This window comes from Pangasianodon hypophthalmus, chromosome 18 (assembly GCF_027358585.1).
Source record: "Pangasianodon hypophthalmus isolate fPanHyp1 chromosome 18, fPanHyp1.pri, whole genome shotgun sequence".
NCBI classification, from domain to species: domain Eukaryota; kingdom Metazoa; phylum Chordata; class Actinopteri; order Siluriformes; family Pangasiidae; genus Pangasianodon; species Pangasianodon hypophthalmus.
In genome coordinates this window covers 5,627,593-5,915,950 of record NC_069727.1, presented here as the reverse complement: position 1 = coordinate 5,915,950, position 288,358 = coordinate 5,627,593, and the positions used below count along the sequence as shown (strand labels likewise).

Below are 288,358 nucleotides of genomic sequence, written 5' to 3'. Positions count from 1 at the left end.
AGGGTTCACAGGCATAGAGTGTTTTGGTGAACTGGGATGTTTGGATGCTGTCCAGAGGGGAAATTATTTACAATCACACGATCTGGTTTCACCCAGATGGGTTCCCTTTTGAGTCTGGTTCCTCTCAAGGTTTCTTCCTCATATCATGTCAGGAGTTTTTCCTTGCCTCCATCACCTCTGGCATGCTCATTAGGTATAAATTAATAAATTTAAAATTTATATCTGGAATTTATGTATTTCTGCAAAGCTGTTTTGTGACAATATCCATTGTTAAAAGCACTATACAAATAAAATTTAATTGAATTGAATTTATAAAAATACAATTTTACAGTTTAGCCATGCACATTAGGAATAATAAGAAAAAGAACAACAAAAAGAAATAGAAGAAAAAAGAACAAAAGGAACAAGAAGAAGATGCAGAAAAAGAAATAATAATAATAATAATAAACAAGAAGCAGAAAATGAAACAGAAGAAAAAAGAAGAATTCCACAGTTGGTGGCGAGTTGTGTTTTTATGCTGGAATTTTTCTGCAGTTACAAGGTCTGACCAGCAGATGTCGCAGATTTTCCGGTGTTTTATAACTCTGAGCTATTTATAGCTGTGTAAAACTTTTCAGTGTCGTGGTAAGACTAAAAACTTCCTCTGTGGAAACAGACTCATCAGCTCACCTTCTTCAGGCTGAGTTTAGCATTTACTTCATTTATGTTTCATTTAGAAAGGGGGCACATACTTTTCTACTGAAATTTTGATAAAGATAGTAAAAATGGAACAATATCTTGTTCCTGTCAATTATATTTTTATCACTTCAAACTTAAATAAAATAAAAAAGTAACATTTGATAATTAATAAAATAACATTTATTGAAAATGTGTGTGTACACTGGTATTAGTCCTTACAGTGTATACATGACATTTATTATTATTACATGACATGTGTCATTACTTGTTCTCTGTGTAAACTCTAGAGACAGTTGTGTGTGAAAATCCCATGAGATTAGCAGTTTCTGAAAAACTCAAACAGCCCATCTGGCATCAACAACCGTGTCACAATGAAAGTCACAGAGATCACACTTTTTCTTCATTCTGATGTTTGATGTGAACATGAACTGAAGCCCTTCACCTGTACACGTAGCCCTTAAAGTATACAGTGAGTGTACATTTTAAATATCTGCGTATAGCTTTAGTTCTACACGTGCTCATATATACCAAAACTTTTGTAATATTCTAGTTTCACCTTACACTGCTATTATTTATTCATTATCCTGATTACTGTCTGAAACTAGTATATTGTTTTCATATATCAAAGAGGAATGAGAAAATGTATGGTTTGGAAGATTGTGCCCTGAGTAAACTCAAATGCATTGTAAAGTTGCAGTTTAAAGTGATGATATAAAATTGATATTGTGATAAATATCAGAGTTTTTCCCTTGAAGCAGATTTAAAGATTTACGTTTCCGGATTTCTAAACTCTGGCTCGGATCAGCACAGGCAGCTTAAACACTTCTGACTGAGAATTTGAATTCTATTTAAGTCTTATGAGCATAAATATGGGAGCAGGCCCAGATTAAATTAATTGATAAACAAAAATAGTTTTAAATGAATTATTTTTTTACTTTTTATTGTCTATGTTAATGTTGATGTTGAGGTAGACAGCTTTTTTATGTACTTGTTGAATAATTGTGCTTATAGTTGTGTTAATATTGATAAAAAATATTCCATGCAATAAATGTTTGTAATATTTTAATGTAATTTTTGATGATATTTCCTGTAGATGTATAGCATAAATCTTACATATAATTAATACTAATTACTCACAAATAATAATTATTTATATTTTTATTTATATTTTATATATTGGACATTATTGTTTGAAGTTGTATTACAGATCTTAAATAATATCACAGACAAGTATTCCTATTCCCATTTATCTATATTTATTCACTTTTTGGTTTGGATTTATTTTATATGTGATATTTACAGTTGCTGTGTGGTTGTAATATGTTTATGATTTTATTGTAGTTGTGTGGTTATAATATATTTTTGTGGTATTGATTGTCGCTGTTTCAGTTAGTCCAGTTCACTAACACTTCCCCATGCCGCTGCTCCTGGACTCTTGGGTTCAGTTGCTAGCCTCGTGCTGTATGGACGAGCTCATTCTCTCACCAGAGGGGGGTGTGGTGTGTTGTGACTCTATACAGACCGCGTCCCCTGTTATTCAGAGAGGAATAGTTCACTCCAGGGACGGCTCTAAGCCTAGGGTTGCCAAATTGGGGTAAAATGCTACCAGTTATTATGCTTTTAACACTTTCATGGATTATATCACTTTTTTTTTATTTTAGAGTACGTTTTTTTAAAAGAATATATTTATCTAATAAAAATGTTTGTAAAATTATTTAAGAAAGCAATTTAATATAAAACATAAAATTGACACAAATCAATAAAATAATGTTAAAGTCAAATAAAATTGATTTGCTGAATAAAAGCAATTTAATCTGTAACCTCTGGGGGAAAAGGCTTGGGGTGTTAATTTTGAGGTGCTTTTGCTGATAAATTTGATTTTGCTTTAATTATTATTAGTTTTAATTATTATTTAATTATTATTTTTATCATAACATTTAATTGGCCAATTTTGGTCAGAATTTGGTCAGATATTGTTGTGAATTATATTGATTTAATCAGTCACAATAGGTAATAATTGCTGACTATAACTAAATGAGTTTTTGATGGCGTCCCCATGTTGATTCAAGCAATGAGCAAGCGTGTGGTTATACTGAACATCACCACGGCTGTGATTTGGCGTAGGTACAAGCCCACAGGGTTTTTTTGGGGGGGTTTTAGGCAGTTTTTCTTCTGTCATTTGTAGTTTAAATGAAAAAATTAGCTAACTAACTAGCAATTTTTGTTAGGGACTAAGTAATATTAAGTTGGTAGCAAGCTAGCTAGTTTCCCTTCCTCTACGAAAACAGCATCCAAAACAGTATCCTGGTTCGTTTAACAATAAAATATGTTTGTTTGTTTGTTTGTATTTTGACTGTATCATGTTAAGTGTAATTGATTTTCAGAAGTGCTCTGTGGACACTTTTGTGACAGAATTCTTTCACTGAATGGTTAAATGGAGAAAGTCATTTGAAAGCACATTCTGAATAAATTGTTGACATATTAGAGTTTTACATAACTGCGTGATCGTAGGCTTTTGAATTTTACTCAGACCTTATTTAAATAGTTTAAAGTCTCTTACAAATATTGCATATTGCATATTAAATGCACAAGTTGCTTTAAAAATCAGTCAATTATCCTGTAACCTTTAAATGAACTAACCTTTAAATGAATTTTTTCCCCAAGTTAAATCTTAAAAACTGATTTAAAAACAAGTTAAATCTTAAAAACCATACTGAATAGATAGATACAGTAGATAGATAGATAGATAGATAGATAGATAGATAGATACTTTATTGATGCCAAGAGTGAAGCATTGTTATGTTACTGTAGTAACACGGAATAGCGCAGACTTATTAAACTAAAGGAAAAAAAATTCAAGGTGCATGCATTACCAGTGTGCAAATTAGAGGAGTGGAATGGGTGTCTTCTCACAGAAATGGTAAAGATATTTATTAGAAAAACAGTGCATCGGTGCATAGTAGAAGTATTGGGTATTAGGGTATTGGTGTATATTGGGGTATAAGGATTTTGATGTTTCCTCTCCTGGCAGTGATATAACTCATTATAACTATTTTGTAACAACAACAGACTTGCCAATCCTGAACAGGAATAATTTATATTCCCGCACAAGGGGGTGGGGTTTAAAATGCAGTAAACAGTAAAAAAAAGTACATTTTTGATATAGTCTTTTTACAGAATGTTCCTCGTAGGAACCATAAAATGGCCACCATTTTTCACTGTTGATCTGCTGCTCAGTACTCAAAGGAAACAAGCAATGTATTTAATCACTTTCTAATTATCATTAGACTGAAGTTAAAATGATTTGTAAAGTTTTAGATTTTACACTTCTTTGCAGGCCTATTTAATCACTTTAATCCTTTTTAACTTCTCAAACAAAAACCAAGAGGGCAGTTTTTAGATTTTAGATTTTGGTAGCCGAAATTTCAAGGCATCAGTAATAAAGCTGGATAACTGATGTTAACACTATACTTAGCTCAACGTCAAACGTACATTAATAGATTTAACTTATTTCACATTAATGCATCTGCACATCTTTCAAGAGAGAAAATCAAGATGAGATGAGAGCATTGGGCAAAATATTATTCATGTAAGATGGGGGAGGGGCGGAGCTTCAAGGTGGGTCACTTAATTGGGAGAGAGTTAAAATACCTGCACAACTGTCAATCATTCCAGATTCATATGACTACTGCTGTTTTTATTGGGGGAAAAGAAGACTGCTTTTGTGTATGTTTAAGTGATAACCTGTATAAGAGTACTCTGATATTAAAATTAAAAATAAAAAAAAAACGTATGAAGATTATTAGAACTGCAACAATTATAGAATAATGTAATCAATTAAAAGGTTCATATACAATATTTAAGCATAATAAACATTATGTATATAGGTAACTATTCATTTTCCCATTGTCCTGGCGACGCGTTGGATCCGGATGTCCTTATTTGGGCATTACATTTACATCGGTGGATCTGGCAACCCAGTTTCTCGCCTAGTGAGCAGCGCGAGCACAGCAGCATCAGCATCAGCAGATCGCGACTCAGACTCACACACACACACTCACACACACGCGCGCCGGTGCTCGTGTCTCTGTGTCTCCGTGTCCCTGTCTTTCTCTCCGCCGAGCCATGAAACAGATGCTGTTCGACCTGATGAGGATGAGCAGGATTTGCCGGATGGTCCTCGCCACATGTTTGGGATCTTTTATCCTGGTCATCTTTTATTTCCAAAGTATGTTCCAGCCAGGTAGGACCCGCGCGCTTATGTCCTTTTTTTTTACACGCGTCCATTAATGATTTTTTTTTATCCCTTTGTGGCTACTGATCAGTAGCTACGCGGATATGACCTCTCTCATGTTAGGATGTTAAAGAATGTTGGGGGGGGAAAATGAATAAAGAAACAAGATCTGAGAAAGCGGAGGCGCGCGTGCACAGAGACGGGGAAGCGCGAGGCACTGAGACAGCTGTGTTTGTTGGGGTTAGGTCCTGTCTTACCTTTGTGCAACCTCTGCAAACGCCTAAATACGACACATGGATTCGCATCAGAGCCGTGGAGCCTGTTCAGCCACTCTCACACGCTCACATGCTCACATTCTTTCCGTTGAGTTGGACAGTGGAGGCGGACAGTGGAGGGTTTTCTGCGTGCTACCGGGAAAAGCTCCGCTTCGTATAAACAAACAGATAATTGTTGACACACGGCGGGCGCGCGCGCCTATGAATGACATATTTCGGGATGCTGTGCATGCACGCGGGTCCATTAGTACGACTACCAGTCCCTGCAGAGAGGACGACAAAAGCCCATCCAGTGCGCGTGAACCAGCGTGTGGCTGCGTCCCAGACCGCATGCTACCGTGCAAAACAGCAGGCCAAAACAATACACCACATCATGTAACTATGGTAACCTCTCGTGCCGTGCTGTTTCTACTTAATTACAATATGGTTTAAAGCTGTTTCACTTTGTGTTTGTTTTCTCCAGAACCAAACAGAGGAGAAGTAAAAAAAAACGACAAAACTTTCCCCACACAGAGACTCTAGGCGCGCGCTCATGTCTTTCAACACTTTCCGTTATTGCACATGTAGGAGGTTGTAGAGACAGATAGTCTGTTAGACAGTTAGAGTCAGACATACCGCTAATGCAAGCAGCAGACAGAGAAGTAAAACGAGTCAAAGTGAGTAGCAGGCTCACCGACACTGTGGAAGCGGTGAGTCATCGACACCGCCGGCTCGTGCGCGATCTCCCAGCTTTTAAAGCAACCCTCTGTCATGTAGAAAAATAAAAATAATAATAAAAACACAATCCATGTAGAGCGCGAGCTGTTCACTCCAATCCTGAGGATCCCCCTCTCCTCCACATTTTGAAAATTTCCCTACACACTTCATCCACGTGATGAGCGAATGAATGAGCTGGATCAGGTAACCTCAGACTGCACAGGGCAGCACAGGAGTTAAGAGATCCTGATGTTGTGTAATTCACTGTTTAATGGTTTCCTTCAATGCCTGAAAAAAATCTTTAAAATGTCTCAGAAAATTCTACATCTGTACTCATATTAAAATGCAAGGCTCTATGAATATACATGAATATGCACACTGAAACAGACCCATGTACCTCCCAGACAGCTTCATGCACTTTCAGCAAAATGAGCCAGCTCAAGCTGGATTTACATGGTATGATTCTTGGCTTAATTTTGGCGTCACAGACAAAAATCGTACATCGTAAAAGAATTCCTCGAGTGTGCGCTGAGATCGGCGCTCTTAAAAGGTATAAAGTTCTGTTGCGACCAAAGACAGTTGACAATGAAGTTCTAAAATGTTAAATTAAAACCTCTGAATGTGAGTGCTCCTGCGACACTCGATGAAAAGCTACCAACAGGTAGCAAATGAAACGTGGGATTTAAACAAAGAGTGCATTGTTATTTTTTTTAGCCATAACATTGCTAATATTGCAAGAACTTCTCCTTTTTATGCAAGCTTTTTCTCTGCACGACCCCGGATCGAAATGATTGATGACGTAAGCAGAACGTAGTAAATTTGTTTAATCACAGGTCTATCGTCAGAGGATCTTCATTGTATAATCTAACATGGAGAGCATGTTATCGCACAGTTTGTTGTAGAATTTGGCCAAGCTCATCTTTTACAGTGTGATACGCAATAATAATAATAATAGTAATAATAATAAAAATAATAATAATACATTTGCTCACATTTATCACACAGGCGTTAGTGAGATTTTATTATCAGGCCTCATTTTCGTCATTATATTTTGAGGGATTTATTTAACAGCAGCCAAACCTGGCGAAATATACCATGACACTAGTGAAAATGACTTAGTTCTTTATTAACATAAGCTAAGTTAGCTAGCTAGTTTAACACAGATCTGGAGATAAAAGTTTTTACTTATTAGGTCATCTGCCAGTCACGCCATTGAGAATATTATGTGTCACTGATAAAATTCTCATATATATCGCTGTCAGATTAATTTTACAGAAGTACTGAGAAACACTCTTTTGTGCTGTATTAACAACTTTGATACCAATACCAATCAATATCACTTGCATCGTCTATCCAAGAGAAGTTTAAAAATCAGTTACAAAATTAGTGTAATTTGTAAGGAAAAATCTAGTATGCAACTGCACTTTTCTCAGACTTTTGGATCTCACTGTGATCCAAAATGGCATGGACAAGTCCAGACATTGTTGCAGCCATGTTAAAAGTTGTGTTTCAAGATTGCACACACACACACACACACGATACAGGTTCATGGATCCAACCAGGCCAGCCAGTTATTCCTGTCAGTTAGAAGACAAAAATCACGTGGTTTACCAGAAAAGGTTTAAAACCACCTAAAATAGTCACTCTATACCTCACTCATAATGATGGCGGATAAAAATGTATAAATAACACAAACGCAGCAGTAGTATGCAGGTTTTTAGAGAAAGAAGGAGGGGGCACACGGAAAGGTGGCATCACCTACCTATATATAAGAAGTTACATTAGCAAAATATCTGAATTTCCTTGGTAAAATTGAATGGCTATATAATGACGTTAGTGTACTGGCTTCATAGCTGTGCTGTAGAAATTTGGTCAAATTACCTACAAGGTACAATGTAAGCATGATTTATATTAACTAGCTAAATATGAGTTATTCAATCTGAATGAATTTCAGGAGTAGTAGACCTGTTGGAGATTTGAAGTCAGTCAAGCAATGTACACAACAATTTGTGGGACCATCCTCACGTGAACACCCTAAAGATCTGCACTTCCCAGAACTCACCTGTGGATAATTTCACCTGGATACCAGAGATGACATGATACAATTTTTCTGCTAGAGATAATGAAACCTTGAGTATTAGCCCATATTGATAGTCATTTGATATTTCTTTTCTTTAAAAACTACTAAGTTTTTTTTTTTTTTTTTTAAACTGAAGCATTTAACTTTAAAATAATTTTCCAGACTGCTGCTCATGCTGCGTCACAGGGCAGCGTAACACACTGGTAGGAAAGCGCATTCCACTCTCATACATGAGTTCACAGATGCCCACGATTTCTGTTGTGCCATTCAGAAGCAAAAAACACAGCTTTTTTATTCAGATAAACTCTTTCACACAATAAAAAAGATATAATGAAGTATAAATGTAATAAAATCAATCTTCACAAAAATACAACCATGACTCTTTATAAGTAAACATTTCCGGTTACAATTATTTTTATATGTTTAGACATGTTTTCCTTTTCAGTGTGTCACTGTTTCTGCTCCTCCTAGGCCCCTTCACACACTTGCCTTGTGCCTACTGGAAATGTTCACGTTTCTAATTTCAACTCGTTTTACTCAACACAAGATGAAACACACACACACACACACACACACACACAGTCGCTCTAAAGAGTGGCCACAGTGTACCTGAATGTTCATGGCAGCTAGGGACATGGAGTGGAGTGACAAGGCTGACCTTATTTGTTCAGCCGTGTTTATATCTTCACCACCGAGCCAGGGAGAAGAAGAGACGACAGAAGGGCCGAGAGGCAGAGGGTGGAGGAAAAGAAGTGGTCACTGGTCACTCCAGGAATGTGTTGGTTGATCTCGAAATTCCTCAGGCTTCCAAACAGGAGGCACATACACTATGTAGACGTGTAACTGTGAAGCACTGAAGCCATTCTGAGCTCAGCAACATGGGGACAAGCGATTTGTTCATACATGCTGTTTGAGCAGAGAGCTAATACCAGCATGTATGAACAGGGTTAATTTCTAAGAAGAGGAAGTGGCTTACAAATGAGGGATTTCTGTGTGTGATTGTGTTTGTGTTTTTATCTGTTTGTGATGCTGTTTTTAATGTGTGTGCATTCAGGATATCCTGTTTGCGTGATAATCCTCCCCTGCTGGGTGACATTGGCATGAGTAAGGTCTGTTTTGGCTTTTAAAGCCAATCCTCTCATTGTATTTCACAATAAGAGGGACAATAGAGAGTGTGTGTGTGAGAGAGGAACTGTCCTTGTTGTACATTCGGTGTGTGTGGAGTCATGTGCAGTGGTGTTTGGGCAACAGCCAGAGGCAATCCCACTGAGGCCTGCCTGACTTATTCAGGTTGATAGACTGAGACGGCTGGAATTCATTACTGGTAGCACAAGCAGACAAATGCACACACACACACACATGCATAGGGTGTGGAAATCTAACTAAAGGTGATGATACAGCTGCATTGATTTGTAATGCTGGATTGATTATAATCAATGGTAGCTAAGTTTGCACTCATATTTCGGCCAAAAGTAAACCTCAGACTAAATCCAGAACCTTCCGACAGAGGCTGACTGATGTCTTGAAATAGCAAAGCTGACATGTTAAGGCTACCATTTGTTCTTCGATGTCTAGCATGGAAGTTTGAATGAACCTACAGTACATGAAGTTCCTTAAAATTTGGAAGTTTGGAAAATTGTATGGTTCCAGAAACAGCAACACTTTGGATGTGAATGAAAGTTTAAATATTGGTTTAATTGCTTAGGTTCTGTTGGAATATGCCAAATCCTATAAATAAATGTTCTGAGGATGTAAGTGGTTCTTCCAGGCATATTTGTGTAGTCAGTGTATTTACACTAAAATTCCAAATAGTACAAAAATAATTGTGTCAGATTGAATCATGATGGTGAAATTTGAGATTTTGTGACAGCTTGAATTGTTTCCTGAAGAATCACAAATTGAAACCTTGTGAGGTTTATACCCCCTTACACAAGGTGTTTACCTCGTGGATACCAGCCAAATGTCTCCCCAAGCTCAAAACTGTCAGATATTTCTATCCTTGTAGGCACATTTGTTCCCCACCAAGATATAAAAATAAAGCCTCCCAGTCCCCTTCCCCCAAATCTGCATGTGTGTTTGGAATAAAGGGTTTACAGATGTCTGGGGTTTCTTCTCAAACTCATTAGACTCATTAATCTGGACTGTGGTAGACCTCAGTGTGCTGCTTCAGCGCTTATTGATGATGGAAAACTGTCGATGTCATCAACCAGACAACACCTGGATGTGTTTGAAAACCTTCCTAAATGACATGGAGTATAAAGATTCAGTGAATAAGCAATTTATTAGTCATTATGTTACTGTCTTCCACCATATGTGATGCAGGATTAGAATAATCAGAGCTGTCTTTTGGTTGTCATGGACCTTCAATCATATTGTTTTACAGCAGACCAGTTTTATTGGTGAATATAAACTAATGGGGGTGATGGTGGTCAGAATGAATGTAGTTCAGTGTTGCCATACTTGCAGCCAGGAATTCAGTTCAGACAGCTGTGAGGAAATATACTAAATAAAATCACCATGTGATTTGAACAGTTATATTGAGAAGTGCTGTGTCATTCATGCATTCTGGGTGGATATTAGAGAGTATTAGTGATGTGAGAGAGTGATGGCACAACTTTATTTAATCATTTAGCAATATGGGAAAATACTATTTTATCTTATAAAACCAGATCTACACTTCGTTCCTCGTGCTGCTGTAGACCTGCAGCGCTTCATCGAGTGTCACCTCGATATCCGTGAGCTCAGAGTGTAGTTAGCTGGCTTTAAAATGTAAACAGGAAAAATGTGTGATTATGATTGGTTAATCCTGTTTCTCACCGTAGCAGATGGTGACCAATAAAATGTGATTAAACTAAACTAACTTGGTTCATTTTGACAGTAAATTATGGAATCATAATGATGACTTCAGTGACCTTTTATGAACATCAATATATAGCGCAGTTACTACACAGAACATACACATACAATCTACTACACAATCACTGTATGTGTATATTAACTGCTGTTAACAAATGCTGCAGTGCTACTATGAAGTAATAGGGGTGTAACAGTTTGATTGGATTGACAATACTGGCTTCACAAATTGATTCAATTTGATTCTCAGTATATTTTGAACAAGATTTTAATGAAAAGTGTACTTTTTTATTTCTGAATCATAATAAATGCAAAAAATATGCATTTTTGTCTGTATAAACTAGATAAATCAAAAATTGCTTTCATTGGTTTATTACACTCCTCCAAACTAACCTTATGGGAATGTTCCTGTAATGTTCATTCATAGTTTTATAACAGGAAGTTTGCCAAATAAGTATTAATTTTGTAACTACAAAGCATTCCGGGAATGTTCCTGCTATTTAAAAGTCATGGGAATGTTATTGAAAGATTCTCTGAACTGTAATCCAAGACAAAATGCAAATGTTATATTTCCATAAAGAATGCTTTCCTGAAAATGAAACGGGACTGAAAACCTCTCGGGAAAACAAGCTGGGTATAAAGTCACAGTTTATTAATAATAATAATAATAAAGGTAAATATAAAGCTGAGCATGTAGAGTATTTTCTATATGCTTATTGTCAGGTTAGCACTGATAGTGGCACAGGACTGCAGGTCACGCACCGAGTCACATGATCATGAACACCTGAATCACGTTTATGCACAATGAGCACTAGTATTTAAGTCACGTTTGTAAAGCACTCTTAGTCTAGCGTCTGTTGTGAGTAACGTCATTATATGCTGTTGTATCCATGCCATGCTCATGCATATTTCATGCTTATCTAGTTTATGTTATGTAATCCTAGTCTTTGTTCATCCGTGACACTATTTAATTTCAATAAAATTCATGAAAGTGCATCAGTTTTTCTTTTTTTAATGAAGCAGATAGGGTATGAACAGAATATGCATAATATCTTACAGCCATACAATGATTTTTTTAAACAGCTAAAATTATTTATATAATGCAAATGTTTTATAAATAAGAGTTGAATAATCTATTAAAAAAAAATCTTGTTTTAGTTTTCCTTGTCCATTTCTTCTTAGTAGCATGACTACTGAGCCCTAAGACGTGTCGAATGTTAACACAGCTGATTTTCATTGTGTTCCTCCTTTTTCCTGTGTTGTTAATTAATCTCATGAGCTCAGAGATATCATTTCAGATTGGGCTTTGGCATTGGGCCTCAGGTGTTCACAGACTCACAATCCACAGACCTCGACATCCAAGTGAATTACAATTCTAAATTGTCTTCAGATGTTTCTGCTGTTCAGTTCCTTTCCCCTGTGCTGGTGGTATGTATATGGCAATAATGAGCTTGCGTCTGTTATTTGTGACTTGCTGTGTCAGCCTGATCCTGCACGTTGTGGGCTCATTATGCTGTCAGTTCAGTAGCGCTGCATGCTCAAGTGCTTATTGATAAGCATTGATTTGGATCTCACAGTGTAGCACTGGGTTGCTAATAGATTGTTATGGAGTTAGATTTCGGCCAAACTGTTTCCTGTTTGTAAGCTGTAGGGTTCTAGGATTTCTGCTATGCATCAAACGAGGACGGAAGCACAGATTTCAGACATAAAAATGGATTTTACATATAACTCGTCCAATACTAGGAATCATTTGGTTTTTGGCAGGAGATGATAGACAGTAGCAGGTGCTTAATACGGAAGAAATAGCAGAGAACCTCTTTTCCCACAGGATTTAAATCAATCTTTACAATGTCAATTCGAAAGGGATATATATATATATATATATATATATATATATATATATATATATATAAACTGGAGTTGTTTAGTTTAAGGAAGGTGAAATATGGTGTAATCTTTCCAGACGGATTCAGACAGGACTAAAATCCTAACGGTACTCTGCAAATAATTACGATAAAAAGGTTACCGTTTCCCTGTTTTGTTGCACTTGATATAAAGAAGGTTCTTCTAAGCTGTGCCAAATTCACTGACCCAGGAGCTATGAGGTGCTATAAACACATGCACTTTCATAATTGATACACACACATGTCCTCCTCCATCCTTTATATTGTACAAGGCAATACAAACAGATACAAGTTGCACTTGTACTGCTTGGATATCTGTTTGTGCAGTAAGCACTGGTGTTAAAGTCTGGATAATTTCCTGTGTTCTGTGTTTCAGTGGTTAGCATTGTAGACCACACTGATCATCTGTTTAACACACACACACACACACACACACTCCATTAAAAAAAAACAATGAGAGGTGTTCAGGAAAGTGTTAGTACAGGACTGACGTGAATCAGATTGAAATCAGACTTTATTCCGAGGCAGAAAATGTGTAGGAGATGTGTTGTTGAATGGTTTTAATAATCTCCCTATGGTTCCCTCTGTTAGATTTACACTCTCATTGTGTCTTGACATTTCATATCATGTGTGTGTTGTGTGAATTTGAAAAACTGGGTGTTAGTGGACCACAGGGAAGACAAGCCTGACACTTCAACACACAGGGGCTGAACAAGCACTCTTGTCTCATTACTCTGTCTCTTTCTCTTTTTTTCTTTAGGTGTGTGTGTGTGTGTGTCTGTGTGTATGTGTGTCTGTTTGGGTCCGTATTTTCTGTAGGTAATCAGCCATGTTTCAATGCTTAATAAACCAGAGTAGTGGCTGTTTAAAAGATATTTTGGAGTTTTGCAGAATGAAAATAAAAGACTGAGAGGAGACAAAAGAAAATGAAGACAATATGAAAGAAATACGAGAAGTCTGAAAGGATCACCATGGAAACTAGAGTGTATTGTGTGTCTTAGGGGGTAGGGTGTGTGTTTCGGAGCATGTGTACATGTACTGAACATGTGTGTCTTTTCCTACAAGGGCCTATGAATGTGTGTTTGAATGAGAGATTATCATTATCATTCTTAGATTCTTCTGCACTAAATCTTTTTTTTTTTTTTTTTTTTTATCTTTTTACTGGATTTGCTCACTCACTGGTTTTCTTTTTGTTCTTTTAAATGGATATTCTATCATAATTTTCATGAAAATCTTTTTGTAAATGAAGATGACTGAAGATGATTCTTAAAGCCCTTTATAGCATTGTTAGCCACAATGAAAATTCTTCATGGCCTAAAAAAATGAAATATGGTGTCCCACAAGGTTCTGTTTTAGACCCACTATTGTTCTGACTTTATATCCAGCCCCATAAACATGCAATTTGCTGAAAATACACAATTTATCAGGAGCACAGTTACACACAAAAAATGGATGACAAAAACAGAAACATCTGCCTTCTAATTTCTCATAAAACAGGGACTTTGTTGTAAGTTGGCTCGCAATTATGTTTCACTCTAGAGCTTGATGGCTATTTAGTGAACTAAACGTACAATTTAAGACCTTGGTATACCACTCATCCCTGGTCCAGTGTAACAGCTCTAAAACTGTATAGTAGCATAAGACATTTTTAAGACTACATGGTAAACATGGCCTCCACTAAAATGTCATTAAAATGTAGCAATGAAATGTTTACCAATGTGTCTATATTATTCATCACTCTTGATGAAATTCAATATTTTAGTAAATCAAAATATCAAATACCTCACAGTGGCATCCTTTGTCAGAGTCAAGTGCACTCTTTTTTTTTTTCTTTTGTTTTTCTCCCAAATTTGTTCTTGCTAATTCACACTCACTAGCTTACTCCCCTACCACATGGCATCTACCACCCGGGGAGGGTGAAGGCAAACATGTTCTTCCTCTGAGACATGTGAAGCCAAGCTCTGCATCTTTCAAACTGCTGTTTGAAAATGTTGTGTCACAGGGCAGCATAACACACCTGGAGGAAATGGCTGTCTGCCCTCTTCTGCATACATGAGCTCACAGACACTTGTTATTGGCTAATATTGCTTTGATTGACAGGGAAGAAAGAGTATACCATTCCTCCCATCCAGAAGGCATGGCCAATTTTAGTTCCTTGACTCCTTGCCAGAGATGCTCTTAATACAGGATTCAAACTCAAAATCTCCTGATCATAAGGTGAGCATTTTTCTGTTGCACCACTCAGGAGCCACCCACACTTTGTTTTAATGGAGCACAGATTAAAGTTTATTGGACAACAGGCTTTTAGAATGTCATTTTGGGTCCTGTGTGGATGCCGTGCTTCACTGGAAGTCAGTGCAAGTACCACCGGTGGGTTTTGCATAGGAAAAATATCTCAACATTTATTAGACACTACACTCTTTGTAAATGTAATTTTAAATATAATTTGTAAATATTGTATATAGATTGTAAGTATAAAGGTCAGGTCGATTATTTGCATTCATTCTGAAAATTTGTTGTTTATTTTTATACAACAATTCAGATCCACTAATTTGATTGGATGAGCAGCGTTACAAGAGTACCTATATTTAGTATAACTGCACTGGGACGTTTCACTCTTTGTATCACTCTGCTTGTCTGTGTTTGCCGTGTAAAATTCAAATTCACTGAAACCGTTACTAAGTAGAGTTCGCGACATCATCAGCAGACTTAAAATATGAAAGCTCAGCAGAAGAAAAGGAAGAAGGGAAGCTAATTTCACCGGAAGCACCTTTAATGGGAATGTGAGCTCACTAGCCAGCTAGCTGACAGGCTATCAGCGAGTGTGACTTCTTCAGTATCTAATTCCGTTCGCAGAGCCAAAATAAACAAAATATTTGGCCATATTGTGTCTCAAATGTCAATTACTCAATACTAATTTCTTATTTATAAAACTGTTGAATAAAAGCTATATTGCACTTGCAATAATGCTGTTATACTGAATATCAGCCTGGCGGTGACTCAACCGCAGGTAATCACAGCCGTGTCGATATTCATTGTAGCCGCACTCTTGCTCATGCAGTTTTGATTAAATAGGTCTTGCTAGCTAGTTGTCATTATCGTCCTCAGTGAAATTTAGCTAGCTTAGCTAGCTGCTTTTTGGCATGACATCTTGTGGACCTGATTTTGTCAAAGTGTTTTGATGCTCTAACTTATAAAGCATGACTGAGAATTAAACAGGAGGTCAGACCAATGCCCAACATTGATTTATTTGAGGATTCATGGTACAAAAACGGGTTCTTTCAGCTCTCTTGGTACAGTCAAGTTGACTAGCTGAAAGTGGCTGGTAGTGCTGTGACTGAGTAGTGCTGTAACCTGGCAGTGCTGGCCAGGTCTGCTGACAGAAAGCTATGCTTCCCATATTTTAAAAACCACTAGCCGCCACTGCAGCAGACCATGTTTGTACCAGAAAGAAATGTCAGAGCACATTACCCCAGTCTTATTCAAGCTACACTGACTGCCTGTTAAGTTCTGCATTGCTTACAAAGTCTGGCTTATGATGTTGAATACTTTAAATGTTTTACCTTGGGGATATTTTACTGGTCAAGCACTATAGCCTGTCCCAGCGACTTTGGTTAGTTGAGGCTGCTGTTAGTCCCAAGGATCAGTCGCAGGTCAGCCAGTGGAAGATATTTTTGTAATGTCTTTTAGTTTTGGGGATCTGCAACTAGCCTAGCTAGCACAGTGTCACGTGATAGACAGTCCTTGTGATCGCAAGTGATTAAAGTCATGTAGTGCCCACTTGGCAATAGGACAAGGTGTTTTTTCATAATAAATAAATTGCAGATTCTATTTGAAAAACTAAAAGATATTTCCTTGTGGTTACTGAGGTTAACATTAGAGTTAGTTGTAGGCAATGTGTGTGTGTGGGTATGTAAGCGTGTTTGATGCTAGCAAGCAGGCATAACTGCCAATTTCCTGCTTTTACTTGGTATCTGTATGTCATTTTGTATGTCAAGTTTTCAGACAACAGAAACGTTCACACATTTATAACTCTCTGTAGTCAGTGCTTATTTAAAACGTCCTCTGCATAACAAGCTGCTGTTATTTGACTCGAGTGAATGTGTATGAAGTATAAGAACCATGTGCCCTTTGGCACACAGCTCTCCATATGTGGATATTCGTATGCATGTGTGTGTGTGTGTGTGTGTCAGACTCTGTGCTGTGTAACTGCTGTCACTTCCCCCACCAGCTATTTTAAGAGTTCACTTTTGTACAGTTCATTCTTACTCTGTAATTTTGTGGTCTGTGTATGTGTCTGTGGGTATGTGCATGTCTTTTTTACCATGACATTTTTCTTCTGACTGTAACTTTGTGTGTATACATACCGTATATGTGTTTGTTGAGAGAAAGCAGTTGTGGACAGGAATGTGAAAAACAGTAGATAGTGTCAAAACCACTGTGCTAAAAATATCTTATGTCTCAAATGTATGGAGAAATTTTCTGTTTATATATATATATATGTATATATATATATATATATATATATATATATATATATATATATATATATACATATATATATATATATATATATATATATATATATACATACATACATACATACATATATATATATATATATATATATATATATATATATATATATATATATATATATACATGTGTGTGTGTGTGTGTGTGTGTGTGTATATACACTTGCAGTGCTTTGGTGCTGTACTGTCTGGTGAGAAAACACAACCTTGATATCATTTGTGAAAGAGCGATAACCAGCAAGAGCCAAGTTGTACTGACAGCCGCCATATTTGTTTTGATTGGAAGGGATGTTTCTTCTCCAAGATCCCAGATTATTAGAATCTGAAAGCTTGTGTTTTATTCTGGATAGATCTTGTAGTGTGATGACTGAATGATCCAGGGCATGAAGTCTCTAATTATAGCATTGGGTATCGCACATTTTCAACAATGGTATAAAGTGTCCATCTAAACAATTGGAGAAAGTACTTCCCACTACATCTCAGGGAATTTTTCCTCTCCACTGTCGCCTCTGGCTTGCTCATTAGGGATCTAATCTACATCCAGATTTATCTGCTTTGTGACAGTGTGTGTAGTTAAAGATGCTGTGCAATTAAAATACAATTGAAGGAACTAACATAAGTAAACGGTGGGCATGGCCATGTTCATTAGTTCTCTACCACTTTCTAGTACATGTGTGTTGTTGCTGGGTTTGTCATTTTTCCTTTACTGATGCCTACAGCACTAGGTGACATTGACATCAGTTCACTTCCTCATGCAAGTTCCCATGGCAACTGCCTCTGTGGCATTGAAGGGGGGTGGGTTGGAGGGGGGGAGTGAGTGGGTGTGTGTGCATGTCTCTCATTCTGTGTCTGTGTGTTGTTCAGGGAGATGATGATTTACGATCCTGACTTTTTGAGTTTGTTCCAACTGAGACACCTGGAGGCCATGTCATGTGCACCGGGTTCCAGAATGCAAATGTGTATATTAAACATCATTACACCACAATGCTGGTGAATTTTCTATAACTGCAGCTCTAGTCAACATTGTCAACAGAGAGTAGTTCCATGTGTAATTCAGATCACAGGAGATCGTAGAGAACACCATGTGGGAAAAACTAGAGTTAATTAGTTTAAAAATAAATAAGTAAATAATAAATTATTTATAGAGTTAACTCTATACTCTATATGCAAGAGAACATCTATTCTAGCAGTAGATGTACAGGCAGGTCCATAAATATTTGGATGTTGACAAAGTTATTATTTTTTGCTGTCTACCACAGCATATAGGAATTGAAAATAAAGACTTTTAGCTTTAGTTTGAGGGTATTTACCTCAATTTATGGTCTAGGAATTAGCAAATGTTTTATATGAGGTCCCCACTTTTTAGGGACCAAAAGTAATTAGACGATTAGCTGCTCAGCTGTTCCATATTATTCCCTCATTATTTCACTAAGCAGATGAAAGGTCTAGCATCGATTTGCATTTGGAATCTGTTGCTATTAACTCTCAATATGAAGTCCAAAGAGCTGTCACTGCCAGGGACATCATTAGGCTTAAAAATCAAAACAAACCCAACATTAGGTGTGGATTAAAACAACACCTATTTGGTACATTCTTAAAAAGAGAGAATGCACAGGTGAGCTCGGGAACACCAAAAGGCCAGAAAGACCATGGAAAACAACTGTTGTGGATGACAGAAGAATTCTTTCCCTGGTGAAGAAAACCCCCTTCACAACAGTTGGCCTGATCTAGAACACTCTTTAGGAGGTACGAGTATCTGTGTCAAAGTCAACAATCAAGAGAAGACTTAACCATAGTATATACAGCGAGTTTACCACAAGATGAAAACCACTGGTAAGCCTCAACACAGGAGGAACAGATTAGTGTTTACCAAAAACATCTAAAAAAAAAAAAAAAGCCTTTGCAGATCTGGAAAAACATCCTATAGACAGATGGGACAAAGATCAACTTGCACTAGAATGATGGGAAGAGTATCGAGAAGGGAAGGAACTGCTCATGAGCCGAAAAATAGCGCCTAGTCTTACGGCGTGGGCTTGTATGGCTGCCAATGGCACTGGTTCATTTGTATTTATTGATGATGTGACTGCTGACAAAAGCAGCAGGCTGAACTCTGAAGTGTATAGGGCTATGTTATCTACCCACATTAGCCAAATGTGTCAAAACTCATTGGACAGCACTTCACAGTGCAGATGGATAATGGGCCGAAGCATACTTCAAAAGCAACCCAAGACTTTTTAAGGCAAAGAAGTGGAATGTTCTGCAATGGCCAAGTCAATCACCTGACCTGAATCCAGTTGAGCTGCTTTTCACTTGCTGAAGGCAAATGTCCCCAAGAGCAAGCAGGAAATGAAGACAGCTGCAGTAAAGCTCTGGCAGGGCGTAATCCAGTGTCTGTTGATGTCTATGGGTTCCAGACTTCAGGCATTTTATTTTATCCAATTACCCTTAACACATATACCCTTAGCACATATAAAACCTGCTGTAATTCCTACACCATTCACCCAATTTGAATATAAATACAAATTAAATCTGAAAGTCTGCACTTGGAACTCATATACTTTATTTAATTTCAGCTCCTGTACACTGTGGTAGACCACTAAAATAACAATCATTTTGTTGATGTCCAAATATTTATGGACCTGACTGTATGTAATCTAATATTCTACGGTTAGTGCACTTTCTTTAGCTCATGCTGAGTTGTGCCTCCCCAAGGAGCAGTAATGGTATATTCCAGCGGTAATGACCTGTATGGGTATGGATCAGTGTTGAGAGTCTGTGGGGTTCAGGGTTACTGCTGGACAGCGTGGTGTTTGGGTTGTTGTACATTTACAGCCTCATGCTCTCCTCATGGAGAAGTAAACTATGAGCTTCAGTGGAATTCTATACACTCGACTGTATACATACTCTCTCTCTGTGTATACATCTCTTCTCTTCTCTTCTCTTCTCTTCTCTTCTCTTCTCTTCTCTTCTCTTCAGTTCTTTTTTTCATTTCCTTTGTTTAGTTCTTTTCTTTTCTGTTTTTATTTTCTTTTGTTATCTTTTATTTTTCTCTTCTCTTCTCTTCTCTTCTCTTCTCAACTCTTCTTCAGTTCTTTTTTTTCTCATTTCCTTTGTTTAGTTCTTTTCTTTTCTTTGTTTTTCTTTTCTTTAGTTATCTTTTATTTTTCTCTTCTCTCCTCTCCTCTCCTCAGGGTGTGGCAGGTACAGTTAGAGGTTTGTGTTGGAAGTGAGGCTGTGAGGAGCAATGCAGCTTGAGCACTCATATATAAATAATGTATTAAAGGTGGTTATATGCATATATGGTCATCATTAAAAGTTTTTGGGGCATTTATTTTCCCTTTGCAAAACATAAAAAAATTAGTTCTTATATTTGGAGTAATCTGATGGAAATCTCTAGGGAAATACAGCAGTGAAGCTGTCAGAAAGGGGAGAAAGTTCACTCAGTGCTCACTGTGAGGCAAACTAAACTCCCTAAAGAGCTTCTAGTGATGTTTTTTCCTTCGAGTCACTTCAGTGTGTGTGAATCATTTTCACTCTAACCCACGACCCGAAACTCACCTTATCAGTGTCGCAGAGTGATTTATACTTTATTAGTGTCACAGAGTGATTTATACCCTGTTTAGATGCTATTTTTAATATTTCCTGTGACAATTTGTGAACACTGCCATAAACAGATAGAATGGCAGAAATATAGCAGATGTGTTTTGGAGATACGTGTACAAAAATGACTGAATGAGTACAATGAGTGCAGTTAGTGGGGCTGTTGTTTGAAAAATAAAAGAGTGAAAGAGAATAAATGAATGCTGAAAGAAAGCGAGTAGGTTAATTGATATGAGAGGAGGATTATATGCCTATTCATTGACAGTGAGGGAGCAGGAGAGAAAAAAACCATGTTAAAAAGAAAGAATGAGCTGTGCTGTAGAGTAGGCTGGTAGGCATTGAAATGGGATTCAAAACTGACGTTGTGCATTATAATTCCCAATTCATAAATCAGGATGCATGTGTGTGTCTGTGTGTTTACCCATGGGGTGGGTTTGAGTATGGATACACACAGCTTTTTTCTTTCCTTTTGCTGACTCAAGCAGCTCTATGACTAGCTAATTAGCTATATATGCTACATATGCATTGGGATTGTCATGATGTTTTTGATGAATCATCAATTTAACTGACACTGACCTTCATACAGTCTCCTGTTGGACATAATAACATGCAACGAAAAAGAGAAGCAGGCTTTATTATGAATTGTGCTCGTTATGAAGGCTCACTGCAGATGCTGGTAATATGAATTTCAAGCTACTAGGCAATCTAAAGATTTCCGGCATATACCTGCCCCCCAACTCTGTTCACACACATTCATCCGCTCGTTGGGTGTGTGGTCTGTGAATGGGTTGGAGTGTGTTTTGTTTGGCCGCCACTGCTGCTTTGTTTTGATGGATGAAGCTCTTGAGTGGCAGATGGCTTTCCAGCCTGCAGACGTGTTATCACATACCAGGGAGTCCACACACACACACATACATACACACACAAAATATCATCCAAGCACAGACCACCAGAGTCACAACTACGTAGAGAAAGAATGGTGTCTAAAGGTATTTGTGTCTCTATAAGCCTTTATGTATAGAGGACCAGTGAAAGCAAATTTATTAGTATTATCTTCTACTTGGCAGGTTTTTATCATTTATTTGTCTGACTTTTATGCAAATTGAAAAAGCCCAAAGCCTTAACCACTGAGCCACCACTGCCCCATTTTTTTCATGGTAAAGTCACCTGTAAATCAACCTTGGTGGGCAGGATATGCTTTTAGGGAGAAAACAGTCTTAGCCTAGTGCACACTACACAATGAGATTTTTTCAGTCCACGAGTAATGGCTGAGGCTCTGATAATTTCACGTATGTTTGAATTTCTTAGCGATGAATCTTCTAGTGTGAACCCTCTATGACTAGTAGCAAGAACAATGATAAGAAACAGCCAATGAGAGTCCAAGAGGAATCATCCATCTATTTGTGTGGGGGTGCAAGGGCAAAATGCAAACACAATAATAATGCTTCTGTAAGAACTTATTTGGCATGTCTGACCCAAATGGTTTTTACTGTGAACAGCAGCACACAGTATAAAAATAGCTACCTTTTTGCATCATACCTCCAGTTCTCTTTGCAGAACAGACAATCCTCACTGCCTGTATCTCCCCAACCAATCTTTGCAACACATATTCTCATATTTGTGTTTTTTCTTGTTTCCCAAAAAATACTGACAAAGTCAAATGATAGACAGCTCCTGCTTTTATTTTCCTGAGAAAGCAGCATTTTGGGATCAGGCATGCTTTGGTGTGGATCTATCCAGGTGAAAGGTCAAGTAATGTTTCCACCTTGTCTGAGAACGATCGTGTAACGTGCAAACATCTACAACACCAAACAGTTGATCGCAAGCCATGAAAGTCATGTAGTGTGCACTTGGCTTTAGCCCACATTTGACCCCATGAGCACTTTAAAATGGAAGAAAAGCTATGGTTTTAGGGTTTATCTACAATATAAAATAAATTTTATAAATAAAGGCAGTATGTTTATGTGTATAAATTATACAGTAGATTGTATACACTGGCTATTACCATCTCATATCAGAACAAAAAAGCCGGAATGGGCACGCTCACATATGACAACTGCCAGTAACATGAACTTGGAAAGGAAAAGAAATAACAAGGAAATAACAGGGAATAAATAATTGAGAATAAATAAGTAGAAAAAATATATGGGTTCATGCATATGTGCGGGGGTGTTTGTGTCTTTATTTCTCACTGAAAGAGAGGTAGAGTCCTTGGATTTTTTATAAGCCCTTGTGTTAAAGCCAAACTCAGTAATGGCTTATTCCTTAAATCATCAGACTGTAAAAATGTGCTGCTGTATACGCCTCAGTCAGTGCAGCTGCAATCTCCTGCGGGTTTCAGCCCTAAAGCACAGTGAACCAGCCGTGACTTAGGATAGTCTGTGTGAAATTTGTTTTCAGACTGGATGGAGTATGATTTTCTTTACACTAGGCTTCAAACCTTTTTTTTAAAAAAAAAAAAAGAAAGAAAACACTTCACAAGAATTCATCAGATAATATCAGTCACATATGCTGTTGACAACAGGAAGCGAGGAACCATGCAGTCTCTTCTGTGAAAGATTGTTAATACTTGAGAAATAAGGCAGAGGAAAAGAATGAGCTTCTGGTAAACAGCATACCTCAGTATCTCGTGGTCTCTTGGTCGTTATTATATGTCATGCTCAGTGAACACTGATAGTAATCACATTTTACGTGTGAGAATCTCCTTTTGGAGAATTCTGGTCCTATGACTAACGTACTTACAGTGCTGTTGTAACTGCTTGAACCGTATATACCTTATCCTGAAATCTGAAAACTGTTGCGTCTTCAATTAAGTGTAAGTTTGTACCAATACAGTGTGATAAGAGCATTTGTTACAAGCACTGTCTTGCTGCTAGTTCTGCTGTAACCTTCATGGAATTTCTGCCCTCTTTCCTTTATCTTGGGAAGTTCAGTCAGCTTGGGAAATTTAATTCTTGACTTATGGAACCTTTTAAACAATAAGAGAATAGAAAGACAGTGCTTTATGTAAGAAATAGATCTCTTTGGGTTGTGCTGTTATAGGAAGAAACAACGATTTCTGTGATGTGATGCGGTCAGACAGAAAGTGGAGTTCATGTTATCACACTGACACACTATTTTATCACACCAAAGTTAAGTATTTTTTTCAATAACAGCACATTCTGAAGTGTTTTATTCTTCTTAAACCCAAAAAATCTGCCAGTGGTTTGTATTAATTAAAGTACATGTACTTTTTATCCATTTATAGCTACATTTAATGTTGTAAAATGCCCACGGTACAAGTTACTTACAGTATTGCAGCTATAAACAGTGATTCCCTCAGCAGCTTCTATTATTCATTTCTCTTGAAGTTATTAAGACAAAAAAATCAGCCTGTCATGTTACCAAGAAAGTCCTTTGTCCTGAAGATGTAATGTTACAAAGCACTGACATGTCCTTAAAGAAAGAGTACTTAGAGAAAACTTCAGCATGTATGTTAAATAACAAGTTTTTTATGTTTAATCTTATATTATGTGGCATGTCCACCATACAAATCCCTGTGAATTAGTTACTATATAAACAATAATGTATTAGAAAAGGGGCACTAATACTATAAAGCTGTTTGCCTTAAAGCTGGAACTACAGTCATAGAAAAAAAAAAACACTTCTGACTAAATAGAATTGAGAATTCAATAGCACTGTTGTATAAAACAAAATACTTCATTTTACAATTTTTAAAAATTCAGCTATTACCCTTGAAACAGATTAATGCTTATGTCTGACCTATTATTTTTTGTTTTCTTCTGCTAAAATCATGTGTATAAATTTATTAAATTATAAATGTATACATTCTTTCTGACCATATGTGCAAATATTCAGCCGGATCAACTCCTCTCATTCAATTTAATGGAAAGTGTGTGCCAGTAGCTCAGTATAATGACATTTTAGTAATGACATACTATCCGAGCTACTTACCAAGTTACACTTTATGGGCACTGTGGGTGTGCACTCACATGCCATCCTGGTCAGGGTCATGGTGGATCCGGAGCCAATCTCACACTGGGCGCAAGGCAGGAAAACACCCTGGATGGGACATCAGTCCATCCAAGGACAATTTAGCATACCCAATTCACCTACCTTCATGTTTTTTGACAGTGGGAGGAAACCCACATGGACACGGGAAGAACATAAACTGTGAGGAGGCAATGCTACCCACTTGATCACCATTAAGCATTTTTAAGAGTGTAAGAAACATCCACAAAAACAGTTAAGGACTGGGGCAAGACTTTTAGTATCTCCTTGGGTGGTATCACAATTGTAGATTTAGACTTCAAAAATCCCACTATGATTTATATGGCCACAAAATTGGACTTAATCCCAACTTAATGACCAATATACCAGTGTTATACCACTAATTTATGCAAATTATGTTTGTTACAGCACAGAAATAGAGCCCATAATCTTACAGGAACATTTCTGTTGGGTTTTTGCTTTGAAACCACACCTTCCAGTGCCTGTCAGTCTTGGTTTTCTAAGATCTCTCTAAGTGCTGTCTTTAATAAACTTCACCACAAGACTGAGTCACTTCTTTTTAGAGCGATTTTAGATTAGCTCACATCCTAAGTGGTTTTCAAGCTTCATGTAGTATCTTATGGAGTTCCTCAAGGACTGACTATGGGCACTTTGTTATTTACGTTATATATGCCTACTATCATGTATAATTGATAATTATTTTCTTCTGTGTGTGTGAGTTTGTGTGAGTGAGTGTGTGTGTGTGTGTGTGTGTGTGTATGCACGTGTGTCATGTCAGTGTAAATGTGATTTGAGAGCACTACGGGATGCCAGATTGAGGGTAAAACAAGACAAGATGAGCAGTGACAGCCGTTGTCACGGCCACCATGTGTGTGTGTGTGAGTGTGAGTGTGACAGATTTTGGGTTTCAGGTTGATTTATATGGCAGAGCCAGAGGGAAAGAGGACATAAGGGAGAAACAGAGGGCAGTAGATTTGATAAAGGATCTTTCAAAGAACACCTGGCATAAAGAAATAGCTGTGTGTGTGTGTGTGTACATATGTGTGTGTGTTTATTGGTAGAGTAACAAAAAATAGAAATGTTTAACTAAAGTTGGCTTCGGGTCACAAGAGAGTGTGGCTGTTTCTATCAATTAAACAAAATAATCTATCGTAAAAGAGGAGAAATATTAGAAAGCTATCCACTGTATCTGGTATTTGTATCTTTTTGATATTGGAGAAGGTTTTTCCTTTTATTGAGTTTAAGCCACTTTGTATGTACAAAGTCTCCAGTGTTTTATTTCATTATTCAGTCAGGAAACCTAATTCTCTGAAATATTTCACTTTTGAGATTTAGATTGCTGTGATTACAGGATACGAACTCAATTTCTGTCTATCATTATCACATACAGTACAAGACACAGAACTATAAAATGTGTTAATTTCTTACTCTACAAGTACAGGGTGTCCCAAAAGTCTCCATATATAGGAGAATTGAACACTTTTTCCATAATGTCTTCCAAAAGTTTTCATACGTATTTTATATTATATATATAATTTTTGGATAGCCTTTAAGAATGCCTTTGACAAAAGAAGGACGTATTGAAGTCATTCTCATGGCTGGATCGGGAAGCTGTCGCAAGGTTCCTCAGCTATGACAATGATTAAACTTCTAAAATTCTTTTCGAAAGCAGACTTTCTGATTCTAGATGTGCACATGAATGCACAGTTTCTTACATCTTACATCTAACTCAAACAGTGTGTGTGTGTGTGTGTGTGTGTGTGTTCTGTCTAGCAGTCTCTCTAAGAGTAAGACAGCTGATGGGTGCTGATTCAGCAGCCTGACTAACCTCAGTCTGACCTCTAACCTATGATCTAATGAGATATACATGAAGCTCTGAGTCAAACTTGCACATTGTGGAAGCCGTGTGTCTGCGTTTAGTCTGTCCATTTTTGGTCATATTGTGGGCTTGGTGATGGGAAGTTCATCTCTGGTGTGTGTAAAGTGTGTTGAGTAAATGAGAGTCAGACACATGTGGAAAAACAGTCAGCCAGTTTTGTCACATGAATGAGACATTTAGCAGGGAAGGTAAAGCAGTGGGACGTTTTTTTTTTTTTAAACAAATTCCTCTGCTACCTTCATTTTTTTGTCTGTTTACTATGATTGGGCGAAAAATACCATATTACAATACTTGAAGACATTTGTACAATACATGTTATGCATCATGATATTTAGGTTTGCTAACAAACTTCTAGGAAAAACAGTACTGCTGCATTTAAACCTGAATTTGAAAAGTTTATAATTATCTGAAATAAAAAATACGTTATAAAATGACCTGTGAATACCTGTGAAAAGTGTCAGAAAAGTGTATTGCAGCATAATTTATCACAATATTGATCTTATATCATCGTATCGCTTAGCTCTACTGTTCACTCTCTATTTTTCTCTATCATCTCTTTTTCTCTTTTTCTTATTGTCTCTGCTACTAAAGTACTTCATTCTCATCCTGTACATTTATTTCTATCAAAAACACACACACACACATACACACACCATTTTCAGTGCCACCCTACCATTCATTTTATTATGTTGCAATTGCAATAATTTGGAATTTAAAGATTATATATATGAAAAGAAAATAAAAGTTGAAAATTAAATTTAAAAAAAATAATCAAAAGCCAAACAGTGTCATATCTTCACACTGTGTCTCCTGTTGTCCCCCCAGGATCACACACTTTCCCTCACACCCACACACACTCAATTAATTCTTATCTAAAGTCTCCCAAACACATCTTAATTAAGAAATGTTCTCCAGAGCATTCGTTTAAATATTAATGAAGTTGTATCTTTGCTTCATGACTGCTTTGGCAAAAATGGACGAGCAGGAAGTCGCTGCAAAAACAGACACAAAAACAGAATGAAAATTTGTAACCCCAGGACTAGATTAAAAAAAACTGTTCGCATTGACAAATAGCTCTGGTATAAATAGAATAAAACACTTTAGGATGTGCTGTTGTTGTAAAATAATCAACTTTGGGGTGGTAGCAGTAACTCCATGTCTATTTTTTTGTAGAAACAGTGTGTGTAGTAAAATGACGATACAGCACGGTTGTTTCCCACATGAATGTTTTCTAAATGTATTCCGTTACATAATACATAAAAAGTTACTTTTTATGTATTAGAATGGAATACATTACCAAATATATTTAGGAAAGTGTACAGTATTCAGCCATCAATGCTTTTACAGAGCAATGCTTGTTCTGCCCAACCCTAACTAGTGTGTGTGTGTGTGTGTGTGTGTGTGTGTGTGTGTGTGTGTGTGTGTGTCTGGGTTTTCCTTGACCTATATTTTGCCAATGGGAAATGTGTAATCTTCAGAAATGACTTCAACAGGAAATCACAGAGCACACACACACACACATATACACACTTCTTCCCCCTGTTTTCTTCTTCACATTAAAGTTCAAGCTGCATTTGCATGTGAAAAGTTTTCACATGCACTATGGGATGCTAAATGATGCTTTCTGTGGGTTTTCCTGTGGCAAGTTTAGGGTGTGGGTGTGTGTGCAGGAATGTTTCTGCCACGATTCTTGCCTTTTTTAAACAGTGTAATGGAAGTAATCTGTTCTTGTGTGCATCTGTGTGAAGCATAAATAGTGATGAACTAATTCCCCTGTATACCATAATCCGTTGTTGATGAATGGCTGGAGATAGTGTGTTATTACAGCCTGGGAGGAAACACTCTGCTAACCATGTGCAAGGTGAGGGTATGTTTTTAACCGGCCTGTGGTGTAATCAAATATACTGAGTGTATTCTAGGCTTGGGTGGATGATATACTGTAATTACAGTTTTTTTGGAAATACCACCATCCAGTTTGGATTACTGTCCATACCGGTAAAGTGTGCTGGTTAGTGCAGCGCGATGTGATGCAATGTCTGCAAATGATTGGACAAACTGTTTCAAATGTCATAATCATATACTAGTATTAACATTGCCACTATTACGTTAACACTATTAAGGTTAATGTTTACTTTTTTTTTTTTTAATTTTCACATAGCTTTAACAAAATTTTGCATAAAAGATCAAGTATTAACCTTCTGGATCTTGCAGTTTAGTAAATATTTTTAATGTTAGCATGTAAATACTTTTGCTGTTGAATATCTGGTGTGAAGTCGCTGAACATTTTACAGGCAAAGATGGAACCCTGTTGAATATACAATATTTCACCTCTGATGTGCCCCCTTGTGGATAAGTAAGGAATAAAATACCTTGGGGTGCAGTGTTTTATTCCTCCTATACCACACCAATTTGCCAACTATTACAAGTTTTTATGTGTCAGGTATAACTCAGGCCTAAGAGAGCAGAATTAATTGGCCCTGCACACTGGGTAAGAAGGATGACCCCTCTTTCCCCTGAAGATCAGAGCGATGCTGACAAATAGTGGACATCTGTTAGCTCGGTAGTTAGCACTCTTCTCCTATGTCATTACAAGAGCAGCAGTGGAAAAACAATGTAGCAATGTATTACATGTGTTAATGCTAAGGGTTGCAGATTGGGTGAGAATTGGGAGGAAATTATAAATAAATTGAGAGGAAGTATAAATGAGGTAACTATGAAAAAAATTAGGATGAATTTTGTCAATCTTTTGAGAAAGGGGAAGAAGGAAATCCCAGTTTCTGGAGCTTAATGGCTCCAGGCAATGTTATTTCAGTGTTAGATATTAAAATTAGCCAAGTTTATTGTACAAATTATGACATATTTATAGCATACTATGCCAGCAACATATTTATCCTCAGTACTATTTCTCCTTTATAGCTCTGGCTTAGCAATGTAAAGACTATTTTCTGCAGTGCTTGAAATCTATCTATCTGTTGTTTAAAATGTAATTTTTCATGTACACTAAGTTACATGTTTATTAGACACACATATTTAGCACCTAATAAACTGGAAACTTCATATTTGCAGATTTTATTCCGAGAGTGAGGACTTGGCAAGTTAGTTAGAATAAATATTAGAATAAATATAGATGTCTAACTGTCACCATGAGCTATTTCATTTGCACAAGCAAATTATAGCAAATAAGCTCACTCTGTACAAAATACTTCTTTCTTTCTTTCCTTGCTTTTCACTGGGGCGAGAAAAGCATAATACGTTGCAGAAATATTTCAGTCATAATAAGAAAGGGGAATAATGGTTAAAAATTCCCTGTACAAAGAAAAATTATTTAGAGTATAGGGCTGATGATGAAACTAGTTTTTTTGTTTTGCAGTTCTGGAATAGAGTTTTAATCTATTGGAAAATAATTGCTTATCAATATTTTTTCATCACATTGTAGTTTTCCATTTATAAGTATAAATGCAAAGCATAATAAGTCAGTATCATTTGAGAAAAGCAAATTAAGAAAGCAAATTAATTTAAAAAGAAACCCCATTTAAAATTTCCTGCCCACTGTGTCATGAGTTTGGTTTCAGCCAAGAATGTTCATTTTGGTGGAATAATGGTGTCTCTTACTACTGAGGTGCTTTCTCAGGTGGAACGGCCTCACATTGAACTTTACACACACACACACACACACACACACACACATATGGCCTTGCTCCTTTGTGTACTGTTTATTGTTTCTAGCCGTAATGAGCTGTAAACTGTTCTGTGTGTAACGGCTGTAGAAACCTATTTCTCTTCTCTCTCTAACTTTCCCTCTTTCTTCTCCATCATTATTAGGTTTTGCTCATGATTTTGTTTGTTCATTTCTCTTCTGTCATCATCCTTTCTTCTCATTTATCATGTCCTGCATTCCTTATGACTAGACACAACAAATGGTGTGGAATCAAAAGCTGGGAACAATATGGCTACAGGGATATGCACATGCTCTAACAGTGTGTGAAAAACATTAAAAAAAAAAAAAACATCTCACTTGGCGGTGTGCTGTTATAGGAAAATAATCAAGGACCATGTGGTGTGATGCTGTTAGTGCAAAGTGAAGTTACTGTTAGCACCTTGAAGTTATTTTCCTATAGCAGCATTTCCTGAAGTTTTTATTCCTCTTGCACCACAGTAATTTGCCAATGAGTATTTTTTTATTAATTAAAAAAAAGACACTTCATACTTTTTATCAATTCATAGTTACATTTAAGTTAGTTCCTGTTATCGCTTACATTATAGATGCTTTGAACAATCTGTTTGTCACAGAGAGAGAGAGAGAGAGAGAGAGAGAGAGGATTGATGAACTGTAGCCGTCTTTCCCAGGACAGCTTTCACAGGACATCATTTTTTCTTCGCTGGACATTAGCTCTGTTACGCAGTGATTACCCTTGTCATCGGACCAAATTGCAAACCCATCAAAACCAGTTATATCATGGCACATTAAAATGCTTCAATTATCCATGACGTCTAAATCTGATACAGAGATACACACACTAATCCATTTCTACACTTTTGTGTGGGTTATTGCATGAATTCGAAAGAGCTCAGAGAATTTGGACAACGTCCTCAGCCACTTCTGCTTTGCGCTAGAAGACTGAAGAACATCGCAGAGAACTGTAGTGGCGAATAGGGAGTACCACTCGGAAGGTTATGGCATGGTAGATTTTCCCAAATATCAAATCCATAACTTCATTTTAATATTGAAAGCTTGAAATGTCATGAATTATTAAAGCCCATTCACAGGAGGCTTACACCAAATTAGATGTGTGTGTGTGTGTGTGTGTGTGTGTGTGAGTACAGAATGTACTTAACATATGACTTTGTATTAGGCTTTGTGTTTTGGTCTGTAGTTTAACAAAGCTGTAAGTAAAAGTTGTGGGTTTGTTATAAGTGCCAATATATAAGCCTAACAAAGCAACAGGCGTCCATTCATCTTCTATGTTTGTGCAATTCTGCGCACATTAGGTATGATGCTGTAAAGCGTCAAACCCAAACGATTACCTTGAATGATTCCTCAATTCTATGATGCATGTGATCTGCAATTTTTATGTTGTTTCCTTACTCCACAACTTAATCCATCTTATCCTGTCATTAAATGTGTATGGAGACATTATGAAGAAAATGAAGTTCGAAAGGAAGTAGCAGTGATCTTTGATGCCTCTGCTGAGTATATGTAGCTAATACAGTTAGCTCACTTTGCTAATCTGCAAGCCCACATGCGACAAAAGCAGTGATTGCTAGACACCCACAAGAGACAAACTACAAGTGAAAAGAATGACTTGTTGCCTGCTAGTGTGAAAAATGTTGGTCTACATCAAGTGGTTAATGTTGTGAGAGCATTAAAGTTGTGAGACAACTGGGAAATCTAAACACAGAGCATAGAAGCTAGCTAAAAGCTGAGGCAGTTTAGATAGCCAGCACATAGCCACGTCTTTCAGGTCTTTTATACAGACAATGTAAAGGCACAGTGATGGTGGAAACAAGACACAACAATCAGAAATATCAACATTTTCCTCATGTGTGTTGGAAAATTACTTGGAAAAGTCTCAGCATGGCTAAAATGACATAGTAATTACACTTAGCATTAATTGGTAACAAAATCTTCCATTAGCTCCATCATAATGAGTAGTAACATTACAACTTTTAAATAAAATTAAAAAAATAAAAACAAAAACAAATGATACAACCTTTGAGGTAGTGAATCTTTATTTAAACTAATCCCTAATCTAATCTAATCCCTCACTATTATCACAGTTCCAATTTTATGATGCCAAAAAAAAGCAAGAACCCCAGACATAGCAAGTTTGTGAAGTTTTTTTAAATGCAGAAAGTGAAAGGACCATGATGAAGAACTGTTTATGGTCTTTGTTGCGATTCTGTTCCTGCCTTAAAATTCCATCACTAAATCCTGAATAATAGAAGCCATTCTTTGTACCATTGAAACAACTCTCTAGAGCATGAAGACTTTAACTTCAAACTGAAAACTGAATTCACGTCTGCCCAGTATGTTAGTTGGTGCTTACGTATATGTATCCATTACACTTAATTATAGAAAACTGAAGCTCTGCTTTGCTTAAAATGTTGTAGCACAAAGAATCATTGTTAAATGGTATGGATGCATGAAGACTACCATACTATTCATTAACTATGTTTCTGAGAAAAACCGGCTTACAGGAAAATCTCAGGAGAATGAAAAGTGAAACAAAGGCATGCAGAGACCTTTAAAGAAAAATGGTCCATTTGAGAGAAATTTACAGACCTTGCTGACTAGGCAGTGAAATCTTTGCAATTGCAAACATATATTATGGAGGCACCGTAATTGTTCGTCTGTATATTTTGCTTTAAAGTGAGATGGCTTTGGTACATTCTAGAAACTGTATGCCTCCTCGACATCCTTGTACTCTGCGTTTTTCTGAGTAAGGTGGGCTACTGTATATACTCACTGGCCACTTTATTAGGAACACCTGTACACCTGCAAATTCATACAATATTCAGCCAATCATCCAACATGAGAATGTGGCTTTGACTGTGTTATAGGTGTTAGCACCAGATAGGCTGGTTTGAGTATTTCAGAAACTGCTGATCTCATGGGATTTTCACATACAGTGGTCTCTAGAGTTTACATAGAATGGTGCAAAAAAAACATACAGTGAGCAGTGGTTCTGTGGGTGGAAATGTCTTGTTCATGGGAAAGGTCAGAGATGAATGGCCAAACTGGTTCAAATTGACAGGAAGGGTACAGTAACTCAAATAACTACTCTTTACAATTGTGGTGAAAAGCATCTCAGAACGCAAAACATGTCGAACCTTGAGCTGGATGGGCCTCCTGTCAGCCAAAAACAGGAATCTGAGGCTACAGCATGCACATTCTCACCCAGACTGGACAGCTGATGAAAAAAACAAAAAAACAAAACAGGCGACATTTTTTTCCAATCTTCAACTGTCCAGTTTCTGTGAATCTGGCTGATTGGATAATCAGGCAGACACGCAGTGGTTTGTAACCATTCTGCATAATAACTTTCTGATAAAGCATCTTTTTCACTCTTAAAACCCTGGTTCCTAAAACTGCTGTTGTAAACAATCCTGACTTGTTAAATGCCTCTACATCAGTGCATTTTTCATCAAGACAGCTGTAATGACTTTGCTTACTTCTCAATAAATGATTCATTCATTTTGAAAAATCAGTGGTGTTCCCATTTTAAGCGAAGGTTACAGAATCATTTTGATTTCTAAGCTCTATTTATTAATTTCGTCAGTGAATAAGGTTTAACATTATTCTACTTAATTTATTGTGCGTCATTTCACATTACAGACTTGTTGGGTTTTTATTGAGTAATCACCTTTAATGTTCTTCAGATTGAGACAGTTGTGTGTTCATCAACTGTGATTTGTAAATAGCAGAACAGAGACTTATTTAATGTCGAGCTCTGGCTTAGTTTTTCACAAACACTATCACTGTAGGCTTTGCATAAAATGCATAAGACGGGGCATTGACACAGAGAAGCATAATGATAGCATGAAAGCAAGAGGGACAGCTTAGATTTGTTTCTGCTGCATATGAAATATTCATCACACACGTCCTTTAGAAACCCAGAAGGCAGGTTCTGATATACGCTTGGACATAGAGGATTTTCAATATTTTACACACTGAAGATAATAATGCATGAGGCCAGTGGTGCCAACTGTCAGGAGAATAAACAAAATGGATTTGTAGTTGAACTTTTTTGTCAAACCACATGAATTCTCAATTCTGATTGGTCAGAAGATGACAGTTCCAGCTGCAAGAGAAATCACAGGTTTATATTAATAGTAATTGTTGATATGGGAGGTTTTTTTCTGTGAGTACTTTGTAACAGTCAGAGGTAAGTCAGGAAAGTGAAGAAAGTTCTCAAGATAGAAGGCTTTGCACATTGTGGTTTCTCGGTAACATGACAAGCTCCATTTTTTGAGAGAAATAAGAGAGTCTAGTGAGGGAACGGAGTGATAACATGAACTAACTTGTGTTATGGAGGTTCCACAACATTAAACACAACCATGGTTCATTATATTCCTTATGTAAGGTTTGCACAAGTTTTACTACTCAAATTCCTTTACATATTTGTAGATCTATGCAATTTCCGCCACATTTAGGAGAGACCCATGATAACCAAGAGATTTAGCAGAGAACTAGGACAGGAAAATATACCAACACTTGCTCTCAGTTAGTGTCAATGGAGATGTTCTGCTATTTTATAAGTTGTGTCAAATATTTGCATTGTGTTTGATGTGTTATTTGTTGGGGTGCATGTGGAAATTTATGTTAATATATGAGGGGCTCTGCCAAATAAAAGTTTAATAACACTACTTGAGGGTTTCGGTCTGAGACACAACCACTTTGTTTAAAAAACTATAAGCATGTATGTGTTCACTGTTTTTACCCACATTTTAGCATTCTGGTTTTAGCCCTAGTCTGTGTCTTATTTACTGGCTAACCGTCTGTCTCTGTCTCTGTCTCTGTTTGTTTTGCAGTAATGAGACGGAACCCGTTTGCAGCAGAGGGCTGCTGTAGGAGAGGCTCAAGAAATGCGCTGCAGGAGCTTTATAACCCCACACAGGTACCTCTTCAACAGGCTACAAATATCAGCCTGTCTGATATATGTATATCTTTAGCTATAGATTTTGTTATAGATTTTTATTTTTTGACTTCTATATTATTGAGTAGGTATAAACATTTTAGATTTCCAAACATTAGTTTTCCAGCACAAAATTAAAGGTTACAGAAAGATGTTTGTATGTCAGTAAAGAAAGCAGCATATTACGTAACAGACCACTTTTCAGACAGAAAGCATAATGAAAGCTGCTGGGTTTTGCTGCAAAAGTAAGAAGCAAATGCAATAGTCAAAGTCTCCAGAAGAACTGTAGCTGGTTCTGCAAGATGCAAGATTTTTAAAAGTAGAAACATGTAATTTAATTATTTTTGAAGGCATCATTGCTCTACAGCATTTCTTTGCATGTGCAGTACTGTGCAAAAGTGTTAGGCACCCTATTTTTTTTTAAATACAAATTTTGTCTTATATGTTTATTTTATGACTTCTGCATTACTGAGTCAAAAAAGATTTTAGATTTCAAACATTACTTTTCCAACAAAAAAATCAAATGTTACAGGAAAATGTTTGTTTGGCAGTAAACAAAAGCAGCATATTACATAACACACCACTTTTCAGACAAAAATCATAAAGAAGTCTGTCTAGTTTTATCTGCAAAAACAGAAACAAATATGACAGAGTCTCCAGAAGAACTGTGGCAGATTCTCCAAGATGCTCAGAAAAACTTACCAGCTAAATATATGTAATTTCATTATATAAATTGTTATAATGAACACAACATTCAAAATTCCATTTGATACAATATGGTGGTGTCTCGATATGATACATTTTTTAATACAGCAAAAATAAGCATTGCCAGTATATGTATCTTAGGTTTCCATTTTCAAAACATTCAACATTATAAACATACAATAATTGACATTTTATAGTCACACAGTGACGTTTTGCCTTTTCCATTCAATCAGGAGAAGTGGTTTTAACCCCTGATTTGAGATTCAAGAGGAATATATAGTAGGTGTAACCTCTTAAGCCCCAACTTATGACTTTCATAGCTACATATTTTAATATTTTCTATTAATTTCACTGTAGTTACTCAATATTTATTCTTAGGATGTTACACCAGCATTCAGACTACTGAATTTTGTAAAAAGAAGTGTGCTCGGAAAGCTCACAGTAACCTTTCGACCCTGACTTCAGTGCTTGACCATGTTGCTATGGAAACTCAATATGGCACTCAAATCCTCATTTCCTTTCTTTTATAAAATACATCTGCACCAATCTGCATAAAGGAACTGTCCTCTAAGCACATTTTGCATATATTAAGCTCATCCCTATCTATCTCTCTCTCTCTCTCTCTCTCTCTCTCTCTCTCACACACACACACACACACACACAAACACACACACACACACACACACTTTGTCCACCTCTGCATCTTTTGGAGACAAATGAACATTGTTGCCATGCCAACTGTCCTCCTCTGGATAAGAGGAAAGGCATAGACTTGGGGCTATAATCACATCTGGCATTATTTTACTCTGAAACATTTTTGAAGTTTTAAAGAAGTTTCATTCATCATGACTACCAGTGGATGTGTGGATGTGTATACACCAGGAATGCCATGCTGCTTTGGATTTCAGGCTGCCTTGCCATTTTTAATGAAGCTATAATATCTCCTCCTGCCTGCTATTAGCACAGTTATGGCTGTACTTCATGCATCACTTGTGTTCATCTGCAGTGTCTTCATGGTGCAATCTGGAAATTCTATTCTGATTGCTTTCAGAAGGAGATTAGAGCAGGCAAGAATTCCTGAAACATTTCTGCGATGCAAACGGCCGTCTATTAGAGCAGTTTCAGCCTGAATATAGCAGTTGAAAGAGCAGTGGAATAATAATGAGGGCTCATTGGGCTAGCTCTTCAAGTGAATTTACAGAAGAATCTGGGATGCTTGACATTAAGTAGGCAATATTGAAGAACCTGCTCTTTGGTTCCTGCTGTGAGATGACTGGCTACTGTTTCAGTGCAGTTTCACATTACAGTATAAAGCATTTCAGTTCACAAATTTGTACTACCAGGTGCTGCATCATCCTCTTTTTAGGAAGCACACACTCCCAATCAGTTCTTCACTCGCACAGTTCGTGAGTTATTTCCACTGATCCTTAGCTACACTGTAATCTTACTCTGATTACTTTACATTTTAATAAGTTACTACACTAAACTAAGGATGCACTGATATTCATTTTTTTTTGCCATACGAGTAAAAATTCTGGAAACTTTGACTGAAAAAGTTACTCTATTCCATTTCTAAAAGATTGAATACACAAAGTATCAATATAAAACAATTTACAAATTATTACACTCATAAAACATATTATATGTTGGTTAATTTAATGCTGGCTCAATTTTTTATGAACAATTTCCCACCCATTAGCCAGCAATCCATCACCATACGACAGCTACCACCCGGGGAGGGTGAAGGCTAACACGTGGTTACTCCAAGACACGTGAAACCAGCTGCATATTTTTAATTTACATGGGCTCACAGATGCCCACTAATGTTGCTGTGATTGGCAAGAGAGACAGAGTATGCCATCCTTCCCACCCTGAGAGAATGGACAATTTTGCTCCTTTGGCTCCCAGCCAAGTATGACTGTCACATCTTTCTGTTGACAATAGGGCGAACGCTCCACTCAGGAGAATATAAAGTATTTATTTATTTATTTATTTGTTTATAACATTTAAAGGATAAAAATAGACATCACAAAATAAATTGCTACAATTTATGCAGCAATTCAAAACAGCAACAGTACAAAAAGCTAAAATTAAATAAAAAATAATTTTAACAATGAAAAAAAAAAAAACACTTGGTGTTGGGATTTTTGTTTTCAGTCCACTCTGTCCTGGACTTTAGTTTTGTTTGTAGGCAGAAATGTTCATCTCAGTGCATCACTAGACTATACCAGTGGTTAGACCAGTGACATTTCTGGTCCCTAATCCATTAGGCATCATTTATACTACATTGTTGCTAATTGCCAGTTTTACATAAGAAGAGAAACAGAAGAAGAGGAAGAGAGAAGAGGAACAATACCAACATTTCCAACAAGCAAGAGCACTTTGCCTATATACAGTATTTGCCTATATCGAATTCTTATTATAGATCTTAAGACTATTGATGTGTTCTAATATAAATATATAAAGCACAGATTATTTTTCTGCCAGTGTTCTAGTTGCCTCTGCAGATGCATAAAAAGCTCTACTCGTAAAGAGTCATGTTCAGATTTCTATAACTAAACATACGGAATGTCTAAAGCCTAAACAGAGAAAGAAAGTGTGTGTCCATTTTACGGTTCAGTGGACCATGAGCTGATGTGAGGCATTTGAAGTTTAATTCAGTCCTTAGATGACTTGCTGAAGCTATTATGGGAAATGCACAGGGTTCTACTTTAGTGAAACAACTGGATGTTCTGTAGAAACAACTACAAGTGTACTACAACACCACAAATAACAGAATATATAAATTATAACATACTGTTAAGATTAGATTTTCATTCCTCACTGTTGTAACTTGTAACTGCACACCTTTCCTATTAGCTGTTAGTTCTTCTAGTTACTGAATAGTATGCTTTACAATAAATAACTGAATAATGATACAGAAATTTAAGGGTATATTATACTATAACAGTGCAGTTCACTGAGCTGTTACAAATACAATCCTACACTCTGCTGTAGTGCACTGAGATTTAGCGTACTGTCTTTCCTGTCCTTCATGAACTGTCCTTAAAGCACATTAATATAACAGCCTGTATTAAGTTTATTAAATTTATTATTCTGAATAATAAACTGGACATTATGGGAGTCATTGTTGTTTTGTAAGATCCTGCTCTGTTGCAAAATAGGTTGATATTAATCATGATAAGTTGCAGTATATTGATCCATACCAACATACAGTGATTGACGTCCTTAGATTATAGTTATAATGAATTATTAGTTAGTTGTATAAAATTATTGCTTTAATAGTTGTAATGAAAGTAAACAGCCTACAATCATTGTTCCATTAAATAAGGAGTATTATATGAATATATAGTTAAAGTGTATCTTAGTAAACTGGCCTGTCACAATTTTAAAATTTGGATAATTGTCAAAAAATTAATTGTAATTCATGATTTAATTGTCTTTGCTGCTGAGTTTATGCCACTTCTATAGTATAAGCATAATAGTAGTGTAATAATGGTACATTTTATGAAGAACAGCATTGACATTAAACCTATAAGTAATTTCAGTTTCTGTCTCTTCCTAAAAAAGCCATTACTTCAATGATAGCTTAAATAAATAAGTAATAAGAGGTTACTAAAACAATAAAAATATACTGTAGCAAAACAAAATATGTGAATAAATAATGTAGTATTATTAATGATATGGGCTAAGTTAAAACTCCACTAAATATTACTTTTATATAACATAGCTAATAATAGTTTATAAATCAAAATTCTTGATTGAGAATAATGATTAAAATACAGCACTACAGCAGTTTATACCACAGTGCAGTTGAATACGAATCTAATAATAAATAGATAGAAAACATTAATTATTTAACAAAGAAAAATATGTAATCATTCATTTGGTGGAGATTTCTGTAAGGAGATTTTTATTTTCCACCACAGGACAAAGTAAGGATAGAGGATGTTGAATTTTGTGGTTTCTCAGTAACAACTGGTATTTTTTTCTTATTCTGATCATGCTGTTATTGGGAAATGATCGACTTTGGAGTGGTAACACATGCATCACACTTACTTTCTTATTACACTGAGTAACACAGTGGATGCTCAATACATTGACAATAAACTGGACCTTTTTTTAAACATTGCTGAGGCCTATTTTTATGGAAATATGCAATCGTGATCGGTTACATGATCGATCAGCTAAAATAATTGCAAAGCCCTTACTGCACTGACTAGCTAAACGCATCCTTCCAGTTTCAGTATTTTTTATTCATGAAAAAAATGATTCTCGCTGAATCTGTCTGTAATTAACGTTAATTACAGATTGTGTATGTATACAGATGTCTACGCTGACTCAGCCTGACCTTATCTAAAACATACGCACATGTGGGAAGTCCACAGGCCCTCACTTTATACACTCAGCAGCATTTTTGGTGGTTTAGATGCAGTACGCAGTTTTATACAGCAATGTTAATATCCGCCTGGGAGAAGTCACAGCTGGTAAAAACCATTACAGTGGCACTTTTACACCTGTTTTACACACACACACACACACACACACAAACACACACACACAAACACATATACATACCCACTCTCTCTCGCTTACATTCCATATACTTTTATAGCTGCAGTTAATCCCTTTATAGCTACATAGATGCAGTAATGTCCTCTTGGTTCTCACTAAACTGAGTTAGAATAAGGTGTAATGAAGCAAGCAGTACGATGAGCAGCGTAATGACGACTGCAAACAGGAGGCATCGCAAGCCAAAGACCTCAATCCATTGAGCACAATAATAATTTAAAGAAAAAAAATCACATCTTGGCATATGTTAATAGTTTGATGAGATTTTGAAAAAGTTTTAATAAGTCTTTTGACACCAACAAGAACCAAAAGAGATATATATTTATGAGCCAGATCAAGACGGACCAGGATCAATTTAAGAAACGTCTTTTTATGGGCCAGTTTAACATTGCATAGTTGTCTCAGGTCGGTCTGTGCTCACTATCTGCGTTTTTCTGAAAGACACAATCTGTATTCATTAATAATGAATCCGTAATTATTACTGTTGAATAATTAATATGTACTAAAATGAACTGAAATGTGCAAAATCTATTGAACAGCTCGTTGTTTGTTTCTTCACTCGAGCCAAAGTAGCATTTAGGTCCATTAAATGTATAAAACGTGGGATTCAACAGCAATTAGTGGTGGAACTGTATGAAAAATTCATGGAAAAAGGGATCCACATAACTCCCTAAACAATTCTTCAGCTTGTCCCTCTGAGGGTTTTACTTTTACAAACAGGGGTCTTGATAAGCTTCCAAGTAGGACTTCTTTAAGATGCTAAAACCTTAGCCATTTAAAAAACCCTTTTAGAAATCCCCATAAAGTGATTGATAGTATTAGAAATACAAAATACTATTTGGCAATGCAATTAAGTGTTTAAAAATATTTCATAACCAATAGTGTCTTTAATTATTCATCATACTTTTTGTTAGCTATTAAACCAGATGCTCTTACTAACACATAAGAGAGATATATAACAGCAATTTGGAAAGTATAATTGATTAACCTTTTATTGTGTAGTGCAGTCCACAGATTCACTTTCTGTGGTATACATAGAGTCAGCTTCAGCTAGCATCAATCTTACAAATATAAATACAGTATTGATGGATTTTTGCCTATTTACAATGTAATGTTTTTCAAACAGGAAAGCTTTCAGTAGTTTGAAACAGTGCAGAATAATTTTTTCACTGATTTGTGATGTTTAAAAGTATAGTCTACCTTCTTTTCAGAAAATGGTATAATATTTAATGACTTTTTTTGGCGACATCTAAAATGGTATTGCCTCACATTAAGTGAGGAATAAAACACATGCTGTTTCAGGAAAATAATAAATGAGTTACTGATATACAATGTTGATTATTTTCCAGTAAGTGTTTTATTCCTCTTATATCACAGCAATTTGCCAAAGATTGTATATTTTTTAATAATTAAAAAACAGCACATCTTAGTTTTTATCAGCTTACAGCTATGTAGCTTGTCATGTTACCAATAAACTGTAAAGTACAAAGCCTTCTGACTTTACCATGGCAGGGAAAATGACAGACCACTACAAAGTGCTAGCACTGGAGACTCCTTCCATAAATGATAAATAAGCTTCACTATATCATTTCTTTGTTGAACAACCATATGTTTCTTAGTACACTTTTTATTGTATTTAGATTATGTTGCGTGTCCGCTATAGTTGGAAGTGAATTAGTTGTTACTATAGAAACAATAACGTATTAGAACATGTGCATTCATATAAACCTATGATTTACTGTTATAGAAAAAAAATTAACACCTTCTGACCAATCAGATTTGAGAATTAGGGAAAAGTGCTGTGGTATAATGGTATTTATACATCACATCACCTTTTTATTGATTATTTTCCTATACCAGCACACCCCACCGTGTTTTATTCCTTTCATATGTCTGAACGTCCAGTGGGAACATGGTAAATTTTGTTAAACTAAATATTAACCTCTGCTTAAGCTGAAACATAAAACACACGTCTGACATAAAAGTAGCCATTACAGCCTACTGCTTCTTCTTTTCTGCTCTGTAGGCTTTATAATTGTAGCTCATTTTGGACAAGACACAGTGGGCTGGTTTACTGGACACAGATGAAGCAACCCTTCAAGCTAAAATGCGCCATCACTGCTAATTCAACTTTGAACATCCTTTACTTTAGGACAAGGCTTAATTGTGTTCGAGACTGCAGGCCCATGTACGTGTGTGTGTGTGTGTGTGTGTGTGCATGTGGACCGTTTGATATGCCAAAGAAAGTTAGTCTAGCCTTTCATTATCTTTCTCATCAAGGTCCTGCTATAATCATAGCTTCACACGGCGACTCTTTCTTTCCCATCTTCACACACACACACACACACACACACTCTTCACTTGATCATGGTTATGAACTCGCTGAACTGTAAGCTTGTCTCAGGAGCTTGATGTAAGAAACTTTTCAAGTGCAAAAGGTGGAAAATCACTGGCTTGGCTTTTCTGAGATCTCTCTCTCTCTCTCACTCTCTCCTACTCGTCTGTTCGTCCTTCTCTCTTTCTCCCTCATACTGAGTGCCTGTGTATGTTTGTGTTTGTTTATTTGAAGCCAGTTTTCCCCTCAGCGCAACCTGTGTGTGGGTGTGTGCATTGCAGAATTGCTTCTTACGTCTGATGGACACACATACACACACACACACACACACACTTGCACACAAACAGTGGCTCACAGGACAGATCAGGTATCCCACATCATACCCTGCCATCTCAGGTGGCAAGTTTACCTGGGCACTTTTGCGTAACCTCTTAATATAAAACCCTTTGTGAGAGTGTGTGCGTTTGTGTTCTGGTGTGTGTGTGTGTGTGTGTGTGTGTGTGCGTGTGTGTGCGTGTGTGTGAGCTGTGTAAAGGGCATCCTGACAGCACCTAGGCAGAGCCAGTGGAAACTTCCTGAGGTGCAGGACACTGCCCTGCATCCATTCTCAACAGAATGAAAAAGAGACTGCGCTCATAATCACAAGGCTTAACAAAGACTCATTTGCATTTGGATCTAAATTTGTATGAAAATCATGCCAGAATCGCCTTCATTTTATGCAGTTTTATGCTTCTAGTTCAATCAAATAAGGAGATGAATGAATGAGCAAGATTCTCAAGCAAGATGTGCACAGGCTGATGCAATCATGGAAGCAAGGAGTGATAAAATACTGCTGTTTTTCTTTCATAATTTGAAATTGGCTTAAGAATTATGGGCTTTGTAAATAGTGAATTGGATGTATAAATGCGCAAAAGCAAAATCCAATGTGGGCCGTTAACTGGATCATGGAAAAGTTTGTAAGGTTTTATTGGGTGGAAAAGCTGATTTGGTGTCATAAAGAACTCACTTAGGAGAAGAGTTTACATAAGAACGGACAGATGATAGTACAATGTGAGGCTTAAAGACATAAACAAAAATACACCACTGTGATATTATAGACTTTGAAGTGAGAGTCAAATTGTGAGCAGTAGGTTTTGAATTCTGAGTCACGTTGCAAGTAAAAACTCAAATGTAACCCAAGTGGCAAGACTGAGACATGAGTTTTCATTACTCTGCTTCTGTAACGTCAGTAATGCAAAGGCCAAAATTGCAATAACAATAATGATTGAAAACAAATGATTAACTGTGCAGCCCTACTAGCTTGCATGGCATTACTAAACTAATTTCTTTAATGACTAACATGAGGTGATATTGTGTCTGAATCAGGTGAGGTGATATTGTGTTCTGAATCATGTGAGGTAATATTGTGTCTGAATCATGTGAGGTAATATTGTGTTCTGAATCAGGTGAGGTGATATTGTGTTCTGAATCAGGTGAGGTGATATTGTGTCTGAATCAGGTGAGGTGATATTGTGTTCTGAATCAGGTGAGGTGATATTGTGTCTGAATCAGGTGAGGTGATATTGTGTCTGAATCAGATGAGGTGATATTGTGTTCTGAATCAGGTGAGGTGATATTGTGTCTGAATCATGTGAGGTGATATTGTGTTCTGAATCAGGTGAGGTGATATTGTGTCTGAATCATGTGAGGTGATATTGTGTTCTGAATCAGGTGAGGTGATATTGTGTTCTGAATCAGGTGAGGTGATATTGTGTTCTGAATCAGGTGAGGTGATATTGTGTCTGAATCATGTGAGGTGATATTGTGTTCTGAATCAGGTGAGGTGATATTGTGTTCTGAATCAGGTGAGGTGATATTGTGTCTGAATCAGGTGAGGTGATATTGTGTTCTGAATCAGGTGAGGTGATATTGTGTTCTGAATCATGTGAGGTAATATTGTGTCTGAATCATGTGAGGTAATATTGTGTCTGAATCAGGTGAGGTGATATTGTGTCTGAATCATGTGAGGTGATATTGTGTTCTGAATCAGGTGAGGTGATATTGTGTCTGAATCATGTGAGGTGATATTGTGTTCTGAATCAGGTGAGGTGATATTGTGTTCTGAATCAGGTGAGGTGATATTGTGTTCTGAATCAGGTGAGGTGATATTGTGTCTGAATCATGTGAGGTGATATTGTGTTCTGAATCAGGTGAGGTGATATTGTGTTCTGAATCAGGTGAGGTGATATTGTGTCTGAATCAGGTGAGGTGATATTGTGTTCTGAATCAGGTGAGGTGATATTGTGTCTGAATCAGGTGAGGTGATATTGTGTCTGAATCAGATGAGGTGATATTGTGTTCTGAATCAGGTGAGGTGATATTGTGTCTGAATCAGGTGAGGTGATATTGTGTTCTGAATCATGTGAGGTGATATTGTGTCTGAATCAGGTGAGGTGATATTGTGTCTGAATCAGGTGAGGTGATATTGTGTTCTGAATCATGTGAGGTGATATTGTGTCTGAATCAGGTGAGGTGATATTGTGTTCTCAATCAGGTGAGGTGATATTGTGTTCTGAATCAGGTGAGGTGATATTGTGTCTGAATCAGGTGAGGTGATATTGTGTTCTGAATCAGGTGAGGTGATATTGTGTTCTGAATCAGGTGAGGTGATATTGTGTTCTGAATCAGGTGAGGTGATATTGTGTTCTGAATCAGGTGAGGTGATATTGTGTCTGAATCAGGTGAGGTGATATTGTGTCTGAATCAGGTGAGGTGATATTGTGTCTGAAACATGTGAGGTGATATTGTGTCTGAATCAGGTGAGGTGATATTGTGTCTGAATCAGGTGAGGTGATATTGTGTCTGAATCAGGTGAGGTGATATTGTGTCTGAATCATGTGAGGTGATATTGTGTTCTGAATCAGGTGAGGTGATATTGTGTCTGAATCAGGTGAGGTGATATTGTGTTCTGAATCAGGTGAGGTGATATTGTGTCTGAAACATGTGAGGTGATATTGTGTCTGAAACATGTGAGGTGATATTGTGTCTGAATCAGGTGAGGTGATATTGTGTCTGAATCATGTGAGGTGATATTGTGTCTGAATCAGGTGAGGTGATATTGTGTCTGAATCAGGTGAGGTGATATTGTGTTCTGAATCAGGTGAGGTGATATTGTGTTCTGAATCAGGTGATTCAGTAAACATGTAGACCATCACAGTAGCTGCATTTACATGCAGTAGCTGCATTAACATCTAACTGGTAGCTCAATCAAAATAAAAAAAACTTTCATGTAAAAACCTCAGTGGAAATAGAGTAAACCAGCAGAGGACAATCAGAATTAAATTTCTATCCAAAAAAAAAAAAAAAGTGAGAAATCCTTATAATCTATTTAAAAATCTAACTAACATCAAACTAACATTATGATGAAGGTGTGGGATGTAAATTGACCTCAGTAAAGTCGACTCAGTGTTTAACATTCAGTGCAGATGCAAAACATGCCCATGGTCAAAAAGAGGAAAACCTTTGATAAAATCTATACTTTTTGTGCCACAGACACTGGCTATTAATATTGGTAACATTACAAGATGAGTAAAGGCAATATATCTGCTTTACCAGTGGATAGTGCATGCATTTTCTGTTTCAATAACCAGAGCTCCTGAACATCAGGCAAATGTAAAATGCTGAGCAGCTTTACGGCAGTCACAAATTCTTCTCGTTTTCCCCTCAATAATTACATTTGGATGACATTTTGCTTAGATGGAAATAATTTAAAACTTGTTAAACACACAAGCAGCCTGATTAAAACAGACTCACACTGACCCGCACTCCTCTTTGTTATGGTTACACTGACAATAAACCACGTTATCCCGCATGCACGTGACTGGTTCAGATTAAATATAATGTGCAAATAAACAGAGATTGTCTACAGACTGTCCAGTTTAGGATACATATAAAGTGTTCATTTGGAATGTGGAATCACAATTAATTATTTTGGACTGGTGAAAATCGTTATGTGTGTGTGTGTGTGTGTGTGTGTGTGTGTGTGTGTGTGTGTGTGTGTGAGAGAGAGAGAGAGAGAGAGAGAGAGCGAGAGAGAGACCTACAGTATTTTGTCTTTACTGAACTAATTGAAAAGAAGGGACATCTACTCTTTCAGTCTTTCTCGCACCCAAATTACAAACACACACACACACAGGCGTGCATCTACAGTTCAGCTGTCATGAGTCATCATCATTGCCACGGCAACAGAGTGAGCTGCCTGCTTCTCGCTACTGAAAAGCATGAGCATTAAAGCATGCTATGGCCTTTATAACATAATCACTGCCTTATTTCACGAATGAATCTTAGCATTAGAGTTTGGCATGTGGATTGTGTCTCAGCATGTCTGAGGCTGGAAAAATTTCTCCATTCAAAATCCATCTCTGCCTCATTTTCACCATAATAAAGTGCATTTGTTCCTTGCTTTTCCTCCCTGTAAGATAAATATCTCCCACTAGTTTGAAATACGCTCGCTCTTTGAGATGACTGGAGGAGTACAAACAGGACGCGATCATGCTTCAATAATTCAGTGTATGCCACCGTGTGTTAATAATTCAGCACTGGTTCTGTAGACGGAGACGTCTGAGAGGAGAACTTCGAGTTCACCGCGGTCAGGGGGTCACATCATGACTGTCAGTCAGAAAGACAGAGAAGGTGAAAGACAGAAAAATGGAAATGAGATGCAGTACCCTTGATGTTGAGCTTTGAAATATGGTATATTTTATTCTCCGTTTTGGTTGAACTTTCTAATTTTGACCTGTTATTTGAAGACAAAAGAGCTGCATAAAATCAGTATGGGATAAAACAATTGAGGGTGTGCTGTTATAGGAAAATAATAAATGAAAGAATGGTGTGATGTATCCCATTGTGAAGCAGAGTTACTGTTACCACCCTGAAGTTTTATTTTCCAATAACATCACATCATGAAGTGTTTTATTCCTCTTATACCACAGAAATTTGGCAATGACTACAATTTTTATTTTATTAATGAACAAAATGTTATACTTTTAACAATTTATAGTTATATTTATTGTTATGGAACAGCCACTAATCAAATTTTCACTTAAGTTATAGCAGCTATAAACAGTCATTCCCACACTATCCTTTTTTTTTTCTCCCGTGAAGGTAATAAGACACAAATAAACACAGCCAGTCATGTCACAAAGAAAGAGATAAGCACAAAGTCCTCTGTCCTGAAGACTTTCCTGTGGTGGAAAATGTACTGAATGTTAGAAATTTAGTAGATTATTATATACAAAGTAGCTGTTACTACTGAAATGATAACATATTAGATTGAGCGAATTCATTTTGCAGCTGCACTGTTATTGAAGAATTAATCAATACCCTCTGACCAATCAGATTTGAGAATTCCAAAGCATTGTGGTACAATTCAAATTATTAAGTATAAAATCATATAAATACATATATTATTCTCTCACTATTTTGCTTAATATTGAAAACATAATTATTTTTTTTACATTAGCGTTAGCCAATTAACTAAGCTCCTCATTAAAATGGGATTAACTGAGAAGTCCTAGACATGCAGTGGTAGAGCGGTGGTAGCTCAGTGGTAAAGGCATTGGAGTACTGATCAGAAGGTCATTGTGTGTTTTCTGTGTTCATACAAACACTCTTGTACTAAAAATGCCCTCATATGACTTCCATCTTCTGACTCACACTGCCTGACTAACACACTGCCTGACTGTTCAGTGTGGTATCTCATGTTTCCTTTCTCTCAGGAGTCCACCACTGAGCTTATCTCACTTTTTCTGTGTATTGTAAACCAGAATGTATCAAACATCAGCCACACATTTTATTTATACGGTTTAATAGGGTTTCCTGGAGCAAACACATGCTGGACCCTTTTCAAGCACACAGGATTGTAGGCAGTAAATGAGGAACCCCACTGACTTCAAATGCTGGCAAAGCTGCATTTAAGCACTTTTCTTCCTCAGGACACGATTATCATCACGTGCAGCCCCAACAACACAAACGACTTTTCTCTATTGCCAGTGTAAGCCCCAGTCTCATTAATAATAATAAAAGATTCAAGGCGATTTCATGCCCCAGGTCACTGTTCTATTGGCAACTGGGTCTGTTTCTGCTAATCCGTCTCTCAGCTGGAGAACACAGCACAAAATTTAAACAAAGCAGAACATTAAGGATCAAAAAGTGATTTTGAACATCATAAATAATACAGATGAAATTAAAAAAATCCTAAAATACCTTTTATTAATTATTTCTTTTATGGCTGGTTCATTTTTTATTTCTAGAAAGCTATATCTGTCATGTTTGGTAAGTGGCTGTGGTTGTCTCCAAATTCTAGTTGACCAATACTGATGGAAAGTTTGAGGTTAATTTACAAAGACATTTCTTTTAAACTGGTGTCTGACCACCACCGTCACTACCACCACCACCACCACCACCACCACCATCACCTCCACCACCACCATCTCCACCACCACCATCACCACCTCCACCACCACCACCATCACCACCACCACCATCACCTCCACCATCACCATCACCACCACCACCATTACCACCTCCACCACCATCACCACCTCCACCACCACCACCATCACCACCATCACCTCCACCACCACGACCACCTCCACCACCACCACCATCACCACCTCCACCACCACCATCACCACCTCCACCATCGCCATCACCACCACCATCACCACCACCATCACCACCTCCACCACCTCCACCACCACCATCACCTCCACCACCACGACCACCTCCACCACCATCACCACCATCACCATCACCACCACCACCATCACCTCCACCACCAACAACAACATAATTGTTCTTGTTCTTGTTATTTATTTGTTTTTGTTTTTGTTTAGACCTAATCGATTTTTAGAATCTAAAAGTGCCTCAGATCCAAAAAAGAAATTATCAATAAAATAATGATAACTCGTCAGTCAATAAAAAACTTACTATAAATCATTAATAATTGCTAAAAAAAATTAACAAAGATGTTTTAATCTAATGCAAAAGAAGCAAAAAAAGAAGCAATTAAATAAAATCAAATAACCAAAAACAGCAAAATTAGGGAAAAGGGAATGTGTAGGGACTGTTTTTTTATGTTTGATTTTTATTATTATTTGTTTTTGCAAATTTTATTTTTAGACCTTAATATGTAATATTTCACTTGCAGATATTTTAATATTTTTAGAATAAATTTGACTCCATATCTGACAGCTCAAGTAAGTATTCTTACTACGAAGAGTGTATCATCTTCTGCATTTTGTCAAGCTAACACATAATTTTTGTTCCTGATAATCTGAATAATTTATTGAACTGAAAGGAGATGATGTCCATACTAATCTGAAAAGATTCAGATGTAATGGGTAAGAAAAACATGACCGTGTGTTTAAAAGAGAGCCTATCTTAGAGAGAGAGGATAGATGAAACGAGGGTATTTACATGTTGTGATTGTTTACTCTGTGATCTTTGTAAATGAGTATAAATGTGTGATATGGAAACCGTGTTAATGGAAGTGAAAAAGCTCTTAATGAACTAGCAGTTGCACCCACAGTCTGTTACAGATGCATAACTATATTCATTCCATTTATGCCATTTAGTTACAGTGTCTGAGAGAAAATGATAGCGAGAGAGCGAGTCTTTCTTTTCTTTTTTTTTATCTCTCTTTTTCCAGGGCAATGTGTTGACGCATTCCCACTAATTTCGAGGCAACTCCCCATGCACAAATCTCTCTTATCGGCATGCAAGTTGTTGGTGTAAACATGTGTTGTGTGAGACTCTTGCTCACGCCTCACTGCTTATGTGAGTGATGGAGAGATGAGAAACGAGTGTGAAGAGTGGAGGTTATTCCTCCACCATCTGTGCGACACAACGAGATGCAAAACAGTTCTTAATCCAGATTGGGATGCTTTGGAAGGGATTTTCCTAATGTGGCATTAAAAATCACATACACATGCTTTTGAAGGTCTGAAGCATTAGGTCTGCCACTTATCAGCTCGTGCTGAATGTACATGCTGATGGGTGACAAATTAAAGGAAAAACAGTGACTCAGTTATGCAGTGGGAAGTATTTATTTATTTTCCTGCTATGGTTTAGCTTTACTTGTCCCCTTAGAAAGAAGCATCACTGCTTATCAATAAAAGTTATTCTCACTGATCTCCTTTATCCTATGACTAAACGCTTCTGTCCTGATGGACGTGGTCTCTTCCAGGGTGACCCCACCCCCTTTCCACAGGACACGAGGGCAAATTGAATGGTTTGATGAGGATGAAAATGATGTAAAACATATGCTATGGCCCTCACACTCACCAGAGCTTAACCCAGTTGAACACCTATGGGGGATTTTGGAGTGGCGTGTTAGATAGAGCTCTCCAGCACCATCATTAAAACACTAACTGAGGGAAAATCAGTGTTCATCGCTCTAGTACAGTACCAGAGACTTATAGAATTGATACTAAGGCTCTCAGAAGCTGCTCTGGTGGGTCACACACTACTAACACACTTTTTGTTGGTTTGTTCCTTCAATTTGTCATCTATCTGTATATGGAACCATCAGACAACATATCAGATTATGTTTGCATGTTCTGTACATGAACCTAGAGTTGGTCATGTACATTGTGTAATCTTAAATCTTCTCCATTCTCTTTACTGCTTTGACTTTTACCTGACAATAGCTAATTCAAATAGCCAGAGTCCTATCATTATGCATCTGAATGGTCTTATAATATAAGAGGGTGTAAGGGCTCAGGACTCTCTGTGCTGTAGTGTGGTCTTCTTATTGAGTGAACTAATAAAATACTTCCTGCTCATTTAGTTCTCTGGTTTTCACCTCATTAAAAAGAATGACCATTCATGCTGAGTGTAACATGCAGTGAGTAGAGGCAAGTTCTTAAACTCAGAGCTTTGTTTTAAGTAAATCCAAGAACTATAATCCAAGTACATAGTGGGCATCGAAACATAGGCAGGGAAAATTAAACAGGCATAATCCATAATCAGAAACTATGACAGCATGCAAGGGTCTGAACCAGGAGAATAGAAAACGAGGAAACACTGAAATCAAGGAAACAAATGTATAAAAAAAACTTTGTGATGATACACTGGCACAACAGGATATAAATAGACAAACCTAGCAGAACTAAACACAGAACAGGTGAACACAATCAAGCAACAAACTAATGACAGGACAGAGATGGAGACAGGACTAGAACAGAAACCAAAACAAACACAAGCATATGGAATTCATTGCCTTGGGAACTACAATGTGAAGGGGGAAACTGTGGCACCAAGTTGAATCCCAAAAGCAAGTATGTTTTTATTTTGAACCAAATGATAAATTACAGAAGCAGAAAACTAATCAGCAATCCTCTTAAGTTTAAAATCTGATAATGCCAGAGAAATAGGAAATGTGGGATTTTTCACATGTGGGCATCTGTTAGCTCACGTATACAGAATAAGCGAATTTGTTGCATGTTGCATCAGTTTCTTGAGTCAGTTCCTGTCAGTCTTAGCTCACTGTTCCACTGACTGGGTGAGAAATTCAGCCTACTTCACTTGTTGTTCCATATAATCCCAGAAGTGAGGTCCAGTGAGTTCTGCAAGTCAGAGCTTCAATTAACTTTCCTGAAAGAGCAGCAATTATGGCTTCATATATTTCTGAGGACGAATGTTTCAAGCCTTATCCACACTAGTAGGGACATAGCTATGTTCAACTGTAAAAGACTGATGAAAACAGGAAAAGTCTTCAATGACAGTTGAATTAATTATTACATTTTCCTTCATTTTGGACGGTGTTGGATTTGGTATAACATGGCGTATATGAACCTATCTGGTTTCCCCAATTCACCATTCATTCATCTTCAGTAACCACTATAGCCTGGTCAGGATCATTGTGGATCTGGGAATACACCCCGGATGGGACGCCAGTCCGCCACAGGGCACCATATATATACTCATTCACACACTAATTCACACCTAGGAGCAATTAAGAGTAACCAATCCACCTACAGTACATGCTTGTTATTGGGAGGTAGGAGGAAACCAGAGAACTCAGAGAAACCCTACATGGACCCAGGGAAAACATGTGAAACTCCCCACAGACAGCAACCTGAGCTCAGGAGTGAACCGGAGACCCTGGAGCTGTGAGGTGGCAAGCTACCCGCTGAGCCACCATACCACCCACAATTCACTACAAACAGCAAAAAGGCGCTGTCACAGTTATCCGTTCATGTTGGGGCATTCAAAAATGTGTGTTTTTCAGTGGTTGAGAAAACTGTTTAATTGTGGACTGGCTAATTATGATAACTAGAAATTGGCTATGAGTAAATTGCTTGAAAACTGGGTAAAAAAATATAAAACTACAATGAAAAGCTGAGTCCAAATGCAAAGATAAATGTCAGTTACTGCACCACGGTTGATTTCATACTGATGATCTGTGTCCTGGTGACTGAAGATGACTTTTGTGAGGTTCACAAACATCCACACTTAAAGAGGGAGATAGTAGATGAAGATACAAAGTGAAGTATGTGGGAGTTTTGATACCTTTTTCCTTAATATTAGAATTACCAAACTCCAGGCATCAAGCCTTAGAGGTGTTTTGATCTGTGCCATCTACACTGACATGATTATATCTCTTTCTTTGTTCTCCTGTCATTTTATCCACTGCTTTCTGCACACAGGCTCTGTATTTCATGATCTGATAAACAGGACTGCTGAAACACTGAGGAAGGGCTGTGAGCTCTGGGGAAATTCCACTGTAACAAAGAGCTCATACTGTGGAGAAAGTGTGTGCATGTGTGTGTCTGTATGTGTGTGAGAGAGAGAGAGAGAGAGAGAGAAAGAGAGAGACCAAAAAGTACTTAGGATTGAAAATAATCAACACTCTTGATTGGATCACTCGTAAACCCATTTAAAAATTAATTGTCTGCACTAAATGAAGTGTATCGTAGTGAATACAGATTGCCAGGCCGCCTTTGTGCGTCTTTGTTCTAGGGAACTTGCACTAAAGTTTGCATTGTTGGCTAATGGTAAAATTCTCAGATGGCTTGCGAGACAGACCTTTGACATCTGACCCTCGCTGACCTTTGGACGGAATTATTTAGAATGCAACTGGCAGACACTTTTTAGAGATTTTTTTACCTCAACTTCAGCTCAATTTGCACTCACTGGGGAAAAAACTGAATGCTACAAGAAGTATGAGATTGCCAACAAGTCCCATTGAATGTAAGATCTTAGACAAAAGTGAAGGATTAGTAACATTAACTCTGTGGTCAATAAGTGGCACTTGAGAAGGAAGACCTGATTTGTGGTGAAATGAGTGGTTTTATATATATGGATTATATATAGATATATGGTTTATGCAGGCATATTGCACTAGACAGGCACTGTCAGGGTTACCATGGCAAAAGTCATGAAACTTAACAAAGGAACACTAGTGACCAGTATAGAGACTTGAATAAAATCACTGCCTATGTTATAGATAATACTGACTTATACACAATACTGATCACTGATATTCTTACAATAATTGAGACTATTTTTGCAAGATTCTGTTGCTGAGTTATACAAAATATCACAGATGTGATGGCAACGAACTTCAAGAATGTGACTAAGACCTAAAACATTTCCTTTCTTTGACCATCTAACAGTCTGCTTTTTAAAAAACAGTTGCTTTTTAAGATTTCAGAATAGAATTTGAGCAGAACCATACAGTATATATAATCTTGATATATTTTAGCTAATAGTTATTTGATTTGCTGTCTCTCACTCAGGCGGAGTTCTCAAGAGCAGCGCTTCTCCATCAGGCTCGGCGTGACCAGGTGGCCCAGACATGTCGTGCCCACAGTGCCTTGAGCCGCAAGCGACACGTACTGACACCCAGCGACCTAAAACACTTAGTAGTGGATGAAGAACATGAGCTGATCTACTGCTACGTGCCCAAAGTGGCATGCACCAACTGGAAGCGGGTGATGATGGTCCTGAGTGGGCATGGCAAGTACAGCGATCCTATGGAGATCCTCCCCAGTGAGGCACACGTGCCCTCCAACCTGAAGACACTCAACCAGTACAGCATCGCTGACATCAACCACCGCTTGAAGAACTACCTCAAGTTCTTGTTTGTGCGCGAGCCCTTCGAGCGCCTAGTGTCGGCATACCGTAACAAGTTCACACTGCGCTACAACACGTCCTTCCACAAGCGCTACGGCACGCGTATTGTCAGGCGGTACCGCAAAAATGCTACGGCCGAAGCGCTCCAGAATGGCAGTGATGTCAAGTTCACAGAGTTCGCTGAGTACCTCATCGATCCAGCCACGCAACGTGAGGCGCCACTGAACGAGCACTGGCAGACTGTGTATGCGCTGTGTCACCCCTGCCACATCCACTACGACCTGGTGGGCAAGTACGAGACACTGGAGGAGGATGCTGACTACGTGCTGAAGCTGGCTGGTGTGCCTGACTCGCTACATTTTCCATCCTATGCCAAGTCTACTCGCACCACCGACCAGATGGCAGCCATGTTTTTCAACAACATCAGCGCGCAGCAACAGAGCCAGCTCTATCAGCTTTACAAGATGGACTTCCTGATGTTTAACTACTCCTCACCAAGTTACCTGAAGGAGCAGTAGGAAGGGTTGGCGCACAATGCACGCACATTTTTAAACGCACACCTGTGCAAACACATACTCAAAGCTGAGCTTAACTGAAACAGAACATTGATGTGAGGAGAAATGGCCAGTGAGGTGCTTGATGAATTGGCACCAGTGGAAGCAGAGCAAAAAACTCTGAACTTTTGGAGACTTTTGGAACTGTATAATCCACAGGTGGTCAGTCTGCTGTATTGTGAAGAGGAATGATTAAACAGAGGAAGATTTGTACTGTATTTGATCATGGTTTCATGTTTGATGAGTATTCAGGTAAACCTGGCATCTCTGTGTTAATACACCCGTCCATCAGATTGTAAGATAAAGATCATGTTACTGTTTATATTCCCTGCCATCATTAAGCAATACGACTCTGGGCCACAGGCTCATTTACTGTAACAAGTAAAGATCTCACCCGCCTACCTTCAATTTCAAACACTTGATGAGCGAAAGACTCTTGTGGACTTCTATTACACCCCAATACAGTACTAAAGTTGTGGGCTGTACTTAAGCACGCTCATGTTAGTGTTATTTATGGTTGTTCCCCTAACTACAGCCGTCTTCTATGTGAAGACTGTGTGCGTGTACAGTAATTATATGATGCATATGTAAAGGAGGACCTTTGCGTTCACACAGGAGGATGTGATAATGGCATTGAGAGGTGCCTTTGTGATGTGGGTGTATCCTGCTGCCCTTATGAGTCAGTGGCTATCCGGCATTCAAAAGTCAGAGGTCGGCGAGAGGTCATTATTCATTAAAGGGACTCCCAAGAACCATCAGCCATCTTAAAAAAATATTAAGGGAATATTTCTTGTTTTTGCATTGTTTTTATTGACTTATGAAAGGTAGCTGCGAGCAGCTGAACAAAACATTATTTAAAATACTTTGTAAAAAGAAACAAAAGAAAGCACGATTTAATTTTTTTTCTCTGAGTGATGGATTTATAAATGGCAGTATTGATTTTTAATGTGTTTTTTTTTTCATGTGCATTATATGGTACAGTGTTGCTGAGCTCTAGAGTGGATCATGTTTTTAAAAGGAAAGCAAAGTCTCTGCTTTCTGAGCTGTTCTCATAGGAGCAATTTATTTAGACAGACTGAGAGTCAGAGAGAGAGAGCAAAGGAGATGAGATGGGAGAAAGTGCTAGACAGTATCTGTTTCCTGCATTAAGCCCATGTTTGTTCCATTGTAGCGTCTCTATCCCAATTTAAGCTCTTCAAAGGAACACATGCTTTCATTTGTAGATGTGTCTTTTTATGGCCCTTTTTTGTTATGACTGTGAATTAGAAGAGTCTGAAAATGATGAAATTGCCTATTTATGTGTCTGACAGCCACAGACGGGTGTGTCTGTCTCCACCGTCTGTGTCTACACGACTATACAAAAATCCTACACTGGTAAAGGTGACTCAGTCTAACACCAGCTTTCTCTTTCATCCGGATGGCTGGACAGATTAGTGTGCCTAGATAAATAAATGCCTTCTTCTTCTTTTTTTTTTTTTTTTTTTTTTCTTTTCTTAAGAGATTGAGCCCCTGTGGAGCAGGGTCTTTATAGGACACACACACACAGACACACACACACGCCCAAAACAAATTGATAGCCCTCTAGTGATGTAGTGAGTAAAATGTGGCAAAGAGGGAAAAAAACAAGCTGTGTGTTCTGCCTTGCTCTCCACTTCTCTCTCTCGCTCTTAAACCAATTCTCAAATTTCACTGGTATCAGTTTACGGAAGGGTTACCTTAACCAAAATTATTAACCTTAAGAAACCATGAATTATCTTTTTAAATCCAGGACCTATTCAACACCTACAGTCCTCACTATTTAGTAATTACTACTACAAAAAGTGTTCTTGTAGGAAACCAATCAACAGTGGAGCTGACAGCACACCCGAAGTTATTTCTCTTCTACCACAGCAATTTGGCAATGATTACAGTTTTTATCCATTTCCAGTTACATTAAATGTCAGTGACAAAAGTTAGTTTCTGTTCTTACATATGTTACAGCAGTTATAAACAGTCATTTTTTTCTCTATCCTAATGTTAATAAGACAATGAATACAGCTTCTAATGTTCCTGAGGGACTATAAACTCCATCCTGAAAACTTCTAATCTACTACTTCTAAAAACTTCTAAAAACTACTATGTCTGAAAACATAAATTTACAGTTTTACAGAAGGTCGAAGCAAAAACGTTAAATAAACATCTCCTCAGAAAACTTTGCCTTGCAATCTGGAAATACTGTCAGAGCTGCTGTTATAGAAAATTAATCAACACCTTCTGACCTTCTATAAGTTCTTATCCTTTCTTTGTTTCTAAATTAATGTCCCGTAAGTAAAGTTGAGTAATCAAGCAATTGATGACCAAATAAGTCAAATAACAAATAATCCACAAACACCAGTGTGAGCTAATTCCTTAATTAATGTTTGTGGTGGTTAATGGGCAACATTCGTAATTGAGGGTGTCATGGTGTCCTGAGTTCAGCTGATTATGAATATAACTAGATTATTGTCACTATTGGCAAAATTAATGGTCAAATATTCTCCACAGAACAAATAGAGGACAAATACAATTTCTGCTTCATCAGAAATACTGAAACAATGATTAATGAGTGAAAATAAGTCCACAACAACCAACAGAAACTAAAGCTTTAATTAATGTTTGCGGTGGTTGATTGGCAAAATTCATAACTGAATGGTAGGTGCCAATATTTACACCCAGAGACCTGAGCTGATTTGATTCTCAACATTTAGTCACATGCTCCGATTTAATTTATCCTCATTTATGTGGACTTATTTTTAGTCATGGATAGAATCATCGGGCACTACGTTTATCTCACCAAACATGAATTAATACATGTGTTAACTTACTTTGCTTTGTTAACATTGCTTTTGTCTTATTAAGGCTGAAGTTTAAAGTTTTTTTAATGTTAACTAAAGCAGTGAATAATGTTAGTTAAGGGAACCTTCATGTAAAGTGTTACTGTTCACTGTTGAGCAATAAATAAAACCAATCACTGAGACAGAAATCTGAGCTGAGAAAGGAACAAAGTCTGTGCAGTTCTTTAGGTGCCTTTGAACGCTTTTATTTTCTTTGTTCTCTCAGTAGGTTCATTTCTGCATGCACACACACACACACACACACAAACACACACACACACACACACACACACACACACAATTGCAGTACTATCAGTGCAAGGACCTTCTACTGACATAATTATTAATGTAGCTAATTAATGCTATACCTACCCATAATCTTAATCTCAATAACCAAAAGGAAACTTTCGACTCTTCTAGTTTTTTGTTGGGTTTTTTTTTCTCAACAAAAGCAGTTTTAAATGTCACACAAGGCCAAAGCTGTCAGATATCCTTGTGGGGACATTTGGTTCTCACCAAGATATAAAAACATGTACACACAAAACACAGACAACACATGAGGTGAACTGCCTTTCAGCCACTCTGTAACATTGTCCTGTAACTCTCACACACACACACACACACACACACACACACACACAAGGGCAGCTCATCCGGCGTGCCTTCATCCAAGTAAATTCCGGGAAAGTAAGCTAAGCAGAAAGTGCTGATCTATGATCAGTTCTTATATGTAGTGACTATAATTATATGGACCATTGATTGAAAAGCTTAAAGCTTAGACGCTACATCTGATTTTCTTTTTCTGGCTCTACACTATGATTGGATGCAGTGCTCTCGTGCTGTTGGATGCCTTTCAGCATTATATTCACGGAGCCTTCTGTATGTGTGTGTGTGTGTATATTGAAATATACATTTCAAACTGGCTACTTTGCCTCAGTTGAGCTTGATTATCCATTTATTATTAACATTCACACACCAGCTACTATCTTATTTAGTTATTTCTTCCTTGTGTCCATGTTAACTCTAAAGAGTCTTGTTTTTTTGCACCCCTTCTCATTCAGGATGGAGCCTCGCAGTGCACTGGGACTGACTGTTCTCACCAAAAAGGAACATATTTAAAAATGTACAAGGCTCTTGGAGCGGTTTATCTCCTGCACAACATGCATCATGAATCACTCTCTCTCTCTCTCTTTCTCTCTCTGTCTCTGCTGTTTTCACAATAATGATTAAAATCCATAGAAGTGTTTGTATGACTGTTCTAGTGATGTGTTATGATAACGAGTCAGCTCTTTGAGTCAACTCGCATGTGTGAGCCATTTTTTTTTGTAGCTGTAGGAAATACTATTACTGATTCATTTATTTATGTGAAAGTGTGTTTTAATTTCTCTATGTGTATGAGGTGAGTGTATTACAGAAAGGAGCTGCAGGAATGTTTACGGTGTTTGTCAGTGCACATCTGTAGTGCCTTGCTTATTTAGGCTTACAATTATTGAGATTCATTTGACAAAGTGCAATGTAAATAATGTTATTTTGTTAGAAGATAGAATTTCATGAAACAATTTCAGCCATAATTATGCAAAGAAGAACAATAACTGGTCAAAATATTGCAAACCTTGTCCAAAAGAATTAACAGTTTAGGAGCAGAAAAGGTCAACTTTCACTGGTGAGCTGAATCAAATGATCCAACTCACTGAACAGCTCCAAAATTGTTTTTAATCCCAATCCTGCCCTATACAACAGTTATTATTTTTGTTTGTACTTGCCCATGATATTTTACTTTGTCCTATTTTTCAAAATATAAACAACGTAGTAATTTAAACAGGATAAAGCAGTTACTGAGCAATGCACCGCATCCAATACACTCCCATTTTAACACAGAAGGCTTCACATCTGACCCTGTGTGAAAGTCAGTTATCTACAAAGTCCCCAAATCTTTTTCCTCTGTTGTTCTGTTTTGTTTTAGTCACAGTTTTTTATTTGTACTCTTGGGAGATCTCTTTAAGATCCACATATAAAAAATGTTATTTTCTCCTCATTATGCATTGCACAATGAATTACTGACAATACTTGCAAAATGAATGAATGAATCAGCTCAAATTGACACTCATTATTATAAACCTCTTTAAAAATACAAAGATGCAACAGAAAGTCTCTCTCAATTAGCATGTTCAGTCCTGAAACGGTTTCTTGCTGAGCAGATGTTATTGAAGCTCTTCCAACATGGCTGACCTTGGCGCGCTGACGTTAGCTCCTGCACTCTGTGGGAAGGCCTGCGCTCTCTGATTATATGTCCTGAGCTGCGTCCTGCCACGGTTTGAAGTGGTGTCTTTGAAGAAGTTGTTGGAGAGGAGAAAAAAAGAAAAAAATAAAGCCACAAGTGTGCTGGGCGTCTGTGCCACACTGTGCTTCAGATCTTCCTGGTTGTCATCAGCAAACGCAGCATGACAACATTGAGAGGAAACATCCTGGTTGTTCCGTGATAAGGAAGAAACAGTGATGTTAACTGCATGACCTTCAAAAGCCTGAGATTTCAGGAAAAGAGAGTTACATACGATAGGATCCAAAAAAAAAAAAAAAAAAAAGAAAACTCATCCTGGACTGAATGCAGAAATAAGCTTGATCCTGGATTACGTCAAAGTTCTTCTATTAATCCAGTTGCACCAAACATTGTTCAAAAAAACATCTGGATTGTGTTGAGACATTACATTGTCCTTCTAATTTAGTTTTGCAATAAATTTGGATTAATTGTAATCCTGTTGCTCCATCACTTAAAAACCACATTTACGTAAAGTGTGGGTGAAGTGGTTTAAATTTTCAAATACTAGATAAATTCCAGAAAGAGTTTTCTCAGAGGGAATTTTTGATCCTAGTGATCACTCAAAAGGTAAAACAAACAAATAAACAAAAATTTTTTAAAAATGTACTGATGACTTTACTTGTTAAATCCTTGTTAAATGAAGGACGATCAGAATTAATCCCAGCTCAAAGGATTTAATCAGAGGTAAAACAATTCAAATTAAAATAAAACCTGGATTAAAAAAATAATGAATACTTCTAATCTTTTTAGCATTAATCCAATTTTTAAATAAAAAAACAGCTATTACACCTGAGGCACTTAGTTTAAGCTATTTGATAAATACCAAAAATGTAAACGTAAATAATATGTATATGTTGTTTGCACACCATTTGCTTAATTTGAAAAAAATCTGCAGTAATACATTTAATTTAAAAAAAAATTATGTATGCAATATTAATTTTTTTTTTTTTTAGAAAAACAGAATAATTCTATAAGTTTGCACAATCATTGTTAGTGCTTTCCACTGTGAAATGCATTTTGTCCTTTTAAAGTTGATTGCAAAAGTTTCTGGATTAAAAAAAGGAGCAAAATCTACTTTTAGTAGTAAAAGAAGAGAACAAAAAGTACAAAGCAATTTGTTCTGTTGAAAAAACAAAGCAATAATTTCTTTACTACTCAATCTTGACACATACTGTTCGACTATTTTTCTTACTTCTGTGAAAACTAACACACTAACAATAACGTTGCCTATTTTTTATTTTGTCCTAAGAATATGTAAATACATTTAAGTTTGCATTTAAATGTGTTAGTACAGAATGATGAAAAATGAAGAATTTGCTGATCTGAGAATATATTTAGACAAAATTGTACATATTTGTCCATAACTAATGTAATGCTCCAAAATATCTTTTTACATGTTACTATCTAGTAATCATAGTGACCCACATTTCCCATGCCGTTGGTTTGTGTGTGAATGTGAATTTAGCGTGTGGTTGGGAAGTGCACCTGCAAACCCCATGCTCCATGAACCCCGTCCCTCCCTTTAACCATAACCCTCACCACAGCCTCACAGTGGGCTTCTGCTCTTCTGAAAATACCCCAGAGTTTAGTTCAGCTCCTTAATCCCACACTCCTCCTTCCTTCTTGCTTTCATCAGGCACAGAACCACATCAGGCTTTCATTCCAACCAGGATTTGGGCTTTTCCAGCCCAAAGGGAGTGGGTTGAGAGTGGCTCCCTATCATTTTCAAGGTGTGGGAAAGGGGATGATGGTGCAGGGAGGACACATGCTTTTATAATTTAGTGGTGAAATGTAGCAAGCTTGCAGTTTAGGCCACTGGGTCTCCTAAGTGTTCACTCTGTCATTGGGTTGATGGAAGACCATGCATTTGAATCCCTGCGATGCCACAGTCATCTGAGATTGGAGATCCAAGAGAACTGACCCTACTCTTTAGGTAGGAATTATAGGATGGTAGGTAGGATGATATTCATCTCTTTCCTACCAGTCAGAACAACGCTAGCCAAATAGCGCTCTCCTTGAAACACTAAGTGAGGTTCCATCAGTGGCAATTCAGAAAGATGAGCTTGCGTTATGTGTATTAGAGGAAGCACATGTTAACCTTCGCCCTCACAGGTTGGCGGCTGTTTTGCGATATGAGATAACTAGCTAGCTAAAAATTAGGAGGAAAAAGAAAACATGATGACTGGCTTCACATGTCTTGGAGGAAGCATACGTTAGTACTGACTTGGTAGCTGTTGTGGAGAAAACTATTATAGCTAGTAGGTGGGAAATGGAATAAATTGGAAGAAAACAGGGTAAAATTGGGGTTAAAAAAAAAATTTTAAAAAAAATAAAAACTTGGCTAGCTTCACATTCCTGAGAGGAAGCACATGCTGGAAGCTGTTGCATGATAGTGGAGAACTAGCTAATGGGTAGGAATTAATTAGGGCTAGATATAATAGTAATATTGTGATAAATTATGTCACAGTATGCTTTTCTGAGACATCATGGATATTGTGATAATTTTGTATTAAATTAAGGTTTTTTATTACAAACTGACTAGAAGGAGCGGATTCTTTTTGTTAAAATTTTGTACTAAATCTTACAGATTTTACTAATTCTCAGTGTTAATTTTTAATATAAAAATGTTTAAAATATAATTATACATTTTTTTTAAATAAATTTTTCTAGAAAATGTAATACTACTGTTTTACTGGAAATTTCCTCCTTAAAAACACAATATATTGTGATTACATATTGTGTATTATAGAAATACCTTCAAGTATCATGATATGATCATTTTGTGATATCACACACACCCCTATTGTCAATTACTAAAAAATATTTACAGTACACCAGATCTGTAGTTGGAATAGAAAGGAAGGTTGGTCATTGGCTTTTTTTGCTTCAGTGCTATGAGCTAGCAGTAACAACCACTTCACCCATGATCCCACTTCTCCTGCTTAACCTTACTTCTGCAAGAAAAGAATCTCTCAGCTGAGTGTTAGCAACCCTTCACTATTTGCCCAACAAGCAACCATGAGTAAGAGAAAGAATGACTCAGCTCCATATCTCTGCCATCCCACGCTCTTTTCAAGCAAGGCTGGACACAATTTAGAGAGGCTAAAATGGAGGTAAGATGCAGCGAGAGAGGAAGCGGCTTAAGACAAGCGTGAGTGGCGTCGAAGCCAAACATGAAACATCCCGCAGGCAGCTGAGGCACTTATCTATCAATCCATAAAAAAGATGTCTGCTCTGTTACCACTGACTGAAAGAGAAGGTCAAGTAGCTGACAGAAATCAAGAGGAAAAAGACACGAGCAATGCCAAGCAAAGACACGAAAATAAAAGTAAAGAGGTATTATTGAATAATGTCTTTATAATCATTAACTAAGAAAAATGTTTAACCACTGATATGATCAGGTTTTCTGTGAGGAGATGATTATTTAACATTAACTCAGAGTCTCCAGAGTCAGCTCATTGTAACAGCACAGTAACTTCTTCAAGATGGAGGAGTTTGTACTTTTGAGTTTCTCTGTAACATGACAGACAGTGTATTTTATTTTTTTTTGTCTTATTAACTCAAGAGAGGCTGGTGAGGGGAACGACTGCTGTAACGTTTAGTGATAACAAGAACTAAGTTGTTTTAAGAACGTTTTAAGAACATCCCACAACTATAACTAACTATAAACGGATAAAAGACGACAAAAATAAACGACAATTTGACGTTCTTTAATAACTAAAAAAAATTAATTTTTGGCAAATTGCTGTGGAATAAGAGCAACTTCCAGACATGCTGTTATTGGAGAATAATCTTTGGTGGGGCAAAAGTAACTCATCTCGAGCCACATCACAGCACCCTGTCGTTGATTATTTTCCTATAACAGCACACCCCAAGTGTTCTATTCCTTACATGACAGAAATCACTATTACTGCTTCCTGCAACGGAAATGAACCACAGAGACTTCTTGTCATTGAAGTCTTCTTCAATTGACATTTTTTTTTCTGTCATTTCCAGACCCAGACTGAAGAGGTGAAGTCATGACTGGTCTGGGTCACCATTACAACGGTGTAGTAATGAACTCAAGCACAATGCTCACAGGGACAAATTGGAATGTGAATCTCGGATTTCAGGGTCCTGTATCACGGCCTTTTTCTGTTTGTGTCTGGACGGTCCTCATTAACAAGGATTACAAACACACTGCATGGTCTGAACTGTACGGGCTCTACACTGTACACACTCTATATCCCACAGAGCAGAACAAAACTCATTGCTTAAGGGGCTGATTCAATAATTCTTTTTTTCCTGTGTGAGAAACAGCAGAGGGTTTATTCATAGTGTGGTGCTATAAATACCACTGGGGTCCACAGTACTTTTTTACAGTACTTTCAGGTGCTGAGTCACTATGCTATATGAGTTATATTATGTCTGGGCTGATGAAAATGTAAATAAATAAAAGATTATTATACAGCAGGAAAGTAAACCATAATGGTATTACCCCCTATGTGTCGGAAAAAAGGAGGCACCTTCTGATGAGATTGACTATAAAGAAATACTTAACATTTATTGTGAGTATAAAAAAAACAGATCCGATTGTATTTTATCCCATAAAGCAAAACCAACAAAGACAGCAAAGCACACACGTGAGACGTATGGACAAGAGGAAGAAATAAGCCATTAAAGACAAACACTGTGCCATCACCCACATGCAGACGATTCTCAGGCACACATGCCTTATGTCATGTAGAGTTGCATTCGTGTAAACAGAACGTGTAAACACTGAAAAGTAAGCATCAGATTGACCTGATGGACCAAAACACATAAGTACCATTTATCTTACAAAGTGCAGACCCCTCTACAAGAGGGCAGGAAGAGCAAGAGGGGAGTATAGATAAAAAAAAAAAAATAGAGGAATCTTTTTTTAATCTGTCATGGATATGATGTGAACAGAAAGCCAGCCTGATAATTAGTTAATTCATAATGTTAATTCATGCCTGAAAGATCAGCAACACCTCCCAGGATTCTTACCTTCCAAAATCTCAAATCTGACTGGAATGATGCTGCATACAATAATCTCGCAAAAGCTGAATATTAAATAACTCTGTCCTTTAAAAAGCACTATAAAATGTTCCAATTGGTCATTGGTCCTCTTTGTAAATCTCATCACACATGATATTGGCTGAAAGCATCACCGGCAGCGTCCATTAATCAGTGGCTGGACATGTCCCATAGCAACACTGCGCAGCTTTGGCTGAGATGGAACACATGACCGGTGAAAGCGTTTGACCCTAGTCGCCTACGTCGCTGTCCTGGTCCCCGATCACCCACAGGAAGTGGAAGCTCAAGGCCAGGAGAGCAGTGCCCAGCAGGTCTCCCAGCGCCGTCAGGTACGGGATGGAGAAACTGTCCGGGTCCTTCCCAGACTTCCACATGGCGTGGACCATCCAGTCTGCTATACACAGCAAGAGGAACACCTGCGAGACAGACAGGCGCAGATTAAACACGTTTTAGAGTCACAGCTGCTAACAAATTCCCCAAGTGTTCCTGAGACAAGACAACTGAGGAGTGTAAAATTAGGATGAGTCTATGTTAAGTGATTCCATTTGACTTGACTGCTCCCTATACACACACACTTTAGGGAAGAGGCTCTGAGCCGGAGAGAGCAAGTGACACAAGTGCTAACACACAATTAACACAAACTGGATCAGTGTCTTTGTGTGTGAACTTTAGAAGCCCTTACTGTGCTTCACTAATTAAGCCCATTTTCCACATTGAAAATGTGTGTGCGTGCGTGTGTGTGTGTGTGTGCGTGTGTGTGTGTGTGTGTGTCCCCAACGTGTGTAATCCTGATGAAAGGAGAACTCTGAAGTAAAGGAAACTCACTGAAGGTATTGTCACACAAAGCTTTCTTTAGTACTATTTTTCTGCATTGTACTGGTTCCAAAAATTATTCACACTCCTACAATTAATACTTGGTGAAGCCTGCCTTAACTAATAGTTAACTAATACACTCACTAGTTGCCACTAGTGGAAAAAGCTCATGGACATGATGGACACGAGCTTTCATGCCAAGTGCTCTCAGAATCAGTTTCAGAATCAGTGATTTCAGCTGAAAATAATTTTGCCAAACATGTTAAGAGAAGAGAATTTTGTGAGATGAGGGAAAAAAGGTAACATCAAAAGATTAAAATAAAAAATTAAATTTAATAAGGTCCAGGATGTAGCCTATCCATTGACTGGATGTACCGTTATATTGTTATAAAGGGAATACAGTGTGGTCACTTTTAAGCCATAGGGACACAGAGAGTAGCAATTAAATGGCAGTATTATAATTTACCCTTGTCAATTCTTCCTTATCCTTACATGATGCAGATTAAAACACTTCCTTGCTAATTAAACACCAGCCTTCACAAAATCACCCAGAGCCAACTCTAAAAGTAATTTCCCGTTCACTAACTAATGCAGCCACCTTTTAAAGAATGGAAACAACAGTTTTCTCCTGAATTTTAACATTTATCACTTTGCCAATCCTCTGTAATCAAATTTGCACCTAGTTTCAAGGCTGCGACGCACAGCAGCGATTTCAGCTAAACTGCTTAACTTTCCTGAGTGTGTGTATGTGAATTCAATTTCATTTAGCAGAAAAATAAAAATAAAGGCAGCACATTAATCAGTGACAGACTGTGTGTGAAACTCTCTGGGAAGCGGTGCACTGAGGTAGACCTGGTGCTCAGAGTAACTGAAGACGGCCCAGTCATTTAGTCTGCATTACTCTCGGACAGAGCGAGTTAAAAAGCTTTTTTTTTTTTTTAGCTGCTTTCCAAGACTGCTTGGATGGAGGTGAGGTAAATAATTAGATACTTCATTAGTTATTAACTGGCCATTGGGAGGCAATATGAGGGTTATTTGAGGAGTATTAGGATATAAAGTTGTTAATCAGTGAGTATGCAATACATATGGCTGCGTTACAAATCCTACAATAATGCACTGGGTCCTTCCTCTCTCTGAATGCTTTCTCTTCATAAATTTTTTTTTTTTCTCAGTCTGTAGTGTATTTTTGTCTGCAAACTCAAAAAAATGCACTAATTACATACAAACAGTGGAAAACTCTTCTCATGAAGATATGGAAGAAAATGTGATGAAGCTGCTACAGAAACTAAGGGCTATTTAAGATGGATGGTTTGCTAATTTACACAAATTTTAGAAGAACTAACAGGATCAGGGATGAAGTTTCCACCCTCCGCAAACATGCACACACATTTACCTCCAGATGACAGCGAGGCCAGTCAGACAGGACTGTACACAGCGCACACACACACACACAGACACACACATAATTATAGACTGATGACTAAAATGTCCTCTCCCTTTCAAAGATGTTTACTGTCCCATCCTGGCGCTCCCTTTCACACACACTGGTAGACAAATTTTTTTTTTTTTTTTTCCTTCATAGATTATTTATACTTTTATGAATTTGGGGGGCAGCAATAGTACTTTCATTTTCCCAATTTATTACAAAGAATTTAAAGGTGTTAAAATGAAATTTGCATTCTACAACCAGATAAGAAGGCAAGACTTTGTTGGCAAAATCAAAAAATATTTAGAAAACTCTCCAGAGCGGATCTGAAAAAGGTGGCGTATAATAACTAAGAATTATTACTAAGAAATACTAACAGTTTTGCCTTGGATATTACTACGGAGCCTGATGATTACGACCGTGAGGATCCAAATGCTGTTCAGAGGATACACAACAGGATGGAGGCAGTTATAAAGGCAAATGGTGAGGATATTTAAATGACATTCAGATATAATAGAGTTTTTAGTGTATTTATATTTAAACACACAATTCTTCATTTTATGCTAAGGGAACACAAACTTTTCCACTGTAAATGGTTACTAGCTGTGAGATGCAACAGTCCAACACAAATATCTGCATGACTGTTTGAAAACGTGCATATATCGCAGCCGGCATCAATATGCCGCATGTGTCACACTAGCTGCAGGTCTTTGTGTGGTCTCGGCCACTCGAGCACTTTCCCACGCCATTGACGAGAGCGTTTCTTTTCTCTTTGCCCTCTCGAATGCACACCGCAGCCACCGTGGCTCACTAATGGCCCCTCTGCACAGGCTCAGTCTATACGTAACAACCGCGTGCCAAGACTCCATTAATGCAACAAGTAGCCACTCGTTTCCTTTGGAATTCTGCGTGTAGGCCTAGCTCCTTTAGTGTTGTAAAGGTCAAATGTTATGGGTCAGAGATCAGCAGATGCTTGAGATGAGCTCAAGAAGGCAAACAATCAGCAAGTATTTGTCACAGTCACAAACTGGTGCCTGATCGCCTTTTGTTCCTGAAGAATCGGAATAGTCTCTCACCCTGCATTTACAGAGGTTATAAGACATCAATAACTGATTCCTCTCTTCCGGTATGTACTCTCACCATGCTGTCATGGCTTACGATTAGGATTATGGGAAATGTTCAATAGTGAAGAATACTTAGATGGTGCTTTAAAAAAAAAATCAACCATTATGTGAAAATGTTCCAAAATTCCAAATGCAGCCTTAGAAGGTAGCATTTACTATTTTTCAGATGCACCCAAATGTGCATCACTAGTGCATGTTTCTGTCTTGAATTACTGCTGCCATGGTTTCACCTGGCTAGTGTTATATGACCTCACAAACTACATAGCTAGCTATAAAGTATATGAAAACCATCCATTTTCAGCATTAAAAAATTGAAGGGAAATTTCTTGGATATACAGTCCCCTCCAAAAGTACTGGAACAGCAAGGTCAATTCTTTTGTTTTTGCTATAGACTGAAGACATTTGGGTTTGGAATCAAAAGAAGAATATGAGACAATAGATCAGAATTTCAGCTTTCATTTGCTGATATATACATCTAGATGTGTTAAACAACTTAGAACAAGGCACCTTTTGTTTGAACCCACCCATTCCATGTCTTCAGTGTATAGCAAAAACAACAAAAATTGGCCTTACCGTTCCAATACTTTTGGAAGGGATAAATAGCGTCCATGCAATTCATCATCATCTGGTAACAGAATGACAAAAAGTTTTCTTTTAGAGTCTGCTGACATCCATTCACAGCAAAAACATATTGCTACAGTTCTATTTGGATCATCAAACACTTTAAAGCTGTAGCAGCATGCTGCATCTCACCAACTGCTTCAGGAGCTGCAACTAGGAATAAAAATCTGGTGAATATCAGGAAGTATATTTTAGGAAAAGCTCTATATCTTAGCGGAGAAGTTTAAAAAAAAGGGAGGCTTTATATTCTAGCATCTGACTTACACTCTTGTCCACATTATTTTCCTCCTATTAAAATGAAGATAAAATTCTAATATAAACAGCTGCCCAATATGACATATAACAAGAATATCATGGTAAATTGCGGCACAATACATTTTTCTGACACTGTTGTGAAGAAAGGCACAGAAGCTCAGAAAATATGAACTATTTTTTCCATCAAATATCTCAACATCTGTATTTAAGAACTTACTAATTGGATGGATATTCTGAGATGACTTTAAATCTGTTATCATTAGACATTTTCTTTTTTATGCAGACAGCATTGTGCCTTGAGTCTTATCAGAAGATCTATCATTTTCCCCAAGTTGTTTTCTAAAATTTAAACCTTAAAATAAAACCTTACAATTCCATATCATTCCAGAATTTCAAGATCCATAAAAAAGCTTGATTTGATCAAGTCCAGTTACTTAAAAGTGGTTCAAAAACTACATATATGCCAGACAGATTATAAATGAAGCAGCTTTATATTCATTGATGTTATGTATTGTACTAAACTGACCTTCTCATCTGAGGCCTGCTTTGTTCATATAGATGCATTTTCCTCACATTTCTAATAGTATGAGGATAGCATAGCGTTTAAATCACTGAAGTATTATTGCTGAGGTCTGTATTAACCTGCACACAGCTCACTAAAGTCTCTTCAAGCTTGCTGAGCAAAGGAGATTCAGCAGGCCAGCCTGTGTCTATTTATAGCACGGCTTCATCGTATATTAGAACTTCCGCTTTCCATGCACAGAGAAATTTTACCTAGAATAAACAGAGACCACACACACAACACACACCCTGAAAATGCCACACATTCCACTCACTCTTAGCATGCTTCTCATGAATGCACTCACTCATACATGTGCAACCACAGGTATTGCTAAATTGATCGTAATTATTGTCTAAACAGTTCAGCTTTCGGTTTTGATCAGAGTTTTGAAAAACATGCGTTATTTATGTCGATGAAGGGTTTTTAGTGTGAAATGTCTACAGCAGTCCAGTACTCGAGATGAGTGGACTTATAGTATAACGCTCAACAAATACAATGGGGCTGTAGAATTCTCAAATCTGATTGGTTAGAAGGTGTTGATTAATGTTCTGTAATAGCAGATCCGACAGTACTACCGACTGCAAGGCAAATCACAGGTTTTTAATCATATGCTTGTTCTGATATATTATTGTTTCTATAGTAACAGCTAATTCACAGAGTCTGTGACTGTGTATGGTGAACATTCCACATAAACTAAGATCAATAGTAAACATTAAAAAAAATGTGTTGTTACTTAACAAATAAAACATTAAAATTGTTGATACTGTGTAGCTTTCTGTAAGGAAACTTGTTTTTTTTACATTTATGGAAGGAGTCTCCTGTGTCAGCGCTTTTAAGTAAGATTTACGACAAGGGAAAGTCTATGTAACATGAAAAAAATGTGGCTTTTAGTCTTCAAGAGAGAAAGAAAGACAGGCTGGTGAAGGAACGAGTGTTTACAGTTACTATAACGTAAATGATAACACTAACTATTATATGTATGAATTGATGTTCTTTAGTAAGTCAAAAAATTAAGTTTTGGCAAATTGCTGTGGTATAATATACTTCAGGAGGTGCTGCTATAGGAAATCATGATCAACTTTGGGGTGGTAACAGAAACTCCGCTTCACATCAGGCCACATCACACCATCCTGTTTTTGATTAATTTCCTAGAAAAGCATGCCCCCAAATGTTTACAAAAATCATGAAGTCCCCTGACTTCTTCAAGATCATGTCATGTGCCTAGTCTCTTTCACTTCACATTACTATATGAGTCATAATTCACTTCAGAAGAATTTTGTGAAAATACGGGTGTTTCCTATGACCAGGAATGACCAGCATATCACAAGGTAAAGTACATTTCTGGCTGTTACACTACTTTAGCCTGTCTCTGTGAATGTTACTTCAGTTTATGAAAATCTGAAACTAGTGCATCCTCACAGACCATCAATCACCCTTCCTTCATAATGCAAGTTTGGAACATTTCGAAAAGTGGAGGAAATATAAGTATTACAAAATAAGGGAACAAAATATTCCCTACTATAACTAGTAGATAACAGCAGAAAACACAGATAACACTTCCTGTGTCATTTAAATGTGCAGCACATTAAAGCCATGATGTGTTGCCTTGATTATGTGCTAAGGAACATGGAGGATAAGCCTTCTTACATCAGCCCTAATAAAAATATCCTATCTTGGATGTATCCTTGAAATTAAGACACATCGAGTGATTGAAATCCTAATTCTGGGGAGATTTTGCTTTTCCCCCCCTAAATTCAAAACACACGATTTAACTAATTAGCTCTTTCTGAGCTACACAATGTTCTTTTCGCTCTCCTCTCTCTCCCTTCCTTCTGTTCCCACAGTGAAGAAAAAAGGTAAGAAACCATTTTTAGCCCAACTGTATTAAAAAAAAAGCTTTTTTGGGCAAAGTGTTGTCTCATTAACACATCTGTCTATATGTACTCTCTGACTGCAGATGTACTGACTGACCTGTAGCAGTGCTGCAGCCAAGTAAACAGCCATGAAAATGGGCGTCAACGTTGTGTGGCCACTTTTCATTAGGTGAATAGTGTACAGAAAGACCAAGTGCCCCGGGATTACCAATAGAAGCAGCACTTGTGCTGACCGGTGATTGGCTCCTGCAAAAGAGAAAGAAATGTAGAAATGATCACACAGTTAACCATACCATATACGTGCAATCCATAGGTAAAAGTTAATAGACTATATATGAATAATTGATGTACGGATCACTACAGGACCACCACTGAGCTATATGAGCCTGTATATCTGCTTTTATTTACATGGAGAAAATTCTCTTTTTCAGTTTTTGCACTGAGTTTCAGGCAAGTGCTCAGCCACCTCAGAGATATGTGAGGATTTACGCCTCTTCCTCCAGATGGTAATGGCAGCCTGACAGTAGGCGCTGCACCCTGTGTGTGTCTGCGTGCTTGGACATCTGTACCCAGCATTTCTCTTCCCCCAGTCCTCCGAGCAAACTGGAGAAATGTGTGCTAAAAGCATAAGAACTGCCAGCTCTAGGCCACTGTGCTGGCTTTCACTTCCACTGTTTATATTACACAGAGCTGCACAAAATCCCAGTCTCTGCTAAATACACACTGTTCTGTAAGCCGTGCATGCACTTAAGTTCTGTGTTTTATCTCTCTCTCTCTCTCTCTCTCTCTCTCTCTCTCTCTCTCTTTCATCTAACCTAGTCCTTCACTGTCTGCTGTGTAGAAAGCAGGAGGCTGAGCGGCAGTCTGCGCTTGGCTTTGTTTTCTCGAGCGCCTGCATGACTCATCGGTGCATTTACAAATAAAGGCAGCCAGAGAACATACACTACTAGAAAGCCAAGTAGGGATGCATCGTCCTCGTACTTGTAGGCATTTATTTTGACCATCAGGTAGATATTTAAACACAAACTGCATGATCTACATGGAATGAGGTGCAAAGCTAAATCCAACATTTCAGATCATTACCATACCACAGGAAGCCAAAAGTCATCCATATTGCATCTTGTGTGTGTACTGTATCCTGCTAAGATCTAAACCACTCTCAAATGTGTCTCTGGTTAGCCAGATTACAATCTGATTGCGGTATCACACACAGGATGTATATCAGTTCAGTGTATCTGACCACCAACTTCCTCTGTTGTTCCTCATTTTCAGTTTTAATTAGAATCTGCCACAAATATGTGATAAGTTGGTGCGGGTTTGTGTGAGGTCTGTGTGAGGTTACCTGAGCCACAGAAGGTTCGGCAGGGATAGTAGCAGCCCTTGGCCTCGTCCGGTACCTCTCCTGGGGTGCTGTGGAAGTGCAAGTGTGTCGAGATGCGGCTAGACTGGATGGCCACAAGGTTTCCACCAATACCTGCACAGCAGAGATATTAACTTTTTATCAGACTGAAAGAGTTATCAGTCCTGAGACTGTCTAAAATAATACGATCCATTTATTACTTCCTGCTAGGAGTTACGTTTTTCATCTTAATATACACTCTCGTTTCATGCTCTCTCTATCGCTCACTCACTCTATTCATTTCTAACTTTTGACACGGGTAAGTAGAACTAAGTGCTGTCCATATATTCAGTAATACATTTGTACAACCAGCAGCCTTAATAAATAAGCATACAGACAGGATAAAGGAGAGCATAAACGCACAACCTATAGAGGTGAAATCTGCCATCTTTTCCCAGTATACAACATAAAAATTAGCAGTGAGTAGATTTCAAACAAGCATTAGATATGCCACAAAGAATACAGTATATAGAAAAATAAAAATTAGCCATAAAAGGTACCCAATTACACCACAGAAGCTATAGATATAGTGGATATAGTTTAAATTCGAGAGTATAAATAAGTATTAGCACCAAGTAATGCTAAAATATCTCATCAGGAATTAAGTCTTTGATTATGTTACAGACAAAAGAAAGGGCTTTGATGAACTAATTTCTTTTGACTTTACAAAGGTACAACAGAAAGCACACTATGGCCAGAATACTTTGGATGACAGCAATGTACCTAGAAAAGTAGTAAAAATTACAACTTGAGGAAGGACATTTCGTTTCAGACTAGGTGTCCCTGAAATGAACCATTCAAATGATAAATCACAATAATACTCCAATAATAATTCTGTCTTCACTGACAGCACACTTGTACCCGTGCTTATGTCTGTGCTCAAGTCAGTCTTAGCTTGTGTCTGTACTTGTGCCTGTGTCTGACTAAGCTTGTGGCTGTTTGTGCTCATGTCTGTGTGTGGCTGAGCTCTTGTCTGTGCTTGAGTCAGTGTCTGACTGAAATGTCTAATTTCTTTTGACTTTACAAAAGTACAATAGAAAGCACACTGCGGCTAAAATCCTTTAAATTACATTAATCTCCATAGAAAGGAAGTCAAAAATTTTAACTTGAGGAAGGACATTGTTAATTCATAGAAGGTGTCCCTGAAATGAACCACTCAAATTAAAAAATATCACACTCCATTAATAATTTTCGTCCTTGCTGATAGCAGACTGATGTTGACTCAGCAAATCCTAGTGCTTAGAATAAAACAAAGTTAAAATGCCAAAGTCACATGGCTTTCTGTAAGCAAACTGATGAGGATGAGAAGAAATCTTTCATGCAAGGCTCCCACAGTAAATTCTACATAGGCTGATAATGGTTTATGCAAAGCTATAAGGCAGTAAATTAAGCACAGCACAGTTCCACAGATAATGACATACTGTCTTTGAAAGTGCATTATAGGAATGGATGATAGTCGGAGATATTATGGAACACAATGTTCATTAGGTTTGATGAGGTTTTGCCAAGACACAATACAGTCATATGAATACAACTGAAAGTTTGGGGATTTTTTAAAAAAAAAAATCCATTTACAAAATATAAAGTATTCTACGAGGAAAAAGAGAGAAGTTAAACAACTGGTATAAACCTAGATTTAACCGCCAGTCAATTGTTATTCAGTTACAATGGACTTAGAAAAACACAAGCACAATCTAACACTTCATACTGTTAGTTCATATATTTCTGTGGTTGATTCTGTAATTGTAGCTCTGTAACTAATTATATTAATGCACTTAAAAAGTAACGTAGCCAAGTTAAATTACTTTAACACTCAATTTTTTTTTAATCAAATTAAAAGTTCATCAGGTTTCCAGAAAACCAATACATGGACCTGGGCAAGCACATTTGAGCTTTCACTTGTCTGGTGGGTGAGATAATAGATTAATGATTTGTGCACCCACACAAAGGCCAGATAAACTAATACCAACAGCTTTTAACCCCCTTACAGTCCATACAGAAATCAAGAATATCACAAATACACATATACAGGGATACCATTAATGTCAGCATCAAACAGTTCACCCACAAACCAGTGAGCATCTGATATATGATTTGTTCACTTTTCTGGCAACAAGCTTCAGAATCTTAAAGGTTGCAATTTGACTGGCTCTCTGCACTTCTGTGCACTGGTTTCCAGTGGGAAAACCTTTAAACTTCGTGACACAGTGAGCTTTCAAAACAGGATTTAGTCACTGGATTGAAAATCATTAATAGATTGCTGTCTTTAAAAGTTATTAAGGAATTCTGTTTGAAGCAGTTAGTGTTGAGTGACAGAGATAATCTTGTGTTTGGTGATGGGCTGCAGGTCTGTAAAGGTCTCAGATCTCAACCTCTTTCTGTAGAAGTAGTTGGATCTTGGCCTAATGACAAAATGTACCAGACTCTGTAATGAATGCTAGATGTCTTGCTTTATGTGACTATATACACCCACACACACAGCTGTGTGACAGTTAATCATGGCAGCACCACACCAGAGGCATATACTGTGGATCAGTGTGTTGATAAGACTGGTGAGCCATATCACAGTGTGTCTAGATTTTGAGACACCTGAACTTCCCTGTGTGCACACAAACACACATATATTCAGCCCTCCAGCATTAGAGTGGGCAAGGATCAAGCTGGTTTAACACCTCACATTAGTGTGTTTTAATTAAAATCGTATCGCTCCCTACTGAGATGTCACATTAACGAGAAACAGAAGTTGTCAGGGTTGTGCTTAACATCTGCACTACACATCCAAAACAAACTTACCATAAAGCTTTTGCTCAACCATTTCTGGTCCTCTGCCATTTTCTCTAAACAGCAGCATTCAGTCATCTAAATCATAAAAGTGGCTAGCTCTGCTAAAAATAAGGCTTCTTGAAATCTACAGATATCACCAGTACTTAATATTCTACACGAAGATCCTAATTACCATTTATAATGCAATTTATGGAGTGCAGACTGAACAAAGCCCTTTACAGAACATTTTTTACTTTCATAACCTAAACTGACAGATTATAAATTGAAAAAGAAGCCCCCTAGCATCAGTGTTGAAATCCTGCCTGTAAGATGTTCAAAATGAGTTGAAATCAAAAGTTAAAATCAAACATATTTGGGAATTTTACTTCAAGGCTTGAGCTGGGTTCCAGAGTGAGCTGGTCTTACCGTTTATGACAGGGGTGTAGACCACAATGCCGGCCAAGTTGGGGTCTGACACAGTTTTATCCAGGATCAGACCTCCAATACTGAGAAAAAAAAAAAAAACACCAAACATTAGGAATTTTGATCTGCCAGTCGATGCATAAATATGGGCGAAATGTCAAGTTAGGAGATTATGCATGTAAGTGTGTGTGTAAGAGACCTGCTGATGACCATGGCGGTGATGACAGGCTCCCAGCCGGAGTAGAGGAGCTGTCGGCTCGCCGGGTGTTTGGATGAGACGATCATCCACACCGGAGTCAGAGACATGAAGAAGGCACACACAAGAGATGATACGTACGGGTGAGAGTCTGAAAGAGATATAAAGAGAGAGTTAACACTAATACCAATACAAACAGTGAGTTTTTAAATGGTGAAAAAAAAAAATAGCTTATTGATGCGTTGAAAACACACTGACTCTTATACATACATCAAATCTCATCGCAAATGTCTGAATGTTTGCAAATTCTACCAACAGTTCCTTATTCATCAATGTCTATATTTATAAAAACAAAATCTAAAATCCGTTCAATCTGAAGGCTTAAACTCCATACAGTCATACAAAGTTGCTTAAACCTAATTTAAAATAAATACCAAAAAATTCTTTTCAGCATTCTCGAAGGCAAGCACCTCAAACTAAGCTTCGCAGATATTCTTCCCTTCGTGATTTACTCTTTTTCTCAGATCTTGGATAACTGTTGTCTGATTAATGCTTTTTGTATTGACTCACTGTCACAACACCTGCGTAAATTAGGGTTTTATGTAAATTAGATGTATATGAAGGTAAATTAGAAAGCGCATATGCATATGACGTGTATGCACCACGAGTGGGTGGGAGCTTGCACATTTCCATGCAAATCATTTCTGGTTTCATGAATCAGATGCACATTTGTTCATACATCATTCTTGGAGCTCAAATCTGCACTCTTATTTATGCAACTTTAATGAATAAAGGGCCACCGTTCCAAAAATTACAGAGATGATTTTAATGCGCACTAACCACCTCAAACTTAGCTTTCCATCTTAATCACTGCTCAACAAATCTGCATAGATGCACACAAGCCTACTCCTTAATAGGGAGTGTTTGAGTTTGTGTGACTATATTTAGTGTGAGCAGGCTCGACTGGGCCTCGGCCCGGGCCCATGATGGCATGAGCGGCTGTTTGCTGGCTGGCACGGCAGCTGGGTTTTGGCACAGAGTGGCATGGGCTGTTCACCTCGCTTTACCTCTCAGACAGTGGCTGAGAAAGAGGCAAGGGAAAGAACCAAAAAAAAAAAAAAAAAAAGGAAGACACTGTGTTACTGAGTCACTAATTTAACAAAATAAACCATAACATTTAAGACAGTCTGTGCGAGATTGGGTGTGTGGGAGGTGCAAGGACATCTGTCTTTGGTTTGGGTGTGTCAGCAGGTGGAAAGTGTGTGTGTTACTTGAGGCATATCTCTGAATTGAAACAGAAACATTATTTGTATTATTTCTTTATACATTAAAAGAGCATTACAGGGTTCCCCATCTAAGAGTTAATATATTGTGTCCTTTGTTTAAGTGCAATCTGTGTTGTGTCATCACACACATTTATGGAAAAACTGTCAGTCAATTGTCAGTTGGGTTGATTCAATGGAATTAGGAGCTAAGAAGCAAATCAAATAAGAAAAAACTAAGACAATGATTAAAAACTAACTGAGAAGAAATACAAAAACTTTTCATGTTCAAAAAGAGAGGAAAGTTAATTGAAATGTTTTACTCTTGTTTTACCATTGAGTGTTCTTTAGCAACAACTGAAAACAGAGTGTTTCAGGGTGTGAGGGACTACATTACTCTCTCCTGTCAATTCTAGTGTCACCAGCCAATTGTGAGTGTCTGTGAGCTCATGTATGAGGAAGAGGGTAGATATTGCTTCCCTCTGAGTACACTGCCCCATGCTGCAACCTGAGCAGTTTGAAAAGATACGGTAGACTGGCTGTCTCGTGTGACAGGGGACTAATGACAAAGCTGAAAGGAATTAAGAAAGAGCAAGGAAGTAAGCAAGGAAGGAAGGAAGGAAAGAAGGAAAGAAGGAAGAAAGGAAGCAAACAGGTAAGTAACACAGGAAGGAAGGAAGAAAGGAAGGAAGGAAGAAGGTAAGGACATAGATAAGTAATAAATTATTCATTATTAAGAAGGAAGTATAGTAAGTAAGTAGGTAATGAAATAGATGAAGAAGTAAGGAAGTAAGTAAGGAAGAACAGAAGTAAAGAAGGAAGTAAGGAAGTAAGGAAGGAAGGATGTAGGCAAGGAAGTAAGGAAGTAGGCAAGTAAGAAGGGAAGTAAGTAGAGGAGTAAGGAAGTAAGAATGTAGGTAAGTAATAAAGAAACTAAAGAAGGAAGGAAGGAAGTAAAGTAAGTAATGATGGAAGGATGAAAGGAAGAATATATTGTCCAGTAAAAATGCAATGAATAAGGAATTTAGAGATTTAAATAAAGAATTCAGAATGGGAAGAATAACAGTGATCATGAATTCATTACTTTATAAATATTAGAAGGATATTCTGTATTAGAGAAATTGGCAATCCAGACAAATTATCTGAGGTATAGGTTTTCTCTACATAAAGCAACAGGCTGAGTAAGTATCAGAGATGATATTAAAGAAATGTTAAAAATTAAAACACTAATTAAAACACTAACATCCTGTCCCATCACTAGCAGAAGCATTTTCCTCAGCGTCTTCCCACAGCACACATGCAACACCAAGTCACATGATCAGCGCCATTAAATAAAGCACCCAGACCGTTAAGAATTTCTATACGCAACTCAGCTCGAGTCACTGAGTATGTGTTAGTGAGAATGAGAATGAATCAGTCATTCAGGTCTGACAGGAAGAGATGGGAATGGTATGAACTCTGCTACAGAAGTGCTATTGTGCAGCATTCTCTCCACCCAGCCCAGGTCGCCTCATTAGCAGCACGTTCCTAACATAAAACATGTCAGCTCCTCAACTTTACACACTATATATCTCCTCACACCTGTGCTCTGGCAGTCATACACGAAACGTCCTCCTAAAGCACAGACAATCTAACACACATGTTACATATGAATGCTATATTAAATTTCAGTAGAAATACTTAAACCTGTAAACCAGAGACAGTGCACTCTGTTAGAGCAGATCAGAACACTGAGCATTCAGCATTCCTATTACTCTACTGCCCTCTTGTGGTGCTCACCAAAAATACATGCATGCACCCTATTCATTTCCTCTTTCTTCTAACCTTCTGTTCCTTCTCTCTGTCCCTCACTCTCTCTATCTTTGTCTCTCTCTTTCTGTCTGTCTCTCTGTTTCTCTGTCTTTGTCTTTCTCTCTTTTTGTCTCTTTGTGGCTGTCTGTCTCTCCCGTCATCTATCTCCTTGTCTCTGTCTCTCTGCCTGTCTGTTGGTCTCTTTCTCTTGTTTGTCTCTTCATTTCTCTTAATTTGTCTGTCTGTCTGTCTTTCTCTGCTGGTCTTTTTCCATTTGTTTGTCTCTCTTTATTTGTCTCTTTCTCTGTTGTCTTTCTGTCTAGTTGTTCTAGCTGCCACTCTCTCACACTCTCTCACACTCTCTCACACTCTCTCACACTCTCTCACACTCTCTCACACTCTCTCACACTCTCTCACCCAGGCAGTTATAGAGCCCCTGACTGATCCAGGCCAGGATGGCTAGAGTAATGAGGTCACCGAAGCTGGCCGCGATTGGCGTGGCAACATTGTCAGGATTGATGCCCGTCTTCTTAGAGCCCACGATCACGCCCACCATGATAATACCTGTCACAGAAAAACAGAGAAAAAGCTCTCACTACATGTGACTCAGTCTGTTTCTTACAGCAAATAAACATTTTTCTTTCATCGACCTCAGGGCTTGCTGTACTGACACGGCACACTGCCTTGTTTTATTTGGCCAATGTGGACTTACAAAAATAAAACAGAACCTACAAATATAATACTGAGATTGTTCAAGAGCTCAGATTGTTCATGTAACCTATGATTGTACTCAAGAAAATATGTACACTTCTAGTACTAAATTGCAGTAAATTGTAATAATAAATATGTGTTTTAAGTATAGCATTTTGTAGCAATCAAAACAGTGCATGCTAAGCATTCTTCAGTTTAAGAACCAAAAGTGTCAGAACTCTAAGGTACACTGATGTACTTAGTTATAAGTTTGCTGGTTTGGTCCAACATGAAAGCACAGTCACACAAAAGTGCACCAACAGCAAAGAGATAATGAGTGTTTAGTGGTTTGCGGATGCGGGGCTGATGCGGTGATATATCAACAACACACTCTTACTCGAGATCAGTGGTTTGAAAACCATTCACTAGACAATGTTCCTTTTCAGATGCTGTTTTATCTCAATCGGAAATAAAAAAAGTGGCATCATATTTGTCAATTTATCAAGGTCATTTATCTCAGTACTGATATTAGTGCCAGGCACTATTTTTCCCCCAGTGTCATGATAAATGTTTTATGTAAGGGGCATGCTGTTATAGGAGGTGGTGCAGCCTGACACAAAGATTAGTAGATTTGCCTTGCAGTCAAAACTACCGGCAGAGCTGCTGTTATAGGAAATTAATCAACACCTTCTGACTAATCAGATTCAAGAATTCAACATTGCTTAGCACATATAGCATATAGTAGATGGTATTTCAACTGCAATGGCGAGCCATAAATTCCAAATTCCTGCTCTCGTTCCAAAAAGAAATAAAGTCTGATTTGGCACAAAGAGATCTTGCTGCTTATCCTGTGTTCTATTCAAATAATCAACTAGTAATTTTGATTGAAATGTCACCTCTATTTAGGAGCTATGTCCTAGCTATCAGGTTTCAGGAGTGAAAGCTGAAGTGAAAGCTTTCCTTCACAGATTATTATCTGTGCAACTTTAAACTTGCAACTTTTTGATGCAAGTTACCTAAAGCTCCTGTTTCGAAACCCAAATTCCAAACTAATACAGCCACTCGCCCACGCACCCCGAAGTCATGCACATGCACCGACTATGCTAGAATACACAGACGATATGCTTAGAAAGCAATTACATCACTCCTAGGTGGTGCAACAGCAAAACATTTGCCCTAATGTCAAGAGATCAAGAGTTTAAATCTCAGTGATGCCACAGCTATCCATAGCTGGAAGCCAAAGAAGTAGAATTAGCTGTGCTCTCTGGGTGGGAGAAATGGCATACTCTCTCTCCTGTCAATCACAATGACACTAGCCAGTTGTTGGCATCTGTGAGCTCATGTATGCGAAAGACGGCAGATAGCTCTTTCATCTGTGTTTGTTACACTGCCCTGTGATGCAGCATGAGCAGCAGTTTAAAAAGATGCGACTGGCCGGCTTCACGTGTCTTGAAGGAAGCACATGTTAGCCTTCACCCTACCAGGGTGGTAGCTGTTGTATGACAGGGGAGAGTTGGCTGGTGGGTGGGAATCGGCAGGTGACTAAATTGGGGCAAAAAAAAAAAAACAAAACCCAAAAGCAATCACAGTTGTCATGATAAGTTGATGGTGGTCAAAATCATTTGTTCTTTCTCTTGCTCACAGAGCCTGGAGTTTTTCCTCTGACTTTCTTCTCTGACTCTTTACTGAAGCTGCTCTTTACTTAACTTTATTGAGGCTGCAATTTCATTGATGTGAGGAGAAGTTACCAAAAGAGTTCGGATTTAAACTGCTGCACCTTTAAATGAAAGCACTACAAGGAAACAGAACTGTAGCCATTTGGAAATTGTTAATTCAGTCCATTTAAATGATCCTGGTAGTGCTCCACTGAGACATACCTTGCAGCAGGGAGGCGATGAAGGCCGTGGCCACACTGCTGGAGCAGAGCAGCACAGCGTGACTCATCTGGAACTTTCCTTCAGGGATCCAGCCAAGAATAATAGCCGCCACTGCTGCCAGAAACCCCACCACTGTAGCTTGGACCTGAAGACACAGGAATGATCATGAAGACAATCAGACATCCCCAAGGCGCATTAAATCATTAACAGATGAGTGCCAAAATTTTCACACCTTTCCGAAAAACAGAAGACAAACATGTAATTTATAGTAACAGGACTTTTTGTTAAGTTAAGTTTCACAAATATCTCTTCATTATCACAAGTAGCAAAAATGTTCAGCATATGAATGTTAAGATATTAATAGTGCAAGTATCAAAATGATTTCAGTTCCAAAGTTTGTATCTCATTTATGAATGTGATCTAAATGTTCTTATAACTTGCTTGTCTGCCCTTTGCCTTTATAACTGACCAACTCTTTTGTAGCTTCTAAGCAGCTTTTGGATAATCTCAACTTTAATACTTCAACACCTTTCAGTTTTAGTATTTTGGAACATCAATAAGTTATTTTTCAAATAACTTATTACATAGATTGAAGTGTCATGCAATGTAACTATGGAAAATCTTTCACCTAAGCTTGCACTAATCAGCGATGGCCAAATTGCAGATCCAAACCTGAATCACCGGTTCTAGTGTTTTCAGTAAGTTAGAAAACAATACGCAAATCAGTAGTTTAGTCTTACTTGTTTTAGTGCCAAGTTGCCGATGATGAGGTTCCACTTCTCTATGGGTGAGTCCATTTTTCCAACGTTCACCTGAGGAGGCAGCAGAGAAAACATGGGCAAATGAACATACTCCAAATTCTCAAATACACTCTTACTTCATTTAATACCTGATTGTATGTGCAAAAATAATTCTCAGTACACAGCATCAGTGGCAAAACAGGTAGATCTAAGAATTTTTCTTCCTAATAGCAATGCACCTCAATCACTTTCTCTTTTTTAATTTATCCTGATACAGTACATATTTTGTCCAAATGTTACATTTTTGCTGACATTTATGTTTTAATTTCAGTTAACTGAATCAGATTTTTCATTAAATAGAAATTACAAAAGAAACTGCAGTGGAATGCATTTTAATATAACCTGTTTAGTGCTGCTCGCACAAACTTGAGCACAAAGTGCAAATGTTATTATCTTAGCCAACATGCCAAAATCAACACAGTCAAAAATGGGGAAAGGGTCAAAAAGATCAATAGTACCGACATTTAAATGAATGCCCAACAACGTAGATCAGTGACGAATATAGACAGAATGACGGAATAAAGCTTATTGCGCACTACTGGATTTATACACCTGAGAAAGAGGGGAGTTTGACTGATCGGACCAGTGGTTAGACATAGCAGTGCAGACACATATACATTACATGTTCTTTTACATAAAAAAACATTGTGTTTTATGCCAACATTCCCAGTTTTGAAAAAGCTCGCTGTAAAAAAAAAAAAAAAAAAAAACACAAACATTTGTTATTAACTAGTGACAACCCCATACCCCGTCATAAGTATCCCCCCAACTCTTGAAACTGCTTCAACAGGCAAATAAAAAGATGACGTGTGGTGGTCTGGGAAAACCCATCGGATGTCACTATGGCTGAATTCTGGAAATCAGCCAGAAATGATAAGAAAATCGGATTTGTCTTTTCCTGCCAAAATTATACTTTGACATCTCCGCTTTAAGAAAACATATATATTTTACCAAAGTGACACGGAAATATTTTTATTTGGGTTACTTTCTAACCTTGTGATTTTCTCACACAGTAAGACTTTGATCAAGCTGTTGGATATTTATATGTGATACGGATACAGCTCTAATCACTTCAGTTTGTACTCAAGATACTGACTGTCAAAATGTTTGAGATGCCTCTGCACCATCACAATGTCACCTCAGAGAAGTGCGCTTGTGCACTATGTATAGCAGATTAAGCTTAAAAACGTTTAAATGACCTAATAAAAATGCTTTAATAAAAAGAAATTTACTCAACAGGACAGAAGTGAGTGAATTAATCAGCGATGCTTTCCCCACCGATGTTAGCATGAAGAGACGACGATGAGGCTTGTGTTTAAATACCATGAGAGACTTTTACCTCAGGTGACAAGACAGAGGCTGATGTGGATGATGCTGATAATTCAGGTGAGATCTCATTTCCCATTCCCACAAATTTAGAATTTTTCAGTAATGTTTTTCCATAAGTAGATTCAGTTAGAAACGTAGAGGCAGGGAGGGCATCTTTCAGTGGAAATGAAACAAAATCATTCTTTTATTGGAAAAAAAAACAAACTAATGTTTAAAATGCTACAACTTTACCTGTAACTGAAATATATTTAAAAAAAAAAAAAAAAAAAGACTAATTTGGCTAATTCAGAATTAATTTGCCCACGTAAAGGGATTTCCCAGAATATCATGTGAGAAAGTGCTAAAAAGCAAGACAAGAAGGAACAGAGGGTAACATTTAGACTACATCAGGGCTACATGCAGACTGTAGCAGTGTTGTGCAAATACACAAGAGAGTGTGAGAAAACAGGTTTTGGAACTAGGAATAGATGTTCGCCCAAAACCCTGAGTATGTACCGTGAGGGCTGAGCAGGGAAAAAAGTAGATCATTCGTCTGCCTATTACATAATGATCAGACCACAAACTTTGTCAGTGTGTGCTCATAAAAAAAAAATAAATAAAGCCACAGGCTAACTCTGTAAGAGAAAGAGTTGTAGGGCTGTGACTGTGGCAGTGGCAGCTGTGTGAGGAGAAAACAGAAGGCCAGAGCTTCTCCACTGCAATGACTGTTTGCTGTCTCACCTCGAGTGTGAACGACAGATTCAGCAGGGGAACACTAGCTATTTCACACACTGACAGTGACCCCCCTGACACTCCGAGCTGCTGCTCCTGCAGCAGATGGAGAAGGAGATACAAAAAAAAAAAAGCCTGCAGAAGTGCTGTGTCAGCAAATTCCAGATTTGAGATACAAGTCTATAGAAATAGCCAGAATTTATTAATCGGACTATGTGGATGGAAAGATGCCAAATTATGCCTTCTTTCTCAGAGTGGACCTGCAAATACACATGAGCCCTATTCAAACAATTAGTTTCACATGAGACAGTCTGTCTTTCTACAGACTGTGTGTCCCTGTGTCTGGGGAAAAAAACAATACCAATTTATATATAAATCACTTACAAATTGGTATTTTCATAACTATGGAAGCACACCCAGAAGCCTTCTTCTGAGTCATCTCACAGACAAACCAGGCTGAAATCTGTTGTTGTTTAAAAAGGAAAACTAGAAAATACAGATATATTTACAGCACACAGAGAAGCAACATGTTCAGTGGCTGTAGATGAGCTGCACTGGTATGCCACACATATACATATCAATCTCAATAATTAGCAGGCAAAAGCAATTCATTTAAAGTATTTACTATTTTGAAATTTAAGTCCCTTCCTCCTAATTAATGAATGCTTTTAACAAATATTCCATAAAGATTTGGACAGAAGTTACACAGGCTTTAAATCTCATGAGAGATCTCTATTAGATCAGTCATCTTGGGAACATACATATGTTTGGTAAACTTCTCATGCCCAAATAGGGATCTGTAAAGAAAGGACACACCCAATTTAAAACCTGTTTAAGGCGTGTGTGCGTCTAAGGATGCATTACTGGCTTTGGCTGCACCGGGTGGCAAATGAACACCTGCAACGACAGGGATGTAATAAAAGACTAGGACTAAAACTAGCAACAGCCTCCACACAGCCATTTGTCCTTAAATATGCACTCAGACAAGAACCAACATGGCCAGCATACTCAGCAGCACCACTGACTCTCTATGACGATGATAGCACTAGTGCTGCACAAATTGGACACAAAATACAATATTGTAACATACTATACTTATATATACATATACATGTATACACACACATCACTAGATTTGATGACTTCTCAAATCTCGAATCTTGTCAGAAAGTGTGGATTAATTTTCTATAACAGCGGCTCTGAACATAGTGCTGGCTGCAAATCACCCCCTTCGTTATCAGTGACTGTATATAAAGGCGCTCATTCTTATACATTATCATTTCTATAGTAACAGCTTACACAGAGACTTCTATCCACATACAGAATAAAAAAATGTGTAATTGTTGATATGGTGAAAGTTTATGTAAGGAGCGAATTGATTTCACAATTCTGGAAGAGTACAAAGTGTCGCTCATTAATAAATAACTAAAAATGTACTTGGCAAATTGCTGTGATATACGAGGAATAAACGATTTCAGGATGTGCAGTTATTGGAAAATAATCAACTTTGGGGTGGTAACAGTATCTCCACTTTGCATCAGCCACATCACACCACCACACACAAGTGTCCTATTTCTCTCATATTGCTACACACAGTGATTGTAACATGCCTTGCAATGAGTTATGCTAGTGATGTGTCACAGTTAAACATTGACAATAATCAACTGGTGTATATTAGATCATGCCAATGCCATGATTTAATTTTACTACCTATAAAAAAAATCTTATGGCTTTTGCTATGTAAGGATTAGAAAGAAACCACTGTCACCATTCTGTGAAGGACTTAGATCAGATACCAGTTCATAAAGTAACTGAACTGCCTGATGAAGAAAAAAAAAAAAAAAAAAAAAACAAACAAAAAAAACAAGAGCTAGACACTGACCGCTGTGGAGAGTCTGGAGGCTAGCGTCATTTCCAGGTTTCCTTTCAGACCCAGGAGAGCAGGGACCAGGATGAAGATCTCTGTGACGTATTTGAACGCATCCCAATGCTGCACAAAAGACAGACAGAGAGAGAGAGAGAGAGAGAGAGAGAGAAACAGACAGAGATAGAAAGAGAGAGACAGAGAGAGAGAGAGAAAGAGAGAGAGAGAGAAACAGACAGAGATAGAGAGAGAGGGAGGGAGATGCATTAAATGCAAACAAATGAGCAAATTAATATTTATGTAACAGTTTTCCACCAGTGGAAAGTCTTCAAGATGAAGTACTTGTTTGTGCAGTTTGTGGTTTCTAGGGGTTATATTTGGTCTTATTAACCACGAAACAGGAAGAAAAGGCTAGGGAGGTACTTTTTTTTAACAGCATGTATGAACAAAGTGAAAACAGGAACTGGAAGTTGAAAAAAAAAAAAAAAGAAAAAAAAGGACATCATTCTTTAATAAATAAAAATATAAAATCTTCAGCTGTGTTATAGGTTAAGAGCAATTTCAAGACGTGCTGTTAGTGGAAAATAACCAACCTGTGGGTGGTTGCAGTAACTCAGTTTTGTACTGGGCCACATCACACCACACAGTCAGTGATTATTTTCCTATAAAAGCACACCCCATTGTGTTTCATTCCTTATAAATAATATACCGGACACATTAATATCCACTATATTACATTCAAATGATCAGATGTAATTATATAGATCATTTAGCTTTGGATGGGATAAAATTGCACAAAAAAGGCACATACAACGGCTGTAATCGAGAGATGTTCTTTTACTCGTGCTCTTATCTTGTTTTGACTTCGTGTACGAGGGTGTTGTGTTTCTGGTTTCAGACCTCAGGCACCACTTTGTAAGCAAATTTGTTACAGTTTGTTCAGAATTATGATATGGGAAGTGAGGTCAGTTTGCACCCAGCAGACACGTAAGCACTTGCCTTGGGATTGTGATATAGATGAGATTGCTGTCTATGTGGTTACATATTTCTACTTTGATATTCTGGATAATTTCACTTTGTATGTTTCAAAAGTCTGATTTTATGTTCAAAAAGGTTCTCACAGTAATGCAGTGACTTGGCATTAAAAGTAATAATATAATTTACAACTTCTGTTGGGTGTCTTTTCAGTATTAGTTACAGTATTATTCAGTTAAAAAATATTGATGAAACTGAAACTAAATGTCTTGTGGCATGAAAAACATTTCTTTTTTTCATATAGTCCTAAGGTTATGCAAACTTTTGCATTCAACAATAACAAAAAAGATGTTTCTTTTTCCCCCAGTAAAAAAAACTAAACACAGCAGAATATCTGTCTGTTTTCATAACTGCCACTAGTGATGTTGTTATCTTTACAGCTGAAGAGTCCTAGTGCACCACACATAGTGCAGGCGCACACTGTAGAGCCCCCTCCTTTCACTTACACTTCTCTTTCTTCCTCTATTTCTTTTTGTCTCACATTTTTTCTCCATTGTTCTCTTTTTTCCTCTTTCTGCCTTTCACACGTGCTCATTCTCTTTTTTCTACTGTTTATTTATCCTTTGCTACACCTCTCTTTCTTTTCTTATGTCTCCTATTTCTCTTCCTTCCATTGCTTTCAGCTCTTTGTAAGCACTGTGGATTTGCATCAAGAAATACAAATCTAGCTGCTGTAACAAACAGCTGAAACAGGAATGCAAAATAAACTATAAATAAACAATGCTGAATATAAACTTAGATAGCAGATAATTAATTTCTCAATTCCTTGTTAAAGTTGATGTTATTCAACTAAAAGCACTTTTTACATACTGATGTGATGGTGAAGCATGAGACTCACCTGCACTATGTCTAACACCATGCCAGCTGACACGGTGCCAAAGCCGGCCAGCAGGAACGGCACCAGAATCTGCAGAGCCATGGCCAGCGGTGACTCCTTGGGCAGGTTTTGTGTGGCCGGTTTCTGGCCTTCTTCTTCGCTTTCCTCTTCCTCATCTACCTCCTCTCCTGAGAGCCTGCTCTCAGGTAGCATGGGCTCCGTCTCGCTGTATCGGCCATCTCCAGAACGCTCTGACAGGCGACGGCCTTCACGGTGAAAGCCGTTCTGCTGCGTCTCCGGCTTGGGTGAGTTCAATTCCACCATGGCCAGTCGCTCTTCTTGCAGCGCGGTGTAACCCGGCGGAACCATGGTGTGCAGCAGAGAAGACACAGGTTTCAGAGAGAGCAAGCCCCAGCGGCTTCCTCCGCCACCACCACTACCACCACTGCTGCTCACAAGCAGGTTAGGACGCAGGGAGGTGAACAAAGCACCCCCTACGGTGCGGAGGCTCATACTGCAGCCAGGGGCTGGGCTGGCTCATGGCCCTATGGATTGGAATGGAGGAAACGGTGGGATCAGGAACACTGCTGCATGATGCCCATAGTCTTCACATGAACACTGAATCTGACCTGGAACAAGAGAAAGAAAACCTCGCAGCATAAATCTGACACAATATATACAGAGAGTATAATAATAATGTGGAAGGACACAAACCCAGTTATTGAGCAAGACTATACATCACATGGATGAGGGATGACTGCTAGAGACCAGTAGCACAGATAAACACTAATCAAAGTACCTGCCACTTAGTCCTGCGTCTATCCAGCAGATTTAGGATTGCTTTTACTATTCCCTATTCTGAAAAACAGAAATGTTCAAAATTCTAATAAAAGAAACAAAGAAGATTTGCACCTTAATCTGTATTCTCATACCTAAACAAATTATGCTATCTTTCACCTATACATATTTGATATGTTAGCAAAGTTTGTATCAAATTCTTTGGAAAAAAGTTCTCATGCTTTTTCTCAGTTATGAAAACACTCTGGGAAGAGCGCTCGCTCTTTTGTATCATCTCCTGACCAACCCCAAGCAGAAAGTACTGGTGGAGTTCAAAAACCAAACAATAATAATACAGGGGATTTTTTTAAAGGAGCTTGTCACAGGACCAATGCCTCTGATTGCTTTAAGGAAGTTATTGTGTCATAGCATAGATACTCATTACCACCCTATGACAAGAAAACAATAAAGTTGTTTGGTGTTATTGTAATGTGTTCCATCTGGTCTGAGAATCATTTTCAGTAACTTCAGCACCAAGCACACATACACTATAGGGCCAAAGGTTTGTGGAGACCTGACCATCACACCCATATGTGCTTTTTAAACATCCCTTTATAGATTTATTCCCCCTTTGCTGTTATAATAACCTCCACTCTTCTGGGAAGGCTTTCCACTAGATTTTAGAGAGTGGTTGAAATGATTTGTCCATTCAGCCACAAGAGCATTAGTGAGGTCGGGCACTGATGTCACGTGAGGAGGCCTGGGGTTCAGTCAGCATTCTGGTTCATCTCATAGGGGTTCAGTTCTTTCACTCCAGTCTTGGCAAACCACGTCTTCATGGAGCTTGCTTTGTACACAGTGGCACTGTCATGCTGGAACAGGTTTCAGCTAGTCCCCTTAGTCCCAGTGAAGGGAAACTGTAATGCTATAGCACACAGTGACATTCTATATAGTTGTGTGCTTTGTGGAAGAACCACAAATGGGTGTGATGGTCAGGCATCCAACATACTTTTGAACATACAGTGTACATTAGAGACTAGAGACTATTTAGATTCACTAATACACTTACTGGTATGTTAGGAGGTTGGAGGAAGCCAGAGATCCCAGAGGAAAGCATGCGAACAAACAGTAATCCAAGCTCAGGATCAAACCTGGGACGCTAAACCACGGCACTAACTTTAATCCTACACTAAAAGACACTCTGATATGCAATTACAGATTAGTGTAAAAAAAAAAACAAGGGATAAACCAAGAGTGCAATAATTCTGGTCCCTCTGACAAGTTAATGCACTCAGACCTGGTCCAAATCTGGACAATTCTCATTCCTGATAGTCCCTTTGTGCTCCTTTGGGACTCCTGGTCTATTCAGGGCCCCTGAACTTACCTTCAGTTCAAAGATATTTATCCCAAACAAGCGAGGAAACCTGGCGAAGAAGCTACATCCTAAACCACATACTACAGATCTATATAGTGCGCTAATATAAGGCGTCAGTACGGCACTTTTCTGCACTATTTAGTGCTCTAGTTTGCTGATTGGGACGTCGAACCTGCTGAACTGCACTAGTGAGATGCTGGAGATGCCATGTGAAGGCGACGATGCTGTATTTGCGCTTGACAAGACAACCACACACACACACACACACACACACACACACACACACAGCAAACCGGAAGTGTTTATCTTTAGCTGTAAATCAGCAAAAATTTATTTTTAACCGTCAAATTCCGACGTGAGACGAAACTAAAAAGTAAACATTGTCAGTCAGTTAAGCTAGCATGCAGGCTAGCCAAAAATAAAGCAGTAAATAAACACCTCAGCTCGCTTTTATTCACCTTTAGCACCCGATATGACAGGTTAAACTGGCCATAAATAAATAAATAATAATATATAAAAGGTTCATTATGATTACAAACCTGTGTAAGATGAAATATTCCTCGGTGAAGATGAAGCTTTTCTGATGTTGGACTTTCCTGTGCTGGCTGTGATGTGGCGTCATCGCAGCGGGGAGGCGAGAAATGCCATACTCAAATAAAATATAATAAAAGTCAGTCGAGGTTATTAAAAAAGAAAAAAAAATCTTTTTTTAATATTAATGAGATTTTGAAATGGTACAAAACATGGTGGTTACTTTGATACTGTGCTCAGTTTTTCTAATATTGCAGTGTTGTCGTACTCATACTAAGAGTCATCCAGTGTTATTTCCACTGGAAATAAAGCTTTTTTAAATTCTTTTTTTTTTTAATAAACAGAAGTGGATTTCACACGATATCATGTTTTGTATATTAATAATCGAGTCTCAAATCAACAGTTTTTTAAAATGTATTTTCTTATTTTTTTAACAATAGGCAAAAGACCATTTCTGTATTTCTGCTGTCTGAGAAATCAGCAGCAAATCCAAATTTAAAATAAAACTCTTGCTCTCTTCTTAATTTCTGATCATCTAAAATTATATCAGCCAATATAAATTTTTAGTTACCTAAAATCTGTGTTAGTGCTAGAATCTTCCTATGAGTCTGGCCCTAGTTTTAGTTTTAGCAAGATGGCAAAGACTCCTTAATCAACATCAGGTGTGATGTGATCTGACACAAAGCAGAGTTACTCTTACCATCCCAAAGTTGATTATTTTCCAATAACCGCAAATTCTTTAGTGTTTTATTCCTCTTATACCACAGCAATTTGTTAAATTAAACAAGAACACATTGTATTTAATAATTTGTAATTACATTTAATGTTGTGGAACATTCAGGAAATAAGTTAGTTCCTGTTATTGCTCATGTTATAGCAGCAGTTCTCTCACCTGCCTCTCCTTTTTTCTCTTTCTTGGATTAGACAAAAAAATAAATTCAACTTGTCAAGTTATAGAGAAGCCGGGAAGAGTAAACTCCTCTGTCCTGAATACTTTCCTGTGGTGAAAAACCTAAAGTTACAGCTTTACCTCTCACTTTTACAAAGTGCTGACACTGGAGACTCCTTCCAAAATATTAAATAAATATTTCCTTATAGAAAACTTCACCATACCACAGATTAAAATTCTTTCCTAAAGAACAAAATTTTAAGATTAGATAATGTGGAGAGTATTAGAACAAGTGCATTAAATAAACCTGTGATTTGAATTATAGACAGCACTACTGTCAGAACTGCTATTATAGAAAACTAATCAACACCTTCTGATCAGTCAGAATTGAGAATTCAACAGCATTGTGTTATATTTCCTTTTAAGACATTTTTATTTCTTTTAACCACTTTAATTCCTTGAATACAAATTCAAATACAGTTCAAGACTCCAATATGTAACATCATATTATAAATGCCTACTATGTTTTAAATAAGGGCCAATGCACCAAAAACCTCTGAAAGTGAGTGCATATGAAAAAGGATCTTAACAGCACAAATGTAGGTGACCTGGTTTACTTATTAAGTTACCAGATTTACTGGAATTTTGGGACACAGAACATTTCTGGAAAACTTCTACTACTGACAAACAAACCTCTGGCTTGACATCAATAACATGGCAGTAAGCCAGGTGTTATCTGACCGGTCACCTGCACAGATGTTATTACATGAATGGAAAAAGATATTGCATACACAGGTGCTGAGAATTTTAAATCCGATGGCAGGTTAATGTTCTGGACCCCACAGAAATCATTTGGGTCACTGTTTACTCAGAGCTCTTGGAATTATCACCATCTTTTACTGCTCCCCTGACAAAATGTACCCAGGTTCACTTAATCTAACATATTAAGTTATAAGCATAGTACTGTGTAAAGTCTTAGGCACCTTAATTTATTTATTCTATTCAAATTATGAGCATCATTGAGGCTGTCTGGTTTTATCTTCAGAAAATTTCATACAGCTCACTGCTAGAGAGCACACAATGTAACTGTGCTTTTTTGTTGTTGTTGTAACTTTTCACCCAGAAGTCCTCAAATTAACACATCTCACGTGTTGCAAACAAGGACAGTAACTGGAAAAGACTGATCAAAGAAGGATGAGACCTGATACAATTTTAAAGACAAAAGATGATGAAATGTTCTGTACCAAATAATATTCTATAATATTATAATACACTGCTCAAAAAATTAAACACTTTTTAATCAGAGTATAGCATCAAGTCAATTAAACTCCTGGGATATTGATCTGGTCAGTTAAGTAGCAGAGGGGGTTGTTAATCAGTTTCAGCTGCTTTGGTGTTAATGAAATTAACAACAGGTGCACTAGATGGGCAACAATGAGACGACCCCCAAAACAGGAATGGTTTTACAGGTGGAGGCCACTGACATTTTTTCCTTACTCATCTTTTCTGACTGTTTTTCACTAGTTTTGCATTTGGCTAGGGTCAGTGTCACTACTGGTAGCATGAGGCGATACCTGGACCCTACAGAGGTTGCACAGGCAGTCCAACTCCTCCATGATGGCACATCAATATGTGCCATTGCCAGAAGGTTTGCTGTGTCTCCCACCACAGTCTCAAGAGCATGGAGGAGATTCACAGGCCCTGTGCTCACTGCCCGGCACCGTGGAGCTCGATTGGCATTTACCAATGAACACCAGAATTGGCAGGTCCGCTACTGGCGCCCTCTGCTTTTCACAGATGAGAGCAGGTTCACCCTGAGCTCATGTGACAGACGTGAAAGGGTCTGGAGTAGCCGTGGAGAACGTTATGCTGCCTGTAACATCGTTCAGCATGACCGGTTTGGTGGTGGGTCAGTGATGGTCTGGGGAGGCATATCCATGGAGGGACGCACAGACCTCTACAGGCTAGACAATGGCACCCTGACTGCCATTAGGTATCGGGATGAAATCCTTGGACCCATTGTTAGACCCTACGCTGGTGCAGTGGGTCCTGGGTTCCTCCTGGTGCACGACAATGCCCGGCCTCATGTGGCGAGAGTATACAGGCAGTTCCTGGAGGATGAAGGAATTGATACCATTCAATGGCCCCCACGCTCGCCTGACCTAAATCCAATAGAACACCTCTGGGACATTATGTTTCGGTCCATCTGACGCCGCCAGGTTGCACCTCAGACAGTCCAGGAGCTCACTGATGCCTGGGTCCAGATCTGGGAGGAAATACCCCAGGACACCATCCGTCGTCTCATTAGGAGCATGCCCCGACGTTGTCAGGCATGCATACAAGCATGTGGGGGCCATACAAACTACTGAGTACCATTTTGAGTTGCTGCAATGAAATTTCAGCAAAATGGACTAGCCTGCTGCATCATTTTTTTACTTTGATTTTCGGGGTGTCTTTGAATTCAGCCCTCTGTAGGTTGATAATTTTCATTTCCATCAAATGATGTGGCATTCTTTCCTTCCTAATACATTACCCAGTCCATATCAGTATAGATATCCAGCATGATATTTTTCCCCATTGAGATCTGATGTGTTTTCAAAGTGTTCCTTTAAATTTTTTGAGCAGTGTATAATAAAATAATATCATACTATATTATGCTATATTATTCATTCATTCATCTTCAGTAACTGCTTTAACCTGAGCAGGGTTGATGTGGATCTGGAGCCTTTCCCTGCAACACTAGAACCACACCCTGGATGGGGCCCCAGTCCATTGCAGAACACCACACACACCATTTCAATCTCTAGCGTAGTTAGTATAGAAGAAACCTGCAAACCCGAAGGAAACCTATGAGAAAACAAGGAGAACATGAGAAACACTGCAAAAACAGAAAAATGAGCTGAGAATCAAACCCAGGACACTGCAGCTGTGAGGCGGCAACACTATCTACTGTGACATCCTTATAATATAATATAATATAATATATAATATAATATAATATAATATAATATAATATAATATATTATAATGCTGTCATTTATATGCTGAAACAATTCATTCTTTATTTTTCAATTTATTAATGCATTTAACCGCTAGAGGGCGCACGATGTTATTCATACAGCTCACCGCTAGAGGACGCATAGTGTTATTCATACAGTTCACCGCTAGAGGGCGCACGATGTTATTCATACAGCTCACCGCTAGAGGACGCATAGTGTTATTCATACAGTTCACCGCTAGAGGGCGCACGATGTTATTCATACAGTTCACCGCTAGAGGGCGCATAGTGTTATTCATACAGCTCACCGCTAGAGGGCGCACAGTGTTAGTCATACAGCTCACCGCTAGAGGGCGCACAGTGTTAGTCATACAGCTCACCGCTAGAGGGCGCACAGTGTTATTCATACAGCTCACCGCTAGAGGGCGCACAGTGTTAGTCATACAGCTCACCGCTAGAGGGCGCACAGTGTTATTCATACAGCTCACCGCTAGAAGACGCACAGTGTTATTCATACAGCTCACCGCTAGAGGGCGCATAGTGTTAGTCATACAGCTCACCGCTAGAGGGCGCACAGTGTTATTCATACAGCTCACCGCTAGAGGGCGCACAGTGTTAGTCATACAGCTCACCGCTAGAGGGCGCACAGTGTTATTCATACAGCTCACCGCTAGAAGACGCACAGTGTTATTCATACAGCTCACCGCTAGAGGGCGCACACTGTTATTCATACAGCTCACCGCTAGAAGACGCACAGTGTTATTCATACAGCTCACCGCTAGAGGGCGCATAGTGTTAGTCATACAGCTCACCGCTAGAGGGCGCACAGTGTTATTCATACAGCTCACCGCTAGAGGGCGCACACTGTTATTCATACAGCTCACCGCTAGAAGACGCACAGTGTTATTCATACAGCTCACCGCTAGAGGGCGCATAGTGTTAGTCATACAGCTCACCGCTAGAGGGCGCATAGTGTTATTCATACAGCTCACCGCTAGCGGTGTTATTCGTGTCTTTCGGCGTTCGTTTTTTTTTTTAAACCTTTCAACCGGAAGTCGTTCTAGTAAAAACATCGCACATGTTGCTAACAAGAACTGCAAGTGGAAAAGATGGATCAGAAGAAAAGTAACAGTCCCAAAAATACTTCTCGGGATTTGCTGGTCTGCGGGAACGGACAAGGTAGCAATTTATTCACAAAACAGAGAGAATTGTGAATCTTTTGGCTTAAAGGTGCATGTTTTCCATCGTGTAACATTAGCGGCTGGTGTGAAAACTAAAGCAGAAATCATTTATTAAAGAAAAACCTTCACTAAAATAAGATCGCAGAAGAAATCTAAAAACAAATCTCACTCAGGCAGAATATATATAGAGAGAGATTTAAAAAAAAAAAAATAATATATATATATATATATATATTTTTTTTTTTTTTTTTAAGGAAGACTTATGTTAGGAGAAGTGAGACAGAAAATCGGGGCCAGGGTTTGGTTTAAATCATCCAGCTAATTTAGAAATACCTCTGATAGTGGAAATACACTCTGTGGACACATCATAAGCTACAGCTTCAATGTATTTACATTCATAGTCCATGTTTGGAAGGTAAACCTACTACACAGATCACTGTGTTGGTCTCTAATCACTGACTATAGCCCCTTTACTTACTCCATCAGTGAGTAAAGTGCTTGCATGCAACAGAATGTATAAAAAAAACACAGAACACAAAAAAAGCTTAAACAAATGCTCACCGCATGATCACTGTAGCCTCAGATTCCTGTTCTTTGGCTGTCAGGAGTGAAAGCTGATGTGGTCTGCTGCTGCTGTTTTTGCCCATCCACCTGAAGGTTCTGTGTGTTGTGTTCTGAGATGCTTCTCTGCTCAGCTTGGTTGTAAAGAGTGGCTATTTGTCTTCCTGAACCAGTCTCAGCATTCTCCTCTGACCTCTCTCATCAACAACTTGTTTCTGCTCACAGAACTGCCACTCACTATTCTGTGTCAACCATGCTACAGTTCCTACTGAGATCACATTTTTCTCCTCATTCTGATGTTTGACATGCACATTATCTAAAGCTCTTGAGCTGTAGCTGCATGATTTAATGCACTACACCTTGCTGCCTGATTGGTTGATTGGATAATTGCATGAATATGCAGGGGTACAGGTGTTCCTAATAAAGTGGCCAGTGAGTGTATATTGAAGATTTACAGGTTTGCAGACAAAATAGCACAGGCACAGCGTGCTACAGTAACAGTACAGCCATTTAAGAAAGATGCTTTTGGAGTTATTATTTCACTTTTTTTTTTTATTCATTTACAAATTAAATATAGTATCAAGGTAAAAATGATGTAGTGGACAGTTGGCTGTTTGTAACTATGAAAAATATGACAGCATGCTGTGTTTAGTTGTTGTTACCTGATCTTATATTTCATTTTTTTATTTAATATGCAGTCAAATACAATTATAGAGCTGAAATGATTACAGAGCTGAAATGGCTGACTTTATAAAACTAAAAACACAGGCTTGGATTAATCTTCTCTTTCCCTAACAAGGGTCTACAGAACCACCCTTATAAACCTCCATGTTTTATTTACTTGCAGGAATTCATGATAAGCTGTTACTGAAATCCAAGCGCGCATCGTCACTGCACACGGAAAAGGTCCCGAGAAGCAGTGGTGAGGACGTTTACACTTTCTGCAGTCTAAGACTGAATTATTCTACATCTCTGTCCCAGCCTGATTTCCTAATAACAGCACATCCTGAAGTGCTTTATATCAATGATGACACATTTTTCTTTGTTTAATAATAATGTTTTTTAATTCGTTGTATGTGTGTGTGTTAGTTCTAGACAGGCTCCAGTGTTTCCTGCCTCAGATGGCCCTGGCTAATGAGACATTAAGGCAGCAGATGGAGAACCTTCCTGCAGGTCACTTTGACATTGAGAGTGTTGAGGAAGCAGAGAAAGTCATTGAGATGGTAAGACCTGGTCACATGGTTTCTGGAGTGAAACCTTTCTCCTGATCTAGTTTCTCTTCATCATCACAGACGTAGGCATGTGCCAGAATTCTTTTTTCATAATAATTGTGTTGACAGTGGTGGTTAAGGCTCTGTGCTAACGAATCATAAATGTTTCCTGGAAATTTCCCAAAAATAACATAAAAAAGAAAACAACTTCTGATGTTCTACTACTAAAAAATATGAGGCACCTGCTGCCTGAGAGGAGTAGTCCATGATAAGTGTGTGTGTGTGTGTGTGTTGCGTATCATGATCATATAAATGATTTTGGTAATGTCTAGTCAGGCTGCTTTTACACTAGGCTTTTTTTCTACAGAAAAAGTGCTGGCTGAAGCACAGATAAGGAAAAAAAAATCTGTAATTGTACCATCAAAGCTACCATCAAGTCCTAGCTACAGGCTAATGAGCTAGTTTTAATATTTGTGAAGAATAATAAAGTTTAGATTTGCTTTTTAACATTTAGTCTGAGATTGTGAGACAGAAAATGAAAAGGAGTGCTTGTGAAACTTGACAGCATTTAGACCACTGTAGGCCATGCAGCTGTTAAAATGAGACCTGCTTGTGACATCAGACATCAATAAATGTCCAAAAAAAAAAAAAGGGTGTGTCTAAGCCAGTGCAACCTTAAAATATTGATATTGCGATATCCTTTATTGAACATATTGTTAAACTTCTTATATTCATTCACAACACAAACTGTTTGTTTTTCTTGCTTGCTCCACAGGCTGTGGTCTGATTGGCCGGGACTGCTTAAGGTCGCGCTGAGCTTTTCAAAAAAGAAAAAATAAGTTAATTTTTGTAAGCAAAAAAAAAACAAAACATGTTGGGACCAAAAAAAGAAAACTGTAGCAGTTTTCTTCAAAAATCCCATACGCTGGCAGTAACATGCGTTTTTGTGCATGTAGCTGTATTATGACTATATCAGTGTTTGCTCATAGTAAGGATTTTCTTTTTTTTCTTCAGTTTGCACAGCAGTGATAATGTCGTGACATTTCTGTCTTTAAAATGCGTTGCTTTTATAAGACATACAACTGATTTGTGTTTTCCAGAGGTAGCCCTGTACATATCCTGGTAACCATGCTCTTTCTTTGTGTGTGTGTGTGTGTGTGTGTGTCCTAAATAGGATGTTGCTCTGGTGGAGCTGGAGGGCTCAGACAGCAGCGAGGAAGAGGAGTCCCCCGAGGAGGAGAGCTCAGATGAAGAGACTGTCAGTGCAGAAACGCTTAAACTACCTGGCAACCGGAAGAGAAAAACCAACATTGAAGTGCTAGAAAAAGAAGGAGAATGAAAGGACATGTCACCTGATGGCAAAGGCAGCACCACTTTACGTTACCCCTCACACACACACAGAGGGTCTGGGAATTATCTCTCTGCTAAGCAGAGGACTCTTGAGCTACGGTAATATGGACCTGAAACAGAAGAGCATAATTCTCAGTTTATACGTTGAGTGACGGACATGTTTGATGAGGTTGAAGTGCTGAGGATTTTCACTGAGCATGGACAGTACAGCCTTTGTTCTATTTGCATGAATATATTTGGATGTCTGTATGAGAGAAAGACCAGATCTCAGGTTACCTAGACAAAAGGTGACAAGGATTAAAGCAACAAGGTTTAATTAGAGCTAATCAGGGATTTGTTTGCTGATCAAGTTTTGCATTCTAAACATAGCAAATCACTGATTAAAACCTTAACCTCTGATTAAAACCTTCATCTGCGATTCTTTTTCCATCCTGCTAAATTTATCAATCTAAAAAAGTCTGGTACTCTTGTGATTTTTGATTTAGCCACAAATAAACACTTTTCCATAGTGTTCAGTGATGCCCTTTTGGAAATGAATTGACCTGATTTAAAGTACTGGAACAACAGGATTGATGTTGTTGCAATCTTACATTAATGTCTTAAATTATGTGTCAAATGCAGGATAGTATACTAAATACAGTCAATGTACATTTAACCCTTTCTTGCAGTACACTGGCGTTCCATTCAACCGGGGGAATGGAAATCGACTTATCGGACATTTTCAGTACAAACAGATATATGAATTACTTATCACCACAAGTCTGTTGTAAGATTAGTCAGGACACTGTTGGGTTTCTATGTGTAGAGTATCACGACTCTGTGTTTAGCTGCTGGTGAGCAGGGTGATGGGAAAGGGGCGGGGTGTGATTCCCCTGTTGGGCGAACAGTTTACACCTCTCCAAAATAACACTGGTACAGAGATAAAACGAACAGCACAACTAAAAATTTTTTGATAGTAAAACACTATATACAAATGCCACAATAAAGTTATAACATTTAAACCTAGTAGCCTATGTAAAAAAAAAAAAATACTTATGAAAAATTCTTATAATTCTTAAAATTCTTATAATTCCTATAATTCTTATAGCCCTGAGTGACTACTTTCATATAAGCCTTTAACCACTACTACAGTGTGTGACATTACAAATAAAGTCAATGCTGAACATGGGCATCTCCAGAACAGGCTCAACTTCCATTCTGTGGCGTTTGCTGAAAAGAGTTACATTCAGATGTGTTTGGAATGGATGCCACACATCAGTAGGACGCTGATAAAGAAAGACAAATACGTTATTTATTTATTTGGTGAACGATCTATTGTTAACCAATCTTGCCGTATTAATAACACTGCCATAAAATACCTTTATGACAGTTCAACTGAAAATAAATAAAACATGTTAGTAATAGGAGATAATGATGTCTCATGTTATAAAACCAGATCTACAATTCCTTTTTACCCTCCGGCATAAACCTAATAGATCTCTATGCTCAGATTATAGCTAGCTGGCTAGCAGCTGTCACTCAGAACTCTGAAAAATGCAAAATTGTGGTTAATTCTGTCTCTCATCAGCAGCAATATGCTGAAACCAACTAAAGGGATGTGTTCATTTGAGGTTTGGTCAGTAACGTGTAGTTGCTGTGTAAAATGATGTTATATGCTGAATAGTTCAACAGTCTCGGTTAACCCTTTTTCCTATAAACGTCTTATTCTACTTTCAGAGCCTAGGTTATAGCCTTTCAAGGGCTCATAAAAATGCTCATGTGGCCCAGGCAAAATTTTTGAGTTTGACACTGGTGTTTTAAATGGTGTTTATTTTTTATTAAGTAATTAAAAAACTGGGGTGACGCAGTGGGTATTTTTTGACACCTCACAGCTCCAGGGAGGTTAAAGCCTAAATTTTGCTGATGCAGCCATGTTTTAGGTTTTTATACAATTTGTTGCATAAGTATTCACCCCCTGAAGTTTTCCATATTTTGCAGCGTTACATCGTGGGAGTGAAATTGAGTTAATTGGGATCTGTGAATCTACACAAAATAGCCCATAATGTCTATGCAAAGAAATAAGGTAAAATATGTAATAAAAGTTTAAAAGTATGAATGCAAAAGTATTTACTCCTGTTGGTATGAAATTCTTAAATGCATTCAGGTATAACCAGTTACCATCAGAAATCCCATAATTAGTTGAATGCAGTTTACCTGGGTACAGTTAAAGGGTCACATGACCTTAATATAATTTGTTAGAGAACGTACCTAATCAAGCGGCGTTGTGAAGACAAAAGAGCTTTGGAAACAAGTTCTGGAAAATGATCACAAACTTTGAACATCACACATTATTAAAAATGGAAAGGACACACAATTGTGTCCAGAGAAGCAACCAAAAAGCCAACAGTCAAATTTAGCCATTGTGTTCAGAAAGTTTGTTTATAACTACATAATTTCATTACCATGACACATCTGTGGGCCTCACTTCATCCTAAAATTTATTTATTTTTTATTCTAATATTATTAAACAGTGGGAAAATGGAAATTTAGAGACCAAGAATCAGACCTGTTGCATTTAACTAACCAGCCAATGCTACATGATTATTACTAAGACAGTGTTCCGTTTTTGTATAAATGTCATGATACATCATCATATGTCTGGAGACCACTGATGGGATTGGCTTACTACTTTTTTGATTATAATTTTCTTAAGTGTTGTATTTGTTCAATACTAGCCCACATTACTGTTATACAAATGCTATATATTTTCAGTATCTTTACACAGAGATCTTTGATGATCTCTGTAGCCTTTGTCAACTGTCCATGTCTAACATTAGCTTAATGTTGACGAGTATTGTCTATTAAACACAATACAGTTTTAATTCTATTATATATGACCAGTTATGCTGTCCAGTTTGTTACTCAATGGATCTCAAAGTTCCAACGAATCATTAAATTCAATCGTGCTGTGTTGTCATCCCTGACCACACCTCTGAGGCGTTAAAACAAGCCTGACAGGTAAACTGGAATCAAGATATACCTGTGTACACCTTTGTGTTTTACTTCTGCATTACATGTCTTCTGAGGAGAATAAAAAATTATTAGTTTTTATAATTATTTAAATATTATTATAATTATTTCATCAGTTCTTTTATCTGATGGTTTGTAGACCTTTTTTTCGTCTAACAGGACATCTAGATATCACTATGGCAATGGATTATTTGTTTAAAAACACGGACAAAGAGAAGATCAACTCCGATTCATTCCAGGAACAACTCTACAAGGTTCAAATAAGGAATTCAAGGTAAAGTGATGAGTTTGATCAGACATTATTTGAAAAATACCCCTGTATATATCCAATCATCACATTTTTAGTGTTAGTCACAACCTTGGGCAACTTTATTTGGGCATTATTATTGTTGATTATTTGGGGAACTTTAAGATGTTTTTGATGTTTATAACTGTAGTCAAAATGATGAGGTGCCTATCAACTAAACTTCTTTAAGTCATCCATATTTAGTTTATTACACGTTTCTAGTGAAAAATACGAGAATCGGTCATATGAATGTACGATATCTTGGTGCATCATGTGCGTCTTTCAGTGTCGTCATACTGGCACCGCCAGCTCAGACTTCAGTAAGTAACGCATTTCCCGTGCTGTAACTGTAGAGCATTTCCAAGGGAAAATTAGAGTTTGACAAAACTACGATATGGTATGTATATTTATACAAAACTCGTTTATGTAAATTATATTAAATTCTTGTGCTTTTTGAGTTCTGGGTAATAGATTTAACTTGAAATCAAAAAGAGTAATATATACAGTACATAAATATATATTTTTAGCTTAGCATCTAAGCCCATGTGCTAGTTCGGTTAGTATTCTATATACAGTATAAATGATAAATAGTTGGATTGAGAATATTTACAGTCTATATTTCAGTTATTATTTTTCTATATTTGATTAAAACTTTGCTTAAAGGCCATATTATTTTATGCGTGTAAAGAGACAACTTTTAATATTTGCTTGAATATTTCCCAGGCCCAAGACGTAAAAAACAATGTGAGTCATCGAGAATCTGGGAGTGTGAGTGACAGGATCTCTACCGGGAATTCTAGAGTATGTTGCTAACTGATTTTAATTCAGCGTAGTTATAAACTGAAAATGAGATTTTGAGAATTCTCTGAGGCTGGCAGGAAAATAGAAATGTCTTGACCATGAACTGTTGTCACTGTAAGCAAGTAGTGAGGCCGCCATGTAGATTGAGAAGATCTTTAGGTGATAGTACTGCCATCTAATGTTTCAACTTGGAAATGAATACGAAGAATATATTTTAACTTTAAAGCATTTAATGGGAAAGTTATCATTTAATGTGAATGTTAAATTGTAAGGTTGTTTAAAAGGAATATAAATTTATTTTGGTTTATAATTTTTTCCCCCACATTTTATCATGCCCTAAAACTGCAGCCATTCTACATTCACCCTACAGCCAAACTCCTCCAGTTGACTAGAGCATCTTTACTTATTGCCCTATTCCTGTCTTTATGACACAATATTGCAAAAGGTTGTCTCCAAATCTAGGACTAGAATCTTCTCTGCATATTTACAGTACAATAAATACAGTATCTTCTGTCATTGTAAGTGTGTTTATTGGAGTGTATTTGTGATACTGGTCTGACTGAACACTTATGAATCCAGATTTTTTAAAAATGTTTATTTCAGGCTCCTGTTCAGTGTGTGGAAAATCCAGAGGGCCAAAATGGACGTGTCATATTTGAGAACAGATCATACAGGCTACCTCTGTTGGATGCCTATGTCGAGGACCATGGCAATCAAAACTCAGCGCATCATGAAATACTGAGAGTAACGCAGGAAAGCATCTTTAAGATAAACTTAGCATTTAAGGTGAAAGTTAAATTGTAAGGTTGTTTAAATGGAATGTAAGTTTATTTTGGTTTATAATTACTTCCCACATTTAATCCTCTCCTAAAGCTGGAACCATCCTCAACTACTTTCACCCACTTTCAACCTCGTCTAGTCTATTAGGATATCTTTATCTATTGCCCTATTCCTGTATTTTAACAAACACAAAATGACAAAGGTTAGTCTCCTTTGAGGTCTGAAATCTCCACTTTGTATTCACTGTACAATAATTATGTATTAGTTATAAGTGTGTTTATATTTAATGGAGTGCATTTGTAATACTGATCTGACTGAACACATATGAATCCTGATGTGTTCTCATTTTGATGATGTTCCTTCAGGCTCCTGTTCAATGTGTGGAAAATCCAGAGGGCCAAAATGGATATGTCATATTTGAGAACAGATCATACAGGCTACCACATGGCTGTCAAAGCTCAGAGCATCATGAAATACATCAAAATGATGCATCACTCCGGGTAATGCAGGAAGCTGTTTTGTGAAAGCTGAAAATACAGAATTTGTAAAATTAAAACTTCAACCTCATAAGAATGAGACAATATCTGACAATATCTGGTGTTTGGTGCTCTCATTGAGTTACATGCAAGACCTTTTTGTTTTGTTTGTTTACTGTGTGTTCATCATTCTGAGAACTATGTGGCATTTATCAGTGTTTATTGTATGTCATGTCCCTCATGTGCTGTAGGTTTCAGATGAGTGTCAGGAGGATCAGCGTGTGCAGCGTGGATTAATCGAGTATGAAAACTTTTTTTTACACCATCGATATGCAGCCTCGTGTGGATACCCGTGAATATGAGCAGATCCATTAAGATTTCTTTAATAATATGCAGAACATTAAAGATTAAATGATTTATATTGATTCATTTTGTATTAAAGTATTTATCATTTACATGTTATTCTCGTGTTTATTTGTTTTTTCATTATCATGTACCTTTTTGAAGTATGGACTTTGACTGGATGATTCTATGTAGCTTTGGCAGTATGCTTAGGGCAATTGTCCTGTTAGAAGAATATTTTCTGCCCTAGTGTCCTAGTCCCTGTTATATGGTAGTAGCCCATGATACTACCACCACCATGCTGGACTTTGGACTGTCCAGGCTATGGTTGTCCTGTGAACAGCTTCTCACAGACGTTCTACAACATTAACATTAACATAAACGGATAAAAATCATGATGTGTCATTCATTAAAAAATGAAATATTGCAATCATTGGCAAATCACTGTGGTATGAGAGGAATAAAAGTCTTCAGGACATGTTTTTATAGGAAAATATAATTAGTCTTCTTTAAATTTGAATTTGAAGTTTTTTCAGTTTATTGTGTTATCCTGAAACACAATTGTTTTACCAATCATGTTTACCAATCATATGCAGATATACATATGTGGGGTCCAAAAGTCTGAGACCACACTGAAAATCTGGATTATTTTTATTTTTTTAATAAACAGGTTTTAGAATTTGTAAAATATTTATAACAAAGAAAGTAAATGTTCAATATCTTGAATATTTAATATTTAAATAGAAGCAAAAGTGTGATATTGACCATCTTAACTGCTGTGTACAAAAGGTCAGATTTTTCCTCATGTCTGATCTCTTCTACTGAAGCATGTGTTCAGATGAAACTCTGATGGATTTGACCTAAAATGGATCATAAGCTTTTACACAAACCTGTGGAGTCCATGCCAGCTTGAGTGCACACTGTCATTAAAGCAAAAAAGGAGACGTACCAAATACTAAGAAACTCTGAAATTCATGTAAATTTGTTGGCAGTAATATAATCTGTAATGAAATTTTTTGTATTAAATTAGGAGAGAATGCAAAATAGAAGCATTTTCACTAGTGCTCTCAGACTTTTGGACCCCACTGTATGTATTTTTAAGATTACAGCCAATAAAGAGTTAAATACTCTTCTGATACACAGATAATTTATATTGAATATGCAAGCAGTTTTACCCTTTCTGGATAAATAAAGACATTTCACAGTTAAAGCCATCCACCAGTGTGGACACAGCAGTCCTACTACTATTACTTGAATTTTACTACTGTATTACAGTAGTTGGTTCATATTTGTTGGATTACTTAACCAATAATAATGATTTATTTACCACAACAAGATTTACCATCACATGATGTCTTCTTGTATGCACTATTTTTATTAACATGAGAATCAAACCCATCTTCTTTTGAGATAAGATGATGAAATGGAATGACCCACTCTGTGAAAGAGACTGAAGAAAACACAGAAATGGTGATCCGTATTCAGTTTATTGTTGACAGAAATGGATTTAATACTGTTGCTGTACAGTAGCTGCTAGGCAATATGAATACTGTCTTTCCTCACATAATGCACAGCTCATACTGAAGATAGTGTTGATTTTAAAAGTTGCCTATTAGATTTTTAGGTATTTGACACACTGCAACGCATCAATATAAATAAATACTAGCAAACATTCTGTTGGTGTGATGTATAAGCAGTTGATGTAATATTAAGAACATTTCGTAATGGTGCCATAAAGGAAAACACCAGCCTGAAACACATTAAGTACGCTAATATTTTGGTTGATGCTGCATTTCTTCTTCTTTTCTATGAGAAGGTAGGTTGTGTGCTGATGTTATAGAGGGCACTGCTTTCACAGTTACAATGGCACTTAATTGGAACATCTCAAACATAATGTTGTAGTGTTGACTGTGGTATTAGCATGAAAGTTGAACCTTTGGAAGCTGATCTGTTTTAGCAGAGTGTACAGATGAAGAGGTGAGAGAGCCAGATAGACTAAAGTATAAAGTGCCGCTGCATCACTCTCTTTAGGTAGAGATGAAGTGAGGGCTAAATCCCACTTGCACCACTATCAGTGGGTACTTAACTGGCATTGTGGGTAATGTATGAAAATGAAAATAGACCAGCATGAAAAAAAAGTCAATGCAGAATTTCATTACAAAATAAATCCATTGAAGATGATGATGATAATTATAAAGGTTATTATGCAAGTTGTTCGGGTGGATTTTTCCTTTAAGACTGTCATAGTCTTTCCTGATTAAAATGCTGAGTGTGCATTTAATAACTAAAATGGTATCTGGAGGATTTCCAGCCTTGATCTGGATTACATCACTCCATCAAACTGGAACACTTCCTAGAAAATATCTTGCAGTAAAGAACTGGGTTTAATCTCTTTCCATTAACTCCAGCCCAAAGAGAAGGATGCCCAATAAGACATCACAAAGTTCCACAGTTTTCTTTCATATACACCTCTCAGAATCCTTACATTTTTCAGACCATCATATTTACAGATTCAAAACATGATGTACTTCCTGTCTGGAATGCAAAGTTAAAAATATAAAGAAGGATCATTTGTTTCATTCTCTATAAAATATTTACATGTATATTAATTTAAAAGAGGATTTCTGGAGGTGGCATGATTATTAAAAGCCTAGCTCGGTGAGGTAGAAATATTCCATTTTAAAATGTGATAGTGACGTAAAATAGCTTCGGAATATCTTAAGACAAAATACTTTAAATAAACCAGATACTGTGTGTGGATTTAGGTAAGAAACAGAAATCTTCCAAAATAAAATAAATAAAATAAAAGCTAAAGTGTATTCTCCTTCTGATGTTGAATCAGCTGGATACTGGCAGTGTCGTGTTGATCAACTGCATCTTCAGAAGCCATACTGATCCATGTTTTTCCCAAGCTACTATTTCTACTATGTCCTTGGATCCATTTGTTGCATACTGAGCTGTCTTGGCATTTTCCTGAAGCAAATTGACAAATATTGTAGGCACAAAAATTAGAGTTGTGGCAGAGAGTGCTTTTTTAAACGCCCTTATCAATCCAAAACCCAAGCAAGATGGTAGATGAAGCATGAGACCTGCGTTCCTATCCACTGCCTGGTGATCCAGCACAAAGTCCAGCAGGTAATGTTTTCTCTCAGTACTCCACTGTCACTGCTTTAGTTCGGAGATATTCATGAAGGGCTTCCTCACCTATAAAACAGCCAAAACACCCACAAGCGTTTGGTCAGAAGGTATTGATTCATTTTCTACATCAGCAGCTCTGACACTAGACAGTAGTTCAGCTGCAAATCACAGGTGTATATTAATATTAACAGTAACTCCACATCACCAACCCGTCACTGATTATTCTCCTATAACAGCTCATATTTTGTTCCTCACATATCAGGATGCTCTGTGCTTACCAAGATCCTTCCCAAAGCCGGACTGCTTGAATCCGCCGAAAGGCGCGGCCACATCCGTCTTGTTGTAGGTGTTGACGAAAACAGTTCCAGCTTCCAGCCTCTCACTCACGTACATGGCTTTGTTTATGTCGCGTGTGAAGACTCCAGACGCCAGGCCAAACTCTGTGTCGTTCGCTCTGCTTAATACTCCATCTACATCACTGGGGCAGAAGTGGTCTTTAGGAACAGATGTTTCTACAAGTTTCTACAAGCTTTAACCGGATTTCCTGCAGAGCCATTTTGTTACATTTCCTTCTCAATCTAACAAACTTACCCATCTTTAAATTTAGACACCACCATGACTGGGCCAAATGATTCCTCTTTAGCGAGGAACATGTGATCCTCTACGTCCGTGAAGACTGTAGGCTCCATGAAAAATCCTGCACAGATATACACAAAACGCACCTTTTATTTACTCTGTTGTGTTTCCGACATGTTAACTGAATGGAAATTAAAGGAAGGACAGCAAATTCCTAAACATTTTATGTGCTTTTTTTACACAGAAGAAAATAAGGATGCTTTCACACTAACTAGTCCATTTATTTGATTCTATGTTCATTTGCTATTTGGTTTGGTTTTAAATTGCAAAAAAACAATAATGAAACAAATAAACCAAAAAAAAAACCCAACGCAGAAAAACTGGCTAGGGCTCAAATCATCCTGGTAGAACTTTGATTCACTGACTCATTTTGCTTTTTTGATTCAGAAATACGGTGACGGAAAAAGATAAACCTCTGCCAGGTGTGTGTGGAAATCACAAAAATCACCTGAGCACGGAGAACAAGGAGCTGCCATTAAATAATGATTAGATAATTATATAAATAACTTCTTTAAAAAATTTTGCATCCAGAGTTTCTTTTCTCTTTGTTCATCCGTTCAAACCTCCAGAAAACATTGCATTTCTGCAGCTCTACAGCTCTGTCCTTTGGCTCAATTTGTGCATTGCAGCTCAGTTTCTACGCTCGCATCAAGTAAAAACAAAACGCTGCATGCAACCCAAAATACAGCATGTTTGATTCACTTCCTGCAGTGAGTCGAAGCAGACAGAGAACATCTCACTCAGAAGCTCTCAGGCTGGTTGTTCTGTTACTGCTGTACTCGGATCTGACTAAAGAACCACACCAAGGGGGAAAATTTACCAGGGTTCTATTCAAATTGCCAAACACTGCATATGTGAAAGCACCCTAAATGAAGTGAACACTTTCTTGGACGTGTGAAGTCTTACCAGGTCTGTCCACTTGTTTTCCCCCGTAAATGAGCGTGGCGCCCTCCTTCACACCGATCTCACAGTACTCCAGCAACTTGTCAAGGTGCGCCTTGTGGTTCTGGGGGCCGTGATCTGTAGAGCGATCCAGAGGATCTCCAATCTTCATTTTTTTAATCTCCTCAACCTGTGCATGTCAGCGGATTCAGTAAGTCACCCTTCTTATTTTGTTAAATAATCTTTTTCATCAATGTCAGCTGAAAACAACATTAAATGAAATGTATTTCTGGAAAACTAATTTTCTGTTAAGATACTGTAAGTCATCAACAAGAGTTTAAACCCACCACTCGTTGAATGAACTCATCATGAATAGACTCTTCAACAAACAGTCTGCCTGCAGCAATGCAGTTCTCTCCCTTGTTGAAGAAAACAGAGCTCATACCCTACAGACACACACACACACATTAAGATAAGCCTGAGAATTCCAGTTCACAGTAATCTCAAGCTCGGTGTGATTCCTGGCTCTCACCATCCTCACGGCCTTGTCAATGTCACAGTCACTAAAGATAATGAGAGGGGATTTGCCACCCAGCTCCAGAGAGACCTTCTTCAAGTTGCTGACTGCACAGCTGCAGGAGGAAATGACATCATGTTAACAATTTTAACTTCAAATGGTCTTCATATAGACTGTGGTGGTTGTTGGTGCCAGTTGGGCTGATTTGAGAAACTAGACAGGTCAGGCGAAATTTTTCAACTGTCCCGTTTCGGTTATGTTTTTTTGTTTTTTGCACCATTCTGTGTAAACTCTAGAGATTGTTGTGTGTCAAAATCTCATGCCACAGTCAAAATCACATTTTCCCCCTTGTGATGTTTGATGTGAACCTAAACTTAAGTTCTTGTCCTGTATCTGCATGATTTTATGCAGTGCACTGCTGCCACATGATTGGCTGAGTGGATGAATGCATAAATAAACAATGGCACAGGTGTCCCTATTAAAGTGGCCAAAATTGAACAGACTTTACCTTTTCATGATTTGTTTGCCAATGGGGGTGGATCCAGTGAAGCCCAGCTTACGGATATCAGGGTGATCAGACAACCTCTGTCCAACCATACCACCTAAAAGGCAGATACTTCATCATCATCATCATTCCCATCGTAATAAGTTAAATGTTATTTTTATTTTATAGAAAAACAAATAACACAAATATTGTACATTATAAATACAGGGCTTCTGGCCTTGCCTTTCCAGCCTTTTTATTGTCCAGTTTTCTTGCTATTTTTAAAGGTCATAAACTGTATCATGAGAAAGTGCAGAGTAAAGGGAAACAATGGATTTAAGACCTTAGACCTTGATTTGTTAAAGGTTTGTGTGTGTAAAAACATGTACAAACCTATTAGCACCCGCAATTTGATAAGATTCTACAAAGGACTGTCTTTCAAATGAGCAACTTAGCATGGTTTATGAATATGTCATTTGGGGTGTTTTTACCAGCAAGTACAAAATGCTGAGTGGAATCTATAAAAATAAAAAAAAAAAATTAATTTATCACAGACAGCATGATTTAATGCTGCCTGAAAATCACTTTTATGAGTTATGATAAGCTATGAGTGCAACTTAATATGACTGAAGGGTAGGTACTAAGTTTGCCTTAGTGTGTACAGTCTACATTACTTTGGCAACACATTGTACATACTTTTACCAAAACATTTTCACAATCTTCATACTTTTCTAGGTTTTGAAATGAGTGCTTTTAAAATTCCATTCCTGTACAAAACTGTGTACATATACACAGATGCATGTATAAAACAGTAAGTAATCAGATAGCAGGTGAAGGAGCGATGGAGTGATTACCTGATCCTGGTATGATATTGATGACGCCTTTAGGAATGCCTGCTTTAACGGCCAGCTCAGCAAACTTCAGCGCTGTCAGAGGAGTCACCTGAATGGATTTGCATAAAGATGGATTTGCAAAAGTTTTATTTGTATTTACTTTGTCTATGGGCTGGTTTGTGAGAGAGTTTACATCAAATCCAAATCCCCAATTTGGTCACCTGCCAATTCCCACTCACCAGCCAGACATACAATAACTCATGCAATAATGCAATAACTCATAGCTCACAGATGCCTGTGATTGGCTCGCCTTACTGTGACTGACAGGGGAGAAAAAGTATGCCATCCCTCCCACCCAGAGAGAACAGACAATTTTGCTCCCATGGCTCCAGCCACAGATGGCTCTCGTATCGTCGGGATTTAAAAGTGCACTCTCCAGAAGATATGGCAAACGCTATTCTGTTGCGCCACTCTGGAGCCCACAGTCTTAAGAGCTTTTTAATGTCTGCCTATGTGTGTTTTACCTGTGCAGGTTTTAGGATGAGTGTGTTTCCAGCTGCCAAACAAGCTGCGCTCTTCCAGGCCAGCATCATAAGAGGGTAATTCCATGGAATCACAATGGCACACACCCTGGTCCAGAATGGTGGAAAGAGTAACCTCACAGTTACTACAGATTGCTACAATTCATCCTATAGGTAGTTTTATTTTAAACACAAATATCTACACTTACCCTAGAGGTTCTTTCTTAGTGAAAGTCAGGTTGCGGTTGGGTCGGGCCTGGTTGATGGGTATTGTTGTGCCCTGTGGAAGACAGTATAGAATACATGTATTCATGAAGACACATATTATCATGAGTAAGACCAAAGTACAGACTCTAATACGTACATGGATCTTGTCACACCAGCCAGCGAAGTATCTGAAGGTTTGAATGGACATGCCTACATGAGTCTTTAGTGCAAGCGTGTACACAGCCCCTGAGTCAATGGCCTCAATAGTGGCCAGCTCTTCCTGATGCTCCTCCATAAGATCAGCCAGCCTGCACATACACAGCATGTACACTTAGTGTGCAAGGATCTGAGGTGACTCCAAAATTTTTTTTTTTTTTTTTTTTTTTTTTTAGTTTTATTTAACTGGTAAAATAAAAGATTTTTTTTGTAATGCACTCAGAATTTTTTTATCCTTAAATACATTAAAAAGGTTTGCTACTTTTAATATCCATGTTTCTCACTGTACTTGCTAAAAACTGATTAGAAAATTCCATTATTTAAGAATACATATGTAGCTACTAATACACAGATGGTTGACAAATTAAAGGAAAAAACAATATAAAGTGTGTTAGCAATGTATTGAAGTGAAGTGTAGCCAAGCATGGTGACCCACACTCGGAATTTGTGCTCTGCATTTAACCTATCCAAGTGCACACACAGTAGTGAACACACACCCGGAGCAGTGGGCAGCCTTTTTTGCTGCGGTGCCTGGGGAGCAGTTGGGGGTTCGGTGCCTTGCTCAAGGGTCTCACTTCAGTCGTGGTATTGATGGTGGGAGAGAGCACTGGTCATTCACTCCCCCCACCTACAATCCCTGCCAGACCTGAGATTCAAACCCATGACCTTCAGGTTACAAGGCCGTCACCACCTTTGGGTTACAAATCCGAGACTCTAACCATTAGGCCAAGACTGCCCAATCCGCGAGAAGAACTTCAATGCGTCTTAGCACAGATTCAGCAAATCTCTGGAATTGAACTGGAGTGATGAAACTGTTCTTCCTAAAGATTTTCAGTCAGTTGGTGTTTTGATGATGGTGGTGGAGCGTGCTGTCTAACACATGGCTCCAAAATCTCTCATACGTGTTCAACTGGGTTGAGATCTGATGAGTGTGAAAGCCACATCAGTTACATCATTTTTATTTTCATCAAACCATTCAGTGTGCCTTCGTGCCTTGTGGATGTGGGCGGAGTCATCCTGGAAGCAACCATGCCCATCAGTATAGTAATGTTTCATTACAGGATAAAAGTGATCAGTCAGAAGAAGGTTGTATTGATTTGCATTGACGCTTCATTCTAAGGGGACAAGCAGAGGCAAACCATGCCAGCAAAATAAATAAACACCCCCCACAGCATAACAGAGCCATTATGTTTTCCATTAATTTGTCAACCATCTGTATGTAAACTAATGGGGATCACTGTTTCAGATTTCAGAAATATCCTTTACTTGTAGAGCAGCCTGCCGCGGTCACGAGGGTTCATCTTGCCCCATGGACCTGCCTCAAACGCCTCTTTAGCTGCAGCCACTGCTCTGTCTACATCAGCAACAGAGGCAAATGCCACCTTACAGATCACCTACAGGACAAGATAAAAAAAACCCAGAAAGGTCAAAGGTCAGACTCAGGGTGAGAATATGAGGATATGTGTGTACATGTGTGTGTGACCTACAGAACCATCGGTGGGGTTGACGGTGTTGTAAGTCTTTCCATTCTCTGCATCCTCAAACTGCCCATTGATGAAGCACTGGTAGGGCATCTTCAGCGTCATGCCATTGATGTCTTTTGTTGCCTGGAAATGGCAAATAATCCAACATTTAACTTTCTTTCCACTGAAAGATGGCGCTAAAAATATTAATATCAGTATGCCATGTCTTGTTTGAGTGTCAGGATAAAGTTACTGATGGACTGTTTGTGTGTTTGACACTTACGTAATTGATGACCAGCTCTTCCTCCTGGTCCTCCCCCCTCAGACGCCGTACAAACATCTGGATAAACTCCTGGAAGGAAGTAGCCATGTAGACATCTTCATTCTGCAGCTGTACGCCTCCACACTTCTGCTTGATCTCCTCCACCAGTCTGCACACACACCAGTTGTTCTTGCTTATTATTTGCAATCTTAACAATTATTTATCATTATCATACTTATTATTTGCAACCAATAATAATAATAATAATAATAATAAATTATTAAGAAATCATACAAGAAAACAAAAATAAGAGTAAATAAAAACAGAAGAAAATATACAAATAAAGTCTGCCAAAGAAAAACAAGAACGTAAATACAAATTTGAAAGGAAAAACCTAAAACCTAAAACCAATCATAAAATATGACTTCGTATCTTTAGCTGCTTTTTAAAAATGATATTCATATACTCAGTTCATATACAGTAACAATCAGAGGTCGATTTTACAGTGATGTGCTAAACTGAAAATATGAAACAAAACCAAAAGTGAAACTGTGAATATGATGTACTAAAGGTAAACAATGTCCAGATCAGATCACAGATTAAAGGTTGGATGTTTGTTGAGAAAGAATGTGAAAACAGCACCCACCTGACCACATCCATAGATGCAGCCCCAGACTTAAAGAAGTCGGTTGTGTCTTCAATTACTGCCACGTTGCTCAAAATACCCTTCCAGATCACCTATAACAGATTACAATGTGATCAAGTGATCACAAGATGAAGTGTGTTCAATAAGGTTTTTCTTCTCTTGAGCACATACATGAACCCCCACCCACACACACACACACACACACACACACACACACTCACATACACACATACCTTTATGTCCTCTGCCATCTTCTTCTCCTCCTCAGTGAGCTCTACTCTGCTGGTATCTCCTGAGGAGAAGTACTTGGCAGCTGGAATCATCTTTCCATCTTCAAACTGCAGACTTTTCACCTGGAGCTGCACAATCAGCACAAAACTAACTGTTGCTAATGTGGTCTCGGTTATAAGCTCCTAAACTTTGTAACTATGATGCAAATAAATGTTTGAAACAGGAAAAAAATATACTTAGGTGGAAAGTGCAATTACTCGTTAAAATAAATACTCGTTACTCGTAAACGTTGAAGTACAGCTTCAAATTCTTCACTCAAGTTAAATTAGTAATGTATAAACTCTTAAATGTACTTAAAGTATGAAAGTTAAAGTGCAAGAAAGATTCACAAAAAAAAAAAAAACTCAACCCCAAATTACACACTGATTCTGATGATAAATTAGTGTCTCTTTAACCAATGAAAACATTAGCTTAGGCTAACTAACAATAGCTTTATTCCTCATTTCTCAAATAGCAGTTAGCTGGCATGATAATAATAACTCTGATAATGCAAACTAGCTGAATGCTAATAGCTAGCTGTCACAATACAAACTGTTGTGATGAATACAAAGTGTACATAGCAGCATATAGATTACAGTGATGGGTATTACGTCTCATTCTCACTGTCACAGCTGTTGAAGTTAAACTTTTTTACGAATCAACTCCTTGAAGCTGTCTGACGCTAAAAAGTCACATTATGACTTTCTCTGCTAACAGTTCTCTGGAATTATATCCTGTGTGTGAGAAACACTAAAGACCTAGAAACCCGTTCAAACATTACAAACTGCATCTTTAATGCATGAAGGTGGAACCATAAATGTTCTACTGAAACTGTGATGAGTATAAGGATGTTTTAGAGCAGGGTTTTGACGAGTTTAGAAGGTGAAGGAATAATTTCAGCTACTGTTTATGTGTGTGTATGTGAGAGTGTTACCGCTTTTCCATCAGAGCCGAACAGCACAAGGCCTGAGCTGGTGATGAGTCCGGGCTGAGACGCATCCTCTACATCCAGGGGCTGACCTGAAGGTACTGGTCCACTCAGCATCGATGATCCGTACAGCGTCACTGGCTACACAATACACACACACTATATAAATACCTAAAATATATCTCAATAAATGTGTAGAGATATTACAGAGAAAAATAAGGCTTGGTAGCAGTGATCGCCTGTGCCTCTGGCGAGTGTATGTAGCTAGTACGTAGCTAATCTTCCTAAAAAAGCTAATACGAACCCTAGCACATAACATATAAATATGGTCGATAAAACAAAGTGGCTACGACTGTTTCTCATCTGAAGAAAAAAAACAAGTCCACAGAAGACAAACTACACACAATACAAGTGACTTGTCAGCTCTGCTAGTATGACTGCAGGGTTTGCCTAATAAATTACATACTGTACGCGGTAGCAGGAAAGGTTACTTAACTGCACTGCTAGAAATGCTTGCATTATCTTGAGAAGTTTAGCTGTTTTTTACTAGTGATGCTTCTACTAGCTGGTGAATGGAGCTTGCTATGCTACAGGATAGACTGCAGACAGATGTAAGTCATATAGATACAGTAAGATATAATCTGATGGGTTTTCCCAGACTCCTACGCTGGATGAGAAAGTGTGTCTATAGCTTTATTTGCATTAACACCTGCATGTACAGTATACTGAGTCTACACACCTGTCCATCAATGACAGCCCAGGCTCCAGGAACTTTATCATGGCCACGTATCCAGTTATGAATAACATTAGCAGGCTGAGCCATGTTCACCTACAGAGAGGGAGAGAGAGAGAGAGAGAGAGAGTGAGAGAGAAATGGGGGTGGGGAGACATTAAATGAGTTGAAAATGATTCCATCTGCACCTGTTACTTATTTTAGCCCCTAGAAACAGAATTAGTACAGCGGCAGTTGGGGGCAGAGCAACATTCCAGGCGTTGACCTCTGAACTACAGAAACCCTGAGTGATATTTCCAACTCTCTGCTTTACTCATTCACCGTCTCTCTTTTTTTCCACACACACATCCCTTTTAATGCCAGACAACTTTCAGGCTTGTATCTGAATTAGCATGTGGAAAAATACACACATTTATGACAAGGCCATCAGTCACAACTTACTCAACATCTTTGGCAGTGCCAGCACCCAAAATTCCTGGCAGCAATGACAATCATGTCGACAACCAAGAGAAAACATCATACTAATATATACACAGGTCCAAATTCTCCCCAAATACTGTGCTAGCCAAAGTGTAGGTGAAGCTCTAACACAAAGAAGAGGAGTAACGAAAGGATGGGTTTAATTCTTTTTAATGATCTGTTTATGGTAATATAATGTCATGGACAAAAAAAAGTCTGGGAAAAAGTCTGACTACATGGTGACTGGCAGGAGCTGCATCCAATGAGAAGACTGAGAGAGAGAGAGAGAGAGAGAGAGAGAGAGAGAGAGAGTGACAGTGCATGACAGTGTAAACAAACTAAACAGAAGAGAGAGAGCGAAAGAGTACGATGTACTCTTTGGGTTAAGGATTGTTGGATTGTTGGCTTTTTCATGCTGAACAGGTTTTGTTATTTGTTGGAAAGCTAGTGAATGACAGTCAACCCATTTACTTCATTGAGCATTTTTATCATTAGCCAGCTGTTAAATTTGACTAAGACTAAGTCAGTTGATACTTCTGTTCACTCATGGTGTGAGTAATTTGTAATTTGTTAGAAAGCTATTGAACTATAGTCAGGTGAATATATTCTCAGTTGTATCATTAGCCAGTTGTTAAAATTGAGTAAAACCAAGTGGACTGATACTTCTGTTCACTCATGGTGTGTATAAATTTAACAGATCTGTGTCTATTTATCCTGTAAAAAATGGTTTTGCCTGTGTGCCAGTATAGGCCAGCTAGTGTTACTAGGTGTTTCGGGTTGAACTTTTCAAAACTCAATTATACCGGACGAAAGTGGATGCTGAAAATGCCCATTTAACATTACAATGGTTTGGTTGTATTAAAATTGTGTGTTCATCAAAAAAGTTGATATTTTGCTCTAAGGAACTAGAAATACATCATATTTGAGAAAACAGAAATTTGGAACCATGACAGTGAACAGGTCCCCACATCAGAAGGAACAATATGCCAGCTAAATAAAATTGTGAAATGAAACTTTGAAATGATACTGTCCTAGACAGATTCCGCTCTGTGCCACCTACCTTGGCATTGGATTTCTTCTGGATGCCTTCGTAGCTTGCTCCCTCCTCGGGCTGTGGAATCCTGGGAGCTTTGCCGTCTGCAATAAGCTGGACTGCCTCCACCTGTTTAAATCCGTATGTTCAGTATGTTCTGTCTACTATTCGTCTAAGTACACTGTTGTACATTAAGTAAGAGAGCTTTTGACTTACCATAGCTTTGATTCCCTCTGGGAAGAGGAAGCGGTTGTACAGTGTGTCCACAGTGTCATTGGGTTCCACAGGACATTCCTTCTGCAGCAGGATGGGACCAGTGTCCAAACCATCATCAGCCCAGAATATAGAGAAACCAGCTTTTGTATCCCCCTCAATCAGAGTCCTGCATATACACATGTAGCTCCTTTATGTAAAACTACTGCATATGCACTCACATAACCTAAAGTCCTTTAACATGGATGGATAAGCTTATATGCAGTTACACATAGTGATAAACAGTAACTACCATAAAGTGCTTTACCTTTTATATGCTACCCAAAAGTTAATATCACACACACATATGAGCAGATGTCCCATACCAGTTGATGGCAGAAGCTCCTCTGTGTCTGGGCAGGAGAGATGGGTGGTAGATGATGGAGCCATGTTTGGGATAGTCAATCACATTCATGGGGATGAACTGAGAGCAGAAGGGCATGACGTTGAGCTCAGCGCCCACGGCCTTGTAGGCATCCACCACCTCCGAGATTGGTTTCCCCTTCACACGCCAGCGCGGGAACTTAAACACTGGCGTGCCATCTTTTTCCGCTGCCACAGCTGATGAACAGGTTCAACAAACAGTATTAGGTTAGATAAGGACACACACTGTTGCTCTCTGATAACAGACATGGAACAGTCGGGTATCCACCCTATAACTGGGCTTCATTGGACATAAAGTTTGTTTGATTGTAAGAGATGTAATAGACTTTTTTAACATATGTTATAGGAGAGAAAAACATAAATTGTCAAGACAGTGAATTTTACTCATTTTATTCAGGGAAAATAGTCCCTACTTTGTCATCTAGCAAATAGAAAGCACATGTCACACATAAAACTCAACAATAAACTCCATCCAACATGTTCAAAAATGACAGAAAATTATTTTGAACAATAATGGCTTGACGGAGCGATAAATTGCTTACAATGTTATGTTAGGAAAAACATCTGCCGAAGTGTTTTAGTCCTCTTACTGAAGAATGACAAGTTGTATTTTTTATTCCTATATTTTTTTATGTACTTAGTTATACACACACACACACACACACATATATATATATATATATATATATATATATATATATATATATATACACTATATTACCAAAAGTATTCGGTCACCCATCCAAATGATCAGAATCAGGTGTCCTAATCACTTGGCCTGGCCACAGGTGTATAAAATCAAGCACTTAGGCATGCAGACTGTTTTTACAAACATTTGTGAAAGAATGGGCCGCTCTCAGGAGCTCAGTGAATTCCAGCGTGGAACTGTCATAGGATGCCACCTGTGCAACAAATCCAGTCGTGAAATTTCCTCGCTCCTAAATATTCCACAGTCAACTGTCAGCTTTATCATAACAAAATGGAAGAGTTTGGGAACAACAGCAACTCAGCCACGAAGTGGTAGGCCACGTAAACTGACGGAGAGGGGTCAGCGGATGCTGAAGCGCATAGTGCAAAGAGGTTGTCGACTTTCTTCACAGTCAATTGCTACAGAGCTCCAAACTTCATGTGACCTTCAGATTAGCCCAAGTACAGTACGCAGAGAGCTTCATGGAATGGGTTTCCATGGCCGAGCAGCTGCATCCAAGCCACACATCACCAAGTGCAACGCAAAGCGTCGGATGCAGTGGTGTAAAGCACGCCGCCACTGGACTCTAGAGCAGTGGAGACGCGTTCTCTGGAGTGATGAATCACGCTTTTCCATCTGGCAATCTGATGGACGAGTCTGGGTTTGGAGGTTGCCAGGAGAACGGTACATTTCGGACTGCATTGTGCCGAGTCTGAAATTTGGTGGAGGAGGAATTATGGTGTGGGGTTGTTTTTCAGGAGTTGGGCTTGGCCCCTTAGTTCCAGTGAAAGGAACTTTGAATGCTTCAGGATACCAAAACATTTGGGACAATTCCATGCTCCCAACCTTGTGGGAACAGTTTGGAGCGGGCCCCTTCCTCTTCCAACATGACTGTGCACCAGTGCACAAAGCAAGGTCCATAAAGACATGGATGACAGAGTCTGGTTGGATGAACTTGACTGGCCTGCACAGAGTCCTGACCTGAACCCGATAGAACACCTTTGGGATGAATTAGAGCGGAGACTGAGAGCCAGGCCTTCTCGACCAACATCAGTGTGTGACCTCACCAATGCGCTTTTGGAAGAATGGTCAAAAATTCCTATAAACACACTCCTCAACCTTGTGGACAGCCTTCCCAGAAGAGTTGAAGCTGTAATAGCTGCAAAAGGTGGACCGACATCATATTGAACCCTATGTGTTAGGAATGGGATGGCACTTAAGTTCATATGTGAGTCAAGGCAGGTGACCGAATACTTTTGGTAATATAGTGTATATATATATATATATATATATATATATATATATATATATATATATATATATATATATGTTACATATAATGTTGTGTAACAAGTTAGTTCCTGTTATCACTTACTTTACAAGAGCCATAAACAGTCACTGTCTCCCTTTTTCTCTCTTAAGTTAATAAGGCAAAAAATGCAGCAATATGGAGAAACTGCCAAAGGACACATCTTCTGCTGTGAAGCCTTTCCTGTTGTTAAAAACGTAAAGTTGCTGCTTTACCACTGACTGTTACAAAGTGCTGACACTGGAGGCTCCTTTCATAAATGCTAAATAAACATCTCCTTATAAAAAACTACAGCATTTTTCTTTTGTTAAATAACAACACCTTTACATAACAGTTTATTGTCAGACTTAAATTATGTGTGTGTCCTCTATACAAGTCTTTTTGAATTAGCTGTTACTATAGAAACAGTTCTTACAGTTATATGAGCGAGTGCATTCATATAAATCCGTGAGCTGCCCTGGCCATCAGACCTGCGCTGCAAACAGTTTACATCTAAGCGCAATCAAGCACTGCAGAGACTTTTATTAAGTCCTGTAAAATTGTTGTGTTAACATTCTCTGCATTTTAACACAAGCTGGCATTCACAAAATAACCAGAAAACTGGCAGGACATTTAAAGGTGTTTGAAAGAGGGTTAGAAGACAAAAAAGAAATCAAATAGAGAAATTTTGATGTTTAAGATCAAAATGGTTTAGACATTTTTTGTATAAAACTCATCATATTCTTCAGTTATTACCATGAATTATTCAGTAATTACATTGAGAATAATGAAGTATATAGTTATGAGAGTGAGGAATGTAAGTCTGGACTTGCTTTTACATGGAGGACAGTGAGTATATGTGTTTCTGTCATCCTATATGCTATTTAGAGCTTGTTCCTTCTCTTCTGCAAAACAACGAGATCCTTATAGATAGGACCAGCTGGTTAAACGCCTCTCTGACATCAACGACGCCCATCCCCCTTTTACACACACACTACACACTCCCATTTCCCTTCTCACATGCGGGCACATACTCATCTCCTACACACACTCCTGAGGAAGAGTCTAATACTTTCTACAAACCTTTAAAGCCTTTCTGCAGGCTTTATTTCTTTTCTTTGTCACTTTCTGTGCCTCTCTCCAATCCCTCGCTCTGTGCCTCTCCATTATCAGACTTAATTATATTAAAATATAAAATAATCAATATGTACTTTTTTATTTCCAACAAATGTTCCATTTTCATGTGAAGATGCATTGGTTTCTGTTAAGTTTAACTGAGCATTTATTTTGGAAAAACAATTTAGGTATTTTTGAAATACACTCACCACCCACTTTTTTAGGAACACCTCCACATTAATGCAGTTATCTAATCAGACAATCATGTGGCATCAGAACAATGCATAAAATTATACATATACCCGTCAAGAGCTTCAGTTAATGTTCACATCAAACATCAGAATGAAGAAAAAATGTGATCTGTGACTTTGATCGTGGCATGGTTATTGGGGCCAGATGGGCTGGTTTGAGTATTTCAGAAACTGCTGATCTCCTTGGAATTTCACACACAACAGTCTCTAGAGTTTACACAGAATGGTGCAAAAAAACAAAAAACATTGAGTGAGCGACAGTTCTGTGGGTGGAAATGTTGTGATGGTAAGAGAGGTCAGAGGAAAATGGCCAGATTGGTTCGAGCTGCCAGGGAGGTTACAGTAACTCAAATAATCACTCTTTACAACCGTGGTGAGCAGAAAAGCATCTCAAAATGCACAACACATCAAACGATGAGGTAGATGGGCTAGAAAAGCAGAAGATCACAACAGGTTCCACTCCTGTCAGCCAAGAACAAGAAGCTGAGGTTATCATGGGCACAGACTCACAGAAACTGGAACTCACTGAAACTCACTGAAAAAAAAGTCATCTGGTCTTTTTCCAGTCTTCATCTGTCCAGTTTCGGAGAATCTGTGCACATGATGACCTCAGCTTCTTGTTCTTGGCTGACAGGAGTGGAACCTGATGTGGTCGTGCATTCACTTCAAGGTTTAATGTTTTGTGTATTCTGAGATACTTTTCTACTCACCACGGTTGTAAAGAGTGCTTATTTGAGTTACTACAGACTTCCTGTCAGCTCAAACCAGTCTGGTCATTCTCCTCTGATCTCTCTCATCAACAAGGTGTTTCAGCCTGCAGACTCTCCACACACAGGATGTGTTTTTGTTTTTTGCACCATTCTGTGTAAACTCTAGAGACTGTTGTGTGTGAAAATCCCAGAAGATCAGTAGTAACTGCATAAATGAGCAGGTGTACAGGTGTTCTTAATAAAGTGGACAGTGAGTGTATATCTGTATTTTGTTTTTATATATTGTAATGTCACATTTATATACAGTCCCGTTTGAAAGTACTGGAATGGCATTGTTTTTTCTACATACTGAAGACATTTGTATTTGAGATCAAAAGATGAATATGAAACAATAGATCAGAACTTCAGCTGTCCTTTCCTGATATTTACAGCTAGATGTACTAACTAACTTAGAACATGGCACCTTTGGTGGCAGAACACTCAATTTTTAGCTGAGCAAAAGTATAGGAACAGATAGTCTTAGAGTAAATAATACTTAATATTTGGTTGCTACCATCATGAGTTCCATCAACAACCAAGATTAACAACCATGCAAGTCCAGGCCATGACACTACCTCCACCATGCTTCACTGATGAGCTCGTACAGTGCCTTGCGAAAGTGTTAGTAGTAGCTGTAAATATCAGGAAATGAAAGCTGAAATTCTGATCGATTGTCCTATAATCATCTTTTAATCTGAAACCCAAATATCTTCAGTGTATAACAAAAAATTGGCGTTACTGTTCCAATACTTTCAGAGGGGACTGTATTACAGTACCCAGACTTTTAACCAGTTTCATACAATTATACTCAACTTATTGGCATTTTAATGGTTTAAACATTCCTTTTTTCATTACAATGAAGTGCATAAGCATGAGTGTTACTGCTTTTTTTTTTTTTTTTTTTTTTTTTTTTTACAAATTAACAACTTATTTAAACTATTTTAGTTACTTTTAATTTATTGGAGATTATTCTTTTCAAATTTCATTTCAAAATCTAATGCACTATATTTGTACTATTTTCCTTCATTATTCTTTTCTTCTCCTTCTTTTCCTCTGTATTATTATTATTATTATTATTATTATTATAGTTTTTGGGTCTCTTAATACAGTATTATTTAAACTTTTTTCCCCAAAGCCCTCCATATACACATTCTAGCATGCACAACTCCCAGACAAGATACTATAAATACAAAACAATATACATATATTTGTAAAAAAAAAAAAAAAAAATCACTTCTGCTTTGATGTAAATTCATATTATACCTATCTATTATAATCAGTTATAATCTGATTATAATTAAAACTCATCATATTCAGTTCTATTTTATTTTGGTGTAACATGTTTCTGATATGCAAATGATCATGACGAATTAATGAATATGCAAATTAGTCTGTGACACCATTTGAAAACTTCTAAAGCTTGCATTAGCTACTTTTCACCTCAACACATTGGGTAACACTGCTACATATGTGTGCAATTACCAGCATCTATGGCTAGCAATAACTGTAGCGTTATTTTAATTATGTATAAAGTTTAAAATTATTATTAAAACTGAAATTAATAGAACTGAAATGAATGCTCATTTCCCTTGCCCAAGGGAAGACTCTATAGTGCTATAATGGCTTGCTGGTATAGGCTGTATGCCCCGCCCCCTTATGATGTCACTCACCCAGCGGGTCTGCCTTGCCATCTTTATCCGGGACAGTAAACACGCCCACCACCTTATGACCCTGCTTCCGGAGGCTGGTGTACACTTCCTGTCCAAACAAGCTCTGGCCAATCAGCGCCAGCCTCAGCTTATTTTGGTAGCGAGCCTGTGTGGAGAAGTAGATTACTTTCAGTGACGAGACGATATTGACTAGAGAAACTGATTAACCAAATAATAATAATAATAATAATAATAATAATAATAATAATAATAATAATAATATAATAATAAATAAAAAAAAAACATTCAGGGAGAAATTTAACTTATATTTAGCTAACTAATGCATAACAGAGCTGACTTTGTTTTGCTGTTTTTTTCACCAGAATATGTAAAGATTTTAAATAAACTTCATACAAAATTGCACTGTACAGTGAATGGGTTAAAGTTATTCTATGCTCTTTATTGCACTTATATATGGAGCTATTTGTGGCTGTAGGAGACTGGAGGTTTGTTAGGCTGATAACCTTGAGATTACGCCCAAGATAAGAGCCGAAAACTAGAAACAGACTTCTAACAATTTGTTGGGTCAGTTAGTGTCAATGTTGCACTCATCAAATAAAAAAAAAGCTATTTATAAATGACGCTTTTGCGTGTCTTTAGTAATGTGATATGCAGTGCCAGTTCCCCAACACTTGCTGATGCAACTCAATGCATGCCTTTCTGCTGGGAAGTAACACACACACATACACAGAGAGAGTGAGAGAGAGAGCAACGTGGCCACTGGGAACACTGTACAGCTTTACAGCAGGCACTAAGCCAGCTAGAAGCCTCTGGAGCCATGAATTGTGCACTATTATGTGCAGAGGATGGTAATAAATCAGCTCGTGCACCCACCTCTCCACCAGCACCCTGTCTGACATAAAGCACTCAGAATGAGAGATTAAGATTACAGCACTGACTGTCCTTTTATTATCCAGGATGATCCAGGATTGCACTATTTATCTGTTGTTGTTAACCCTGTTTTCTCTCACAGTCTCGCGGCGAGCCTTCCCTACTGCAATTTTTCATTCATTGCTAACAGCAGCAACAAAGCCAGCAAGGTTAAACAGGCACAATGGTTACTCACGGAGGATGTGGAAAATTTCCTAACGACCGTGCTAACCGTCCACAACATGGCGACAATGCAAAGATTAAAAAAAAAAAGAAAGAAAGAAAGTACACTGGGGACGCACACCTGTCCACGAGCGTGTGTATTTGTGCGCGAGCAGCTCAGACTCGCCACAGCCGATTTATATGACAGACGGCTGCTGTGCTGTGACGGCCCTGTACGTGCGCGTCACTGTTGCGTACGTGCGCGCCCCCGCTCATATACCGTTCATCCTCAGCTGACGCATCCGTCCAACTGTGGACTACTAGCAAGGTAGCCGCAAACAAAGCTAGAGTGTATTATTTGTTTAATCTCCAAATTGTTTTCTGTAGACTAATATTAATATAACTTTTCATTCATGATCTATTAAAAGTTCTGTGAGGGCTTAAATTCCATCTCAAATGATTCCCACCATTAATCTGAATCAGGATGGATGCAGGGACCTTAACAATACAACTGAATAAACTGGGCTAAATTAAAAGTAAAGTTAAAAATTAACCCCAAAGGGTTTGTGTGTCCACACTTTATGAATAAATTCATGCATTTTCATATTAGCTATTCTATATATCTGATAATAACATTGGCTAAGAAAACATGCTGCTACCTGTTGTTTGATGCTGGAAGCATTTTCTGACAATACAGTTTACACCAGCAAAATATGCTCCTTACAGATTTATCGATTTCCTGATAAGGTCACAGCAATAAAAGTAGACCAAATCTTCTGGTATTGGTTCACAAAAACCTATTAATTGTGCTGAGGTAGGACAGTTTGGTAAGGTAGGATATAAATTTGTATTATTCTGCAGTATACACCTCACACATCAGGGAAAAAATGTATCGATCCAAATCTGAGGACCAAATCTGTAGGCCAAAAAAAAAAATGTTGTGCATCATGATATAGTTTCAAACTAATAAAGAAAGAAGATGTAAAACAGGTTTCATGGTGGCGCAGTGGGTAGCGTTGCTGCAGCACAGCTCTGTGCTCTGTGTTTGATCCTGAGCTCGGGTCTTTCTGTGCAGAGATCTGCATGTTCTTCCTGTGTTCTCCAATTTCCTCCCACTGTCAAAAAACAATACATGGACTGGCTACACCCCAAGGTGTGTGTGTGTGAATGGTTCCCTGCGATGGACTGGCATCCCATCTGGGGTCTATTCTCCTGCCTTGTGACCAGTGTTTCCAGGATAGGCTCTGGATCCACCGTGAACCAATCCATTACTTATCATAATAATATCATCACGCCCCAGACTGTAGTCTGTGCAGGAGTTTCAGTAGGGTGAGTTTTTCCAGAGCCTCTTTATTACAATATAGTATGTAATGGCTGAGTTGTTATTACTGCTGCTATAACTACTGAAGCCATTCCTGCTTAATTACTGCTTCATTACTGCTTATAATATAATTAGATATAATATAATCTCATAATTAAGCCATCTTTGGGTTGCTTATGCATCCAAAAGTATAGAATATGGCTATTAATCCCCTCAAACTTTGCATTTGTGACCAGGACATTGGTATTTTGAAATTTACATATTGTCATTGAGAAAACAGGTGAATTTGAGTCTTTTTGTTCACATAAAGTCAGAAAAAACAACATATGAATCAAATGAACATGTATTTACACTAAATAATGATCACAAAGGATTTAGCAGTGAGTAGTTTGTCTAGATTTATGATTATATTGTAATTGTTTTCACGAAACAGCCCCAAAATGTAGTCTTCCATCATGATCTCGTTATATTGTCCTTGGTAGCAGCGTTCAAAGTCCAGTATATCCTGGTGGAAGCACTCACCTTGACCCTCTGAGTACATTCCCATGTTCTCCTTGAATTTATCAAGATGAGCATCAGGGATATGGAGGGTAAGAGGTAAGAGAGATCCTGCAGCCCATTGTGCCGTAGTTCTTCACCAGAGTCTCAACCAGCTCCACATAGTTTTTGGCTTTGTGATTGCCCAGGAAGCCATGAACCACTGCGACAAAGCTGTTTCAAGCTGCTGTGTCCTTCCTAGTGAGCTACCTGGGGAATTCCTTGCACGCCAGAATCTTCTTTATCTGTGATCCAATGAAGACACTGGCTTTGAATTTTGCCTCAGACACCTTAGAAAAGAAGTCTTGAAGGTACTTGAAGGCTGCCGACTCCTTATCTAGAGCTGTGACAAATTGTTTCATAAGGCCCAATTTGATGTGCAGTGATGGCATTAGCACCTTCCGGGGGTCCACCAATGGCTCCCACATGACGTTCCTCCCCACAACAATCTTGATCCGCTGTGGCCAGTCTCGCCTTTGGTAGTGCGCCTTGGTGTCCCTGCTGTCCCAAAGACAAAGATAGCAGGGAAACTTGGCAAAGCATCCTTGGAGACCCATCAGGAATGCCACCATTTTGAAGTCTCCGATGACCTCTGAGCCTTACTCATCATACTTCAAGGCGGACAGAAATGTCTTGACGCTCTTGTAATCCTCTTTGAGGTCAGAAAGAAACAACATATTTTGAAATTTACTATTTTTTTTTCTGACTTTATTTGAAAGAAAAGACACATTTGCCCATTTTCTTAATGCAAAAAGCAAAAGCAAAGTTTGAGGGGATTAATAGCCATTTTCTATACTTTTGCGGTATAAGCAATTAGGAAATAACACTTACTACAGAGGAACAAATAAATAAATAAATAAATATTTGTTACATAGTGTAATCAGAACATGCATAAATAAAAATACATAACTTTTTTGGGCTAAAAATGAAATAAGTACCAGTCAGCAGTGAAAAAATTACTCATCTTGATTATCTTGATTCTGCACATTGCTCTGGAAAACCAAAATATCACTTCAAATCAGAGTTCTCAGGATGTATTTGATGTGTTTGTCTTATATCATTATAGACTGACCTCAGGTACTGCTGAAATACTACTCAAATGTTTATACAGTAGACTTGCCACATGCAACTATCTGATTAATGTGTAAGTTACTTGCAATAATATTTCTACCAGAGAGGTCTTCAAATCCTTAAACTCCAAATGCTAAATACTTCAGTTTTATAATGCAACACTACTGGATTCTTGATTCTTGATTGATTGGTCAGAAGGTTTTCTATAACAGCAGTTCTGACAGTAGTTCAGTCTGCAAGGTTATATATTAAGGTGCTTGTTTTAATAAATTATAATTTCTATAGCAAAACTTATCGGGATTTGTATGGAGGACACTCCACATAAACAGTTTAAAAAGTGCCTAATTGTTGATACAGTGAACTGTTCTGTGAGGAGTTGTTTATTTAGCATTTTGGAAGGAGTCTCCAGTGTGAGTGCTTTGAAACAGTCAGAGTGAAAGCTGTAACTTCAAGTTTTCTGACAACTATTGCACAGAGGACTTTGTGATTTGTAGTTTCTTGGTAACATGACAAGAAAAAAAAAAAGAATAAAGAGGCTGGTGAGTGAATGACTTTTCATAGCTGCTATAAGTGATAACAGGAATTAACTTGTTTTGTGGGCGTTCCACAACATTAAATGTAACTGTACATGGATAAAAAGTATTGTGATTCTTTAAGTAATAATAAAATGTAATTACTGGCAAACTACTACAGCACTTTGGGACATGCTGATATTCAACTTCTTGGTGGAAACAGTAACTCCAATTTGTGCCGGGCCTCATCACACCATGCAGCGTTGATTATTTTCCTACAATAGTACACACCCGGTCATTTTTTTTAATCCTTACATAAAATAATCTACCTACATAGTGAAGCATGTAGATGCAGAACACCTGATTAAGTTTCAATATTTCAGTAAAGTTCTCATTGTCAACTATTTGTACATGTTTTGCTATTAAAAACAAGCATTTGGAATATAAAGTAGTTTGATGTAAATTGAGCATAATCCACATAATCTAGTGATGGTAGTTTAATTGCGGATATATCAAATCAAATCCTAAGCTTTTTAAAAATAAATAAATAAATAAATAAATAAAGGCTTACACAGTTTAAAAGGGCAAAACAGGGGCAAATATTATTTATTCTTACTTGGTGTACAACATCTTAACAGACATTAAAAAGAGGACTTACAATAAGAGCACTGCTGGTGGATCTTTAATGGAGCTTCAAACCCATGAAGGCTACAGAATGAAAAGGAATCAATAAAAAACCAATTCACCGAAGCCATGGAATCGATTCGTTCATGTGGTCTGGCATAGGGGGGAGTCAACAACCAGAATCAGACAATGGACCACTTCACTGAAAGAACGAAAAAGTGCTTGAACTAGTACATACAATTGACTGCATTATAATTACATTAGGTTTATTTTTAAAGCATGTTTCCTCTGATCAGTCAGCTCCTGATATGATGCATGGATTTCAACACAAGTTATGGCATTTACAGTTATCTCCCAACACTGGTAGATAACAAAAGAATAACACACTGAAATTTCTTTCCACCTCATGCTTCACTTCACTGGGTGCTTTTACACAAACATAAATAGTTGAAGCACTCAACAGCGCCCTCACACAGCCCGGATATAGCACCTGTTATTACACATGAATAAGAGGTCCTAGTTCGCAACAAATCCAACAATTGTCAAGACGTTAAACAAGCTCAGTCACGTTTTGTCCTTGGTAGGATGTAGCCCCTCACATTCTGCATGCAGGAGGGATCTCATTCTGACATTACTACACACATCTCAGCTACTAATCCCACAATTCTTGGCTTCAGGACAAGTCCAGCAGCCGATGACATCACAGGAAACGGATTCCAGCTCCAAACTGTACGCCGTCGCATATCCTTTACAGGGAAACAGAATGAAATTAAAACTCACAGATGAAAAAAAGCACACAAACCAAAAACATGAAGGAAAATTCATTAAAGGGAAAAATAATTTATAAAGTGCAAAGTGATAAAAGTGCCAAAATAATGGAGGCACTCAAGTAACCTGAAATGATATTAAGGCAATTGCTTCAGAGTGGATAGGCTGTTTTCTCTTCTGCTTATTATTATGACTTATCCTGTATTACAGCATTTCCATAACGTCTCATGAATCAGACACAAATCTGTATGCCATTTCTATGCGACTTTAATGAATGTCCCACACGGACACCCTAAAGATTTACACTTCCCAAAACAGTTTCTGCCCACGTCTCTCCCTTAGTTCAGTGCTTAATCTCACTGTGATACTGCTGATTTGTACCTAAGAACTGCTGCTATAATCATAAAGGCTTGTACTCATCCCAAGGCTCTTAGCCTATATTCACACTAAGTGCTTGTAGCGCTTGTAGTTTGTTTCTTGGGAGTGTAAGTATAATCCTACTATCTCGTGTCACCCAGAAGAGGATGGGTTCCCTTTTGAGTCAAGGTGTTCCTCATGCTGTTTCAGGGAGTTTTTCCTCAGCACTGTTGACTCATGCTTGTTTGTTAGAGCTCTGTAAAACTGCTTTATGAAAATGTCTATTGTTAAATTGTTTGCTGTACAAATAAAATTGAACTGAATTAAACTGAATAAGGGCCAATGAACTGTGCATATGCTTATGGACTGGAATGTACTGTATGTGCATGCTGGTACCTGTCTCCGCTCTGAACACCCATGGGAATGCAGTAATTGAGTTCTAGTCTTGCGATGTTTCCCAACCGGAGGATGATGCCTGCACCGTAGGACCAGCGAATACATTCCGCTAACTTCTGTAAGTGTGCGTGTGGACCCTCCCCTGAACAATGGAAAACCAGGAAACACATACCAGAATTTATTTTATCAGTGCTCAGCAATATTTAGCCAAAATTACCAGGCTGTTGTTTAAGCCCTACTTTACAAGATCACATTTATGGCATTTGGCAGATGCCCTTATCCAGAGGAACAGAAGTGCGCCAAAGTCCCTGTCAATAAATACATCCTGATACTAGTTCACTAAGTCACGGACTAAGAATACCATCAGTCTAAAAATCTGTTGGGGAGGTAATATAGTAAGAAAAGCACACAGGCAACACATTATTTTTTATTTAAAGACTGCCAGTGACTTAGCTGTTCGGACATCTTAAGGGAAGTTCATTCCACCACCTAGGTGCCAGAACAGACAAGAATCCTCACGCATGCCTTCACAAATAAACAGTGGCAACTGCAGTCTGATAACGTGTGCACATGGTTAGAGGGCATATTGGAAGCGATTTATAAAATGAATTGTGTAAATGACATAACATGCAAAGGAAGTGAAGAGAACAACAAGTAAATATGGTCTTTGCTTGTACTATGTGTTCTTGAAAGCTGTGGAGAGTTTAAATCTCAAAGAAAAAAACAAGGTAAATATAAAGAAAAGCTTTTAAAGGCTTTTGTTAAATTCTGCCAGCATAGGAAGAGTGAATGAATGGCAGGTATTAAATATAAAACCAACTTTACTGCAGGGTATGAAATTAATAATTTTGAGAAACTCTGACTATGTTGAAATTCTGAGTTTTAATTTTTACAAATTTAATAACTGCCCTTCATTTGTCTTAATACACACATAAACACATACTCTATGCATGAGTTCAAATAAAATCTAAAATAAAACTTAAGACTGCAATAATTGTGAGGAATGTTAATATAGCTTCAAGCACATCAGGTGGATGAATATATATTGTTTCACGTGACTCTTGCGATTGTCAGGCAACTCTGACATACTGACCGTAGTTGAGGTTGCACAGATTTCCCGCATTAAGGAAGAAATGTGTTCTGAAGAGATCAGCGAAGCCACCCCGGGTAGCGCGGAACGGAAGTGGTGTGTACAGGTGGAGCCCACCAGCCCAATACGCATCTCCACCCAGGTAGTCACCTGAACAGGAGAAGCAGATACATAATTTTTAAGAAACTGTCAAATTCTTAATTTGAAAAGAGATCTTTTTTTTCAGGATTTTAAAATCTTTTTTAAATGTAAAGTGTCTGTGAAGAGGAAGTGACCTTCACTCTGTGGGCCGATGCAGTACATGCCAAATCCTCTCACGCTGGTCGGACCACCCAGGTAGAACCTGACATCAGAAATAAAGCACACAGCAACACACCTCCATGAATCACGTATTCCAAAACTAATTCCAATGCTTTGTTTATGCAAAATGTTAAATGTTGGGAGTCTGCAAGAATACTTGAGATAAGACAGACAGACAACGTCTTACAGTCCCTGACTGTGTGAAATCAGGTGTGTTTGGATTTGATAGAGTGATGGAGTAGACAGTGGATTCAAAATGTTAATTACACTACAGGATTGCTGTAACATAAAATGTAAGGAGGTGAAAATATACACATCTTTAGCCTCTATTTGCATGTATGACATAATATTCAGTGTAATTTCATCTGATTTGCCAATACACTATTGCAGTTTAATGTGGCAGTTAAAGGGTATTGTTTAGCTGAACTGACGTAGTTTTAAGTTACTGACTGATGGAATTTTTTTTATAAACTGCCTAGTAAATCAGTTATAAACATATTTAGTTGTACAATACTAGTAATTTTTCCGACAGACTGTGGTGCATGAAATGGAAAATTACACACACCTGTCTGCAATGGAGACGGGCTGACCCCCAATAGGAAAGATCATTCCTCCCCATAGAGAAGCCGAGAGCACCTGAACAACACACAAACATTTTTAGTCTATTTACAACTAAAAATGATGTTCTGTCCAATGGTATTTCTCACAAGATGGACTTACAGAACCCCAGAGGAATGGTTTGTTTAACTGCAGCTCAAAGTCTTCCTTCAGGAAGCTTGTATCTCCTCCAGTGTAGCCTGCTAGTTCCTGTAACAACATATCCAATGTACTCAGTTCATTAACTGAAATTCTCATCAGCAACCAAATGGGGTGCAAAGCAGACAGAAATGCAAAAATCACAATGATAAATGTGAAAATATTTTACTGCCTGAACACACCTGGTTGAGCCGCATTAAGGCACCTTTTCTTGGAAGGATGGCAGAGTTCCTGGTGTCTATCGTCATCGTGTGCTACAGTGACATTAGCGGACAAAAGACATTTCTATAAATTTCAAACTTACGAGGTAGTTATTACTGTTCCATGCATGTTCAAAGAATATTACTACAATATACTCTGGTACAAACATTTTCATACCTTCAGGTTAAAATGACAAAGTTTAAAACTGTCATTGATGTCGTGCTGTTGGATATACTCTTATTTCATTTCTAACATTATATATTTCTTTTTGTGTGTAAGTATAGATTTGTAGTTTCCTTTCTACCACCCAGAACCCATATACACAAACCTCTGCACTTGACTACTATGGCACTAAGATGTAAACATTTTCTTGTTAAGATAACACATAGTAGTCCGAAGTCTTTTCAGCTGTTAAGAGAAATAAGCATTTTACATGATTTTCCTGGTTTAAGCTTGAGATAACCCACCGAGAGAGCAGATTTGAGAGTGTGGCCGCTTTCTTCTCGCACGGCAAATGACGCGCTGCGTGCGAGACAGCTCAGCTCCCGCCACACACCCTCCCACTTCAGTGTGTGATCCGTCATCCACAGAGGGAACTGAGGGAGAGAAGGGTAAAGAATGAGTCAAAGTTTCAGATTGAGAATCAATGTGCTAGCTGTTACTGATTTGTATAACAATCCAGCAGTGAGGACGTTATGCTTCTTTCAGTAGTACAAGTACAGTAAAACTACGGAACAAGTTTTTCAGACAAACACCACATCTCGGTATCTCCAAATACATGCCTGGTCACTCTGCAACTTTCACACACGGACACACACATATTTTGCTACAATTGCTACAACACATTGTCACAGAATCATGTCAATAGGTCCTTCATCAGTATTACCATCTGCACAAAATCAACAATCAACTACAGTTAAAATGTTAGTAACATGACTATTAATTCAACGGACATCATCTTTAACTCTTTCTCTCACTTATGGGTCCATAGGTTTGTGAAACAGGAAACAATTCGATCTCTAATGAGTGGCTATATTTAGAGATTTATTTGTATCAATTTATGATACAAATAAAATTGAACTGATAGAAGCTTACATTAAGTTCAGTGGAAACTCCCCTGTCAGTCTCCTTCAGTGAACTCCATGGAAACTGGCCAGTCACTTTGTAAAGGTTTAGTGCAAGGCTGCATGAATGAACATAATGGGAATTTGGTTAAAGGAACATTTTCACCTGGTGAAGTCAGTTTCACAAAACTTCTAGGGTCGTACTTGCGTTCATAATAGCCAGGCTGAGGTTTAAAGAAAGACAAGCCGTATGATGTCTCCTTAGTTCCGTAAGAAAACTGGAAGGTTAGCTTCTCTCCACGACCAAACATGTTGGGTAGTTTAACGCCAAGCACCTGTAAAGTGGAACATATACAGACCATGTTCTTATACTAAATACACAAGAAGGGAAACTCCATTCAATTTTCTACCAGAACTATTTTCAGTATTATATTCAGTATTATCTGAGAAGCTACTGCAGCAATAAAATGTTATACAGTATCAGGTCTAATATTACAAGATAAGCTAAGATACTTTATTGCTGTTGTAACTTATACAGTGAAATTCCATTGGCAACAGTCCTTAAAAGCAACTTAGTAAATTTACAAGTGACAAAAATATGTACATACAATACACAATCCAATGACATCAATAAACTCAATAAACAAATAGTGTGTTAAATAGTCTTAAATAGTATTAATATGTTTTAAATAACATGTGTTCTTGTAAATTAAAAAGACTGTGGGTGTTGTGTTGTGTGTTGCTCTCACCATGCTACCCTCATTGTTTCCAACCATAGTGTTATAACTCCCTGTCACCCTCTTCATCTCCGTCACCTCAAATGTCACATCCAGACCATTAGGCAAGGCATCAGCTCCTGAGAACCAGAGTGTCAGTGTTAGGAACATCATTCAGGCACGACGTACATTAAAAATACATTTATACCACAGCATGGTTGAATGCTAAATAAGATTGGTCAGAAGGTGTATGTTATTTTATTATAACAGCAGGGCTTGGAAAGTAGTTCTGACTGTAACATGAACAATAGGTTAACATTAATGTGCTCGTTCCAATACTTTATCGTTTCTATAGTAATAGCTCATACACAGGGATTTGTACCATGGATGCGCCATGTAATCTAAGACTAATAATAAACAGATTGTGTAAAAAAATTGTGTTGTTGTTTAACAACGTAAAACCTATAATTGTTGATGTGGTAACATTTTTAGTTAGGAGACATTTATTTAACATTTATGGAAAGTGTCTCAGTTGTAAGTGCTTTGTAATAGTCATGGTGCGTTGCTCTGCATTTTTTGAGAAAGAGACACACAGACAGAGAGAGACAGAGAGAGAGAAAGAGAAAGAGAAAGAGAAAGAGAGAGATCCGATTGAGCAATAGAGGAAAAACAGAGAGGCTGGTGAGGAATTGACAGTTTATCACAGCTATAACATCAGTGAGAACAAGAACTAACTTTCTTGGTAGTTCAATAACATCAAATCTAACTATAAACTGCTAAAATAAGCAATGTTTCTTACATTAATAATTAAACATTGTTATCACTGGCAAATTGCTGTGGTATAAGCAGAATAACACACTCCAGTTTAATAACATTATAACCCATTCCCCCAGAGTGCTTTATTTTCATACAACAGCATGATGGTCTGTCGTGTTATTCCTTACTTGGGACATTTTGTTGAACCGTAGTTTCCTCGCTAAATAATCACCAGTGTTAATACAAGCAATCATGCAACGTTCAAAAATATAATAAACGCGCACAGACATAAAATAGTGTGCATATTGTACCTTCTGAGATGTCAATAAGAACTTCCACTTCTTTGAATATGCCCAAACGGAGCAACTTCATCCGAGCTTCATGTGATTTCTTCATCACCTGCAAAGCAAACACATAAAACAACATTCACCTCATGAAGTCCCATCAACCGAGCGAACCATCTCGTCTTGACCTAATCACTACGCTTACATCGATGAGATTTTTGGCATTGAAGACATCAGCGATCTCATAGCCCAGGTAGTCCTCTTTAGTTCTTCCCAAGCCTTCGATGCTGACATGTTGCACAACAATCTAAAGTGATCAGAATCATAAGACATACAGGTGAAAACGAAGATCAGAACATATTACCAGTTATGCTTTGATTACAGCGTTTTTCTTATTCTGTTTACAGAGCTTCATGGTTTAACTCTGGTATGTTGCTAATCCCCTGATACAGCATAACCCAAATGGAGCACCTCTCAGTTGAAGCAGGTCTGCTGTTCATTCCAAGAATCACTCACAGTCATTTTTTTTTTTTTTATAACAACACAAAATCTAGGTGGTGTATCACTCTGTGTAACACCACTGTCACTGATACACTGCATAAATCTATAGGGGATCCTAAAATTCTCCATACATAGGGGAAATTAACTGCAAAGTGTCTTGCAAAATTTTTCATACTTAGTTTACATATATTTTTTCAGATAGCCTTTAAGAACGCCTTTGACAAACGAAGAATGTATTGAAATCATTCTCATGGCTGGATTAGGAAGCTGTCGCAAGGTTGCGATGGACATGCAATTACATGCGTAACACCAGATGTGTAACATCATCATGAGTGGGAGAGATGACTCATTGTGTTTTTACAAAAGAAATGCCAATCACGTAGAGGTTGTTTTGTAAATAATGTTACATTTTGCTAAATAGTGTTAATTTCCCCTATGAATGGAGACTTTTGGGATGTACAGTCTGGGATAGAAAGAAATCAGCCCCAGCCTCAATTCTTCATACCATTCTGCATATTTTTCTTAGGACTGATGGTGGTGCTGTTGCACTGATTCTACAAAAGTCCAAAATAATCCAAATAAGACATTGGTTTCCAGCAAATAATCTACAATGGAGGTCTACAATTCAACATATTGATGTATTTTTTTTATCTTTGAAAGACATAAGAAGAGGGCTTAACCCTGTTAGCTCATTTATAGCAGCCAGACCTGGAATGAATACATTTTATTCAAACAATTAAGTGAACTCACGTCTTTATTTTCTAGGACTTCTTTCTTGGTTTCTTGCTGTGCCTCCACCACTTCCAGGTCATCCGGGTGAACGCCCAGGTCACGCCCGTGCATGGGGACAGGGTCCATGCTCTACAGTTTAACAGTACAAACACGTACAAACCTAAATAATCACAGCAAACACATCGCTAATTCACACAGCATGCATAATGCATTAACGGAATGACAATCCAGCTGTGCAGAGATCCAGTGGAGGGCAGTGAAGCACGTTTAACACAGCAGAGGTACATTACATTAGGCATGGATAGGAGAGGTCACACACAAATGAAGCGTATTTTCCATTAAGCCTTCTCAAAATACAATTACCCTTGCGTGCACCATGCCCATCTTCACGTCCTTAGAGTGATATATTTATTTAAATTTGCTGGGTAAACGCTGTTATCCTGAGATGGAGATTTTCTTATTTAACACCGGACCCGACCCCTTTCCAGGGAGACGCCATGACACACGCGCAGCCTCGCTGCAGGTCCGCACTGTGATTGGTCAGCGCACATGGCGTCACGACAGAATGGGCGGAGCTACGTATGATGCACCCGGAAGCGCCATGTGAATCTCGATGATCCCAATGGGAACTGGTGAAAGTAGTAAAATGTAAAAATGAAAGTGAATTTTTAGATAAATGTCATTTGCATAAATGTATAATTACATTATAATATCATTACATTAGACTCTTAACTCTCTTCTTATAAGACAAATTAGACTTACCATAATACCACACATAGCTCTATAGCGCCATTTAATGAGTTATGTGGGGAACAAAACATGTAGGGGTGTGCTGTGAGAGGAAAATAATCAACGACTGGGTGGTGCAATGAAAAGGAGTTACTGGTAACACACCAAAGTTCATTATTTTCTAATAACAGCCCATCCACGAGTGTTTAATTTCCACTTATATGGAGGCTACTACGGCGATTTGCCAATTTGTCAACAATTAAATTTTTTTTATTAATTAAAGATCAAGACATTTGATTTGCTTATAGTTACATTTAATGTTATTGAATGCAAAACAAATGTTATCACTTAAGTTTCACCCACAACAATCTCTCTTCTCTTCTCTCCTTCTTGTAATAACACAAAAAAGCAGCTTGGCATGTTACAGAGAAAGCACAAGCTCCTCTGTCCTGAAGGCTTTCCTGTGGTGGAAAACTTACTGACTGTTACAAAGCATTGACACTGGAGACTCCTTCCATAAATGTTAATAAATGTCTCCTGACAGAAAACTTCACCATATCAACACGTTTTTCCCTATTAAGTAATGACACTCATCTGCTGTACAAGTCTCTGTGAATGAAATGTTAGTATAGAAACAATAACGTATTAGAATATGTGTGTTAATATATACCTGATCTGAATTACAGCCAGAACTGCAGTCAGGGCTGCTGTTATAGAAAATTAATCAACACCCTCTGACCAATCAGATTTGAGAAAACAGCAGTGCTGTAGAAACTCTTCTATACTATCAGTAGACAGTTTATTAGGTACACTTAGATTATTCCCTGGTGTTTTTTTAAATTACAGGAACAAACCCAATTTGTCAGCCCCCTTAATGTAAAAGGATCAGCAAAGGACCACCGCTGATCAAATATTACTTGGGGGAGAGTCGTGGCTTGGAACATTCTTCTGGTAATGGCATAGTGTGGTGTTGATACGAGTGTCACAGTAGCATTTCTGGGATTTTTAACTTAGCCAGTAATAGACAGCCATTATCTGGTTACCTTTCTTACAATGCCCTTTGTATAAAATCAAAATCAGCCACATCATCCTTGTTTGTTCGAATTTCATACAAACTTCACATTGAGTTCTTGGGGCCTTTTATTTAATATACTTTTGATGATATGTAGTCATTCAAATATTTAGAGAGGTAATTTATTCATGATTCTATTGTTTCATCATACTGTAAATACTTCGTTTAAACTTCTAATATTTAAGTGAAAATTCTAATAAATATTATGTATGGACTAATTACTTTTGAACTTTTTTTTTTTGCATTAACATCAACTGCTGCCATGTCTGAACTAAACAGGTTTCCATGTCCATAACCCCATATTTGTCATTACAGAACATTAATGTCATGAAAGAAAGAAAGAAATCAGCCAACATTTAGCCTACATTTAGTTTTTGATTAAATCTGGTGATTCAACATTACCTATTATTATATCATTTCTAATTAATCTTTGGAATATATTCACCAGCACCCCAGTTTAGATGTAGGTAGAGCTGGTATTTATTATTCAAGTAAAACTTAATTTGTCAATCAATTAATTACTGAATATTATGTAAGCTATAAACTGCATTCCTACGATTCAGCATATTCAACAGGTCTTACAAATATACCATTAGCCAGAACTAGTTATAATAGTTATCAAAAGATTGAATGCAATTTTTTTTATTGTGACACTACACTTTTGTTGAAGTACTGTGTCTGTTACAAGTTATTAGCAAACAAAAAACCCAACATACTAAGATACATACAGTATATAACTACTTTTAAAAGAGGTATGTGTGTTTGTTTGATGCTTGAGTGATTTTACCAACACCATTAGTGTGAATGGTTGAGATTTGTTGTCTGCATGGTGATGGGTTTGGCCAGCAGAGGGAAATATCATCTCTGTAATCACATCTACAGGGCAGTACATGTGCTCCTGCACAGCCTTCAGGAACACAGAATAACGGCCCAGAAACCTGACTGTACCTTCTACTATATATTTGCCTTCAGTCTTTAATAAAAATGATATTTTTGCTATTCAGTAAGTCACTATAAAGTACCTGGACATGACAAGGTGTGAAGATGACTGAATAGTAGATTTCTTATAGATTAATTACTTTAAATTAATAATGAACTGTCGTGAATTAGTCTATTATTAAGTTATTAAGTGTTTATTAACTCTTCAGTGCTTTTATATAGGCTTAACAGATTGTGGGTGTGATTGAGAGCATTTCTTTCTCACTGGAACGTTCCAAACCGTGCTATCTGTACTACAACCGCAGATATACTATAGTTAAAAGTGACATGCTGTTTTCACACACTATTTAGTGGAGCAGTGTGCGGTCTTGGACGATGCCTTTCTCTCTCTCCCTCTCTCTCTCTCTCTCTACACATCCAGTCTCCTCCTCAAACGCGTGCAAGCCAATGAGAAGCTGTCTTACACTCACCTCTCTCTCTCTCTCTCTCTCTCTCTGTCTCTCTCTCTCTGTCTCTCTCAGTCCTGATCGTTCCTCTTATCACAGAAACACGCATCTCTGGCAAACTGCGCTCAGTCCCAGCTCTCGCCATGGCAAGTGCGCGCTTTCCTCGGCTCCTCTGTTTGCTTTTTGTCCTCATCAGCACTTGCACTGTAATGGGAAATGTCGGGACGGCAGGTCAGTCCTCTTTTATCTTATCCTCATCTTCATTTTCACCATTATCTTTCATATCATTCCGCTGCCAAAACTTTTAACACCATGTCCATGTCTCCAAATACTTCATTAACGCAAAAATGATCTCCAGCTAGGCTACCCATCCAGATCATTTGTAAAGGTTAGTTGATTGCTGTGTATGTTGTGAAATGCTCACTGCTGCCTAATTAGATCCCCTGATGATCCTCTTGCTTCGGTTTTATTTGGAAAACTAAGTGTAACTTATTTACGCACGCGTGTGCGCAATAACAAAGTCTATTGTGTGGTTTAGTTGAAAAAGCCTGCATGGGGTGTCTCAGGGGGTCCATCTGGCCCAGGGCTCGTGAAGAGTGTCGATCCTCCGACTTATCGACCCCTCACGGATATACTATAGACCCCTCACCGATAGCCTTATCGACCCCTCACTGGCATCATCGACAGTTTGCAGAAACCCTGTGGGCTTCAGTAATAGCAAATCAGTCGATACCTGACCATGCAAAGACCCTGGTGTGTGTTTAAAATGAATGTGATTTGGGATTGGGGTTGGGCTTCGGTTTGTTAAGGAGAGAGGCATTAACCTCAGTGCATCACTGGCTCTGGCACTCAGATAATATGAAATAAACATTTATTATTTTTATAATATATTTTTTAGATATTTTTTAAAATAATTATTAGCATTTATTTATTTATCTATTTTTATTTATTTATTTATTTACATTTTGTAAATTACCAACACTTGAGTAGCCAATAGAAATGATACCATGATGATACCAAGATACATGATTATAATGAAGCCTTAATTTCCTGTTGCAAAAACATTTTTATTATAAAATTTATATAGGCTACACAGCAATTAACAACTGTGTTGATCTAAGAAATTTTCCCTTAAACAAACAGTGAAGATATTACTCTTTAAAGCAGTTTAAAACTGCATTTTTAATTACTGCCATTATGCCATGTTATGATTGATTGTGTGTGTGCCTCTTCAATTTAACACCCACTAATAGCCTGTGTGTGTCAGCAGACTTCCTCTAATATGAAATAACAGTCCATCTCATCCACCCTCAGGCATGAGATGTAATTGTGTTTTCGTTTATGTGTTTAGGTTGTTATGATATCATTATCTTTATGTTGTTATTGTATTGTTTAATTTAATTGAGGTCTGAGCATTCTGATACCACGGTGGTGCAGTGTTTTATTTGTCTAAAAAGGAAATAAGGAAAATGGATGGGAATAAATAAAAACTGGAAGGACCTATACACTGCAATGGACTGGTGTCCTATCCAGGGTGTATTCCCACATTGTGCATAGTGTTCCCAGGACAGGCTTTGGATTGAATGGATTGAATGAATGGAAAGACCTGTTCTACTCCAAGATTAATGGACAATTATATTGCTAAAATTAGTGAAATGGATGAATTAATGTCCATCCATCCATCCATCCATTCATTCATTCATTCATTCATTCATTCATATGTCATGTGAATCTCCTGTTCATGCATAGCTCATGTCTTCACTAGTGCTTAGTAAACTTAAATATGCTTAAAAATCTAGGAGAGTTAAAAATTCAACACTATGGGATTGTATTACTGCTGGTACACAGAGTAGGTTTTCTTATTTTATGTCTCTCACACTCTACCTGTTGTACTGTTTTGTAATTATTTTCCCTACTGCAATATAGTAATAAATTACAAGACCAAGGAGCAGCTTCAGCCAAAGCAATGCACTGTTCAGTCAGATAGTCAGATCTGAGGGTCTTCAATACACTACACTGAAACCGTCCTGAAATCTTCCTATTATTTTTAACAATATGTATTGTAACAGCAGCTTTGGGCAGTGTCACCTCACAGCCCCAGGGTTCCTGGTTCAATCCTGAGCTCAGGTTATTGTCTGTGCAGAGTTTTGCATGTTCTCCCTCCCAGAAACATGCCGGTTAGGTGAATTGGCAACTCAGTTGTGAATGCGTGTGCATGGCGTGCATGGTGCATGGTGTATTCCCACCTCGCACACAGTATTCCAGGGACAGGTTCTGGAAATCCAGATGAAGATTTAGATCCCTAATGAGCAAGCCAGAGGTGACAGTGAGGATAAACTCCCTGAGACGAGATAAGGAAGAAACCTGGAGAGGAACCAGACTTAAAAGGGAGTCGAGTAACACTGGATAGTGGGATTATAAAGCATTTTGTACTGAGTGTGTTTACAGGATATTCAGTGTGAGCAGATTGTGAATAAGAGTCATATGAGCACAGAACAGCCTCTATGATTACAGCAGCACATCCAGATGAGATTATGCACTGAAGCAATGATGAGACTTGGACATAAACTGTAACACTGGATAGTGGATCACTAGGAATGAGTAACGTATGCTTTCTCTCTCTCAGACGTAGACGAGTGTTCCATGGGTACAGATGACTGCCACATCGATGCTCTGTGCCAAAACACCCCAAAGTCCTTCAGGTGCATCTGTAAGGCTGGTTACAGGGGAGACGGCAAGCACTGTGAAGGTGGGTTTTCATTCTTCACATGTAAATACACCCCTGTACAGAAATTTACATTGGTTATACTCTCTCTTTCTTTATTTTTCTCTTGTACTTTATTTAGTGTGGGTTATACAGCTGTTCCCCAGCTCCTGCTGTGGGTCTTAATTAGTATGGAGGAAGTGGGGTGTGGATGGTGTGAGGTGCTGCCCCAGCATTCACACCTCCAGCTCCTTTTCTGCCTGAGAGCACAGCACAGCTTGAGCTAATGCACACACACACACACACACACACACACACACACACACACACACACACACCCTTTAATTATGCTTGTGCACTTACTTACATAGGACAACATATGAGGCACACACATCATTTGTAAATTGTATTCTCACAAATTTACTCATGCGTCCACACAGACACATCTGCATACACATCTGCAGACGTGAGATCATTCATGTCCATGCAATAAGCATCTATAGCTATAATGACACTGTGAGCATATTGGATCCCTGCAACTGATGAGCATTAAAAAGCAAACCCTAGCTTGGCCCATAATCGCATGAATGGACAATAAAATATTTCTTTAGTTGGTTTAGTATTCACCTGCCTTCATGTATACACACACACACACACACACACACATTTTGCATATGAAAAAAATCTCTCCAGCAGAGCGCAGTGCATTATTTTGAGAGTGAAAAAGAAAGAAAGAGCTGTTAAGATCTCGTCGATAAGCATTCTAAATCTGTGCATTCTGGATTATTCTTTCGCTCATTCCTCTTCCTTACCCAGATGTTTAGAGCTAATGTTTCAGGAAGTGAGGAAATGTAATTTCTATCTATTACGGAACCTGAAACCCATTTTCACCTCCATTAATGAATTAGGAGGATTTGAAATGGAATTGAATCAGGCCGTGCTCTGGACAGGATTCCCGATGCTGATGTCTGAGGGTAGAACAACCTATCTTTTATTTCTTTATTTCCTGTAAGGAAACAGACGAAATGTTCTTGAGCTTTCAGGAGCCAGTTCCTCCCACCTTAAAACCACAGTCTGCGTGCCACAGAAGTTGGAGGATTGATAGTTTTGCTTCGGTATGAGCGCAAATCTGTGTGATGTATGTGTAGGTCAGTATTTCTGTTCTTCTGTTTGTCTTGCTCTCCTTTTCTTCCTTTCTCTGTGGCTAGATATACACGGAGGCTGGTGTGTAGTTGGTAGGAGGTCTAAAGCAAGATCTCTAATTAAAGCTTTCATGTTTGGCTTCATGTTTGGAAGTTAAGAGAACTACAGAATGCTCTGGCTAATTGTTACTCCGTCACATTGCCTGCTTACACAGTAACGTCCTCGGCTCTGAATGTAAAGAACTCCGAGACGCCGTGGTGTTGATTAGCGGTAGGAAGTCATGGCACGCTTTGGCTTTTGTGGTCGAGCATGTGGTGTCTCTGGGACTCTGTGATACTACACAGGCTTCCGACGTGGATCCAGAACTGGGCATTGTATTTTGGCAAGCAAACAGAAACAACTTGCAGACAATTTATGGCTCATTTTGGCTCCAACTTCAGACAATGAGCCTATACACTAGATTAGCCTTGTTACATGGGCGATTCCACTATTTAGCAACTGTAACTCTTTCTTTTTAACACTGAATCTAAGAAAACATACATTTAACCATTTATAATGTGTTAACCCATCTAATTTTTTTACAAGGTTTATTTGCTGACAGTTGCTGTAATATAAATCTAAAGAATTACTAGAATAATCTTTCAAATTGATCTCGTCAGTCAATGTCACAATATCATTGAAAATAAAGAAAAAAAGAAGGAAAGAACTTCCTTTTCTTCTTCCCGTGATCTTCAGGAAAATCTGATGGTGCAACTTCCTGTTGGAATATTCCAAATATTTCATGGGGTGAATATGTTCAGGTAACAGGGTTGAGTAAATGTGAACTAAAATGTACATTTTTCATTAACTATAGTGGATGACTCATGGAAAAATGATGTTCAAACATGAGATGTTAAATGGATTCGCAGATTAATGCAAAATATGATCTTTCAAGTATAATAATGATTATATTTTGATGCATGTTTGAAGTTTTAAGTTATTTATCAGAAACTTGCACATAGGTAGTTGTTAAAGATATTTTACCTGTGTTTTAAATTCTTTTTACCTGTGTTTTAAATTCTTTTATTTTTCTCCAATCGTGAAATCCCTCACAACCTGTGACTCTATTGTCCACCATCTACAGCTTTTGTCTTTTATAGTACAAATGACTCGGTGAAAACTAGTAAATAGAGCATCCTTATTATTACCAAATTCACTGAGTTGTATTAGTTCTTCTGGCTGTGTTTAACAATGGATGATTAAAACTATCATGACTTTAATCAGTCATGAAATATTCATAATCATCCAAAGAGATACAGTTATTTGGTGGGTGAACAAGTGGCTTTTCCTCTCCTTATTGTACTGCAATCATTATTTTTTGAATTATTTTCCATCGCTGTCTTTTTCTCATGCATTGGAAAAATGTGAACTTTTCTTGCTCTTGTCACCAGTTAATTGGAGGATTGAGAGGATCCAAATGTCATGCTCTTTTATCTGAGCCTGTATTATGCATTTTGTGTTGCGCTATTGATGGGCGATTTCTGAGGCACAGAAATTTATGATATTCAGTCATGGAAAGTTTTACATAGTTGAATAAGTTGCACAACAGGCAAGTATGTTTACTCTTTCACATATAAGGATTTCTTTTGTAGCGAGCGCTTGTATAATATAATATATGCTAATTTATACCACAGCACTGTGGAATTCTCGATTCTGATTGGTCAGAGGCTGATTAATTTTCTATAACAGGAGCTCTGACAATAGTACCAGCTGCAAATCCCAGTTTTATATCAGTACAGCAGCTATTTCATAGGGACATTTATGACAGATGCACCACATAATCTAAACTTAGGAATAAACAGATTAAAGCACATGGTGTTATTTAACAAAAAACAAATTGTTGAAATGGTGTTAAGTTTGAAGTTTTCTGTAAGGAGACCTTTTTTTGGGGAAAGTCTTGGGGATAGAGGACTTTGCTCTTCTTCTTTGCACTTTCTCAAGCTGTGTTTTTGTATTTTTTTTTGTATTTTCTTTTTTTGTAGAGAGAAAAAGGAAGGGTTACTACTGAGGGAACTACTGTTATTCCACTTAAAATGTAAGTGGATTCCACTTATAATGTCAGTGGAAATAACTAGCATTCCCCAACATTAAATATAACTATAAACACAAAGGTCTGATATCATCCTTCAGTAAATAACAAATGGTTAGTGTTCGCAAATTGCTGTGGTATAGGAGTAATAAAACACTTTATGATATGCTGTTATTGGAAAATAATCTACTTCAGGGTGAAAAGAGTAATTCCAATTCATCACAGCACTCATTTGTTGATTATTTTCCTATAACACCATGCCCTGTTATGTTTTATTATTAACATATACACTTAGGACCATTTTGTCAGGTGCACCCACCATATAAATTTTTCGAAACTGTCCATCAGAGTGGTGCGCTTTTATCTGCACAGCGCTGGCACTGACATGGTATTTTCAAAGCAGCAAAATAAAATCAAATAAAGTAAATTAAGTTAGCATTTCATGTTAGGAATACAATATGGATCATTATTCTGAATGACATGTTTGCGCTTCAGAACCTTATTTCTCCTTATTACATCCTATTTGATGTAATGTATACATTATGATCAGCCGAGAAGAGTGGAATTGTGTCATATTTTTGCAGAAAAATAACTGTATATAAATTTAACAGTCTTCAAATACAAAGGATACACATCTTTGAATCATATTCCCTTTACAGAGTTTTTTGTCTAGGTACACAAAACTATAGTTGACAAATTATAATAATTTTCACCATTGCATGTTTGAAACCCCTATTGCAACAATTAATCAGTGGGCTTTCTCTTAATTTGCACATTGAATGCTTCTTGTGATGGCCATTATAATGATCACAGGATGTGAAGGGGTTAAATAAAGAGATAAAGTATAAAAAGATGCAAATCTGTACTGGTGCAGTTGGAGCAGATGGATTGGTAATGGCTGTGCCAAGAATAAAATGTGCATAGCACTAAATAGGTGGTGTGTATGTGTGCGGTTGACTAAGACTGGGCTTAATGAGTTGATTCAGGAGTGTTAGAGCAAAAACTAGCACTACACCATGCAGCTCGCTGGAAAACTGAATGTCACACTTCAACAGTGTGTATAAATAAGAATAAACAATATTTACTCCAGCAAACTGCAATGAAAAAACAATTGATTTGTTAGGATTGAAATTGGCACATTAAATAAAATGGTGCAGCTGGGATGGATACGGTGTTGCCTTGGAGACGGCGTTGGAGAGATTGTACTGTGTTATTGATTTTGTGTATTGATTAATGCATGGGCATGACTTAGGTCTACAATGAGTCCTAAAATGTACTTGTGTTACTCTAATGTCAGTCTGGAGAGAAGGATTTCTTGCTTTTCAGTGTTAATGAGCCTTAAGCTGTGCTGTGTCGGGCCCTGTACTCTTAAGGGTAAAGGAGATCTTCAGGGGTATGTCATTTATATCTTTGGTGATAGTTAAAGGGAAAAACTAGTGACTGTTAAAAAAAAAAAGTTCTCCACTTGTCCCCTTAGAGATAAGCGTCACTGCAAATCATTACATTCTTCTGAATGATCACTTTGATGCAATGATGAAACATTTTTATCCTGGTAGGTGTGGTCTCTTCCAGGATGACCCCGCCCCCACCCACAGGGCTCATCACTGAGGAGGACAGTGATTTAAATCATATGCTATAGCCTTCACATTCACCAGATTACAAACCAGTTCAATACCAGTGTACACAGTTTTATTTTCTTAAGGTATTTTTTTAATCCCTTCATGTTACACATTTCTTGTCATTTGGTTGGAATCAGTGTCGGTTTGATTTGAGGTTACTGATTACAGGTTAGCTCTTGATTTGCTTAACTGGAAAATAATAAATTGGTTTTTGTAGATTCTGTCTTTCTTTATGCTCTCTCCATTTTGATCCAAATATAGATCTGAAATTTTTTTTTGCACAAATGTATATAAAAAAATTAGATTAATGGTATGCACTGGATAATCTTGTAATCCGATAATGGCTTTAGTTTGATCATTGATAGTTTGATGACTTTTAATTGTCATAGCATACAGTGAATTACTTCTTACTGTTGATTTTGCTGAGTTTTATTTTTTTCAGATCTCACTGCTGTGTATAACCATGATATACTGTATTAAGGCACCCTCTTGAACAGCTTGTTGATTTAAATCATCAATTTTTTAAACCTACTGTGCTTCGAATCTTCCATTAACTACAAGGCTCATTCTGGTTCCTGTTCTTTTTCAATATATGTGTGGTAGTGTTTGAAAACCTGTTGCATGTTGCTGTGGCTGAAAAATGGGGTTTTGCCAAAATTTGTGTTTCTGCCTCAACATAACAATGCAACATAAGTATATTTTACCAAAACAACATGGCAATATTCTTAATTTCTTTACAGTCTTGCCTGGCTTTCTTCCTGAAGAGATCATGCTGTGTAAGAAGCCACTTTATAAAACATGCTGGTGGACCTTGCTAAGTGTGATTACCTCACACAGTGAATGTCATGCTTTATTCAAGCTGTTGCATAGCTACCTTAATGAAACTGACATAAGCCTCATTATTTCAGTTTGCAGTCAGATGTTGGTCGCCAAAATGGCCAGTGATGCTACAACTTTGTGTGGGGGGGGTGGGGGGGGGGGGGGGGGTGTTAATACCGTCCATCTTGTAACTGCTGAAATCAAATAAAATCAGATGAAATCAGATAAAACAAGTGCAAGTGCAAGTAAGGACAATTTTGGTAAATGCCCTAGTCTCCGCTGAAGGGTGTCTCTGTGTGTGCGAGAGAAACAAATGAAGGGGAATGAAGGATAGACAGATAGAGAAAAAGAGGGGTGTAGGATTATTAGTAGGCCATTGTCTGCCTGGTGTCTGTGTGTTCGTCACAGAGCTGCTGCTGTTCTGAGTGGCTGACTGGGTGTGAGCACCCTCCTTTACAAAATCCTCCCCTCCCAGAGCAGGTCAGACTGTCTCTGCTGCTTTATATAGTCCACACACACATACACACACACACACACACACACACACATACACACACACAAAACCCTGCCACAGTAATCCCACCTGTATGCATTCACTCACCCACTCATACCCACTCACACACTTATCTCACACACATTACCCAGACATTCACACAGCACGGTGGAAGAGAGCCGGACGCATCACACCCCCCTCTTGAATTTTGCCGTGGAGCAGAACTGCATTTTGACATAGATGAGAGAATTATCTTCACAGAACCACTACACGCTGAGGCTGGGCCTGTGTGGTTGGGGCCAGGACAGTGGCCGAGAAAAATCTTATGAGGCACCTCACATTGAGCCTTGATGTTCTGAGGAGGAGAGACAGAGGGGATGGAAGGAAGGTGTGAAGTTCGGATATGACAAGGCGATGGCCTGAGAGAAATGTGGAGGAGAGAGTGCTTGGGGCTCCCTTCGCTGAGAAAACAGCACGTCCAGTCAAAACGAATCAAACCTGAGCACAGTCAGGAAGAGGAAGAAAGTTCATGTTAGTGTTGTGTCAGAGTCCTGCTGATTTTTAATCAGGCATCATCAGCACCCCTGCCTCTGTTTTACTTCAGGAAAGGCAATTGTTAACAGTGCTGTTAAATTCTCAGATTTGTGTGGATTGATTACAGCAGCTCTGACAGTAGTCCCGGCTGTAATTCAAATCACATATTAATGCACTTGTTCTAATACATTATCATTTCTATAGAAGCAGCTAATTCACAGGGACTTGCATGGCTAATGTTCCACATAAACACATGCTGATCATTGGTATGGTGTTTTCTGTAAGGAGAATGCCCTATAGATTTTTTTTCTCCAGTGTCAGATAATTGTATACGTCAGAGATACACCTGTAACTTTAAGTTTTCCGATGTGGGAAAGACTTCAGGACAGAGGAGTTTATACTTTGCAGATTCCCAGGAACATGATAATGCATTTTTTGAGCAGATGGTGAGGGTATAAGATGAATAAAATACTTCAGGATTTGTTGTTATAGGAAAATAATCAGCTTTGGAGTAGTCACAGTAACTCTGTTTGCTTTGGGCTGTCTCACAACACCCTGTCATTGATTATTTTCCTATGACAGCATGCCACCAAGTGTTTTATTCCATAAATGCTGTATATACCTTAAAGCAAAAAAAAAAAAAATGTTGAAGCCTGTTCCTGTTCTTGGCTGACAGGAGTAGAACCCAATGTGATCTTCTGCTGTTGTAGCCCATCCACCTCAATTTTTGATGTGTTGTGCATTCTGAGATGCTTTTCTGCTCACCACAGTTGTAAAATGTATTTATTTGAGTTACTGGAGCTTTTCTGTCAGATCGAACCAGTCTGGCCATTTTCCCTCTGACCTCTCTCATCAACAAGTCATTTCTGCCCACAGAACTGTTGCTCACTGGATGTTTTCTTTTGTTTTTCGCACTATTCTGTGTAAACTCCAGAGACTGGTGTGGGTGAAAATCCAAGGATATCAGCAGTTTCTGAAATACTCAAACCAGACCTTCCGGCACCAACAACCATGCCATGGTCAAAGTCACTGTGATTACATTTTTGCCCCATTCTGATGTTTGATGTGAACATTAGCTGAACTGTATCTGCATGATTCTATGCATTGCACTGCTGCCGCCTGATTGGATATTTGCATGAATATGCAGGTGTACAGGTGTTCCTATTAAAGTGAACAGTATTAAAGCAGGGATCTGCCAGCAAATTAATCTGTTGATGTTCCAGTTTTTATGTGTGAAAGGGACTTATCTTTGTTTAAGCATAAAAAAGGGGCAGCCTAGAGCTGTCTGCTTGCTGCTGGCTGATGTCAACAACAGCTCATGGGCAGGAAGTCCACTCTGCTAATGACCTCCTCCTCTCCTGACGCCTACAACCATGCCCCTCCAACACTCCACACACATACACACACACACACACACACAAACATCTGGAGAGGTTCTCTATGTACGTATTTACACATTCTACTCCTTTCCCTCATTTGCTTCCTGCTTTTTTGTTTTTCTCTGAGCATTTGCGCATTTGTGATATGCTCTACAGCTTCCATCTAAACACGCAAAACCAAAACACCAAGCTACAAAAAAAACATGTTTACAGATTCTTTAAGGATGAGCTGGCTCTGGGTTTGACAAGTTTGTGTACTTTGACAGCACTTTTTTGCTCCCAAAGTCATAAACTAGCACGCTTTGATGCAGAAAGGAAATAAACAGCATCAATGTATACGAGTGCGATTGGAGTTTGGGTATGTGTGTAATGAATGTAATACTGAACAGTTAAAATGTAATATATGTAATATGAATGAGTGAATGTAATACTAATATGTTTATTTTTTGCCTGTGTGTATTGTCTTTTAGATATGGACGAGTGTGATAATGACTACAATGGCGGGTGCGTGCACGACTGCATCAACATCCCTGGTAACTACAGATGCACGTGCTATGATGGCTTCATGCTGGCAGATGATGGACATAACTGTCTAGGTAAGAAAATTGCAGCTTGCTCTTCAGTGTGTGTTCACAAATATGCAATTGTACATCCAGAAGCAAACAGTTCAATTCAATTTTACTTATATAGCACTTTTAAGTTTAAAGAAGATTTACAGTAATCTGTATATCGATTTAGATTTAAATCCTTAATGAGCAAGCCAGAGGTAAGAGTGGCAAGCCTGAGATGATATGAGGAAGAAACCTTGAGAGGAACCAGACTCAAAAGGGAACCAATCCTATTCAGGTTTACACCAGATAGAGTGATTATAACAGTGCTGAGTGTGTTGAATACTGAATAATGAACGAAAGTTGGACATAAACTGTCTTCAGTAAGTGCAGTCTTTAAGATAGTCAAATAAGACCATCTAAAACAACCTTGAGGGTATCCATGTGGTACCATCCACAGCAATCTCTAAGCTATCTCACGGCAATCTTTAAGCTATCCATGTGAGGCCGTCTTCAGCAGCAGCGAGTGATTCTAAGGTGACAGAAGCTCCAAGCCAAAATAGAGCATCATGGGCCAAGCAGGTCTGGAGGGCAGTAGTCACTCAACAGAGAGAGGGAGAGAGAGAGAGAGAGAGAGAGAGAGAGAGGTGGGGAGAATGAGAGGTATGCTCATGTCCTATCATGATTAATAAGGATGTACATTGTGTGCAAAGAGCAAGCAGGGATTCTGGCAGGACTAGATATGACAGGGGATGGCAGCATCCAAATATCCCAGTTTACCGAAATTCTCTATGCCCATGAACCAGATCTGCATCTTTACCTAGGAGAAAAGTTATTAACAATAATCTTGACGAAGCAAATAGGTTTTCGACCTGGACTTAAAGAATGATACCACTAACTGGAAAGCATATCTGGGGGTTTGTAGAAAAGGCTCTGCCCCTGCTGCAGTCTTCATTATTCTAGGTACTAATAAAGAGCCCGAATTTTTTTTGATCCATCCTGAACACTTTCCTGTGGTGTAAAACTTCAAGCTATGTCTCATCTGTGTACAGTCTGTGGTGCTGTGTTACTGTGAAGCCCCACTGTGAAACAAAACATAACAACTTCAAATTGATGTCTTATTTATCACTAATCATTGATGGTTAAACATTTTAGCATGTTAGTTACTTATCCAGCCTTTGGTAATCAAGGAATTTTATGTAGCTGGACCTTCACAAATTGTAGCTGAATATCACTGTTCTTGACCTGTAACCTGTTATATATATTTTTTCCCCATTTCTCCCCTTTTTCTTTCCATTTTTCCCCTAATTTCTACCCATCAGCCAGCTATCTCCTATCATACTAATCAGGGAGAGTGAAGGTTAAGATCTCCTACGTATCTACCCAAATGCATACACTTTGAGCTACACAAAGTAGATTTAATGCATCATTGTATTCAGAAATGTGTCATGGCAAAATTTATAAAGCAAAATTTATAAAGCAATGCAAGTACAATCTGCATTATGAGCATTCACTATGACTAGCATTCACTATAGTCAGCTAAGGGGGCAGAGGCTAGTTTCTCCTCTTCAACTGTCATGAAGAATTAAGTCATCAGCTGTATTTTACTCTTGCCATTTTACTCTTATACTGAGAATTTCCCCTAGATTATATCATGGTGCTGCAGGCCTATACGATTTCAACTTGCACCCATGCACTAGAAAACCAAACTCTGCCTCCACCATACACACAGCTAGCCTGTCTCTAGTCCACTTTCTCTTGAAGAGTTTTTCTCTCCTCTTCTCTTTGCCAAGTGACCTCTCCAAAGACCCCTCCGTAAGCGTAAACAAACACGCCTCTGTGCGCTTTGGGAAGTGCAGCCTCATCTAGCCCAGCTCCCTCATTCCACTCCCGCTGACAGGAGTCGGCTGGCAAAAAAAAAACCCTCCCGGTTATTTTCTTCTCTTTAAAATGTCACCTCAAGTGTCACCAGTGGCGCAATCGCATCCATTTCCCAGAATCCAACTGGCACGGTGGATGTTTATGTTAGTGGTTAAAAATGGACTCGTGAAGGGAAAAGTCAGAGAAAATTAATAACTCACCATCGAATATTTATTTAAATGGTTTGAATGTGAAATTCCATGACTCTGACAGGCAGGACTAGTTTAATGTTTTAGGGGGCTTGCTGTGGGGGTTCAGGAATCTGTTGAAAAGTGAAATGTGTATGTGGGTTTTTCATGCTGTGGAACTTCACACATCCATTTTTATTCATGCTACAAGCCAATGCAGATTGATAGGTTGAAAGACATGCCTTGGCATGTTGGTAAATGCCCATTATTGGACCAGGCTTTACACATCATAACTTTTGGTCAGTTGTGATCTGAGCCCTTGAATTGATTTGAACCCTAAATATATTTGGTTTATATTAAGTTTGAGAGCTTGTATATGATCGCAGTAGTTATCTTTCTACTGCTTTGAAACCTCTGGAAGAAAAATTAACTGCATCTTTTTTTTTTATGCCTTTCAAGCATCAATGTGCACAGGGGTTACTAAGAGTGATAGAGAGTGTGAGGAGTTGGAGGACAGCACATGAATAGCTTGGCGAAGGAGGACAAGCTTTGGACGACTCGGTCTCTCCTCCTCTCCTCCCTGCTTGATGAATCCAAAAAAAATAGAAGAGCTGGCAGTGTGATTGAGTTTCAGGATGCTGACCTCATCGTTTTATATTAGCACTCACTAATGATGATAAATATCCGAGCAGCACGACACAACACAGCCCTTCATCACTTTTCTGTTCCAGCTACCTTATGTCTCATGTCTCTGCTATGTCTCTGTCTCTAATTCTCTTTCTCCTTGTTGTCCTTTTTTCCCTGACTCATTTTTTTACATTCTGTTTTCTTCGTATTGCAACATACTGAGTCTGGTATCTTCTCCTTTTGCCTCTCAGTCCACTCTAACTAATGTCTCTGCTCTTTATCTTTATCTCTGTAAACTTATTAAAGTTCATGCTCTTATTATCCTTTGCCACTGTCTTTCTCTCTCTCGCTGACTCTATACTATCACTACTGTTTCTCTCCCATGCTGATCTTCCTGACATCTCATTTTTCCGATCCTCCCCTCATATCTCTTTTCTCGGTCTCTCTCAGTAATTTCTTGGTTATTTTGGCCGTCTGTCTCTCTGGAACGACTCCAGCCTGTTTCCCCAGAAGCAACGGGCTTGTTCTCTATTTGACATCTTTATTGTGGAGTGTTTCAAATAGAAGACTAAATGGTGGCACTGGGAACCAAGACAAGACCTTAGAGGGCCGACACTTAAGAGAGCTTTGCTGTTCTACATCCCTACTTTCTCTTTTTTTTCTGTATGTCTCTCTCACTTTACTTCTTGTCTTTACCTTTGTCCTGGATTTCTCTTTTCTTTAGTGTTCTGCACTCTTCACTCCAATACAAGGCCCCAATTTCAGATAGTGGTGCAAGCATGGCATACTGTATATTGATGCAGATGGTAACCTGGAGCAAAGCAATGTAGTAGTAGAAAGGGGCGGGGCTAGAATATATACATTAATAAGAGCTGTGTTTAGATATGCTGCTGCAATGTCCAATCAAATTAGTTCCTCTCATTTTCTTTAGAAAGATGAGTCACTTAGCAAACTGACATTTTCGAAATGGCATCTAAGACCTCACTTTTTAGATTGATGGCAATATTTAAGTGGTAGATATGGTCAGCTGGATGATAGAACATACAACAAAACTTAGCAAAATTAATTAGTTTTGTTAAACATTCTGTTCATGGGCGTAGCTAAGGGGTGGCCAGGTGTGGTCACTGCCACCCTAATGTGAAACGTGAAGCATGTTGTTGTTGTTGTCGTTGTTGTTGTTGGTATTATTAGTCAGTGCGGTTAACAATGTCACATGATACGAGTTTTATGTCATACAGTCACAAGCAAGTTTAGACAAGTCAAGCTAGCTCACACAGAAGTGAGCAATTCCCTGACCCCACTGACCACAACAAACAAACAGCTTACAAACATGCAAATTTTTTTTTTTATGTTAACACTGTTCATTATATGAAGGCATAACATCGGATTTCTTAAGTATGTTCTTAGCTACTGCTAGCTAATTATTTTGAATTTGTAAACCTAGAGTAGTTTATAAGATGTAGCCTAATGTTACGTTAGCTAAGACTTTGTACTGTAGCTTGCTAGACGTTGCTTAGCTGTGTGCCTTTTACTGTATATCCAATGGGAATCCTACTGAAGCCATATGTAGGTAGGGGGAGCCACATTATGTTATTTTTTATGCATGTTAATTAGTAGTTTGCCCCACCCTAGATTGCCACCCTAATAAATTCATTGGGTCTAACTTGACCACCCAAGTTTATTTTATAAATTAACTCACTTTCTGTGCTTTATATTTCAGATTTCACTTCTCATTTGTTAAAATAACTACATCAAATAATTCAGTCAGGTGTATTTAGTTAGTACTTGAGTGAAGTTGGCTATATATGCTAAGGTGAGGTAATGTAAACGGTGCACATCCACAAAAAGGAGTTGTGATAAATGTGGCAGGATGTTTAAGCTTGCACTTTGAAGTCCAAGACACTGTTTAAAATTGCGTTTGAATTTCGAATGTCACACACCCTGTTGCACGGCTCTACCCACATCAGTGCAGTTCAGTTCATTTCTGATTGAGAGAAATTACATTTGGACGAAAATTGAGCCCTGAAGCTTTTAAATATTCTATGTCTGTAATTTCCCCTCTTCTGTTCCTGTGAAATTATGTCTCAGAGGTTCACGGCTCCTTAAACCATATAATGCGGCTGCTGATAAATGATGTTCTCAGAGTTTCTCTGGAGTCTTTTACTTTTAGATGAAAATGGAAACCTGTTGGCTGACCACTGTGATGAGAAGACCTGGCTGCATGAACATCTTCCTGAACTTTCAGTTATTTACCTGAAGTTTATTTAAAACCACAATTTCCAAAATACCAATCTGGCTAATGAAGAAGGAAGATACTGCCTTGCACGCTTTTATTAACTGTTGGCTGCATTACCTGAATTTGTGTCAAGATCTTGTCTTGATCTTAAAATTCTTCATCTTCCAAACCTTTCCAACCAATTTCAGCACATTTACTGCTGTTGCACTCTGATCTGTATAATTTCACCCCAAAATACCCCAAAGCATGTAATTTATGTGATCTATCAAAAGGTAACCTATTAAATAAAGTCCATCAACAGCACCTTTAGCCTCAATAAAAATGCTAGGACCTATATACAAATATGCAACTTGGAAGTGTCCTCATGTCTCCCACCATCCTAAATATCTTAATATCTCTACCATTAACTAACATAGCTATGCTGCTAGTTAACTCCTACCAAACTGAGTAGGAGAGATTAGTAGGATTTCAGTCACTGATTGTTATTTAACCTTGTCTTATTCTTGATTATTTGTTACTTTTTCGGTAGCCAAACCTTTTCAAATTCACTCCAACACAAGACTTTGTCATCACTCATATTAGCTAAGTTAGCTATCTGGCTATTTAACCGCTAGTACACTAGTTCACATTCAGCTGGGACCAAGTAGGGTTTAAGTATCTTAGTCTTGATTTACATATTCTTATATTCTCAGTAATTTATCAATAGCCAAACCTAGAAAATATAAAAATGAATGCTATTTTGTTCATTACTGCTAGGGTTAGCTAGGCTAGGTTAATTAGTTGGAAGGCAGGTTCTTTAGCTAGGGTAACTAGCTGGTATGCAGGTTCTGTTGCTAGGTTAGCTAGCTATATGCAGGATTTGTGGCTAGGATAGCTATCTAGTATGCAGGTTTTGTTGCTAGGTTAGCTAGCTAGTATGCAGGTTTTGTGGCTAAGATACCTGGCTAGTATGCAGGTTTTGTGGCTAGGATAGCTATCTAGTATGCAGGTTCTGTTGCTAGGTTAGCTAGCTAGTATGCAGGTTTTGTGGCTAGGATAGCTATCTAGTATGCAGGTTTTGTGGCTAGGAAAGCTATCTAGTATGCAGATTCTGTTGCTAGGTTAGCTAGCTAGTATGCAGGTTTTGTGGCTAGGATAGCTGGCTAGTATGCAGGTTTTGTGGCTAATAGTTTCCGAAGCTGTGGAAGTTATTTAGTGTTATCACTGGAGCTGAGCTCATACATAACTTTGATCTAATTACTGAAATATTTTACAGAAATATTGAGAAAGTCTCTATTTTAAATTGAAATATATGACATGTGTGCTAGGGGGTCACAGTGGCTCAGTGGCTACCACTGTTGCCTTGCACCTCCGGGGTTGAGGTTGCGATTCCCACCTTCGCCCTGTGTGCGTGGAGTTTGCATGTTCTCCCTGTGCTTCGGGGGTTTCCTATGGGTACTCCGGTTTCCTTCCCCAGGCTGATTGTCAATTCCAAATTGTCTGTAGTGTGTGAATGAGTGTGTGTGTGAGATTGTGCCCTGTGATGGGCTGGCCCCTCGTCCAGGGTGTCCCTGCCTCATGCCCCAAGTTCCCTGGGATAGGCTTCAGGCTCCCCCATGACCCTGTATAGGATAAGCAGTATGGAAAATGGATGGATGGATGGATAGACATTTGTGCTAATTTGACCCAAATACCAATTTAGTAGGCAATATAATCAGAACATGCTGTCAAAGAGGATAATTTAAAATTATAATTTTTGAGTTTAGGGTTCCTTGGAGCTGGGGTTCTCAAACTTTTTGCACCCTTTTAACTAAATATGTGCAATTATATTTTAAATTAAATTTTAAATTAAATTACTTTTTATTTTTGTACTGTCTACAGAGTATATTAGGTCCACATTTTTATATTCTTCTCCTTCTTCTTCTTCTTCTCATTATTATTATTATGCTACTTGTTTTTAAGTCAATTCAAGTGTCCAGTCAAGCATGCTAATAACCATAAGAAATCAATAATAAATATAATGAAGTTATAGTTGTGCAAACTTGTGTGAGTTTGTGATTTTTGCCACTATAACAAAGTAGTAATCATGCTGAGAACCAGCGACTGAGAGGATTTAGATCACCAGTCACCAGTGACAAATTTTCCATGACAAGTGAATTTATTTTGCCAAGTTTATTAAAGCTTTACCTTCCTCACGCCTGTTTTTACATGCTGTTCTTCACACCTTTCTCTGTAGTCTCCCTGCTTTGCTTCTCCATCTTTTTCTCTGTTTTTCACTCATCTAGCATATCAAGTGTTCACGTCAGTCTCCTCTCATCTCAGACAGATGATGTCACCGTTTCCACTGAACTCAGGGGAGACAGCAGTAACCAGCAGTTGACTGACCACCATAAATGGAGTCCAGTGGCATCAATTGTTCTCATGTTAGCATTGTGTAACACTCAGAGCATAACGTATGCTGCAAAATAGTTTTAGAAAAGCTGCACCAACCATAGTTGAATTCACTAAAGTGAATATTTTTGTGGAGTGTGTGTTCAGGTTTGCTTAGAAATGTCCTCGCTTAGTAATGTGTTTGTTTTAAATGAGAACTTCACACACACACACACACACACACACACACACACACACACAGAGCAAGAGGTTCAGAGCACACACGAGTGAAACAGCCTCTCTGTGTGTTGGAGCTCATGTCGGAAGTCGTTTCACAGACTCCCAGATGCCACATGTCAACAAGTTTAAGCTCTAATTGATTTAAGATTGGCTAATGGAGGAGGCTGATTAAAGGGTAATCTGGTGCAGTTCCTCCCCGTCTTTTTTCATTTCAATTCGTATTTATTTTCCCTGCCTGTGCCGGCAGCTGGACTCAATGTGTTGATCATTTGGCTGTTTTAATGAATGTCTGCGCTGCTGCTGTGGCTTATCTTTTTATCTCCCTGTCTGTTTATCTTTAACCTCTTTTTTTGTCTTCTCAACTCACTCACTTCATTCAGAAAGGAAAAAGAATGGATACCAAAGGACCAAACTGAGTTTTTTGTTTTGTTTAAAAAAGAGAGAGATTAATTTGTAAAAGGGTTTGCTTTTACATTCAAAAGCAGTGACTAGAATGGTGTCCTGGACTCTGTTTGTTACAAACATCAAAGTGCATTATGGGTATTCTGTACTTGATCAGGTACACAATTTATAAACTAAACTATTTTAGTTCATTGTGGGATTTTTTGAGCTCACTGGATAATCTTTTTTCACATAATAGTGAACTATATAGTGGACAGAGTGCATCTCTTTATGGCTCAGCTTGTTGCTGAGGGTTCTCAGATTATTTAGTAGACACTTTGTTGCTACTATGTTTCTTCTATTGTACAAATAGTAAAGATAATATAAAAAAATATAACTTCTTATCATGCCTACTATTTTGATGGTATAGATGACAGCATTATATAAAAAAAATCAGGTAAAAGGCTTCTGAGTGGTGCAACAGAAGAGCAATTGTGTTCTGGTCCGGAGATCACGACTTGGCCACAGCCATCCAATATTGGCTGTACTCTCTAGGTGGGAGGGATGGTGTTCTCTCACTGTCTTGTCAGTCACAATGACACTAGACTAGACTTAATTACAGTAAGTCCCATAAAGACTTTTAAGATAAAAAGGCATCAATATAAGGATTCTGTAACATATAGGATATGGGGTTTTAATACAGATCTTGATAGATAATGTGAGAATGTGATCCAGTATCACTCAGCCATTTGTCAGGCAAAGGCCATTAAATATTGATAGACAAGGGCAAAGGGTAATCCAAAGACAAATCCAAAACAAAACAAAGGTCTAAAACACAACAAGGAAGTCGGCAGTAACAAAAGGCTCAGAAATTCCACAAATGCTAGGAATGGCAAGACTTCACAATGAGCTAACAAACATAAGCTGTTTAAATAGTCTAGAACCTGGAAGCAACCAGAAAGTGGTACTAGAGTAGAGGAAATGTCCTGAGCTCTCATTATAGTTTCACAGTTACAGCACCATAAATGTAGTGTATTTTTATTTTATTTTATTTTTTGGAATGAAAAGTTTTCTGTTTGTATTTTGTAATATACCAAAAGTCATATTTGGTATATGAAGCTAGTACAGCAGTATGGACTTGAAACTCCTTAAAAAAATGACAAATCATGAATGCAGCTGCTCATCTGTCTTTAAATCTGTTTGTGTAATAGTAATACCACATCATTCTTATTATGCCAGTGATGCGACCTTGTGATTATGCATTGCTGAACTCAAATAGTTTCATTGTCGAACTATTGATTAAATGTTAGATTTTTGTCCTCTTATCTAATATCATGTAGACGGCGTAGGCTACAGCTGCAGCCTGTTCACTGTATAGTTATACAATCAATAGGTTAGTATCCAAATTATTGACCCTATACGGTACACAATACCCATAACTCACTTTGCTGTTTTTAGAGAATAGGAAGTAAGAGGGCACCATTTCAGACATCTCCAGCCTTTTTATATTTTTTCATTTCTTGGCTGTGTGTTCCATCAGTCATCATTCTCTCTGTCTCCCCTTGTTGTGTCTCATCTTCCCTGATGTCTTTTCCAAATTAAAGTTTACACAAGTGCAATCAAACAAATCAAAATCAGTCTAGTTTAAACTTGCTGTCTCAGATGCCAGATGTTTCAATTTTTTGGCAGCATGAGCCTTAATTGAAAGATGACAGCTGAAATGTTGTTTTTATCTTTTTTTGAGAACAAGCAAAAATTGCTGCCTGTCACATTAACTATCTGTTTTCATTCATGCATTAGACACATGACAGCGAGAGCTGCATGAGCCAAGGCCACACAGTGCAGTTCCTCACCACCCTCATGTAGGGAAATGCTTTTTATACTTCATCTCATTTAGGTTTGTGTTCATTTAGGAAATGGCAATTTATATTTCCCTGGATTGATGCTATACGATACGCAGTGGCACCATGTTTTGAATGAGATCTTATTTCAAGTACAAGACATGAGATGTGCTTGGCTGTGAGAGAGACAGGGATACCTCTGGGGAAAGCAGCATAAAGATAGGCCTTCTCTCCTTTTTCCAACTCCATTCCACCACTTGCTCGGACAGTAAAGGCCTCGCTGTCTTGGCTGCGTTAACGAGCCGCCCTGCTGAGCCTAAAATAAGAGTCATGTCTCCAGGTAAAAACCAAGGGCCGCATAATAAACCCCTGTGACCAAATTAGGAGTCTGAGTGTGTGCGTGTAAACTGGTGTTTGCATATTACTCTTTTTATGAGCGTTTGTGTATCCGTGTGGGTTTGAGAGAATGCCAGTGAGACGGATGATACTGTGACCAATAGCAATGGCGCTCACCCTGTCTGCTGCTGTGTGATGCCTCACAGGAATCCGGTGTTTGTCCATAATCTGTGCTCAGAACAAAACACTAGCACTGTAGTGCCGGCTGTAGAAGCTCATGTTGGACAGTGAGTCTGGCTCTGATGTCGCTCTGTTAGCCTGCAGTAGCTGTTATGCTGCTGTACCGGAGGTGCTAACAGCCATAAAGCACTTTATACACACAAATAAAGAGCAGCTCCTACACTACAGAGCTCATAAAACTCATTCCCTTTCAGTGCACTCTTAACTGATAGGGGCTCACAGCATATTTACTTAAGTAGACACAGATTCACTTGCATACAAACACCCACATGTATATGGTTGAGTGCAAAAGTTTGTGTACTTTTGCATAGGAATAAAATAAATACTGTCACAACGATTATAACAAGAGTTCATTGTAAGAGTATATTAATAAATATTACTTAACACAGTAGTAACAATTACGTTTTAAGTCTGTTAACCACTGAATTATGATAGTAATGATAACAAATATTATTTTTTGTGTTATTAAGCATTTCAAGTATTCACATGGCACGCTGCTATAGGAAAATCCTGAACGACGGGGTGATGGATGTGACCTGAAACGAGTCAGAGTTAATGTTTCCACTCCAAAGTTCCTTGTTTTCCTATAACAGTATGTCCTGAAGTGTTTTATTCCTCTTATACAACAGCAATCGTCCAACAACTACAAGTTTTTATTTATTAAAGAACAACCCATCATACTTTCTCTCCGTTCATAGTGCTACATCACCGAAACAAATTAGTTCCTGTTATCACTGATGGTATGACAGCTATAAACAATCTTTTTTTTTTCCTCATGAAGGTTATAAGACAAAAAAAAAAGACTTTCCAATGATGGAACTCACAGACTGCTACAAAGCGCTGACACTGGAGACTCCTTCCATAAATGTTAAATAAACATCCCCTTACAGAAAACCATATCTTTGTTAAATAGCACATATGTAATCAGTTTATTATTAGATTTAGGTTACGTCCATGTGTAGGATATTACTATAGAAATAATAAATATAGCGCATTAATATAAACCTGTGATTTGTCTTGCAGACGGCACTATTGTCAGGGCTGCTGTTATAGAAAATTAATCAACACCTTCTCTCCAGGCAGAACCAAAAATGCAACAGCTCTGTGGTATAAAATAACATTAATCTGTGTGTCAAACTATTCATCTACACATCAACACTCTTACTAATAACCACTCAGAACTTATCTACACTCACAAAGTCTATCAGAGAGAGTACACATCCGGGGAGCTTTAGACTAAACAGTGCACGCAAAACCTACCCAAGCACCAGATAACACACACACACACATATACATGCACACGCACACACACACACACACACACACACACATATACATGCACACGCACACACACACACACACACACACACACACACACACACATATACATGCACACGCACACACACACACACACACACACACACACACACACATCTTTGCAACAACTCGGAATATACACTGAGTCACTGTCTGTCAGTGGCCACTCACTGCTAATTGCAGTAGATTAGGATGTTATAGGTATCCAGAAAGCTGTTCATAATCAAGAAATTAGTGTTTGGTCTTTAGTTTAGTTTAGTTTAGTTTAGTTTAGTTTAGTACTTTAGTTTCTTCACCCAGAACCTTTTATTGCAGTAAATCAGATGGCACTATAAACCACTGTAGCCAAAAAAGAGCAAAGTTTCACCATTAATTAAGTTGGTAAATACAACAGATGACTATATTATGACTGTAATGAAACAGATGACAATATTTTCCTTCATTTTCCTTCATGTTACAAATAAGGCACATACAGTGTAATGCAAACACACACATTGTTAAATGTTGTCTTCTCTGAACCAGTAAGATTTTACTGACCCCAAAGGAAATTGTGGCAATTGCTTAAGACAATACAAGACAAAGAAATTAACATTCTTTAAAAAAAAAAGTTATGCAAATTCATAACTACTGAATACTCAAATTTGGCTGGTTATAAAGTGTTGATTAAATAAGAATAAAACACTTGCAGGTGTGATGTTACAGGAAATTAATCAATGTTGGGGTGTTGACCACCCTGAAGTTAATTATTTTCCAATACCATCTGTTCTGTTGGTCTTATAGCATGAAAAGTTTGCCAACAGTTACACTTTTATATTTATTAATTAATGACATGTCACTCTTTTATCCATTTATAGTTACATTAAATGTAGTGGAAACGTCCATGAGACAAGTTAGTTCTTGCTATCACTTACGTTATAGCAGCTATAAACACTTGTTCCCTCACCAGACTCTCTTATTTTTCTCTCTTAAAGGTATTAAGACAAAAAATGCAGCTCATCATGTAACTGAGAAATCAGAAAGTGCAAAGTCCTCCAAAGTGAAGACTTTTCCCGTGTCAGAAAACAAGCAGAGATTCTTTCCAGAAATGTTAAATTAAAGTTTACTGTAATATTCTCCTTCACCATGTCAATGATTATACGCTGTCAAATTTTCAGATTTGAAAATCAACATCAGTGTAGTATGATTTTCTATAACAGCAGCTCGGACAGTAGTTCCAGCTGTGAGGCAATCAGGTTTATATTATTGCGCTCATTCTAACATGTTTTCTATAGTGGTTTCTATAGTAACAGCTCATTCACAGGGATTTGTATAGCAAATGCTCCAGATAAACATTAATGGAGATCCATATATAACTGATTATATTTTGAAGTTTTTGGTGAGGAGACTTTATTTAACATTTATGGAAACAGTCTCCAGCTTCAATGCTTTGTAACAGTCAGATGTAAAACTGTACCATTAAGTTTTCAGACACAGGCAAGTCTAAAGATGGTGGATGTTGCACTTTGCCAATCTGAGGTCACAGACCTGGTCAGAGTAAGTTTCAGACCTGAGTCTCCAAAGTAGCAGGTTGTTGCATCATGACTAAATAAAACTCACTCAAGTGTGTTACTGTATTCCGGTGCTAAAATGTCACACCAACCAACACACCAATACATTTATAGATCTGTCAAAGGCATGGCATTGCCTATACAAATATGAACACACTTACATGACAGCATTAAACAGCATGACCTGCATGTAATCTTAACAATACACAGCTTGAGACATGGTTTGAAGGCTGAACTCAATTGAAGAGGACTTCTTAAATCTTAGAGCTCATTTCCGTGAGGACTCGAGGCCTGTCTGCTCTCTAACTGACCCGTCTGTCTGTCTACTTCTCTGTTTGTGCCTCTGACCGACTACCTGTGCGTGTCCTGGCCACTGCGTTTATTTGTTTGGCTGTCGGGAGGATGCTTGTGTGGATGCCGGAACATTCCTGTTCTGCGTCTAACCGGCTGTGTTTCCCAGCTACATCAAATTGTGAGGAGGAAAAAGAGGAGGACCACAAATAAACAAAAGCATTCACTTTCACAAATACCTGTGTGGGCTTTTGATTACAGGGTTAAAAAAAAACAAAACAAAACGATGGCCCTGCTTGTTTGTGTGTGTGTGGGTGTGTGGGTGTGTGGGTGTGTGTGTGTGTGTGTGTGGGGGCACATGGAAATGACTGTTTGTCTTTCTGTCTGGTGTGTTAGATGTGGACGAGTGTCAGGACAACAACGGCGGATGCCAGCAGATCTGCGTGAACACCATGGGCAGCTACGAGTGCCAGTGCAAAGAGGGCTTCTTCCTGAGCGACAACCAACACACCTGCATCCACCGCTCTGAAGGTCTGCCTACTTTGTGTGTGTGTATGTTTGTGTGTCTACGTCTGTGGCTTTGATCCTACTTTTTCATCTCTGTGTATTAATTTTGGAATTTTACAACATTGATCTTGGTAGCTCAGGTAGTTCTTTGATAAGAAGAAGATAAACCATTATTCAAGAAGAGGAGCTTAAAGCCTCAAAAATACTATTTGGGTATTATATATATATTAGATTTGTAGTGTTGCCAGGTCAGTGACTTTTCCACAGAATCGTCTGCTTTTGAACTCCAGCTGGTTGGCGGTTGAGTGTTTTGCATACATTAGGTTAATTATCCTTGTATATTAAAACGTATTCACATTTAAATAAAATAATTTACTTATAACCAAATGAATAGAAACTGACCCCAAAATGGTCACAAACACACACTGACAAGGACACATTGCCCACCACACCCCTAAACTTCCCAGCATGCACTAGAGGCCACACAAGATTGTTTCCAGTCTTGATCCTATTCTCAGCTTTAGCTTTGTACTTTACTGCAAGGGTTCTTAAATTTGCAGCCAGGAACCCCTGTAAATTCAACAGATCCCCTCTGCACAGATTTATTTTATGAACTAGTCAGATAGTAGAACTGTATGCAAGTGATTCATTCTTCATTATTAGGCTCATTATTCAAATGTGTACAATAATATTCTGACTATTTTTTGGATTCATGGAGCTTTTTGTTCCTGAACTTTCCACCAACAGAACACATTAGGTCCAAGTTGCCATTCTTTATAGGCTACATGTTTTTGAGTTATTAAGGTTTGGCTTAAAGACATTCAATTCAAGTGTCCAGACAAAAAAACATAAATATAAGTGACTATTCTTTATATACCCCTGGGGGTCCCTGGACCTTGCTTTGAAAACAACTGATGTACTTTGAATGTATTACCTTGTACGTATACTGTTGAATTGGTTTACTTATTCTCATAGCTATCCTTTATTTATGACAGGATATGTACGAATAAGCTTCACTTGAGTCAGTTCTTGTCGGTTTTAGCTCACTCTTGCACTGACTATGCACATTTCAGAAAGATTTTATAGGACCTGTTTTCATGTTTCACCTGCTATTTCAAATAATGCCTCAAGTTTTGCGGTGATTTTCTGAGGTCAAGTGTCCTAGTGTTGCATCAAGCAAGTCATACACAGATTTGTCTCTATGCAAGCTACAGTCGTCAGTTTGAAACGTAGTAGTGTCAATGTTGTGTTCTGATTTGAAATTAAACACAAAAAGTCACCACAGGGTCTTGAACTGATCCTAGACCCCCCAGTGTTCGCCCCAGTGTGGTCATTGGAAAACTCCCACCCACCAGCCTGCTGTCCTCCATCATACAACAGCCACCAACCAGGGAGGCTGAAGGCTAAGTGCTTCCTCCAAGACATGTGAAGACAGCCAACCACATCTTTTCAAACCGCTGCATCACAGGGCAGTGAAACACACTCAGAGGAAAGTACTATCTGCCCTCTTCCACAAACATGAGCTCACAGATGCCCACAGCTGGCTCATGTCACTGTGATTGACAGGGGAGAAACCACAGCCCCTTTTGCTCTCTAGCCATGGATGACTGTGGCATCATCAGGATTCACACTCATGATTTCCCGATGATAGAGTGACTGCTTTTTTTGTTGCGCCACTTGGTACTGACAGTTCAGTTTTATGCCAAGTTACATTCTTAAAGCTGCAAAATCAATTGACATTGTACAATAGACACTGTTATTGGTGGATGTGACTAGTTTTCCCTCAAGGGATTTTACTAGGCCATGTTATAATTGTGGTGAAAGAGCTGTTTAGGGAAGGTGCATGTTTTAGTACTGTTTTGTAGAAATGTATGATGTTACACTTTAATGTTACAGTACATTATGCATTTGTAGTCATTATGTTGGACATACGGCATGGAAAGGGCAGAATTAGTTTTTTTTTAATGGGCTGTTTTTGGAGTGTTTTTATAACAGAGACCTGGCACTCTGCTTTTGATCTCATGAGTTTTCATGTTTCTTACTGCAGATTGTGTTGTGTTCATGTCATATGGCTGTAGCTGTAATTATCACATTCACATCAACCCCTAGTTTCTTTGACCAAACTGAAAGTTAGGGCGCTTCTATTACGGCTGCCAGTGTGAACTCTGTGTCAAAGGTATTCAAATTGTAGAACAGAATTGTATAATGTGTGTATAATGAATTGAGACTCCTAAATTATACCACCTGTTTCAGTTTTTCTAAAGATTAAGATAGAAGTCATTCTTAACACTTTATTGTTTAACACTAATACAGCTATATGCTAATGCTAGCCAACGTTGACAACTATAACAGCCATTTTTACCTTGTAAACAAAATACCAATGTATGAAGACATTCAGTTTGTAAAACTGGACATTTTCTCATCTATACAAATTCTTCCCCATGGTCTGAATGAGACATTAGTGGTATTTTAGTTGCACAATCTTTACTCAATCAGGACTTCTGTTCTTCTTTTGTCATGGCATCTCAGAAGAAGTAGGAATATGAAAAAAGAAAAAGAAAAGGCAAAAATGTCTGAATGTGCCTCAGCTCATTGTAGTACTGAAGGTCGTGACTCAGGTCATTGTCAAAGGGTTTAATCAGCTGAAATGCATTTCTTGTCTTGGATTTGGAGGTCACATGCCTGTGCAGTGTGTGAGTGAGAGTGTATGCAGTGGGTGAAGGCTGGTCGTAGCACATGGCTTGTGACCTGCGTGTGTGTGTGTGTGTGGTTGAGTGTTGAGCGGCATGTTCGGTCTTTTGCTGCCAGTCAGAAATGACAAATGAGACATATCTACAGTCAGACAGTCGCATTCCAGACAGCTTGAGTGAATCAAACACACACATACACACACACACACACACACACAAAAGCAAGAGTGGTCCTGTATAGGACCAAGAGCTGTAATAATTTCTGTGATGTCACTCGCGGTCATGTGTGGAATGTGGCAAGTAGATGACCTCTCTTTCATTTCATCTCTCTCTCTCTCTCTCTCTCTCTCTCTCTCTCTCACACACACACACACACACACACTTCTCTGTCTCACACACTGCAATTCATATTTATTTATTTTATTGCTTCTTCTGATAGATAGCCTGGTCCAGTTAAGACATGTGGAGGGGTTTGCGGATACAAAAAATCAGTGTATTGTACTGAAATACATTTTAATTAGGAATGCCTTTCAATAAACATCAGAATTATTGGCACCCTTCATGAGAATGGCCAAAAATATATATGCAAACCTACTCATGTTTGTTCAAACAAAAATAATTATAAAATAATACCATTTTCTCTCAAAAACAAAACTCTTAAACAATGTAGATTGTATTCTTGAAAAAAAATCTATTATAAAATTGCCATTGGAACTGGTGTTGTTGCCTTTGACCACTTCTTGTTCCCTGGTGTTTAAATATGAGGTTGTAGACATGTTCAATTTTTTTTTTCATCCATCATCTTGAGGAAAACCAGAAGAGCTTTCAACACAGATGGTTGTTGATCTGCACAAGTCAGATAATGGATATAAAAAGCATAAGTATTTAAAAGTTTATTATGATTGATCAAGGCTGTTATAAAAAATTAAGTCAGGGCCTGTTCAGATTGGCCAGGAAGAGGATACATTAATATTCACCAAAATTAATTGTGGGGGGTGCTGATAATTTAGAAACTAGAAAAAAAAACCTTTTACGTTTGAGAAAATATTGTATTGAAATAAAACTGTACAGTATGTTTAAGCTCAAAACATCACTCTTTGCATTTTAATTTATTTTACATGTACATTTTGCACATTTTTGCAAAGGATGCCAATAGTTATAGAGCTGACTGCAGATATATTTTAGGAGTGGACTAAGCCCAGTTTCACTCAGGAAAAGTAATAGAGTGATGGGGTAAAGGAAAGTCAAAACGAGACTAAAAGGAAAAAATGGGAAAGTGAAGTACTGGAGTGAGAAAAAGAGAGAAATATACAGAAATAGACATATTGGGTATTTGCTTTTTGGGAAGCCCATAACTACACAACTGTGTGTGCATCTCTCTGGGTCTGCACAAGATATATTTATCTCAGAAGTAAGTCTTTGTGTTTCTGTGTGTGGGTGTGTCTGTATGTGTATGTATTTGTGTGTGTGTGTGTTTCTGTGTGTGTATTTGTCTGTAAATAAGCTGCAAAGAAGCTGGAAACATGCTAATATTTAGTGGCAGCACTGAATTGATCAGTATGTCACACATACACCTACACAGTGTAAACACACACACACACACACACACACACACACACACACACATAGAAGCAACATCAGGAGCTTTACTGGAGAATGCATTTGTTTGTTTACTTTTTCTCTCCAATTTCCATAGTTTTGACTCTAACTTATGCCCATACACACACACACAAACCCATGCACACACACGCACACACACACACACACACACACACACACACACACACACACGTAGAAGCAACATCAGGAGCTTTACTGGAGAATGCATTTGTTTGTTTACTTTTTCTCTCCAATTTCCATAGTTTGACTCTAACTCAACTATGCACACACACACACACAAACCCACACACACAGACACACACACACACATACTCAAGCCTTATTTCACACATTGAACCTCATCACCTAAAACGAACCTCTCACCTTCACTCATCACACACACTTGTTGTTGACAGCCTGTGTCTTCATGGATGTGCATTGGTGTATGCGTGTTGGATGTTTACAGTTCATCTCTCAGCACTCAGGGCCATTGGGTGAGTTGTGTGTCTGTGTGAGTGTGTGTCCTTGGCGCCGTCTGTCTGCTGTAGAAAAGTGGGGCTCTGTTAAGAGTGCATGTTCTCTAACATGTCTGTCTTTGACGAGGGTTTTCACCAACTCACCTGAGGTTCTGTTCTACTCCGATGCTATTATATACACATCACTGATGCACTTTTACACCTGCTTGACAAAGGGAAAAAAGTTATAAAATATAAATAATGACTAGAGAAACAAGATTGAGGTGTGCCAAATCAGCCATTATCCTTCCCTCTTGTCTCAACTACTCCCTTCTCATTCAAACCATTCCCCAAGGCCATCATTTTTTTCTATATTTGCTTGCAAATCACTTGATGGGGCAGTTTCCCAAAATGTTATTATTTGACGTAAAATGTCACAAAGACATCTACACTATTAATTAATAAATCCAGACTCTATTAATACGCATTTAGGAAATTCCCCAAACCCTCTATATATACCCTGCACCCATGTCCAAAACACCAATGTTTTGCTCAGCCTGCATTTGCATATTAAACATGATAGGCTCTAAGATGTTATGATGTAGTAATAGTTGCTTGGGTGGAAAGGTGGTGCAGCAGGTCCAGGGTCCCTGTTTACATGTTTTCCTTTGTCTGAGTGGGTTTCCTCCCACCTCCCCAAAACATGCCAGTAGGTGGATTGGCTAAGATAAATTGCTCCTCGTTATGAATGAATGAATGTGTGTGTGCATGGTGCCCTGACCAGAGTCCCATTAATGGTGTATTCTCGTCTCACACCCTGTGTTCCTGGGATTGGTTCTGGATTCACTGCTACCCTGCCAAGGATAAAGCAGTTGCTGTAAGTCAGTGAGTAACAGTTGCTCATCTTTCTAATTAGTTTTCATTACACCTTCTCTAACTGAAGACCTTTATTAATTTAGACTACACCTTCTAACTGGACAGTGGGGGTATGAAAACTTCCCTCCTAAGAGTTTTTATGAGCTGCAAAAATCTGCATCTTGGCATCCCAACAGTGAGCTCACAGTCTTTTCCTGGAGAGACAAGTATCAATTTGTAGTCTCATTATCATGAAAATTACACAAATTTAGACGCTAGATCAAAGCTGAACATTAACACAGGCCACCATAACAAAGGGGCAAGGCAATAATTCAAAACCTTCATGCAGACAAAGGTTTGGGTGATGTATACAAACAGGATTTAAGTAGGCAAATCCAAAAAATATTAAACTAGACTAGAAAAGTAGAGAGGGAAACATATAGATATAAGTCTCAGTAACATCACAGGCTATGAAGCTGCAACAAGACTTCTGCAAAGTGCAAAGTGTACTCAATGATCCATAGTTTACATAGGCATGTTACTGATGAGGAACAGGTGTGAGTGATTAGTAATCAGGTGACTGGGAACATGGATAGGTTGCTTGTGAGTATGTTTCGTGTGACAGAGCCTGGAGTTCGTCACCTGAGGATTGTAGGAAACATAGTTTATTTGTTCAAGGACTTTGCTGGAAGTAGGCACAGACACTGACATCTACAAAGATGTCATTAGTATAAACTGTTACGAATTTTCCGAGCATATCTGTGAGTTAACCAGTTTCTTGAAAGAAGCATGGACCAAGCCACATGACTAAGTATTCATAGTGTCCAGATGTTTTCCTGAAGGTTTCCCTCACCCTCTCTGATACAAACTAAATTATAAGCACATCTGAGGTCAAGTTTAGTGAAAATATGGGCAGATTTCAATTGTCCATTGCCCTTTATTTAAAGTTCATATGGGCTCACCTGCCCAAAGGAAGAGGGCGTGCTTGAACTCATTGTAAAAAAGGTTCCAAAAACTGTAAGATTATAAAACCTCTGCATCATTTGATGAGATGGCAGTAACCTAAACTAAAGGCTGCCTGTGGGCACTGAAATTAGCTGAGCAATCTTGGTAATGCTTGATGTTTTGTCTTGCAAGGAAAATTACTCATAGCTATTGTTCAATTATGCTCAGTTGCAGTCATTCAGGTGCACAACATATTGACAGTTTGAGAAGTTCTTATATGAAAATGAAATATATAATCTTCTGATTCATTTTTTATTTAAAAAGCATGCAAATGTTAATATACAATCCCTGGGTTTGAAATGGTCACTAACCAACTGCAGTGCATTCTGGTATTTCATGAGTAAGCTGGATACAGGCAAATTCCCATATATTGGATAGGGTATTGTTTTGATATTATTGCAGTTAGCATACAGTAGATGACTATGTTATACATATCCTGCCTACAGCTTTCAATAAATAAGTATACTTTTCAACCATATTAGTGATGAGCGATGGAAACAAAACTGTATCTGTTTTTAATATCCATTAAATTAAAGTATTTCTTGGACATGGATCTAGACTTTTGGACCTTACTTTTAAATGAAAAGCTTTTTTTTTTTGAGGAGAGTGATTACTTTAAGCTGAGGTAATCATGTGACTGAAAGCCAGCAGTCCTTTGCTGCACTGTACATCTAAGCATCATGGTTTAGTTTCGAGTGAGGCTGTCCGTCAGATGAGGTTCTTCTGCATTCCTGAATTTAAGGAAAAAATGTTTAGTGGTTTAACCTAACACAGAGTTTGGAAATCAGAGACTGAACCTTTAAATATGCCATTAGATATCCCCTCATGTTGTGAAAATAATATCCTTGTAAATTCTCTCAGCTCAACCACAGAGATTCTGGCGATTGTTGGCTGGTTGTAAATTGGGAATTTGGGGAGGGGTGGAAGTTGTTTGCCATGAGAGCTAGTCTGCAACTTTTAAGGCTAGACGTGCCAACAGCATCCACAGTGATGAGACACTGGGAATGATGCTGGGAAACTGAGAGGGATTTTTTTTAATCACTGTAGAAGGCACCATTCTTCTCTTTCTTCTTTTTATTGTCCATGGGTTTAGTACCAAAGCTTGTATATTAAGCTGTGTACCAACAGGAACTAATGCTGTTTGGGGTTGGGGTTGGGATTTCACTGGGTTTCTAGAAAATTCTCCATAAATGGCCCAAAAGTTTGGAAGATTTAATTTTTTAGTGTAATAAGTTTCACACAAAGGCAACATTTCTCAGTTTTACATTTAATTTCTCATATACCTTTATTTGTTTTCCTAATATGACTTAACAGAAGTATCTGGTGTGTTGATAACCTTACTTTTGTTAACATTAGGTTGATGAAATTTTAAAAACATGCCTTTTGTGACACAACCAATATATTCTGCGTAACCTTGGTAAACTCCTGAACTCACCTGCTGGGCCACGCTATTAGATTCACTGTAGTTACTGATTTATTCCTAGTAGTTACTGAATAATATGTATTAAGATAAATAACTGAATAAAAAGCTGGGGTTAACCAGAAGTTCATTTGAACAAAGAAATAAACTATAACACAAACTATTCTTTCATGTTGAACAAACCTGAAGGAGGATTCTGTCATTTTTACTGTGGTCACCATGACCAGAGTCACTAGGCCAGATCAGAAAAAACAATAACAATTAAAATACAAGTTTGAACATAGTACCTACAGTGGGCCATCCCATTTCTAGCTTGGCTCCTTCATTATACAAATGCATTAAGACAAAATGTAAGTATGAGGGCAAAACATTTTGTGTATCTAGAATTCCTGTATAATCACCCTGAGGTGGAAAATGAACTAGGAAATCTGTTACTGTTGTTTCCATTTGTGTTTTTTTAACGTTCAGTAGAAAATTGACTTCAAACAGAGGAGCTCAGTTGAGTTGAGAGTGTTTTCAGCTGTCACTTCTGGACGTTTGTTCTAAATCAGCTCTTGCTACCAGGGATTTGGCTGTGTGCATTAGTGATTGTGTGTTGGTGCAGGAATGCGAGTGTGTGCGAGATCCTTCAAAGCTCTTCTAAGTCTGTGTGACTCAGATGGCTCCGGGTCTACCTATAAATGCCCTCTCTTTCCGTCTCTGTCTGTCTGTCGCTCTCTCACACCGTCTCTCTGTCCGTCTCTCTCTCTGATGGAGGAAAAAACGTTATTAATGCGAGGGCTCACAGCGGCGCCGCTGCTGCTGTACAGACGGTGCTGGAGCAATGCAGGCTGATGATTTATGAGCACGAGACCTGGCATGACTACACACACACACCTTTAAACCCATACACCTACTATAATGCTGACAGGCTTTCCGGTGTATATAGGACGTCCCACATGATGCTGTTACGGAGCAGTATTTTTGAGGGCTTCAGAAATTCCTGTGAACTGTTTTTTTGTTCTTTTGTGAGGACATTTGTGTTTTTGTTTTTTTGTTTCTGCTTTGCTCACAATGTCCTGATTTGGTCAGTCATGACGTATGATGTATCCTCTCTCTCTCGCTCTTTTTCCTCCTCTCTCACTGTCTCGCTGTCTCGCTGTCTCTGACCTACGCCAAAGGACGGCGCAGGAAGGACAGAGGGAAAAACAAACAGCAGGATAAACATGATTGAGTGCAGGAGCCCAGCGTGTTTATTTGGATTTTGTGGCAAGGTGCATACACACATGCACACTGCTGATTGAAATGTAATTTGAATTTAATGCAGAACTGACGATGCCGAGGAAGCAGGCTGCTGTACATGAATATATGTGTGTTTATATGTGCGTGTCACACTTAATTAGGCAAGTGGTGGCTTAGGTATTTAAACTGAATACAGCCTTACACAGACACACACACGTTTGTCAAAAAATCCTTGGGAGGATCTTCCACTGAATAATTATTAATAGAGCTAATTAATGCTATACTACACCTAAACCTTTTAACTCTTTTAGTTTTCAAAATAAAACCTACAAAAAAAGCAGTTTTCCTTGTGAGGACCAGCTAAACGTCCCGACAAGGTCAAAATTTTCAGATATACCTATTCTTGTGGACACACACACACTCTCTCTCTCTCTTTCACACTGTGTCCCCTGCAAACATGCTGCTAGGGCTGTGGAATCCTGGCACCCAGGCCAGAGTTCATGGGTGGAAACTATTGGAGGTTGGGCTCGTGTGTGTGTGTGTGTGTGTTTGTGCATGTTACTATGAAGAAGAAAGAGGGCATGCAGCCTGAGGGAAGCTTCTCTAAGCCATTCAGCTTGACGCTGTCCTATAGACGCCTCCTGGCTGCCGTCTGTCATCAGTCAGTCGGAGCTGTTCTGACATACAAAGGTCCAACTACATAATTTTGGGCAAAATCAAGCTATGACTTGAAATAAAATTTTGGGCAGCTGTTTTGTCTTGTGACAAAGTTTGTCTTTTTTGAAGCCAGTTTTTCTCAATTTCTGTGTCATGTCATTGTAGGTGCTGTGGTCATTGTGTAGCAGATGTGTGTGTGTGTTAGGGTTTTTCGTGTTTTCCATAGTTAAAGCAAAAACTATTTTGGGACATTACTGTTTTAGGCTGCTTGATTTGTACAGAACAACAATACACAGTTTACAAATGAAATTTCCAACTGTAATGGTGTACAACGAACATGGCAGATGCGATGTCTACAGCAGCATCTAGGAGGTTTTTTCACTGCAACTCCAGCCTCATTATCCAGAAGCATGTCTGCATCGACCACTTTGAGCTTGGATGCATCGCAATCTGACTGTGAACTAGCTGAGTGGGATTGTATAATGATGTGCAACCCGCGGCTCACACAGAGCTAGTCACAGCAGAATTTACTATGCCGGAATGCAAGAATTTTCTTTCAATTTTATTTAGCTTTGTAGGACAACAAACATAAGGTGTGAGGAATTCCTGGAGAGGGATTAAAACCAGTCTTGCACACACCACTTCACTTCATGCAAAGTGTTAACGGTTCATTAAAGCTAAAGCACCTTTCCCAGTGTACTCTTGTGCAGTTGACTTTAGAATTGACTCATCTAGTCTGAAATATTTTCACGATTTAGCTTGCATCTCTTTACCTCTGCTTCACTGTTTTTTCCTCCATTCTGACTAGTTGACATTCCCACAGCGACGACTAGTGAATGTATAATTTGACTAGTGTGTGTGTTAGTCATTATGAGTGTTTATTCTAATATGATGAATGATTTCTTACTAAGAGACGTTGGCTCTGTTGTGTGATGTACAGGAAAAGCTATAATCTTTTTTTGAGGTTTATGGTAAGATGGAAGAAACGTTGACTAAACTTACAACCACACACACATGGAAATGCACAGCGGAGGTGTTGAAGGTAACTGGGCACTGGCTGCTTTACCACTGTCTTACTCTATTTATAAATATGTGTTCAAATATTAGCACTGAGGTGGGGAACTTAGAGCCACGGCTTTGGTCACCACTCCTTTGGTTTACACTTTTTTTTTTGATATATTTTAAGCCCTTTTCCACCTGACACTGAGCTACAGTAACAAATCTGTGGCACCACATTCTGTTGTTTTTCATATGGGTCAAGCTAGAAATAGAGGACATTATTAATTAGTCAAATACAATCATTATGAGTCATACTTAAGATCAGACAATTGCCAAAAAAACCCCACTAGCTAGCTAGTCCAAATATCAGGTATCGTTTATCTGCTTGTTTTATGAGGCAACATAATTTCTTAACAAAAGTTAACGTTTCAGATTCGTTTTCATTTATTTATTTATTTACCCACAGTAATGTTTTTTTTCGTCACTTGTATATAAATCTTGATTTTACATTTCTCACATGTAGTCCACATAAAATCTGTTGTCTTCAACTATCTGTCAACTATTCACTATATATGCTCACTACATAGGGATTAGCAGAATGGTTTTATAGAACTGCAGGCGCTACATGCCTGATGGAGCACACTATTTTAAATTCAGCCACAGAAAAAGAGCAGCTTGCTGTATTTTAATGTTGTCTGAAAAAATGTGCACTGATGCCTCTCTCTGCTTTTGCTAAGATGAAAGGAATGGCACCCTTGACTTTCAGGTTCAGTGGCACACCACTGTTACAACAAACCTGCCGTACATTTTGCTCAGTAGGAACCTTAAGAGGGAGACAAGCCAGGGACAGCATCACACACATTTTTACATATGTACTATATGCCTGATTTTTTATTTAGTGTCAAAGAAAATTTTACAATTTAGGTGATTACATAATGGGTAGTAGGTTGGTTGATGGCCCTCCCATCACTAGTCCCCACCCCACAACCTCGTGAGAACACATTCTACTTTTACAGGGAGCGTAACTTGGTTGAGTATGGATTGGGCATAGTGGATAGTGGATTAGAAACTGTACCATGCCATAACGTTTTGCACTCTGGTGGAAAAGTGTGTGTAAATAGAGAAGTTTGTGTGTGTGTGTATGTGTATCTAACTTCGTTCTTTACTAGAGTTGAGGCAGCTGGTTTGTGTCTTAAACCCTGGATGATGAGGCATGTGTATTAGAGGATGAGTGTATCTGAGTGTGTGTGTGAGACAGACAGAGCGTCTTCTAAAGTCACATTGTCTCTGTAAACATCCAAACCTCTATCCACACACACACACACACACACACACACCTTCATTTATCCACTTATGTTGACATCACAAAGGTTCAGTGGTCTAGTTGTGGAAAGTGCAGAGGAAGTCCATATGAATGTCCAATTTGTGGTTTGTGTGTGTATTTGCGTATGTGTGTGAGAGCTTAATATAGCCAGAGAGAGAGAGAGAGAGAGAGAGAGAGAGAGAGAGAGAGAGAGAGTTTGTGTTTAAAGAAGAGCTTGGGGAGGGTTATTGGAAAGGACGTTTCTCAGCTGAAGGACATCAATGGTGGCTGGTGAAAATAGAGTCTCATTGAAATGCATGGCTTAGTACCTATAGCATTGTGTGTGGAGAGAGAGTCTGACAGATTTCAATTAAAATGGCATTTACAAAAGGATGGATGGGAAAAGGGGGCTCTTTTGTATGTGTGTGTGTGTGTGTGTGTGTGTAATACATTCAAGCACCATGTTCAGTTGTTACATAAAGACAGAGTAGTTTGAAGATTTTTTTAATGTGAGATACTACAGGCACTAGAACATACAGCCCATACCTTATCAGAAATCATTCCTGTGTAAACCAAAAAGATCTTGCCACAATACCATAACTTGAACATCGGTACCAACAGTACCATAATGCCTAGTCTCTCAGGCTAAACTTCTAGCATGCTGTAGAGAGTCTGGTATGTTTGATCAATAAATGTTGTTAAGATCCGCCTACTTTCACAGAAAAAGGCCATTTGACTGACAAAGCAAAGAACCAATCATAACTTGTCAGCAAACAGACAAGATTAACTCTTTAAAAACTAAACAAAACTCTTTAAGAACTTTTAAAAAGGGATTCCTTTAACTTTTGTCAATCCAGTTTCAATATTCTGATCTGGAAAGCTCTTTGAGTCACCATGTTCAAATGTTTATTTTACTGATGGAAACCATTGTATACACGGAAGTGCTTTGAGCCGATCAGATTCTTCAGCTGGCAAGATTCTGAAGTGTGTGGCCAGAAAAGTGTACAAAAATATCAGATGCACTGTAGCTCTTAGGTGGAGCATCTGAGGCTGAGACTACACAATGCCTCAAACCAGAATTATAAAATACAAACAAGCAAACAAATAAAAATACTTGTCATCTGTGTACCATTTTATATTTCTGGTTTTGTATGTAGTTTTGTATGAGCATTAGCTCACATATGTTAGTGAGTAAAACTCTTCACCTGTGTGTTTTAGATCTCCTGAAAATACAGCTTTTTGCCATTTTTTCTCCAATGAGTTGGCATTAATTCATAATGTGCAAGGGCCACATGGAAATTCTAACTTATCTATGTGCATAATACACTGTCAGTGTAGTGTTGGCTGTTTAAATAAAGACTTGAAAGTATTCAAAGTTAAAGAATTGTTTGCCACATTGTAGTGTTGTAACACTACATTTTCTATTATTCTGTTTTTTATTTAATTAGATCTCCTTTGATGCCACACATATTTAATTCATCCGTTTAATCCTTTAAACTTGCTGTGCTGAAGACTCCAGTGGCACGAGCCTCTTTGATGAGTACGCGGTTAAAGCTGATGTGAGTATGGCTGTAACAGTTGTATAAATTGTTATACACGAGGCTTTGAAAAGTGCTTTCCGTTTCATATTGCACTCGGGCTTTTTGAAAGGGTTCTTTTAAGTGGCGAGTTTATGGGTAACCACACACACACACACACACACACACACACACACGTGCGCGCACACACACAAACACACACACGTTCAGACTCATCACTCTATAGCACTGGTTTATACTTCTGTATTGAAGCAATGCTTCTGTATCTTCTGTGCCATTTCTGTATGTTTATGGGTGGTTGTAGCTCTCAGAGACTTGTGTATGCACCAAAATCCTAACAGTCTTTATTTGGTGCTGTGCATCAGGTGGATCCTGATTGGTTGTGCAGGGAAGTATTGAGTCTTGAAGTCAAAGTGCTAGCAAATGTATGTTTCAAGGCTACAAGGTTTATATTAATGCAGTCGTTCTAATATGTATTGTAACAGTTAATTCACAGGGACTTGAGTGGTGGTCACTTTATATAAACAAAATAAATATGTGTATAATTGTTGTTATGCTTAAGTTTGCTGTAAGAAGGAGTCTCCAGTGTCAGTACTTTGTAACAGTCAGAGGTAAAGCTGGTACTTTAATGTTTTCCAATACAGAACAGTAGGTTTCTCGGTAACATGACAAGTTGCATTTTTTATCAGAAAAAAGAGAGGCTGTTGAGGAAACAACTGTTACTAGCTGCTGTAAGTAAGATGTTCAACAAAATGAAATGTAACAGTAATCAGATAAAAAGTATGACATACTTTATGTTGTAATCCTTGGCTAATTGCTGTGGTATAAGAGAAATGAAACAGTTTCGGATGTGCTGTTATTGGAAAATAATCAACTTTGGTGTGGTAACAGTAACTCTGCTTTGCACTGGGCTGCATCGTACCATCTCATCGTTGATCATTTACCTATAACAGCGCACTCTGTAGAGTTTTATTCCTTACTTATTGTTCTTACTAATACAAGTAAGGAGGAAATATCCAGGAAAAACAATGAAACAGTAAACTATTTGGCATTTCAGTATGTCGTGTGTTTATAGCAAACTTGATCATAATTAGGCAAGTAGAAGGAGACAATAAAATGTTAATTAGTGAGATGGTTACCAAAATAACTGTAAACGAGCTCTAGTGGGCGCTGTAGATTCTGGAAGGCGGGGCTTCATGTACATTAACATGGATGGGAGGAGGGATCAGGGAGCAAACAAGTAATTGCAATGATTTTGTAATTTACCTTATAATTGCTAGAGCTCAGATTTTACCCACTGCACCTTTAATTTGGAAGAAAGCAAAATTAGATCTTGTTTTTCATTGTACAACAGAATAGAGTCCTATCTCTTGTTCAGAGAAAATATGAAGAGACAGATAAAATGACTTAGATAAAATGGCTGTCTTTCCCTCTCTTGTGCTTCTTATCGAGGCCCCCACCTTCGTCCTGTCAGCACCCCTGAACTCTCTAACATCTGCAGTCAAAACACACGCCAAGCTTCACCTCACACACATATTAACTTTCTTCTCTCCCTCTGCTTCTTATTCTATTTTTCTTTCTCTCTCCTTCTCTCAAAGTTTTCTTCATTTAAACTCCATTGGGAATAGGGCTTGTGTTAATATAAGACAGAATTGTCGAACTTTCCTAGTCAATCCGTCTTTTGTCTTTTGCTCTGTGGACAGACGGAGCGCCCCCTCTGTGTTTGGTGATTCAGCAGAGCGGAGCGCCATTCGCTCTCAGTTTATTTGACTTCTCTGCAGTTTAAGCCGAGGGCCCACATGACATTTTAGCCTCGCGCTCACTCCTTCAAATAAATTATCCGAGCGAAACAGCGTGCTCCGTTTGGACTCGTGCTACGCAATCAGGCGCCAACTCGGGTCACCTGGCGAAAGTTCGATTAAATCTTGATCTGTGCTGTAAATCACATAGGATCTGTGGTAGTGAGGCCATCTGGCCTGTATAAATAAAGTGATTATGAAATGATCTGGCGAGGAATGAGGAGTCTCTGCAGTGCACGTCCTGTTCTGTCACTCTTCTTGTACAGGAATGTGTACAGTAGTTTAACATTGCACTTCACATACACACACACACACTAATGGGAATGAAGCAAGGCGGGTCCCTTTGTCTTGCTTTATGGCCCTCTAAAGGATGCAAGCATGATCATTAGGCACATCAAGGCACCCTCACTGCTGCCCATATGAAAAGACACAACCCCCTCCAAGCATCCCAAGAGCTTCTGAAGAGCCTGAGCTCTGAGAACAGTGATGCAGTGACGCAGGGCGCTGCACTGTTTCCACAGTGATTTGCTTTTATGTGCACTTTCTTGGCTCATTGTCTGTCCATCACAAGAACTTTAGGACACCCATTAAAGACTGACAAGTACCTCTCTCTGTCTGCCTATACCCCTTTTACCTCCCCTGTGTAATTCTTTCATGTGGCCATTTTCCTTGTTTAAGGAAAGCAGTGAATGAATTCTGGAAAGAAATGGGCTTTGACACTATGTTGTTGAGGTACACCTGCATGCCAGCTTGGGTCTTTAGCCTTAGTCTGATTGGCATGTCTTTCTCTAAAGATTTAAGAAGGTGAGATGTCATTGTTTCATTGTTAGAATGAGCTTCCTCCACCACTCTGAACAGTCTTGTGACTGTACACCTTATAAAGATAACTAAATACCTTCCTCTACAAACAATATCTAGGATAGCTCCTCCTTTGCACTTAGTTTGTATTGTCTTCTTAGTTCACTGAACTTACTTTGTTGAGATATAAGTGTTTTGCTGAAGGACCCAATGTCAGGTTGGCATTGCTGGGATTTGAACTCATAACCTTTTGATCAGTAGCTCAAAGCCTCAAGCACTGAGCACCCACTTATTCACTTATTCACTTATTAAAACTCTCCTGATTTGTCTCTAGCCTTTCTGGCTATAGATCCTCAGAGATTCTGTAGGTGCTTATTTATATTGCTGCTCCTTCAGCATGTTTGCCGAACTAAAACTATTATATTAACCCAGTAAGGGAGTTTCATATTCTTAACCTAAAAATATACATTTTAATACATCAAGATGCATTTTTAACTTTTGGTTGGAGTACATCAGTTTTTTTTTTTACTCTGATTTAAGAATGAAGGAAAACCTTCATATATGACAATATAATAGTGCTAAATTATATCACAATGTAATTATATTACAATTATAATAAAATTATATTAAAAAAATTCTGAAATATTGTGATTATAAATTGTAAATAAATGTTATAGCATTTGAAAGATGCTGACTGATGTCATATCACCCACCCCTGGTGTACAGTGTGCTTAGGAGGATGTTAAATTGCACTATTCAGTGTTAATCCCCCTTTTTGTCTTTAACACACACATTTAGAAAGCTCACTCCAGTGTCCTTGTGGAGTTTCTGAGCATGTTCTTCACATGTCTATGTGAGTTTACTCTGGAATTCTCTGGTTTCCTACTAAAACATGCTGATAGTTGGACTGGCTATGCTGAACTGGGCCTAGGTGTGAATGAATGTGTGAATGTGTGTGTGCATGGTGCACTGCGATGAACTGGCATCTCATTCAGGGTGTATTCCTGCCTCATATCCAATGTTCCTGGGATAGACTCTGGATCCACCACAACCCTGACCAGGATAAAGCGCTTACTGAAGATGAATGAATGAATGAATGAATGAATGTTAATCTATCTTCATGTAGCTTGTAGTGTAGTGTAGCGGAAGAGAGCTTTATTATAGCCAAGCAACATTTTCTGTAGCTTGATCAATTTTGGAAGTATCTTAACTAACACTGACTATAATTCAAGAATAAGATTGTATGTTTTTGTTCTTTTATACACATATACACACATTAAAACCAACTATTTCATGAAGTCAAGCAATGGACTATAAGTCAATCTTTTTTTTTTTGTCTTGTAGTTTTGAAGCTGTGACTTCAAAACTAATAATAAAATAGATGGATTTTTTTTTTCTGCAGCTAGTACTGTAGATACAATTACTGTATGTGATTTCTCTGCTTATTTCTTGTGAATAGTTAGAAGTGATTATGGCCAAAAAGCTGCTATTCTTAGAAGGTAAGTAAAGAAAGAAATACAACGTGACTTCTTGAGAAGAAGGGAAAGGAGGGAAGGATGTGGTGACTGTGCTATTCAGAGAGAGGTTTTTATGCTGGAATCCATGGGTCAGTGTTAATGTCAGTGGGATTCTGGTTGTACAAAGGGTCCTGTGGCAGAAGCATTAAGCTAATTTATACCTCTCACATAACACGTCCATCTCCAGGAGCCTGGCTGAGGATTGTTTGTAGTGGAGAGCGCACACGTCTTTCAGCTGTAAATTAATCCCCCTCTCACATTCTCTCTCTCCTTTTTTCCTGCAGATGGGATGAACTGCATGAACAAGGACCATGGCTGTGCTCACATCTGTAGGGAGACTCCTAAAGGTGGTGTGTCATGCGAGTGCAGGCCAGGGTTCGAACTGGCCGAGAACCAGCAGGACTGCAGATGTATGTACCGTGCCGTTTCAGCACCTCAGCAAAACACAGCTAACAACATGGCTGAAAATGTTGCTTTCAGTTATTATTCTCCAGGGCACAGGCTGCTGTTGATCAAAGAGCTGCTGTTCGTATGACAGCACAGCTGTAGGTCAGGACGATAAGCTAGGAACAGTAACTTCCAGTCTTAAGCATGTGGTGGTGAGATTAAGCATTTTTATAGATGTTCAGTCCTGACCTCAAATACTAATAATAAATGATAATAATAATAATAATAATAATAATAATAATAATAATAATGATGATAAAAATAATAATAAATAGACACTTGAATTAACACATTTGAAGGAGGAATCTGTATATGTTATATAGTTGATTAAATCAACAGCATATAACATACATTATGAACAGTATATAATATTAATAGATAAAAAAGTTTTTTTTCAAATCTTGAAACTCCCAGGAGCTGTGAGTTCGAGGTTTGCATTCCTTACTTTGTTAACGACACCCATTAGATTAGTTTCACTGTAGGCACTGAATAATATGATTTAAGATGAATAAATTAATAATAAGCTGAGAGTTTAAGGAATTAAACCTATTTTAGAACTGTTAATACTGTAGAAATGTGACAACCTCTCTTACACCCCAGCGCTTCTGAATTTTCTCTTCTGATTGGTCTGAAGGTGTGGATTAATTGTCTATAATTGTTAATATGGTGAGGTTTCCTGTAAGGAGACATTTATGTGGAAGGAGTCTCCAGTGTCAGTGCTTGGTAACAGTCAGAGGTAAAGCTGTAACTTTAAGTTTTCCGCTACAGGAAAGTCAGAGAAAGTTGCCTTTGTGAGGTCTCGGTTTTCTTGTCAGATTTCTTCCCAGAGAGAGAAAAAAGAGAGGATGGTGAAGAGGCTGTCTATTGCTGCTATAACATGAATGTTATCAACTAACACCTTTAAATGTAAATATAAATGGGTAAAAAAAAAAGTAGTGTTGTTCATTAATAAATTAATAAATTAAAATTAAATTAATTAAAATAATTTAAAAAAATTGTATTCATTGCCAAATTATTGTGCTATAAGAGGAATAAAACACTTTGGGATATGCCATTATTTTTAAATAATCAACATCAGCTTGAAGAAATCTCGGGTTATTAGGTATGTATTTATGACATGTAAAGCTGGACCTGCTGACAGATCCTGAGATTTAAGGGCTTAATATGTAGAATGTCCTTACACAGCTCTGATATTTTTGAATTATACATAGACCAACAGGTTGCAGGAAAAGAGAAAACTTGCAACACTAGTGTATTTTGTAAGAATGAGTGGGAGTGATTTGGGATTAAATGGAAAATGACATTGTATGTGCTACGTGCTCACTTTTCAGTCTGAAAGTGCATACTGGCCAAATTGTAGAGATATTATAGCTTGTTTACCTGGGTCAAATTTTATTTCAAGCCCATTTCTACTGCATCCAGAGCATTAATAGAAAAGTCCAGGGCAAAAAAGTGCTGCATTAATTTCTGTGTAAAATGTAAGAAGTAAAATCCAAACCTAAACTCCCTCATTTATTACGTTGTATTTTTAAAATCTCTCCTAATAAAATGCCTGGGACTGCTGGAGAGCAGGAGTAAAACATTTGTTTATTTGTTAAGTACTCCAAATCTATCATAGTTTATCAGTATATTTGTTCTACATTCTACAGTCCAGTACATAAAAATCACAAGAAAATGTGAAAAGGATCAGAAGAATATGCGGTCATGAAGCAGTGTGTCTCTCATGACCACGTGAACTCCCACATGGACCGATCCACTAGACAGCAGTCTGGGGGAGAGCGAGAGTGAGAGTCGGCTTTTTATTAGTTACACTTTGTCTGGCAACACATCCTGGTCCAGACAAGTTTCAAGAGTGAAATATTGTGAAATGTTTTAATATCCATGATTAAAGAGGAGCTGGGGTATATTTTGATTGTGCGTGTGTGTGAGAGTGTGTGAGTGAAAGTATTTGTCCTGAACATTTTAGGCAAGTACTTCATGTTCACACTTCAAATTCACATATGTTCATTTCTGTACAGTTCATTCGACATATAAAACAAATGAACGTTTGAATAGTGACGGCAGTTTTATGAGCATTTATGTGATTGATGGAAAAGCCTTTTAGACGAGTACATGAGAATTCCCACAAGGAGCATTAATCACACAGGATGTGCTATTCTCAGACATCTTGGACAGAAATCAACCCAGGACTCAAGCATGATGTAGCATTTTGTAATACTTTTAAAATATACGATTTCATTCATGCGGATTGCATAGAGCTTAGTGGTAAAATCTGGAGACTGAACGGGTTGTCTTGTTGCGTGATACACCCACATTTCTTTTTTACATCTTGGAATTCTCATGGAGATAAAAATATAGGTACATGTATCCCATACAGAAACAATAGAGGGGGTGCAAACATTTGCACTCAATTGCATATAAATAGGATTCACTCACTCTGTTTACATAAAGTAGTAATTAATCAGGACATATCTCTGAGAGAGTGTATGAAAGATGTGATGGAGTGTGTGTGCATATGTGCCAGTGCTTTAAGCCTCTCTCACAGTCATTGTGCATTGCCAGTGACGTGTAACTACGGAAATGGCGGCTGCCAACACACTTGTGAAGACACTGACACAGGACCGGTGTGCGGCTGCCACCAGAAATACGCCCTGCACTCTGACAGCAAGACCTGCATCGGTGAGTCTCACACACACACACACACACACACACACTCTTCTGAGAGTAAGTCTACAGCACTAGTCAACAGCACTAGTTTTTAAATTACCTTTGAACTCAAAAACGTGGTGTTTAAATGGCTGAATCTTCCTGGATGGCTAATTCTGATTATATAGATTGGTGTTTGGGTTAAATTTGTTAAAACTGAACATCTTCTATTAGTACGTCTGTAAAAAAAAAAAAAAAAGAAAAATATGATGATATCACAAGCTCCCTGAGGAAAGTTTTAGGTGCAAGATCTGTGTAATAAAATAAACTCTCTCTAGTTAGCTAACTAGTGATGGACAAAAAAGGTTTAATATTTCCACAGGTTTGGATATCGTTAAATAAATCTTTTAAGTAAATCAGATATCGAACTCCTACTGAAATCTTGCAAAATGAGAGCTAGTTTAACACTTTACTAAATCAAGACTCAGATATTAAAATTTCACTTGTGTCTACATGTGAAGTTAGCTAACCATTAACAAGGTGGCTCAGTGAACAGATAAAATGGAGAGAATGTGATATAAATCGAGACTCATATTAAAATCCCACTTATGCCTACTTGTGACAAATGTATGCTAGATAACTAGAGGCTAACTAATTATACAGTATAAAAGCTAAGTTTATGGCCAGCTAACTTAGCTAATGTTATTGATGAACAAATAAATTGATGAGAATATGATGATGACAGATGTTTGCTCTGTAAGTAGAAGTTAGCTAGTTGGTTAGTTAATTATATACAGCATAACAAGTAAATTAATGACTAGCTAACTTAGCTAAGATTAGTGATGAGCGAATACACTTCTGTTAAAGATACTTAGATACTAAAAGATACTTACGACTTGTGAAAAATGTGTGCTATGTAACAAAGTTAGCTGGTTGATTAGCTAATTATATACAATAATTGTAGCTCAGTTAAAGCTAAGTAACTTAGCTAATGTTAGTGATGGATAAATAATTTGATGAGAATATGATGATGTAAATCAAGCATCAGATACTATAACACTACTTGTGTCTACCTGTGAAACATGTTTGCTAGGTAACTAGCCTTTAACTAGTTGATTAGCTAATTATATGCATAATATATAAACAGCTCAGTTAATGGCTAGCTAACTTAGCTAATGTTAGCAGTTAAAAAAAGAAATTGAATATGTTGTGAGAATATGCTTTTGAAATCCAGCTTGTGTCTACCTGTGACAAAGCTGAAGCTAGTTTACTTAGCTAATTTGTCCTTAACTAGCTAGTTATTTGGGATGGCCATGTCCAAGTTGCATAAGATTGTATGTTCATACATCCTGCTATTTTTTAATGACAGTAAAGGTGTGAAGTTTTAGGCCATTTTTGTCATTTGTTTAGCACTAAACATTAAACAATTTATTATTCTGCAAGTTATTTTTAATGGATTAAAAATATTGTTCAGGGAAAAAAAATGTTCAGGGAAATTTTAAAATGTTGTTGTGAATGAGAGGAGTGGTATACCAAGGGCAAAACAGCCTCATTGAGCATTGAGACACTAGCAAACAGATGCTAATGTACTAATTTAATAGCGTTTAGCTAATTTAATTATTCATGTTCTTATTTTCTTTATGTTATGCTTTCTCTCTCACACACTAATATATGTATACAGTAATTTTACACACACTGCCACATTCTTAAAAGAAAAGTTCGGAGTATTAATTGCTGTAGCCTTTGCTCTGGACTTAAGAGGAGAGATAGAGAGAGAGAGAGAGAGAGAGAGAGAGAGAGAGAAATGTGGAAAGAAAGATGGAGTCTGGACAAAGGACAAGAGCTGGTTTGGGGAAGATGTGCTAGGTGAAGGAAACTTCATCATCACTGAAAGTGCAAAACACATTTATCATCCTCATAATGGTGGGAAATGCAGCCAGCCGTCCAGTGGAGTTCTGCCATATCCACCGAAATGGGAAAACTTTATACACCATGTGGGTATAACCATGTTCACCCGTGATGCCTCTAAAAACAGGAGGAAAACTATTTTTTATGCATCTGTCCTTTTTTGGAATTTTGCAAAACTAATGGACTGTTGCAGGTAAGTCGATTTTTCACCCTTATTTTTCTTAGCTTGTGTCTCAATGCCTTGTTCCATGTTTGGTTTGGAGTCTTTTTCATATTAAAGTCTCCTCTTCCAGGACATTCTGCACAGAATATATACTTTCTTGGTGTAGCATTAGTTGCTCTTGCGTCCCTCCTGTTTCCTTATTGAACTTCCAGAGATTGCTAAATGTGAGGCCAGATACAGTTTTGTGTGAGTGTAGAATGTTCCAGAGAGATGGCATGGCTGAGTGAAATAAGCATGTAAACAGCAGTTTTGGAGCTAAAATGGCTAACTGTTGTGGTATAACATGCTAGAGTAGTCTGAGCAGATTAACACAGCGCCTCAGGGTGTTTTTGGACACTTTGGCATCTCAACCTCACAGGAAGGGCCTCATTCAGCCATGGCATGGTACATATTCCAGACAAATCCACAGTCAGACTAAATTATTATGTGCTGAGTGCCAGCGCTTTAAAGAGGTCCATCTGATGTCACATTTGCTACACTGGAAAATAAAATTGCAATTCTTTTTGTGAGGTTTTATGATTTCTTACTTCTCACTGTTGATGTTTTGTTATATGACTGAACTGTTCCCTGATTCTGCCGATTACCCAACACTGGACTGATGCCTCCGTGTGGCCGTGCAGAGCCTGGCGGAGACCATCCACCTGTCCCCTGTCCTGATGCCTGCTGTACTACTCATCGCAGTCTTCTCTTTCAGCATCTGTGAAGAGCGACGCAAACGGCCGCAGAGACCAGAAGAGGAGTGTAGAGACTGATCCCTCCCATCTCTATCTCTATCTTTCTATCTATATTCCTCTCTCACTGTTTCACCAGACCCTCGCTGTGGTCTGTGTGAGTAGCTGTGCTGTGTGGGTCGAATCCTTCCCCTGTCTGTAGCATTGCTTCTTTAGAGTCTCCCTTCCGCTAGTAGTGTTTCCTCACAGGCTCCTTTGCTCCTCCCGTTCCTCCTGCCCTCTCTGGTGAAAGTTCCTGATTGCCTGTCTTGTCTGCAATTTTAAAAAGGTATTAGAGAGAATTATTGCTGAAAGGCAAATAAAGTCTTGAGAGACATTTGAGAACAGATACCTCAATTGCAGCCTGCATCAAGGTCAGAAAAGTAGCCAATCAACAAACTAGCTCCACCCCTTGCCCGCCCTTTCTTAAAGCACCTAGCCAATGGCCTGTCCTGATCCTCGATCTTTCCATCAAGCATGCCATACTGTAGCCTCCAACGAAAGAATATTAACGTGACTAAATGACATAAAAATGCTCCACTGCACCTCAAACTCATCTTCATTTCCTGTTTCCTTGTCATGCCAATTGCACGTCCTCTGTCCTCTGCCCTCTCTACTGCCTCATACTGTCTGCTTTCTCCGTCCCTCCCTGCTGTTCTTCCTAATAACTCATTCGCCTGCATGAATATGTGTGCAAATATCTTTTCTCTACTTTTTTCCTTTTTATTTGGTTATGTCCTCCCTTATGTATTGGTACCAACATTATTAGTAACCCCTGATCTCACTATAGTAGAGCCGCTGTTATGTTATAGCAGTAGTTTATTAATTAATTATTTTATTCTCTGTTTTTAGTTTCTGTTATGTAGTGCTTGCTCCCAATCCCTAATTTTCGGTCGTCCCTTATTATGGGCTGATCGTAGATGAGTCTCAATCTTTAAAATCCCTTATATTCCCCTTTTCTTTCCTGTGAGTCTGTCAGCAAAGATATAAAAAAAAATACATACTGGAGGCTGAACAGAATTTCAGATCCCACAGCATTAAGGCAGACCTTTGTTTTGTTGATTGGCCCATTTTATGAGGCTAAATATGGCCCAGTCGTGTGCTGGTCCCTCTGCATGCTCATTAACCATCTATACAGTAGCCCCACCCACTTTGCTCAGAGAACCTAGTTTTCATGCGTTGACTTGATTGTCAAAGCCAGTTGTGATGTGTTCCATAGACAAACAGGCAACCAGCGCTGCCCCCAGACTTCATCCACCTCCTCTCCACCTCTCCTATCCGCATGTCCCTCCACGCTTCCTCCCACCGCAGGTTCCTCTCATGCTCTCCAACCATGAGACGGCACTTCTCTCCGTTCCTCTCCATGTCATCTCTCCCTCATCTTCACCGTACTACACTCTTCATGTAGTGTCACACTGTCCTATTTGTTATCCTGTCATCATGCTGATTGTATCATTCCATCTCTTTCATTTTTCTCTACTTCTCCTCTCTGTCACTGCGGTAATTGAGTGGCCGTTTGATATGGAAGACTGCAACGGCAGCATCAAATTGTCAATGTCAATGAGAACACACCTTCCTTTTTTTATTCCCCAAATTTCCCCAATTTTATTTATCTCTCATGTGTGTCCCTCCTTCTCATTTTTCATGACAACTTCCAAAGGCTGATCTCTTTTTATTTCGGGAGAGTTTGACTTGATCTTCTTTATTTATATATTCATTAATTTCATTAACACTCTAACAGGGTTTATTGGCGCTTTTATTTTATTTCCGCAGCTTTTTGCTTCTTGGCTTTGGTTTGTGCTCAAACGCCAAGAGGGTCAGGCAGTGTGAGTCTGGGTGTCCGAGCTGCGGTGACTGGGAGCAGGACTGCCTGTTAGCCCGTCTGTATGTCCCGGTTCCTACGCGTGGACAAACTGACGTGGGATCAGTCCAGCCTGCTCTTCAGGAGGCCTGCGAGCTGGATGCCCGAGGCTGGCTGGTCTATGGCAGGGCTGTCTGTGCGGGGCGATGGACATTGGGCTTCTAATTAACCTACTGCTCCCTGTTTGTCCTCTGTCACTTGTGTTTTAGAGAAAGATGAGGCTGCAATTGAGAGCTCTGAGTTCAATACCACGTCAGTAGCTGATGTGGACAAGCGGGTGAAACGGCGTCTACTTATGGGTAACTCCTTTCTTCCTCTTTCTATGTGTTGCCATGGCGCTTGTGCTTATTTCCTCTTCTACTCTTTACTTTCTTTCTGTCCTTTGATTTGTTTTGTTCGAGTTGTTCTTCAAACCCCTCCCCAACCACCACCATTCTTGAAAGTTTCTGGTTGTTTCTGTGTCCGACAAAGCCTGAGAATAGACCCTCTAAACATGACAAGGTTCCTTCTAAACTTTCCCAAGCCTGCTCCCAACCCTACTTTATTCCCTTGCATAGGAACAGTAATGAAGTTTTTTTTAAATCCCTTTGCTTCTGACAGCTCCCATGCCATTCCTGTTGCATTTTAAGAACTTAACACAGAACCAGAAATAACTTGTGGTTCACATTCGTTTTCATTATTTGTTTTAACAATGTAAGAAATGCATTTCCTTTGTACACTGTCAACTATGATTGGCCATATCCTAATTTATACTTTCTTAGACAAAAAATATATAAAGATGCAGTTAGGAAGCATATCATAAATTGGTCTAGAGATATTTGTACACCAAGGGGCGAGTCTCAAATTCTTATAACATTTACAGAGTACAGTATTCCAGCCTTTTACTCAGAGCCATTACTGATTTAATGCTCTGAAATTAGAAGCTCTGAAATCTGAAAAAAAGGCCATGTGACCTGCTGTTTCTCAGCCTTATCTTTGACTAAGGCCAGACTGCCGCTACTGTAAAGCTCCACTGTCTGAGAAGAGATAAAAGGCAGTCCAAGTTTAAACTATTAAACTATTGGAATGGGATTTCTGAAAACACTAAGAGGTTGCTTTAACCCCTTAAACTCCCAGCTTATTACTCACTTAGTCATTTAAAGCATATACATGTGGCAGCCTGGGACACCCCTTCACATGTTGAAATTTGGACATTTTGTACTTTTTGAAGTTTTGAAAATATGGTGTGTTTCTCTTGGAGTGATGTGCTGTTATAGAAAAATAACTCACGACATATTCCACAGCGATTTGCCAATGAATGCAATTATAAATTTATTAATGAACATGTCATTTTTTTAACAACTCTAATTTGTAGAATGTCCAAAAACAAGTTAGTTGCTGTTATCACTTCCATTATAGCAGCTATAAACAGTCCTCACATTTCCTCATCAGCGACGCTTTGCTCCTCTCTCTTGAAGTTAATAAGACAAAGAAGCACAGTTTGTTTTGCTACTGAGTAGTCCTCTGTCCTGAAGACTTTCCCATGGTGGAAAACTGACTGACTGTTACAACATGATGACAATGGACACTTTCCATAAAATAAATGTATTAAGAGCATCACCATATCAATGAATATAGTTTCCTTATTTCACAAACATGATCTTTAGAAAAGGCAAGTTTTAAAAGTAAATAAAATAATTTCTACATTGTTTGCGGAAATGCAATTAATTGTTTTTATTAAGTAGCAGTGTCAAAGTATGCTTTTAATCATTTCTGCCAAAACTGTAGCTGCAGCGATATTCAGTGGGTTTTCCCAGGCCCCCACACATTTAGCATTAACTACTATGAGTTATTTAGTAACTACAGTAAAACTAACAGCCAATATAATGTATGTAATTATGAGTGCTAGGTGTCCTAGTCAAATTTTATCCATGTCTATAGGGTGTTTATTTCCCTAAAATATATTTTCTTTGCATTGCGTGCACATTGTGGTGTGTAGGCTTCTATGCATGGACTACTAGACACCAAATACTACAACTTCAATGTCCCTGTTCTCTCAGTCGATATTTAGAATACAATTAAGTGATTTGAAGTAGAAAATTTGTCCAGTTAATAAGGGAAAATATTTAACTACACTGAGACACACTGGACAAGTGGAACAGGAACATGTGTTTTTCCCCTATCTCTCTTCTTTTTACTTCATTTCTTTCTCTTAATATTACACATTAATCCTTGTGACATGTTTTCTTCCCCTTTAGCTGACAGATGAACCAATAACCATCTTTCTTTCTTTTGAGGCCACAGAGATTGAAATTACTTTCATCTTTATGTATGACTTTGCTATTTATTGTCAAAACAGGTATCTTTCAAGGACAGGTGCTGGAAACTCTCTTCTCACAGTCCACGTCTCTTCTGCACTTTTCTCTTTAATTGTGGCTTTGAATGATTTCAAATGGGAGTTAAAAATGTTTAAAAAAATGTTTAAATGCAGAAGTTTGTTTAAGATGATTGATGCAGAGGTTTTAATATATTTTAAAAATATCCACTCCGAGGAAAGCGCTATCTACCATCTTCTGCATACATTAGCATACTATAGCTGCTATAAGCTGCTAATAAGAAATTAAAAAGACAAAAAACTGAAGTGTATCACTGAGAAAATAAAAAAACTGTCACTGCATCGATTTTCCTGTGCTTTACCTCCACCATACACATCCCTGTATATTAGCTGTTACTATAGAATGAGGCTGTAATTTGAACTTTTGTCAGAGCTACTGTTATAGAAAATTAATCAATACTTTTTGACCAATCAGATTCGAGAATTCAATAGTGCCGTGGTATAACAATGTTTATTCAATTCCTAATTTATATCATACATTCAAGCTCGTATTAAAGAGCATACTGAATGAATCCAACAAAGGCATTTCTCAGTTTCGTTGAAAGAGTCTCTTTTATTTAAGGCACCTCTGTTGAACTTGGCTGCTGATGTGTAATACCCATGTCCAAGTTGGAAGGGTCTGATTTACCCACTTCAAATGTAAATTGCTCTCTGCGTTTGCCAAACCTCTTAGAAGACCACTTCACTTGAGCCACATTCAGAAAGTTCATCAAAAGCAAGAAGTGCCAACTTACTTTATCCTTACTATACACCATCTCATATTTTTTTTACTAGTCATTACTGTCCTAACACGTACTTAGTAGTGATTTATGGTGATCTTTGGACAGAATCTAGGTTGGCACTGCTAATCAAAACCAGCTCAGACAATCAGGAGATCATCAAGTGGGTTATAGTGGTCTCATCACTTTTATACCCTTTCATTTTATTTCTTGGATATTATGAGTTTATCACACAAATATGCTGGATGGCAGGATGATTTGTGTATGTGTGTGAGAGAGACAGTGTGTGTGTGTGTGTGTGTGTAGCAATGCTGTACCTCAGGTTTGTGTTAGATTTGACACTCCGCGTTCCCGCTTCAGTTTGTGCTGCTGTCACAGCCACGGCCAGCAGCACCAGGATGCGACCAATCCTGGCAGATTAAACTGGAAACTCAGCGTCAGTGGAAAAGTCTCCTTCTGTGTAGTCATATTAAAGTGCTGACAGAGAGAAAGGGGGGAGGCAGTGAGAGCGAATTTATTGTTCGTTAAGGTAAATGGTGCTATTTGTTATAGTTTCTTTCTTGTTTTGGTGAAGTGGTTTGGATTCATCTGATTATTTGGATTGGATTAATGCGAATACTATTAAAACAGCATAAAGAATAATATCTAGCAGTTAAAATATGATCATGATGATCATTAGGTCATTATAAGCCTGGATATGAAGAAAGCGTAATCTACTAGTTATTAATGGAATCTGTATGAAAGGGCTGTACATACAGGGTTCAAATTTCCGATACTTTTTTAAAAAGAATTTTTCAACATTGAATCAATAAAAACATGCATTTAACCTTTAAAAATGTGCAACAATCTCTAATTTTTACAAGATTCTTTGCAGACAATGGCTGCATTTTGCTCTTAAATTAGTAACAGGATTGAAAGTAACAGTGTTGAGTTTTTAGCATACAATTAACAGATGCACAAAATGTGATTAACTAGGACATTAAAGATGTTCTAATGATTTACTTCAAATTATTTTTTTAATTTAATAATTTTCAGTAATAGGGTTGTACATTCAAATTGACCTCATCAGTCAATATCAAATTATAATTCAAAATAAAGACAAAAGATGGAGAGAACGTAGTTACATTCTTCCTCTGATCTTATACATTCACATGATGCAACTTCTCGTTGAACATATGACTTTTTGAACATATGACTTATTGAACATATGACATTGAATATTCCCAATATTTCATAGGGGTGAATGCGTTCAGGTAACAGGGTTGAGTGAATGGGAATTAAATAGATGACTCAAGGAGGTGGGCATGGTAGCTTAGTGGTTAGCACGTTTGCCTCGCACCTCCAGGGTTGGGGGCTTGATTCCCACCTCCACCCTGTGTGCATGTAGTTTACATGTTCTCCCCGTGTTCAGGGGTTTCCTCTCCAGTCCAAAGACGTGCATTGTAGGCTGATTGGCATCTCTAAATTGTCCATAGTGTGTGTACACGATTGCACCCCATTCAGGGTGTCCTCTGCCTTGTGCTCCAAGTCCCCGGGATAGGCTCCCCATGACCCTGTGTAGGAAAATACAGTACAGAAAATGGATGGATGGATGGATAGATGACTCAAGGATAAAACTTTGTTTCAAGCATGAGATGTTAAAAAAGATTCATGCATGAAGTATGAAGTATGTTAATGATTATATTTCAAGGAAGAGTGTATCTATATTGGGCTGGGCCACGCAGAAATGCTAAGTGCTGGGAATTTTGTTTTTTATTAATGGTTTATATTGTTTATTTGAAATATATACATAAGTTGTTGTAAAGGACAGTGCATTTAAAATGTCTTTTGCCTTTATGTACTTTACATACATATTTGTAAACATCATATCAGTAGGACACGGCACCCGAATCATAATATCACTCAAATCACTTTTGGTGTTAGGACTAGGTCAGTCTGTGAAATGAATAGCTCTGGTGAATTTGTGAATATTTACTGAAGCTTTGCAAAAATTGCTCATCACACAGTTATAAAAACCCACATGTCTATCACTGAAGAAGCTTTACTTCACATTGTAAATACAGCGTTTTTAGGTTAAGGGTGTGGCCAATACAGTGCAGTACAAACTCTAACAATATACCGCAAATATATATCCAATATACGTAAAATATACGTTATATATTAAAATATATAAAATATACATACACGATATGTTACAATGCAGTATACACTGCAGACTGCAATGTTATAATACAGTCATACAGTATAACTTGTATATGTACAATATACAGTACAACACACCACGTGTAAGCTAGCCATGGGTGTAGCACACCACAGGTTAGCTAGCCTCCTAGATTTAGCAAATATTTCAAGGTGTCCCATTTTCAGGCTCTCATAACTGATTGACTGTGTGTGTGTGTGTGTGTGTGTGTGTGTGAATTTACCCTGTGAACAGTCATACCTCTAGGCTATGTGCGGCCAGCTGTTACAGAAAGGGTACACTACAGTGGCCTGTAGCAAGATCCGCTAATAACAGGGCCGCTGGTGTAAATCATTGAGTTTTAGAAAGCTTTTGAGGCTCTTTCAGATAAAACTGTCCTGCTACAATCTTTACTTCCCCCCTATTTCCCAGCTTCCAAATTTAATCTCCCAGATTTTGCCCGTGGGTCTCTAAGGTCACCTCCACATCCACACTTAATGCGTTTAAATTTGCCAAACACCATTATGGCTCCAAGTAAATGTTTCCCCATGTCCTACACCTTGGCCCTCATGCCATTTACACTTTGTTTACTCTATCCATGGTGTAAAGTCATTATGTAACTACTCTGACATGGAGAGCTGGACGTGTATGATTGTATAATTATTGTAGCTCCCTATTGCCTCCTCTCCATATTTTGCATGATATTTGCATAACAAAAGGGCTTTTGGACGGAAGCTGCTTTGAATGACCATACATATGAAAAACCCAGCAGAAGCATCTGAATGTATAAGAACATGTTTGTTTTTATTTTTTTTATTAACCATTGTGAAGAAAGTGAATCAGATTTACAGAACTGAGATGAAGATCTGTTATCTGTGACATGGAATCCTTTGGTTTTTGAATTTTTTTTTTTTGATCCATTAAAGTTCATTTTAAGACATACATTGAGAGATAATGGTTTAACAAATAAAATTTTAACAGCTGTATAAGAAATGATAGAGCAGCATAGTGAAATCCAAAAATACTATAGCCATGTCTCTAATTTTAACTCCTAGGACAAATATTCTCATCATTGACATCAGAGATTTGAATTGATAGTGTACTTTTTTATACCAGGATGTTTTACTAGAAATGGTTAAAAAGGAAGCTTTTTTCACTTGGTAGTAGCAGGTTGCACTATGTATTGGCAGAGGTAGAGCCACCATACACTGCTGGAGTATGAGTTTTTCTATATGGCACATATACCACATGCAAACAATGCCAATTTGTATATGTAAATTAGTATAAACGTTATGCTTGTATAATTGGATAATAAATTTCTTGCTACACTCTTAAAAAAGAGGGTTCCACAAAGGTTCCTTTGTGGTTCTTTGGATGGGTCTAGCTTTCTATAGGGGTCCTACAGGGAATGAATTCAGAAAGAGAAACCATCAAACCTTAAAATGTTTCCAGAAAAAGAACTGAATAAGAACTGGTGTTCTGGAGTGGCTAAATGACTTGAGGTTTCATAAACATTTGCAAAATCATAGTGTATGATTTGAGATTTTACAAACTTACCGGTACTAGATAGTGCATAGTCTGAGAATAAAACAAACAGAGGTTATATTATGCTTAGTTGTACGTATTACATACTAAATACTGAAACCTAAAAAGGAAGAACCCTTAAGGGAGCTAGATGGAACCTTTTTTTTCTAAGACTGTATTTTATTGATATGGCACTTTGTTTCCAATGCCAACATGTGAGAATGGTATCTAGGCAAAGCTCATTAGGTTACAGTTTAAGACATGGTATTATGTTAAAATTGTTTACATCTAAAGTTATCGAGATTTGCTAACTATACTTTAACCAATTATGCTACAACTTTCTCTAGTTTCTTCGACCATTTGCGACTAGACTAGTTTGGAATTAACTCTCTTCCTTCCTCTTTTAACTTTTGCTGTTTCTTTTTCAGCTTAAACTTCACCTTTCTTCCACAGTTACCTGAGATAAGAAAACCAGACTGAATGCCTCAACTTTTGCCTTTTGTCAGCAACAGTAACTGTCATAATATGTTTTTATCCCCAGTTTAATCTTCATTTTTGCTAATGTTTTGTCTTTTTTCAGAGGTTCATCTTTATTAGGGAAGAATTTCTGTACCTTACAGTTTTATTAATTGCTTAAATACAGGTTTGGAAACATCTAAACCTTCAAATGGATCATGCAAATTTACAAAACAGGTCATGTAGTTGTACAAACTCTTGTATGTACATTTAAACTGAATGTACCCTTTAAGCCAAAAGTGAAGGTCATCAAATATGTTCAAGATCACCGGATGGGTACAGTTCCAACCACTTAGAACATATGGAACTTAGAAAATGGTTTCTACTTGGAACTGTTTCTGAAAGAGGGGCACTCTGTTGTAGGGTTCTACACAGACACTCTAGGCGTTCCTCCAGAGGGACAAACCGAAGGACTCTTTAGGATTCTAGAGGAAAATATTTTATTTGAAGAGTTACATTTCAAATGTAACTAGGGAACTGGGGATCTATGAATTCTGCTGTAGGTGGTACAAAGCACAATGGATACCTCTCATATACCAGAGCCCAGCCCAGCCAGTAGTATGAAAACATACCATGGTGACATGCCATCTGACAGCTCTGTTCAACAGAATTTTATAATACCACAAGTTCTTTTGCAAGTACAATTATTTTTCCACAAAACCCAACGTATGACAATTACCAACTAAATCATCAAGAATGAGACTCATCTTGTAAGTGGCCATAAGGAAAGCACTGATTACTCTGTATGCACCTAAGGCTTATTCATTTGTTCTTCAGTAATGGCTTTATCCTGGAAAGTGCTGTGATGGATCTGGAACCTGAGGGACCAAACATTTCATTGGGTTCTACTTCAGACAGGGAGATGTACATAGCCTACATCGACAAGACTCTGGCATACTGAATAGGCTTGAATAGTTCACCCACTGTGGTTCTGGCCCAATGGCAACAACCTTAGCTGAAGGCAATCTGGATGTGGGTACCAGTTTGGACAGTTGATTTATCCTTACTGGGAACAGCTGTGTCAAGGGCTCCAGTGGTAAGGAATCCAGGCACATGCAGTCACCATTCTATCAAATGTACCCTCAACTGTTTGCATAGCCCAAGCAGGTCAGGAAGTTTGAGCGAGATGAATCATATCAGCAGATGGAAGGCAAGGTGAAAAGAGCCTACAACCTTGTGACTCTTTGCTAATTAAAAAAAAAAAAAAAACCCTGAAGCTATATCTGACCAGCAACTCTGACCAGACGTTTTTCAGTACTATCTGTTGTGGATTACATTGTAGGGCCAAACCTGAACAGGAACCACCTTTCTTTGGGAAGAAATTGACCCCGGGGGCACACTTGCAAAGAAAAAACATCTCTGTTTCCAGGGCATCAAGACTGCTATGCACATGATATGTTTGTGTTTCACAGGGTCCAGGTGCAAGCCATGCAGCCATATCTGGACCTGGTAAAGATGGACTCAGAAAAGCTGAAACTATCTTATACTAGAGAGAGGACCTAAGGGAGGAGTTTGCCTAATTCGGTCTCAAGTTTGACACGTACCAGGAGAGTGTCCATCATGACCTGCTTACTAATGAGAGAAGAAATGAGTCAGTCATCTACATAAAGTTTAAGTTCCAGGCATGTTGCTAATAGGGATCTCAGTGCAGCTTGGACACCCTTCGTGAAACCGCTAGACAAAGTGAAGTGCAGGAATCTGTATTACTGGAAGGCAGAGAAATTGCATGAAATGCATATAACATGAACCCATGAAGATTTACTATCAGATGAATTCCACCATCTTTATTAAAGAACTATTACAGAGAAGGTGCCACTATTGATCTGGTTTCTTGAGATACTGTCACCGGAACCTCATTAGTCTGAAGTAAGGTTGGACTAAAGTTTGGCCGAAAGTGTTGTATAAAGAAGTGTGTCACCATTGACCTTATTTTCTCAATGTTTAGCCATAGGAATTGTGTGGCTCCACTCACTAACTAAAGTAGGATTGAAAGCCTAGTAGTTTGTTATGGCACTTATGAGTTGAACTGGTACTATGGGTAGGCACATCAGGATGGTGTTAAATGTCTAAGAGAGGGGACTCTTTGTTTTATCCAGCCATTCTTTGCTGAACAAAACCAATAGTTGGCCGCAGTCTGGGACAATGTAGGCCACAACCTGAACTGAGCCTGAAGTGAGCCTTTTTAAAATGATGAAGCTATGTACTAGCTGCTGTATAATGAAGAATGAATCAGAGATATCCCCCTCAACCCCCGGTTTTGCAAGACTATGCTTGAAGAGTGTCAATAAGGCAGATTCAAGAAAAACTATCTCACTAAGCCAATATACAGAATCTTCAGAATCATGTTTAGGTGTTGTAAGCCCAAGAGGGTTGGATCCTGTTTTGAGGACAAAGTAAATACTTTATTTCATCCATGCTTAATGTTGTTTACTTTGCATGTCATGGCAGTGAAAAAAATTATATGCGTTCTTAATGAGTCCATGCATGCTGTACGTGCTGAGCACTTCCAGGTGTGAGGGTTATCTACAATGCAAGCAAGACACTCCTGCCTCTGGGACTTTGGCAATAAGACTGAAATATGCTTCTCTGTCTGCAAATCTGCAGACATGTTGACATGTTGACTTGTATTTTGCAGACCTCTTCTGCCAACTGATCCTGGAACGTCTCCATTTTGTTGTTGGCTAGTTCTAGTTTCCAACCCCATAGTTACCAGATATAAACTTCCATGCTTACCCAATCAGTGTTTGCTTGACATCCACACTCCAACACGATGTGAACTTGAGATTCTGGAGTCATGCGTGCTGGCTCTTCTGTGAGCCTCTGCAAATTATGTTTACCAGTGAATCTCTTCTTTGTGTTTTGACCAAATCGTCTTTATTGAAGTATAAATCAGAGCTTGCACAACTGTCCAAGCATGGGTAAGTCCCTAGTTTATATTACATTACAGTGCATGTCATCGCACTTCTAGCACAGGTAGCCCTTATGTATGGCCTCTAAATTAGTAAGATTGATATAAAATCCAATAGAATTAGTAAGATATATAATCAAGCAGACCAGCAGTATGGGAACGGTAGGATCTCTGGCTGTAGGACAAGCCAAGCAATTAATAACTGCATGATTTTGTTGCCATGGTCTTGACCAGTCTCCAGATGCACATGAAAGATTTTAGGATGTCAAACACTTTACACTAGGTTAATTCTGAAACACTGACTTTGTTACTCTGGGGGAACTCAAAAAGGATCAATGTAGAACCCTACAAGAGAGGGTTTCTCTTTCAAAAAAGGTTCCAAGGAGAACCCTTGAATGAATCTAAAGCTCCTAAGAATCTAAAGAACCATTGAGAAGCCTTTTTTCTAAGATTGTGTTGGGATACTAGGGCTATTTGTAGGCTGTGATATTATGTCATGTGGCATAATGAAATATATTGTACCTATAATGATATTAAGTATTTTTAATTACTTCTTTCTAATGACAAATATGCAATTTTACAGCAATTTTATACTAGCTCAGTCAATTTCGTTGGATATTTGGGTTATTGTATTGTTTTTTTTGTGCCATTTTGCCAAATGAGAAGTCCATGTCTGTTTTAAGAAATCCTTCTTTGATGTATTATGACATGTTAAGATAAATCATGTTACTCTGGACTTCATTTGTTATAACAGAGGTGTATGTACTATTTACATGTGAATAATTTCATGTGGTTGAGTCTTAGTAGTATTTTTTTATTGCATATTTACGTTATTCTTTTTGTGATTCTATTTTATATACGTGTGTGTGTGTGCATATTTACCCAGAGACCTGTGCAGTAAATAATGGTGGATGTGATCGCACATGTAAAGACACGGCCACTGGAGTCCGCTGCAGCTGTCCAGTCGGCTTCACCCTGCAGCCTGATGGCAAGACTTGCAAAGGTCAGTTTGTGTTTGTGTGTGTCTGTGTATATTATCTGTGTTTTCATGTCTGTGTATATTAAAATGTTGAGGAACATTCCACTTTTCTTCTCCTTCCAAAAGCTTCTGGATGTCAGGGAGCAATTTTACATTTCCTGTATTTAGACTGCAAGATTAAATTGCAGGTACACCAGGAGAAGGATTCTTTTGCTGGAGATGGTTAGGTAGCACCATGTGCCTATGTGAGTGATCCTTAGCCAAGACCAACTAAATCCACGTTTCTACGTCCTCCTCTCGTGTGGAATGGGTCTGTGGTTGTTGTTGTTGTTGCTCTGGCCGCGAAGCGTTCCCACTTCCGAAACCCAGCTCTGACGTCAATGGCCATGTATTCAAAGATAAGTTGCCGCTAAATGATCTTGGCACAGCGTGATGGTGGGTTCTCTCTAAACAAATGCCACAGGAGAGTGGGAGAGGGGAACGCTAGATAAGTACTCACTTAGGCGACTGGAGTGTGTGCTTTATCTAGGTACAGACAACTCCAGAGTTATTGGCATCCTTCCTGGGGAAAACGAATATATATATATATATATATATATATATGCAATAATTGATATTTTAAACTTAAACTTGGGGTTTTTTCCTAATACACTATTTTTCCAAGAAATTTTGTAATCATATCATGTATATTTTGTCTGCAAAAACACTGGTTTAAAAGTATTGGCACCTCAACAATTAATGAATTTTGAAACATTCCTTGGAGAGAATAACAGCACTGTCTTGTAATGATGTGGTAGGCAGTGGTAGCTCTGTGGTTAAAACATTGGGCTACCAATCAAAAGTGTTGGGAGTTCAAATCCCAGTTGGGCTCTTAAGCAAGGCCCTTAACCCTCAACTGCTCAGTTGTAGGATATGAGATAAATGTAATTTGCTGTGTATAAGGGCATTTGCCAAATGCTGTAAATATAATGACTAATATCTTTGGAGACACGTTCCAAGTCACTAACACGTTTGGGGACACATTTCAAGATCGCTTTATCCCTAAGCTTTGCTTTCCTCTTCAATTCGGTTCACAAGTTTTCCAATAGGATGTGAAAATGAGACTGAGATGGCCATTGCAAATCCTGGATTATGTGTCCCACAACCATTACCTTTTTGATTTGGATGTATGTTTGAGGTTGTTGAAAGATCCATCTAAGGCCAATTCTTAACCTTCTGGCAGAGGCAACATGTTTTTTTTTCTTTGAAATACCGAGCCATTGGATTGTCAGCCACAAAACAGCCTCAAAAATCCACCACTGGGAGCGTCTCTTGTATGTAGTCCCCTTATTTTCTCCAAACAATGCTATGGCCAAAAAGTTTGACTGACTACAACACACGTTTCCAATTACAGCTCCAGTGATGCTTGGCAAAGGTCTGTATTCTTTACGGGTGTCAAAAGTTTTGGTACATATTAAGAAATATTTTTTGCCTATTTTCTTGGAGAGTGTCAATAATTCTCTGCATCAGATGTTGCATGATTAAACATGCAAAATTCATATTCATTTTCATTGAGGTTAGAATAACGGCCACATTTCTGGCTTTTTTATGCATTGGTTTCCGTAGAGATGTGGTGTGGTCATGTGACTGTGACTGTCTCTTAAGAAGGGGAGACATGTGGCATGTATGTGTGTAAAATAGTTGAGATGGACTTGTTTGGACTGCACATAAAGACGCTGCACATCCGATACTGTTTGATCAGTGAATCCGACACACACACACACACACACACATATGCGCACACACACACACACACCTCCTGAGCTGGACACAGAGGAAAACTTCAAATGTCAGGTTGTGAGTGTGTGTATGTGTATGAATCCATACTAGTACCCTGGAAGACGGATGTTAGGCTGGTCCGGCGGTTCCCCGCCCTCATAATTAGGCCCGCCTCAGGGACTGCTATCATAAATCCACCATGATGTCTTTGATCTACATTGTGACATGCCATTTATCTCACATAAAAACTTGATGAATGACCTTGTTGGTCATTCATCATAAGTGCTGCCTGCTGGTAAAGTTTGTAAAAACTCAGTGTGACCATATGGTCAATTCAGGCTCCAAATTAGACTTGTATAGGAATTTTACACAGTATTAAATTGTTCTATCAGAAACCTCTTAGAATGTCTAAATCACATGTCAATCTCAAAGCCTGTAAGCCAAACACAGCTCGCTGCCTTGTTTCATTCGGCTCATGTGCACATGCCAAAAATAATTAAACATGCTGTAGTACCTACTACTCAGTTTTTCACACTAGAGCAGTAATATCTTGAATTCACCCCAGACCCATAACATGGCACCACTGTACAGAGAACAAGTCAAATTTGCATCTTAAATGATTCAGAAATGCATCGGGTCCTTTGTTTTTTTGTCCTAATCCAGTCTTTGTCCCTGTCCTGTTATTGGTTTGTTGCCTGATTGTGTTCACCTGTTCAGTGTTAGTCCTTGATTAGTTTGTCTATTTGTACCCTGTTATTTCAATGTTATTACGAAGTCTTGTTGTGCTTTTGTATTCAAGTCCAATTCCAAACCTTGTTTTCTTGTTTCTGTGTTTGTTCTGGTGTTTACTCTTGCTTGTATTTTGACACTGATTATGGATTATCCTTGTTTGATCATTTCCTGCCTGTGTTTTGACTCCCACTATGAGTTCTAACTATGATTCTTGGATTTGCCTAAATAAATGTCTTACTGAGTTTACATCTAAAATGATTTGGAAATGCATCTGGTGTTGGCTGGTAGTGTAATTCAGTACTTGACTCCAAATTCACTTACAAATTTGGAGAAAAATGAAATGTTGAACACAAAGAAAAGAGGGATTAAACACTAAGGACATGTTCTGAGCAGAGATAAGCCTATGTGATTTCTTCCTAATTGTCTTTCTTAACATTATATATTTTCAATATTCACATATTTTTTATAGCATGAAACACTATGTCATGGTTACTTTCATTTTGTTCTAATGAGCATGACTGCTAACTGGGCATCAGCACAGGACCTGGCTTAACTTGTGTCCAATACTAATTTCTGTGGAAGGAGACTGATTACACAGAGGAAAGGGTGTGTTTCATTTACAAGCTTGTCACAAGATGAAAAAGCACCATACTGAGTTACTTTTAGAGAATTATTCTATTTACTGAAAATGATGAAGTTTATCAGAAGGCTGTACTTGACCCTGTACATAGTGCTCTAGTATAAAACCAGAGCATTCATACACAGTTATAATAGTAATAATGTCCCCCACAGAGCTGCGTAGCGAGTCTATAATCTGTCATTCGAAATGTAATTGATGGTCTTAATGCACAGTTGTAGATTATATAATTACTGACCTGAGGGAAATTAGGCTTTAGACCACCTTCTTGCAACAGACAAAATAGGAAAACAAGTCTTACCATGATTACGATTATTATAAATGTCTGCTTCTACCTGTGTTTAGGAGTGTGTGTTTGTGTGTGTGTTTTTCTCTGTAGGTGGCATGATAATGATAAGGCCTGGTTTGTACTTCTGCATCCATGTATCTGCATCAAGTGCACATTTATGCAGTGTATTATTATTATTATTATTATTATTATTATTATTATTATTATTACTATTACTATTATGCTTTCTCTTTGCGTGATCCCACAGGGAGCTGTCTGGTCTTGCTCTAGTAACATAATCATTTTAGTATAAACTATTTAGAGCATGTTGAAATCCCCAGTGTCTCAGAAAGGATGTTTCAGCAGTGAAGACAGACAGAAGAGCTAATCTGTGTGGACAGACAAGAGACAGACAAGTTGCTGACAGACACTTGCTTTATCAGGGAGAGAGAGAGAGAGTGGTGGGATGGAGAGAAGAAGAAAAAGAGAAGGAGAGATGGAAAGAAGAAAAGAGAGGGAGAGCCGGAGAGAGAAAAATGGAGAGAAGAAGAGAAGAGACAGACAGAGAGAGATACTTGGAGAAAAGTAGGGACGGAGCGAGAGAGATGGAGAGAAGTAAAAAGAGAGAGACAGAGAGAAGAAGAAGAGAGAGACAGAGAAGAACAAATAGAGGAAGAGACAGAAAAGAAGAGACAGAGAGAAACAGAGAAAAGAACAGATAGAGAAGGACATAACAGAGAATTAGAGACAGAGAGAAGAACAAAGAAATGGAGAGAAGAAGTGAGGGAGTGATGGAGTGAGAGATAGACGGAGAGAGAAAGAGGTGGATAGAGAGACAGATGAAGAGAGAGAGAGACATTGAGAGAAGAACAAAGAAAGGGAGAGACAGAAAGAAGAAGAGAGCGAGAGACAAAAATAATCAGCATTGCAGAGCTCATGTACAGGTTAGCCTTTACTAATGTTACTTTTCTTTATATACTTTTGATAATGGAGGTGGTGTTTACGTAAATTAAACATTTTTGGATTAGTTGTGTCTGTTATGTAGACTTTTTTTTACATCTAGACATGTAAAAAAAATTTTTATTTATTTATTTATTTATTTATTTTTACCAGATGACTTATTTACTCTTAATTTTCTTGATCATTAGTAGCAGTACTTTTACTAATGTCAGTGTCTTATACTCTTCCCATCACTTTTCTCAGGGCATGTGCATTTATATTCTCAGATATCAAGCTCACTCATCCACATATTAATTACCATCCCTCGAATGATTTTTGCTCCCGGGGGGTTGGGGGGAGGTGGGTAGGGATGGGAGGTTTTTATAGTTGGCCAGCCTCGCGCTGTGGTCTCCTGGTCTTTCTTTCCTGGTCGCAGACATGCAGAGCCGGTGTTATTACATGGCATAATCCCTTTATGAAGAAAGCAAATAAAACAGGCCGTTTAATTTGCAGAAAAATAAACTGGCACACTCACCCCCGCATTTCTTAGAGATTAGCTTCCCTGAGGTGTGCTGCTGAGACCAATCTGTGAAAATGTTTCTGCTGCTGAAAGCTGGATCATGACGCTCCATCATGGGTTATTTGTAAAGGTTTGTGTTTCCACTAACATATTACTTTTAATTGCTTTTTACTTTCAAATATTTGGAAAAACTACAGAGCACCTCTGAGTGCAGCTGCTAGTCCTGGACCACGAAGGAATCTGAATTCTTCTCACAAATGTTCTGTACACCACATGATTAACAACTAGATGTCATTATTATTTTTTCTCCCTTTTTCTTTCTCATGCATGTTTGTTTTCATGCCACCTCCATTTTGTTTTCGCAGTCACTTTCGCTTACACTCCTGTTCTTTTATCAGTTCAAGCTGTGGAAATGTTTAATATATGTGTTTTAAATCTATAGCTATTTTAAGCCCATTAAAGCTTATTATGTGGAAGATTACGAGCATAGTAATAGCATTACTAGATAACTTTGCCTCAGTATTTAGGCAGAGCAGACAATGATGCTGTGTGTGTGTGTGTGGTAGTGTGTACACTGAATTACAGGAGTATAAATAATATGAACTGCAGTAGTTGTGGGTTTTGGTGTACTGTTAAGCATTATGCAGCTAATTACTCTGCATTATAAGCATGACTTGTTCATATATTGTATATAAGCATCATCCTGTACTGCGGCATGCATAACTGCTATTGCATTTTCAGAAAACAAAGCATGATACATTCATGTTGTGATTTAAATATAGTGTGCACAGATTGCTAATGTTGGCTCCATGGTTTTAAATTACTTTAACATAGCTAATAACTTACCAAAATGTGTAAGTTATTACACGCTGTATTTAGGTAAGTTATAGTGTTTAGTAGTGTTGTGTTTTAGACTACCTACAGGCAAGGCAAAATCAAGACCAGGACCAATGGGGTGAGACTGAAATGAGACAGAGACCATAAAAGTGCTAGTTGGCCAAGCCAGAAAGATTTAATTCAATTTAAGTTAAGGTAAGTTCAGGTCCATGAATCTGAATTTAACTTCTAATTATAGAATAAACATCAGGGGCTCTCAAATGGCTCAGCAGAAAAACATTCACCCTATTGTCAGGGGATCATGAGTTCAAATTTGGAAGATGCAACAGCCATCTGCAGCTGGAAGTCCACAGAGCAAAATTGTCCATGCTGTCTAGGTGGCATGGATGGCATAGTCTCTCTCCCCTGTCAATCACAGTGACACTAGACAACTGTGAGCTTGTGTATGCGGAAGAGGGCAGATAATGCTTTTCCCCGAGTGTGTTACACTGCCCTGTGATGCAGCATGAGCAGCAGTTTGAAAAGATGTGGTTGGCTGACTTCACATGTCTCAGAGGAAGCACGTTAGCCTTCACCCTTGCTGGTTGGTAGCTGTTGTATGATAGGGGAGAGCTGGCTGAGGAGTGGGAGTTGGCAGGTGACCAAACTGGAGAGAAAATGGGGGTATATATAATTGATACATAATTCGTGGCTGTATAAAAAATGATCAGAATTGTTAGCCCTGTAAAACTGATAGTGGTGTCAGTAACATCATTTTTATTTGGTTTTATTCAGGGTGTATGCAGGTCCTTAAAGTCTTCTTTTAAAAAAGTGTTTTATGAATTAATGACCTTTAATGATATTGACTTACTTTGGAATTTACATGGTCTTGGATTTTTTTATGGCTCTTTGCGCTCTGGTGCTGTTTTACTTTCTGTGTAAAATCTGCTGTCATTATACTTTCTGTGTTCTTATGCAATTGCAATCTGTTTTAAAAGCGTTTCACATAACCTCACACACGGTGGATAATACGGGTTCACTAGTACAAGGCAGCGTGTGTGTTAAGCTGAAGCTAAGCTTAGCTTCCTGCTGTGATACAGAGGAGAGGGTAGAGAATATAGAGGAAAAGTAAATGAACCATATTTTATGGTGACTATAATATATTTTGTCTTTTTTTCTAGCTCAGGAGTACACTTCTATAAACTTCTATAAACTTTTCCCGCAAATGAGGTCTTAAATTAGATTTGAAGTAACGTGGAGAAGTGTTTACCTGTCCTTGAGGACAGCTGAAGACCTGAGGACAGCCTGCTATGGTTGTAGTGGGAAATTGAATTGTGAATTTGCTTTTGAAGGCAACACAGTAGACATGTTTCACACACACACATATGTCACCAGGTTTTAAGCCTAGGATTGTACTTGGAAAGAAGTACCTGAGTGATAACCGTCAGGTTTACGTGTGTGTATGAGTGTGTGAGCGTGTGTGACTAACAACAGCGATCCACACTCAGTTGGTATGTGCAGCACTATGTGGAAAGTTTCCTTACTGCCTTACTTCAGGTAATATTTGTGTGTCTATTTAAAAATCACTGCAGAGGAAAGATCAAACACACACATACACACACACACATTCACATAAAGTGTAAATGTCCTACACATTTAACTGGATTTACTTTTTATTGGGCTGTGGATGGCTTTCCAGTGCAGCCTCTGATATTTGGATCCTTCTTCTGAGTGTGAGTGTGAGACTGATCATATTCTTATCAGAGTCAGTGTTTTTTTTTAATTAGTTTTATTATTGTTGTAATTAAGATGATATCAGTGTTAATTGTGTTGTTGTTGTTGTGTTTCTTCACACACAGACATAGACGAGTGTCTGGAGAATAAGGGAGGCTGTGATCATATTTGTAGAAACACGGTGGGAAGCTTCGAGTGCAGCTGTCGCAAAGGCCATAAACTCCTCACCAACGAACGCACGTGTCAAGGTAAGTGATGTTTATGCCACTGAGTGAACGTCGCAGCTGCTGCCTCCATGTGGTCACGGTGTGTCAGTGTAATTTGATCTTCCACTGATGATGATGATAATAATGATGATGTTGCTTTATAGTTGAAAGCTCCATATTTACTCACTAAGGCAACAGTGATTAACCCTTAACCCCTTAAGCCCCTGGAACCATCGGTGGACTTAAATTCTTCACTCTTACGGCTACACACTTTTGGTATTAGTTTTATTGTAGTTACCAGATAGTTCATAGTATTTGCATAATACAGGAATAATATAAGGTTAAAGAGGCACAACATTTGAAAATGTAAATATGTTTTTTTTTTAAACTTTGTGTCGGATTTAGATTTTAATAATTTACCCAGAACATGTCACTGGATTAAGGTACAAGATTTGTCAAAAATCAGCATTTTAAAAAAATCTTTTGGTTGATCAAAATAGTAAAATTATGATTCTCTATTTTTCTGTCTAATTTTAAAGGACAGGTTTCCAGCAGGAAAAGAATCTCTCTGCTTTTCAGGGATATTGACTGGACTGGAGAGAATTCCATTTATTATCCAGTTATTAAAGAGTAAAAATGATGACTTTTGCGTGTTTGATGACAGGATGTGGGAAAAGGAAACTGCTTGGTCATCTATCATGTCAATCAAGTTACCACTTTTTGCGATAGTAGGCGATTTTGGTGAATTGTACTAGACTCTGGCTCGTAAGACTAAATCATACTCGTCTGAACATCCGCAGTATTTTTCTTTTTCAGCATGTAATGATGCTATATAATATGTCTTTATATGCTCACATTACTGTTACTCCTTTTATATATATGTGTGTGTGTGTGTGTGTGTGTGGCTGTCTGTCTGTCTGTCTATCTATCTATCTATCTATCGATCTATCTATCTATTACTCTCCTTATCTCACATTCTCTCCTTATGTTTCAGTCACTGTATCTCTCTCTTACACTCTATCTCTCTTTTATCCCTCTCTTTTTTCTCCCACTCTCTTTCTCTTTTCTCTTTGTCTTATTCTTTTTCTCTTTTTTAATTTCTTTTTTTATTGCTCTTACTCTCAGTGCTCAATTCTCACTCAATTTTATTCAACCCATACCATTTACCCTGTGTGTGTGTGTGTATGTGTGTGTGTGTGTGTGTGTGTGATTCTTTCTGTTAGATGTTTGACTGTTAGTGAAGAGAGATGTTCTAACTAAGAAAAAACATCTCATCTGATGCACTAATAGTTTCTGGTTTGCTTTTTTTCTGAAATTTATTTTAGCTCAGAGTGAACTGAGGGTTCAGAACACAAATGAACTGAAATGAGAAAATGAGACAGTAAAACACAGGCACAGTAACACAGTGATACACAAAGTGATTTTTTTTTACTTACTGCACACAATAAATAGTTCTTCTTCATGTTAAATAAAAATTTCATGATTTGTAGTAATTCACTTTATCATTAGTGATTGTACATGATTTATCATATTTAACTCTGGAATCACTTTTTAATCAATCAGTCAATCAATTGATATTAATTAATTAATTAATTAATTCCATTTTTTTGGTCTAAAAATGAAAAGATCTATATTATTATTATTATTATTATTATTATTATTATTGTTGTTGTAATCAGGATTGTATTCATTTGTTTGTTTAATTGTTTATTTTTATTTTATTTTTATTTAGTTATTCATTTCTTGGACAAATAATTTTCCAAACTCCAGTTATCTAGTCAGTCCACTTTAAGAGTGATATGGACTCTATGTCTACTCAGAAGGTAGAGGCATCAGCAGGGGTCAGGCAGCCGTGATTCTATGAAAGCGCTTCACCAGAAGTGTCTCATGTGGAATGTTACAGGTGATTTTTTTTCTCCACTTCAGACATTGACGAGTGCTCGTTTGAGAGGACGTGCGATCACATCTGCATCAACTATGAAGGAAGTTTTGAGTGTGTGTGCCAGAAGGGCTACACTCTCTATGGCCTCACACACTGCGGAGGTGTGTTCACACACACACACACACACACACACACATACACAAACTGTCTGTTTACTGAGGTAACTGATGAGATGCAGAGGATAACTGATGAAAGCTGCTCACACTCCAGTGCTCCAGAATAGAAAATAAACCTAATAGAAGTGTTTATTATGTTTTGCTTGTGTAGTGTTGGAATCTCTGAAATAGCTTACTTATTACTTACTTATTTCTTGTAACATTAAGGGTTAACACTGACCTGCCTGTCCTGATATTCACATTATAATCTACTAAATTTATTGTTTTCGTTATTTTCAAGTTCTGTTTTTTTGGGTAGTAACTATGTTAATGGGTGCCATCTTCTGCCCTCTGACCTGATTGCACAAATTGCACAAATTGTACCTGAGACTACTATTTTTTTTTTCAAAGCAAAGGATCGTCACAAGACTTTTGCACAGTACTGTATGTAAATATAGTATTTAATAACATGTTGTGCGTGTGTTGCAGATATTGATGAGTGCAGCATCAATAATGGACGCTGTGAGTACGGCTGTGTGAACACACAGGGCAGTTATGAGTGTGTGTGTCCTCCTGGAAAGAAGCTGCACTGGAACAAGAAAGACTGTGTTGGTAAGTGTTGCTATCTTTTTCAAATTCCTCTCTATAGACACCTTTTTTCAACCATCATGTGCAGATTTGTACACATGCATGTGTGTGTTTGGTGTTTCCATGGTGACGTGACCCTGTGTGACCATCAGATGCAGTGAACTGTCTGCCCAATGGCAAGCCGGCGCCTCGCGCTCTGCTTAGCTGCACTAAGACAGCCGGAGTGGAGACGTGTTCTCTGTCCTGTCCATCGAACGCCCTGTTCCAGGCAGGTTAGTGTCTCAGCTCAGGTCATAGAGCGTCACATTGTTTTTAAGGGGTGTGTAGTTACCTCATATTCACATCTGAATTTGTAAGAAAGTAATGATTCTTTGCTAGCATATCTCCCAAAAAAAGTTGTGGGTTGACATTAGCAAGTCTTACACCTTTATTACCAAGATGTCACCATGAACTAGGGGAGTGGCTTATTTAATAAAAAAAAAAACTAATTTCCTTTTTTGATCACGATAGAGATTAAGGAAGGACAGCATTATGTAAGGAATAAAACACTTTGTGTTATAATCTACAACCATTGGGTGTTTTTTGCAAAGTTGATTATTTACCAATAACAGCATATACCAACATGTTTTATTCCTCTTATACAACAGCAATTTGCTAACAATTCCGTTTTTTTATTCATTAAAGACCAACACATCATACATTTTATCACTTTATGTTTAATGTTGTGGAATGAGCAGGTAACAAGTCAGTTCCTGTTATCACTTACCTTATAATAGCTATAAACATTTGTTCCCTCATAGCCTCTATTTTTTCTCTCTTTTGAAGTTAGACAAAAAAAAAATGCCCAAATCCCTCTGTCCTGTCTCATGTTGGAAAAAGTAAAGTTACAGCTTTACCTCCATTTAAACCCCTGACACTGAAGACTCCTTCAGAAAATGCTTAATAAACGTCTCCTTACAGAAAACTTCACCATGTCATATATTACACATCTTTTTTTAATCCATTTTGTCACATCTGCCAAACAAGTCCATGTGAATTAGTTATACTTACTACAGAAACAATAATGTATTAGAACGAGTGCATTAAGATAAACTTGTGAGTTGCCTTGTGGCCAGAACTTCTGTCAGAGCTGCTGTTATACAAAATCAATCAACAACTTCATATAAAATTAATCAACATCAAGAATTCAGCAGTGCTGTTCAGGGACATTGGACACCACTGGGCTATCAAACAACTAGCTAATCTAGTTGCTTCGGTGGTGTTTTTAGATTCAGAGCATTTAAGCAAAGCATTACAATTTCCCTTCACTGGAACTAAGTGGACCAAACCTGTTCCAGCATGACAGTGCGCCTATGCACAAAGTGAGGTCATAGTTTGCCAAGGTTGGAGTGGAAGAACTCAAGTGGCCTGCACAGAGCCCTGACCTCACCCCCACTGAACACCTTTGGGACACCGACTGTGCCCCAGGCCTCCTCACCCAACATATATATATACCCACAGCCATGGTCCAAAATCTAGTGGAAAGTGTTCTCAGAAGAGTGGAGGAACAGCAAAGGGGGCACCAACTTAACCATGTTAATGCCCATGGTTTTGGAATAGACATATATGTGTGTGCTGGTCAGGTGTCCACATAATTATGGCCATATAGTGTATCATGGGAGAACAAGCCCCCTTTACTCCTTCTGGGTTCTATAATACTTGCATTTCAATAGATTTTTGTTAGTGGGCATTAAAATGTTTTAGAACAAGAACAGATTTATTACTGAACCATGAGCTATAGCACAAGACAGTGATTACATGGTACACAATCTCCATTCTCTGCTGGCATCTGGTGGCATTCACTAGTCATCACATTTTACAAGCAACAATACTGTAACTGACTATAAGGTACTCTTAGTACTTTCAGTAGTAGACTCTTTTCAGTCAGAAGAAATGTTTGAGGTTTAAAGTGTTTAGTGGAAAGTTTAAACCAGATATTCTTATGCCGCAATCTCCTTCTACATGGCGCGGATCAGTGACAGTCGTGGTTGGTCATTTGCTTCTTAAGCCAGGTTGACACTGTATGATTTTTATCCCGACTCATATATCATAAAAGAAATCCTTGGTCGTGAGCATCGCTGCTACAATACTTGTCTAAAAGCTACCAATAGGTGGCGACATAGGATTTTTACAGAACTCTAATACAGTAGTGGCAATGGTGAAACATAAACAAAACATGCTAATGGACAGAAAAATATCCATAAGTACTTCAAACTCACTGTGAAGAATGTTTATGATTATACAAGCCCGTTTTCTACACAAGCCTTAGATCCCACTGATTGATGACATTAGCAGAACGTAGTAATTTTCTTTAATCACACATCTGTTATTAAAGCATATTCAGCGTATCTGACATGGAGAACATGTTATTGTGCAGTCTGTTATAAAATTCAGCCAAGATATTATTGGGATCATCTCATACATTGTGATAAATGATAATCTTAAAAGCCACTGAAACCACATAACGTAAAACAGACTTCAGGCTTCTTCCTGTGAAAGTAAGTGGTTTAATAAGGCAAATTTAAACTGATTAAACCCACTTCACTGAACTAATAATAATTCATCATTTTGAGAAATTTTCTGATTATTCTGAGATGCTAAGACAATTTTAACAAATTTTCTGACTGTTTAGACATAGTAAAAGGTTTAAATTTGTCTTCAGGTGGCAAAAATGGACTTTTGCAAATTTAGCATATGCTCATAGGTTGTATTAATTTGCACCCTCTATTGTTGTCCTGAGTGACTTTCAGGCTGCAGGTGCTGAATTTATGAATCTATTTGCACAGCCACCTCCCTGGGTAGGAATTGCATATTTATTAAGGCAAATATGCAAAACAGACCAGATATATTGCTCATTTGAAAGGAGCAGTCCTCTGTAGACCTTATCATATCAGGTTTGCACATATTTTTAGTGAATCAGGATCCATATATTTTGAAGTAATCAAAAACACTAAAGATTTTTCTCAGAGAAAATTGTCAAACTCAATCATTTCATATGAAAGCATGTCGGAATGTGTTCTTATTTCTAAGTGGGTCAGATAGACTGACTTTGTGCTGAAAGGTAGCATTGTGGGACGTCGTTTTTGTTTTCACAAAGCTGAAGTGTGATCCACAGCCCAGGAGCAATTACATTCTGAAACACGGTGCTGTTCCGGCCATGTGTCCGCTGTGTTTTAAATAAACGCCCACTGCGTTTGGGTTGGCCGAGGCTCACGCTAGGCTGATGGACAGCTCTTGAAAACAATGTGAAATATTTGTTTTTATATGTTTCTGGAGATAGAGAAGGTGAGAACAGTGAGGCTTTCAGAAGCACAGCCACCAAGTCACCCATGTCTTTATGTAGTCGTGAAATTCATTTTCATTCCTCATCTGAGCGCGCACGTGTGTGTGACCCTGTGTGTGTGTGTGTGTTTGTATGTAGCGCTTTGAGAAGAGGTATAGAAAATGTTCTGTGTATGCATGTGTGTGTGTTGGGACTGAAAGAGTGTGTTAATTGTCTCTTTGGCTTCATATGGTGAGCACATGAGGCGTATAAAACCTGCTTTAATCCTAGCTGTGTAGAGTTAAGCCAAAAGAAATACTCCGGCTGCCATTGGACGATTTGTGGCCAGGCTAACCGCAGGCTTCTGGCTCCTTACACAAGCTCGCAGGACTCTGACGCTCTGATAGCCAACACTTACTGATACACATGGATACAAACAGACACACACACACAGACACACACAACTATTTTTATTACAGTACTTGCTGCAGTTTTTTTTTTTTTTTTTTGACTAATTCTGCTTAATATTAGTATTCTATTCAAACCTACAGACCAAATTAGTTTTTTCTTAAATGTATACTTGTAAATGTAAAGGCCATGTAAATGTAACCTTTTGTTTGTTTTCTTTTTTCTCTTACTTCCTTTCTCTTGTTCTTTCTTTCTTTCTTTCTTTCTTTCTTCTCTCTGCCTCTTTCTCTATTTTTTCTTTATTTCCTTTATTTATCTTCATTCTCTCATCCTTTTAGTCTTTTATATATTTCTTTCTATCTCTGTCTTTCTCTTTCTTTTCCTGTCTCCCTTACTTACTTCCTTTTGTCTCACTTTTTCTTTTCTTCTGTTCTTTCTTTCTTTCGTTCTTTCTTTGGCTAACATCAATCTGACTAACAGGAGAGAGTGAAAGACCATCTCCCAGGGACAGTTATGATTTCCTTGTCGTCTGGCTTTTCAGATTGTTTGTAATGACAGGGCAAGCTCTCTGACCGTTGTGCCCCTCTGGGAGCTCTGTCTAATTCATTTTGCTGTTTTGTAATCTAATGCGTTTGTGTATTCTTTATGTGTAGACTCTGAGAACAGTTACACCCTGAGCTGTGGAGTACCGGTTCAAACAGGCAAATCCGTACCAAAGAACATCACCACCTCCACTCTACAGAGCTGCCCCGGTAACTGATCCTTTCTTCTTCCTCCTTTCATTCACTATTTCTTTCCCTTCCTTCTAGCTTTCACTTTGTACAGTGAATTTCTTAATATACTTGATCCGTCTTTGGCAGTATACTAAGAAATTCATTTAGAATTAATGTGAGAGTGATGCCTTGGTGTACACCCCTGTCTTCCCAGGATAGGCACTGGGCATTCCTTTGGTGGGAGGAGTCACAATAAACCATGTGAATGAATATTCTAAATCTGTCCCGGAGAGACCTAGCAAATTTTCATGACAGTGGATAAGGATCATGTGATCAACTGCCCCAAATACTGTACTGAAATTGAGCAAGACTGAAATAGATATTTTATCAGACATGGACCAATGCCGCCTCTGTACTAAGGTTGATACAAAAGCCTGACTGGAATTGTTAGTTTCCAAGTATTTGTTCAATTATTTAACGTTTTTTCTGAAAAATTTAAAAGAGAAGATTTTAAAAAGGTGTCTAAAATTGCTATGCAAGGTTGAACTCTTATGATCTCTTCTATGACCTTCTGTTCCCCTGGTTGCTGAATTTTAGATTTCCCATTGGGGTGTGTTTTGTACGTTTTGGACAGTAACACAGTGTTCAGACAAACAGATGCACACACTCACACACACACACACACACACACAGCTCTTGATGTTGGATGACACTACTGTGGCTGCTGTCTCTCCGCTGACAGACATGAAATACACAGCCTGCTTTCGACCTCAGGTGTCCCACGCAGTTCCCTCAGAGTTCACATCACTCTCTATGTGTGTGTTTTTGTGTAAGAGAGAACGGCCTGTGCTCCTGTCCTCAAACCACCTCAATGCCTTTCTGTCTTTCTCACTTTCCCTTCCTGTTACTGTTTATTTACCAGGATTGTCACGTTTGCAATAATGGAATGAGCTTGCAAAATCCTTGAGCCTCTGAGTAATTTCATATTTCAGTGATGTTTGTTCAAGATGGTGGGATGTGGGAATGATTGTGTAAGATGTGTGTTTGTCCTGCCCCTCAGAGGCACTGGCGCAGCCTGTAAAACAGAAGGCACGGTTCAAGATCAAGGATGCGAAGTGCCACCTGAGACCACGCAACAAAGAGAAGCATCGAGATGGGGCCAAGCAGGGCCTGCAAGGTGGGACATCCAAATAACACAAACCACCCTGTCTTTATTATTTTTAATACAGATCCTGAGTGTATTCCTGCCTCACTGGAATACGGTTCGGGAATAGCCAAAATTTAATTTAATTTCCTTCCATTCCTTTCCTTTTCTCTCCTTACTGCATTTCTGTTTCCCTTTTTTTCTCTTTTCTTCTTTTCTCCATTCCTGTTTTTTCTTTCCTTCGATTCCCTTTCAATTCCTTTCCGTTTCTTTCCTTTCTGTTCCTTTACTTTCCTCTCAATTCCATTCCATTTCTTTTCTGTCCTTGTTTCTTTCCTTTCTTTTCCACTTTTCTCTTTTCCTCTATATTCCTTTCCTCTGCTTTCCTTTCCTTTTTTCTTTCCTATTCTATCTGCATTTTTCTTTTTTGCTCCTTTCTTCTCCACTGTATTCTCTTGTCTTTCCTCTCCAATATTTCCCTTTCCTTTTCTATCCTTTCTATCTTGTTCTTTCTTTTCTTTTATTTCTCTTTTCCTTTTTTCTCCTTTTTATTCCGCTATATTCCTTTCCTTTTCTTTCCTTTCCTTTCATTTCTGCTTGTTTTCCTTTTCTTTCATTTTCCCCCTTTCCTTTCCTTTCCTTTCCTTTCCTTTCCTTTCATTTCCTTTCTGCTTTTCTCCTTTCTTCTCCACTCCGTTCCTTTCTTTTGTTCTCTGCTTTTTCCCTTTCTTTTCTATCCTTTTCTGTTCTTGCCTTTGTGCTTTCTTTTCCTTTTTTCTCCACTCTTCTCCTCTACATTTCTCTCCTCTTTTCTCCCATCTCCTTTCTTCTGTTTTTTCTCTCTTTTCCTCAGGAGCTCAGTTTCCCTGCACAGAAGACTGCCAGGTGACGTTTGTAAATCTGAAGTGTGAGTCTTCTAAAAAGCGCCGGCGAGGGCGAAAGTCTCCGACTAAAGAGGTCTCACACATCACTGCTGAGTTTGAGATGGAAATGAAGGAGGAGGAGGCTTCAGGTGTGTGTGTGTGTGTGTGTGTGTGTGTGTGTTTGTTCAACTTTACTTTTCACCAGCTATCTGATATTACTGATTAAAGCCTAAGCACATAAATAAGACATAAGATTACGGCATTATAATGGTCATTTTGTGACCATGTGATAACCTGTAATTACAAAAAGGGACAAGATTAAAACGAATACATTATTCTCCTTTAGAAGTCCCAAGTGAGCTGTTAGTTCTTATTTGACACGTATAAAATAATTGCACCTGAATGAAAATAAAGCCCTGATGTGAAATGAAATAAGAGTATGTGTTGTTTTGTGTGGCAGAATCGTGTAATGTGGATTGTGTTCGAGAAAAGACGAAGCAGAGGTTGCAGAACACACTGCGCACCCTGAGGAAGTCCATCATTAAGCAGCAATTCTATATCCAGTTCTCGGGCTCAGCGTACGAGGTGGCGCAACGTGCCGTCCGTCCACCAGAGACAGAAGAGAGCTGTAGCACGGGTCAGGTCCTCACCAAGGGAAAGTGCGGTAGGCATTCCTGGAAACGAGCCCGGTTGTGTGTCTGACAAGCGTTTTAGTAATCCAGGTTGTTTTTAAAGACTAGTAGGTTCAAAAAAGTTCCATCTAGCACCCTAAAGAGTTCTTTGGTTTGTCCCATGTGAAGTGATTGACAGATATACTGATGGTTTCTGGACCTTATGACTGTGCTGTGTGTCTCCCAGTCAGCTGTGGTGTAGGGACATTCTACAGCGGCGAGCAAGACAGGTGTGTCCAGTGTCCACCAGGAACCTATCAGGACATGGAGGGTCAGCTGTCCTGTGAGCCGTGTCCCGCTGCCGAAACCCAGAGCATTACGGGGGCCAAGAATGTCTCTGAGTGTGGAGGTGTGTGTGTATGTCAAATCAATGAGCGCCATTGTAATGCTAATACCAAGCATTAATTATAGGGATTGATTGAAATGGCAATCAATATCACTGATTATGCAAGGTCAATAACGTAATCTCAGGTATTAACATGTAAATGTGGAGGCTTTTCAGGGAAATTGTTTGGAACAGATGGCAGTTTAAAAAAAAAACACTGACTGCTTTTCCTTCTTTCCCTTGTGGGGAATCTGGTGCTCATTATTCTGCATTATTCTGTGGTTATAGGTCTGTGTCCTGCTGGTCATTTCTCTGCCGACGGTTTCCAGCCGTGTCAGCCGTGTCCACTAGGCACCTTCCAGCCGGAGCGTGGGCGTGTGCTCTGCTTCCCCTGTGAAGGAGGACTCATGACCAAACACACTGCAAGCACCTCTTTCAGAGACTGTGAAGCCAAAGGTAGCACACTACACACTGCATTTTTCAATATGTTTCACTTTTTTCTGCTTTATGTTAATCCATTATAACTAGGGATGTGAATTGCCCTCTTTCAGACAATACGATACACATCTCGATATACTTAAACAAGTAACAGTTCGATATACTTCAGTTCACAACTGATCTGATACGATTCACTTCAGCACTGATATGACTCAATTCAGGTCCAATCCAATATGATTCAGTTCAGTTAAATTTAAAGTTTTCCACCATGGGAGAGTCTTCAGGATAGAGGACTTTGCCCTTTCTGTTTTCTTTGTTAACATGACAGAGAGAGAAAACAGAGAGTCTGGTGAGGGAACAAATGTTTATAGCTGCTATGACATGCTTGATAACAGAAATATATTGTAACAGAACATATATGTAACAATAAAACAAAAGTTTTTATTTTAAAAAGAAATTAGCCATTCAAACTGGATTTTGGCTTTCAATGCGGAGACAGTACCACAAACTATTTTTTTCTGATTTGAATAAATTTTTCTTTACACCCTTAATTACAACCAATTTCTCGAAATGCTGGTCTATAAACTTTTAAAAAAATCAGGGTCATTGTGTTGGCACAAAGCAAGGATCATAAAGTGTTACTGTGCATCTAACAAAATATATAGTCAGAAAAATTGATGCCAGAATAAATGCCTCAGTGTGAGTAAGTAAGGAATAAAATGTGACAGGGCATGTTATTACAGGAAAATAATCAATGATGGCCAATGCAAAGCGGAGTTACTGTTACCACCTCACTAGCTGATTATTTTCCTATAACAGCACATCCTACATTATTCTTCTTCTACCATAGCAATGGACCAACAATTACATTTTTTTCTATAATTGGAGGAGAACATGTGATAGTTTTTATCTGTTTATAATTACATGAACAAGTTACCTCTTGTCATCATCATACACATCATTATTTGCTGTCCGTATCCTCCTCTTTATAGTCTTCCACACTTCTTTTATGCCATAAATGACATAGATAGATAGAGAGAAAAAGCATGTGCACACAAGGATGTAACGAAATTCTTTTACATCACATTTAATATTGCTTTGCCCTGTTCCTGTGTAATAATCCTGTTTTCTGTGTGTGTGTGTGTGTGTTTGTGTGTGTGTGTGTGTGTGTGTATGTGTGTGTGTGTATGTATGTATGTGTGCGGAAATAGTACACTGTGCTTCAGGACACTACTACAACTCCAGCACACACCGTTGTATCCGTTGTCCTGTTGGTACTTATCAGTCTGAGTTTGGGCAGAATTACTGCATCACCTGTCCCGGAAACACCACCACTGATTTTGATGGAGCTACAAACGTCTCACAGTGCAAGAGTAAGGCAATCTGTAGAAAAAACCTAGATAAAAATGTCATAAGACCAGTCAAGGAAGTGTGGTTTGTAGCAAGTGTGCTTTTTCTTTGTGGCAACTGAGAATGTGGATGGTACACTTTGGCACCCTTGATTAAAATGAGCAGAAATTAATGTATAAATGAATAACACATGCACTGATGTTGAGCTTGAACCTATAGGGATGTTGTAAATTTTAATTTACATTTGCAATATATTTTTAATTGAATTTATTCTTTAATAAAATGCAATTAAATATTCTGTTAAACACTGGTTTTAAAATTATCAGCACTGCTACAGTTAAAATCTCTTGACATTTTTAAGGGTTCTAGGCTCATAATGCTTTTTTTTTTTTTTTGTTATGGCCTTGATTGTTTCTCCAAAGCTTTATTTTATACAATCAAATTTGTGCATTAAATCTGACTGTTTTTGTTTGAGAGTGGAGGTTTTATCTGCTTTAGATGCTTATATATATATGACCAGATTGGTTTCCTCTCTATAGATCAAATGTGTGGGGGTGAGCTGGGGGATTTTATGGGCTATATCGAGTCCCCTAACTATCCTGGAGATTATCCGTCTAACGTGGACTGTGTGTGGACCATCAACCCTCCTAACAAGAGGCGGATCCTCATTGTGGTGCCCGAGATCTTCCTCCCTATCGAGGACGAGTGTGGAGACGTACTGGTCATGAGGAAAAGCTGTACGTTTAGCACTTGACTTGTGTATCACTTTATTTAAGGGCAGGGTTTATAAGCCCTACATTACATATACTTAATAAATGACATAAATTTCCATAAACATTTATAAAGGCTTGTTCAAAATCACATTCTTTTATAAGCCCATATATAAGCCCATAATTGTCATAACAATTGAAAACCAGTCATAACAGTGTCATAACCTTATATCAGACGTTATGTCAACTTAACATCAATACTGACATAAGTAGTTTGTATAATAGCTGACAACTGTTGGAATATGACTTTGTAAATTTTTATGTACAGTAAGTTTGTCATTTGTCATAAGGGCTTATGTATTATTTATGATACTAGTATTTAGTATTCAACTATTAGTATTTACGTATTACATATTAGGTCATCTAAACAGTCAGCTCTCTCAGTGACTGGTATTCAGTGACTCGCTCACATCCTTGTTCTTTTTCCTTAGCCCAGCCCACATCCATTACCACCTATGAGACGTGTCAGACGTACGAGAGGCCAATCGCATTCACCTCCCGCTCCCGCAAACTCTGGATCCAGTTCAAGTCTAACGAGGGCAACAGCGGCAAAGGCTTTCAAGTTCCCTATGTCACCTACGATGGTCAGACTTCTCCTCTCTTTATCTTTATTATCACTGTTGTAATCAGACATCCAGTATATTTTTATGTTGTAGGTTGAAACATCCCCAAACCCTGCTATTTGGACTCTAGGCATCCAGATCCTTACTTACTAACCCCCATGTTTCACAATCCACTCAAAACATTTGTATAGTTATATAGTTCCAAAGCACTCTTGGAAAAAACATTAAGTTCTTGGAGACTGAGAGCAATTTACAAATAATCCATTTTGTTTTAGTGGCAATTTGCATTTATTTAAAATATTATTTGGGAGCATCGATAATTCTGCAGCAAAGAGAAAAAACCCCAACTATTATTAAAGACAATTCTTATGAGAATTATTATTTATTTTATTTTTTAGTGAAAATATATGTAGGTTAAGAACGTTTATCAGAAAGTCGATATAATTTTGCTTTCTTTGCTGGTTGAAATAAGTAATATGTATTAACATGTTTATGGATTGTGTGTGTGGCAGAGGATTACCAGCAGCTCATTGAGGACATTGTTCGAGATGGTCGACTCTATGCATCAGAAAATCACCAGGAGATATTAAAAGTAAGAGCTTTGATTACATCAGCTGTCATCATGCAGTTCTTGACACTAACATAATAGACAGATTAACTTTGTATTTAAACTGTAGAATTTTGTAGGAAGTCACAAAAAAAATCCTCAATAATTACATCGGATCTGTATTGAAACCCTGCAGAAACAGAGCGATTAAATATGGAATGAAATGCTTGGGGGCATGCTGCTTTAGGAAAATCAATCAACAATAGGGTGGTGTGATGAAGCAGAGTTACTGTCAGCACTCTGAAGTCGATATACCAGCACATCCTGATGTGTTTTATTCATCTTATACCACAGCAATTTGCCAACAATTCCTATTTTTTATTTATTAAAGAATGACATGTCATACTTTTTATGTATTTATTGTTACTTCTAATGTTGTGGAATGTCCCTAAAAGAAATTAGTCAATTATGTTATAGAAGCTACAACCAGTCGTTCCCTCAACAGGCTCCCTTTTTTTTCTTTTAAGGTTAATAAGACCAAAAATTTTAACTTGTTAGTCACGAAGACTTTCCTGTGTTGGAAAACTTGCGTCAGGAGGACCTTTGTTACTACAGTATAGAAACAGTAAAGAATTAGAAAAAGTGTGTTAGTATAAACTTGTCATTTGAATTTGTCAGAGCTGCTTTTATAAAAAAAAAATTAATCAGCACCTTCAGACCAATCTGATTTGAGAATAGTATGCTTGCATTAATCCAGGTGTAATGGATTTGGGTTTGAACCTTTTTTCTCTTTTTTCAGGATAAGAAGCTGATTAAGGCTCTGTTTGACGTCTTGGCTCACCCTCATAACTACTTCAAGTACACAGTTCAGGAGTCCAAAGAGATGTTCCCGCGCTCCTTCATCAAGCTGCTACGCTCCAAAGTCACCAGGTTTCTACGGCCTTACAAATAGAAACCTGCAGCGCTGCTCTTTCCTTCCCCAACTCCTCCTCTTCTTCTCATCTTCTTTCACACACCTCTGTTTCCCCTTCACTCAGCTGCTTTTTTCTGTCTGCATCCCTCTGGAGAGTTTCCACTCGCTAGCTAAATCCCAGAATGCCTCACTGCGACACAAAGTGGAGGTCTGGTCTTCCTCCTACCTCTTCTCTGGAGTCTCACTTTTCTATTTCCTTTATAAGCCTTTTTTTGTTCCATTGTTTATATTTTGCTTTGGGATTTTTTAAAATGCTTTTGAATATTTATATGTGCTACATCTTGCAGAGACCCAATTTTCCCGGATGTTTAATATCTATATATTTGTATATGTATGTACGTATGCATGTATATGTGTATGTGTGTTATGCCTGTGCCCTGCAGGCGTACATTCATACACACATAGATATATATTGTTAGTATGAAAAAATTAGTTCATGCCCCAGACATGCACAAGATTGCGTTTAGAAATGACTGGTGTGCACTTAATTATTTTTTTTTCCAAAAACAAAATAATTTCAGTATGGAGAATGGAATTAGTTTATGAACATGAACTAAAGGTGAACAACAGTGTTGAACAGCACAGCAAAGAGAAATAGATGATTAAAAACCATATATAACAAGATAAAGACTACCTGCTGGTAACATTGGGTTACTATAGAGTTACACTTGTTTTGTAACTAACATTTGGAACTTTAATTGCACTTGAATTTTATATTGTAAACTTTAGAGAAAAAAATTATGTTACTTTTTTTTCCTTATGTTTGTGTTGTATAGAAATGTTTTACATTTGGTTGTCCTGATTGCTCCTCTCTCCTGGCTGAAATGGGATTAAAAAACAAGTCTCACCTCTTCTGAATGCCAAAAAAACAGTTAAGCCTATATTAACCCCTTAAAGTCCCAGATTATTATTTAGTTAATAATCTTATAGTACGCTATTCGGCCAGCTTTGTGGTCTTGGACTCATGGCATCGACAAGATTCAAGTTTGCAATCTCCGGACAATAGGGCAAACGCTTTTCTGTTGCGCCACTCAGGAGCCCAGGGAAAGACTGTTTATAGCTGCTATAGCGTAAGTGATAACAGGAACTAACTTGCACAACATCACTATAAATAGAAAAAAAGTACAGTGTATAGGTTTTTAAACAAAAAAATTGTTAGTGTTGGCCTATTGCTGTGGTATAAGGGGAATAAAACACTTCAGAACATGCTGTTACTGGAAAATAAAATAATAATAATAAACTTTCAGGTTGTAACAGTAACTCTGCTTTATGCCAGGTCATATCACACCACCTCATTGTTGAATATTTTTAACAGCAGTTTGCCAAGTTTTTTATTTCTTACCTCAGTAACTAAGCGACTCAGTAACTAAAGGCCAATAGGAAAGGTGTATAGTTATTATAGTGAGGAATGCAATTCTGGGACTTTAAGGGGTTTAATATATGAACAGAATTGGACTTTTGTTTGAAACATGTTAATTATATATAGTAAATGCATATTAACAACATTTGCGTGCTGTGCACATGGTAGAAAGCACAAAACAGCTCTCATTTTAGACATAACATTTGCAGCGCTTGAAATCATAACACATCAATTTCAGTGGCATATGAAGTGTTAAATTTAAGGAATGTTAGCTTTAACTTTATGAATGTATCATGTGGGAGGTGATGTGGGTTTTTGGTTGAATAAGAGAAGATTATTTTCTGCTAACTGGTGAATATTTTGTATAAAATGGCTCTGTATGTGTGTCTAGATGTATCAGTAAGGTCAGTGGGATTCTTACACATCATGTTCATCATTGAAATTGGGCAGACTATAAATGTGTTTAAAGAAGTAGACTCTGAGTTGTAACACTGTTCTCTACATGCAATACATGGATTTTTACCCTAGTTTCTCTCAGTTTATTCCCAATTTCTACTAGCTTGAAAGCTAATAACCTGGAAGAATGAAACCTCTGAAACAAGTCACCACATTGTTTTGAACCGCTACTTATGTAACATGATAGGATTAATCAATGTTCCTTAAAGCTGGTCCTGGAGTAGCCCCACCCTGAACATTTTGGTGTTTTCCCTCCTCTAAGTCACCTGTTACAGGCTTATTAATTAGCTAATATTGAATCAGGTGAGATTGGAGTGGGAAAAACATCAAAATGTGCAGTGCAGTAGTATCTCAGGACCAGGATTGAGAAACACTGGGAGAGCTGAACATGCTTGGAGGACAGCAATGATGCTGTGTTCATAACAACCAAAAACCTGGTTCTTTTGAATTCCCTGAGCAAACTCTGAGCATTCACACAATTTCAGCTGTATAAAGTTGGAAAAAAAATTGTAGACCACAGAAAGCTAGTGCTTGTTTAGCTTGGTGCAGTTTTAAAAATTCTCTCAAAAAGCGAGAAGGTTTTTGGTTAGTGCTTCATTAAATTTACAAATGAATGTCAGATGTAGGCTATGGTGATCTGGCTATTTATTGTTCTTCAACAACAAGCTTGGTGGAGAGCACTAATGTGAGCTAACAGATGACTGTGGCTAGTGTTATTCTGATTTACATTCCTCCCACACAGAAATCAAAGCCAGTGATGCTCCATTGGACAGGCTACAGGATTTTGGGTCCTGTCCAAATACAAAAGTCCCAGTCAAAGCTTTTTTTAGTCAAAGCCCCTTGAAAGCCTTCTGCAATACCCCCATGTGAGCTCAAGGTCTACAGCCTTGTCCAGTGTAGAGCCAGTGTATAATAGGAGGCATACTCGAAAGATGAAGAAGAACTAATTTAAACAAGTGGAATCAGATATGACTCCAGTATAGTATAGAATGAAAGCCTTGAAGCCACACTGACTCTTTTCAGATAAGAAATATGCTGTCACAGGATGAGGCTTGAAAGATTACTCCACCCCCAACCCTAACATTAATCTTATCCTTCATAACATGTTGTCAACTCAACATGAGTTATGTGCATTGTTACAAATGTACACACAAGACCATGTTTGTGATACTTGTTGCTATACATGACTTAGCAGAATTTTTCTGAGCTGTCTGCCATGTTCGAATAAAATTCATAACTCGAATTTCTGACCTCCCACTAGTGGAAAAACTAACAAAAACGCCCCTCAACTCGGTATCCCTATAGAGAAAGTCTGGGAGTTCAGCATGTGAGGTCAAATCAACATGGCTGCCCATAGCACCAAAAACACAGTAACACTTCTTTATTTTTAAATCAGTTACACTGCGTGTTTAGTTTCTAGTACTCACTGCGGAGTGCTTTTAAAAGGTTTACCAAAAAGCACATAGTTACAACAAGTGCTTTTCTATCACCTGTCCAATCAGGCCACAGCTCGAGGGACAAACAAGAAAAAAACAACCTGGAGGACAAGGTGCCAGTAAAAACTTGTCTTATTAGTGAGTGAATATAGGGAGATTTATAACAACATGATAATCTTACACATACCATCATGGAATACTAAGCTTCCTCCTCGCAATAGTTGGGTAAAATATCGATAAATAAATTGTTTCTGAACATTTGGGGGCTCTAAGCGACAACTTACTCAGAGGCCCCCAACCCGCACCAGTTGTGTTATTTTATATGCAGCTGTCAGTATGAGCTAATGAGCTAGCAACTTAACATGTGTTAGCCTAACATTTACTATAGATACTAGTTAGCTAGCTAGTTGGCCACTAAATTTTTCAAGCAAAAGCAGGAAGTGGACAAATCGACTAAATCCAATTAATTAGCATTGATTTTTTTACCAGTGGTTTGGTTAAAAAAAATTCCCTTCTTCTACTTTTTGCACTTTTTTCTTTTTGTGCTGAGTTAGATAAGTTGCAGTTTGTGTTCTTTTCACACCATAAGGGGGCCCCCTTTCACCAAGTGATAGTAAAAGTGATTTTTTTAAAAAAATTTTTTTACATATTTTAAAAATGATGGAGCCCCCTGCAACTGCTTATACTACTTGTAGCACATGTATCTAACACAAGGCCCGGGGACCAAATCCGGCCCGCAGCCTCATTTCATTTGGCCTGATTGAACTTGGAAAAAAATAGTAGTGAAACAGCCTGCAGCAGGCCTACTCTACTACTCAACATTTTCACACCATCCAGAATTCACTGCAGATCCGTAGTGCAGCGACCACAATTCTACAGCACATGAGAACGCACCTCACATTGCTGTACTAAAATGGACTAGTTGCAGCCTTTTTTCCGCTTTTTAAAATATCCGATGGTAGTTACCGTAAACTACTTGCACTCTGGGTTTTACTGCGGCTGGCTTGATGTAAATCAACAACAAAAACGATTCCGAAGCAGGTCATGTGTTGTGCTGGTACTGGTGTAACCAGAAACTAATTTCACTGGGAGGAGGAAATATACAAAATAAAATCATGATTGTTTTTCTGATCTGTACGATTAAATTGGTAAGGGTGATACTCTTGTGTATTTCAGGTGGATGTCAGACAGCAGTAGGAGCAGTGATGACATGAATTTGTTATTGAATTATTTAAGGCACATTCTACCCCCAAACAATCTTTCCATATTAATAATGTTGCCATAAAACACCTTTATGACAGTTCCACTGAAAATGATTACAATAACATGTTAATCATATGGGAAAATTACATCTTATATTATAAATCCTGATCTACTTTTCTTTTGCAGTAAACTCCAGCAGGATACTTTACCAGCTCTCATCTCCGTATTGCTGTTCTTGTAGTGTAGCTATCTGGCTAGTAACTTTCACACAGAAACAGTACCATCCAGTTGGCTAATCCTGTTTCTCACCACAGCGGCTGGAATCCAATAAAATGTGATTAAACAAAGGAATGCATTCATAAAAGCTTTTACTATAATCAGTGTAATAAATCAGTATAATAAATGTTACTACCCACTAGTGCATTTACTTTAATAGTTTCTGTTAGTTCTTCATTATATATATATATATATATATATATATATATATATATATATATATATATATATATATATATATATATATAGCCTTCGATTACAGCCCTTCAGGGTCTCACTAAAATGCTGATATTCCAGGCAGAATTTGAGTTTGACACCCCTGGCAAGAAACCGCCATGTTTTTAATAAATTTAGGAAGATAAGCACGCTAATCTGTGTACTCAGTGTAATCAGTGTGAGCTGCTTTTTTCATATTGGTACCAAAGACAGTCCGATCAGTGTTATGTAGAAGAAGAAAAAACTGCCCAGTATGAAAGCAGCCTGAGTGCAGTTTCCAATTTCTTCCCATTTCAGAATTGACTTACAATCTACTGATATCCATATACACACACACCTACACACACACGAACACAGTGAGATGCTACATTCCAAATCCAGAGCACACACAAATTATGATTCTATCTGAATATATAATATGAATATACATTGGGGTCTAACAGTCTGAAGCCACACTGAAAATTTGGGATTTGTTTTTCATTTAGAAAGCAGAAAAGAAAGGAAATGTTCACATGCACATTTCTAGGTCACTGTTTTAATATAAGCAAATGTGTGATATTGACAATGTGAACTCCTTTGTACAAAAGATCAGATTTCCCTCAAGTCTTATCGTTTCCATTGAAGCATGTGATTAGACACTCCGATGGATCTGATCTAACGTGGATCGTCAGGTTTTTAACACGTGGAGTCTGTGCCAGCTCGAGTGCACGCTGTCATTAAAGCAAATGGAGGACAAACCAGATACTTTATATGTAAAATATAAATGAAATTCTGATGTTCATGTAAATATTTCCAAGAGTTTTCTTTTCCCTTGCTGATAATACAAAATAAATTGTATTCTATTAGAAAAGTTGCATTTTCACTAGTGGTCTCAGACTTCAGGACCTCAGTGTACATCTACATTTGTGTGCGTGTGTGTGGGTGTGTGTGTCTGCCATCTGTACGCTTAAGGCTACTTGATTTTTTTATTAGCACTTGCATGGTACTTATTCAGTTTCAGTTAATATTCACATGACTTATATGAATATAAATAGAATGGACACACATATAAAACCAAAGTCTTGCAAAAGTGTTAGGGGCTCTATATTTTTTATATAAAGTTTGTCTTGCATGCAAATTTTATGTCTACTGCAATAATGTATCTGTAGAAAAAAATTCTAATTTTTTTTTCTTAGAAAACACAATGACAGTCTATCTAAAAGAATTAATACAGTTGTAAATGTAAAGCCAATTTATGTGCAGTTTAACAAATTGGTCGTGCTTTGTGAACTACCCCCTGACTGCTGTTGTTTTTTTTTTGTTGTTTTTTTAACAGTTTTTTAGGATAGTTTATTTGCTTCAAACATCCTGTCCTGTTACTGGAAAATACACAACACAGCAGTAAAACTGATTCCTGGTCCTGGAGTTTACCATGTTCATTCATTAATCTTCAATATATCACAACCGTTGAATTTTCAGTTTGTTTCTATAGTAACAGAACATTCACAGGCACTTGTATGGCAGATTATGTTTATAATCTAAGACTAATAATAAGTGGCTTTAAGAGTGTGTTGTTATTTAACAAAGAAAGACGTTTTATTGTTATGGTGAAGTTCTCTGTAAGGAGACGATTATTTCACGTATTTATGGAAGGAATCTCCAGTGTAACTGTCAGTAACTTTTACTCCATGGGAAAGTCTTCAGGACAGGGGACTTTACACTTTGCAGTTTCTCAGTAACATGAAAGAGGCTGGTGAGGGAGTGACTGCTATAACGTAACTGATAACAGGAGCTGACTTGTCTGACGACATTAAAAGTAACTATAAACGGATAAAAAACGTGTTATTTTTTTTTTATAAAGAAAAAATGTTAGCATTGGTATAAGGAAATTACATTGGTACATGAGGAATAAACCATTTTTCCGGACGTGCTGTTATAGAAAAATCAACAACTTCAGGGTGGTGACAGTAACGCTGCGTCATTTAAATGCGTTATCGCCGTGGTTTAGATTACTTATTTGTTTATATTTTGGGAAGCACAACCAAATGTGTTTATTAGCAAATATTTGGAGCGGGCGAGATTTGTTTAGAATTCCTTTGGAAGCTGACAGGCATGGAATTAAAAAAAAAACAGTCCCATACACATCTGTAACTCCAGAATCCAGGAAATGAGAATCATTGTTCTAGACACAACATATCCACATATACAAATGAATCTAATGTTCTCTCTGAATCTAACACACACACACACACAAACTATAACACACATGCATATACACACACACACACACAAACAAGCACGCACATACACACAGTGTTCCCACAGATACACACATCCGCTCGCTGACTGGCTTTCAGACTGGTTCAGGTTACTGCTGGTGAGGCTTTGTAAGCTTTATGATTGCCGATATGTAAATGATGTACAAATGTTTTGATTTTTTTGTTCGAAGTTAATATTTACCTTGTCAGAAGAAATGGAACTACAGTGGAGAGAGGCAGTGTCTGTTCATTGTGTTGCAAAGAAAAAGGTTAAAAAAAAAAGCATATGAGACTGTTAAAGAGGTCTGGATGTGTTTATGCTCTCAGTGATGTGCTGCTGTGTTGATGAGAATAATTCAATGCAACCCCACGACTCGGATGAAAAGTGTTTCGAAGGGAAGAAAAAACTTGTTAAAAGCTCATTTTAATAATAAATACATACATACAAACCACAAGCTGTGTGTGCGTGTCTTACACTGTACTTCTTCATCACGAAGGATTAATAATAATAATAAGAAGAAGAAGAAGAAGAAGAATAAACACTGCACTTCTAATGCACTTTACAGAAATTTATACCACAGCCCTGTTGAATTCTCGATTCTGATTGGTCAGAAGGTATTGATTAATTTTCTGTAACAGCAGCTCTGAGAGTAGCTTCATCTGCAATAAGTTATTGTTCCTATAGTAACAAATAACACGAGGATTTATATGATGGACGCACCACACAAACAAAAACGTGTAATTGTTTACATGGTGAAGGTTACTCAGAGGTGATGTTTATTTAGCATTTTTGGAAGGAGTCTCCTGTGTCAGCACTTTGCACAAGTCAGAGGCAAAGCTGTAGTATAAAGTTTTCCATCACAGGAAAGTCTTCAGGACAGAGAACTTTATGCTTTCTGCTGTCTTGGTAACATGACAAGCTGCATATACAATATATATATATATATATATATATATATATATATATATATATATATATATATATATATATTATGCCAGAAAGCATAGTTTGTTTCATAGACATTCTATGTAACCATAAAGGGATAAAAAGTACACGTCCTTCTTTAGTAAGTAAAAAACAACATAGCATTGGCAAATTACTGTCTTATAAGTAGAATAATACACTTCAGGATGTGCTGTTTTTTCTTCAGGTCCAGTTCCAGAGAACCCATTCCCCTTTTCCATATTTTTGTGTGATATTTCTGTGCTTTTGCTGCTTTGATAAACCTGGTACACTTTATTAAGTATTGAATAATTACTGGATTATTGGGAGTGGGAGTATTCCTAGTCACCTGATTGAAATAATCCCGTAATATAATCCGTACAGTCCATGGAGCCATTTTACAGTTTCCTATTTTACATTATTTTCTGAAAAGTCAGCAGAAACAAATCATACATGCTTCCTTCCTGCTGACTTTTCAGAAATTCAGGAGATTTGCATAACAGCAACTGATGGAGGCATATAATATGCAAATCTGCTGAAGAAGTTGCAACAACATTATAATTATAAGTGTGGCAAGCTTGAAGAAAAAAACGGTTTCTGATGGTAAATGGCATATCTGGACAGGTGCAAAAAATATATTCTTGGAAAAAGGAAAGAAACATGTCTGTCTATTTTACACATGATCTAAAATAAAAATCAAATAAAAAGGAATGCCATGGGGGGATCACGGTGGCTTACTGGCTGGCACTGTTACCTCGCGCCTCCAGGGCTGGGATTCGATTCTCACCTTCGGCCAGTATGTGCAGAGTGTGCATGTTCTCTCCGAGCCTCAGGGGTTTCCTCCGGGTACTCCAGTTTCCTCCCCCAGTACAAAGACATGCGTTGTAGGATGATTGGCGTTTCCAAATTTTCCAGAATGAGTGTGTGTGTGTGATTGTGCGCTGCGATGGATTTGCAACCTGTCCATGTTTTCCCCTGCCTTGTGCCCCAAGCCCCCCTGGGACAGGCTCCAAGCTCCCCACAACCCCACACAGGATAAGCAGTACAGAGAATGAATGGATGGAATTCCATGAAGGTTGAATCATGTGTGTATCCTGCAACAAGACAGCAATCCAAACCATAATGTAAAAGCAACAGAAACAAAATTCCCTCATGTTTTCAGTATTAATATTTTACGCTACACTGTTTGATTAATAATGTGATAATCTGTACAGAATAGAAAGTCTTGTTGGTATAGATTTCTTCATCTTCTTTTTTCCTTTTATTTTGAACTCAGCCGTGGACCAAGTTTTCAGGCAACCTCAGGCAAGAATGCTCTAGCACTGTTAATCTCTCTAAACAACACTGCACCTCTATCAGCAGGTAATCAAACAGCATTGTGGGTAATGAAGGAAACCAGTCACCAAAGTGAAAATAAATGAACATTTCAAAGAAAGAAGTTTAAACCCAAAAAGCTCAACTAGAAATTAAATCCTAAAATAAATCTTTGGCATAACTGAAAAATTAAAAAAAAAAATTAAAAATGTATTTTTTAAAAAGTTTCAGTTTAATAGGAATTGCACTATGCGATATGAAATGCAGTTAGGCAGGTTTATTTTTGTTACTTTGTCGCCACCGTGTGGCTGAAGTTAGAACAACAGCTAATGCAGCGGCACGTGCGATAAATATAAATTTACAGTCTGTCCACAAGATGGCGCTGCGCCTCAACACAAACACGAACACAGGAAACTTTCAGTAGGAGCAGCGATGGCAACGGACATGATGAGTCACTTTACTGAGTCCATTCTTTCAAACTACCTATTTATCCGAATTTATTATTATTATTTTAACATTTTGATTCAGTAGTATTGTTCACTTCACACTACAGTGACACACTCTTGAGGATTTATAGTTTCACTTAGTCCAGGTTTCAAGAAAGCATTTTAATTTGTGTGATAAATTAAGAGATAACTACAAATCCAGCCAAACTATTGCTGCTTGCAATTGAATCCTCATGACTCAGTGAAAACAGAAATGATTCATTCATTAACTGCAGATTATTAGGCTAATAAATCTCCACTTTAACTCTAATGAGCCTGTCCTAGAGCAGGACAGCATGGTAAAATATTCTACTAGAAGTCAATACACATGTACAAGGATATTCTGAAAACTAATATTTTATTCAACATTTACAAAAATATATACTGCATATTTACCAAGAATATCCAATCAGTGCCTTGTTACAGGTGAAAAACAATGGAGTTATGATCACTCTGACATCTGATGATAATAAGAAAGTGTATTAAAATGCTTTAAAAATGTAATTGAATGTGATTTATTGACACTCTAATCAGTCTTATGAACCTCCTGCAGTGCCATCATGAACACCAGGTTGGGAAACCTTGATATAACACCTACACTGAAATACTTTATACTGACGTATTTGTGATGGTGTGTGTGTGTGTGTGTGTGTGTAGTGCACTGTTGTCTTGCACTTCTGGGGTTGGGGGTTTGAACCCTGCCTCTGTCCTGTGTGGAGTTTATATGCTCTCCCTGTGCTTTGGGGGTTTCCTCTGGGTACACCAGTTTCCTCCCCCAGTCCAAAGATATGTGGTGGTGTTTTCAAATTGTCCAGAGGGTGTGTGTGATTGTGCCCTGCGATGGGTTGGCACCCTGTCCATGTTTTCCCCTGCCTTGTGCCCCGAGTCAAGTCAAGTCAAGTCAAGTGGAGTTTATTGTCATTTCAGCCATATACAAGTACACAGTGAAACGAAACAACGTTTCTCCAGGACCAAGGTGCTACATAAGAAACTCAGAACAACACAACTACAAGAGACTACATAAATTATACAATAAAGTGCACAAGTGCAAACATGTGCAGACAGCACAAAACAGTACAAGACAGTACAGTGACTACTGGGACAGACAATGTGCATAGTAAGTCCCAGTGCAGCGCCGGCCAGTACACAGTTCTGTTTCCAGGTTACACTGTGACCCTGTATAGGATAAGCGGTACAGAGGATGGATGGATTTGTGATGTGTAGTGATCCTGAGGGTGGATTTAGCATGACAGTTAAACTTTGTTTGAGCAGAGTGTACAGATGAGGAGGTGAGAGAGCCGGACAGACTGTGTACTAAAGCGCTGCTGCATCGCTCTCTCAAGATAGAGATGATACCAAGGCTAAATCCCACTGGCACACTATCAGCAGCTAGTCAAATGGCATTGTGGGTAATGCAGAAAGCTTGGAGTGAAAAACAGACTAACTTGTGATGAAAGATTTGATTGTAACTTTTGTTGCAAGTCATTCAGCTTGGAGTATTCCTTTAACTCTCCATGTTTATGACCTTCATGTAGAAAAAGTTGAGGACAGTCAGTAGCTGTAGGTCTGTTTAATATGAGCATACATTTATTCTGCTCAGGTAAACAGAGAGAGTCATTAAAGTAACGTTACATTCACTCTTTCCTAATGCAACCTCAATAAATGGCAGTCATTCATTAGAGACCGCGCGCGTGCACATCATCTCTTTGACCCTAAGTACCCGAGCATGACGTAAGTCCATCCCCTCTGTTCCTGTGATGTGATGAGATGTGATGTGGATCAGAGAGGGGACGTGGATGGAAAGATCCAGAGAGAGAGAGAGAGAGAAAGAGAGAGCGAGAGAAATATTATTGGATGAAGGGGGCGTGTCTCCGTGCGTCCGCGCGAGACCACAGGCTCATAGCTGCAGCTCCACGCGCGCGCCGTCGCTTCACTTTCAACTTCAAACCCCCGAGCGCGCGCTCTCACGCCTTCAGGACTCTGCGCGAGCATTTTTGACATTTTAGTTTTCAGTCATTTTTGGAAAGTCTTTTTTTTTTTTTTTTTTTTTTTGGAAAGTCAGCTGTTTCAGCCGTCTTCAGCCCTTCAGGATCCAGGTATGTCCCCGCACACCCGCTCGGTTCAGAAGCAGTGTTGTGTGCAGGATGTTCCCACAGGAACCGTGCAAACTTCAGGGTGTCACACACACTGTTAATAAACATGTCAGCGCACTGACCTAGAGCAGGTGTAAACATGCGCGCTTATTTATCACTGAAAATAAAAATGCATGAATTGTCATTTGTTCCGAGTTTCAGTCGGAAGCATTTCGCAGGAGCGCATCGTCCCGTTGTATCACCGGTGTGTGTGTGTGTGTGTGTGTGTGTGTTTAAACACGCCTGTGCATGGACTTCAAACCGATATAAGCGGTTTCACAATCTTATGCATGCACGATATTATCCATGCATGCACATTTATTCCATAAAACACTTCCTAATAGTTATTTGTTTATTCAAATAGAAATGCGAACAGAAATCGTCTCATACAGTGTGCAAGCTACTGTGTAACTGTACATAACTACTAAAAATACTGAATGAAAACTTGAAGAAGAATACCTCTATGATCATTCAATTCGATACAGTTTGATTTGTACATTTGTTTTAACATCAGACATTAACATCAGACATTAACATCAGACATTGTCCCGAAAGAGCTGTACTGAAATCCGCATCATTTCCATGAAATCATTTTATTGTAGGTTTTTAATAATTTCCTCTGAGCTTGACATTGGAAGTCAAAATCCAACCAAGAAAAGATTTTGGAATTTTACTGCGGTTGGTGTTAAGTTAAAAACAGTTTGAATTTTATGCTCGATATGCAATTATGCTGTGATATACTAATATTTGATCTGAATATGATATTGTGATTTGAATATGATCCTTTTCATGCATTACACTCTGAGAAGAAGGGTACTAAACTGTACCGTTTTCTTGTCACTTCAGTATCGCTTGCACCTTTATTATGTAATATGTATTGTTCACCTGGAACTGTGGATAAAGTGTAGCTTTAATAAAGATTTAAGGTATAAATTGGACTGTAATTACCGTTTAGAGCGACACTTTAAAGGTACTCTATACACACCTTTCAGGTTAAAAGCTACAAAATTGGAGTGTGCTGCCCAGCGATGATGGAAGGAATGGTACAATTTAGTACCCTTTTTTATTTCTGAGAGTGTACAGATATTGTTATTGCATTTTGCCTGTGGGCTTTTCATTGCATGCAATTTTGCAAATTAGAAGAAGAGATAAAAGAAAGAAGATGTAAATTCAAACACCACTGTCAGATCTCATCATTTTTTCAGCGACCAAAGATAGTTGATTCTCCCTTAATAGCTTATATTTTTCTCTTAAACTAGGACACAGGACTGGCCAATATGGTACAAATATTATGATACATTAACATTCTGATATACTTTTCTATGAATCGTGATTCTCAGCAGACATCAATGCTTCTATACCACCATTTTTATTTAAAGTTACTAATAGCCGATTTGACTGGATTGGATGTGAATCTATTTTTGTACCACTTGTTTTATTTTCCTTACACACTATTTGCTGGTAAATGTTTTAGTTTTTGTAAATGCTATGTCACAAACTCTGAACATATAGTTTTTTTAATAATATAGCGTTGTTGATTTATATATATATATATATATATATATAATGTATTGTGTAGGCAGCATGGTGGCTTAGTAGGTAGTCTCGCACCTCCAGGGCTGGGGGTGGAGTTTGCATGCTCTCCCCATGCTTCAGGGGTTTCTTCTGGGTACCCTGGTTTTCCCCAGTCCAAAAACATGTTTTGTAGGCTGAGTGTATGTGCAGTTGTGCCCTGCGATGGGTTGGCACCCCATCCAGGGTGTCACCCGCCTTGTGCCCCGAGTTCTCTGGGATAGGCTCCAGGTGACCCCTGCGACCCTGTGTAGGATAAGCGGTACAGAAAATGGATGGATTTATTGTGTATTGTGTATCGCAATGTGACGACATCATTTACACCATTTTCTGTGTTTCAGCAAGCTTGGAGTGTAGTTCGAATGGAAACTGTGTGTATAAGAAAGTGTGTGTATCCAGTGTCCTCTACGCCTCTGTCTCATTTTCTGTCTCTTTTTTTCGCCTCTGTCCTCTCATCACAGTTAAGCAGAATGCCACTTGTCTGTTCTGCATTCCAGGTGTGTGTACCTCTCAGTCGAGCTGGATCTCTTGGCATCATGATGGTTCACAGTGCCAGCACGGGGGCTACTGAACACTGAGCCTCATCTGCTTCTCATCTCAGTTCACCAGTGCAAGTGATCTCAGCTCCACTCACACTCAGCCAGCCAGCACGGAGTCGCTCTGAGTGTGTGTGTGTGCGTGTGTGTGTTTGTGTGTGTGTGTGTGTTTGCTGGCATGGCATTTACATTGTCGGAGATCATGGCTGCACGAAGGCAGCAGCAGTCTCAAAGAGGAGCGAGAGGAGCAGTGGAAGTAGACGAGTACAGTGCAAACCCCACTCAGGCCTTCACCTTCTACAACATTAACCAGGGACGCTTCCAGCCACCCCACGTCCATATGTAAGTCTCTCCTTCTCTTCCTCTCTTTCTCACACTCTTATGCTTGCAGTTCCATCTGCATTTCACTGCATAGCACTGTATATAATTAATGACAAATTGTTTTGTAGGACTATGGGAGGCCAGTATGAAAGTAATTAAGCACTAGGAGGTATGTTGTTATAGAAAAATAATCAGTGATGGAGTAGTGTGGTGCTGGTTCCACCCTGACATTGATTATTTTCCTCTAACAGCACATTCTGTAGTGTTTTATTTTTCTCATACCACAGTAATTTGTCAATAATTACAATGTTTTATTTATTAAAGAATGACATAATCATACAGTTTATCCATTTATAGTTACATTTAATCTTGTGGAACTTTACCTCTGACTGTTACAAAGCGCTGACACTAGAGACTCCTTCCATAAATTCTAAATAAACATCTCCATGCAGAAAACTTCACTATATCAACAATTACATGTCAAGTCATGGGTGCCTCTCAAGGCAAGGGTATGTCTCAAGTCAAGGGTACCTCTCAAGTCAAGGGTATGTCTCAAGTCAAGAGTACCTCTCAAGTCAAGGGTATGTCTCAAGTCAGGGGTACATCTCAAGTCAAGGGTATGTCTCATGTCAGGGGTGCCTCTCAAGTCAAGAGTATATCTCAAATCAAGAGTACCTCTCAAGTCAAGGGTATGTCTCAAGTCAGGGGTATATCTCAAGTTAAGAGTATGTCTCAAGTCAGGGGTATGTCTCAAGTCAGGGGTACCTCTCAAGTCAAGAGTATATCTCAAGTCAGGGGTACCTCTCAAGTCAGGGGTACCTCTCAAGTCAAGAGTATATCTCAAGTCAGGGGTACCTCTCAAGTCAGGGGTACATCTCAAGTCAAGAGTATATCTCAAGTCAGGGGTACCTCTCAAGTCAAGGGTATGTCTCAAGTCAAGAGTACCTCTCAAGTCAAGGGTATGTCTCAAGTCATGGGTATATCTCAAGTTAAGAGTATGTCTCAAGTCAGGGGTACCTCTCAAGGGTACATTTCAAGTCAAGGATACATCTTAAGTCAAGGGTGGGTCTCAAGGGTATGTCTCAAAGTAAGGGTATGTCTCAAGGGTACATCTCAAGTTAAGGGTACGTTTCAAGTCAAGGGTACATCTGAAGGGTATGTCTCAAGTCAAGGGTTATGTCGCAAGTCAAGGGAACATCTCAAGGGTATATTTCAAGGGTACATCTTAAGGGTACATCTCGAGTAATGATTATGTCTCAAGGATACGTCTCATGTCAAGGGTACATATCAAGGGTATGCCTCAAGTCAAGGGTAAGTCTCAAACCAAGGGTGCGTCTCAAGTCAGGGTATGTCTTTTCTACATTTAGAAAGTATTGAGATTACAGTTTGTACCTTGAGGAACAAAAATGTCACCATACTGTACCTTTTTTTATAATTACTTATAAATGCAGTGCTTATGCGTCTGATAATCCAATCATGTGTAGTTACAGCAGGGAAAAAAAGCAAATCAGGTCTCTAACACACCTCTACCATGGAGAGAGGGTGAATATGAATAATCACAATGTATAGTATATACAGTCTCATTATCTTACTATGTGTGTGTGCATGTGTGTTTGTGTGTCTTTGTGTGTGTGCATGTGTTTGTGTGTGTGTATGTGTGTATGGGGTAGGTAGGCAGGCTGACCCAGCAGTAGTTACTTTAAAGTGGGCCACTCTTATTCAAAAGTATTTCCCTCTCCTCTAGAGACCTGCTGCTGCTTCTGCAACCACAAACCTCCAGAGAACTTCATATAACTCCTGTTTCTTCCTAAAAACACTCCATCTTCTCTTCTTCTCTTCCTCTCTCTCAACTTTTCTTTCTCTCAGGGTTGATCCATTACCCCATGACACCCCTAAGCCACCAGGCTACACTCGCTTTGTGTGTATCTCGGACACACACTCGCGCACGGACTCTATTCAGATGCCGTACGGCGATGTGTTACTGCACGCAGGAGACTTCACTGAGCTTGGCTTGCCCAGCGAAGTCAAGAAATTCAACGACTGGCTCGGTGAGAATGTATTCGTATCGGCTTTTACATTCACTCACACAACAAGCACAGTAAATCTATTAACCCCTTAAACTCTCTGCTTATAATTACAGTGCTTGCAGGGTGAGCACCATATTCTTATTCCTCATACTTCTGCTTCTTCTTCTTGTATTAAATTATTAATACAAGATAAAGAAGAAGAAGTAGAAGAAGCATAACGATAATTAATAGTTAATTTAGCCCAAACTGCTTAACATAGAGTCTGACATAGAGACTCGGTTCTGTTACTGTACTTTCTGTCTGTTTCTTTCTTTCTTTTTTCAATCTGTTACTGTACTTTCTATGACACTTTCTTTTCTTTCTGTTACTGTACTTTGTTTGTTTGTTTGTTTGTTTCTTTCTTTCTTTCTTTCTTTCTTTCTTTCAGGGGTAATCTTTTTAAGATTTTTTATGGAAAAAATAATGAAACATTGTCATTTCCACTTGCAGCACTAGTGTACAAATTTTTAGGCAAATCAGTAATTTAAGACAAGTGATAGTATCTATCTCCGCTCAGTAGGCTATCTCCGCTCACAGAGCAGATTAAAGAGGGGAAAAGGCTGCATGTGCAATGCATCAGAGATGAGAAGAAAGAGAGAAACAGCATTTTTTTAGAGGAGAGGAATGAAGACAAGAGGCAGAAGGGTGTATGGATAGGAGCGCAGCCCTCCTAAGGTTATGCAGTAGGGTGCAGGAGGCATGGGCAGGCAGATAAGACAAGGCCAAAAAAGCCTGCAGTTTTCTCAGATAACTGATAACACTCAAGTCCCTTTCCCTCTCTCTCTCTCTCTCTCTCTCTCTCTCTCACTCACTTGTTCTCATCTTTCATTGCCGTGCTCCCTGTGATGCATCCTCCCCTGTCCCTGCCTTCTGCCTCTCTTTTCTCTTGTGACGGGTCTTCCTAGGGTTTTGTTCTCCCGCTTGTTTTTAGATGAATATTTATGCCTTCGACTCCTCATCCTTTTCCTCATCTGTTTCTGTGTGTGTGAGAGAGCGTGCAGCACCCATGCTGCTTTCTTTACCTAGCTTCAGCCCTCTGAAATGTGATTTACTTTTTTCCCTGATGATACTAAAAAACACACATTCTCACATCACACTTCACACATATGGTAATGCAAAAAATATGTGTACACATTCCTTATTTAACTCTTCACTCGTATTTTTTGAGTTCAGAAACTATTTGAATGTTTGACTGGTGTGTACAGAAACCAATAATAACTCTTTACCACCAGATATACATATAAAAGAATGCAAATACCAAAAAAGTATTGCAACTTTTTAAAAAAAGTTGCTAGTGTAATATTTCAAGTTTAAAGTCGGATTATGTGGGATCATTTGGAGAAATATAAGCTTGAAATTAATAAGCTTGAAGTTGTTTTGATATCTCTTGATCATAAAAAAACCTCCTTATAAAAACCTTAGAATGTAGTAAATATTTCTGCTTTTTGTGTTTAAATGTATGAAATCCCATTCGGAGTATTGGTACTAGGAGATATTTGGGAGATATTTCCTAAGATACATGGAACCTATTTCACAATTTACTGTGAGAAGTTATCAGCTGGGTGACAGGAGACAACCTGTAGGAGTGAGTAAAGGCAGGATGTGTGGATGTTAGTTCAAAATATATTTATGGCAATCCATGAATTGTAGTTAAAGTGCACAGTGTGGGTCAAAGTGCAGGCAGGCAGCAACAAACTATTATCATTTGTAATCATAACCAATTAATAAAACAGAGTTGAAACCAGGAAACATGAAACAAAGAATGAGACTCTGTTTAAAAACAAAGGGACCTGGGGCTCGGACTTATGCTAAGACTTTGCAAGGAAACACAAAAACAGCAGGGTACAAATAGTTTAAGATTAATTAATGGCTGACAGCAAATGAGTAACAGACGAATGACAGGACAGGGGGCGGAGACAGGACCAAAACCAAAGACACGTGTCGAAACAAACAAAAGCTGCACTGAGAGGGGGAATTCATGACACAGTGTGCAAAGCTGCTGCCTCACAGCTCCAGGAATCCTGATACAATCCTTAGGTTACTGTCCATCTGATGTTTCACATGTTCTCCCTGTGTCCATGAAGGTTTCCTCCAGGTTCTCCAGTTTCCTGGCTGCCTATGCAAAATCGCCCCTAAGTGTGAATGTATGGTTATAATTTAGTTATTATACCTTTATTGGTATGTTAGCTATTAGTTATTATACAACACTGACTATTCAGTAACTACTGCAGAACTAATAAGAAAAGTGTGTAGTTATGAGAGTAAGGAATTTAAGTCTGAACTCCCGATAGTTTAAAGGTTAAAGAGTAATGTCCCAAATGCTAATCAGTTGTAATGAAGGGCCTCAAACAAATGTTGGTAATACATTAGCATTCAGAACCCTCAGTACTTACTGAACCATTTTATTTTTAACCTTTTACTAATGTCAACTGAAATGGGGAGCTGTATATCATTTAACACTGGGGCTTTTCACACTTTTTGCAGCCAGGGAGTAAAAAAAATTTTAGAGAACCCCAGCACAGATCAAAGTAGAGTTAGATTCAGGTTGATTTATCATACGTGTTTAAAGCCATTCAATTCAATTCCATTTTCAGTCCAATTCCAGTTCCAGTCAGGTGCAACTAGTATCCTAAAAAGTCCTTTGCTTTGTCTCTTAGGCAGAAATGTTCTATGTAGAACCCTAAGCCTTTGCCTTTCAGAAAAAAAAAACTAAATAGAGCTTCTTTAGAAAGCTAGAATTGTTAACCATCCAAATATGCCTTGAGAATTTTTTTTATATTCTAAAAGTGTTGGCTTTTAACTATAAGTAAGGAATAAAACACTTGGGGTATGCTGTTGTACGAACACTCTGAAGTGTGTTCTTCCTCTTATACCACAGCAATTTGCCAACAATTACAATATTTTATTTATTATATATCGACATGTACTTTTGATCCATTTAGTTAGTCAGTTCCTGTTACAGCTTGCATTATAGCAGCTACAAATAGTCATTCCCTCACCAGCATCTTATTTTTCCTCACTAAAGAAAACTTTACTATATCAACAAATAGCTGTTACTATAGAAACGATAACGTATTTGAATGAGAGCATTAATATAAATCTGTAATTTGCCTTACAGCTGGAACTGCTGTAAAGGAGGGGTGTTATAAAAAATAAATCAACACCTTCTGACCAATCAGATTTGAGAATTCAGCAGTTCGAAATAACTTTGATAGTAGTTGATCGTGATTGGTGTCATAAAAAATGCTTGACAAATGCGGTGACTGATCGCACTACCTTAGCTCAGCGTTGATTGTTTAAGCCTGTCTTTCTTGCAGCTGTGTGTGTGTGTGTGTGTGTGTGAGAGAGAGAGAGAGAGAGAGAGAGATGAGTGTGCTCTTGTCAGCTCTTGTCAGTTTTTCTCGGTCAGGCATATTGAGTAGCGGAGTGTAAGGAACATTCTAGATGTACTGTGCCCAAGTGTTCTAGTTAAATATGGATCTCATTGTAGAAAGATGGAGAGGACGTCAAGGGAGAAATGGTGAAGTTAATACTGAAGATGGACGGCTCTCACTTTTTTTTTTAGGGGTCAGGAAGTTTAGTAGTCTGTCTGTATGCTTCTCTTCTGTCCAGATTATTAATAATAGATTGCCTCCGTTTATGATGCAACAGCCATGTGGTCAGTGTAAGGTGTGTGTGTGTGTGTGTGTGTGTGTGTATGTGTAGAGGGAAAAAAAGCTAGGGTAAAAAGTTTCTTTCTCACTTTCTCCCCCAATCCTGATGTTTTTTTTCTCCCTTCAGTTCTGCAGAGACCCTTTGCTCTTTCTCTGGTCTCTGTACGGAGAAAAGCAACATGAAACTTTAATGCGTTCTCTCTCACTTCTCTCTGCTTCAGACTCTGCAGCTCGGTTTTATTCCTGCGCCTCCGTGTGGGGTTTTTACTCTGCTGAAGGATTTGCTGTGGGTTATTAACGAGGAAGCTTGACATCCCTTTTACAGCTTTTAACATTGCAAATAAAACAGAATCTTGTGCGGGAGTAGCTTTAAGAGCCAAATCGTTTACCATCTGTCTGTTCACGTGTGCTAGTACTTTATGTTTGGTATCTTGTGCTGTGTACATGTACATATGAAAAACCTGCTTTTCACAGTTTCCTCTTCACAGATGGGCCATGTTCAGTATTTGTTTCTCTTCTTTGTATTTAACATCTTGGGGAAGTCAGCTTGCCAATGTGGTTTTGCGTGCGTGTGTGTGTGTGTGTGTGTGTGCACATTTATGTTGATGAGGTTTGTTTTGCCTCAGACAGCACCTCCAATCAAATATATTGCATTAAAGGCCGCCTCCAGATGATCAGTGTTTTGCGTTTTGCTCACCGCACGGTACAAATGATAAGCATTCTTACTGTGAGAATACTTCATCAAGACGTTTGAAAGCAAGAGCTACTGCATGTTTTTAAAACTCAAACCAAAAATAGTTCTGAAGTTGGGAGAATACACTCGTCTTTGCAATGTCACATATGAGGTCTCATCTCATTGCTTGTTACTTGTTACTGTCTTATAAGAGTATCTAAGAGAAGTTGATTGTAAAATTCATGCAGATGTTTTGTGACTTTGCTACACCAGAGAGCAACGTGCGCTCCTGCTTCACTGAGATGTGTGTGTTTATAACATACACTAGAGCTATGATTTTGGTTTTACGGTTTTAGTTTTGTTTACATTCCCAAGGTACGTCAAGTCACTAACAAAACCAAAAGCATGCCTCTGCTGCATCAAGCTCTGTCTGGTTCTCCATCTGCCTCGCTCAGACTTTCCTCCCTCCTTCGTCTCATCGGCATCCCTTTTTTGTTCCAGCACCACGTTTGTTTTCAGTGTGTGAATAATGCTGTTCATCTGATGGGCTCAGGACAAGGTCTTCCATTATGATAGGGTGTGTGTGTGTGTGTGTGTGTGTGTGTGTGAGTGTGTGCGTGAGATTAAGATTCCATCCATTATGATGGGGTAGGTGTTTACATGACACTTTGACAAAGAAAGACATGAAAGTGCAGGCATAAGCTATGTGTGTTTGTGTGTGTATGTGTGTGTTTGTGTGTGTTTGTGTATGTGTGCCAGGAGATCAAGTGCAGGATGTCTTTCGGTGATGCTTCTTGAAGTGTATGCTCAGGCAGTCTTGCCAATAAATCGCATCCTCCAAAATGCTAATATCAACCTTCTGTCCTGTATCCAACGGCTTAGAGAGAAGACTGCCAGTTCTGTCTGACCTAAAAAAGTGAAATTAATCAATCAGCACTTCTATTTCTGGCTGTATTGGAAAGGCTTTGTTCTGTTAAAACTCCTTCGATGAGACACATTTTAGTGCGTTATTTACAAAACTGACATATAATCCCAGAGTCATACAGGACAGGTAAAGCAGGTGAGCATTAAAGAGGCTTCTGATGACTGATCACTTTAGTCAAAATGTGGAAATCCCCTCAAACCACCAACGGGTGATACACAGGGACATCTTCCACCTTGACTCCTCCTCCTAAAGGTCACACTCATGATAAATGAATGTGTATGAGTGATGCACAAATGAAGAGGAAGTACTTATAAGGAAGTTAAAGAAGAAAGGGGAAAGGATACGAAGCAGAAGTGAAGAAACAGAGGGAGTTGGTGGAGAATGGATTAAGGATGAAAGCTCAGGGTTAGGGTTAGTAAACATCATAAAATAGTTCTCTGGTGATCTTAGAACGCATAATGTGTCATGCTCATTGATGGCTGATTTAATGTAATTGTGACCAAAGACGAAAGTTCTGGAAGTGTCAGAAGTTTTTTTATTAAAATCTCAGAGTGATTGTGACCACTGCTATGAACCTCGTAGAAAACTTAGGCTTAGGATTACACAAAAACTCACAAGACAGCTACAAATACACTAGTGGCAATGGCAAGAACATAAACGAAACATGCTAATGAATAGAAAAAAAGATCTTTATTATCTCAAGCCCATGTTTCTGTTTTTGTGACCCCGATCACGCAGATTGATGCCGTAAGCAGATTGTAGTAATTTTTTCTTTACTCATTAGAGGATCTTCATTGTAAAATCTGACACGGAGAATACATCCTCACACAGTCTTTTATAGAATTCAGCCAGGATATTATTTTGATCATCTCGTACAGTGTGATCACAGCTGTAATCACACAACTGGTGCAAAAGTAATGTAATGTTTGCTTAAATTTATTCTTTTTGTTTTGCAAGCAAGCAGTTCAAAATGGGCAACTAACAAGAAAAATCTTAGCAGGCAGAATTTTACCACAAAAGCCGTAGCATATGTAGGTGGATGAGACTGCTGATTTAATTATCTGTTTCAGATGTGAGCCTAGCAACAATAATAAAACAGTGAGGCTGGTGTGATTGCTACTTAATAATAAGCAGCTTCTCCATTTTTTTTTTTTTTACCAAGCCACAGAGACCACAGTCTTTCCCACTTGTTTTCTATTGGCTCACAAGACCAAGGCTCATGAATTCACATTCTCATGAAGTTAGCGCAAAGTGAAACAAACTGCTTCCAGAAGCAAATGGAGTGAATTTGATTTTGAATATTATTCGTATTTGGTCTGACCGTTGCTTTAGCTGGAAAAGTTTCGTTTTCAGGTGTCTCTCGTATATCGCCATAACAAGAGGTCAAAAATGGTAAATGCTACCGCTAAACCGTAGACGTAGGCGCTTACTGAAGATGAATGAATGGATGAAAGTCAGCATGTTTTGTTTAGTATCAGTTTTTGTCATATTCTGATTCTTTGTCCCCAAACAAGAACCAAAATTGAGCATTTTTTTTCTTTTCAGGCTATGCTTGGCCTACTGCATTACTGCACATAATAAACACACACAGCTCACTAATCCCCTCCAACAATCCCAGAATTTGGAGTTTGGAGGATTTTCCTCATCAAAGGCTACAGACCACCCACTACAACACACATACAGGGAGAATAACACTTAGATCCAGCAGCTTCTGCCCGGTATCTACTATTCTAAAGCACACACACACACACACACACACGCACACACACACACGCACACTTTGTTTTAAGGATTGAGTTTGTGTTTATTAGCCATGTATGAGAGAAAGAGATGCGTGCATGTGTCCCTGTGTGCGCATTCTATTCTGTGTGTGTGTGTGTGTGTGTGTGTGTGGGCATGCGTGCACCCACATATATTTAATTGCTTCCCTTTGAAGAGAAAATACATGAAAAGAACAGACGCTTTTGTCCACGAGATTCATAGTGAAATTTAAACTGTTTTGTTGCTTAAAAGCTGCTTTTGAAATACAAAAAGACAAAAAAGATGGAGGCTAATAACAACAGTCATTTGCGTGTCCGGCTTAGGCGTGTTGAGCGGGGAAAGCATCTCTTTTCCTTTTTTCTTGCTCTCTTCTTTTCCCCCATCACAAAAGCAGCAGGCTCCTCGCATCCCCCTCCTCCCTCACGCTGGCGTTTTGTATTTGCGTGATTGATTGCTTCCAAAGACTATATTTTTTGCTTTGTGTTTCTAAGAGAATGACTCCATTGTAGAGCTCAGAGTCTTGTCTGTAATTCTGCGATGGGCCTTACGAGCAGTTTGGGGAGTCTGGAGGAAAAATAGAGTAAGGTGATGAGCGCAGTGGGAAAATGTGGATTTTTTTACATGTCAAAAAAAGTAAAATCAATGGCAAAGAAATATGAGTGCTAAATTTTGGGAAATAATGTCACTTAGGGAATATTGATAGGAGTAATTAAGGAGGTTGTTTGTGTAGCAGGGGCGCCAACATTTATGGTTTAGGTGTAGCATTACACCGGACTTGAAAGATGGTCGGTTATTTGAGGTTATTTTCGCTTAGTGCCAACTTCACGTCCTCTTTGTGTACGAGTTCGGAGGTCGATTACGATGTGGAGTGTGTCCAAGTGCTTTTGGTTGAAAAAAAAAACAGACGGAGTGAGAAAAAAATGGACAGCATGAAAGAATTTCTTTTGTTTTTATTTATTCAACAACAAGATGTTTATTTTGCCTTACTGTAAGAAAATGAAGAACTCAACAGTTAAGATGCAAAATTACGGCTTAAATCTTACTGCTTGCTGTAGACATCACTTTGTATCGGTGGTTTTTGTTATAGACACGCCCCCCGGTCGATAGCTCATAGAAACATAAGTAATATCTAATTACGGAAAGAATTACGTAATTACGACATTGTGCTGGTGCTCAAACAGTGCTTGCTCCATAATTACGTTATTTCCAACAGAACTTGAAGGCAGCATTTATCAAGGTGATCTCGAACAAGTGGGCGGGGCTGTGGTGTCATTGGTTGGTAAACAAAATGGAGGAGGTGCTTATTATTAAGTAGCACTCACACCAGATTTGTGCCATGCTAGTTACTTACTGTTGGTGCACATGTCAGGAAAAAAGAAAACGTAACCATCCTGCTCACTGATTTTCATGGTGAAATTCTTTTTTCTTAGTAAAATCCTGCATGATAGGAATTTCTTGTTTGCAAAGTTGATTTTTACCCTTAAATTTCAAGTATTTGGCAACTCCAATGAACTATTCAGTAGCTACAACGTAACTAATAGGAAAGGAGTTTAGTTACAAGAGTGAGGAATATAAATCTGGACCCGCTGATGGTTCGAGGGATTAAGTAGATATGCAAATAGAACTGAAACAACAGAAAGCAGTGAAAGGGAAAAAAGATTCAGTTATAACCAAAATATGCAGAAATGTGTCATTAAATGCAATGAAGCTTTTGTAACGGCGGCTCTAAATCTCTCCGGCTCATGAGCAAAGCTTAAAGAGCATCTCTCCACCAAGCAGCATAACTCGTAGTCATTTCTCTGACTTTTTTTTTTTTTTTTTTTACGATTTGCTCGCAGCGACAGCACAAATGTGCTTATCCCTGCAGATTTCTAGCGGCGCTGTAAAATATAATGTACGTGTGTGTTAACATCAGGTAAATTGCTTATATCTCACACCTTATGTGTTAGATTTCATAGTGGCTCCCTGTCTGTGTGTGTGTGTGTGTGTGTGTGTGTCTTTCTGTGTGTGTATGTGTGCTGACATTTCAGTAGAGCTCCCCCTCCTCCAGTCTTCCCCCTCCCTCAATTTAATTGCTGCTTTTCAGGGATGCGCTTGACTGCATAATTGTCAAAACTCTGCGTGATTGAACTCTCCTTCACATACCAAACCTGACACTTTCTGATGCGTCTCGTCTCTTTATGACACTTTTCAAATAAAGGAAGCGCTCCAGATGTTTGTTGTAATTTTTTTCCCTCTCCCTTCCTCGCTGCAGATTTCGGGGCGCTGCCGTGAGTGTGTGCAGGAGGATTAGAGATTTGTGGGGACAGGCTGTCTGTGTGTTTGGCAGGCGTGGACAGGTCCGCTCCATGCCGCATATGAATATTTTAGCGAACGCTTACATATTGCACAATGAGACGGAATGAAGCGTACTAAGGTTTGTTTATTAGTGGCAACGAAAAGTTTGAAGCGTAGAATTTTTTTTAATTAATTGTGGTACTTAATGAATGTTTCAGAGATGTCTCTGTTATCTTTCCAAATTAATATCAGGCACATCATCAGCCTTTACTCATCTGCCTCCTGCCTTTCCAAATCCACACTGTCACCCCCCATCGTTTGTCTGCTAAATTTCCGTATATCCCCAGCAAATATCACTTGCCAAGAATAATATAAAATATTATCTCATAATAAAACATCATAATACACTAATTTAGCCCAATCACACAAAAGAGCTGGCTCTTTGTTGACAGTTGCTCATGTAAAACCATGTAGTAAATAGTAATCTATGCATTCCCATGCATACATCTATTGTGTAAGGATTTTCCAATAACAGTATGTCCTGAAGTGTTTTATTCCTCTTATACCACAGCAATTTGTAAACGATTACTTTTTATTATTTAAAGAATGACACTTTATATATCCTTTTATCGTTACATTTAAAGTTGTGGTATGTTCGAAAAAACAATAAGTTCCTGTTATCACTTACATTATAGCAGCAGGAAAGAGTCGTTCCCACTCCAGCCTCTCTTTTTTACTTTCTCTCTTAAAGTTAATAAGACAAAAAAAAAACCACAGCTTGTCATGTTACAGAGAAAACAGAAAAAGAAAAGAGCCTCTGTCATGAAGACTTTCCTGTGGTGGAAAACTTACTTCTGGATTTTTCGTTATTTTGTCACTCATCTATACTCAGGATGCATAAATAATTGGACGTTATTTTGAAAACAAATTCAGAATATTGTTGACAATTTAATATAATTAAATATTAAATATTAATTTAATATAATTAAATTGTGTTTATTATTTGTATATGAGTGCTTTGGAGTTGATATGTTCAACCCATGAGATACTTCTGAATTAGTTGCAGGTTAGGGGTCGTGCTTCAAGATAAAACACCATCCAAATACTAAGCCATCTGCTTTAATCTGAGTATCTCAAATACTTTGTAATCTTCACTATTATAATTATTATTACTCTACATATTAGATCACCAAGACACAAACAATAAAAATGCCACCTCAAAGCTACGTCTGTGGTCTCTAAGGTCCAATTACATATAGTTATGTTCTTCTAAATAATGAGAAAAAAGACCTCATTGAGCAGCATTTGTATTCCTTTTTTCTGATCATTCAGTATTTATTCTGATTATCTTTTCAATAAAAACGTGAACCAGCTTCACCAGCAGCTGTACACGCCCACGCCATCATGCTTCACAGATGTGGTGATGTGCGTTTGATCATGAGCAGTTCCTTTCCTTCTCTCTTTCTTTCAATAAATCTTCAACACACCTGTCCATAAAACTACCCCCCAACCCTACAGGCTTTAAAAGTATTTTTAGCAACGTGTAATCTGGCCATGCTGTTCATGAGGTTTACTGATGATTTACATCCTGTTGTAAACCATCTGAGCTCACACTCGTTTATTCCTCTTTATACCACAGCGCTGCTGAATTCTCAAATCTGATCAGTTAGAAGGTGTTGATTAATTTTCTATAACAGCAGCTCTTACAGTAGTTCAAGCTGCAGGGCAAATAACAGGTTTATATCAATGCACTTCAAATTCCCAGAGTTACTAGTGAAGCATTAACTTCACTATTGTCTTAGAAACACATTTCAACCATAAGCCCTTATTAAAACATGTTTAGGAGTGTGTACAAACTTTGAACTGGTAGTTTAGATCATTTATAATGTCTTAAAATGATTTATAGATAGCGTTGTCTATTTTAAGAGCAACCTAAAATTACTTAAAGGTGCTTTAGACAAGATTAATCAAAATTGGTCAAGATTAGGTCTCTAGCAGTTAGTAGGTGGAGTTTTAATGATTTTGAATGATTTTTTTTTACTTCTTGAGCCCGTCTCTCCATTCCCACCCATGTACACAAAGATCCACCCTCAGGATCTACAGTGCCTCGTAGAGTTCAACCAGAGTTAGCATGTTAACTAGAATTAGTATTAGCAATGACTGGAAAGACATCACTTTCAAAAGATGAGGTGTTTGTTATTTAGATATTGGCGTATGACATTTGTTACACTGCAGTGGGGAAGATATTACCTAGTTAGCACTGTGCTAACGTTGCTTGATAGGCGACCCAAATAAACAAAACGCTGGATAATTTTTATGCGAACTTCTTTGATAGCTAAAACAACAATTTCACAAGTTGACACTTCACAAGTTGACATTTATGAAATATAAAATGACTAATTCATCTTTAAATCATATTAAATATTCTCACCACATTTTTTTCTTCTTCCATGTCCTCTCTCTGTAGGCACCCTACCTTACGAGATAAAGATTGTGATAGCAGGAAACCACGAGCTGACTTTCGATCAGGAGTTCATGGCCGATCTGATCAAGCAGGACTTCTATTACTTTCCCTCCGCCTCCAAGCTGAAGCCTGAGAACTATGAGAACGTGCAGTCGCTGCTCACCAACTGCATCTACCTGCAGGACTCTGATGTTACCGTCAGAGGTTTCCGCATCTACGGTTCACCATGGTGAGTGACCAGTTCTCTGTCTGTCTCACTTCCTCTTCTGCTCTCTTTCTTTCTGTAGCTTGAGTTATACCAGTCAAATATGCTCAACAGATACGTATTTTGTAATTGGATTTGTAAGTATGGAACAAAACATGATGGGGTGTGTGCGATGAAGCAAAATCGGTAACACCCCAAAGATAATTATTTTCCTGTTATGTTCTTTTTCCAATGATAACAATTATTTTTGTTTATTAAAGAATGACACTCCATAATTTTTTACCCATTTATAGTTACATTTAACATTGTTGAACATCTGCAAAACAAGTTAGCTGTTTATTAGCCTGTTTATTAGGCTTAATTTATGACAAGCCTTTGAATGAGCTGTCACTATAGAAATGATAACTTGAGAATGAGCACATGGATTAATATCATATAAACCTGATTTGAATTACAGCCGGAATTACTGTAGTGCCAGGGCTGCTGTTATGGAGAAATAAAAAAAAAAATTAAGAATTTCATAGCACTGTGGTTTAAAACAATGTAATGTCTTATATCTTGTTGTAGTAAAGTACTGAAAGTTCAATACTTTGTCAGTATTACAAATATGCAAATATTACAAATATATGGCGAATTTGCAAATGAACAAAACTGCTTGTGGTCCATTAACTGCCAATAAATTATGTTTTCCAGATCATTAGCAGATGTAAAACTTTCAGGTGAAAAGTTTTATAATGAATATTTACAAAAAAACCATAAATAATAGATGGCAGAGAGAGCAATGTGATTGTTTTAAAAACAGCATTATTAATGTCAGGATTTTTAATGTCTTATTTTGCCATTGTGTCATTTCGGTATCGTGACACTATGTTTGGTACGATATTCTGACAACTCAGTCTCCTAGTTGTCATTCTAGGTGACTGGACTTGTAATCTTGATGACCTGCTGATTTCAAAATGATCGTGATGATTGAACTTCCTCAGACTTAATACAGCTCTGTAAAAGTGTTACTCTATTACCTATAATCTTACACTGTCCAAACCCGAAACAGTGTCGAGTTAAAGGGGTGTGACTCGAGTGAGAAGTGGGACGTTCGTCTCTCTCTCTCTCTCTCTCTCTCTCTCTCTCTCTCTCCTTGTCTCCCCCTTGTCTGTTTGTCACCATATGTTGCTCTGTGTTCCCTTCCCCCTCAAGTCCGCCTCTATTTTTGCTCCATCTCTTCCCAGTTCCCCCATTGTCTGTCTCTCGTTAACACTTCTGCTGGCATCCCTCTGCGTCCAAGGCTGTATTTCCTCCTGATCAGACACACACTGTCTCATTGTGCTACTTTCCTCCCACTTAGGGAATGTAATTGCTTGTAAGAAGACTTAAGCGTGACCACGTACAATGGCGAGACAAGAAAGGAGAAAAGAAGCTAAACCTACGTGGGCATGGGTGTGTGTATGTGTGTGGGGTGGGGTGTGTTTCGGCTCCCTCAGGGCTGTGTATTGATGCTTAGCGTGGGACGTATCGGTCCCTTGTGTCAGATAATTGGTTTTTAGAGTTTGTTTGGTTGCTTGTTATATAGAACTGTGTATGGAGATTTGTTTTATTAAAAACCCAAAACCAGCAAGTTTGGTAAAAGCATGTGCATATTTTTATATATTGGTCCCCAATAGGAAAGGAATATCTGACAGGATTGAACTTGTGGGGACACTCTGGGTCCCCATGAGGCAGTTTTTTATTTTTAAACAAAAAACACATGAAAAATAATGAAAAAAGTTTCATTTTATTTCCTGAGGTTAAGGTTAGGGTTACATTTAGGTGTAGGATAGCATTAATTAGCTGCAAGTTGATGGCTGGTTCTCACAAGGGACTTAAGAGCGTGTGTGTGTGTGTGTGTGTGTGTGTGTGTGTGTGTGTGAGTGCGTGTATGCCATTGTCTTTATGTGTGAGCCATCTACTCAAATGTGTCAGGAAGTTGGCAGCTTTGTGTGTGTGTGTGTCTGTGTTTGTGTGTTCACTTTTCCTCACATCGCTTCATACCATCATCAGTTTCTTGTCACTCCAAGTCGGACGTGTCTCTCCTCGGCGGGATGGAGCAGCACCGGTCTCCATGGTGATGTTGTTCCGCCAAAAGAAAGGGCTTTCTGGACCAAGCCCATGTTGCCGCGGGTGACGGCTGCCTCTGATCTGAGCATCAGCTACATCAACGTCTTATCTCTTTATCCTCTCATCCATAATTCCACATCTTCTCTCTCTCGTTTCATCCCTCCATCAAAGATACACAAATCTGAATCTCATCCCTCGCTTTCTCTGTTCTCTGTCCTGTTCCTCTCTAGCTCCTCACTTTTGACAACTACTCCATCTATCTTGTCTTTTCTCTCTTCTTCACTCCTGTCAATCTTCTGTCTTCTGTCAGACTGCCAGGTCAGTGATACTCATGTCTGTCTCTAGTTTGTCTTTGTTGTAGAAGATGTATACACACACACACACACACACACACACAGTTGTTTAGTGGACTAAATGAGATCCTGGCACACTGCGTTTTCCACTAAATCTCGACTATTTGTCATGCGGTGATTCTGGAATGAAAGGGACAGCATGGGGGAAACATGTGCCGTGTTTTTCTGTTCTGCTGACGCTAATGCAAGTTTACAAGTCATTTGTCATCTCACAGAAACTTGTGTGTGTGTGTGTGTGTGTGTGTGTGTAAGGGGGTGAGACTAAAGACAGTCTGATGTTGGTGTAAGTGGTGTATTAAAGATAGCCATTCCTTTTGGAATCTGTAGAGCCAACACAACCCACACACACACACACACACACACACACACACACACACACACGTAGTGTAGAAACAACCTAATATACTCTGTGTGTGTGTGTGTGTTTGTGTGTGTATATTTACCAAGACCGTCAAAATCAATCCCACTGTTCACAAACTATTTTGGATTTTTATATTATATGTATTTTTTTTTAAATTGAATAGATTTGAAAGTAAGTCTACTGAAACATGACGTGTTCTCTAAACTTTCAGGCTGAAAAAAATGTATAATTTTATGTAATTCTATATTATATATTTTTCACATTTTGAAAATGATGTATCAGTTTTCAAATTTACAACTAAGTGCGTAATTTCCATCTGACTGGAGTTAGAAACACAGACAGCATTCTGATGTGTGGCTAGTGAACTACACTGGCGTCACCGTTACAATGTCATTATGTTCCACTCTACATAGTGAGTGACTGCAGTTAATCTGAAAGCATTTGGGATTCGTCGAAACTGTGTGAGACCGTGATTTTACATGTACCTCATTCGAAATGGAAAATCTAGCTGAACACATTGCTGATACTAAGTACAGTAAATGTAAAAACAGAAGCAAGATATCACATGTCCATGTCCATATCCATGTCCAAGAGACCATTAGTACTGTTAAGTCACACACTCGAGTGCAGTATTAAGTGTAGGATGTACAGACAGAATGCTGAAGTGTTCAGTAGTATGACATGTGAGGAATAAAACACATGGGGGCATGCTGTTTTAGGAAAATAATGATCGACAGGATGGTGCGATGAAGCAGAGTTACTATTACCACCCTGAAGTGATTTATTCCTCTTATTCCACACCATTACAATTTTTTCTTTATGAAGTTCATAAATAAAAACATTTAACGTTGTGGAACGTCTGTGAAACAAGTGTTATAACGTCTATAAAGGGTTGTTCCTTCACCAGCCTCTCTTTTTTCCCCCTCTCTCTCTCTCTTGAGGTTGTCATGTTACCCAGAAACCACAAAGCCCAAACACCTGAAAGCTGTCCCATGGCTGTTACAAAGCACTGATACTGGAGACTCCTTCCCTAAATGTTAAAAAAAAGGTCGCTTACAGAAAACATCACCATACCATATCACAGATTATACTTTTTTTTTCTTTGTTAAATAACACGTTTTTACTCCATTTATTATTGGTCTTAGATTATGTGTCGTGTCCACTGTACAAGTCCCTGCAAATGAGTTACTATAGAAACGATAATGTATTATAACCGTTATATAAACCTGTGATTTGAGTTAAATCCAGCACTACTGTCAGAGCTGCTGTTATAGCTGCTGTTATCAACACCTTCTGACCAATCAGGAGCAAGAAATCAGCAGTGCAGTGTTGTAAAGGTAATGGCTTTTAAGATTGTAGTTCAGTATGAGCTGACCCTGTGTAGTGCCGTGATGTAGATTTGGACGGATTGATTTAACAGGATGATGAGCAGAGAAATTAGTAGTCAAAGTTTGTCACTGATCAGTTGCCTCATCTCATCCTCTCTCTCGATGTCTCTCTCTCTCGCTCTCTCTTTCTCTCTTTTCGTTCTCCATTTGTCTCTGGGCATTGAGCTGCTTTGAACATGGCAGGGGGCTCAGCGATTTCTGCTGAGCACAACACGTGCCGAATTTGGACAAAGACTGATGAAGCGTGTACTGTAGCTCTCTGTGCTCCCTGAATCCACTCGGTGGCAGTTATGCTGTTGTGTGTGTGTGTGTGACTATTATTTGAAAATGTTAGTCTAAATGTTGTTGATGATGTCTTTGAGGAGGCTGTCACGCAGTAAACCACGGATAGCGCAGAGTGTAGAGAGAAGCGCTGTTTTTCCACATGAAAATGAAAATCGAAGACATGTTAGCTACCCAGTGACTCCACGAGAAATAATTAACAGCAGAGATGCAAAAGACTCCGTAATTAGATTTTTTAATTATTGAGAATTTGCTTCTCTTCTGTAGTGTCCCAATTATAGAGGAGCCTCATCAAAAAAAAGAGAGAAAGAGAGGCAAATGAAAGAATGAAGAAACAAAAGAGTCCCCTTTCTTCTTGAATCTTGTGTGTTTGATGAGTCTTCCTCACTGATGAAGGCCACACGCTCTCGGGCTGCTAATGAACACCCTTGATTGGAGGGATTGATGAGGAGGGAGGAGAGGAAGATGAAGATGATCGGACGAGATGAGCGATGTGTAATCATCAGGCGGTTTTGTGTTTTTAGGGGGAGAGATGTGAGGGGTGTGTGTTTCACTGGTTGACCTTGCCTGTGTGCCTTGGTGAATTAATTAAGGTGCGCTTTAATGCGGAGTGCGATTTGGGACGAGGCGAGAGATTAGCACGGCGGCGGCCGGGTCTCTCCTCAGGGAGCAAACTCGCTGCTTCGGCTATGTAGGGCCGGCCACGGGGGGCCACACTCAATTAACAGCTGTCACAGTGTGGAGGGCGCACATACGGAGCGCCCCCTAGCCATGCCAAAATACACACATCCCTCACAATACACACAGGAGAGAATTACCTAGGATAGGACTATCCACTTTTTTGTTCTAATTTGTCATTTACTTGAAAGTACTCTGTTTTGGTATTCATAGTTTCATATAACATCATTTCATTATTTTAAAATTCTTTTAATTATTTTATTTATCTTTTTATTTTATTTTATTAATGGCAAAAATGACATTTTAGCAAGTGAAAATATCTTGAACATTGTCAGATTTATCTATTACCTACTATAAAATTACAATAAACCATTTCTAGACATTTTACTGATTTCAAGTTTGAAACAGTCTTGTTCTGTTCGCAGATCATTTTTATTCATTTTAAGCATTTTTAGTTAATTTTAAGTATTAACTTTAAGTATTTCTAGAAAGAAGAAAGATTATTAGCCGGTAAAATAAGAAATTTTAAAGCTTCAGTTATGAGTAAAAGCATCTAAAATCTAATATGAGCAAATTTATCTCTAAAGATGAGCAATAATTGATTCATTATAAGAAACAGAAGATACATTTGCTCATGTTGAACATATTTTGACTTGCTAAGATATCATGTTATGTTATTTTATCCTGTGCATCCTATTATACATTTTATTCTAACTTTATTTTATTACTTGATTGTACAGCACAGGAAAACTGCGCTATAAACTAAACACTTTATTTTTTCCATTATTTCTGAAGTAATGTCTGTTATTTTCTGCTTATTATGGGCTGCCCTCCATCGTGCTAGTGCAGTATTTCCATTGCCAAGTGAGAACTATCATAACTACCTGAGCTTAATTTAGTTCTCTACCAAGAGTGCAAAACAAGGATATGTGGGTGGAGCCAGAAATATTTCAGCCTGCAACTGGTTAAACACAATCGTCATATAATCATCCTGATTTTTTTCCTCTTTAGAAATACTTCTCTTGATTTTCTGCCTCCAGAGCTATAGCATAGGCAAGAACCCTCCTCATTGTCAGAGTTATTCCATTCTTTATTTCATCTGCATTACTGATAATAAATCAGATAACAAGGTAAGCTAAGTTAGCTGATACTAGCTAGCACTGGTAAGAGTGTTGTTATGGTTACAGTGTGCACACTGTATGAGCTTTTTTTTATATATATCAGCATATATCAGCATATTTTTATATTCACCAAGTGTGAAAGCACCCTCATCCAAGTACCAGGAATCCTGACCAGTGAAAAGTGGGTGGAGAAATACTAGAAATACTGTAGACTACTGATTGGTCAAACACAATCATCATATTATCATCCAGATAATGTTTGTAGCTGGAATCGCTACTCAACATTATGGCTAAGTGATATTCAGTAGTTTAGTAACTGTGGCAAAACTTCTTTCTTTTGCAAATATCCTTTTTATGCCAGCTTTTTAAGCAACATCACAAGTTTATCCTAATGTTTCAGATCCTATTTATTTATATACCTACAGTTTTGTTCTTGATATTTGGCTCGATTTTAAATGTTTTTTTTTTTTTACCTGTACACTAAGTACAACCTGCTAATCTTTTTTTCCCCGTTTTTTTTCTCCAATGTGATCACCTGACAATTCCCACTTACTAGCCAGCTCTCCTCTCATACAACTGGGAAGGGTGAAGGCTAACACATGCTTCCTCTGAGACGCATGATGCCAAACAACAGCAGCTTTTCAAACTGATGCTCATGCTGCATCAGAGGAAAGCGTAACACACTCAGAGGAAAGCGCTATCGGCCCTCTTCCACATACACGAGCTCACAAACACCCATGATTCTCTCCTGTCCACGGATGGATGTGGCATCATCAGGATTCTAACTCGTGATCTCCTGATGATACGCTGAATGCTTTTCTGTTGCGCCACTCGGGAACACACTCTGCCAATCCTTATGTTTGGCAGAATTCCAAATAGGTTTTTATTCACTATATATGCTCACTACATAGGGTGTTGTAGAATGTACTTAGTGCACTATATTCCTGATACAACACCATTCGAATGAAAAGCAAAAATCCTTGTTTTCTGTTGTATTTATAGATTGCCTGAGAAACTTTGTGTTTAATGTTCTCTTTATTTTTGCTAAGATTAAAGTATTGGCATCCGTGGCTTCGCTACATCACCGTCCTCTGCATTTATCCTCTGCCACAAAACATATCTGCTCTTTATCTGTCATTATAATCTTTTTCACCTCTTTTTCTTTACTGTCTGATATCCGATGCTTTGCCTTGGCATCAGATAGCGTGAGCACTGTCCCACATCGATGTCTAATCAACATACTTTCACAACTAGGAGGAGGCAATGTGCACTTCTTCCCCTCCTCCCTTTCTTCCCTATCATTCTCCCTCCCACCCTATACGCCTTCTATTTCTCTTTCTTTCTCTCTCTCTCTCTCATCTCCTTTCTTTCCTCCTCACTTCCTTTCTCCCTCCTCCCAGAGAACTTTGAAATAATTTGAGTCTCCTGGGTTTTTACACATTCTAATTTCGAACTAAATGGGACATCTGTTTGAGAAAAGGAAGATTTGCCTCGGTTGCTACGGCAACTATCACTCCGTGGGAAAGAAAGATAGAAGAGAGGGGAAAACGGGTCCAGCAGTTTTACAGATTGACTTCATGGTAGACTTTACTAACACCACCACTATGTCCTTCTGTGAAAACACTCTCATTTTCATCATTCCACCCCAAACACACTTTTTTCTCTTTCTTTTTTGTTGTTCCTTTGCATTTAGTATTGAATCTCACTCTCTATACAATTTCTATACAATTTCTCCATAATGCAAGAGAAGGAAATTATGGCATATGAGATAATTATCATTGTGCATTAAGAGTTCTGCCAATTAGATGAGAAAGAAATGTCATCTTTAAGCATGCACACACACACACACACACACACACACACAAATGCACAGAAACGCACCATAATATGAAAGAGCTTTCATCTGCCCTGAAAGCTGCTCATTAGTTTTGATGATTGATCATTATTTAAGAATCTGCTACTGCAGCAATCTTAACCGTTTAAATTGTGGCTTGTGGTGTTGACGTAAGTGGGTTGCAGAGACAATCACAGCCTGTGGAGAAAAAGTGCCTTTTAAGTTAAGTACAGGCGTGGACGGAGTAATATTCGAGAAATTGTGCACTAAAAACACTTCTACAAGTGGTACGAGACACACATGGCCACTTAGCATAGCTGATGCGTCCTCGATAACCAGTGGTGGACAGAAATGGCAAAAAATTGCTCTCAAGTGAAAATACTGTTGCTAAAATATAATATTGTTTGTTTGTTTTCCCCCCATCTTCTCCCAAATTTGGTCCTGTCCAGTTCCCACCCACCAGCCAGCTTTCCCCATCATACAAAAGCTACTAAGCAGGGAGGGTGCAGCATAACACGCTCGTTCTCTAAAACTCAGAGAGAAGCGCTATCTGCCCTCTTCCACATACATGAGTTCACAGATGCCTGCGATAGTCTTGTGTTTCTGTGATTGACAGTATGCCCCTCCCATCCAGACAGCACAGCCAGTCTTGCTCTCGTTGGGATTCAAATTCTTGATCTCCAGACGATAGGGCTTACATGTTTTACACATGCTTTTTCCTCTGGTCAGATCAAATGTGAATGAACTTCACCTGGCAGAAAAGTTAATTCACTGAATAGGAAATGAGGCAGGATATGAAAGACGTGGATTTTGTTCCTTTTGCTTTGCACCAACTTTATCTAGATGAACTTGACTTGTAACTTCGGTTGGGCAATGTGACTATGATACTGATATTGCGATGAATTATGTCACAATACACCTTTCTGTGGTAAAGTATCATGAATATTGTGATTTTTTTTTTCTTTCATAACTTTAGTAATAAACTGACAGGAAACAGCCGATCTGATGTTGAAAATTTTACAGAATTTTTTTCTCCTTTTCAGTGCTAAATATTTGTAATAAATAAAAAAAAATTCTATTACGTAAAAAATAAAATGCATTTATTTTTGCAGACAAATCAATTTTTAAACAGTTTTATTTATTTATTTCATTTTATTGGTGAGCGGACCTATATATCATGATGCATACCATGCATCAGAAAAATGCTGTTGAGAATCGTTGAGAATATGATACACTTGACTTTTACCTCGCTGTTTTCTTACTGTTGCCTGGAAAAAAAGTAGCCGTCTTGTCCATGAACATATGCTATGGTTCTTGTGGTTCTTGTGCCTAAACGTTTATAGATGCTGAAGGACTTAATTTATCTCAAAGCCAGAGATAAAACTCTTACACCTGATTACGTAATGTTTCAGCATAGGTCCTTAAAAAAAAAAAAAAAACGTCCCCTGAACAAGAACCAGCTTCGGCACAGGCACCTTGTCTGTGGAAAGGCTGTTTGTGTGTGTGTGTGTGTGTGTGTGTGAGAGAGAGAGAGAGAGAGAGAGAGAGACAGAGAGAGTGTGAACCTCCACACCCAATTTTATCTTCCTTGGAGAGGCCCAGGGGCTCTCACCCTCCCTTCCATCTTACCATCCAGAAGGCAATAGTTTTGTATCGCTCCAAGCATCACCATATGACACTTATTCTTGCTAGCTAACAAACACACACACACCCACACACACACATCCGGAAGCAGCCGCTCATGATGGTGTTATTCTGCACCTGCTCCTCACAGTTCAGACTTGAGGGGCCTGGCAGTAGCATAAACAACACACAGACACACACACACACTCACACACACACAGTCACACATACTCTTCCTGCATTAGTCCTATCCGAGGCTGTTAGTGAATTGGAGTGACATCTGGTTCTTCATTTGTGCTTTTGCTCTCTCTGTCCCTCCATCTCCATCCCTCCACATCACATCTATTCCCATTCCTGTCGCTCCCCCCCCCCCCCCCTCCCCCATTCTCATTGCTCTTCTCCCGAGTTGTTTCTGGCAGCAGATGTATCGTACCTCCTCTGCCACAACATGCACTGTACCACTGTACCTGCCTTTACGTATTGGCAACATAATTATAAAGCATGCATGTGTTTGAGGCCTTCCAGTGGGAGCTCATTAGTAGTGCGCAATGTGTCGCTTTGAGTCCCACACGTCTCCCTGTGCTCTTATAGTCCCTCTGAAAGACACAGAATGAAGATAGAGACATAGAAAGAGACAAGAAAGCCTTTGTTAGTAAAGTGTCTGGAGAATTTCTGTGTTATGCAGTTCATTTTATCTCTAATGGTAGAGTAATTTCTTCCATAAAGTAGATTTCTTCCAAAGGCTACTTGGTACTTCACTTGAATGGAAGAAACTGTACAATACAATGCAATAAAAGATACACTTGAACACACGCACAGACAGTTGCCATGTGTTTTTATCCTGTCTCCACCACTGTCCTGTCATTGGTTGGTTGCCCTAATGTGTTCACCTGTTCTGTGTTTAGAACAGGTGATTTAGTCCTTGATTTATAACCTGTTGTGTAATAGTTGTGTAAAAGTCTTGTTGTGCAATTTTGTAACTTTGTTCCCACGTTTGTTCCCACGTTTTCTGTCACTGACTTGACTGGTTCCTTGACTGTGTGTCTTGACTTTTGATGAGTTAGCTTGACGTTGCCTGTCTGTGTTTTGACTCCTGGCTGATTCTTGGAAGGCCCTAAAGAAAAGCACGCGTTGAGTTTACGCACTTACGTCCAGCATCAGTTGCGCACGTTGCAAAAGGTCCCTGATTATGTCGTTTTAACTATCAAAAATAGAGATGATACTTATCCAACACCCAGGATTGGTATCAGACCGAAACTGGAAAAAATGATGGACCGAACTTGTTTGGAAACATCAAGTTTGGAATTGGATTTGACCAAGATTTTCTTTTTGGAACTGAACATACAAAGAGACTTGATTGTATTTTTTTTTGTTAGGATTGATTTTTATTGTGCTTATACTTTACTTTATGCTTACACTGTATTATAATTTCAGTGTAAGTGATTTATGTGTGTTTCTGTATTTTTTTAAGTGCTTCAGTTTAAAAATCATTTTAGTTTTTTTAAAAAACTAAATATCAGCTGATACTCCAGGTTTCAGTATCAGTATCAGAAAAGAAAAAGTAACATTGTGTTTATATTTAATATATAATTATACATTTTTTCTGTATAATAATCAATTGTTTAAAATGTTTTTAATGCCCAAACACGATTAAATATGGCCTAGGAACATGTGTACACCTTTGTTCTCATTAAAAAATACCAAGATCTATAAATATTTGAAAATATTATAATGTTATCCAAGGACAGTTCTAGAGAGTGGGCTGTGGCCCCATGTAAAATGTGATTGATCACCCCAGTCCAAGTCCAAGTACCAATTCAGCAACCACAACAACAAAAAACTTTCACGCATTCACTTTAATGGCAGTGAAACAGGAAGAGATAAAGTCTCGCATGTAGCGGTTATGTCCTTACAAACAATATAATAACAGTGGAAATGAGACAACAACCCGGAATATTGAATGTTTTACTCAGATGATTTGGTAAATCAGCAAAAAACAAATCAGTATGACTAAAATTTCACTCTGTTTACAGCTAGCATTGACCGCTAAGCAAATATGCATGTGCCTTGCCATGTTGAAAAACATCGCCATTGTGTCACAGCTTGTCTTGGCACAAAATCTGGCTGTGTGTATGAAATTTTGTATGAAATATAATCAATTTTCTGAGGCCTTGTTACAAAAAAAAACAATTTAGAAGTTGCTTATTGTGAACTCTTTGACAGATATTTTTCCATGTAAGATGTTATTGAGTGCAGTTTTTGTATGGCTGAAACTTGCTAAGTGTTTTAGTCGTGTGTGTGTGTGTTTGTGAGTGTGAGATTGTATTAAAGGCGAGCGGTCTTTCATATTTGACAAACTTCAACTATCTGCAATCTGCATCTCAGTCTGAGATAACCCTTTCACTCAATCACTGGTGCACACACACACACACACACACACACACACACACCCAGACGCACACACAGAGACACATGTCGGCGTCTACCACTTTCACACTCTCCAGAATCTGAAATTACAGCTTCGGCCTCATCCAAAATTGGCGGGGGGGCAGCTGGAGGAGGAAGAGTGAAGGCGGCGATGAGGTTGTCTCTTTTTGACATCAAACTTTATTACAGTGCATCAGCAGACACAGAGTGGGCATGAGCGACTGAGTGAGCGAGTGAGTGGGTGAGAGAAAGAAAATACGGGAAGAGACGGAGACAGATTAACAAAAGGACTATTTTTGTGGCACGTCTCTTGCTTTTCCATCCTACTGTAGTCTCTCTCCTCTTTCTCTTTCTCCCACTCCCCACATGTGTTGTCTAGCATTGTGGTTGTTTTTAATAAATGAACTGAATATCAGGAGGATTAGCTCTAGAGGACTCTTAAATATTAAGCATTTATAACGCCGTCTAAGGCCTACGTTATACTTGACTCTATTTACGCATAAATAAACAGCTGTGTCTCCGCAAGCCAAACGGGGGAGGGTGAAGGCTAAATTGTGCTTCCTGTGAGACGTGTGAAGCCAGTCAATAACATCTTTTCAAACCTGCTGCTCATGTTGCATCACAGGGCAGGGTAACACACTCGGAGGAAAGCACTATCCACCTTCTTCTGCGTACACGAGCTCAGAGACGCCCATGATTCGCTAGTGTTGCTGTGATTGACAGGGGAGAGCGATATATCAGTTATACAATCCCTCCCACCCAGAGAGCATGAACAGTTTTGCTTTCTTGGCTGTGGCGTTGTCGGGATTCAAGCTCACGACCTCCTAACGATAGAGTGAATAAACAAATAATCAACACCTTTTAACCAGTCAGAACGGGGCACTCTACAGCGCTGTGGTATAAATATGGCTTATTTTTACACATATATCAGTCAAGATCAAAGCCCTAATGTTTTCCATTCTCTTCACTTACTTCCTGTGTTTTCTGTTTATACTCCAAGCCAAACATCTGAACATGTCTTTACGAGTGACACGAGTGTGCGTTTATCAGCCCCCGCTAACAACTAATCACCGTGATTAACTCAGTAAAAGACTGAAGTCAGAAGAGGTAGCGACGGGAGTTGTAAGTATGTTCGTGTATCGTACACACAGATGGACGTTTTGAGAGTGCAGATGTCCATCGAGGGCCTTTTGTTGGCGTGTATGAAGGCTTGATTTTCAAAAGGAATGGAAAATATCAGCTATTATTCATGAGGCCACTGACATTTTTATTGACTGAATAACAGAATGTTCTCTTTAAATATCCGTTTAAGAAAACACAGTGGGATAGTAAAGCAAACACTGACACGAGCAGCACACCTATGTAGAATTCAGTCTCGTCTATTAGACCATGTGTATATGTGTGTGTGAGAAAGAGAGAGTTACAGAGAGAGAGAGAGAGAGCGAAAGAGCTCTTGGCTCATGATGATAATCAGTGCTGTGAATGTTCCTGTTGATGAGTGAGAGTCCACACAGCTGTTCTGGAGTCTGCTGTATGCCCAGCCGTGTGTGTGTGTGTGTGTGTGTGAGGTGTCAGGCTGTGTGGGCAGATGTCTCATTGCACACATGGGTTTGTCACTGCTGGTCTCGGCCTGTCCAGCTCTGGTGTAATGAAGCAGTATCAGAAATCACTGAGTGTAGTCCAAACTCCACACACACACCCACACATGTACACACACACACACACACACACACACACACACGCGCTATCCGAGTCTGAACTAACACACTACTATTAGTCCAGGCACATGGAATGAATTTATCTTGAAAATGATAGATAAATTTATTCCTGGATGATTTGTGAAGCACAGAGACCTGAACACTTAATTAACTACATTAGCTAGTTTTGGTTTTAAGGCTCCCGAGATAAAGCATTTGCTCTATTGTCCAGAGATCATGAGTTCGAATCCTGTCACAGCCATCCATGTCCCAGAGTCCAAGAGAGAAAACTGTCCGTGCTGTCTGGGTGTTAATCAGAGCGACTCTAGCCAATCGTGGGTGTCTGTGAGCTGATGTATGAGGAAGAGGGCAGACAGCACTTTCCTCTGATTGTGTGACGCAGCATTAGCAACAGTTTAAAAAGATGCAGTTAGCTGGCTTCACATGTGTCAGGTGAAGCCTGTCTTAGTCATCACTGATAGCAGAGAATTGTGTGTGGGAAATGGCCAAAGAAAATAGGCAGAAAATAAACCTATATGTTAAATTGCTGTGGTATAAGAGGAATAAAAAAAACTTTAGGATATGTTGTTGTTATTCTTCTTTACATTTCTACTTTTTATCAATTTGTGTGTATACATGACAAAAATATGAGATTTTACTATCAGTCCAGAATTCCCAGATTGGTATGATTTAAAGATTTATGCATTTGAAAGAATACAGGCTTATAATGCATAATGTGAAGAAAAGTGTGTTTTATGTGTGTGTTGGAAATGATCAGAGGTGATAAATAAACAGATTTTTAATATTGAAAGGAATAATTGTGATTATCATTTCAGCCCAAGAAGTGCAAGGCTTTTAGGTGCTGAAGGAAATTTTTTTTATAAAGATGGAAATCCAGTCAGAGCATTAGATTTTTACTTAGAGGTTATTGGTGAGATGTAACAGTGGCTTAAATCCGAACGTGATCCGATCCTGGGGAGCAGACGTGTATGAAAACCCGTCAGATTCGTTGATGCATGCTAATCCGTTTCCACCCGAGGGTTTGAACTTAATTACTGGACTTCATTTTGATGCCTATGCAAACAAGAAAAGCATAAATATCCAACTAATATCTCCTACCAACTATTTCAATTTAATTAAACAGACCTATTTTTTATAATTATATGGATGTATGGAAATGGAATGGAAATGAATTTTGTTGTGTGTGTGTGTGTGTGTGTGTGTGTGTGTGTGTGTGTTGGGGGGCACTTGTATCGACTGCGTGAACACTTTGTGTTGTTTCTCTCTTTAACACGAGCTCGCAGCGCAACAAAAGAAATCCAGACAGCTCGCTGACTTAAAATGAAATTAAAACCTATTTTTGTCAGAAGCAGTGTGTGGAGAATACGTAACAACATTGTGTAATTATTGTGCGTCGTTGTGAGACTGTCCGTGTTAGTTTAGTTGTGTGACAGCTTTAGCAACTTGTCAGAGAAGTGTGTTTAGTTGTGATGTTTGTAAGGAGTAATCAGATTAAAGCTGTTAGTATGTGACTTGATGCCGCTGCTTTGATTTTACATTATTTCAGTCAGAGTGGAGCTTTTCTCCCAATGCAGTCACTATAAATACAGAGAAGTAGAAGATACACACACACACACACACACACACGCACACATACACATGCACTCAAACTGGATGTACACAGTAAAAAAAAAAACAATCTGAGTTTAATTTCCTTTTAATGACAAATCAAATGTACTGTCCAACCTACACATACAAAAACAGTATTTGTGTGTTGTTGTGTTATTTCTTTGCTGTATTGAGTTGTGTTATTTTGATATTGTGATGTTGACTTGTGTTGTGCAAAGTCCAATCACAATATGAACAATTTACTTGTGTTATTTTGTTGCTGAGTTTTGTTTTTGTGTTATTTCTTTTCTGTATTAAAATGTTATTGTGTTATTTTGATGTTGTGTTGTGTTGTCTAGTTGTGTCGGTATTTCTTTTCTGTACTGAGTTATTTCTCTGCGCTATTGAGATGTGCTTTACATATTGTGTTGTGCTGTTGTGCTGCTGAGATGTGTTGGGTTAGTCCTCTGCTGTATTGTGTTACTTAGTTGCATTACTGTGTAGTTGAGTTGTGTTGTGTTTTTTTCTTTGCTGTATTAAGTTGTGTTATTTTGATATTGTGTTGCTGAGTTGTGTTTTTATTTGTTTTTCTGTGCTGTATTAAGTGGAAGTTATTTTGATATTGTGTTGCTGAATTGTGATGTGTTATTTCTTTGCTATATTCAGTTGTGCTATTTTGATATCGTGTTGTGTTATTGTGTTGCAGACTTGTGTGAGTTCTCTATGGTGTTCAGTTTGTTATTTCGATATTGTGTTGCTGAGTTGTGTTGTGTTATTTCTTTGGTGTATTTTGAGTTTGTTATTTTCATACTGTGTTAGTGAGTTGTGTTATTTTGTTGCGTTATTGTGTCGCTGAATTGTGATGTGTTATTTCTTTGCTATATTGATTTTATTTTGATATTGTTGTGCTGAGTTATGCTGAGGTATTATTCCTTTGCTGTATAAAGTTGTATTATTCTGTTGCCTTATTGTGTTACAAAGTGTGTCGTTGTGTTATTTCTTTGCTGTATTAAGTTTCCCTTTGGTTACTGGGGTTAAGGTCAGGGTTAAGTTTATATGTAACAGCGTTAATCAGCTGCATTAATAATTATGCTAATGGAAGGTCCTCAAAATGAGAGTACGACAACATTTTGTGTGTGTGTGTGTGTGTGCGTGTGCGCCTCATGCAGTACACCACTGCCAGTAGTCCTCTGAATCTCTTGAACCTGCTGAGTGTTGCGTAAGTCACGCTGTGGACCAAATGTCCCAAATCTGCCACGCTTTAACCCAGAGAGAGGAGCTGGGTGGAGGAGGGGGGCAAAAAAAAACACACAGCCACTGAGACATGGAACACTTACACTAACTTCTCATCCTCACACACACACACACACACACACACACACACACACACACACGGAATCATATACGCGCCTGTGTTGGCTGTAGAATGGTTTAATCCTCCTATTGTGTGAGACTGATATATTGTGCAGTCCAGGGGTTCTGTCCCTCTGTCAGAGGTTGTGTGTCTCTCAGTGTGTGTGTGTATGTGTCAGTGTGTCTCAGTGTGTGTTTAATGCACTGTGTGTGTAGCATGGCTGCGTTGGCTGAGGAGTGTAGATGAGCTGGGCTCTCCCGCTGTGCTGGGATCAGACTGAGAGCGGTGTGTGAGCGGACCGCTGCCTTCTCTCTCATTAAACATCAATGTGCACACACTCTGCATCCGGCCGTAACACAACTGCGTCTCGGTAACACATCACAGTAACACAATCCAGCAAATAACAGAGTGATGCAACACAATCCAGCAATGAAATAGCACAACTAAGCAACATAATAACACAACACAATAACACAATACAGCAAATATCACGATAACACAATTTAGCAATGAAATAACACAACACAACTAGCGACATAAAACTACAACCCACTGCAGCAAATAACACAACACAGCAACACAAAAATGCAACACCATAACACAATACAGCAATGAAATAACACAACAAAACTCAGCAACACAATAACACAGCACAATACAGCAAATAATACAACACAACTCAGAAACACAATAACACCACAAAGTACAGCAAATAACAAAACACATCAATATAAGACAACTCAATACAGCAAAGACAAAACACAACAACACAACTCAGCAACACAATAGCAAAACAAGACAATATCAAAATAATGTAATATAGCAAAGGATTAACACAATACAACTCAGCAACAAAGCTCAGTACTGCAAATAACACAAACACAATGCAGCTACAAAATAAAACAACATAATGAAAATACAGCAAAGAAATAACACAACACAGTCACGTGCTGTGACTCTAAGCAGTAGATACAGTGTTTCTCCTGCAAAATAATAGGCTGTGATGGATCAAGTGCTATTTTAGAAGCTGCTGAACGATGAGGGTGGAAGTGATTTTGTTCATTTAAAGCAACAGTGCAGTGATTAATGGGATGGTTATCATTAGGACTATGCGTGCAGTAATATATTGATGATATACTAAACTCCTATTAGCTGTTTATTTCAGTGCTTGCCATCTTCTTGTTCTTACAGTATATCATACTGTGTATCACCATGATATCTTTTTTATTTTTTTAATAGTCTTTTTTATTTTTCATTTTTACATTGCCTCTTGTTTTTCTGTTACATCATATTACATTTGTGGTTTGTTTTGGTTTCTTCTCTTCAGGAGGTGAAATGCATGCTCAGTGGGGTTAAGGTCTGGTGATTGACTTGGCCAATTAGATTGGAGTCATTTGGAGTCACAGGAGTCACGTAAATTGACAATCATGAGTTAAATCATCAGTAGAGATTAGTGAGCCTGTTCCAGAAGCAGCCATGCAAGCCCACGCCATGACACTACCTCCACCATGCTTGACCATTGAGCTCATATGTTTTGGATCATGAGCAGATCCTTTCTTTCTCTACATGTTGGACTTTCCATCACTTTGGTAAAGGTTAATCTTGGTTCCAGGACTTTTTGTGGCTCTTCTCTGTATTTCTTTGTGAATTCCAATCTGGCCTTCTGATTCTTACTGCTAATGAGTGGTTTCATCTTGTGGTGTGGCCTCCATATTTCTGCTCTCAATGTCTTTTTGGAAAGGTGGATTGTGATGCATTCACGCCTGCCCTGTGGAGGTCGTTGGTGATATCACTGACTGTTATTTTGGGGTTTTCGTCACAGCTCTCACAATGTTTCTGTCATCAACTGCTGTTGTTTTCTTTAGCTGACCTGTTCCATTTCTGGTTGTTAGTATATTAGTCATTTCTTTCTTTTTCAGTACATTCCAAATTGTTGTATTGGCTATGCTCAATGCTTGTGCAATGGCTCTGATCGATCTCCCCGCTTTGAAGTGTTGTTGTGTTTGGTCATAGCATAGCAATAAATCTGTGCGAAACTCAGATTTTACTGCAAAAATAAGACATTTAATTAATACAGCAAACAACTATTTATTGCCTGACACTTCTTAAAAGCATAGAAGATAGATTTCCAAGGCTGGTGTGCTTAACATATGTGTCATCTCAAAAAAAGAATCTCTGTATTGAGCACATCTCAAGCTTCAAGTCTAGTCTTAAAATGTATTACTCTATTTGTGTGTCAGTTTTGTGAAGCATTACAGCGACACCTAGGAAATCAGGGTCCTCTTTGCATGTTTTACAGTTGTAGGTGTAAAAACACAAACTAAATTGACAATGGATCTGTGGATGTGTGTGGAGGCTGTTGGTCTCTGTGCGAATCCCCAGCAGACTATGTGACCTGTGAGCTATTAATTGAAACAGACAGAGTTAATGAGCTGCTGTGTGTGTGAAACGCTTCACTAAAGTAGTTGTTTAAGGTCCTATGAAAAATGACAGCTTCGCCTTGCCGACTCTCACAACCTTTCCCACCCCACTTCAACACCGCAGAGTGTCAAAGGCTAAACATTTCTGTAATAACTCCCGCACACGTATGCATTTGCCCCGCTTCTATGCATGTGTGCACACCCACACAGGCGTCCACACTGTAATTAAGGTCATGGTACCTTTAATTGATTCACCAAGAGGTGATGGTGATAAATAGAGTCTTGTGTTTAGCCTTGAAGCCTGTAGTTACATACTTTCTCCTTACCTTTTTTTTCCCTCACTCTCACTCAGCCTTTGCTTTTCTCTCATCTATATTCCTCAGTCCTCATCTTATCTTGCTCAGTTTCAAATCTGTCTATCTCAGTCGATTCTTAAATCAAACTGAATGAGCTCACTCATGGTCTGCGTTTACATTTAAAATTCCTTTGAAACATTAATGGTCTTTTTTTTTTAAAAAACATCAAGACTTTCTTGTAATGTGTTTTTCCCCACTTGCTTAAACAAATCTAAAGTTGAAACTTGGGCACCTACAGTCCTACAGTGTTTTTCTTCAAGCCAAATGCCTTGATATGATTAGTGCATAAGAATACATTAACACATACACTCACCGATTAGGAACACTATACTAATCCTGGGTAGAGCCTTCTTTTGCTCTCAAAACAGCCTCAATTCTTCATGGCATGGATCCCACCAGATGTTGGAAACATTCCTTTAAGATTCTGGTCCATGTTGACATGATTACATCATGCAATTCCTGCAGATTTTTCAGGTGCACTTTCATTCTACCACATCCCAAAGGTCTTCTATTGGATTTAGATCTGGTGACTGGGAAGGCCGCTGAAGAACACTGAACTCATTGTCATGTTCTCATTGTCAAAGTAGCCATTAGAAGGTGGGTAAATTGTGGCCATGAATGGATGCACATGGTCAGAAACAATACTCAAATAGACTGTAGCATTCAAACGATGATTAATTGGTATTAACAGGCCCAAACTGTGCCAAGAAAACATTCCCCACACCATGACACTACCTCAACCAGCCTGGACTGTTGACACAGTGTAGAAGTATTCACCCATCTTGCTGTGAAACCCCTAAACTACCCCTGGGGCATCCTATTGCCATCAGGAGGTACATAATTAGTTGAAGGGATTTGATCTGTGTACAATTAAAGTGTCACATTATCTCAATAAATACAAGTACGGGAAAAGTTCTTGAACAGTATCAATCAGAATTTGGTTATAAACCATATCCCAAATTTTGAACATCCCACAGAGTACCATTCAATACATTATGAAAAAAACGGAAAGAATATGGCACAACCAGGACTTTGTCTAGTGGAGGTTGTCCACCAAATATCAGGTCAGGGGTCGCTCTGAAAGAACTGGAGACATCTACAGCTTTGAGATGAGAGAAAACTCTATGAAACCCTAAACTGCATGATGGTGGTAGCATCATGTTGTAGCTAAGCTTTTTATCAGCAGGGACCAGGAAACTGGTCAGGGTTAAGCATAAGTTGCAAATACAGGGCAATTCTGGAAGAAAGACCCTGTTCCAGCCTGCAAGAGACTTCAGACTGTGGCAGAAGCTCACCTTCCAACAGGACAAACAAGCCTAAGCATACTGCCAAAGCTACACTGGAGTGGTTCAAATCCAAGAAATTTAGAGAATCCAGACCTCAATCTGACTGAGACTCTGTGGAAAGACTTGAAAATTGTTGCTCACTAGCTTGTCTGACAGAGCTTGGGCAATTTTGCCAAGACAAATAGGCAGAAATATCAGGATCCAGATGTGCAAAGCTGATAGAGTCATATCCCAGAAGGTGTAATTGCAGCCAAATGCAGTTCTTCCAAGTACTGGTTATGATAAAAAAAAATATTTTGTACCTTCAACTGCAAAAAATGTGGAAAGGTTCAAATACTTATGCATACTTGAATACTTATGCAAAGTATAAAGATGTAATTAATTATCAATTTCAAATTTGAATCAAATTCAAATTTTTTTGGTCACACACACAACTATACACAGCATAACGTGCATCGAAATGCTTTTTCCGACTGTCTGTGACAAAAATAGAATTTACATAAACCAGAATTATACATAAACTCTCACATTAATGAGATAGAGTAGAGATTATTAGTGGACGTTGCACCTAGTACATGTAAGATTTAAGTGATAACTTAAGACTATGTTGATACTGTTAGTTGTTGCAAAAAAATGTTTTTAGTAGTTTGTCAACTCAAATGTAGTACAGATTAGGACTGTTTTTACTTTTCTTTTTTTCTTTTTTACATTTTCTCCTCACTTTCCAGCTCGTGGGATTACCAGAGGAGACAGCATGCAAAAGCAAACAGCTGTTGCGAGCTCTTTTTTTCCCACCTCAACAAATAAAAAAAAACAAATTATGAAAAACACAGGAGCTTTTTTACTGTGTGCTTGTTGACAGCTCGGTGTGCTGTTTAAGTGATTTATACGTGTTAGGATAACCCTTTGGCCTGGTAGAAATCATATTAACTCAACAAGCCCTCCCAGTCTGTTGCTTGTAAATTAGTCGGTGAAATCTTCTCCTGCATTGTGTATGCAACATATTGGAAAGGCTTCTCTTTCCCTCCCTCGCTCACTCAATCACTCACTCCGTTTCTGCTGACTTCTGCTTTTCTGATCAACACTTGTTTTCTTTTCTCTGCTTACTAATATTACTCTCTCTATTCGTCAGCTGCGGAAAGTCGGATGAATTCAATATGGATTCAGCTAGTCGACTTATTTCACTTATCACTCTACATACATACTCTTTAACCATTTCATGTACACTCTCACAAATACAGAGAGGAATATTTAAATATGAGGATTAGTATGCAATGCCATTATGAATGCTTTAAGATATGAGGTGTAAATTATTCTAATGACATTCATAGCACTTCAGATGTTTGGTCACGCTTTATTTGAAGGACACCTACATTGGTCCTTTATAATGCATTCATAAGCATTGCATAAATCATTCGGATTCGTCAGAAGGTGTTGATTAGTTTGCTATAACAGCAGCTCTAACAGTAGTTCCAGCTGTAATGTGCTTGTTCTAACACGTTATCGTTTCTCTAGTAACAATTTCTATGGTGGACGCTCCACATAAACAGGTCAAAAATGTGTGTACTCATTGATATGGTGAGGTTTTCTGTAAGTAGAGGTTTATTTAGCATTTTTTGGAAGGAGTCTCCAGTGTCACTTTTAGCACACTCAGACTGTACTAAGGGTACTAAACTGTACCTTTCCTTGTCACTAAAGTATGTATCTTTAACCTGGAAAGGCAAATGTGGTGTATCTTTAAAGCTTTACAAGTCCAATTATGTACAAAGGTGCACACTAATATCATTAAAACCTTTTCGTTTTGTTTTTGTTACTGTGGTGTGATTGTGATGATGAAGAACCTTGTAATGTGAGAAATATCTTTAAATATTGGCACTAGGAAATTAATGTTGGTTGATTAATGTTTTATAAGAAATGATAAAAATGAATTTTACATTTTACAGTTAAAAGGTTTTTATAATTATTTATTATTTAAATATATATTTAAATAATATAATTTTTTTTTTTATTTTATAATATAAGAACTCTTTTTTCTGCACAGTTTGCAACTGAAATCTGAGCATCAAAAACACAAGCACACGTTTGCCTCTGGACACTGATGCAGCAAACACCACTCTCCAAAAGTAAACGTTTCAAGTGACTGCTTTCTGTAAATTACCAAATCTGAGCAACTTTTATGAGCAGACTGCTACTTTGAGACACACACACGCACACACACACACACGCACACACACACACACACACACACACGCATAAAGCAAAACAGAAGAAGAAGAAGATGGATCTCGGGACAGATTGTTAGTGACATGTTAATTTCTACTTCGTCACTCAAGCTTGGTGCATCTGCAATCAAAGTGATGGCACACAGGCAGAGCTATCAAACCTTCGTATAGCTCCAACTCCGCCTTCTCAAAGTGGCTCTTTCTCTCTCTCTCGCATGCAGCCTCGTAAACGCTTCCCTTAACTGTCCTCACCATTTCTCTCCTGCTCTCTTTCTTCTTATTCGACCCCTTTAAGTCTTATTTTAGTGACAATTTTTTTTAGTAACACAGTCAGAAACATGACCCGCTGTATATTTCACTTTTTATGTTTTTTTAAAAAAATTAAAAGCATTCCTTATTTAATACTGTAATGAACAACAAGTTTAATAAGGTGCTAGTGTTATAGAATAACTGCTGTACTGACGTATTGTTTACACACTTATCTGTGAAGTAAGTAAGGAATCAAACACACTGAGAGCGTGCAGTTATAGGAAAACAATCAATGCCTCTATCTTGTCCTTACCGTCCTCAGCATCACAGTGACCTGGACGTGGATATTATTCATAAAGAGGAGGATGATGATATCATTTGCACTTGTCTGAGATTGTTTTGCATCTACACACTGTGTGTTAAACATATTTTTCCCCCTGGTCTCTCTGTGTGTTCCCCTGAGGCAGGCAGCCGTGGTACTACGGCTGGGGTTTTAATCTTCCACGAGGGCAAGCACTGCTGGACAAGTGGAACCAGATCCCCGACTCCACTGACATCCTGCTCACACACTGCCCTCCTCTGGGTGAGTCACTAATCACACACACACATATGCAGGTACACACTTCTTCACGACTTTCTCCTGTGAGTTTGTTTCCACTGAAACACACACATTGACGCACACACATTTGCTTTGAGGGCTTTGGCAGATGGAGTGGCTACAGCAGGCTGCTAAAGCATGCAGCATCGAGACGCTGTTCGCAGTGCGGCAAATCCCTCTGCACACAATAAAACACGCATATACACACACACACACACACTCACACACACATATAATATATATGGGAGGGGGGAAAGTTTCTCTATAAAGACTGGATGTTATTTAAAAAAGGTTCAGAAAAATCACAAAAATTGTTTCGTTGTTTTGAGAAAAAAAACGGCAGATGAACACCGTCATTAACAGAATTCCAGGAAACTGTAATCTTTCAGCACAAATTATTACATAACCTGTGTCTGTACTTGGAAATGTGAATAAGCTTTCCAGTCAAAAAAACAAAACAAATAAAAAGCAGCTGTTGTCACCTGAAAAAAAAAAAATTCAACTAAATTTATGCTAGGTGTAGTTACAAGGATAAAAGTATAGAAATGACGTATTTATATCCATAATTTGTGATTTATTCTTACGTCTTGAGAAAGCAAAAATGATCATTTTTGGCTCAGTAATGTTGTGATGTGTGTTAATGCAGGTTTTTTAGACTGGGTGCCGAGGAAAATGCAGCGTGTTGGCTGCATGGAGCTGCTGAACACAGTGCAGAGAAGAGTCCAACCCAAATTACACGTCTTTGGACACATACATGAAGGTAAAGTTCACCTGCATCGGTTCCACATTTAAAGTAATGATTCACTAAGCGACACTAGCCGATTGTGGGCGTATGGGAGCTCATGTATGCGGAAGAGGGCAGATAGCACTTTCCTCTAAGTATGTTACGCTGCCTTGTGATGCAGCATGAGCAGCAGTTTGAAAAAATGCGGTTGGCTGGCTTCACGTGTCTCGGAGGAAGCACGTGTAAACCTTCACCCTCACCAGTTGGTAGTTGTGGTATGATGGGGGAGAGCTGGATAGTGGGTGGGAATTGCCAAGGCCAAACTGGGGAGGAAAAAAGTTGGGTTACTTTTAAATATCAAACGTTTTTAGTGTGTAGGTAAAATAATGGGTAAAAGCATTGACTGTAAACCTATAGTAGGATTTTCAGCTGCCATTTGGGAATATTGAACGTAAAATTCCAGATAAGAGACTAACATGATTAAATGGTTACCTCTTCCTCAATGCTGCCAACATCTACAGTTTAGCTGTAGCATTTACGGTTTTTGACCCATTGCTATGGCGATACAGGTGACACCCGAAAACTAAACTAAATACAAATAAAATTTGCTGATTCACTGAAGGGGAAAGGACGCGGGACGCAAAAGATGCACATTTGTATCTGATGGCACTCACTTATTTTTGTGCCAGCTTTATCTAAGTGAAATTTGACCTGTGAATTTGCAAACCTTGATCTCGTGAGCCAATAAAAAAGTGGGGACTGTGATCTCTGTGTTTGGTAAAAAAAAAAAAAAATTGAGTAGCTGCTTATTATTAAGACATATCATGGCAAACCTTTACTTTACTGTTTGGTGCAGAAAAATATCTGATGTGGATGCTGGATAAGTTCATGACTATAAATAAGAAGTCATCAAGTATGTTTTGAAGTCTATCCAATCATCTTTAAACATTACGTTTTTGTTGCCGACTTTTGTTTTAACAAGCCATTTCATCACTTCACTAATCCCACCAGAAAGGGGAAATGAAATAAAAAAAATCTATGAAAGTATGTGAAAACTCACTTTCTCGATAAGCTGCCTTCAGCCAAATAATTTATATAAATGCACGTGATTGGATAAAAAGCTGCAATGATTCATATTTAGAAAAATAGTCATCGAACTACCGCCAATTTTTATATGTTGATTGGTTCTGCTACAGTATTTTTCAAGTACTCAGCTCGATCTGCTGTGAGCTCAAAAACACTCCATTAGGCTCCGGTTTCTTTCAGCAGATTTCCATATTTACACAGAATTGAATTAGCGCTGAGCTTCAAAATGTCCTTCAATAAAGCTGGCGGAAAATATGCAAGGTCATACTGTATTTGTCAGTTTGAGTTTTAGTTTAGCAAAAAGGTTTCATGTTTTTGTTATTATGTTATGAAGTTGTGATCTGAGGGTGTGTTATGGCAAATGAATTCACTTTCATTTATAATCATGTTACAAAGAATCGTAAAAAGACCTTAATTATGCCTAAAGGGAGGGTATAAATTATTTATGTGTATGACTGCGCTGTGAGCAAGTGTCTCTGCTGTTCTCTGTGCTGCAGTAATATTTATAGTGTTCAAGTAAAGCTGAATTGTGAATGAGTTTGAGAGGGGGGAGCTCTGGTTGTCTTTTATTTCACCTTTTTACTATCTCAATTTTTAATCTTTAATGCAATATGAATTGATGTCGGTAACTGAGCAACTGTCAGCAACATGACGCGTGTTCACTGCAGAAACTCCATCAGTGAATCAGTTGGGAAAAGTTTTCACGTCTAATCCGATACTAGTCTGGCGTTCTCGGCCAGTATATCTCGAATGCTTTTTTTATTTTTAGCATCAATATTTAATATTAAGAATACTGGTGCTGACTAGGATTTTTCTGATTCTTAATACACTTCTGATATTAAATCTTTGAATATTCGCTGATACACATCCAACACCCGTACATTCTCACAGTAAGCATTTTGGCAGGGTGCTCTACAATATACATTTGTATTTTATTTTGTCAGCTTGTCTTAACTCATAACTTGTCAGCTGTATCACACACATTCATGCCATGACATTCTATATATCAGTGGACTGAACTGGAAAAAATGTCAAATCCGATTCAGCTCTGATCCAGTGTTCAGGCTCAGGATCAGATCCCTATGTCCTGCAGTCATCCTCCTGTGTACTCTTCAGTCAGCTGTATATACCGGCTGTCACTTACACCATGAACCATGAACATCCGTAATCATAACACACATGAATGCATTAGGGTTTTTTTTTTTTCAAAGCTATGTGTGATTTTTTTTCTTGTTTTGTATCAGCTGTCATGTTGTCATAATTCTGGCATGCATGACATGATTCTCCCTGCATGGTATGAAATAATATTACAAATAAATAACTAAAAATTGCACTCTTGCCATGTGGCACAATATACAATTTGTGAGTCATATGTCATGTATGCGTAAGTTTAGACAGAATTTTGTTTATTTGTCATATCAACTATAACTGTAATTATTTTGTAAGCCCTTGTATTAAAAAAACATTGTTGTAAAAGCACTGTGATAAAAGAGGAATAAAACACTTCAGGACATGCTGTTATAAGAAAACAATCAACTTAAGGGTAAAAATTACTCCACGCCCCGTCGGGTTTCATTCTTTATATGAATGCTGTCGTGTTTTCGCTAAACAAACTGACAGATCTCTTTAGATTTTAGACCACTCATTTTGATTTTCTCAAATTTACACAGTGTTTTAAATCAGATTTTTCACTCTGAATGAAGAATTAAAGGTGAGGTCAGTGATTTTTCTGTAATATTTAGTGAAGTTCTCCTCACATTCTGAGCTGTCAATAAAATATCTGTTAGTGGAGCAACTCTGGTCTCTGTAGCATGAAAAAAGCAAATGATGTGGACCAACAACAACCAACCAAAGACAACAAGGAGGAGTGTGTATTTGCCTGTCAATTATGTTGTCTGTCCATTCAGAAAGCTTTATGTCTTGTACTAGGGCTTCATTCGACTAAAACTCATAACTCGGACTAGGAAAAGTCAAAGAAAACACACTCTCAACTCGGAATTCCTACTCAACCCCAAGTTATATACATATGACATCATATGACATCAACATGGCTGCTCACAACATCAACAGTATATATATATATATATATATATATATATATATATATATATATATATATATATATATATATTAATATTATATCTACTATATACTAGTATTTACTTAAGATCCATCAACATACTGACATATCCACTTAAATCTAAAACTCTGACTATACAGTTTGTGTTTTTAGGAGGTAAATATACATCACTCATTATAGCTAGCTGCCTAGATTGTTGCTAACAAAAGACAAACATGAAGGTGTCCATGTTTCTTCCCCGCTTTGTAGCTTAATGTCGAAAACAACGCAATTCTGAGTTAAGTCAAACGCAGCGTAGCAGTCCAGCATGTGTGTTGTGGGAGGGGAAACACTGAAGGGAGGGGCTACAGAACTTGTTGACTATACCTTTAATGTATTTTGGTTGCTTTTGTGTGTGTGTATGTTTGTTTGTTAGGTTATGGCATGATGACCGATGGAACCACTACGTTTGTTAATGCCTCTGCCTGCACAGTCAACTTCCAACCCATGAACCCGCCCATCGTCTTTGATCTGCCCAATCCCAGGAGCTCGTGATTGAACTTGGCCCCGCCTCACGCCTCCCAAAATCAGGGTTAATTTTTAAGTGTATTTGGGTGCTGTTTTGTGTACATATTACAGAGAGAGAGAGAGAGAGAGAGACTACTCTGGAAGATTTGAATCTGTTGTTGTGCCATGTTCTGTTCTCGAATCCTGACTTTGCTACTGCCTCATTTTCCGAGTGATTCTCACGCTTTCATTGCACTTGAAATGTTGTGACAATCCCTCTTGTCTGTTAATGGTGGACACACACTGGAACAACCATCATATGGACTGCGTGAGACACAAAACTCTGGAAGCCCATAAGAATGTCTGAGCTTTTAATTACTTCACACCGGAGAAGGTTTAAAAGGCCCGTGTGCTGATTGGACGTAATCTGATGTGATCTGATCTGATGGACGTGTCCATTTCCAGCCTTGTTGTTCCCGCTCGAGTTCTTCAGTGCTGTACAGAGAGGACCTCTCATCAGGGTTTGGACTCCAAATCAGACACTGAAAATATAATGTACAGTTGCTGTTGTACAAGAAATTCTCCATTTTTATGCTTCCGTTATTTGTTTTATTGTAAAACGTGTGATGTGAGTGAGTCTGTAACACACTGTCCTTAATTAAATCATTTTAAAGAATCTTTAACCATGACATTTCTTTCAAAGTGCTGATTAGAAGTCATTAAGATATTTTAATTTACATTTTTTAAGTGCTTCTCATCTGAAAATGCTCAAAGTGCACTTTTTGCCTATCAAGTATATGTTACTCTACATGTTCGCACCTATAATTTTTCTAACGTTCCTCCTAGCAGTTGTTCATTTTCATGTGTTTGGCAGGTCTGATTATGGTTATTGTTATATTCATAATTAAATAAAGTGGTCTTTTGTTTTGTCTTTTTTTTACGTGGATGAATAAGTGTATGAATCAGATGAGCATGTGTGAGAGAGCATCAAGTCAAAAAAGCTCTTCTAATGGCCAGAAAGGAAAATGTAGGACTCTAGATTGAAGAAAGAAAATGACAGAGAACAGCATTTGGATGATTATATAAAGGCTTGGAGTCTGAATTGGTGTGCCATATTGGTTTTTTTTACCACAGTGCTGTTGAATTCTTGAATCTGATTGGTCGTTTCTATAGTAACAACTTACACAGGGACTTGTATGATGGACGTTCTACATAAATGAATGTATAATTCTTGATATGGTGAAGTTTTCTTTTTTCTGAGGAGATGTTAATTTAGCATTTATGGAAGGAGTCTCCAGTGTCAATCTGTATTTATTTTGTCTTATTAATGTCGAGAGAGGGGAAAAAAGAGAGGCTGGTGAGGGAACAACTATTTATAGCTGCTATAACATAAGTGCTATGAGGAAATTACTTGTTTTGCGGACGTTCCACGACAATAATGTAACTAAAAAGAGATTAAAAGTACAACATGTCGTTCTTTAATTAGAAAAAGATTGTAATCGTTGACAAACTGCTGTGGTGCATATAACAGAAATAAAACACTTCTGGATGCTCGTGTCGAACCGCCTCACACCATGCCATCACTGATAATTTTCCTATAACAGCACACCATGTTGTATTGTATTCTTTATATATTTATTTGACTTTTTAAATATGTTTGTTTGTTTGTTTGTTTATCTTTTTTCCATACTATTCTGATATTTTTAAGACAATCTGTTGTGGTGTGCATTATCTGTGCTGACGATCTTTTTTTGTTGTTGTTGTTGTTGTTTTTTATCTTTTTTTTTAACACTCAAAAGTCTTGATACGGAGAAAACCTTGTCAAACCCTTCCTTTTTGTTCTCTGGAAAATCATTTACGCAAAAGTAAAATCTTATCCGTGCCAACGGCTCACATGTCTCCTTTTAGGTGTTTCTATTTTTCCAACCTGGTGTGAGATTGAAACATTTCTCTGCTTTCTGTTGCAATCAAAATGATCTGAATTTCATATCAATTATTTGAGAAAATCTAATTTACACAGGCACAAACCATATTCTCTCCTTCATTCGGTCACCTCACTCTTCCACACTTCTGCACATCCTAATGAAATCCTTCGTTCAAATAATTACATCAGTAATCCTGCGGGATGGAGTGTAATTTATTCGTAGCTGGCTTTTACTATGCTATTAAAGACATCTCTCTCCTCTCATGTCCTTTCTGCTCCTGTCCGTTCTTTCCCTTCTAGCTCTTGCTTATTGTTTTCCTTTTCCTTTTTTTTTTACCATTTTTAATGCAATCCATTTTATACACTTTCCATCTCTGTAAAAGGCACCTGTTTCTTTCTTTATAGCCATTTTTTTTCTGCTGAGATGTCATTCGCTGTCAGCCTCCACCTCACACACACACTCACGCACAAATAAACATCATGCATCATCACGTCAAGCACTTCATAGCTTTAGATGGGAACAAAGGGCCGGTTTATACTGCGTGTGAGTGGTGTTAAATGTCCCAGAATACGCTGCCAGATTCACTTCGATGCTATAGGATGCCAGAATCGTTGAGTAATGCTGTGGAACAACCCTATAGACAACCAGCACCGTTAGAAAGAAAACAAGTAAGCGTTAAGACATACATAAAATTACTGTTGTATTTTTTTATATGTCTGAAAATGCCAAAAATGTGACTGAGACATTTGTTTTTGCAGGACACTTTGGAAAGATAAAGAAGGTTGAACATTACTTTTTGTCATTTTTCAGCAATGGAAACACATAGTGGGAAACATATAGGTTATTTTCAGCAGTAGCTTGAGAATCCAGATACACCATGACCTTGTCCAGGAATGAAAAAAATAAGTTGGTTCTAGTTTCTCAAATTGTTTGTGTGAAAGACTCGCAACATTCAACATTCTTTTTTTGCCATGTTTATTTTATACAAGCATTTTTGCCTTGTGTTTTTGCCATGACTCTGGGGTGCCAATAATTCTGGAGTGCACTGTATGAGTGCTGTAGAGTGCACACTCTCTTACAGAAAAGTCACACAAACGTTACATGTGAACAAGATGGTTTTTAGAAATGTTATGTTTGACACATTTTCATGTAGTGTATGTGTTTTATTTATACATGATTCATTTATATTCGAATCTGATTTAAACACGATTCATTTATTTTCAAGTGAATTTTACATATGATTTATTTCTTTTCACATGTGATTTTCATATACTTCATTTATTTTCATGTGATTTTTTTTTTACATATGATTCATTACTCTTCACTTGTGATTTTTATACCAATCAAGCTGATTCTTTATGATTCTTTTGTTTTCACATGTGATATTTTTAACCCATGATTCATTTATTTTCACATGTAATTTTTACACATGATTCGTCTTTACATGTGATTCTTTACACATGATTTGTTTGTTTTCTTATGATTTACGTGATTTTTGTACGATTCATTTATTTCCAGACTTGATTTCACACAATTCACACTGTTTTCACATTTGTAATTTTTCATGACCTATTTTTAAAATGTGATTTATAAACAATTCATATAATTTCACGTAATTTTATTTAAACATGATTCATTTATTTCCACATTTGTTTTTTTTTATGCGATTCATTTTCACATGCGATTCTTCCACCTGATTGGTTTATATTCATGTGATTATTTTCATATAGTTCATTTATTTTCATGTAATTTTTGTTTTTATGCATAATTAATTTATTTTCATTTATTTTAGAGGATATGTTGTTTTCATCACGTATGTGGTATCACGTACTATCCACATGATGTCGCATGATGTCACGTTAGTTCACATTTCCGAGTGTAATGTGGAAATGCACTTTCACATGTTTTTCATATGTAATCACATATTAATCATGTGTGAATTATATGTGAGGTTTTTTTTCTCTCTCTCTTTCTGTAAAGAGAGATGACATTCTGCCTCACTGATCTACAGATGGACTGTTCCTGTTCATATGTTCATCAAAACTCTTCCATTCTGAAAAAGATCCCCTTCTTCCTGGAAATATTTCTTCCTGTGAAAATTGAAGCTCCCTATTTATTAGATGTCACGGCTGTTTTATTATAGCCAGATTAAATACTGGCCCTCATCATGAATAAGAACAAATAATAAACTTATTTGCAGTGAACCTGGCCGTCCATGTCCTTTTTAATCTACAGGCATGTAGAGGCGTACCTTTTCATAATAACCTCTGGCAAGCATTATCTTTTTTTTCTGCAAAGAATTGTTCAGCAAGGCACAATCACATCCATATAGCTTTCCCATTATCATGTAAGATACTATCACCATGACAACGCCTCGGGGCACAGGAAAAGATGACAAGAAGAAAGTTCATACTGTCTTATATCCTGAACAAAAGACAAAGACATTTTCTGGTACAAGACGACATGTTATTAGTCATGATATATTAATTGTGGTGGCATCTTTTGTTTGTCTTTTACAGTCTTTGTCTGGGATTTTGGACATTGCTGGTTAGTACAGATTGTGTCTTGGAGAGATTTTTTGGTAGGTGGCAGATTTCATGCGGGTTGCCAGGTTTAGCTTCACCCACCCACTTTTAACATGGCTCAGGGCACTACGGAGTTGCTCCATGGGGAGTCATGCTAAACCAGCCCCCGCTCTTTGTTCGCCGATGGCTCTCCTGCGATGCCAAAAAAGACGAAATCTCCCAATTCTGTCATCAGAAGAGTGTCAGAACAGAGCCTCAGGGTGGGAGGTCCCTGCTGAGTTTTTACCCGCTCTCCACTTCCTTTCCTGATTTACTTGAGCACAGTGCTTCTTTCAGTCATCTGTGATTCGGAGAAAAAAAGCCCTTTTTATATCAGTCCTCTACGGACATACTCATGCTGCTTTCACTTGCAAGGTTTCCAAAATGTGCTTTATCCAAAATTGCCCTATGCCTCTAACTGAACTGGGATTACGCTTATCTTCTTTTTTAGATCTGTTCATTTTTGTCGTATTTTAAACATTATCTTGTAGCATTTTCCCTGTTATGTTGTATGGCGGTGCTTTAGAAAACACGGCACAGATGTTTCGTTTTATGCTGCATGTTCAGCTCAGTTTTAATAAGTGTTTACTGAAAATAACGTTGACACGTAGATTCAGTTGTGGTTTGCAGGAACCAAGTCTGCAACTAATGATTATTTCTCATCATTGATTAATC

General features: G+C 38.2%; 7 protein-coding genes across 14 annotated transcripts; 4 read left to right on the top strand and 3 right to left on the bottom strand.

The window, feature by feature from the left end:
* The first annotated feature begins 4,698 nt into the window (after positions 1-4,698).
* On the top strand, positions 4,699-56,532 carry chst11 (carbohydrate (chondroitin 4) sulfotransferase 11). Of its 2 annotated transcripts, none has more exons than XM_026923000.3 (3): positions 4,699-4,906; positions 35,278-35,363; positions 54,777-56,532. In XM_026923000.3, the coding sequence occupies exons 1-3, from the start codon at positions 4,804-4,806 to the stop codon at positions 55,629-55,631; spliced, it is 1,044 nt and encodes a 347-aa protein (XP_026778801.2). In that variant the 5' UTR covers positions 4,699-4,803; the 3' UTR covers positions 55,632-56,532. The 2 variants fall into 2 exon arrangements, with proteins under 2 accessions (XP_026778801.2, XP_026778800.2); XM_026922999.3 differs by having other exon boundaries at positions 4,699-4,921.
* slc41a2b (solute carrier family 41 member 2b) lies at positions 27,605-92,845 on the bottom strand. Of its 6 annotated transcripts, none has more exons than XM_053241917.1 (12): positions 92,760-92,841; positions 92,197-92,306; positions 89,527-90,134; positions 87,672-87,779; positions 83,690-83,761; positions 82,950-83,094; positions 80,800-80,946; positions 77,333-77,480; positions 77,137-77,216; positions 73,891-74,022; positions 72,646-72,794; positions 27,605-27,737 (listed from the first exon to the last, which is right to left on the bottom strand). In XM_053241917.1, exons 3-12 carry the CDS (start codon positions 90,016-90,018, stop codon positions 27,699-27,701), a joined length of 1,512 nt encoding a protein of 503 aa, XP_053097892.1. In that variant the 5' UTR covers positions 90,019-90,134; positions 92,197-92,306; positions 92,760-92,841; the 3' UTR covers positions 27,605-27,698. The 6 variants fall into 6 exon arrangements, with proteins under 6 accessions (XP_053097892.1, XP_053097891.1, XP_026779250.3 ...); XM_053241916.1 differs by lacking the exon at positions 27,605-27,737 and adding an exon at positions 33,374-33,656 and having other exon boundaries at positions 92,760-92,845; XM_026923449.3 differs by lacking the exon at positions 27,605-27,737 and adding an exon at positions 65,354-66,289 and having other exon boundaries at positions 92,760-92,805.
* A 4,253-nt stretch (positions 92,846-97,098) lies between these two features.
* nopchap1 (NOP protein chaperone 1) lies at positions 97,099-100,897 on the top strand. Its single transcript, XM_026923322.3, has 4 exons — positions 97,099-97,254; positions 98,665-98,739; positions 98,907-99,040; positions 100,203-100,897. The coding sequence occupies exons 1-4, from the start codon at positions 97,185-97,187 to the stop codon at positions 100,365-100,367; spliced, it is 444 nt and encodes a 147-aa protein (XP_026779123.3). The 5' UTR covers positions 97,099-97,184; the 3' UTR covers positions 100,368-100,897.
* Positions 100,898-107,540: 6,643 nt separating this feature from the next.
* Positions 107,541-126,984, bottom strand: aldh1l2 (aldehyde dehydrogenase 1 family, member L2). Its single transcript, XM_053241815.1, has 23 exons — positions 126,804-126,984; positions 125,699-125,843; positions 119,879-120,113; positions 119,517-119,682; positions 119,328-119,429; positions 117,815-117,904; positions 117,082-117,216; positions 116,111-116,236; positions 115,878-115,969; positions 115,253-115,400; positions 114,994-115,113; positions 114,773-114,900; positions 113,448-113,598; positions 113,293-113,363; positions 113,087-113,192; positions 112,584-112,671; positions 111,754-111,847; positions 111,261-111,360; positions 111,076-111,174; positions 110,753-110,918; positions 109,802-109,907; positions 109,489-109,688; positions 107,541-109,276 (listed from the first exon to the last, which is right to left on the bottom strand). Exons 1-23 carry the CDS (start codon positions 126,849-126,851, stop codon positions 109,221-109,223), a joined length of 2,772 nt encoding a protein of 923 aa, XP_053097790.1. The 5' UTR covers positions 126,852-126,984; the 3' UTR covers positions 107,541-109,220.
* Positions 126,985-130,785: 3,801 nt separating this feature from the next.
* samm50l (sorting and assembly machinery component 50 homolog, like) lies at positions 130,786-139,292 on the bottom strand. Its single transcript, XM_026922596.3, has 15 exons — positions 139,119-139,292; positions 138,774-138,884; positions 137,728-137,829; positions 137,550-137,637; positions 136,516-136,622; positions 135,971-136,101; positions 135,798-135,885; positions 135,170-135,298; positions 134,684-134,755; positions 134,466-134,552; positions 134,311-134,381; positions 133,721-133,788; positions 133,449-133,595; positions 132,356-132,497; positions 130,786-131,580 (listed from the first exon to the last, which is right to left on the bottom strand). Exons 1-15 carry the CDS (start codon positions 139,137-139,139, stop codon positions 131,535-131,537), a joined length of 1,410 nt encoding a protein of 469 aa, XP_026778397.2. The 5' UTR covers positions 139,140-139,292; the 3' UTR covers positions 130,786-131,534.
* Positions 139,293-142,008: 2,716 nt separating this feature from the next.
* On the top strand, positions 142,009-228,246 carry scube1 (signal peptide, CUB domain, EGF-like 1). 2 transcript variants are annotated; one of them, XM_026923004.3, is made up of 23 exons: positions 142,009-142,172; positions 144,568-144,690; positions 153,171-153,296; positions 167,098-167,232; positions 185,349-185,474; positions 188,074-188,190; positions 193,069-193,158; positions 203,966-204,082; positions 211,588-211,710; positions 213,595-213,711; positions 214,195-214,317; positions 214,446-214,565; positions 218,656-218,754; positions 219,776-219,892; positions 220,713-220,871; positions 221,183-221,386; positions 221,581-221,742; positions 222,007-222,174; positions 223,368-223,529; positions 224,046-224,243; positions 224,708-224,860; positions 225,352-225,431; positions 226,186-228,246. In XM_026923004.3, exons 1-23 carry the CDS (start codon positions 142,085-142,087, stop codon positions 226,336-226,338), a joined length of 3,060 nt encoding a protein of 1,019 aa, XP_026778805.1. In that variant the 5' UTR covers positions 142,009-142,084; the 3' UTR covers positions 226,339-228,246. The 2 variants fall into 2 exon arrangements, with proteins under 2 accessions (XP_026778805.1, XP_026778806.1); XM_026923005.3 differs by lacking the exon at positions 193,069-193,158.
* A 9,947-nt stretch (positions 228,247-238,193) lies between these two features.
* Positions 238,194-286,399, top strand: mpped1 (metallophosphoesterase domain containing 1). Its single transcript, XM_026923401.3, has 7 exons — positions 238,194-238,381; positions 240,487-240,867; positions 242,713-242,894; positions 254,669-254,894; positions 278,688-278,803; positions 279,465-279,578; positions 283,124-286,399. The coding sequence occupies exons 2-7, from the start codon at positions 240,704-240,706 to the stop codon at positions 283,240-283,242; spliced, it is 921 nt and encodes a 306-aa protein (XP_026779202.3). The 5' UTR covers positions 238,194-238,381; positions 240,487-240,703; the 3' UTR covers positions 283,243-286,399.
* Positions 286,400-288,358: the final 1,959 nt, after the last annotated feature.

Bases quoted from the DNA above. Each gene is read 5' to 3' on its own strand.
- slc41a2b (XM_026923449.3), bottom strand. From the start codon at position 90,018: ATGAGCCTCCGCACCGTAGGGGGTGCTTTGTTCACCTCCCTGCGTCCT. The intron at 83,095-83,689 runs GTAAGACTAAAC...CTGTGTCTTCAG, and splicing joins GCAACTTGGCACTAAAACAA to GTCCAAGCTACAGTGGTGGG. The intron at 80,947-82,949 runs GTATGTCTCAGT...TTTCTGTGACAG, and splicing joins CATCGCCTCCCTGCTGCAAG to GTATTATCATGGTGGGCGTG.
- aldh1l2 (XM_053241815.1), bottom strand. From the start codon at position 126,851: ATGTTGTGGACGGTTAGCACGGTCGTTAGGAAATTTTCCACATCCTCC. The intron at 111,848-112,583 runs GTAATCACTCCA...TCTGCCTTTTAG, and splicing joins CAATATCATACCAGGATCAG to GTGGTATGGTTGGACAGAGG. The intron at 110,919-111,075 runs GTGGGTTTAAAC...TGACATGCACAG, and splicing joins ATGAGTTCATTCAACGAGTG to GTTGAGGAGATTAAAAAAAT.
- nopchap1 (XM_026923322.3), top strand. From the start codon at position 97,185: ATGGATCAGAAGAAAAGTAACAGTCCCAAAAATACTTCTCGGGATTTG. The intron at 98,740-98,906 runs GTGAGGACGTTT...TGTGTGTGTTAG, and splicing joins AAAGGTCCCGAGAAGCAGTG to TTCTAGACAGGCTCCAGTGT. The intron at 99,041-100,202 runs GTAAGACCTGGT...TGTCCTAAATAG, and splicing joins CAGAGAAAGTCATTGAGATG to GATGTTGCTCTGGTGGAGCT.
- chst11 (XM_026922999.3), top strand. From the start codon at position 4,804: ATGAAACAGATGCTGTTCGACCTGATGAGGATGAGCAGGATTTGCCGG. The intron at 4,922-35,277 runs GTAGGACCCGCG...TTTGTTTTGCAG, and splicing joins CCAAAGTATGTTCCAGCCAG to TAATGAGACGGAACCCGTTT. The intron at 35,364-54,776 runs GTACCTCTTCAA...TCTCTCACTCAG, and splicing joins AGCTTTATAACCCCACACAG to GCGGAGTTCTCAAGAGCAGC.
- samm50l (XM_026922596.3), bottom strand. From the start codon at position 139,139: ATGGGCATGGTGCACGCAAGG. The intron at 135,299-135,797 runs GTAAGCTTCTAT...TCTCTCCCTCAG, and splicing joins GAGTTTCCACTGAACTTAAT to TTCCCTCTGTGGATGACGGA. The intron at 134,553-134,683 runs GTGTGTTCAGGC...ATGTTGTTACAG, and splicing joins CCTTAATGCGGCTCAACCAG to GAACTAGCAGGCTACACTGG.
- scube1 (XM_026923004.3), top strand. From the start codon at position 142,085: ATGGCAAGTGCGCGCTTTCCTCGGCTCCTCTGTTTGCTTTTTGTCCTC. The intron at 193,159-203,965 runs GTAACTCCTTTC...ATATTTACCCAG, and splicing joins GAAACGGCGTCTACTTATGG to AGACCTGTGCAGTAAATAAT. The intron at 214,566-218,655 runs GTTAGTGTCTCA...CTTTATGTGTAG, and splicing joins GAACGCCCTGTTCCAGGCAG to ACTCTGAGAACAGTTACACC.
- mpped1 (XM_026923401.3), top strand. From the start codon at position 240,704: ATGGCATTTACATTGTCGGAGATCATGGCTGCACGAAGGCAGCAGCAG. The intron at 242,895-254,668 runs GTGAGAATGTAT...CTCTCTCTGTAG, and splicing joins GAAATTCAACGACTGGCTCG to GCACCCTACCTTACGAGATA. The intron at 278,804-279,464 runs GTGAGTCACTAA...GTGTTAATGCAG, and splicing joins CACACACTGCCCTCCTCTGG to GTTTTTTAGACTGGGTGCCG.